This window comes from Antennarius striatus, chromosome 9, assembly GCF_040054535.1.
Source record: "Antennarius striatus isolate MH-2024 chromosome 9, ASM4005453v1, whole genome shotgun sequence".
Lineage (NCBI taxonomy): Eukaryota > Metazoa > Chordata > Actinopteri > Lophiiformes > Antennariidae > Antennarius > Antennarius striatus.
Window position 1 is genome coordinate 8398519 of NC_090784.1, and position 257786 is coordinate 8656304.

The 257786-nt window shown below is 39.2% G+C and overlaps 1 protein-coding gene across 1 annotated transcript; it reads left to right on the forward strand.

The window, feature by feature from the left end:
- The first annotated feature begins 4483 nt into the window (after nucleotides 1-4483).
- On the forward strand, nucleotides 4484-241738 carry LOC137601298 (CUB and sushi domain-containing protein 3-like). Its single transcript, XM_068323436.1, has 70 exons — nucleotides 4484-4664; nucleotides 18254-18476; nucleotides 39206-39318; nucleotides 47853-48047; nucleotides 58975-59215; nucleotides 69061-69173; nucleotides 70430-70507; nucleotides 72022-72109; nucleotides 72747-72871; nucleotides 73340-73461; nucleotides 77781-77884; nucleotides 78622-78734; nucleotides 79043-79225; nucleotides 79895-80221; nucleotides 80742-80936; nucleotides 86785-86923; nucleotides 88401-88588; nucleotides 92771-92959; nucleotides 95222-95338; nucleotides 98140-98355; nucleotides 99683-99871; nucleotides 100912-101081; nucleotides 102353-102509; nucleotides 104320-104511; nucleotides 105806-105932; nucleotides 107076-107278; nucleotides 108141-108332; nucleotides 109644-109782; nucleotides 111111-111298; nucleotides 111562-111756; nucleotides 115714-115830; nucleotides 133926-134039; nucleotides 134479-134574; nucleotides 134941-135144; nucleotides 141714-141838; nucleotides 143018-143114; nucleotides 144451-144555; nucleotides 155975-156093; nucleotides 157610-157679; nucleotides 160567-160683; nucleotides 160971-161180; nucleotides 161757-161945; nucleotides 162864-163041; nucleotides 166161-166306; nucleotides 166825-166905; nucleotides 167581-167694; nucleotides 172910-173098; nucleotides 173552-173710; nucleotides 174903-175091; nucleotides 177515-177700; nucleotides 178510-178704; nucleotides 179501-179674; nucleotides 180821-180994; nucleotides 182446-182619; nucleotides 184703-184888; nucleotides 185872-186045; nucleotides 191974-192156; nucleotides 196967-197143; nucleotides 203190-203372; nucleotides 209676-209849; nucleotides 215523-215696; nucleotides 215968-216041; nucleotides 217375-217486; nucleotides 231878-232057; nucleotides 232480-232545; nucleotides 235028-235186; nucleotides 235591-235703; nucleotides 236898-236985; nucleotides 238013-238154; nucleotides 239302-241738. Exons 1-70 carry the CDS (start codon nucleotides 4484-4486, stop codon nucleotides 239459-239461), a joined length of 10869 nt encoding a protein of 3622 aa, XP_068179537.1. The 3' UTR covers nucleotides 239462-241738.
- Nucleotides 241739-257786: the final 16048 nt, after the last annotated feature.

Genomic DNA, 257786 nt, shown 5'->3' on the forward strand with positions numbered 1-257786 from the left:
AAGTCAGATACTTTTTCTTCTCATACAGGAAAGCTTATTATATTTTATGAATCTTTTCAAAATCATAAAACTTAAACAAAGTTGAGATTGCTGGATTAAAAATGGTTTTGATGTTACTTTATATTCAGACAGCAGCATTTCCTGTGACTCACGGCTCACAGTGTTGCCCTGAGCTCAAATACTAGCATCAGGTTGACGATGATCTTGCCAGGCATGCTAGTGAAACTGTCAATGCATATTTTTGTCAGTACGCCACCATATTACCAGTTTAAGAAAAAAAAAGTGTGATGATATGCTTTTCGGCATACATGTAAGATCCATTTTAGATTTCAGCATCATATTGATTCTGGATACAGGGAATTACCTGCCTCCAACCTGCTCTCTGTGTTTTCCTCTTCTTCATTCATTATTCCCAAATGAACCATCATCCCCAAGCACTGGAACGGTGTAAAGATAAGCCACATTATGGTGTCTGAATTTATCAGATCATAAAGTAGTGCACTCTACTGAAGAAAAAACATACAATAGTGAGTGGACATTCGTTTACACTGTATAAACTCAAATGTTTGGTTTAGACATTGCATTTCACGTGTCTATGTCACTACAATACTCACATGCTCATTTCCCCCTTCTTGCCAGCACACATTCTCCCAATGCCCCTGTGGGGCTGTAGGTAGAAGGTCTGGAGCAACAGAGTAGCAGAACCCCGCAGTGGATTAACAGCAGTGTGTGAGAGAGGCCAGAATCACACGTCTTCCTCTGGGGGGAGTCAAACCCGCTAATCCAACATCAGTGTCCAGCCTGAGGTTGGACAACCCCCCCACCAGCTACACTTTACCCCTGCTCACACAATCAAAACATAACCCGACCATGAAGAGTTCATTTTTAATCCACACAGTCATATTGAATCATAGCATGTGTACATGCACACAACAGGTACACACACATTTTAGCACACACACGCCTGAAGGGCACACATGTTACAAACAGGTAGAACAATAGTCTGACAGTTTTATTCACACATGTATGTGCACTCTTGCATATCATACGGCTAAAACTTGCAGACACACACTCACTAACACCTATCTAAACACCCTGCCAGGCCCCTTCAGGGCAGACAGGGGATCTTTGTTCCTGTCCAACACCAACATTTTCCCAGGCATCATTCCTCATACATGGCCACTGCTAATCGGAACATGCTTTTCAAATTCAAAAGTACAATAACCTGAATCTCCAGAGAGGAAAACAGTCACTGCAGTTAATGCAGCTGTCTCACCACAGGTCAGGTGGCTGGCAGACTACCTGGCTCATTAGCTGACTGGTTTTTGTTGTTCATGATGCAACAGTCAATCATCTTCAGATTACCACCGCAATATCCGCCGCAGTGGGTCATGGGGAGCCGGAGCCTATCTCGGCGGCATAGGGCGTGAGGCGGGGGACACTCCGGGCACGATGCCAGTGCAGCGCGGAGCCACACACGAAGACAGACAACCATGCGCACACACACTCATTCCCACGGGCAATTTGGAACGGCCAATCAACCTGGAGCGCATGCTTTTGGAGGTGGGAGGAAAACCCGGAGAACCCGGAGAGAGCCCACGCAGACACGGGGAGAGCATGCCACCTGTTCATGATGCAACACATGACAGTAAATTCACTACCCTTTGGGCTAAAGCATGCACATGTTCACGCATGCACGCACGCACGCACACACACACACACACACACACACACACACACACACACACACACACACACACACACTGTTAGAATAATGTACATACAGTAAGTTATCCCATATTTACTGATTTACATTTTTTTTATTCTTTATACTGTATACCATGAGCATATAAATGTGTATGTGTTTGTGTGTGTCTTGCTATGCACTGAGTTATGTTTAGGCAGAGGTCGAAATGTCACAACTGAGGTATGGGCTGACGACTAGTTTGAGATGTAAACCTTGACCTGCTGAAAAAAGGACAATACCATAAAAGGAAGAGGTTACTCTTGTGAGTACTCTTGCATGAATTTATTCATGTACCATGCATGGACTACAAACACAAAAATATGGACACACACACGGAAAAGCAGAAAAACAACAAGAGGATCAGGTAACTGGCAGTCTGATTGCTCATCAAAGCAGCAAGAGAGAGCAGGCGAGAGGCATCAATACGACTGGAGCCCACTCTCCTGGGCCCACCTGTCGATTACACTGGTAAAGACAAGCTACCTGGTGCCTCAATCCATTCTCAACAGCCTCCACCGGGCCTGTAGACACCTGAAGAATCCTGATGCCAGGAGGGAATAAGGGACCTCCTTCCTCACACCGGTGGATATGCAATGGGTTGCCTGCATAAACCATTAAAATAAAGAACTCCACAGAGATTCAGAGCAGGAATAAAAATCTATCACTCATGTTGTGGCAATTCAATTTCTAAGTGTAGTCTGAGATTAATATCTAGGAAAAAAAATGATTTCAACAATGTGTTTCATTTTGCTGCTACAGACACAATAAACAAACAAACAAACAAAAAAAATCAAACGTTAAATATAATCCACAAAATACAAAGGCTGTAAAATGTTACATCTATTTAATGCAGCAAAATCCGAAATAAATCTCACAGCATTACATCTAAAAATGTGATATTTTGCACCATTTGGTTTGAGTTGTATAATGTTTGCAAATATTTGGCCACAGGACAACGATTCCTTTCCCCCCTGCTGCCTTATAATGAGATGAGATTAGAAGAGGATCAAGCTGTTTTCTCCCATTTATTCTCACAAAGGAGCACAGGGGAAGGGGTGGGGTTGGACGCCGTAGCCAAATAACCTTGGACATAGAACAGACACATGTAAAAAGGCGGTAATCTGGAAAGCAGATTTGAAAGTTTTGTTGTAACTTTTGTTTGTTTTCTTATCCAAAGAATATATTGACTGAAATGTGAGTATAAGGAACTCCTTCTGATGTACATTAATTATGTATTTTTGTTAGTGAATGATGAAAACACAAGTCAGTTTCTTTTCTAGTAAGTGGAAACCACTTGGTTTCAGCACCAGGGACAGCTCTCATACTGAAGACGGCTCGTTCTCAAATGTCAGAGAGGCATAGAGTTTATTTATGAAGTTTCAGTTTGAAAGTAAATAAAAATCGTGTCAGTACTAGGGTAGTGGATTTAATCAGTATGAAGATTAAAAGTACAATTATTAATCAGATTTGAAGCTGCACATAAATGACTTGACCTGCACACATGATGTCAATGTTTAACAGAAACAGAGTTACGCGCGTCACAGCCAACAGATGCTTTAGAAACACACCTGAATGCGTTCCGATCCTGTCCAGTCCATGCGCAATCACTGCTCCTCTCTCTCTCTCTCTCTCTCTCTCTCTCTCTCTCTCTCTCTCTCTCTCTCTCTCTCTCTCTCTCTCTCTCTGTCTCCCTCTCTCTCTCCGTCTCAAACCACAGGACGGTGACTCTTCCAAAGCTAGATGGCAGAAGAGCCCCACCGCAGCTGGGCCGCGCTCTGCTCCGTCATCATCCCCCCGTCTTTGCATTGCAAATTGCCCAGTCCCATCACCACCAATAACGGCAGCGCTCCATCTCCAAAATGAAAATCAGAGTTATGACGGGATTGCCTACCAGGCGAATTTCTTTCATCAGCTTTCAGGACGGGATGCTGCCTGTCAGAGTCGCACTTCACACCCCCATCTCCTCTCTCCCCTTCTCTCTCTCTCTCACACACACACATAAACCACACACTGTCGTTAACAGAGTTCATTTCTTTCACAGGATTTACATTCTCCCCCACCCCCCCACCCCGACACCCCCAACGGTTCCCACTTGATGATTTGTGGCGCACACATCGGCCACATCATACTTACACAGGACTCTGCCTCCCTCTCTTTCTCTCTCTCTATTTTGGATTTTGTGACAACATGATAATTTTATAATTTGACTTTTATGAATAAAAATGATATTCAAAATCAAAATCTCTCTCTCTCTCTCTCCTTTCCTCACCCTCTCATCCCCACCTCCACCTTCTCTCTCTCTCTCTCTCTCTCTCTCTCTCTCTCTCTCTCTCTCTCTCTCTCTCTCTCTCTCTCTCTCTCTCTCTCTCTCTCTCTACGTGCTTCTCTTGCGGATCGATGAAGGCAGCACTCGGATTGTAAACTAGACTCCTTTCGTTTCTGCTCCGGGTTCTGGGGAATCAGGACAGACGCTTGAACGCCGGATTCGAGCGCGCAGAGACGCTCACACTTGATGCCCCCCTCAGCAGAGATGGTTGAGCCCTCGTCCAGGTTGCTTTGGTCCAATCCTTAAAATTCAGACTTGATCACTTCTTTCCTATCAGCTGACGTATAGCTCGGCTGGGTGGCTCTGCCTGTTCCTCCTCTGAGAAGGGAAGGGAAACCTGCTCCAACCTCACAGAGAGAGAGAGAGAGAGAAAAGGATCAGGCGACAAGGTGCATGCATTAGTTAGGAACATGAAGGGGATGTACAGAGACGGATACTACGACGCATCTATAGAACATTTACGGGACATTTTCAACAGGAGATGCGTTAAATGTGGCCGAAAGGACTTTGTTCACACAAAAACGATGAGGATTAAGAAAGGGATTGTTTTTTGGAATTTAATCTTTTCACTGATGTTCACTTGTGTGAAAGGTAAGAGCCTCTGCACCAATTCTCTTGTATTTTCTATTTATTGTACCTATGTGTGTGTATGCGTGTGCGTGTGCGTGTCTCTCCCTGTGTGTGTGTGTGTGTGTGTGTGCACGCCAGCGAGAAAACCAAAAGCTTTAACGTTACAAAATAGGAAAAAATAGGTTACCACATTTTACTGGATGGAGTTAAAAGTGACGCATTTCAGCGGTTTGGCGCTCAATGCAGGCTTTGACTGAGTCGCTCAATAGATATTCTTGCTGGAACCTCTTCTTCTAATAGCCTACGTGAGCTGCTTTGCTTAGTAGGGTAACTAGTGAATTGTTGAGGCACAAGTGCATGCACTGCAGATTTCCTATAGGATGTTTGCTGATTCCAATTTGGAGCTGCTTTTGTTTTTAAAGCGGGTATGTGGGATTATGATCAGAAAAAAACAAAAAAAAAACCCTTCCTAGAATCATTCAAGGGGCGGACTGGTATTCATCCGACTTTCCAGTGCAGGCAGGTGTAAGGTGGGCTTGTTAGTATTCTAAGGTTTTTTTTTTTATTCCTCCCCCCTCGGGAACTGTCACCTGAATTTTCGCTTCTAGCTGGTGAGGTAACCGCTGGCCCTCACACACACACACACACACACACACACACACACACACACACACACACACACACACACACACACACACACACACACACACACACACACACACACACACACACACACACACACACACACACACACACACACACACACCAGATGATTGGAACCAGTCAAAATTTCACCACTACTGAAATGGAAACTTTTTCGACTCATCTTTTCTTTTTCAAATCCATTCTTTTTCTTCCCTTTGAGAGCGAGAAAATTCACAGACCTGACCCCCTCACAGTGTAATCACATCTTTTTGTCATCCCGTTATTTCAAACCCACATGCTGTTTCCATACTGCAGCTTCTGTAAGAGTCAGGGCAATTGTTGCTCACTTACCTCTCTGCCACATTACCATGCCCCCCCCCCCACTGTCCACTAACATTCAAGCAACATTTAGAGAAGACATAAAATTCACCTCTCTGGTTGTGTGTCGGTTATAAAACTGAGTATAAGTGTGTGTGTGTGTGTGTGTGTGTGTGTGTGTGTGTGTGTGTGTGTGTGTGTGTGTGTGTCTGTCTGTGTGTGTCTGTGTGTGTGTGTGTGTTATATACCTAATGTCAGCGTGATATTCTCCATTCCATCTAACACTATATCCATAGTAATGGAGCTAATCGAATTCCAGCCCTCAGCACATTGATCTTCTCTGTGTGTTCGCGTGTATGCAAATGTGTGTATGTGTGTGTGTGTGTGTGTGTGTGTGTGTGTGTGTGTGTGTGTGTGTTTGTGAGGCTATTTATCTAAATACATGCAAATCTGTCTGATTATATATACTCATATATATCATCTCACAGGTTGTTCAGTGATTCTTTTGTCCGTCTACTGGGGTGGATGGATGTGCAGCATACAGAGTAGTAATGCCCACCAAGAATGAGTCAAGTCAAGTCGAGCTGAGTCGGGCGCAGTACTGTTTCATCACCACCCACATTGTGGCAATGTCAGACCTCGAGGCCACTGCCAGTCCTTCTTGTTCTGTTACTTATGAGGGAGCCAGCCAAGCAGGAACTGGTGAAAGGGGAGGAAAAGAGGAGGAGACGATGGTCTGCTTTTGGAAAAGTGGCAAAGAAAAAGTGACACTGAGAACGTTGGAACAGCTGTTGTTCCTCTGCTCTGACAACTGACAGGATGTTTGCGGAGGAGAGAGATACGACTAGATTTGGCCTGTGACTCACTTCTCCAGCCCAGATAATGAGGCTGTAAAAAAATCCTTTTGTGTAGTGAAGTTTGTATAACACATCCCAGCAAAAGGAGCTTTTTTTTATATTACGTAGTTTTTTTGCCAGCATTGCAGGGGCGGCACAAATTTCTGATTCTCAGTTTACAAAGTGGTGTCATTCACCTGTCTGATTCTTGGTGTGCTACACAATTAAGTCAAATTTAGCCACTTCATGTTTGAGTGAGTAAAACTGACTATAAAATAATTTCATTGAAAGAGCCACTGCAAAGTGCTGAGGACATCCACTGAATCGGTTATGTAGTCCTCTGGGAACCTCTAAAACTGATGCACACAGGCAGGACTTCAGGAAGCTAAATTTGCAGGGACTCGTTTTCTTTTCTTCTGTACAGGGCTGCCCTTTCTTCTTTTGACAAAAAAGATGAAATGTGGAAAACGTGACGCATGCTTGTTCAAGCAGCGGATAACATGTGAGCTGTGGTCCCATTGTCCTTATCAAACCCTTTATATCTTACCAGGATATTTTCCATGGCACAGATGAATGTTATGTTAGCATCAAGTTTTACCTTAAAATTAATTTTTTCTAGTCAGATCACTCAAAAATTTAGGTTTTGTCTTCTGGCGGTCCTATTAGGTACACGATAAGGAAAAGCAGGTAGGGACATGATCTTCACAGGAAGTTGGAGAGATACAACAAAAGAGGACACACAGAAACAGAACACTGGCTTGTGTCCCATCCTGACATTTGAACTACAATGCCAGCAGAGTGATTGATGATGGTGAACTGATTGTTGAAAATGGTTCTGTTGTGTCCAACTTCTTCTTTCCATACAATTCTGTTGGTTCCCAAAAAAGTGGTTTTACTTTTCTTTCAAAGTGAAATTTTCTTGAACTCCAGACCGTCACTAATTGGTAGTAATCAGGTGAGCTCTGTATAGACAGTAATGTGACCACTGAGCCCTTGATGAAGACTTTCTCTCAATGTGATTATGTAAACAGGCTGGAAAGGCTGCAGGATTACAATTTCTCTGTGTAATTAAACACTATCTACAGGGAGCTGGGTATTATCCCACTGACACTCATGCTCTTGATCTGCTCAACAGGAGGTGAAGTAAAGCAGAAGTATGAGGAGAAAAAGTAGAAAACACTAGAGGAACCATTAGGGTTCATCTGGAACCAGAAGTAAATAGATATAATCTTCTATAATACAAATCATGATGGTCTTCATTAATCTCTCAGTCCTAGCATGCCACTGACATGGTGCTATCTTAAACTACTCCCCAGCTCACCAATTGGCCTATCGACTGTAGTTTGAGGCCCAGCCACTCAGACTCCTTGACGTTGCTGACAGGTCCCTGAGAACATTAGATACAGTTTGCTGTTTCTGATGAAGTCAGTCAAGTATCAATTTTAATTCAAGCACTACTCTTGGGGGAGAGAGATTGGCAATATCTTTTCTTCAGCAAGAAAAATAGCTCACCATTTGTTGAGATTAAATGTAATAGGTTGAGGGGAGGCTGCATCTGGAGTCAAGGCCACAGATTCAAGGTGGACTGCCTCTCAGGTGCCATTTTCAGAGGAGATTAAACTCTGTTAACTCACTGCAGGGGTAGTCTGTGATGAAAATGAATGCATTATATATATATATATATATATATATATATATATATATATATATATATATATATATATATATATATATATATATATATATTGTGTGTGTGTGTGTGGGGGGGGGGTATCTGCATGCCTCTATGTGTTTACCACCAGCTGACTGGTGGGAGTGTGCTTAATAAATCATTTTTTGAATTCTAACTACATTTGTGTCCAAAGAATAAAGATAAAATGTGATTCCCATACATTTATTGAAGAACAATAGTCTCAATTTCAGATACGTTTTCATTGATCTTGTAAATATTGTATCCACAGCCTCCTATATATTTTCAGCATTATTCAATTTGCAGACCGTGACTGTTGCAGAGACACACACCTTCATGATTCCTCCTTCTCTGCTGCTGTTGTTTGTGTCTGCGGCTGTCAGCGGTGTCTTTGAAATGTGATAGGAGAGAGAGAGGTGAAGCATGGTCAGAGAAACAATGTAGAGTGATATGAAGGTGAGGTGGAAAACTAAACAACAATTAAACAGACAGGTGAGGATAGCCTAACAACTAACGTTTAATCCGCTTTACTGTTTGGTCAGTGGATTATACTATAAATCATAGTTACCTATGAAATGGGCTTAGGTCAGCATTGTAGTGTAGTGAGGAATGCTCCAGTAGTGCAGTTAAAGGCCATATTGCATGCAGGGGAGGTGAATGCATCCTCAGAATGACTCCTCCGTTAACCACTCTTTCATCCAGAACCAGATTTAATGATGCACTGTTTTTTTATTTAAAGTTCCGTATGTAAATAAAAACACAAAATTGACTGACATATAGATAACAGAAGTATGGAAGCACAACACAGACATATACCAAAGGATAAATTATACATTAGCTAAATGAAGTACTGTAATTAAAGAAATACGAAATACAAAAAAACAAAACAGCACACAAAAAACAATATTCAGTCACTGTTTTTCAAGGCTAGTGGGAGAACTCAGCCTCAGATATTGTGTTACAATGTGTTGTCCACCTGGATTTAATTTTGTCTAAGGACCTGGTCTAAAAGATTGTAAAGATGGACGGGACCTTGTTAAATTTAGCCTTAGGAATGAAAAATTTCACTAGTCTGAACAAAACTGTTAAAATTAATATCAAGCTTGTGTCATCTAACAGAAGTCCATTAATCATGGTTTTCTAATCTATAGCAAGAAAAAATGCCAACAAAATCTTTCCAAAATGTTGTGTAAATTTGTGATTTTTGTTTGTTTGTTTTTAACCATGTCTTTGTTCTCAGGAAGTGAACGTGTGTTTTGGTTATTGAAATTAGTGTTATTGACAATATCCCTTTTTCGTAATTAACATACTTGCTAGGATAACATTTTATGTCCCATCATTTTAGTCTTTTAAACTTTCTGCACTGCCACATTAGGATACTACTGGTTTTCTTTAATTAATTTATGTAACAACAGACTTAATTTTTTTTTTTTACCAATTCATTGAGGCATGACGCAGCAACAATGCAATTTTGCACATTTGATAAATGGTACTTGCCGAAAAAATAAATATATAAAGGATGAACTAGTTTCCATATTTTAGGGTTCCATGCTGTGAAACGGCCTTTAGTCCTTGCCTGTGGAGCTGCATGTATTAAAACACTTATTAATGAGTCATTGAGCATCTTCAGTTTAAAAGCAGGTTTAATTTTAGTCATAATCAAGGACACATAGTGACACTGATGTGCAGAAGGTGAACCGAGGCCCAGCCAATATCACCGATCTGCAGCGGCAGCAGTTTTAGAACAGCAGTTCTAAAACAGCCCAACCTGTGGATGTAAAAGCAGTGATGGTGGCAGCGTGTCAGAGACGTCAAGGGAAACGACAGGGAAAGTAATAGCTTCAGTTTTTGGGCTATTACAGGCAACGCCTGCCACGACTGTTGTGTTGTGTAATTCAAGTTGTGTCTGTGCACATTCATTTGACATTTGAACTTGTAAATTGTAACAGTTGAGCTGTAAAGAAGAGAAAGAAGGTGAGGTAAAAATCATCATGTTTTTTTTTTTTTTTGTGGCTCCAGTTTTGCTAATATGAAAATCCTTAATTAAGATTTTCTTTTCTTGCGTCATAGCAAACTTATCTTTGGCTTTTGTACTATTGTCTATTAAAAAAATGTCAAATGAGAGATTTGATGATTTGATCATGTTAGCCTGTGGGATATAAATAATTTGAATTAGTGGGAAAATATCAGGAGATTAATATCTAATTAAAAACATTGCTTGGTTACAGATATGATTTATAATACCAGTACATAAAAGTAATTGTACAATTACAGTATATAATGACATGAATAATTTCATTTCTATGTCATCTAATATATCTCACAATTTAAATGACAGTCCTCTTCCATTTTTATTTGTTAAGTTGTATATGAGAAATTGTACAAGTTTTAAAAGTGAAACCAACTAAAACTATAAATGTGAATAAAATAAAATGTGTCAATAATTGCTTGACATCCATAGAATTGATCTGAACATTTCAAGGGAATCTTCAATTTCATTATTAATTACCTTGATTTGTAATCGAGTTTTCAACCCAGCACCTTGAGGAGCTGCATGTCTCAGAACATGTCCGTCCTGTGTGAACAGGCTGTTAAAGCAGTTGTTTACTTGGAAAGTGAGAAACATTCAAGCATTGATTCAGTCTGTGCAATGATGGATTCTTGTTCTGAGCTTTCTTTTTCTTCTTCAAATGAAACTTAAGTGTTGATGTTATTCTTTGAGTGAGAGAGAGAGAGACACATCTTATTAGATGTGTTTTGTGTTGTGCAGCCGCTCTCACAGTGGTGGTCTGGCATCAGGTGCAGTGTGGCTCAGTAACATGTTGAGGAGGAATTGAGGTCCAGCCATGAAATACTGCATCTTCTGGGAAGTGGTGCATCAATAGCAAATACACATTGAAAAAGAGCTGGTTATTTGACTTGGCGACAAAAACACACACTGTCTGCTATTTCTTTGTGCAATGGTCTGTGTTTGGTGTGTATATTTGTCAACGTGCCAGCTGTTTTCAGTGTGGCAGTGCATTTAATTTTAGTATTTTTTCACCTCAGTGGCTGGCAATTTAAAACCAGAGAATGGAATATTTCGGAACCCTTTTCAAAATTGTGGAGACACACTTATGAGGTAATAGTCATTCTCTAGAAAGCCTCTTTTCTGTCTCTCTTGTATGGAGCCCATTTCCCTTTCATCAAGCATGCAGGCAAGCATGGTGAGGGGCTGAGATTATGCATCTTCTAGCAGCATGAATTGTGAAGGTGCAGCACAGCCACGCAAAGATACAATCCTTTGCTTTGGGGACATCAATTTAAGGCGCTAGCAGCCATCATTATTGTTTTCCTGGTTGTGCTGATGATTTTGTTTTTCTCCTCCCTCCACATTTTGTTTCTGTGACTACAGGTTTTCTGGTATCTAATGGGAAACTGTTTGGATAAAACAAAACCAAACACAACAACAAATTACATCTGAAAGCAAGTCCTAAAAAATGTTGCTGCAGTTCTGATTCAATTTGCTACAAATCCTGAAAACGCAGAATCTAGATGTGACCGCAGATATTCTGAAGAATTTTATCCTATCTTGAATAATTTAGTAATAATGTTTATCTGCATGTAATTTTCATTAGTGGAATATTTGTTTTTAAAAAAAAAAAGATCCAATAAGGAGCAAAAAACAATTTGGTATCTATATTTGCCTTTATTGTGTTATGTGATGTGTGTGTATACTTTGTGTATACATCCTCCCTGGATGTTTGTTGACCTTTTTCTTGCTCGGTATGGGCTCTATCTTTCCTGTCAGTTCTCTGTAACCAAGCCCCGTCTGATGGATATCTCTGTATTGGTGGACTTACCGTTAAGGTCAGGTGCAAATCAATGTAGGTTTTTTTGTACTCCATTTTTGGTTGCCAGGAATGGTGCATTTGCCATCTTGTCCATTTCTGATGGGCCATCATTGTGAACTGTAGAGCAAAGAACTGTATGTCCTTCAATAATTAAAGTACAGAAAGAATACATGTCAAAAATGTCAAGAAGTCCTAAGAGCTATTTTAAGGGTTGTTTGAACAATGACAGTGTCGTATGTGAAGGTTGTGGTTAAAAAACTCTTCATAAACTTGTTGTTCCAGGATGTTCCAGGTGATGTTCAACTAGAGTCCAAAGTCTTCCTTATAGTCTATTTTGTTTACTTCTGGAAGTACAGCTTACGATGAATTATAAGTACATATATGATATATTAATAAAGGGCTGCGTTCATATGTGTGACGTCAGTAAGCATGTCTAAGAGGGAAAAGTATACAGCACTGTATCCCATTTATATTAAATTATCCAAACAATCTAAACATTCAAGGCATTTGATGGATGTTGAGGCTCTGCCCGTACGTCTACTGTAATTAGACTTTTGTCTGTCAATCAAACTAAAACAGACTGAGACTCTGTAGGTCACGGGTCTGCTAAAGCCTATTCCAGTATGTTACAGGCAAGAGATGGGGTACACCCCGGATAAGACACCAGCTCATCGTGGGCCACATGAAAGACAAACAACCACTCATGCTCAGATGATCAATTCACCTAATGTTGCATGTTTTTGGAGGAGGGACGAAGCTGGAGAATCCAGAGAGAACCCACACAAACTCAGAACATACAAACTCCACACAGAAAGGAATGAAACACGGGACCTGGTTCCTGTGAGGTACTCACTGCGCCACCGTGCTGCTCTGTACTGTTAAAAAAAACAAAAACAATCATCCAGGGGTTTGCTATTTAAATAACAGGCGCTGTTTCAGAAGTCATGAAGAAGCTTTAACACAGCAGGAACCACACAATGGTTCAAGACTTACAGTACCACGTTGTATGAAATTTCAGTGAAAACTTTTGAAGGGAAAAAAGTGTAACTGGCCTTGAAACATTAATATCACATGAATGCCCTCAGAGACAGAAGGAACAAGTCCACCTGCGCTTTCTTTGGCAGACACTGGGGGCAGTAAAGGCAGCATCGCTTTCTAATGAAGTGATGTATCCAGATATTCTTGATAAAGAGTTAGCCACAGATGATAGGAGTCCATTCACTGAATTGTCCGTTACACCAGCAAATTCAAATTTAGAATTTGGATCAAGGTCAAAATCCTGCTTCCTAGCTGTGTTTAAAAAAGTGTAGTTATTCTACACAGTTGCCCAGTTGCTTGTCCCTGGTTTCTCTCAGGCACAGAATCTTGTTAGATTACACAAACTTCTCATGGGAAAAAAATTGTTTTACACACACAGGCTGACAACTAAGCTGAAAAAAGACAAGCAGGATAAATGCGTGGCATTTGATCGGATGTAAGTTCAATACACGTTAAGGACAAGGTCAGAAATGGAACTCAATAAAATGTACCAAAATAAAATTGGCAGCAAAAGTCAACAGTTTCTCTGGTGGTGGAGGTGTGTGTGTGTGTGTGTGTCTGTGTGTGTGTGTGTGTGTGTGTGTGTGTGTGTGTGTGTGTGTATGTGTGTGTGTGTGTGTGTGTGTTTGAGGGTGTGTTTGAGGGTGTGTTTGAGGGTGAAATCTGCCATGAGCGTACAGCAACTATCTGGAGAAGTATCCTCCAGTGATCATCTGTTCAAAATAGGCAATGGAAAATCTCTCAAACACATCAACAATCATTCATTATCGAATTATGTGTTTGTCATTCATAATCATTTGGATGGCAGTAAATGACTATCCCTCCCCTCTGGCCGCTGCAGATAATCATTTCTCTTTATGGCCCGGCTCAATCTGCATTAATGATGGAGGACAACACATAGGCTGTTTACTTGTTTAGGGGGCACCCGTCCCATCACACTCTCAGAATACACACTGTAAAATTGTTTTATTAAACATTAAATGTTAAATATCATATTTGGTCTGAAACAAGTTCTATTAAAAGATACCTACTATGATATATCACTTTTTATTTTTTTTTGGACAAATCTATTCACGAAGCAACACACGGTGGTTTGCTAGCTGCTGTAATCTGTCCAGAGCCTCTATATTCACCGAACACCAAAGACAGAATCATTAACTCCTCAAGGCTAACAACAGATGTAAACATGGGTGGGCTTGCACCATGTTCAATGAGGAAAACAACTTCAGGAGTCTTATTAGAGTTGGAGATGGGTATTTTCCTGTTTTATTCTATGTTAAGTTAAAGTCTCAGTGTGTGAAGGAGGTATTTGTATGACTTTTAATGCTGCCTCCTTGGCCAGAAAAGTCAAAGGGACTAACATGGTTAAACATGGATTCAACAATATTCTAAACTTTTGTAGAAGAGTAGGAAATGTTTATATGGTTCCCACGGACGTCTGTGTGCCAGTCTTGTGCGTTATACTAATGCATATTTCAGAAACACATTTTCCCTACTGTGCAATCACAGCATGTTGTTAATTTGGATTCTCATCATAATTTATGGTTGTGCTGCAGTGTGTTGCTATGATGAGGTCATAGAAAACCCAGGGGAGTGTGTTTTGTGATTAAAGTGATGATGCAGGTTAAAACAGGCTGCTAAACATTGACAGTGGAATTCAAAGGAAATATACCACAAGCATGAAATGGATTTGATGTCGTCTCTGCAGAACAATGAAGCACATGTTGTACCTTTGAACAGTCTACATGAATGTTTACCATGTTCTTTTTATAGATAACATTGTTTATGCAGATGACAGCCCTTAACATATTACAACCGCCTGTGATTCACAGCTTTGAAAGAAAGGATGCTAATTAATAATTGATATCTTATTAAGAAAAATAAAAACAAGGAGGGCTGTGGAGTGAGGGTGAGAAAACGAGAGGTGGAAGTACAGAACAGGAAGGAAGAGAGAGATAAAAGAAAGGAAGGGGAGAATTGGCTGCGGTCGCAAGCGATGGAAAAGATAAGTGAGTCAAAGATGGGTTGAGAGAGGAAGTGGCAAAGAGTAGCAGGGACAATGAAGGATGAAAGGGATACATAGATCTGAGAAGTAGGGAGAGAGTGAGCGAGAAGGGGGGGCAGAAAGAGGGAAATTGATACCTTGGCAATAGGCAACTGTTCTGTCATCATCAGGACATCGGAACAATCAGCCACGCAGACAATTTTAAGCACTACACACACACACGCACGCACGCACGCACGCACGCACGCACGCACGCACGCACGCACACACACACACACACACACACACACACACACACACACACACACACACACACACACACACACACACACACACTGCATTACTCTAAGTAGTTCCCAGCATCCAGTGCTTGAATAACACTGAAATATTTCAAGGACTAATAAATAGAGCTTCTGTCCTTGCTGTATTTATAGACATATGAAACAAGAGAGCATTAAATGAAAGCAATAATGACTGAATTTTAAATGAGTTGTGTTGGTTCTTACTGAAGGGCCAGGGGTTTCTTAGTGTGCTCTGTTCACATCATCATGGCTTAGTAGCAGTGATTAAAACACTATGTGTCTGATTTCACAACTCTTTTTCAATTGTTTACAGTCTCTGGCATCTATTGAATATTTAATTATTCTCTATTCACACGTAAAAAGCCATTGTGGTGATTTAGTTTGGTCCCATAAAATTAGATAACTGACAAATAATGAGGTCCAATGATGCCCTGGCTTCTTGTTGCTAAAATGACTCCTACAGTTCCCATAATGCAACCAAACGGCTTCCTTCAAACCCCACACTTCCAGTTATTGTGGCAATGCAATACAGTAATACCATTATGAGGTCATAAGGGCTTTATTTTTCAGTCAGTCAGCAACAAAATCAAACATCTATAAATCTGGTGGAATTCCCTTCAAACAAAAACACCTTATATGTTTAGATTAATAGGGAAGAAGTGATCAGAATATATTCGGTCCTTCTACAAATAGCAGATGAATGAATTGGTCAGTCAATCAATCAGTCAATCAGTCAATCAGTCAATCAATCAATCAATCAATCAATCAATCAATCAATCAATCAATCAATCAATCATTGTCACAGGTTCACACAGTACTTATAACTTAAAGCTACATTTGATCAAAAAATACATTTACCGTCTTCACAAACATAAGTGACGCATTACAAAAAAATAAATTTGAAATGGAACGTTTTCTCTTAAATGACATTTGTCAATTCCAGCTTGAATATTCAGTGTGATTGTGGATCATTCTATCCTCTCATTAAATGTCCTTCATTAGTTTCATTGTCCAAATCCGTCTCCCTCACACCCAGTCAATCAATGAATCACTTTCAGTTTGAACGAAGGAAAATCAAACTGCTATGGAAAATACATTAAAGGCTTTGTGAAAAGAAAGGTATGTGGCTCAGGGGTCCGTTTCAGTTCACTGAATTCAAGAATGCATCAGAAATCTGAGCAAAATATTCAGTTAAAATAGATAAATTCAACAGAGCTGTGTGTATGTCATCAAAATCCACACATTACAGTCCCACTCAGAAATGTGTTAGAACAGTGAAGATGGCTGTTCTGGTAATTATGATATTCCCAAGGGTGCTTGAAAGCTATAATAACACCCTGTCACAGTGAGGATCATGTTGACCCTGTAGATGGCGCATCAGTGCTGCAAATTTGCCCCTATTACCCTGTTTGCTCAAAGGGGGTGGAAATAATTGATGTTTAGACATGTTAGAAACCTTGTGGGAGTTTTCCCCTTCTGCCTTCAGAGCAGCAACTCTTCACCATTCACAACAAGATAAACTTTATCGCCATAACATATATTCCATCTATTTCTATAAATAGGTCAGACCACTTGATCAGCGGGTCCAGGGACAGTGAATTGGTCTCAGGCAGGTCTGTTATCTCATGATAGGGACAGATATACTGCATTATTTCCGACTCTGGGTCAGGACGTATGTGAGTATAATATCCTGAAGACACTGCAAGATGTTAAGATTGGGGAGGAATTTTCTAGAGTCTGCTGACTTTGTATAAAACAGCTTTTCTTGCCTAAAAGTAGAAAAATTAATTGTTAAACATTTAGATTCTAATGCTTATGGAGGAGTACATGTAACTGACAAAAGTACTACTGTTTGTATAATTACAAGCCATTTGAGGTTCTTGGCTGCCAAGTGTTTTGCTTTTATTCCATACTGCAGTGTGTTCGGCCAAATCTGAGCAAAGCATTCTTCACCTACCAAGTGTGAAAAGCTAATTACACTTGGAGTAATCTGTGGGGGATAAACCATACATCTTAATTAGGTTTGCAATTCATTAGACAACATGCAAGATAGCCTCAAATGAAGTGGCAGTCTGTTTCTTCTTTGAGAGAAAGTGCATATGAGAGCATGTCCATACATTGTTTACGTGAGAGTGGGCGTATTCTCGACCTGGATGCATGGAAGTGTACTGCAAATGAGTTTGTGTGTAAGTGATACAAATTATCTTTGTATATGTGTTTGAGTCAAATGTGGCACATTGTCTTATTTAGGTGAACACCGCAAAGTTTAGCCAATCACATTATTGAGGTCTGACAATGATAGTATAATGCTTAACCAAATATGTCAAGTGTATCGATTTTCAGCAAGTCAATGCAACAAGGTCCAAAGATGCATCGTGTGTGGGCTGTGAAACAGAGCGTTAAGGGCTTGTGGCACCAAATTGGAAGACATTGCTTGTTTCTCATCTCTGGGGTTCTCTAACCCCCTGGAAAGGAGCAGGCAGTAATGATACATCACAAGCTTTTTGTTCAATACAATACTGAAAAAGATCACTGTAGTTCCTGATTGTTCATTTCTCTTCCATGATTACAGCAGGAGTTGTTACACCCTATTACAATTTTAATTTCAGGAGAAACTGAAAGCATAAATGGAAAAAACAAAAAAGAAAACATGGTTGTGGTTCTAGATTTCCTTTCGACTGCCCAGGTTTTGGGTTTGATTTTGTGTATAATTTTTTCTCAGTTTCTGCAATACTACACATTCATTTTTCAGTGTGAATACAGTTGCTGAAATATAAATGTTCCTTTGAATTGCAGACCTTCAAATTCTGAAGCCATTCATTTTACATATTGCTGTTTTTATCTGTCCACCACAAAATTAAGCACATTTTTGACGAGCACCTTTTGAACATCACTCTGTTGCTTCCCATTGTGTGATATTGATTGTATTTCCTTTCTTTCCAGGTTTTATCCAAACATGTGGAGGCACTTTAAAAGGGAGGAATGGAACAATAGAAAGCCCCGGGTTTCCATACGGATATCCAAATGGAGCAAACTGTACCTGGGTGATAGTCGCTGAGGAGGGGAACAGGATTCATATAGTTTTTCAATCTTTTGCTGTGGAAGAAGAATATGATTTTCTATCATTGTATGATGGCCATCCACACCCTACCAACTTCAGGACAAGGTAAGGAAGCACTGTTGAATTGGAAACAACTGCATTTGATAACAGGCACAAGGGGATGGAAATGACAAGCGACACACATCAGAATGATCCCTTCAGACAAAGTATTCATTTGTAATTTACACCTGACATAGACATCATTTTATGAGGGAGGTGTCAAACATATCAAGGGCAGTTTGTGATTTATCAATAGCGTTAATTGTCGGTTTCTACCATAGTATAATGGAAGTAGTATAATAGAAGTACAAAGTTTATTTTGGTTTCAACATAGATATTAAATGCTGCAAATCTATTTACTGTATATGTATTACTATGTGTCCAATATTGGCTCTCACCAAAAGCAATAAAAAAACAGTACAGTGTTCAAGCGCAAAATACAGTACAAAAGACAGAGACACTCTTTTTCATGAATACACTTACAGTAAATAAACTGCAATAAATGTGCTTTGATTTATAGCAGACAAACCCTAACCCGGAAAGCAGTGAGAGGATCCCCATCATGTGTTTGTGTATTCATGTTGTGTTGCTTCAGTGATCTGTGGGTCAGCTCAGCAGCAGCGTTCTGTATGCAAATACTCCACTGTGGGGGTCATAGAAGGGAAAAATACCAAAATAAAGCATTGTGTCATTGTGTACTTTAGAACTTGAATAGGCCAACAACTTTTTATTTGGTGTGCTATCTGGTTTGAGTGGTTTGGGATTATTTGTGTACTTTTTATTTTCATATTCATTTCTTTCTCTCTCGAGCTTTCTAAGGAGAATATTTTACTGGAAAAGTAAAATACTTTTCCAGTATTTCACTGGAAAAGTAATGCCAATAAACATTGAATGAACTCTATAATGTATAAAGATTTATGTTTTTAAATTTATATTGTTGTTTCAGAGAAGGCATGCTTTACTGATCCCACATGTAAGATCTCTGTAGAAAAGGAAACAACATACCGCTCCATGTACAGAACTACCAGTCAGCCAGCACTTCTATGAACTTAACTAAACTTTAAATGGGGCATTCGTGAAGGCGACAGGCCAATGCTCATTGTCTTAGTAACTAATGCTGGTTTTGCCATTAAAAAGCAGGACAGAGATTTAAATCAAATTCAAAAGAATACAGGTGTACAGAAATATGTACAATGTTGTATTTCCTCCTTTTTAACAAGAGAAAAGTTTTGGATTTCCTCATCAAAACATCTTCCTCATCTTGTGACCCGTCACTTATGGACTGACATCACATTTAGGGGCAACAATTGAGCTAGTCTGCTTAAAAAAATCCCCCAAAAACAATTACATAAGTGCAGTGTTATCATCCTTACAATGTTCACATACCGCATCATACTTTTTTAAAAAAAATGAGCTTTTTATTGCTGGAGTATTCCCTTTTAATCCCACACATTAAAGGTGAGAATAAGCTCCAGGGTTTTTCTGGGAAACACTCCATAAACAGTGCCAAAATGATTCCTTGGAGTCCATTTAGGTGGCTCAACTTCAGTGGAAGTGGGCCGAGGTCACATGCTAATACAATGGAGGACGTGTAGCAAAGCATGGCAATGAAGGGTAATAATTCAAGACATGAATCACTGTTTATACTCCAGCAGCCTGAATTACTTCAGATACTTAAAAGATTATTCTGCATAATAGTTTTGTCAAGGTCAGTCTTATGAGAGGTTTGTCACTGTGCCATTTAACCATATCATTTGATCTCAAATATATCGCCGAATTATTCCCTCAATATGGTTAAAAAGTTGCATGCCTAAGATGATATCAGCATTCCTGATGTTTCTGTAATTTTACAACTCACTGTCAAGCTATTTTTATATATCAACTTAAATGATGGACATTGGCCCTTTATGGCATGTGCAAGTGTAGATCTTGACATATCTACATTCACATATTTTATTGGACAATGATTGAAAAATGGTACATTCCCCACAGGTCAACATATCTATACAGTATACAAATAATTAATTTGAATGTATGAATACATATCATTAATAATTGTAATATTAATAAAGATCTAAAGTCACTGAAATATGTCTGGCATACATTAAATCTATATGTTGTATACAGTATGTTGTTACATTTTTGACCATATTCTTTGAACTGCAAGCTGAGTTGTGTTAAATAAAAACCTGTTTATGAGCTTGATATTTTCAAATACTGCACATCAAGAAAAAGGATCAATGATATCATCAAAGATAATATCAGTTTACAAAAGCATATTAAAATGAACTGTTTATACAGCACAAACACACGCACGCACGCACACACACACGCACGCGCGAACAAACACACACACACACACACACACACACACACACACACACACACACACACACACACACACTCATATGCACACACACAAACATGCTCACTCACATGACCACCAGGACTGAGTCCTTACAGTAAGATATAAACAGTAATGACTTTTTAAAAGATCCCTAATATTATTTCACAAACAGTGAATTTGTTGATTCTCCAAGTGTACAGTATTAAGTACTTTGATAGTCAGAACATCCTACTTCAATCTGAATTAAAGTTAAAGTTGCAAGCCCATTTAGTGACAGTGGTCTCCTTATCTAAGTAAAACTGACTCTGACAAACTTATTCCAGTCCAGCAGATTACACTACTGTTGTGCTATATTTGGAGGATTATCCAAACAATCAATAGAAGAGCTTCAGCCCTTTCAGAGTGCAGCAGCCAGAGTGCTTACACATACACAAAAATTTGAACATATTACTCCTCTGAAATCCCCTCACTGGCTCCCGGTACAATACAGAGTCACCTTCAAAATAGTTTTAGTGGTCTATAAAGCACTTAATGGTTTGGCACCTCAGTGCATCTCTGACTTACCCACTGATTAGAAGCCAATCACGGCCCTCAGGTCATCAGGTGAGGCTCTTCCGGCTGTACCAGGAATGAAATCTAAGGCTGCTGAGGGTGCCTTTAGTTACTGTGGTGATCTTTATGGAGCAATTCCTCACAAATGTGTTCACCTTCAAAAACAATCTCAAACGTTGCATGTGTGTGTATGTGTGTGTGTGTGTATGTGTGTGTGTGTGTGTGTGTGTGTGTGTGTGTGTGTGTGTGTGTGTGTGTGTGTGTGTGCGCATGCGTGTGTGCCTGCGTCTGCCCGTTCCCATTACCATGTCCTTGTATTTAGGTTGTTTAAGCTTCATTTTTTAATTCCTATTTTAAATGTGTTTATACCATCATTGAAAGCACATTAAATGTGCCATATAACTAAAATTGTCATCGTCCATCAAAGACTAAAATCCTTCATGTAGTTCATGTTAGACTAAGGGCTAAAAAGTGACAGTTAAGTGACTTGAAACATTTAGAAAGTACTCAGCTGGAAATAATTTAAGGTCTTCCCATCTGGCAAACAGCCCATAGAAAAAGTCTATCGCTTGTGTGTGTGTGTGTGTGTGTGTGTGTGTGCGTGCGTGCGTGCGTGCGTGCGTGCGTGTGTGTGTGTGTATGGTTACTGTGTGTGTATGGTTACTGTGAGTGTGTATTGGGGGGGGTGAGATGCAGTCTGGACCAGCCAGGAAATAGCGAATCACATGACCTGCAGTGATGAAACAGCAATGGAGATTTGTGGATGAGGCTCATTTTTATTTATGTGCTGACAAGCAGGATTAGTCTTGATCTGATTTTAATATTTTATGTTCTTTAAAAGTTCATGCCCACAGTCCAGGGTTATATTGCAAGATTGTTAAGGCAACTGTTCTAAAACATATTGTGAGGTCAATCAAAGATAAATGATAAACTTTATGTTTAATTCTGTTTTCTAAGGGACTTTCTTCTCTCCTGATTTTTAAATATTACTAAATGTCCTACAGCCTGCTACAATCACATTACCATAGATAGAAATATTTTAAAGTACTCCAACTCTCTAAACATTTAATTACATTCCCAAAGAAAATATTCACACATTAATAAAACACCCTATAAAGAAATCACTTAAAATGTTGGGCTGCACTAACCACGAGACGTCAGTGTATTGGACGTGAGGCACCCATCCAGTGCACAAAAATTCAGTAATAACTGTGGCATCTTTTTTGCAATCTGTCAGCAGATCGACTGATTATCTGAGCACCTGAACTTCAGCAGACCCACAGAAAAAGAATTAGCCCTGGAAAGCCTGTAAAGAAATTACTGTAAGTAGGAAGTAAAGAGATAAATATCAGTTACAAGAGATGGAAAAACAAACTTTGGAGGTTAAAAACACCATTTCAGGTTCTGCTTGAATTCAATAAATTGAGTGGTTTTGTTTCTTCATTGAATCTCAAGGGAGTTGTTTATATATATATGTCTGCTTGCTTGAGCAATTTGGCTGATTCGTGTTGGTTTGCCGGAGCAGACAATTTAGATGATTTATATTTGTAATAAATTCAGATTATGCTACAGCAACCAGTCCAAGTAGTTATAAAGTTACTTCCCTCCTGGAAGATTGCTTTTGACATTTTTCAGAATTATTTTATTTGTGTAGTTCACAATGAATATATATTAAAAATTAATTTTGTTTTAGTTTCTTTTGTGGTCAGAATTTATATTTAGTCCTTGTTAAAATGGTTTGAATTCATGCATACTAAGAATTAATTTGACAGAATTATTCCTTTTATTATCACAAAAATAAAATTACATTGATACTGAATTGGTGAGATGTCATTTCTGAAGAAGAACGTTGTGACAATTTTATTGATGCCTGCATTGTGTTCTGACTAAAAATATCCTAAATCTAAGTTATCACATATTTCTACTGACAACGTACGTTTATGTGGTCAGACATTTTGGTAGGTATTACATTGTAGTCAAGCATTTTGTTTTTTCATCACAGTTTAACCAGCTTGCAAAGTTGCTGCTAATAACCCATTCAAATTATACCAAATTGTAACTGGAAGAATTATTTTTGCCAGATTTAACCATTGTGAGCTGCCGAGCTTCTCCTCACAGCTAACTGAGTGAACTGTACCCGTCTTCTTATTTTATCATGATGAATAAAAAAGCAGCCAAAGAGAAACATAAAAGCTGGACTTACACTGGTTCATCAAATCAAATCATGAAAGTTCTGTTTTGACTTTTTTTAATGAAGATTAATGAAAACAATAGTTGATTCTATCAAGCATACTAGGTTAGGTTACGTTGACTGGATGGCTAGTTATTTAGCCGTACACTAAGAATAGACCAACTTTTTCAAAATTACTTTACAATTCTTGTTTTTATTTTTTTTTTAAACTTGTATTGTGATAGAAAAAGCTGGGAGAAGGCAATTCTGAGGGGGCAGGACGAAGCACGCAGAACATGGTGAGGGGAAATTATAACCATCTGATGAGTACAGGTAGTCCTCAGAATACAAACACAATTGGTTCTGACAAGTTGTTCATATGCTTGTTTGTAAGCTTTTACTTTTTAAAGGCCATTACAACTCTAAATACAAAAGTACTATTCCCTAAAACAATTCCGGGACATAAAATACACGATAAAATAAAATACAAGATGTTTTGAGTTAAGTCTCGATTATACGTCGGTTTTCAAAAAAAAAAAAGAAGTTTACATAATTTCTATGTTACAAAATATTGGACTCTTAAAATCACTACAAAACCATAAAAGCACATAATCTGTCAATTGTACAATAAATAGGAATAAAAACATTTATTATATTAATATATTTCATACATATAATTCCAATATCTACTGTTAAGTGTCACTTGTGATTCATGCATTTTTTCTGAATTCACATCTGATACATGGCTATACCTCTGCTGCTAGTAGTGAAGGATTCCAAATCAAAGAAAATAACAGGTTGGGTGGATTGTGGGTGGAAGAAATTTGCATTTGAATAACGTCAAAGTGGTTTTTCTGAACAGGTCTGTGTGGGTGTATCATCTAAAAACGGCAGGAAATACACAGTGTCTTTGAATTCAAACCAGAATGTTGTTGGTCAGTGCAGGAATCGCTTTCCACTGCCTCGAGAAAGCAATTCATCAATGCTCCTGAACACACGTCACTATCAGACCAAGACGCCCATGGGCTCATAGATGGGCTCAAATATGTTTGCTACTTACACAACATGAATGCTGGTCGTGAAAATAACTGTAGCTAGGATACCCGGGCTCAAAATGTACTAAAGTCTGCAGCCTTTAGTTTTAGAGGGCGTTTCAAAACTGTCTAATCTGCACAGAACTACTGATAATGATTGGCAAAACTCAAATCCTGTGGGGATTTTAAAGGCCAAAACAATTCCTTTTCATTGAAAAACATGGCGTGTTCAAAGAAATAGCACAGTGTTCATTATTTCCCATTTCCCTGGTTTTTCCTAGCCTGTGGTGCACAGTGAAGTGTGTAAAGCAGTATGAGCTAAATTTATTTGTCAGTACTGTATGAGGACTGACCAAAGCACAATTCTAAATAAAGTGCATTTATTTTTCATTTCTGTTAAACCTCTGACTTCAATTGCACTGAAATGTATTGAATTACTAAAAGAGGTTTGCAATGGTTCGAGGAGGGAGAAAATGCCAATGGTATAAGAGTTTAGGAATATTAAATCATCCAACTTTGCTAATATTAGCACATACATACTACCCTGAGTATGTTATTGATATTTGTGGTGAGAAACAGGTATGTCACTTCTGCATCAGCTTTGACTAAAAAAAAAATTCCACATTTACACATTTACAACAGTAAAAGTGTTATTTATTATTATTAATATTTCAGTTTTCCTTCATGAGGACGACTGAATATTAGAAACACATTCAAATGTAATGCAGAATAACATCACTGCTTCCAATGATTTCTATGATAAATTCACAATTCAATGAAAACCTCTATATTTTTGAGCTGTTTAGGCATCTCATCAAGTCATTTGTTTTGAAGTGCTATTGCTGATTAGCCTCATTAAATCCAGTAGGGCTAACAAATAAGAAATCGGAGATAATATTTAGCTGAGACTTTTAAATCCAACCATTCAGGCAGGGGAAGGAAAAGCACGACTAATTCTTGCTATGAGATGAAAACAAATGGTTCACATTTTGATCCAAACCAAACCTCTAAATAGCAACCTTGTTCTTGTGGCTTAGTCACACTTTTGTTTTAGCCAAGTGGTGGATTTCCTCACAATGAGGGATGATTTTCTGTGGCTCCAGAAAATGATAATTCCATGACAGTGTTTGCTGTGCCTGTGGGGCTCGCAGATCGGCCGCTCTTACACATTTAATTCTGTTCAAAATAAAACCACTGAGGAAACAGAAAAAAACAAGCATCTCAAAACAAGCCTCTCTGTCTTGTGTTTTCTTACTTTTTCCACAACTTTTTCATGAAAGCTGTGACACAAACTTTCTCATCCTCTCCTCCAGAAACTTTTTTCTGAAAGACGCTCATTTCCATATGGCATCACTTGAAGTTGAACTTGAAGCCTCTTTTTTTTTTTCTTTTCCAATTTTCCTTCCCTTCTGTGAATGTAAGTTGATATGACATGTTCTCAGGTGAAATAAATATAAACATCAATACAGGAAGCCTTTTCTTTTGTCTCTCTTGTCCTCTTCGAATTATGTATTGTTAAATCAAAAAGAATGTCACAATTAATTTATTAATTGCAATAAACAATTACAGACAAAATTCAGAGGATCATAAAAGCGTCAATGAATTTTTAACATGACAAAGAGTCATCCTCCCCACCATGCACCTGATTAGTGAGCCTTCCATTGATCTCCATATTCCCTTTGCTCTATGAAGCACCACTCCCACCATCCCCATCACTTGATACTACACTTAAATCGTGTACAATCCCACATGCCCGCAACAAACTCGTTGAATCACTAATTATTGCACAGAAAATATATGCTTTGCTACAGGAAAACAGGGCAGTCATGGTAACAAGGCCTTTCATTCCACTGTTGCCCTGCACGAATAACGATCTCATTAAAGTGATTTTTTTGTGCTGTCATCGTGTACATACTATGACAAGGGCAAAATTGAAAACAGTGCTTCAATGAGCCTTCGGACGTTTTCATTGTCTGAATCTCAGGGTTGACCCTGAGACCACAAAATTTACAAAAGTTATCAGACAGAATAAAAAAAATCAATTTGAGGGTTCATTGTGTTCACTCCTGGATTATTTGTTTGGTAGTGTATTTAAATATTTTAATGTCCTCCATTATTTAATGTCAACTAAAGTAGTTTTGTTAGGAGCTAAGCATCAATAGCTTAAAAATCACATGGTGGATACATTAATGTAATAATTACTAAGTGACTGAGCACTGTTTTGATTGTTGGTATTTAATGTAGCACTCGTATTTGAATATTCATTAGTAACTTGAGGTACGAGTTTAATTTGTACCTTAACTAAGCTCATAAATCAAACAAATTTTCCCCATTTAAAATAACAAACCATTTTAATCTATTCAAGCCTTTTAGAAACCCCTCTAAATTATTCAAAAACACATTTTGTATCAGACAATAGACATGCATACTTTACCTGCACATAATTTATTTAATATTAGTTAGGTAAACGATGATAAAGCATGAAAGAAATGCAAAAGTCACGAGCAAACACGAACTATTTTACTTTGCGAAGGAAAACGAGATCAGGTCTCAGCTGATGTTTTATCTGTCTGCAAATTAGCGACCAACTGGCATATTGTATCTCTGATTTTGGCTTGTATGCCCAACAAAAATATGGACAGTGTGACTGTTGGTATCTCAAAAATTAACAGGGTCTTTTTTGATGTTTCTTTCATCAGTTGACTCATCAATCTGACAGTCCCTCTTCCAAGCATTTTCATGTAACCCATGGGTCTCTTTCAAACATTTACACAATGAAAAAATATTATTTTTTTGGCTAAATCCGAAGTTTAAAGTTGAATATAAAATTTCTGTAGCTTCAGAGGTGATCATTATTGACTCTAAAGATAAAGTAAAGGAGAGAAAAATTCACCTGGACACAAGGATTGTTAAATTGGTTTGTACCTGGAGTGTAACACTTTACATTGTCAACAGCAGACAGAAAAAGATAATGACAGAGACAAAGATGGTTGTAATAAAAGATGTATGATAGTGCCATCACTACTGATGTAAAGTAACTAAAATCTAGATTAAATTGAAATTCATGGAGACATGAACTAATTGTTCCATTTTCTTTTCAGAAGATTTGTTTTGTTTTGTTATATGTTAACAAGATGACATATTAGTCAGAATCCAATCATGTCACATGATGCTTGTTTCTGACATGCATATTAGTCAATAGAAACAATATAAATGTTAGTAAAGGTCTGAAACAGCTAAAGTTAAAATGAAGCTTGATCATTAAATGGGCAGCAAAGTAAAAATGAACCAAATATGTATTTAAAGTACATAATTACACAAAAGTTTTTACGTTTTTATGATCAATGGGTACTTGGAAAAACTTATTGTTTTATGTTTACAGAGCGCGCCATAACAGCAGAAGTGACGCAATCGTAGACATCACGGTGAATCCATATCAGCGCCGTTATATAAGTATACAGCTAGCGACAACGTAACAAGCCAACATTATCACAAATATTTATCAAGAAATCATCTCAAATCATGTTTTGCTAACCTCTGAGTTTACGTGGATTGTTTGAGCTGCTGTACTGTTTGTCCCCGCCCGCTTCTGTAGTTCTTAGCTGTAGTTCAGATCGTCAGTCATTTGTTTCCACTCACTTTTCTTCTTCTTCCTGCTGTACCTAGAAGGCTCATAAGTCTGTGAGTGAATGCACATATTGTTTGAGTGACTTTCTTTTTATATTGTCCCGTTTTGGTTTACTGTATGTAAACCCTCTAGTCCGTCATTGGGATTTACTATATCATGTTTGCATTGAGCTAACCGCTGTTCATTACTGTTAGACTGTGCGGAGTTAATAGCAACTCTAGTATATATTAACTAGCAGGAATCTGTGGAAATTCCACGATAAAACAATAATATCAAGGTACCACTGTATAGACTTCATACCAAACAAATGAAAACAAATGTACTGGTATTATAAACCAAGCACAACCAACGCAGTCAAAAATCAACGTGGTGACATAACGACTTTGTGTTGGCAAATTATGGATTGTGCTGGGTGGACATTGCGAAGCTTTAAATGAACGTTAGCAGGCTAACTGGAGAAAGAAAGCTAGGCCGGATGGCCGGGGAGCAATTTGGATATTAAGTCGATTGTCCCATTCCAAACGGAAACCATAGCTGGACAGACTGTTCGTGCTAACCCGCTAGTTTCACTCAGAATTCGTTGCCGTTTTCTGTGTCGTTCCTGCTGTTTGGACTCCCTGCTCAAAAACCTGAAAATGTACTGTACTGTACAGGACTACTGCTACAGTATTCCTGTGCTCTACACTGTAGGGGTACTACTGCAGTATTACAGTAAACAATGACAATACTATGATTGCTTCACTATAACTATGCGTTAGAGCAGGGGTGCTCACACTTCAGCATGCAAACTACTTATAAAACGATATGTATATATAAAATATGTAAAATGTATGTTAATGTACCTTGAATAACCACATGAACCCATACTCCACAACACAACACAATTAACTACTGTATGTAAGTTTCTTGTTCTAAATTCCAGAAAAAATGTCATCTCATTGGCTGTCCTGTACGTCAACCAAGGGATGAGATGGCTGATAGGCTGATGTTTATTTTGCTGTCATGCGATCTACTCAATCGCTAGCTAGGTTGTTAATGTTGCTGGCTCTATCACCGCTCATCACGCTTGCACGGGGACCTAAATTCAAGACGTCTAGTTTTTACATGTCATGCAATCTACCCGAACTTCCGCCACCATCTACCATCACCATCAACTGATAGATCGCGATCGACGTTTTGAGCAATCCTGCTTTAGACTGTAGGGTACTACTTCAGTATTCCTGTGTACTAAATTGTAGTAATACTGCAACAATGCTCTAGTAATACTCTGCTGCAGACTACAATACCACCATTACTGCAGTATTCCTGTGCTCTATAGACGGTGGTACTATAACTACTACAGTGATAGTGGTGTAAAGGGGAGTGTGCAGCTGTCAGCTGATGAGGGACAACCGTCCTTCTATTGTTGTCCTTTTTGAAAAACCTGTTCAGAGTCAGGAGCCATAACTCCAGTAAAAGGTGTTTAATGGCAGTCAATTTTTAATTCAATCTACCACAGTCCACTAAATTTCATTTGACTACTTTATTTATTTATTTTTTTAAAAAAAGGGTCTAGTAATAGAAAGTTAGTGAGGAGAATGAAACCTCCGTGTAAATTATATTTTATCACCATCGGGGAATTCCACTGACTGTAGAACCAAAATGCAATTGAATCTAATGTTATATTGCGTACAGGAATTTTCAGTATATACTGTAGTGTTCCTATTAAATTAATAGAAATTTTATTTATTATTTATTTTATTATTGAATAGGTATTTATTAATATGTTCCTATTTTTTACACTGAGTGAATTAAGGTGGCATTCAAAACTTGTGTTGGTGTTTTATACATAACAAATCTCTTGTTGTACACTGTGCTAAAATCCTGGAGGCTGAACAGTACTAGTCATGGAAAAAGTGGTGCCACTGGTGTCAAGTGGTTGGATCATTTTGTCTCCTGTAACACTGCAAAAAGTACAGAAAGTACAGCTGAAACACATTATGTCTTGTCATTTATTAAGATGACTAAGATATAAATGTTTTGTACTCTGCTTTACAGAACTGGCCACAGTCAATCTCAGTAGAGCCATTTGTTTCAGTGAGAAGATGGAGAAGGATGTTAATAAAAAAAGCAAGGCCGCATTATTGCTTATTTATAAATGAATATGGTTGACCATATCCGGCGTGTTATTTGTCAAATAAATGGGGAGATTTTTTTCAATCATCGACAGGCCTAATTTTTTTTAGGTCAACGGTAGGCCTATGAGGCTAAATTCCAACCAGTTGACATTCATATTCAATACAAACCTAGAAAGACAAATAAATCATGGACTGTGACAATGGTCAGTATGTGACAAAGGGGGCCCTTCTCTGAAGTCAGGCCCAGGGTTGGGGCTTGTGGTTAAATGGATTTTATACTGTTTATATTTTAATTTTATACTGTTTATATTTTAGTTATAGTTTGTTACATGTCCTGTTAATACTACATGTGTCTGTTAGTGTAGTGTATGTCTTGTGGTATGTCCTATTTTGTTTTTGTTTTTTCCTGGTGTTTGGCTGAGCAGTGGATATGTGCAATTTCCTCCAGGATTATCTATCTATCTATCTATCTATCTATCTATCTATCTATCTATCTATCTATCTATCTATCTATCTATCTATCTATCTACATCCAGTGTACTCTCCACCTGTGCAATGTGGATTGGGTGGCAGTCGACTGTGTGGGCTTTTACAACCCAATCCCTGACAAAGACACTGGCTTTTGGGACATGTAATGTCACCTTGCTGGGGAAAAGGAGCTGGAGCTTGTAAGGGAGGTTAAGGGGTACAGACTAGATATATTCCACCCACAGCTTGGGCTCTGAAACCTGACCTTTTGAGAGGGGATGGACACTTTTCTGGTGTTGCCCAAGGTGAGACATGACAGGCTGGTATGGGCTTGCATATAGCCCCACAACTCAGCTGCCATATGTTGGAGTTTACCCCAGTGAAAGACAGGGTTGTGTCTCTGGGCCTTCCTATGTGGTGAATGGCAGTGCAGAGTATTGGAGTCTCTGGGAGGGGTTCTGCACAGTGCTCCAACCGGGGATGCAATTGCTGTCCTTGGGGACTTCAACATTCATTTGGGCAATGACAGTGAAACCTGGAAAGGGGTGATCAGAATGAACAGCCTCCCTGATCTAAATACAAGTGGCCTTTTGTTATTGGACTTCTGTGCTAGTCACGTTTGTTCATTAAAAACACCTTCTTTGAACACAGGAATGTCCATAAGTGGATGTGGCACCAGGACACACTAGGCCTAAGGTCAATGATGGACCTCACTGCTGTATCAGCAGACCTCTGACTGTGTGTCTTGGACACTTAAGTGAAGAGAATCGCAGAGCTGTCACTCGATCACCACCTGCTAGTGAGCATGATCCGCTGGCAGGGCGGGAGGCTGGACAGACTTGTCAAAACAAGTTTTGAAGGTCTGTTGGGAGCATCTGGTGGAGCCCTCTGTCAACGAGGTATTTAACTCCCACTTGCAGGAGAGATTCTCCCAGATCCCTTAGGAGGTTGGGGACTTTGAGTCAGAATGCACCATGTTCTCCACCTCCATTGTCGAAGTGTCTGCTTGAAGCTGTTGCGTCGGTGCCTGTCTCGGTGACAACCCCCTAACCCGATGGCGAATGCCGGAAGTAAGAAATGCTGCCAAGCTGAAGAGGGAGTCTCATCGAGTCTTGTTGGATCGTGGACTTGAATCAATTGAACTAAAAAAAAAAAATCTGACAAACTGTCCAGCGCCTCAGAAGGGGAAAGAGTTGTACCACCAAAATTGTTTGCTGTGGATGCGCGCAGCTGCTGACCTTGTTTGAGGACATTGTTGGGTGGTGGAAGGAATACTTTGAGGTTCTCAAATCCACTACCATGTCTTCCATGGAGGAAGCAGAGGCTGAGGTCTCAGAGATGGACCCGTTTATCATCCAAGCTGAAGTCACAGAGGTGGTTGTCAATCAGGAGTTTGGATGTGCAGGGTTTGGATGTTTGGATGTGCAGGGTTTGTCTTGGTTGATGCATCTCTGTAACATCTAATGGCAGTAGGAGATGGTACTTCTGGATTGACAGACCGAGGTGGTGGCCCCCCTTTTCAAGAAAGGGGGCCAGAAGGTGTGTTCCAACTACAGGGAGATCAGACTCCTCAGTCTCCCGGGGGAGAGTCTATTCCAGGGTACTGGAGAGGAGGATTAGATCGATAGTCCAACCTTGGCTTCAAGAGGAACAATGTGGTTTTCTCCCCGGTTACGGAAAAGTGGTCCAGCGCTACGCTCTCCCTCGAGTTGTGACACCATGACATTAATAAAGTATTGGTCATATGAAATATCATTGGTTGTATGAATGCATACCAAAGTAATGGGAGTTTGGCATAATATGCATGTGTTTTCAGTATGTATTTTCCGCAGTAAAAATGATTCCACTGAAATTAGTAATGATGGGTGGACTATTGACCAGGGGATTAGACGCACCTGTCAGGGAGGTGTGGACCAGAGACTTTATTATCGAGACTCCCAGGTGAGACTGGGAGAGAGGAAGAAATCAGAGGTCCGGTAGCCACAGTGACTAAACTTTTGCCACTATTACATTAACTGGATTCTGAGAAAAAACAAAAAACATTCCTTTCAGCGTGAGATCCATTTACAAATCACATTGGGGGAATCGTTCAAGTCGGAGCAGTCGGCGTGGTGGACATTTGGACGCTACCAGGAAGCAGGCGCCTCTCCCTTTCCGGTGAGACCGAACCTTTTTTTTTTGTATTTTATATTGACTTTTGTTTTCCTGGACGGCACAGTGGGTTTTCCGTTGACGACCTTTTAGAGAAATTTCTTTGGTTATTTCTTTTTGCCCCACTGATGAACAATCCAGCAACATGATCATCAGTCACGTCTGAGTGTGGACGTCGTTGCATGCAGCAGTTGATGCATAAACTGGTTTTAAAGGATTAACTTTGGGGGATTGTACCTTGTTCGGGGAAAAGGGGAATGCTGTTTATTAATTTTGTTCACCTGTTTAAATATTCACTGCGACGAGAGCATGTAACATAAGTGGTGTTTGTTTAATATTATTTCGTACACATCCTTATTTAAGAATTTTGTTTTCATCCCACAAAAGAACCCTTTGTGTGAAGTAACAACGTGACATTCAAGGTTGAGTTGCCATAGAGTGCTACAGGGCTCGTTGGAGTGTGCCCAACCAGTCAACATGTGCTTTGTGAACCTGGACAAGGAATTTGACCATGTCCCTCATGGTATATTGTGAAGAGTGCTCTGGGAGTATGGGGTTCAAAACTCTTTGCTAAGGGCTGTCCAATCCCTGTCTGACCAAAGCCGGAACTTGGTTTGCATTGTCAGCAGTAAGTCAGATCTGTTAGAGATTCCCTTTTGGGGTTCGACAGATATGTCTTTTTATCACCCTTTCTGTTCACACCTTGGGATTCCCCCGGAAGAGCCAGATGAAGTGTCTGGGGAGAGAGAAGTACGGGCATCCCTGCTTAAATTGTTGCCTCCACGATGTGGAAGATGTCCTACTTAGGCTTCAGGGCCATGGATTAGGGGCCAATCACGTGAACATGGCAAAAGGATTTAGCCTAATGCGAAAGATCTGTAAAATGTATAACATTAAAAATGTAGATTAAGATTTCATGTCATGTCAAAAAACAGCAAGTATAAGAGTAAGTGAAAAGTTTGATCTGACTATATGTGGCCTTTCCAGCTTTCCAGTTGATGTGTCATCCTTCTTTTACACACATCTTTTCAAAATTCTAAGCAGATAATGAACACGCGGCCGGCCCTAGCAGCTCGGAAAAGAACACTATTCAGTGTGGACACATTCATTCTGTTGCACTTATCATTAAGGATATGATTCAGCAGAAGTAGGGATGCAAAAGTCAGAGGGGGGCATGATCCCTCCCATCTTCTCAAAAATCACACTCTGACCATATCTATCACAGGCCTTACCCAGTCATGATGAGTCTTTTATCTTGTAACCTTCAAGACTCTTTATGAATCTTGAATGTCATGCTTTCCAAATAAGTGAAAGTACGATGAAAAGCATCATAAATGGCTAGAAACTTTGCTTTTAATCTGATATCATCCTTGTTGCCTCCAACTTTGATAACCTTGGTCTCTACTTAGTTACTAGTCTGCTCAAGTAAACCACAACTGCATTGCAGAAGTCGCAACTAAGGCCGTGTTCAGACTAGTCGCCTATATCCGATTTTTAGAACATGCAGATTGATATCGTATGTCTTGTTTGTAGTCTGAACAGTCCCATACCACATGATATCTGATATTTGTGGTGTTCTGCCTGCAGCCAGAACACAACATGAGAAAGAGAGGCAGAAGTGGATTAATTACCCCTTAATTACCCCTGTATATCTATTTTTATGAGGGAAAATTACTTGCAGATGCATGATACTGTTTAAATGACACAATAATACTCAGTCCAAAAGTAAAGATGAGTAGCACAATAGACACGCACAGCGGGCTTATTTCTCCCATATTATATTCCCTTTTGCAATTCAATAAATTAAAATCCTTTATTCTCTACTCATATTTGACAGAGTGGAGCAAAGAATTAATTAATTGATACCATGATTTGACCTTTATTACTGCAGTTATTAAAACGAAATGTCAGTGTGTGGGACTGTTATAATGAGTTTATACGTGTCAGAGCAAAATAAGTCTATTAATCTTTGCCCGTTCTTTTTTTACCTCCTTTGTTTCGAGGAGACACACCGGCGGGGCCATTTTTCACCATCAAAACAGCCCTAGTTTGCTCTGTTACTAACAATAAACAAAAGGTAAGCGGCTCACTTTAATTGTTGCTTACTCAGTTAGGTCAGTTAGAACACTTAAGACCTCTTTCCACCTCTGTCTGTTTGTGTCCTCTCTCCTGTCTCAGGAGGCACTACCTCTTTGTGTCACGGGAGCAGTGTAGCGCAAAGGCAAGGTGGGCAATGGCAAACAAAGACAAATAGGCAAAGTGACACCAACGACCAACCAACAAGATGGGAAGAAAAAGCAACTGTGAATAAGAACATTACTGTGCAGGGAAAACAAAAGAGAAAGAGAGTCAGAGAGTTATTGTGACAGAAAGAGCTAGTGCAACATAAAGGGAGAGGGAGACAGATGGAGGGAGAGAGACAGTGAGTCAGGCAAACGAAGCTACATCATTCCTGTCTCTCCTACTTTCAATGTAATGTCACTCTTGTGACACACTAATCAGATGGCGGAGATGTCTGTCAGCTACCTCGGGGCTGATGTAGTGTGGTCAGGTGGAAGTAAAGGCGACATCTGTCCAGGCAATCACTGACGCACTTTTCCCAGTCAGTCTCCAGCCGCTGGTATTGTTTTGATCCACAAATGGGCCGGGCCTCAGCTGTAAAGATATCTGGTGTTTCTAGACACACAGTGACATTTATGGCTGACCTGCTGGAGCCCAGCGCAAATCCAGAGATACTGGCCTGTTCACATAGTTGCAAAAACTTAAAATTTTTGTGATTGTGTTCTGTAACAAAGCTTTGATCACATTTGTTAAAGCTTCCATGTTGTTGGAGTTTGTAAGAAGTCAAAATGTCAACGTGATTATCTTGTAATTTGGCTTTTATGAATAAACGTGATTTTAAAAATCAATCAAATTTCTTTATAATTCTATCTATTTGTATTTCTTGCTCATCTTTTGTTAGTTATATGCTAAAGTTCCAATGTGCTGCTGTGGTTTTAAACAAACTACAATAGTGATGTACAGTAATTCAATGTAGCATTGATAAAATATGGACTAAAAGATTACAATTTTTAAGAAAAGGTTACACTTCTACAATGGCAAAGCTTAAGTCCTTTTCAAACACGACTGAAGCATTCAGATTGTTCCTTATCTAATCACACATCTGCTCATGTGTCTTTAGTTGACTTCTATGGCAGGATTCAATTTATGAATCCAAACATACTTAAGTTGATAACACTACATTTTTGGTCAATTCTGTTCTTGACTTTCACCATGTAATTTATTATGGCAAAGCCTTAAAAGATACCTTCCCTTCATGCACACTGGCCTAATGACATCCTCAGTCCTTCTTGCCAAGATGTCAAGGGTGACCTTGAAAACATTCAGTCTTTTGAAAATTGTGAGTGTAATTACATCCCGCTTCAAAGCAGTGATGTATTGTAATTGTCAGTGTTCGTCTGTCCGTTCATCGTCCATCCGTTAGTCCATCCATTCGTTAGTCCACCAAATATCTTTGGAACCATTGCAGACAGAAAGATGAAACAAAAAGCACATTACTAGGGCGGCAAAGGTGATGAAAATGAGATGATGACCTTGACCTTGAGAAAACCAGGTCAAGGTCAAATTTTAACTTTTGTACACTCAGGAACCAGATAAGAGAAGGCCAGTGTGAGTAAGACCATAGATCAAAGCACAAAGTAGGTCAGAGCACCAGCTTTGATCTTTGACCTATGCCCCTAGGTCATGGTAAAATTTTGAATTCAGGGGTGTGAATTGCAGTCTGTGACTGCCTTGTTGTTCTTGGCGATGCTTATTCTCTATATATCTCAGTGGTTGGAAGAGAAAATAAAACGACAGCAAACATACAATGAGTGTGGTGGTTGTTAAGCCTATTTCCTCTCATTACCCAATGCCATACATACTGCCTCAACTCCGTAGTCTCACCGTGACGTTTCCATAGCAGGGCAACTTTTACTTGCCTTTTGTACACGCACATACTGCTTCATCAGACAGTAAAATTTGCTCGACCTTTTTAGTGCATGAACAAACTAATGAGGTGTTCACAACCCCACTTCCTCAACGACCATTCTAGACTTTTTAGTACCGTCATATTTCTGCTTCGCACTCATCTTAGTGGGAGCCGTCAACCTCTGTGTGAGCATATACTGTACCCTGCAGCCACTGAGTTTTTCTCCTTGTCTTTTCTTCTCAGCCAACAATTACTTGTTTCTCTATGGCTCGAGTGCTCCCTGTCCAAGAATGTCCAGCTTGACAACAAAGTGTGATTCATTGAAACCATAGTTTATAACTCCCATTTGGAGATGGCATTGTGACCCCTTTCAACCACTGCCATGCTGTAGGAATGATGCTGAGAGAGAGTTGTGTTGCAAAAGAAAGCTTGAAGGCCTGTCTCTTATGTGTCAGAGAAGCTAATAAAAGAGAAAGTGCAAGTTTGTACAATATCTTTTAAATGTGAATTTGTGCACAGAATCACTGGAACTAAGGCCCAACAAACAGGTCTGTGTCTCCACCTAAGCATTTGTCTTATGCCTGATGGGAAGTGTGCAGTGTTTTTTTTCTTTTTTAATTTTTTTTATTAATGACACATTGTCTTAGAACCTGCAATATGTGTTCAGATAAAACAAAACACAGTTTCCTTTCATAGTTAGGATGTTTATCCCCCAAATGCCACATCAAATTACAGGAAATATTGACATATACAGTACATATACAGTAATTATCTATCTGTCTGCCTGTCTATTTATTTATCTGTCTATATATGTGTGTGTGTGTATGTGTATGTGTGTGTGTGTGTGTGTGTGTGTGTGTGTGTGTGTGTGTGTGTGTGAACTCCCCACATCTGTCCCCCATCTCACCGTTTTATCAAAGTCTAACAAGGCAGTGCTGCTCAAACAAGAACTCAGCACATCACTGCTCGTCTGAGGGATTTATTGTGTCGCCATTGCATTTTGAATGCTACAGGAATTTAACATTTGAAAGAGAAACATTTCTTTCTGTTTTCTCTGGTCATATATCTTCAGTTTCATTCATATTTGTATCTGTCTGCAGCACAAAAGCTCACTACAATATCAAGACTTCTCAACAACAAAATATTCCTTTAAGTTTCTATGTTTACATATTCAGTTCGATTTCCTCAGAATTGCATTCAGAATTGCAGCATGTGGCAACTGACGTTCAGTAATATTCGGCAATGCTGTCCAGTACCTCGGAAAAGGGTAATTATTTATTGCAAGGACCAGCACAGTTCACAGTGCTGTAATTGGAAACTCTATTGAAGCTGTAAATACAGCACACTCTTCCTTGCTGTCACAGGACAGAATTCTGTTTCTCCACATTTGGCCTGCTTACTCACCTGGCTTATTGTCAAGAAGAGGTTCAGTCGCACAAACAGCCCGAAAACTAAATATAAAAACAAGATAAAACAACATGCTAATAGAAAAGAAGACATTTTGGTTCACACAAGTTCTGTTGCACAACGGAGCTCATAGCAGTGGAAGGTCGATAGAACATCAGCAAATGCCACAGAGAACGGTCAGCAACACATCTTGTTTACGGCATCGTGAAAGTAAATGGATTTGTTTAGATGTGCACCTAATTTGAAATGCGGTAATGAAGCAGTCGGTTTCAATGCAGCTGCCAGCCCTCAGTATCCTGCAGTAGGCTCATTTCTTGCTGGGGCTTTGATTGTATAGGACCCAGTATAGTATTAGTAGACAAATTACATCACAATTCTTTTATTAGACACAAAATGCTGCAGTGGACGAATGTGAACTTTCATGTTTTTGAACAGTAATTTCTTTAGTGCCAGTCACTGTTGGACACAGTGTTGTGCTCAACAGCATATTTGACTGCATAAAGGATTTGACAGAAATAATAAAGAGACTGTCAAATATTTCACCTGGTGGTCTGTCTAATTTAAATACAACTGTAATTATGGTATTGGTCACAAATCTACCAATATAATACATTGGCATTTTGCTTTGATTTTCGCCCTACAACACTTTAGTCTGTACAAGGAAAAAAATTGTGGTTAGCAGATGCCAGTCAGAGGCAATAGTGGAATCTGCTGGTGCAGGCTGATTCCTCTTGTAGCTTTAGAATGTGAAAATTAGAAATCTAATTTACTAAAAATATGATTCTTTAGGAATTTAAGGTTTTGCTGGACTCATATTTTACAAAAATATGACAATAAATTATACTTAACATACAGCTGAAAAAGTTAACTGTTATCTGCATATACTGTTAATGTGATTGATATGAAGTGGATCATGTTCTCAGTACTGAGGTGTCTTTCTCTCATCTGCAGGTTAACAGGATTTACCATACCTCCTCCTGTTACCAGTTCTGGCTCCATTTTTTCGCTGAGGCTTACCAGCGACTTTGCAGTAAGCGCTCATGGATTTAAGGCAGCTTACGAAGGTAAGGAAAGCAACTCTTGTCTTTTACCATCATTAGAAATGGACATTTTAAAGAAAAATTATAGAACCATGGACTGTGATGACAGCAACTTCATAAACTAGGTCTTCATTTGCGGGAAAAATCCACCGGCTTCAAAAAGAAAATCCTATTTATTTTCAAGAGAGAGATGTGAGATCACATTTACTCACCTTATTTTCCTGCAGGACTTTGCTGTATTGAATTACGGAAGTGTTAGATACCTCAATTAACCACATTAATCTCCTATTTTCCAAATCAGCATCCCTCCCCCTTAAGTCCCAAACCTTTTCTGTGACTCCAGAGGTGTATCTGAAATTGCGTGGCAGATGGCGATGGGAATTAGTTGAACTAATGTATGTTGTGAGTTATCAGTGTTGAAGCAGAGCTGTGCCCAGCAGGGAGCTGCTGAAATATGAATTATCCTGTGACCATCTCCCTGATTTCTTCATATGTCCCCGCTGTTTATTGGTCAGCCATCGCTAGTGTTTCTTTGTATTCCTTTGTTATGGTATTTCATCCTTCGTGTCTAGCATCATTTTCATTTTTCTCCAACATTCATCATCTTACCACCGTGTTCACGTCACTCTCTCCATCTTCTTGTACCCTCCAGCCCATATACTTCCTTGGCTTTCTTTCTGTGTAAGATAAGTGTGGTCACACCTTTTCTTGGGCTCTGTTCTCTTACCTTCGTCTGCTCAAATACACTGACCCCAGCCTTTTCACTCCTCTTTCATGATGTCCCTTCCCACCCCACAGTAGCCCCAATTCATCCATTGACATACCCCAGAGCTGGCATGTCTATGACATTTTCCCTCTTAATCTTCACATTTGTGCTCTCCCTCTTTCCTTTCCCTTTTCAACCTCCTTTTCCTTGTCTCTTTTGTATAGTGGGCTTGAATTAGATCTCACCCTCCACCTTTTGCTTGAGTAATCTTTAGCTGAATTTCATGCCGATTTTGATGTTAATCATGTTTTTTACATTTGAGGCACAGATATTTCACACTTCTCAATGCCGGAGACTATTATCCAGATAGAATAATAGCGAATATGATAGGGATTTAGATGTGTCTCATTAAAAATGGGGAAGTTGTGCAGATTAAGTAGTAAAAGATGTGTAAAACATAGGCTGTGAAGTGTACAGCTAAATTAGTGATAACTTAGTGTTAAGAGTCCCAAACTCTGTGGAAGAAATGGGTGTATATTATAAGAAATAATTACGTAAATTTAAAGGCAAAACCTTTTTGGAGTTTTGATGATTAGATTACTATGTACAACTTAGTATTAAATGTTTGAAAAATGTAATGGTACCACATTATTATTGTTATGAGTCAATTATTGTGATCCAAAATGTTGAATATTTGAGAGGCTATTGGATTCAGAGAATCTGAGAGGTATGACACATATAGTCACTGTGGCCATCCTTAATGTATTCACAGACACCCATCCCTCATGTTGATTTCATATGGCTAGCCACGTCTGAACCATGAATATGTATATGCTGCTTATTCTTCTGACTGAAAATGTATGGTCCTTGTAGACACTGAGAAATGATTGAATCATGACTGCAATTAAGTGGATTTGAATCTGTATGCATATGAAGGACACCGTGAAGGACATCACTAGATGGAACCTAATTACTTTGCAACCTGTCAGCCTTTCATCAGTTAAGTGTGAATAAATATCAGCTCTTTCATCTGTATTAATGAATAGTATATACTGTACAAACATGTCACCCCTCTGACTGTAATCCTGTAACCCTAACACCTGGAGATGACCTGAAAAGGTCAGGTCTGAATTCATTACGAAAAGTGCATTTCACAACAGCAGACACCAGTCAGTCGTGCAACTGACTGGTTTCAACAGTGCTCAAGCTCTCCATGTAGCTGTCCAGAGTTAATGCTGCTTTCGGTTTGTTGAAGGTTGTGTATTTGCAAAGGAAACGTCATCATGCAAAGGTTTCCCAATGGTATTTCAACATGCTCTTCGTTTCAAAAAAAGTCTCAGACAGCTGACCCATGAAACTTAATTTCATCTTTTTTCCACGCATTGCTTCATTTGTATATCTGTGGTCAGACAGATCATGCACTGAACCGGAAAACACGTGCTTGTGTGTGTGTGTGTGCGTGTGTGTTTGCGTGTGTGAGAAGGACAGAGAGCATGTATGAGCATGTGTTGTTTACCAGCTTCTTTGCCCTGTGATCCAATTTTGATTTAGTCAACTCTTTTCCCCCACCTGCATGAAAATCCAGCTCAGCAGCCACTTGAGCAACCAGCTAGGAAGCCAGACAGGAGGCTTCAGGCAGCTCCTGTGGGGAAAGCATGCTGCCTGTGTGCTCACAAACACTGCCACTCCATCAAACTTCCATCGTCTTCAAAGGGCTACAGTCATTAGACATACAGGCGAAATAAATAGATCAGTCTCAGAGAAACGCCGCACCCAACTACCTCATTTACCCGTTCACATAATTCACTCGTTACAGCTGTGATGAGGGATAAAACAAGTCTGTCTGCGGTGGGAAAAATGTAGAGGAGTCTTTGTGGTGATGATAAATTCCATTGCTATGGTGATTGTGCTGTGTTGGTTTGCTGGATGCCATATTGTTTTTTTATACTGCGTTTCTGCCTTTGTCTGCTGACAGATTTTGGTGAACATTAAATACTGCTCTGTTTTTAGAGATGGCTCTCTGTGTTCAAACCACTCTGCCAGTCATTTTAATGTTTTTTGTTTGTTTTTGGTATCAAAAGTAATATTTGCTGTGTACCATAAGAACCACATACACCATTTTCAACCTGGCTTTATTTTGTCAGCCTGGTGGTGCTTTGTGAGGTTCGAAGTACTCCATCTGCATCATATTAGCATTGTTTGCTTTCATTTCCACACCTTGAAATAAAGTTTGTTCCGGTTCAATCTACAGTTCATTTTTGAGTCCAAACAACATTTGTCATCTTTGGGCAATGATTAAGCCCAACAAAGCCTGTTTCAGTGTTGAGTGCAGATTATTCTTAACATTGTGGCCTTTTTGCCTATTTCTGTGGTTTCACATTCACATTGTAAAAGATTCTGCCACCATTAAGGCCTCATTTTAGTCATCTGCTTGAAATATTTGAAACATATTATTTGAATTAATTCAAGTGCCAAGTCTGTCTGAATTTCTAGTTATAGTTCTCCATACACCAAAGGCCAACAAGTCGGTGCTGGTATAATTACAGCTGGAATGCGTCTATTACTTTTTAATTAGTGACCCCAAGTGACTTTCTCCAACACTTGCTTGAGTATTCTTTTTGTTTCCTTTTTTTTTCAAAGTAGAACTGCCAGAAAGTAATGATAAAAGCAATGTTTAGTCTGAGAGTTGCCATAATTCTTCTTTAATGTGTTTGTAATATAAACAGGAAATCTATAGCCTGTACTGTATCTCATCAACATTCACTGAAGCATACAGTATATTGGTAAACAATTAGTGAATACCGGTTAGAATTTTAGTGAAGGCATGAGCCTAAAATACAACATAGCTTTGCTTATATCATCCGTGGGATTTCTGTGAAATGTGCTCTCATCCTGTAAAATAATTTATATGCATTCATATTTTTTATTTGACTGAGTGCAATCTGCCCATGTTCCAGGAACATCTGGCAGCTGAAATTAGAGCTCTGTTCAGGGTTCACAGGTTAGATGCTGCCTCTGAATGTGATTGAAATCATTCAGCAGTCTCCAAACATTGGAAGTAGTGTTTTCACTCTTAGTCACATCAGTTTAGGCAAGACACTTATGAGCATCACAATGTCTCATTTTAAAAAATGCAGCTACAAACAGCAAGGAAATTGTGGGGGGAAAGTGGTTGGTTCTCAAAGATATGAAAGGAAAATCTTCACCAACATAGTTTTGAGGCAATAGATGTTTTATGTACTGAATAAAGGCCAGTGCTGTTAGTGTTGTTAGTTTGCTTCTCAATTCACACAATATTACTTACTCATCTACTTATCGTGCAGAAAAGTCTTACCTCCATGTTACATTAATGCTGTGGCAGTGGTGGAAATAGTGTCCCTGGTAAATAGCAATCACTTGTGTATATTGCTGTACTGATGGGTTTTCAATTACAATTTAAATATTTTTTTCCCCGAAGTGATTTTTTTCTCTTTTTTTTTTTTGGAAACAGTCAGAAACATATTTGTGACGATTACAGAACTGGATATTGAATCTGACTGAAACTAGTGGGGCAGGAAGAGAGAACTTTTTTTTGTATTTCAATAAATGTGGCACTGTGCAGCATGATGCATATTGCTGCCACACAGGGCCTGGGAGGTCACTGAATAGCTGGTGTATAAATATGATGCCAGTCACGCGTTGGGGCCTATGCATTTGTTAGATTACAGAGTCTGTTAGAGTTTGGGTAATGTGTTTGAGCAGACTTCAGCACAGTGCCCTGTCCAACAATACATTCGTCTTCAAGATGTAATATGTTATGGGTCTCTGTGTGATGCCTTAATCACTTTATTTTCTCTAAACCCCAAACAAGCTGTTTAATCCTGCGTGTCTGCTGATTTTACTACCGACAGAACACTGCTGTTGCAGATCGCTAGCGCTAGGAGGACAAACAAATCAATTAGGGAACAGCAATACAGTTTTTTCTCCAAGCAAAAGAGAAAAACCAACAAAAAATTGAGAGTAGTAAAATAATTGCCGTTAGCCGACGTACTACGAGGAGCTCTTAGTCGACATGCACATACTTGTACATGTAATGCAAACACCTGACCTTTTTTTTTTCTTTTTTCTTATTTTTCATTCTTGGCATTGGTTGGGCAAGAATGCTGGAAGAAAAATATGGCCAGGAGAGGGTTTTTTATTATCCAATAAAAAAATCCAAAAAATGGTCAACAGCCTTGTCAGTGGACAAATGTTTATTTATTTTTTCTAACATTGAGTGCCTATTAAATAGCTAAAACTGGGTGACCATCACAATCTTTGAAATGCACAGGTAAATTCTACTGGTGTGATGGAAGGACATGTAGATTGAACTTTAACTTATCTGCAAATACAAAATATTCATACTGTATATGAATTTAGCTGTGACCTCTGCATTGATCACATGACCACACCTCGAGTAGTGCTGCACTGTATACAGTAATCCACATCTCGAATAATCTCGCAGTGAGGATATCAGTCACTAAATCTGTTTGCAGCTGTGGTATTACAATGTGAGAATAAGAGCCTCAGTTTCCAGAGTTCTTTTTTTAAAATCTCTTTAGGAAAGAATGTGACCAATCCAAAAAACCCAAAAACAAATCACTGTTCCTGTAGAATCGGTTCCCCTGTAATGAATAATGTTTTTGTGGTTGTAACTCGCCTGTTGAGAAGCTTTGGAATGTAATCATTCACTTTGGTATTAGATGTGCTTAGTGTGTTAGTATTTTTTGGGGGGCTTCTTAACATTTATTGTAGTTGATTTAAAAGTAAATTGCTCACGCTCTAAGGGCCTCCTGCATTATTCTCATCACAGTCTGTTGATATTTAATTTTGTTCATAAACATAAACAGCCGGCAGTTGATGCTGAGGATTTATAATGCATTCATTAGTCATCATAAATATGAGGGATGTGTATATGAGCATCTGCAGTGTAAAGTGGATTTATAATTGGATTTTGAAAAAATGATTCCTGGAAATTGAAATCAGAAACCTTCCCAGTTGCGTCTGTTGGTGAAGTCAACTTCAGGATCGGGTAACATATATCCTCCTTATCTCATTCTATGTGTCTATCGATCTATAAATCACTTCATCCTTATCATTCAGTTTATCTTTGTGGAAAAAATGCTTTCCATTTCCTGACTTGCCAGTTGGAATAATTAGCCACAAACAGATGGTACATCATCAGAAATATTAATTTAATTTGACTGCATGATCAGTTTCAAGCTGTGGTATGGAAGTTTTAAATTCCCATCAGCAGTACAACCCTAGATTCGATCAGAATCATTTGGTAGTGATTAAGTCTTGCAGTGTTCTTATTCAAAAGCAAAAGTGTTAAAAGACACTTATTTCAATAAAAAAATTAATCTGTGCTGATTAATATTACGCTCAGGATGATGTTTTTAATGAAAAGGTCTTTCTTGATAGATTGATTGCTAGATTTGTAAACATTGAAATGGATGATATTACATACATCACTGATCCCTATTACAGCTGTGTGTAGCAAACTGATCATAGCAGAAGAAAACCCATATATCATCTAAGAACTGCGATGACTAAGTATTTAAACTGTTTTTACTACAATAAGAAATTTGATTATAGTGGAACAATTAAACCTGACAGGTAAACATTAAGTACAGCAGTATTGAATCTAAATCTCACAGGGGTTTTAAATTTAGTCAAACCACTTCACATCACATCCAGTCCTGCTTTCAAGGAAAATTTTTAAATAATAAAAACAGCATTTGACTGATGAGGCAAAAAGACGTCGATGTCCTCTACTGTCACTTGAAAGAAAAGCTATTTTTAATATACGGAAGCTTTGACAGAGATATGGAGGACTAATGCACAAGAGAAACTACAGGACGATTATATTTTTTCTAAAAACACAGACCCTACAGACGTGTTTATCAAAGCCTACGGTGGATATTTACCAAGATTGTCTTTCAATAGTATGCCCAAGCAAACATTGATCATAACTACTTATTTCTTAAGCTCTGTCAGCATATAAAAATGGTGCAAGTGATTCCTTGGGAAATACTTTTCTGTGTAATAGATATTACTTCAATGTGACTTTTTACAAAATGTGTCTGCCCAGGGATTTAAAATAGTATTTATGCCATTACTCCTCACTGTTATGGTTTTTCCTGTCTCACGCAGCATTTTGCCTGTGATTTCATTGTTAGTACAATGAACAATTGGTGAATCATAGGAGTTGAACATGCGGAGCTATAAGCATGGTGAGAACACAGGATCAAATGAGGAAATGAAGAAGCTGGCATTAGGTTTGTAAAATGTTCATGCAATTCTGTCAATACATACCCCTAAAGCAGACATTACTATATTATCAGTATTTGTGGTTCAACTACATTCAAAAAAATTGTCAAACAAACAAAAATAAAATAAAACAAAAATAAAATAAAAACAATTATACACAAACACAAATGAAAAACAACAAGTAAGATTAAATTTTTTTTTCCTGTTACTTGCTCAAGGATTTCATGTCAACAGTTGGGGATTGGGCAAACAGCCAATCACACTCACAGCTATGGGGGAGGAAGCCGGAGAACCCAGAAGGAACCCATGCAGACATATTAAGAACCCTTAAGCTCCAGATAGAAACGGTGCCATCTCCAGCACCGTCTTCTTGTGAGGCAGCAGTGGCTTTCAGCAGTTGAACCGCAGTCTGGTATTCATGTTGAACTATCTTTTGAACCATTTCAATGCATAGGGCAATAGGTACTCATTAAAAAGTCAGAAGTCTCTGACTTTATAGAGAGGACATGTTTTTGTTTTTTTCTGATATTTTTCACACTTAAATTAATTTGAATATTATTAGTTTGACCCATTCCTTTAACAGTTACAGTTAATTCCAAAATTAATAACCTATTTTTCCTTTTTTAAATTGACTTCCCCCTGTAGTAAAATTGAAAAAAGAGGACACTTTTGCCTGATTTTTATGTTACTGAAATCATGACCCCGTTTCTCAAGATAATCCACAGATGTTGTTTTTAGTAGGACAATGAAGGAACTGCATTTTTTTTTCACCACTTAGGGAGAAGCATGGTTTAGAGTGTAACTGTCTATGCTAGGTAGCTAATTTTATGACTCAGACCAGGAGAACACTGTCAATGTATAAATCATATCATGAGTCCAGTATTCACAAAAAGAGATTTGTCATCTTTTTTGTAGTGAAGGTTTTTGAGGTCTCTTGCTGCATTGGCAAATTTTCACAATGTTTTCATCAATAAATCCATAATAAAATAGCATAGAAATTATACTCAGTTGTTTCTGCAGTCTAACTGTCCTTCAACCCATTGTGACACAGAGAAAAGAGCTTGTCAGACTTGTCATCCATCTCCTCATGGGCAACATCCATCCATCCATTCACCAATTGTTTTGCTGCTTCTTCTGCTTTGTGGGTTACACGGGTTGCTGGAGCCTATCTCAAATGACTAAGGGTGAGGGGCGAGGTAGACTCAGGACGCATTGCTGGTGCATTGTGGAGCCACATGAAAGACAAACTACCACCAACGCACACATGCACACATTCACACCTACGGCCAATTTAGAACTGATCAATTCACCTGAATTGCATGATTTGGGGAGTGGGAGGAACGTGGAGAACCCAGAAAGAACTCAACAGTGTATGAAGACCTTTACACTGGTATCAAACTTACTAGACTATGATGTCAAATTTATTAAGAAAATATTTCAGGTTGTCAAAACTTTGAAAATTAAATTTAGCTGGCTTTTTTAAAAAAACTGCAGTTAAAGTAAATGACAAAACAGCATATTGTTATACTTCACAAAACTGTTTTCTCATTCCATTTTCCAGAGTTGAGAAGCAGCTCATGTGGAAACCCTGGTATTCCACCCAAAGGCATCCTGAATGGAACTCAGTTCAACGTGGGTGACAAGATCCGCTACCGGTGCATCACCGGCTATGTCCTAGATGGACATTCACTGCTCACTTGTGTGACCAATGCAGCCAGTGTATCAGTGTGGGACTTCCCAGTACCAATCTGCAGAGGTGAGTATGCCTAAGGACTAGTCGCTCATTTTTTGGAATTTTGCCCATAAAGAGTTTTACACAAAATTTGACATTAAAATGTGTCCATAAAACTATACATATGTATACAGTATATTCTATATTCTCGTACTATATTTGCTCTTTCTTATTCATAGGATATTGAGTATTATCTAGTAATGACATCAATGGAAGCAACTTGATTAAAGAAGTTTTAAATTACTTCATTTACAACTGAAAGAGGTATTTACTTGAGAAGCACTATTTTTTGTGATAGACATCGAGATAACTTTTATTATATCCTGCCGTCTGTTGCTTTTTTCATTTGTAATGCAGATTTTTTGCTGAATGGTTTTGCAAACGTCAGTGAATTGTTCTTATACTGGTATCCAGTTTCTATCTGTTTGTAACACTGTGAGGGTTTTTAGCAACAACCACTATTTCTAAACCAGATACCCACCATATGGCCTCGTGAGACTGGTGGTATCTTTGATTTGTTTCTTGATTTCTTCACTCGTCAGTTGAATGTAACATCAACTGAACTTTTGTTTCATAACAAAGTGTACCGACCCAGCACACAGTACTTGCATTTTCAATGTGCATTCACAGATGTTTCATCCTAGGCCTCACGAGGCAATGAATCGATACTGCTCGCAACATGAATCCTAAAAGTAAATTGCATTTCAATGATTGGCAGCTTGATGACTACAGTTAAAAACATCTTTTACTTGAATTCTGAAGGGATGGGATGAATGTAACCATGTTGAAGAAGATGATTAGAGCCTGTGTTGCTCATAAACTTAATTGAATATTTATTCCTGTAGAGAAATTATGTAGCTTATTATTTAGAAATTATTTCTGTAAGCAGGAGCTCTAAATCAATAAGATATTTACATCTTTTTTTGGCTGTATATTAACATAATAGGAATATGTTGTAGTATCCGATTTGTTGTTGTTGTTGATATTGCTGAATTACATTTGTTGTTGTTGTTGATATTGCTGAATTACATTTGTTGTTGTTGTTCAGCTTTTTGCTTCTACTAATTTACGTACTATGGCTATGTTAAGACTGTTTTTACAGACTAGATGTGTAGCAGTACCTGGTTAAATGAACTATATCTAGTTATGAAAGTGGTGTGCATTAAGTGGTGGTGTGCACTTTTTATATAGAAGTGGTGTGCATTAAAAACAAAATGCAACCTTAAAATCTCAGCACAAATCCAACCAAGAGAACACAGCCCCAGTCTCTGCCATGAAAAGGCCACATAATCAGTTGGATCTGAAACCTTTGAAAATGCAGCTGATATAAAAATGTTGCATAAAGAAAAAAAGATTAAATGATAACAAAATTACATTTTCTGTCCACTTAAGGACAAGCGACCTAAAAATAAAATGGATTCTTTGGACATTTAATCTTTTTACATGTAAATGCAAATGCACTCCACTGGAGAAAATTCTCATTAGAAGAAGAAATATTACAGGACGTTCATGCAAACAATCAAATAACACACACACTTGACATGCATTTGTGCCAAATGCATGCATTTCAAGCTACTTACAGTTTTTTTCAGTCGCTAACAAGCGTTTGTCCAAACATCAGTCACATTTTCAAAACTCTTAGCACAGACTCACATCTAGAGTGCACAATTTACCAAATGGTTAATTTTCTTCTCAAAAAGACATTTTGTTAAATAAACACTAACTCTTCATTTCAAAATAGAATACATCTTTTTCTGTACACACACTTTACCAAAACACTAAATATTCGACTCAAAATGAAATTACTGTGTCAAACAATAATGCTTGTTTTCACTTCATAAGGTACATGTAGTCAATCAAAGTACGCCAGGTCTCAAAATACTAGGTATCGTTGACATTTGAAAAATTCCATGGACTTTTATGTTTCAGTTTTAATGATATTTGCCTGCAAAATGTTCACAAAATGTCTTAGTTGTGAACTTTATGTCCACGTGCAACGTTCACATTCAAATCATTCCAGTAAAGAGCAAATCAGTTTTTTTCCTTTACAGTTTATTACAGGAGGTACAGTAAAAATACTGTTTACAATATGATAGAACAGCATTCTGAACAAAAAAAACAACAGCAAAAAGTCCGGAAAAAAGTGTGTGTGTATGTGTGTGTGTGTGTGTGTGTGTGTGGTTTACGTAAAAAAACCACAAAATTACTGTCTCTAATCTCTACGATCTCTGATATTATCCAAGGCGATGCATCTGGGATAGAACCACTTGGTGTGCCGGATCCACCCTTGGTAATGATCAGCTGTGTGTCAATGGGGGGGGGGGCAGTGACTCAGTGGTAGAGCAGGTCATCCAATGTTCCAAGATTGGCGGCTCGATTCCCCCTCCCACCCAAAAATACCCGGAGTGTGAGCTGACAGTGGGAGGTGTCAGCTCACCTCCGGAGCACTGCTCGCACGCCCTTGAGCAAGGCACAGTCACCCTTACAAGTTGCTCATTTGGGCGGACCATAAAGGGGCTACCCACCACTCTACCCTACCCCCCCCCCGCATGCGTACAGGACCCCTGTGTGTGTGAGTGTGTGTTCAGAACCTGTACACACTAATATATGCACGTGTGAATTACTAAGACTAGAGTGTGCCACTAATTTCCCTTTCAGGATTAATTGAGTATATAAAATTTCAAAAAATAAAATAAAATAAAAAGATATTCAATTGCTTGTTTATCAGCTGTGATATTGTTTTTGATCTGATATCATTGCAGAAGCAGAGGTTTTTATACTGTAACTAAGATTTTGAATATTGTTGTTGCTATTGTGGGATGTTGTGTGTTAACATTCGAAAATAATAAAAAGCAATCCATAATTTTGTTGGGAGGTATAGATTGTCTGTTAAGAAAATGAAAGCATTGTGGAAATATGTTCACTGACTGCATATTGAGTGAAAACAACATGAAATGTGTGAATGGTATGGCCACAAAAGACTGATGCTGTGCTAATTGTGTTTAGAGTTTTGAAAACGTGACTGCTGTTTGGACAAACGCTTGTTAGCGACTGAAAAAAACTGTAAATAATCCAAATAGTATGTGCTGAAAAAAATCATTGACAGAGACTGTAGGATCATGCAGCAGAAGCCAAGATCAGTTCATAGTATGAAAAATACTTCTAAAACTTTCGAAAGTCTGCATTGCTGGAGGGGAAATTTTCTTTCCTGTCAACTGTCAAAGCCTCATAATTGTTTCTTCGTCATTCTTTACTCAGATTTGTTTTAGTTGACTAAAAAAACACTGTTACCCATGACTTGAGCTCAAATAGATATGGTACATGTGTATTTATGTACCTGAACTACATTGAAGTGTAACATAATGATGGCTTATTTTGTAAGCTGGTTGATTTCATTTATTTATGTCTGTGTCCTCCTGTTGATGACACTGTTCCTTGCATAAACACCATCGCTCAGAGGCAAACAACTCACTAGGTATGTAGAAAAGTACTGTGCTGGTAAAGAGTGAGATTACTTTCAATTTGCATCGGCCTGTGCAGAGCTGGTTGGTAGTTAAAGATGGTGTATGCAATGTAATCTGTCAGTGAAACAAGCACACCACGCTGTTGCCTACCGTCTGTAAAGAGTGATGCTTTGACCAGGTTCAAGGGGAAATAGTAACAGAACCAAGTATCATTACATACAGTCCAAAGCCTTCCCAAAACCAGTAGAGATAAAAATGCACTTGTCAACTCCTACCGTGCAAGAAACAGCAAGAAGAAAGTGATTCAGCATAAGTTTTAGGTGGCTTTGAGCGAACAAAAGCCAGGGATGGACTTTTTCTTTATATTTAAGGCTGGTGTTAGCCTCTTTTGCCACTGGCCAGAAACATCACTCCCTTTCAGACACTCTTGGGCATGGCTTGAGTGAGTCTCTCCCTCTCTCTTTCTCTCTATCTTTCTCACTCTTTTGCTCTCTCTTTCCTGTCTCAATCCGGTCCAGCTCCTGCATTTGGGCAGATGGTCCTTTGATCACTTTTCCTCAGAGATCCTGCCCTTTTTGCTCATCACCAATTGTTTCACACTGAACACACAGCAACACATAATCTCTCCTCAGTCTACTCCTCACCTCACTGTCTTCCATAACCTCAGTCTTTCAACCGTTACCTCCTTTTGATACTCTCTCTTTTATCTTTCTCCCATTTTTTCCTGTTCAGCCAATGTAAACTTCTGAAGTCTATCGTTTTTGTCACATATGTATTTTCTCCATTCACAGAAGCATGGAGGGCATACGAGGAAAAAAAAAAAGTTAAAATGTCAGGAAGCCAGATTTCCAATAAATATGTTATACATAAAGCATGACAATGAAGCTGCAGAACCCAAAATTGACTAAATTTTAACACCATTACTAAACCATGGAATTATCAGATCCAACTATATTTGCTGGACAGAGTTGTCAGCTTCCATTTAACTAAGTGTGTTCATAGCAGTTTACCCTGGAGGTACAGTGTGGAAGTCAGTTGGGATAAATAGACCTAATGTATTTCCTTTTATTCTAAGTTTGCCATTTAAAGAAATATCTTACCACCATTATGCTTATTTATCTCTATCATGGAGAAAAGCTGAATTTTTGAAGTGCTATTGTTACAGAACATCCTGAATAATTATGTAGTCACCATGTAATTTAGTTAGTTTAAATTCAAGGTGTCATCTCATTTACATTATTACATCTGCCAACTGTGTCTCCCAGAAACGATCCCATTTAAATTTCCATTTTATCCAATTACATGAAAACTAGTAAACCAATTTTCACAAAACTGTGTGGAAGAAATGGGAAGGCTCGGTCAAGTTAAGCAGACATGCAGAATTCTTTTTCATCTGGGGAATATTCTGTACATTCTACTGAGTACCATTCAAGTCGATACAAAATAAGTTTGTCCTGCTTTGCTGTCTAATCTGAGATGACACTGGGAAAGTAGATAGGCGTAGAGAATATATAAAATATATATGAAGAAGTAAATGAAATAAATAAATTGGAGAATTAATGCTTTCTTTTTATATAATTTACTTCTCATCCCAAGGGTCCATTGTCATTTGATCTGTCTAAATTGTCTCAGCCAACAGGGACAGCTTAATAACATAAGGGCTTGGTTTATTGATACGCTGTCATTTATGCTGAGATCAACCTCACGGGCAAGCCTTACTTTATAAAACATTTCCTTATCTGACGTTGTGACTGGACTAAGCACATAGATCTCTCGAAAAGGCCTTTTCAACTCGCACAAGCACACAAATTGAGAATACAAACATGAAAATTTGATTTGCCTGTGGTAAGATCTTTCGGTTTAAGTGGGTGGTATTTTGTTTTTTACACAGAAGAACCAGAATGAAAGCAACTCCATACCCACCAAAACTCCTTACTTAAAAGCCGTAATTATAATTATGACAAATCATTGAAATATTTTTTGAATGGATTACCAGGGTTAGCTTCCATATTCAAAAGTAACTAATTTCATCATAATACCATGTTCATCGTTACATATTCCATGACTTTAATCTGGAGCATTGTTATCAGTGCTGTGGTGCAATGTCGCTCACTAAATCTACCATCTCTCATAATTTATTTAGAATCTGAAATTACAGTGAGAGATGGCCACAATAATTAAACAGCCTCCCAGCAGTATGCATGGTGTTACATGACTTGACTCCCTGCAAGTCATATAACACAATTACTATTCATCAACTATATCAAAGTTTTAACGCGACTTGCAGCTGAGCAATGAGAGACTGACTGCAAATGTAGTCAGTGCCTTTACATTAACACAAGGAGGATTACAAAGAAAAAACCTGGGGTAACATCGAAAATTAAACATGCATCACTTCCCTTTTTTCCTTGGGGGTGAATATTTCTAAGTAGAAAGACAAGTGGTGTGTATCTGATCAAAGTCAAGGGAGGAGAGGATTAATCCCTCCTCAAGTAGCATTAGATTCCTGATGCTGGGATGTAAATGAGCTCAGCTCAAGTAGTCCTAATCCTCACCACCATCTTTTTTTTTTTACACACTGCCACCATTTTTAAAGGAGACAAATCCTCCTTCATTTTAAAATCCTGAGCATGCTCTAATGATTTGCAAAGAAACATATTGCCCAGCATTCAGTGCCTCTTTTATGTCACTAAACCACTTTGGCAAACTGCATCTTAAATATTGCCATGTGTTCCATTGAAACATCGCATGAGAATATATGGAACATGTAAGGTATAATCCAAATCACATAATTCAAATTCTTAGGCTTAGGTGTATATTTGAGCCTCAGACATCAGCTTTCCTGATTTAAAAAATAGGACCATGCATGGATGCTTCTCAAAAAAACCCTGTCATAGGATTTTTTTTTAAGAAGAAATGGTTCGCAACCATCTAATCAGTATTCTTATGTAGTTTAAATGACTACAACTGTACACATATTATGAAGTTTTAGTTGAGGTGATTATCATCCACTACACTAGTTTTTATTTTACCTGAGGGTTTCTTTGTATTTACATTGGAAAATTGACCTGCTGTACACTTTGGCACATGCTGCTAAATTTCCTCCATCATCTAAGTTGGGAGTTGGTCGCTGGCCCACTGAGAGCATGTCTGTTATCATGAAGGCCAATATAGAAAAAGGAAACAAGCCTTTTTAGAATTTTTTTATTCCGCTGAACAATGATAAAATTATGTTTTTTTAATGATATGTGCGAGAAGCTTTTTTCTCATATAATTTTGATGGAATCATTGCCACAGCAGCAGCAACATGTCCTCTTTGCCTTCCAGTCAAACCCCAGAACATAAACAGTGTTGGATGACAGCCCACTGTTTCTTCTCCTTGTGTGCTCTCACCTCAAGGCCCAACTTGATACTCCCTTATCTACAGCACTTACTGCTGTGTGGATATTTGATTGATTCATATATCAAGATCCCTATGCCCCCAGGCCTTACCTGCAGCTGGATAACATTCAGATATAAACTCCTTTTGAATTTTACAATATGAAAATGTTGACGTTAATATACAATTCACTTGCAGATTCTGAAACAAAGAGCACCATGGGGTTTGTTTGACGCCATGTTTAGAGAAAAGACCTTGGGATTTATTTTTTTTATTTTCATACTTGACTTTTTTCCTTGCCCATTGTAAATTAGCTTATATAATACTGTAGCTGGGCGGCACGGTGGCGCAGCGGGTAGCGCTGTCGCCGTACAACAAGGCGGGTCCGGTTTCTAGTCTGTGTGGAGTTTGCATGTTCTCCCCTTGTCTGCGTGGGTTCTCTCCGGGTTCTCCGGCTTCCTCCGACCTCCAAAAACATGCGCTTCAGGTTAATTGGCCGTTCCAAATAGCCCGTAGGAGTGAGTGTGTGTGCGTGTGTTTGTATGTCTTTGTGTAGCTCTACGGTGCACTGGTGTTGCACCCGGAGTTTGCCCCGCCTCACGCCCTATGCCAGCTGGTGTAGGCTCCAGCTCCCCGTGACCTGCACAAGTGGATGAAGCAGTCAGGAAAGTGAATGAATGGATACTGTTCCTCAGTTGAAGCTCAGTAAAATAATAATAGTTTTTGTTTTTCAGGTCCATAGTCCTTTTATGACAAAAAATAGTTTAGATAATAGATTTAGATTTCTCAGTTTTAGAATCTATTAAATGACTGTCATGTGTGATATTAGATTTTTTTTTCTTTCTACAATCATCTATGTTAATGGAAACAAACTCTTTGGTGTTAAAACCTCTAAATTTTTTGTGTTAACAGAGCTTCAATAAGAATGTTTTGATGCTTGTCTTGGATACCAATTCAAACTGAGTTTATTAAATTCACACTTTATTTGAAAAACAAACAAACACAGAACCAATGTCATTCTGGCAGGAAAAACACTTTTAATTTGTTGCTGCCACAGCAGACAAAGCATGGTGTGTTTCTCTCCAGCCCATAAATATACATTAAGGAAAAAAACTGACTGTAAGAATGTAAAGTTAATGCCTATATACAATCAACATGAGACAATAGACCATATACTTTCAAATATCTGCATCGACAAGTTTTATTCTTTTACTTGAACATGATTTTAAATTGAAGTCGAATTAATTATGATAGTGCTTAGAGTGGTGCAGGACATGTATGAGGACTGTAAGACAGTGGTGAGGTGTGCTATAGGTGTGACAGAGGAGTTCAAGGTGGAGGTGGGACTGCATCAGGGATCAGCTCTGAGCCCCTTCTTGTCTGTCAGCCTGTCCATCATCATAGCAAATGAGGTTAGACAGGAATCTTCATGGACTATGATGTTTGCAGATGACATAGTGATCTGTAGTGAGAGCAGGGACCAGGTGGAGGAGACGCTAGAGAGGTGGAGGTTTGTCCTGGAAAGGAGAGGGATGAAGGTTAGCTGCAGTAAGACAGTACATGTGTGTGAATAAGAGGGACCCAAGTGGAAGAGTGAGGTTACAGGGAGAAGAGATCAAGAAGGTGGAGGATTTGAAGTACTTAGGGTCAACAGTCCAGAGCAATGGAGGGTGTGGAAAAGAGGTGAAGAAGTGTGTACAGGCAGGATGGAACGGGTAGAGAAAAGTGTCAGGTGTGATGTGTGATAGAAGAGTTTCAGCTAAAATGAAAGGAAAGGTGTACAAAACTGTGGTGAGACCAGAGATGTTGTTTGGTCTAGAGACAGTGTCACTGAAGAAAAGACAGGAGACAGAGCTAGAGGTAGCAGAGATGAAGATGCTGAGGTTCTCTCTGGGAGTGACCAGGAAGGATAGGATCAGGAATGAGTACATCAGAGGGACAGCACATGTTAGAGGTTTTGGAGATAAAGTCAGAGAGGCCAGACTGAGATGGTTTGGACATGTCCAGAGGAGAGATAGTGAATATACTGGTAGAAGGATGCTGAGTTTTGAACCGCCTGGCAGGAGGCATAGAGGAAGACCAAACATGGAGGCAACTGATTTGCTGTGGTGACCCCTGAGGGGAAAAGCCGAAAGGAGAAGTTCTTGATGGGATCACCAGGGGATAACCATTGGAAGCCCTCTTTCTGTATTCGAAATTATTATTTGAAAATATTATATGACTGCCAACATTGACCCACTAACTGAATTCTATTGTAAGAAATATTTCTAACATTTTATATAGTTCTCATCGCCTATTCCTTTTATCTCTCCTCTGACACGTTGTCTCTTCCAAAACCCCACACTTCCTCTCGTTCATTTCTTTGTTCTCTCTCCTGAATCATTTTCCACTTCTTTCCTCCACTTTCCCCTTATTTGTCTTGTTCAACTTCCTCTCCTTTTGCTCGACATTCCCCCTTTCTCTCTTTGCCTTGACCATATGTACACTTTACACTGCTCTTCTGTCTGTCATCGAGCTTACAAAGTGTGATGGCTCCTTTGGTGAGACCCACAACACTTTTAATGTTACTTTAATGCCAGCCTCAATCCAATTACTCTGCAAATCTACTCTGTACTTGTTGCCATCTTAAATGCCTTGAGACGATCTAAAAGTCACTCAGGATAAGTGTTATATGGTGGATAGTGTGAAGATTTAAACCAGAAAAACATTATGACTCTGTGCTTTTGTCGTTACAAAGCTGTAGGTATTAAACAAATGTATATACACATACACACACACACACACACACACACACACACATAAAATCATCATTTATGTCAGATGGTATCACTGCCATCTCCGCCCTTCTAATAAAGACTTTGATCAAATGCTATGCTTCAACAAATGTGTCAAAGGACATGGGACTCTCTAATGAGCAGCCCTGCTCTCCCCTTTATTCTTTATCTTCTTTTGAATTTCATACATCCAATTGCCTGTTCCTTGACCAAATGTGTAATGCAGCATACAGGAGTGTTCTATGGCTGGCAGCTTTGACAGCCCTTAGTGGAGTAGCGAGCAATCAAAGGTTTCAGCTGAGTATCACATATTAGTCTTAAATGATGTGAAAACTGTGAAAGCCCTGCCATCATTAGAATTCTTTAGGGAGAAAAAAATGGATAGAGGGGGGATGGTGAGATCAGAGAGGGCCCGAAGGACAGGACTAAAGAGTGACAGAGAGATGGGGGGGCGTGGACTTTGAGTGAAAGAGAGCAAGCCTGTACGGTAGAGTTCATTACCGTTCAATTGGCATGTCCCTGGAAAAAAAATGCATTTTCACATCATTATAAGCTCTGTTTACCAACGTTTGCTTGTTTCCTGAAACATGAGGGGGCACAGAGAACATAATGAGGAATTACTCATTGTTGGATGGAGAAATAAGACATCATGGTGCAAAGACAGACAGAGCACAAAAAGACAAAGAATGGAACTGTGACAAAATTAGAGTACATTTCAATCTTTCATTTCATTTGGTTACCAATGTCGGCATGGTGGCGCAGTGGTTAGCGCTGCCGCCTCACAACATGGCGGACCCGGTTTCGAGTCCCGCTCTGCGCGGAGTTCGCATGCTCTCCCCGTGTCTGCGTGGGTTCTCTCCGGGTTCCTCCCACCTCCAAAAGCATGCGCTTCAGGTTGATTGGCCGTTCCAAATTGCCCGTAGGAATGAGTGTGTGTGTGCATGGTTGTATGTCTGTGTGTGGCTCCGCGGTGCACTGGCGTCATGCTCGGAGTGTCCCCCGCCTCACTCCCTGTGCTGCCGAGATAGGCTCCGGCTCCCTGTGACCCGCTGTGGCGGATACAGCAGTGGTAATCTGAAGATGACTGACTGACTGGTTACCAATGTCGTAATGGTACTGTTATTAGTTGTAGCTTCTTAAAATGACAACTTGCCAATATGCAAAAAGTAGATTTCATTCTTTAGCATTAGCATGTGCTTCAACACTGGTTAGTGTTCATTTTGATGGAAAAGTACAGGTGTTTCAAGCCTCTACTTTTTCGAAGTTCCTTTGTTGAACCTTGAGTATTTGGTCTGAAATAACCCAAAAACTATATCTGCTTTCTTTACTGACAGCGGAAGACACGTGTGGTGGCACTCTGAGGGGCTCCAGCGGGATCATTTCCAGCTTTGATTTCCCCAGCAGTGACTCCCCTGGTGCTGGTGGTGGTGCTGGAGGTCTGGGGAGCAGTGGAGAGTGCAAGTGGACCATTCTGGCAGATCCAGGGGATACCATCTCTCTGGTCTTTACTGAATTCCAGATGGAAGAGAAGTCAGATTATCTGGATATTGAGGGATCTGAACCTCCAACCATATGGTGAGCTAAGCTCCCAGGACATGCTTTTATTTTATTTGATGCGTGTTCTGTCATTACTTTAGAAGATTTGTTGTAACATCAGGATTTTATGCATGCCTGGGTACATACTGTGAGTTGTATTGTATTGACAAAGTCTTCACAGAAGGTTTGTTTTGTTTTCCTGCGAGCAAAGCAGCCCTCATTCAGACAAGTCAGAATATATCAGCCCTGCAATTTGAGTGCTGGTAGTGCAGTTAGACTGCAGTGGTGTGGGTTAAAGGAGGACACAGGGGTGACAATTATTATGTTTTTAAATTTGACATCAGTTTTGATAAGTTACACTACAATAAGGTTTAATTGTGAGGCCCAACATTGCAAGCACTGTTTCGACAGCCTTTATGGACTCAAAGTGCCTTTACAAATCTAGACCTGACTCAATGGGATTATACATAAAAGTTCTTTTAAGTAATAACACTAAAATATGTACTTTCTCCCAGGTTTGCAGGAGTGTTTACATGCACAAACCTTTTTGTGTATCAGTTTACCAAATCCCTGAAATCCTAGACTGTGTGCATGTTTCTTCTCTCCGCTTAGAATGGCCAGACCTGACACTCTCCTATTAAACGATACATCTCAGATGTGTTTTAATTAGTTAAGAGAACTATTTCAGCAATTGCAGCAGTCATAGGTGGAGAGAGAAATAGCCCATTAGCCATGCGAGCATCAAGAACAACAGAATGCAGAAAAACTCAAACGGGCATCATTATCCTAATGTTGTAGATAATCCATCGACCCATCCATCTTGAGTTGCCACTTTATACGCTGTCGCAGGTCATGGGGAGCTGGAGCCTATCCCAGCTGGCTTAGGGCGTGAGGCTGGGTACACTCCGGGAGTGACACCAGTGCACCGCAGAGCCACACAGAGATAATATACAAAGAAAGTGAAGCATAATTTTAATCAAATCTGTGCATAAATTAACTTTTTATTGATCAGCTATGGTTATTTCTATTTTGTGCATTTCGTTATTTGATTTATTTATAGTGTTTTTGATGTAGCTAACTAGATGATGGGGAACAAATATAGAAGACAACAACCCAGTAGCTAGTGAATGCAGCCTGAAATTCCCATCCCCACTTCAGATCAAAACTCCGAAGTCTAAACTCCAGACAATGACTATCTGGCCTATCTGGCACTCTCTTTCCCTACCTCTTTCCATTACCCTGTTCTTATCACCATTGTATTTCTTTTTCACCCAACCGGTCAAGGCTCAGACTCTGGATGGCCGCCCCCCCAGAGTTTGGGTCCTGCCCGGAGTTCCTTCCTCAATGAGGGAGTTTTTCCCCGTCGCAGTCAGTTATGCTTGTTCTGGAGGGTTCTGCTGGGTTTCTCTACTTATAAACCACTTTGAAATGTCTGTACATATAATTAAGCACTTTATAAATAAAAGTTGATTGATTCATTGCTTTGACAATCTGACCAAAGTCAATATTGACTTTAAAAATTAATGCGATACGTATTTTAAAAAAAACAACAACAACCTTCATCGCCATCCATCTAACAGATGCTGTGGCGAAAATATAAAAAAATAAGTTAAGTACTGCAAAGAGACATCTTTTTCACTTTGATGAAAAGGGTTTCAGCAAAAAAATTATAGGTTGGAAAAATGCAATTACATTTTATTAGCAATAACCATGAGATCCAATAAAATATTTTTGTCCAGTAAAAAAAAAAAAGTTCTCCTTATTTAAGTGATTTTTTTACTTCTTACAGTGATTGAACCTCTGTATATTTAATGAGAAAAAAAGGACACACACCGACAGTCTAATAAATTTCGATTGTAGCTTTATAGATCACTGCTGCATTGTCTATCTTACATTTATTCCAAAGAAGCACAGGGACCTGGTAAGACAAGGCTGTACTGCCTCAGGATTTTGTCTTGATCCTCAGAATAACAAGAAGTCTGCCTGGTGAGATCTGAAAGTGTGCAAAAATGACTTAAAGGCTTGATATGTATCATCAAGCATGACTGTGTAATATTTTACATAAGTGGCACATGAAGTTCAGCAGCAAGTGTTGCAAAGTTAAGGGAGAGAAGAGAAGAATCTGGCATACATTTTTGTTGATCATTGTGTGCTGTATTTAAATATTTGTGTGGATCTGACTGAATGAAGTCAATTCAGATTGGCATGGAACTCCCCGTTACATATTTCACATTGCACACAACGGAAAAAGTTTTCAGACAATTTGTACAGTGGTACCTCTACTTACGAAATTAATTGGTTCTGGATGAAATTTTGTAAGTAGAAAATTTCAGAAGTAGAGACGCGTTTTCCATGCAAATGCCCTAATCCATTCCAAGCCCTCCCAAATTCAGACATAAATGTTTTATAAGCATAAAAATGCATCAAAACATGTAACAAATACATGTTACAATTAGATTATTACACAATGAGTTATGCATAATGTAAAAAACAAAAAGTAGAGTAAAGAATAAAAATGATGGTCATTTACCTTTTAAATGCTGTCCTCATTGTTTTTTGCCCTCTTTGATTCATGCGCTCTTGCCTCACCATGCCGAAAAACAGAGTGAATTCCAGTCGTCCTTTTGAACTTCTCCAAGCACCCACACAATGCCTTGAACTCCTTAAACTTCCTTTTGTTGTAAGAACGTGGCGATTGTAGATGCATTTCGGCCATATTCTTTGGCGAGATCAACCAAACGCATCCCCTTTTCCTGCTTTTCTCTTATTTCTTGCTTTGTTTCCAAGGACAAAAAAACTTTTCTCCGTCTTTTCTTTTCCTCTTTTCTCCATCACTTTCTTGGGGTCCTGTCGTGAACGTAGCGCAAGTAAGCAGGACTCAAGTGCTTGACACTGAGCGGTACAATCAGAAAACAGAGTTTATTCCAGGCAGGGTTTGGTACACAGGTAAGGCAGTCAATCCAAGCAGAGGTATCCAAGGCGGCAGGAAAAAAAGGCAAGGTCAAAAAACAAACAAAGTTCAAACACAAAAACAAGAGCGATGAAACAAGACTGGAACGTGAGCTATTAACTACAACGAACTGGCAACGGGACAAGACACAAAGACACAAGAGACAAAGGGGGAATATATGCAGGACCGATGGGGGTAATAGGAGACAGGTGTGGGAAACACAATCAGGGATCAGGTGCACGCAGACGGGAAGGGGGCAGGGCAGACAGGAACCTGGACAGAGACAGGGGTAAGTGATTATAAAATAAAACAGGAAGACAAGACATGAAACATAGGGAAGCAAATAAAACATTAAATAAACAGGATCATGACAGGTCCCAAGTAAATACTCTAAAAGTTATTATATTTGTGTAAAACTATCAGAACACGTCATGGGTCGAGGGCCGAATGGCGAGGATGCTGCATACATACAGAGGTCCCTCTTAGCCAATGGGATGCCAGGATGCTAGGTAATAGCCAATGGCAGAGCAGCTATAAGAATATTGCATTCAGGAACCTTTGGGAGCTGCGAGTAGCATCCCATACTGTATTTTTTTACCTTTTGTAACTCGAAAGTAGAGGTACCACTGTAAGTCTTGTTTTTAATTGATTTAAAACATCGGGTCAGCCAAAACAAGGAAATGTGAAAAAAAAACAACCTCTCAGACTTGAAGATCATGTTATGTATGCCCTTCATGAATGGGAATACACACCAGGTTCAAACAATCCTGCTGGGCATTGATTATAATTACCCGAAAGACACTCCAATCAATCACTGAGCCACGAGCTCTGTTGTCTCCGAGAATTGTCATCTGTAGTCCAAGGTAGAGAGGCTGACATTGTGTCAGTGTCAGTCAAAAGGAAAGGTGCTCTTTGGTGATGACTGCTAAGTATTGTATGTATCTAAAGAGAGTGTGACAGGGAGCTGATAGAGCGGGGCACGGATTTATTTTGACAGACCACCAGTTAGCCATCTTCTCCTCGGTACAAAAGCACCAAAATAACTCTTTCACTGACAGAAACGTCTCCCTGTTTTACTTCCTCTGATCCCCGCTGCGGAATGATTTGCCTTATCTTGTGTGTCCTGCTTTTCAGACTTTAAGAAGAATGGTTCTAAGTGGTCAATTATGTACAGTAAACAAATTACTATGTAATTTTTATTCACTGAATCCTGTGAAAGATTAAATAGCTGACTGCTACTCATGGTCACATAATATTACACCTACAGTAATGATTTAGAACTGTACATAACACGCACATGTTTTTGAAACTTACTTAAAACAATCCTTTTTTTGTTTCCAGAGAAACAAATCGAAAATTATTTCACATGTGAACTTCATTCATTCATTTTCCTACCCACTTCATTCACTTGCGCGGGTCACAGGGAGCTGGAACCTATCCCAACTGGCATAAGGCGTGAGGCAGGGGAAACTCCGGGCGAAATGCCAGTGCACCACGGAGTTACACAGAGACATTCAAAAACACACACACTCACTCACTCACTCACTCCTACGGGCAATTTGGAATGGCCAATTAACCTGAAGCTCGTGTTTTTGGAGGTGGGAGGAAGCCGGAGAACCCGGAGGGAACCCACACGGACATGGGGAGAACATACAAACTCTACAGAGAGCGGGACTTGAACCCGTAACTGCCTTACTGTGCAGCGACAGGGTTACCCACTGCGCCACCGTGCCGCCCCATATGAACTTCAGAATATATATACATATATATATATATATATATATATATATATATATATATATATATATATATATATATATACAGTATGTTTTTGTTTTTATTTCTGCTTCTGTTATTTCTGTTTTATTTAATTTATAACATTTTAAACAACTTAATGAATACAATTCATCAATTGATTACATTAACTGTAAACTAAAAAAGTGTGAAGTGTTTTAGTTTTCAGAATCATTGATATCTAACGTTCAATATTTCCTACAGGATGAGATTTGATATCCGAGCACAGTTTTCAATCATTTTCTGTCCATTGGCTACTTTTAAGGTCCCAAAGTTTATTAAAATAATAATGTAGTGGTAACTGTAGTAACAAAAACTAGTTTTTATAATTAAGGGTATCAGGAAAAATTTCAGACCTTGATTTCTATGAAGCAACATTTCCAGTGTATCAGTGCTCAAATGGAGACAAACAAGACTAACTTATCACTAACTTATCAGGTTCAACACGCATCACCTGGGATTTTTACCCGTTTGTTCTAAGTGGTTGGAACGCATCACGTGAATGATTTCAAACTCGAAGATGATGTTATTGTATGCCACCAAATTTCATCAGCTGTCATACACAGTTTTTGTTTTAAGCCGTACAGTCCAAGTGGGATCTGGCACGCTTGAGTGCATCGGGGCCACAATGGCTTCAACTCTGTAAGGTAAACAAACAGACAAGAAAACAAACACGATTCAGATTGAGCGGCTTTTGCATCGCTCAGGCTCCCTCTCATTTTACGTCTCTGACTGCGTAGAAGGCCATTGTACAGCTACATTTTCAGGCATCCTAACATATCATCAGCTGCAGGAGGAAACAAGCAAACTGCCAATCTGGCCTTGGGGGTTGGAGCTGCTAAGCAATGATTGACAGCCTGAAATCTCACAGTCATCCTGATTTAACATCTCTTTGCTTTCTTCAAGCAAACAAATTTAAAACATGACCCAACTTGACTTATTATTCTTGCCAACTATTGGCATTAAAGGTCAATATCAAGTAATAAAAAAGTGACAAAAAATGTTTAAAGTTAGTTTTAAAAAAATATTTCTTAACTTAATTTTTTGAGAATAAGAAGCTCATATACAATTTATGTTTATAACATGATAATAATAAATGTTTGAAATGCTTGAGGATGTAAAAAACATTTTATTGATTAACATGAATTAGTTTCTATAGAAAATGCAAAATTTTATATAAATAACATTCGATGATATTTGGTGACTGACGCTTTGAATAAAATATTAAAGGTAACAGTTTTAGTTACACAAAAGACTGGAGGGAACAAAATATTCAGTACGGACACCTCTTAGCAGCTGTTATCTGTTCATCATCGGAGGATATTTATCAGATCTCTGCAAACTAGTTTATTGATCCCATCATCTGGAGATGGTTCATGTGAAGGTAGACATCAATCACCGTTAGAATAGAGAAAAAAAAAAACTTTGTCTGTTGGCAAAAACCAAGATTGTAGTCTGGACAGAAAAAAGTCAAACAGTTCTTTGTTATTCTTCTGACCTTTATATGATCACTCAGCCCTGTTCAAAAAGGGCAAGAGCAACAAGCTAGAGATTAAATGCCACTCATTATTTCACATATGAATGCAGAAGATAAAACCTGAAAAAGCTTTGTGGATATTAAATACTCGTCTTTTATTTTCATACCATGAAATTTGGTCAGTAAATATTTTCTTTTCACGTTTTTCTCACCATGTCTGCATCCTTATTTTCAGCCTGCTTTTACCTGAATTTCAGGGATTGATACAGTAGCTTTTCAATGCAAGTCATTGTGTTTATTGCGAATGTTAATTTACAACACTGCTCCTCAGAGTGGATTCTGCTTTATACAACCAGGGGAATGAATCACTGTGAGTAAAGTGAGAGTAAGGTACTGCAAAGAACCTTCCTCTTATTTAAGTAAATACATAAATAAGGAGATGAAACGGGGATTAGTGGAAGTTTGTTACTGGAATTACTGGTAAGATTAGACATGCTCTTGAAAATCTGAAGTTTGCAGCAGTTATCAAGTCTCAGAGGATGTTTTATAAAACCAAAAGTCAGAGCTATTACCTAAACTCATGGCTTTGGTGCAACTGCATTCAAGTTTTTACATAATAATTTCAATGAAGTTTACAAATCTTAAAATCTAAAATTACCTTAAAATATTGCAGTAATGACACCTTGTTTGCTTTTTGTCCAATGTTTTCTAGGCCTCGTAGGACAAATGGAGAGTATCATTGAAACGACAAAAAGTAAAATGTGTCAAGGAAATGTTAAACAATCCTATCATGCAGATTTTGCCGATTACTTACACTGACTGACATTTTTAAAATTTTTGTTCATAAGCTATGAACAATCATCGATAAAATGGCAATATTCACAAGGGCAAAATGTGTCCAGTGAAATTACCAATTTTAAAGTCTTTAAATAACAATCTGTATTAGATTAATTAGCTCTTTCTGGGATTTAATATTGACCTTCCCAGGAAAAGTAAAACCTACCAAAGTGTCTCCGAAGCTTTCCTCTCCTGCAGTGGGGAGAATGCAATGTTTAATTGAGGGAAAGGGAATTGACCCAGGTATTCCACCAGGGCTATTAATGTTAGGAGCTACAGTGACTGACTTACTTCTTGCAGAAGTCAATCTGCTGGCAGACAGGCACAAAGCTGTATAACTACATCTCCTGCACAGTCTCTGACGATTAACCTAAAGATGGATGGAGAGTGATGGGTCCTTCCTTGTCAACTATTATTAAAATTATTCCGTCTTGTCGAATTTTATGGAATATGTGTGGGCAGAATCCTTTTTGACAAATTGGAATTGATCTCTCCTAATCTGGGGTGCTCATATGTATAGCTTGCCTCTGTGAAACGAAGTGGAGACACCAGAGACTGTTACTTCCTGCTCTGCCCTTAAGGCCAATTTTGCTCAGCAACTGCACAGTGGTACTCATTACATTAGTATTAGGATGGGAATTTCCATTTTGTCTTCAACCTCTGATTCTATTGAGTGAGACAGACTTTACTCATGAGAACTTCATGAGAACACACTAATGTACGTCACAAATTTGTCATGATCCACCACTGATCCTTGCAAAGCTACAAACTAATGTCATGAAGTATGCTAAAATGGATGAAACCAGTTGTACACATGCCAAAATGTAATCTCCAAAAAGCCATATTGCATATCTATAAGAGAACAAATAAGACAGCCTGAGCGAATCTACGGAGATAGGAGGGCATGTGAAAAATCCATTTTTCTGATTGGACTTTCTCATCTATTGTCACTCCAATGTGCTCTGGAGAACATAGTCATACAGTAAGAAAACAGTAGGTATGACTCACATCTGTTTTCAGGGGAATGGGCAGTTCTATTTTTCCATTTTGGTTTAGCAGTCACATTGACACATACCAGAGACAAACAGAGAAGCTTTGTGAAGTAGCTCGGAATTATTTTGCATAAACATTTGGCTACAGTTAGAAACATACTACAGTTTGGACGTTTCACATCAACTTAAGAAACAACGTGTGTTCTTTCAGGCATCTGCGCTTGCTGGGAGCACAGTGTCTACAGGGAAGGATGAGAGAGTGTATTTCCTTTCTGGAAAACACAAGTTCTCGGGAACCAGATTACAATACACTGCATTTTTTTCACTTTCTACTTGCTTTGCTTTATACTGCAGGAAGATTTATGAATATAGACAAATTAATATTGTGTTATAACAACCTCAGAGTCCGATGTTCCACTGAAGGAAGTCTTCTATGAGCTGTCACTAAGACCAGCAATGGCAGAATATGTTTCACTTCCTCTGCAGCACTTAGCTAATGTGACCAATGTATATTCACCTCCGCTGGGCTTCAATTTGTACCATCAGTCCTTTACTGCCTGAAGCATATGTGCAACTTCTTGATGGGCACAGCTTTATTGTCACAATCATTTTGTTCCAGATTTCCTGTGATGATTTGTCGTTAACACCACAGGACATTTAGAGGCAGTTTCTTCTCAAGAGCTCAGCCACCAGAATGTCACTCTTTCTTGTTATGCCCCACCGTTGGTGTTATTAGCATTTTATCAATGACATAATGAGAGAGAAGGTCAACTTTTGTGTGAAAATCATTTAGCCTTTAGTCATTCTCTCTGAGCTGCCATCATGATTGATTATCCTGTTTGATGATATCAGTATTTAAAAATCTCATTTAATTTGCTGATCAGTTAAAAATACTGTATAATGATCTATAATCCATTTGACATGTGTATTTAAGTCTAGTGCAAAGTTTTCAAAACACTATTTGATATTTCTTTATGCATTGGCAATGAGTGGAACTAAGTCGGTTTCCACTGTCTGGTTTTCTCATCACTCACTGTCTTTTTCTCTTTCCCTCACTGCCACTTTTGTTTCTGTCTTCTGCCTTCTATCATCTGTTTTCCCCTTAGGTGGCTTTTCAGTAAATAGCAAACAAATAACATAGAAAACCAACCTTGAACACGGACTTCATGCACCCTTACACACACAATAACACACATGGACGGTTGCATGCACACAATAACTCACACATACATAACAAAATAAGACATTGTTTTTTTATCCACTGAGCAAATTTGGAGCACAGGGCTCAACTGCACCATGCTCATTTTCAACCTGTTCCAAGGCACCGTGTAATACCTAGAACAGGATTGTGTGCCATTGAGTGTAGTGTGAGTGTTACAGGATATGAAGCAGGGATTTCTGGGAAATAGAAAAAGAAGCCAGAGCTGATCAGTTGGACAAATGAGCAGGAGGCTTTGAATCTGTACGATTATTGAGTATCCCTGATACTTCAGTCATGTGCTGAATAAAAACGTAGATCTTTAAGGCAAAGACTTAGATATAGGTAGTTATTACACATAAAGTCTTCAGCCACATGCACAAGGCCCACATGATGACCCATTTCAAGACATTTGGTAAATGCACTTTCAAAACAGTGCATTTAAGGCCTCATCTTAGTTAAAATGGAAGCATTTTCTTCCCTAGACCTACTTGTTTGAAATTATTTTCTCCAAGGTCTCCTGGATTCTTCTATTCAAGCAGCTATTTTTCCTTTTTGTTGTGTTATTATGTCAATAAAAGTGACCAGCAATGTAGTTGAAGATGCTTTTTTTTTTCTGTGACACTTTGCACTCAGGCTAACTGGAATGAATATTCCAGCACCCATCATAAGCAACAAAAACTGGTTGCGGCTGCATTTTGTGACAGAGAGCAACCACCGCCACAAAGGCTTCAGGGCTCAGTATCAAGGTAAGACATGATTGCTTCATTTGCACATCATAATAGACCCCCCACCCCCCCGCCACCGTAACTTGAAGAGAAAGGGATAATCGTAGGAAAAGCACACTGTAATTACAAAACATGTTTTTGATCTTTGTTAACTGAATATTTAATAGTTTGATTAATACCCTCTCCGTGGAGGGCATGCAGGCTTATTCAGCTCCAAACCATTGACTTCAAAGGGCTTTGTTAATGAAACATTTGAGAGATAAATGCTGTATATACTGTACTTTCCCCCCTTATAAAACTTAGCTCAGGCAATTCAATAATCCGTTATCCTGATGTTGGTCTTGGGCATGACTTTAAAGTCAGAGTATGTGCTGCATCTACTATTCCATAGAAGCTTAAAGCCTGGCTCCATGCCCCAATTGAAACTGCAACATTTCCATAAACAGCTCTTTAAAAACATGCAGTAACATGCATGCGTGGCAACTTACTGTAAATGAAGACATAAATCGATCGTGCGGCATTTCTCAATTATTATTGCAGTGCATTGCTGTGCAGCCTTAAAGTGATTTTACAAACATTTGTTATTTTCATTTTGACGTGAAGGGCAGATATTAAGGCTGGCACTGAGTGGTTTCATTATACAGCATGGTTTTGTCCATATAACTAGCCTTTTGTAATCGTTGAACAGATTCACAGTATAATTGTGTTTGACAACACGTTGAATTTAGAAGTTGACCTACAGCACATAGGTTGACAAGCGCCATCCCATATTCAAATAGCCCTGTTTGTGCTTGATGTCTCATTCTTTGGTTTGTGGTTATTATGTTCCTACTTCAAATTTATGACAGCTGCTTGCATCACTTGGTTTGTGTGTACAATCTGGTCACTGCCGTGTTTAGACTGTCTCAAGATGTATCATTGCACTCCTTGGTCTGCTCTGTAATTTTGCATGGTGCGTCCCCAGTACGAGTGGTAAAACCATTAAATCTGCTCTGACCAATCAATTTTTATCCACTGTTTAATATCACTGATTTATGCAAACAGATGAGAATGAGAAGCTCATTTCTGTCTCATACAATTGTCGTGGCAACCCTTAGGGATGCATCAGAGCCACTGGATTCATTTCTTTTGAAGAAGGATGCCACCAGTAGCAATTATATTTTGATTTTCTCCATAGGAGCAAGTATCCAGAGAAAGAAACACTTGTACTGTATCTTCTCACATCTAATACTGTAACTTCTTTTATCTAATGGACTCTTTCTATTGCTCTCGACCAGTGAAAAGCTCTGGAGAGCTTAAATCCAGAGGGGTAAAATTATTACCTGGAAAGGACAACACTAACAAACTGTCTTTGAGTAAGTCTTTTATTTTTATTATGCAACTGTTTCCATTGTTTTTTGTTTATGTAGGACTTGAGTTCTGGGTCTTTCTTTCTAGTCTCTTTATTTTTGCTGCATCATTTGGTGAAGGAATTAAGCTACAGTACTAGATTTTGCAGAAGTGCAGTCTCTTTTTCTTTCTGATGACCTATTTCCCATGCTGTCCTGGACTTCACGTCCTGACAGAATGAACTCTGCTACATAAGGCCTATTTATGTCTATTACAGCAAAATGCAAAATGTGATAATTTTCAACCAGCCAATCCCCACCCCCATCAACATTCTGTAGTATTTAAGCAGCACATCAGATTGACTTGTGTTCACGCACTGTGTGATCTACACACAGCAGTAGTCAAGGTTGAGTGACCACTCACTTGTCAGATGATTTGTGTACTCTTCAGACAGAAGTGAATGCATTCTAATTGCTTGCAGAGCTCTGTCATTAACATAAATCTGGAACACAATGCCCTCTAACTCCACTGTGTGCTAAACACTTCAGTGATACCAGGTTGTAATCTTTATTACCTTAGGTGTCATACAGTCAGCATTGCATGGAGACATGAATAATGCAGAGGGCTGTAATCTCTTTGAGCACAAAGTGATTCTACGAGACAATACTGTATATCATTTTGAAGACTGCGAAGAGACGCCTTGTATGCCTTGTGGATTCATTGCGTATAACTGAACCCATAACCATATTGAAACCCACAACAATTAACTTCAGAGCTAATGAACTCTCTAAAAGAAGTCAAGAAGAAAGTACATGCCAGTAGAGCTTCATTTGACAAAACGAATGGTGTTTGTGTTTGTGAGGGCAGTGTCTTAATGCAAAATAGTACAACAGACCTTAACCATAATTATGACTACACAATTTATGAACTCCATTTGCAGAGAATGTGGTCTTTCATTTACAGAGCATTGATGAGTAGAGCAGCTTGTTTAAAAATCAGAGCACAGAAAAACGGAACCCTTCTCTAACTTTAAGACCCTCTTTAAATGCAAACTGTAGCGGAGGCTTCAACCGATACGGAAGCATATCTACAAGGCTTTATCTGGTGTACTTAAACTATTATTATGTATAGTGAGCCTCACTGAGTGATTATTACAGCTTCCCAAATTGATAGTTGAAGGTTATTTAATCCTCTTAGACCCTTCCTAGCCCAGATATATTCTTCGTGTTTTGTCTAGCTCAGGTAAGAGACTTGCATTTATTCTTGGCAGTTACCCCGATATCGCAAAACATGATTATGTATTCAAAACAGTACTGCCAAATAAGTGGCAGTTGAAGGTCTTTGACATTGAAAGATAAGATTGTTTTGTACAGCTATCTGATTCCTGGACCCAAATCCTGCTACCATACCTGACCAAACATTGGGGGCTTTATCTGGTAATCAAGAGCCTCATACTGCAGCGGGTGTCTTCTGAGTGCAGGGCTTTGGCAGTAAAAGTATACCTCTCAAAATGCTCTTGCTGCTTGTCATTCTCTCTAAGTGAATGAAGGAGGAATCAAACAGGTGTCTAATTACTGCCCTGATCCAGGGGAGCCAGAGAATGGCAAACGGATGGGAGTCGACTTCAGGTGAGTTGGTGCTTCAGGAGCTGAAAGAACAGGAGCGATAAGCTTTGCATTGAGGGTTGTTAAGGTGTGTGTCCATATGCTCTCCAAACAAATTCACTATTAACAGGAAATCTCTGTTTTTTAACATTTGTTTTTTGGTTTGAAACTTTGTTCTAGAAGCATCACATATGAATTGTCACTGGGAATCTTTAGTATAATGTAGTGCAACATGGATATTAGATCAGATTCTAATTTGCTGTCGTTGAGTCCCACAACTACAGTACAAAGATAATAAAATACGTTCCCAGAGTGCAAATTAAAAAAAAAAAGAAGAAGTACGTAATAATGAAAAAATATGAACAATATTAGAGTTCAAAAGTACAGAAATATTACATGACAGAATATACAGAAGTAGCTGCAAAGAGCATTATACACTGCAATGGAGTAATGGCGAATATGCTAGAAATGGCAACTGAGAACAATGAATGAATGAATAAATAAATAGATTCTCATTAATCTAGTGGATATATTGATGCATGATGTAATGCAAATGTGTTGAATGACAAGAAATAAATAAGGAATTTGATATTTCATCAGGAGTCATTTTGGGGAAATTGATTGCTTTTTCAGGTTTTAATAGTGTTTGTTATCTTCTCAGCATCGGAGCAACTGCTCAATTTACCTGTGATGAAGACCATGTGCTGCAGGGCTCCAAAACGATTACCTGCCAGCGCGTAGCTGAAGTCTTCGCTGCTTGGAGCGACCACAGACCCGTCTGCAAGGGTGAGTGAGGCTTCTGAGGAGCTAATAAAGCAGTTTGATTAAGGAAGGGCCTCTGGTTATAGGCTCTATGCAGATAGAGAAAGTTCATTTTTATTAATTATGTATGAAAGCCTCCACTGCAGCAGTCATACTGCTTTTCCATTCCAAAATGCTCTTCCTGTTTTTCTATGTTTCATAATCCCTATAATACCTGGAGCACCCTTTCGAATTTGATTAATGGAAAGGTTGTTAATAGACCTTCTCTCTACTTGTGCAGACAATACATTACTGCTCCGTCATATTACAATACAGTAGTTATTACTCTTCCTTCTGAGTGTATTTATTGTGAATTTTACATTCCTGTATCTAGTTTTTCACAGCACTTTAAACTATGTGCATTATACATATATTTACAAAACATATGTCTTGAAATTAATAAAGATTTTTGAGATTTAACTTAATATGTTGACCTGTAATCTTTTTTTGCAGTCAAAACATGTGGATCAAATCTACAGGGACCCTCGGGGACTTTCACATCTCCTAACTTCCCTATCCAGTATGAGAGCAACTCCCAATGTGTTTGGATCATCACAGCCAGTGATCCAAATAAGGTAAAACAACTGTCCCATTTGTTGTATTTTTACGTTTGTATCACGTTTAATGAAAACCCACTGCCACTCCGAAATTCTGTTTGTCTTTTTCATTTCACAAATTTGACCTGATTAAATACAGTGGGTACAATGGGTTAACCGTACCCTTTCTGTTGCTGCTAAAGAATACAGGCAGTCCTCAACATACAAACACAAATGGTTTTAGAGGTTTTCCGTAAGTTGAACTGTTCGCTCATCATTATTTATTAAATTTCAATCCATAATCGTCATTTGAGGTCATTTAAATTCCATTACTACTCTAAATACCAAAGTACTATTCTCTAAAACTTACCAAATACAATAACAGGAAATAAAAACAACACATAATAAAACAAAATACACGTGCAGGTCATCTCAATTATACGTTGGTTTTTAAAAAAAATACATGTAAAAATAATAATCAAGTTTGCTTCATTTCACTCGCCTTATTGTCTGTAAACCACAAATATTGAACTCTTAAAATCACTAGGAAACCATTAATTATCATAATAATATCATGTTACTGTACAATAAATAAGATTAAAAACATATATCATATTAAATATGTACTTATAGTTGTAATAGCTACCGTTAAACGTTTCACATGATGCATGTGATTGCTTTGAATTCAGATTAGTTTATGGTGACCTACGTTTAGGGCAAAGGAAGAGGAAAAGGAGGGCGAAGTTGTTGTTGGTGAGAGGCAGAGTTGTCATCAGAGAGATCGTCACTACTACGACTATCTTTGCTAGCCTTTGCTTTGTCATTCATGATAAACAGTAAAGTACCCAAGGTAGGAAGCCTGACGCTCAAGAGATAGACAACAAGAAACAAGAACAAGAGGACCAGACGAGTGTTGGAAATGCGCAAACTTAGTGGTGCCGCTTGGTAGGGGTTGTGGCAGAAAGGGGAACTGCAGGACAATAGTCGGATATGGCGGTCCAAGTTTATTCATATCTATAAATCTTCGTAATACTAATGTATGTATATTGAGAACTACCTGTACAGTACGACCTGTTTGTTGTAGCTATTCACATATACAGTTCTTCACAAAGTAAATAGAGCGGTTTGATCTGTGATAATTAAACCAGATAAAACATGACAGCTGCATACATTCCAAGGTGATGAAATTACCATTCTATGAAAGGTACTTCATAATAACATTAGTTAATTTTTACTTAACTACAGATAAAGAAAAACACCTCGCAGTGATCTATCTTTACTGTATACATGAAACAAATAGAGATGAATAAATGACCTTGATTATCTTGATTAATCTGTAAATTAAATCCCATAGTCTTTACAGTACTGTTTTACTCATTTGATATAAAATGCTAATGTTGTTTTTTTTAAATAAGTTAGAGTACCAGACTCTCATAAGTTATATAATGAACACAAATGTGCATTTAAAACCTCACCTTTCTACCACTAAAACTGTGGAGATTCCTCTCCTGGCTGCATATTAATTTCTGCATATATTTTCCAAAGGGTTCCCTAGGGTGGGAAAGGTTACATTGAATAAGTGTATTAGGAATAAATAGCATGTCTGTTGATATAAGTACATTGTTACTTTCCCTCATTAACATACAGTATACTGTATGTATAGCCAGGGTACGATTTGTTGGGAGGAATGGGAGGGCTTATTACATCTCTACCTCTGTTGAACGTAACAGAATGAATGTGTCCACACTGGAAAATCTTCTTTTCGTTGGTGTTATTGGAGGAGACGTGTGTTCTTTCCCTGCTCAGAAATTTGTAGAGATGTGGATAAAAGAAGGACAAAATGCTGAAAATGATGCGTCAACAGGAAAACCAGAAGGGCCAGATGAAGTCAGAGCAAACGATTCACTTAGTCTTATATCTGCTGAGTTATTTTGACATGATGTTTTTAGTTAACCTAAAAAAAGAATTATGCCTGTTTATTGCTTGTTTTTTCTTATTAAAAACACCTCATCTCATTTTTTTCTTTCTTTTTTCTGCAACTTGTATTTATTTTGCAACTTGTATATAGCTGTAGTGGGTTGCCTTCCATAGTCACTGGTCTACTAGTTTTATACAAGCTGCTGTTGGTGAGTGAGAAATTGGCTTCATTCAGCTGGTTGATAGAAACAGGGAATTAATAATTGAACGAGACCAGCTTATCCTTGCTAAGAGGTCAAGGCTGTGCTCCTAATGGTCATTCCTCGTCCCCTAAATAAAATTGGCTTTTTATTGGTATTCCGGTGAGTCATATATACAGGGGTCAGCTAAGTGTTGCAGCACCAATGAAAAATAACTAACAACCACTCATTCAGAGGTCATTCTGACTGGCAAGTGTCATAGCGATGTGCAGCCATGACCTCACCTAGGCAAACAGGCTATTTACTCGGTACTAAAACTTGGCTCATTAGTGTGATTATGATAATTATGCTCTGTGTGCATTATAACGAGGCTGTTAAACATAAATATTTGGGCAGGCATTGTCCACTTTTGCTCAGAGAAAGAATGTGAGGGTTGATTATTCAACCATCGTACAGTATGTCTCTCATTAACATATGTGCCAGATATGTGATTAGATCCTTTCATTCATCACTGATCCATTCACGCAATGTGCAGGTTGACATGATGAAACGTTCTTGTGGTATTGCAGCATTATACTTACTCAATAAAAGCAGCTCTTTCCACTTTCTACCAAATTACGTAATCTTTTTGCGATTATGCATGTTTTTTCAGAGTAAAAACACAGACTGGTGATGTCGCAAGAGTAAATGCAATCAACTATTTAGAAATCTCCTGCTCTTTCATTCGTTCTGCTATGATTGTTCTTTAACATTTTATTTGTGCTCTAAAGTAATGTAAAGAGATGGGGCTGTCAGGTTCTCTATTGTTTTGAAGAATATTTGTTTTGTCTTCTGTTCTCGGGCACTTGCACCATTTGTCAAAGTCTTATTCTTAAATTTGATGTGAATTGAGTTTTTTTTTTGCCATCTATTTTCTATTGATGTCATTGCTGTTTTGAGTTTTTGTGTTAGTTTCTGCACAAGTCATAAAAGTTCTGACATATAAGTTGTATTTTTTTTCTTCTTGTTATATTAAGCTGGCAACAGTTGCATCTTACGGCCTAGCTTTCTCATTCATGGCATTGCCTCTTCTAGTGAACTACTGTACAGAAATCACTATAGTAAATTTGACATAAATAAAACAATTGATTATTTGGTGATAAATCTGTAATGAAAGGAAGAATCTTCACTGTAACACACAATAGAAAGAAAAGCTAAACATGTATTTTGGCTACTGGATTAACCAGGGATTGGTAGCTCTCTTAAAAATAGCAAAGTTTGCAACTGATTTCAAGTCACCAAGCAGTGAGCTGCAGGAATTTTCTCCTTTTACAGAAAAAGCTGACTGAGGAAAAGATGTTTTACAGAACAGAAATTTAAAATCACCCTTCAAAGCAGTTGGGGCTGGTCTACTACAGCCCTGTAATCTTGCGATAAATTCAACAGAAAGGTAGAGGAATGAGAGCCGTACTGATACTTTTTCAAGTATTTGGTCTTTTTTTCCCCTCAGCTTGTCTGCAACAGTGTAACAGGTTTCACCAAATACATGACAGCTGTGTCATCAGCATGCATTTGTAGACGTACCAGGGAATGTCTGTGGGAGGTCATCATTATTGAAACAATAGTATGGGGCCCAAGATAGTACCTGTGGACAGTGTGTATGTGTGTGTGTGTGTGTGGGGGGGGGGGTGTCTTCTTTAGAAAAAAACCTGAAACACATCTGATTAAAGCTTGAGGAAACCTCAACTCATGACAGGGCTCATTCTGCCATGTTGAATGTAGAAACATTTTTATTGCAATGATTTCATGGTTTCAGGAGTCAAATATGTTTATCTTTTTTCGATCCAGTAACAGTTCATCAAGATCATTTCATTTATCAAGTGAAATTTTAATGTTTTCCATTTGCAAACAAGTAGTTCTGTGGAGTGATTAATCATAAAACAGAACTGTAATGGGTGCAAATATTGATTGGCCTCCAAGCCCTGCAACAGTTGCTGTTAAAGGAATGTCATGAATGTTGTTGGCTAAAAACACATTCAATGGTAGAGATGGCTAGAATTACTTTGGAACTATCACATGTAAACAAAAGGACCTCTTGCAATCTATATTCATAAAAATTTGTTCAGAGTTTTTGGCAGACAATTTGTTTGACAAGCTGCCGGTTGGCACACACAGCTACTTATGGTTTACATACCAATGTTTTGCCATACAGTTAAAACACATAAGAAACAGATTATCAAAGGGGCTTATTTTCTATTGCAGGTTATTCAGATCAACTTTGAAGAGTTCGACCTAGAAATTGGGTATGATTCTCTAACAATCGGAGATGGAGCGGAAGTAGGTGACTCTAAAACAATAATACAAGTGTGAGTACTACATAAAATACTCTGTTGCTCTGTATTGCTTATGTTTGCAGATCTGTTGTATGGGTAGTGAATTATTTAGATGATATCATATACAACTATGTCATGGCTAATAAGAGATTTTTAAATTGAGTTTCCTGACTGCCATCATTTAAATTAACTGAACAGAAGAAAGTCTGTCTCCACAAAAACATATTTCAGTACACACAGACATGTTAATAGTGGCCTATGCATTTATACAGAACCCAGGAATTTACTTCTATTAGTAGTCCATGGTCAAACTGGGATCATTTGCTGTCTAACGACTCATTGGCTAATGTTTTTACAAAATCCCATATCATTTATTTAGCAAGTGTTCACTATTCATATACAATTAAATACTCACTTATCAGTGGAGAGACAGTACCATCATATGATTGGCAAGAAATGTGTACATCTAAAAACGAAATACTTGTGAACCTCCTGTTTTTTAAAATTTTAAATAGAGTTGCACTGAAGAGTACCTTTGATAAAACACATTATGATGGAAATCACAAAATTCTTTTTGAAGCCTTCTGTGCAATATTGTTAGTATCAAGAACTGTATAAATCCATCCATTATTTCTAGTTGCTACTCTGTTTAAATGTTGTCTGAGGGAGCCAAGAATTTTTCAAAATAACAGTGATAATAACAGTGATAAGATGCAGTTTGAGGAGTGTTGTTAGATATCTCACTGACTACTTTGTTGCCCAATCTGCAGGCTGACAGGGAGTTTTGTACCAGACCTGATTGTCAGCATGTCCCATCAGATGTGGCTCCATCTCCAGTCTGATGAGAGTGTGGGCTCGATTGGATTCAAGATCAACTATAAAGGTAAACAGGCTTTGAGCAGATATAATCTCTTTCTTTCTATTCATGTCTGTGTCTGTGACTGTCTCTTTCAGTAAAGCATTGAGTCAATTTTTCTGTCTGCCTTTCTAGCCATTTATCTGTCTGTCTGCCTGTCTGCTGCTCTCTCCCCTATCTCCTTAAAAAAATCCCCTTAACTAGTTCTACAGCCTCCTCACCTGGACCTTTATAGATAATGTTTCAGAAAAAAAAAGTATTTCAAAGCACTTGCCTCAACTTAATCCTCTACGTTTTCCTCGTTGCCTCTCCTTTCTGCCCCCCTCACCCTGCAGAAATTGACAAAGAGAGTTGTGGTGACCCTGGTACACCCCTGTACGGCTATCAAGAGGGAAGCGGCTTTCTAAATGGAGATGTTCTGCGCTTTGAATGCCAGTTTGGATTTGAACTTATTGGGGAGAGGATGATAACCTGTCAAAACAACAATCAGTGGTCAGCTAATATCCCCATCTGCATATGTGAGTCCTATGCCAATTTATTTCACAATTAAAAATAGATGGTTGGAAATTTCATGCGTGTGTGTGTGTGTATATGTGTGTGCGTGCGTGCGTGCGTGCGTGTGTGTGTGTGTGTGCGTGCGTGTGTGCGTGTGCGCGTGTGCGTGTGTGCGTGTGTGTGTGTGTATATACAGTACATAATGGAAAACTTGTAGCATGCATTTGCTTTTTTTTTTGCAGTTTTTTTTAACTTGATTTGAAAGAGAAGAAACTGTGGTACACACTCACATGTCCCAAGTGCTCTCAAGAAGGGAAACCTGCATTATACCTACCCCATATCCATAACAAAAATCTAGTCCTCTGCTTCTTCAAGTTAACTGCATCCATTGGGACAGTGTGAAGTATTCCTGTGTGCCCATATTGCCATATGTCTGTATTTTGGTACACTCACTCCTCAGTTCCATCCTCCAACTACTCAGCACCCATGGGAGCAGTGCTGTCTCCTGATTGCTGAGCTAGTTACACAGTACTGACAATTTGTTCTCCTCCTAACTTGGTCCCTGATATTGTCATGGAGGAATCCATGGTGTGTATTGTTACGTGACCAATCATTTGCTAAGAAATTGCATCATCTGGGAAATTATATATTTTTTAAATAATTTTTGATATATATTTTTTCCTGTCACACAGTTCCCTGTTTCTCCAACTTCACTGCTCCAATGGGAACGGTATTGTCTCCAGACTACCCAGAGGGCTATGGAAACAATCTTAACTGTGTGTGGCTTATCATCTCGGAGCCTGGCACCAGAATACATCTTGCCTTCAATGACTTTGACTTGGAGCCTCCTTATGACTTCCTCACTATCAAAGATGGGGACCAGTCAGGAGCCATTATACTCGGGCGCTTCTCCGGGGCAGAAGTTCCTTCTCACCTGACATCCAACAGCAATGTGCTGCAGCTGGAGTTCCAGGCTGATCACTCCATGTCTGGACGAGGATTTAACATCACCTACAGCAGTAAGGGAGTGTTCATTTAGTGATCCATTTAGTTCAAAGAATGGAATCATAGCAAAATGTTTACATAGAAATATAAATTTGAACACTATTTCTATGAATAACTATCACGTTTTTTATCTTAAAGGTAATAAAGGATTGGAGGTTTCTCCACCGATAATTTCTCATTCACAAAGCATGCTTTCTTATTTTATTTTACTTTTTTATAAAGAAATTTAAAATTTAAGTCATGCTGAAGTGCCTTACAAAGGCAAAAAGCAACATGTAGAGTAGTCGCCAAATAGTTACAGATTTTTTTAAGTTGTTGCTTGAAACAACACAGACTCATTTATTTTTCTCCTGGAGAAACAAAGTGAAAAGACGGAGGCTACTGTCACCTTCAGGTGTACAAAGCAGATGTGCTGTTTTCCCTTCCTATGGAGAGCTGAATCCATTTCCCATATCTCCTGACTTCTCAAAGACCCCATTTTTCATCTACTGAGTATTTGTCACGAGATCTTGTATTTTGTCTTCTCATTACAAGCTTTTGGCCGTAATGAGTGCCCTGACCCTGGCATACCCCTGAATGCCAGGCGCTTTGGTGACAGTTTCCAACTGGGAAGCTCCATTTCTGTGGTTTGTGAGGAGGGCTTTATCAAGACGCAGGGTGCAGACACCATTACGTGCCATCTGGAGGAAGGGAAGGTGATGTGGAGTGGACTCATTCCAAAATGTGAAGGTAATGACCTAGAATAACTGATAATTGTATGATTGGTGGACAGAAATGTCAAGTGTAGGGTTGGTAAAAGATGGGAATAAAAGGGGAACTTTTGATTATACAAAAAAAGTGAGTGGGTGTGGTCTATAAATGTAGAGGACTACATTTATCGTGTTCTATCATTTCAGGTATTTGTGTAACTCCAGCACTTTCCTGGCTCAGATAGATTTTCTTTCAATGTGGGGCATCATCTTAAAAAACACCTCCCCTCCTCTCCTCTCCTCTTCTCTCCTCTGTTTCCGGTTTCCGGTGAGCGTGAGTGTGAGTGGTGGATCGAGTGGCACGAGTGGTTTGAATGTTTTTTCTGTCCTTGTGGTTGGACTAAATGCACCTTTTTCTTTTTCCTTCTGTACTATGTACATGGTCAGGTAAGTGCTTCATCTTTTTTTTTTTTGGTGTGTGAATCGTTTGAGTATTTGCTGGTGTTGTGAGGACTCTGGGCGCAATGGCGCCCGCCGAGCCGCCACCTCCGTCACTCCAGCAGGGAGTACGGATCGTCCCTCCGGATAACACTGTGTCGGTGGAAGATGTTCTGCTGGCGGTAGGAAACCAGGTGGGTCATGAGAATGTGTTGTATGCTTCGAGAATGAACAAAGGTGTCGTTGTCTTCCTAAAGGAAGACCAGAACGTCTATCAGCTGATAGAGCAAGGTGTGTTCATCAATCAGCTGTTTGTTCAGGTGTCCCCACTGTCGGCACCATCCATGCGGATCACCGTGTCAGGTGTTCTGCCGTTTATTTCAAATGAGATGTTGGAAAATGGGCTCCGTTGGTTTGGTAAATTTGCAAGGGGGTTTACTGAGATAAAACAGGGTTGTAAAAGCCCTAAACTGAATCATGTAAAGTCCGTTCGCCGGCAGGTGTTCATGTTTCTTGACACACCCGAGCAGTCTCCGGAGGTGTCCTTCACAGTAAAACACGGTCATATGTCTTTAATGGTGTAGGCTAATTCTGGGCAGATGAAATGTTTTGAATGTGGTGATGTTAGACATAAATGTGCATTGTGTCCGCACAGGTGGCGGGCGTAGTAACAATGTAGTCGAATCGTTGACGGCACGCAATGCCGTGGGTTATCCAGAAAGTGTTTCTGTAACTGTGCCAAGTATGAGATCAAGAAAGAGATCAAATAAGAGATCCTTGGAGGGTTGGAACCAGGCTGAGAATCAGGCTGATGAGAAGCCGGTCTCCGGAGCTGTGGAGACCAGCAGCGGCAGCAGCTGCTCTCTGACTGAGGTCATTGAGACTTCTTCTCGGACGGGTGGTGTTGCTGCTGCCGCTTCAAATGATGTGAATGATGATGATAATGATAATGGGAATGACGGACAGATTGCGTCTCATAGCCAGGAATCGGTTGAGAATGAGATGGACTAAGACTCTAGTCAGATATAGTTTCTGTGGGTGAGGCTTCCAGCAAGCCTACAGTCTGTATTCTTTAGAGGACATTGTTCATTACCTTGATGAAACCTATAAAAGATCAACAGACATTAGTGATTATTTCGATGATGCTGATAAATTCATTCGTTCAGTTAATATTATTAAAAGGAGGGTTGGTTTTGATATTTAGATGAATGAAAGCGAATTTGTTTTAAAAAACATATCACAACTCTGCGAAAAGAAAAATCGGGTAAAATAGTCAAGAAAGTAAAAAATTCTAAATGACCATGTACAACATGGTGTTTTTTGCTGAACTTTGTGAACTTCTGAACATTGGATGTTGCTTTTTGTCTGTTTATCTTTCCTACCTTTCGTATGACGAAATTTAAAATCGGTTCTTTAAACATCAACGGAGGGAGGGATAAGCAGAAGAGAGCTTTGGTGTCTGGAGTTATAACTCAGAAGGGAGTGGACGTGATGTTTCTCCAGGAGACTCATACCACTCCTGCTGACGAAACAGATTGGACTTTATGGTGGGAGGGGTCCCTTGTCCTCAACCACGGTAGTAATTGTAGTGCAGGTGTGGCTGTTCTTTTTGGACCAAAGGAGGACATGAAGGTTTTATCCTCTTCTGAGGTGGTGAAGGGTCGGCTCCTCATGGTTAGAGCAGAAATTAATAATTGTGTGTTTTGCTTTCTGAACATTTACGCTCCAAACCAGGGAACCGATAGGATAGCCTTTTTTAACATTCTGGAAGAGGAACTGAGGAAGCTCCATCAAGAACAGATAATTTTAGGGGGGGATTTTAACTGTACATTGAATTTTATGCTGGATAGAACTGGCGAAGAACCTCATCCACTATCCTCAAGGAAACTGAAGAGCATCATCAGCCAGGCAGATCTAGTGGATACGTGGAGGGTTAAGCAGCCGAGATCCAAACAGTATACGTGGTTAAAAGTCACAAAGCATGCTTTGTCATGGAGTAAACAACAGAGTATGTGCAGCTAGACTAGATCAGCTGTACATTTCACAGTTTCTCACCTTCTCACTAGCTGACAGCAAAGTAACCCCTGTTGGCTTCATGGACCATCATTTTGTTTGTACAGATTTGATCCTTTCACCAGGTGGGAGGGTTAATTCCTACTGGTGTTTTAACAACAAACTCCTGCAGGATAGGAGTTTCTGTCGGAGTTTTCAGGTTTTCTGGCAGAGATGGAGGGAGAGAAAGGTCGATTTCAATTCGATAAAGTTGTGGTGGGAGGTTGGAAAGACACAGATCCGGGTGTTCTGCCAACAGTGCACAGCTTTATCGACTTTTAAACTTAAGACAATTGTAAAAGAGCTTGAAGAGGACATTAATTTGTTAGAGAAGGGATTGCTTCAGGACTCAAGACCAAACACAGGTCGCCTGCTGCAGGAAAAGAGGCAGGAGCTCAGCTCTTTCCTCCAAGAAAGAGTGAAGGGGACGCTGGTCTGGTCCCTTTTCCTTCAACTGAAGGATATGGATGCTCCCAGCTCTTTCTTCTTTAACCTGGAGAGATCAGTAGCGCAGAGGAAGAGAATGACCTGCCTGCAGCTTCCAGGAGGTGTTCTATCTACTGATCCAGCCGAGATGAGGTGGCACGCAATGGACTTTTATGTGGACCTCTTTGGGGCAGAAGATTGCAGCATTGAGAGTCGTGAGGAGCTCCTGGATGGTCTTCCTCAACTTAGTCCGGAAGAGAAAGCTGTTCTGGATCTAGAGTTGTCTCTGTAGGAACTTACTACAGCAGTTAATCAAATGGCGCAAGGAAAGGCGCCAGGAATTGATGGCCTCTCATCTGACTTCTATAAACATTTTTGGAATATCCTTGGGCCGGATCTGCACGGGGTCATCCTTGAAAGTTTTAGAACTGGGTCTCTTCCTGTGTCCTGCCAGAGAGCAGTGCTCTCTCTGCTGCCGAAGAAGGGGGACCTGACTTTAATTAGGAACTGGAGACCGGTTGCTCTGTTGTGCACGGATTACAAGGTGCTCTCCAGAGCGCTGTCCAATTGGCTAAAAGATGTTTTAGCTTTAATGGTGGACCATGACCAGACTTACTGTGTCCCTGATAAAAGCATCATGGACAATATTTTCCTCATAAGAGACATTTTTGATTTGTGTCGGGAATATGGTGTTAATGTTGGTATTGTGTCACTAGATTAAGAAAAAGCTTTTGACAGGGTAGATCATTCATATTTGTTTGCTGCAATTAAAGCTTTTGGTTTTGGTGATGGGTTTATGTCTTGGGTTAGTTTATTGTATAGTGGTGCACAGTGTATGTTGAAGATGGGGGCAGGGCTGAGTCGGCCGATTCCTGTGCAGCGAGGGATCAGGCAGGGCTGTCCTATTTCGGGACAACTCTACAGCCTTGCCATAGAGCCCTTGCTGTGCAGATTGCGAGGGCAGCTCAGTGTTTTTTCTATACCTAGATCCCTCGGTTTTGAGCGTCCTCCTGTTGTATCCGCTTATGCAGATGATGTCTGTGTTTTTGTGTCAACACAGGGGGATTTTCGGAATTTGAGGGATACTCTGTCCTTATATGAAAGTGCCTCATCTGCAAGGGTGAATTGGGGAAAGAGTGAGGCATTGTTGATAGGACAGTGGAGGGATCAAGTGGTACCTACATTGCCTGGAGGGCTTAAGTGGGGGAAGAAGGGGCTGAAAGTTTTAGGTGGTTTTTTGGGCACTGAGGGCTACCAGAGGAGGAACTGGGAGGGAGTGAAGGAGAAAGTGTACCAAGTTGTCTAGATGGAAATGGTTGCTACCCCAGCTGTCATATAGAGGAAGAGTTCTGGTTGCTAATAACTTGGTTGCCTCAACTCTGTGGCACAAGCTGGTTCCTTTGACTCCACCGTCTAGTCTATTGGACGAGATCCAAAAGAATATTGTGGACTTCTTCTGTTCTGGCCGGCATTGGGTCAAAGCACCAGTACTGTACCTGCCGGTTAGTGAAGGAGGCCAAGGACTTGTGGACGTCAAATCTAAACTTGCTTCATTCCGACTGCAGACAGCTCAAAGATTCCTTTACGGCTGTGGCCCTAGCTGGCTGGATTCTGCTCGTCTGCTGCTGAGGAGAGCGGGGAGGTTGGCCTACGACAAACAGCTGTTCCTGCTTCGTTCGGAGGAGTTAGACCTTTCTTGGCTGTCTTCCTTTTACATAACTGTTATGCAAGCCTGGAGGATGTTTAACATAGCCCGCACTAAGCCTGAAACACCGGGATTGTGACTATTTGATGAACCTCTATTTTTTAAAGATTTTTTAAAAACTGACACTTTGCAATCGGTTAGCTTGAGGGTTAAGGTGAGAGGAGCTGGCTGCACTAAACTGGGGCATCTGATGGGGACAACAGTCGATGCCCTAATGGAGAAGTGTGGCATCAACTCCATCAGACTGGTTGAGAGAGTGGTGGATGAAGTCTGTGCCACCCTACCCCCTTCATTAAGAAGATTTGCGAGGGACCGGGACTTCTGTAATCAGTGGAGCGAGGAAGGCATTTACGTTTTTCCTTTGGTGACAATAACCCCATCCGTTGGGGAGTGGAGGGAAGGAGGAGGCCAACTCCTGACCATAACAACACCCATATTTGGCAGTTTTAAAGAGGCAAAGAAAAAGGACCTCTATGTGATGTGTGTAAAGATTACACACATTAGGACATTGGGAGGTGTTGGGGAGTCTAGGTGGGCCCGGTTTTCTGGCCCAGATTCTTCCCCGAAGGGCAGTTGGCGGAGCCTGTACAAACTGCCTGTTGAGAAACGGGCAGCAGACCTCCAGTGGAAGGTTGTACACAGGGCTATAGCCACGAACAGATACAGGGCGCACCTTGATCCTGAGCTGGGGGAGGGGTGTATATTTTGTGGAAACTGCGAAACCTTGGAACATTTGTTTGTTCAGTCTGCCCGGCTGGTGGCACTGTTTGATTTACTAAAAAGGTGGTTTCGGGGTTTTGGAAAAGATTTTACGTTTGATCTGTTTATCTTTGGACCTAAATATTCAGCGGTAAGCAAGCCTGTTATTGTGTTGCTCAATTTTTTGTCTGCAACTGCCAAAATGGCGATTTGGATTACACGCAGGAACCGGACTCGGGGAGCTGGTAGCACAGAAGTTGTGCCTGTGATGGAGGGACTGGTAAAAACCAGACTAAGGGTTGAACACTCCTACTACAAAATGACGGACAACTTGATAGTTTTTAACCAAATATGGGGTGTTCGGGAGGTTTTATGTTCTGTAGGTGAAAAAAACTCTTTGGTTATTAATTTTTGATAAATCTCTTTAATGTTATTGTTTTCTGATCTTTTTTTTTTTTTGATGTGGTGACTTATGATGTTTAGTTAAATGTAAATAAATGTTTCTTTGAAACCTCTCCTCTCCTCTCCTCTCCTCTCCTCTACTCTACTCTACTCTCCTCCCCTCTAGCTCCTTGTGGGGGGCACTACTCAGGGCCATCTGGTGTCATCCTCTCCCCGGGATGGCCAGGCTACTACAAAGACTCCCTGAGCTGTGAGTGGGTCATTGAGGCCGAGTTGGGGAGCTCCATCAAGATCAGCTTTGACAGGTTTGTAAGACACTGCTGTAATAACTCACCCGTGGAAACAAAGGCACACACTCTGGACATGCTCCACACAAAGATGTGCACAACTTACTGTGCATACAAATGTTGTGACACTGTCACATTCAGATATATCCTATAAAAGTTGAGGACCCCATGATCAACAACACTTCCATCAGTGAACAAATACACATAGCAACAGACCAAACCTTTGTTTTTTGTAGTCGTTTTTGTGTTCCTGGCCGGGTGTGTGGGTTTTTTTGTTGCCAACACAAAAAATTATGGTTATTCGTTTTCCCCATTTCTGAACAATCTCAAGGCGGTGGCCTTTCATTGACGTCACAAAGTGCTGATGTCGTTGCGCGCGGTGGTGGCTGCGTGAGAGGGACTTCGGAAAGATGTAGACTGCAATATTGTTAGGGAAAAAGGGGAATTGTGTTTGTGAATCATTTGTTTGAATATCCTAAAATGCACGGCGCCGAGTGCGCGCAACATATCAGGGCTTTGTTTATCATTATTTTCCCCAATACATCTTTGTTTAAGAATTTAGCTTTCATCCAACAAAAGAAGTCCTTGAGTGTATTAGCAACGTGCCGAATTAAGGTTGAGTTATTAGAATATCAGTACTACTATTTTATTTAATACTGTAGTTCATAGAGCTCCACAAACCATGTAGATTTACATAAATCCTTCATATGTGAACAAAGTCGAAGCCTGTTTAGAAAAAGATGCTTAAAGGAGATGAAATCAACTAAATCTTTTTTGAAAATATTTTGAAAATCTTCATTAATTCTTTTATTTTCCTACATGCTTACTCTCCCTTTCTCAAAGAAATGTTATTTATAACATTATATATATATATATATATATATATATATATATATATATATATATATATATATATATATATATATATACACACACACACACACACACACACACACACACACACACACACACACACACACACACACACACACACACACACACACACACACACACACACACACACATATATATATATATATTTCCTACCATTAAGAGGCCAAACCATGAACTTTTTTTATTTTGTAATCAAACTTTCTCAGTGTTGCCACACTTTTGTAAGTCAGAACAGGTCTACTTTTCCTGGAGGTAACATACATCCATTTTTCACAAAATATTGATAGTGATATTGTGATGTATAGTGATATTTCTGCTAATGTTGTTTGTTTGATGATGTAGAGACCGGAGGGTGACCACGAATCCATACCATGTCACATTCCCAAAACACTCATTGATCTTATTCTACTGCAATAATTGGAGCATTTTCTGTAAGAGCAGTTTGTCCTCATTTATCTCCTCAAAATCAGACTGTTTCCTCTGTAGAAACGAGTGGCTAAATGGCTTCAAACTGTCTAATCTGTCAAAGCACAAGCATCATCCTGAATACAAATAATAATCTTCACCACACTTCCTTTCTTCTGGTCTCTCTTCCTTTCAGGTTTCAGACTGAACTCAGTTATGACTTCCTGGAAGTACATGATGGTCCCAACCTGCTCTCTCCATTGATTGGCTCATATAATGGAACCCAAGTCCCTCAGTTCCTGTTTAGCAGTAGTAACTATTTGTACCTGCTTTTCACCACCGATAACAGTCGATCAAACAGTGGCTTCAAGATTTTCTATGAAGGTAAGAGTGTGCTATACCTGCAGGAAGATATACATACTAAGTATTTTTGGGAGAGTGAATAGATATTCTTAGCACTTATCTGCAAGATTTTCAAACTTATGCATTTTCAATTGGGTCCAGTGAATCCTATTTTTCATGTAACACTTCTATAAAGTTCTTATAACTTTGCTGAAAGACAGAATAACACTGCAAAAGTTTTAATCAAAATCAAATGGACTTGTTTGTTAAGGTTTCACCTCTCGTCCAAGAGGCTTTGCACATTTTATACAGTCTAACCTCTTAGGATCACCATGAGCTAGGTGTGAGAATCGACAATAAATAAAATATTCTGTTCCTGAGCTACACAATCATAAGTTCACCAGTAGTGCCATAATAATTCAATTCAGTGAGTTTTACTTCTTGGGTTGTTTAGTTATGGGATTTGAAAAATCCCACACACAACACAACAGCTTAAGTCATATGTTGTTGCTCGGGATAATTCTTCATGATCATATAATTCATTCATTTTCTGAACCTCTTTTCCGCTTATGCGGGTCACTGGGTTTGCTGGAGCCTATCCTAGCGGACTTATGGGTTTGAGACAGGGAGATGCTCCGGACATGGTGCCAGTGCATCGTGGATAATTATATCAGTAGTTTAAAAATGTTAGATTTTGCAATGCCTTTTGAGAAAGAGGTTTGGCTCCTTTGTGAAATAAAAGCAAAATGCTGGTCCTTTCCTTCAAAACAGTCAAATCTCTCAGGTTCAAATCAACATGGAAGGGTCTATAAATGTAAAAACACAAAATCTGTAAGAGACAAGATCACTACTAGTTCTCTGTTACACATAACAGAGTACTCTAAATAATACTGGGTATGCTCTCAAAGGATTTTTTTTTTTTTTGGATATTTTTATTCTTCTTCATTTTACGTAAAGCGGTGGAATTTGAACAAGCAAAAGGGAAAAACACACTGGACATGCTATGATATATTCTCACAATTGTATGCACTAGCACCATTATCCTTGTCACTCAGATGTGATTCATAAGACAGAGTTTGTTATTATATCTGTATTATTGACTGAAAGTGAACCACAAGTGCCTCTGTCTTATTATGTTTCACTCTCAAGTGCATTTTTCTTTAGTTGATGAGGCCATTGAAAAGCAATAACAGTAAGATCATATTAACTTCTTCCATTACAATTTAGGACATAATGTATCTTATTGCTGAAATGCTTAAGGGAAGCCCAGCCTAGTTCATTTGTAAAATTAGTCTTAGGAAGTGCTGGTGTGAATTATTCTGTGTATGAACCGAGGTAAAACAAACACTGTGCTGTATCCTTGTGATAAGAAACTTAGATCTATTCACTAAGAGAAAATGTGAATAAAATTGTAATCTACTGTATACGCTCAATGTATTTATTGATTACGCATGAATAAATGTCACATGGTCAAACGTTTCTTCTTTTATCCAGGAAGAAGTACCGTTTTCCAGAATTATGATGGGGATTTTTTTTCAAATTGACAATATCTATAAATTGGACAGCTGGGAACATATGTCATATTTAATCTGCTGAGGGTGCAGTTTCTCATAAATGTCAGCTTGCATGTTAGACCTTTAAAAACACAAACCATGTGTATTATGTGTTACTCATCAGCTCAACTTTTTTATGAACCAAAGTCTTTAACAATGATATCTCATGTAGTCAGGAAATAGGAATGCAGTAATGCAAGTAAAACACCTTCATTTTCTGTCTAAGATTAATACTTTAGATTACATGAAATTTTAATTTATGAAGCGCTTAAAATGCAGGTTCTGGTCATAGAATAGCACACGAGGCGGCACGGTGGCGCAGTGGGTAGAGCTGTTACCTCACAACACGGCAGTTCTGGGTTCAAGTCCCGCTCTGTGCGGAGTTTGCATGTTCTCCCTGTGTCGGCGTGAGTTCTCTCCAGGTTCTCTGGCTTCCTCCCACCTCCAAAAACATGTGCTTCAGGTTAATTGGCAGTTCCAAATTGCCCGTAGGAGTGAGAGCGTACATGGTTGTCTGTCAATGTGTGGCTATGCACTGGTGTCGCAACCGGAGGCTCCAGCTCCCCGTGACCTGCTATGGCGGATAAAGTGGTTCGGAAGATGAATGAATGAATACATGACACACCCAACAGTGACCCGCTTACACAACTGTTACCAGTGCCTAGATTGAGCATATTTTTAGTGCATCAAAAGTAGCCCTACTTGGAAGATATCCTGACAGTCCTGGAAATCAAAGAGAAAAATGGGGGTAACTCTGTGCAGCTTGTATCACTGAAGATTAAGAGGGAGTTCTTATTTTAGGAACAAAACCAGAAGACAAAAATATTATTTTGGAAACCTGGAAAATCAACACCATAAAAAGAGTAAAAGGAGGTATAGTCGATCAGTGTCAGTCAGGTCATTTCCCTCTTCCCAAGAAAAGTATTTCCTGTACTTCTCATCCTCAAGCAGAACATCTCCCTTCTGCTGTCCAAGCTTCTGAAAGTGTGTGACAATCATAAATCTAAAATGAGTTTTTTGATACCTTGTTTTTGCTAACACCAGAAGAATTAACATGTCTATAAAAGCCAATACTGAATTATTATAAGATGGATCATGCTCCACCCTTTGCTTGTGCTGTATGAAAATGAAAGCACAATATCTAAGATACAAGCTTTGCCATTTTTTACTTGTGATGTCAAATGGATCTAGAAACTGCCTAGCAGTGAACTGACAGTAGAGCCGTGGTATCTAGTTCCCACCCACAAGCCCATACAGCACCCACTTCACTTCGTCAAGCAGATGTTCACTTGTTTTATACCATTAAAACAAATGAGCTCTTGAAAATACTTCAACATAGTACTTCAATTAAAATGAGTACAGAACATATTGTGAAATAATTATTTGTGGTCTTTATTTGTCTGCTACTTCAACTGAGGATTTTTGTCCAATTCTACCTTGAGCCACCAGAGGACAATGATGACGCTTTGGAGGTTTTGGCTTCAGAGACATACAGTAGTCAAATAGGGCAGAGAAAATTCCCTCTCAGGACTTCTGATTTGTGTAGGGGTGTTACATGGGATTTTTTTTTTTAAGCTTTGTGAAGCATATTTCTTTGTGAGAGAGAGACTGAAGGGGATTAATATCTCATCATTTCATACACAAATGTCCACACTAAAACTAAATTAAACTAAACTAAATTAAATTTGGGCTTTTTGTCTAGAAGTAGGTGAAAGTATGAAACTAGCCTTTTGGTACAGATCGCTTCCATTCATTGTGGACTCTAGCCAATATTACTACAACGGAATGAATTGATAAGAAGCAAATAGGTTGTTAGGGAATTTGTATTTGATCATCTTTGGATTTAAGAACAGTAAAGCAGTTCAGCAGTTAGACAAATATTACATTATTCCTAACTGTGTTATAAAATAGTTTAAAATGAGCTAATGTTTTTCATCTGTCATTCAGAATATTTTTCCCTATCTTTATTAAGCATGAATGAACATTTATTTTTTAAGTTAAAAGTTAAAATGAAAGTAAATATGTATTTTTACAAAAACTTTAACAATTAGCTTTATGACCAGAGCTCTACCTTTGTTGTGATAATTGCAATAACATCAGAGGTTTTCCCTCTTTTGTGAGAATGTGACCTAGAAATATGACTGATTGCAAAAATAGAATTTCCATTTCATGTATCTGAAATGCCGTATGACTTCATTATTACTCTGCAGCTCAACAATCATATTTTATTTGCATAAGAAAGACCAGACTTCTTTTACTGTATAAATAGTTCAACTGAATCTGACATACTGCGTGGCAGGATGGAGAACATCCAGACATCCAGACACTAGCTCCATTTGACATCACGAGTAAAAAATGGCAAAGCTTGTATCTTAGATATTTCATTTTCATTTTCATACAGCACAAGAAAAGGGTGGAGCATGATCCATCTTATAATAATTCAGTATTGGCTTTTATAGACATGTTAATTCTTCTAGTGTTAGCAAAAACAAGGTATCAAAAAACACAGAATTTCTGTGCACATTATGTATCATGGTGAGGGTCATGTTTGAGTTGATAATTATCATCATCACTTAGATTAAAATTTAGAAAGTAGACATTTTGTGAATAAAATACAACTGTAAATTCAAGACAAACTCCAGAAATAACTGTTTGACTTTAATTTCTCTAGTGGTCACGCTGGACACATACTCCTGTATGGATCCTGGTATTCCAGTGAATGGCGCACGATCAAGCCACGATCTGTCAATTGGCTCCACAGTGTCCTTTCAGTGTGGCTTGGGATACCGACTGAGCCATGAGGAGCCCCTGGTTTGTGAGAAGAACCACTTCTGGAATCACCCACTGCCCACTTGTGATGGTGCGTTCAAGGAACACAAAATGCTTGTCATTGCTTTTCACCACAAACTCACCTTTTGAATACATGACCACACATTTCTCCTGCATAAATGCTACTTTTGACTTGCTATTCATCATATTTTGGTCTGTATGCGTGATATTTTATGACATGATGTTATTGATTTTGTACCCCTCAGGCTGAATGGTCATAAAATTAAAGCACTATACATCTTTTCCCTCAAGCATCCTAACATGAATGTTAAAAGTAACGAAGGGGACATGTCATTATTCTGGTAATGACTTCAAGTAATGGCTAGATATTATACAAAATATCAGCTCATTAGCATGTTTAGATTTTCTGGAGGAAAAACACATTAACAGTGCATTTGTACATACAAGCACGTATAGTCTGGCACTCTTAGCCACAAATACTTAAAGGATGGTCTCACTAGTAAGTGGTAAGAAAATTAAATTTGCAAAATGCAACTGGGCAGTTGCAACCATTTCTTTACTCAGAAACCTCAAAAGAAAAAGACACTTGGCCTTCCTTGAGAGAGAACATGACACAATCATGAGAAATTTTGACTTGCCTAAAGCAAGTCTACATAACCACAGAGACATTCTGTCAAAGTGCTTTTTTTTTATTTTTAAATTTTTTAAATTAAAAAAAAAAATCCCTGTAAAACAAAGCTGGGGTGGTACGAACCGTGTTATGCTTCGAATTGATCATTTTGCACTTCAAAGAATGAAGTTAAGCATTTTTCTGATTGTTTTGTTACACACAGCTTTCCTTTTACTGTCCTTGTGCAATTTTGTTCATTGAGCCGATCAAAAGCACACCAAAGGATGATTGTGGTGATTATTGTTGCAACACACAAACCGTAAATGATGACTATTCATCATGGATGACTCAGTTTGTAGAATATAACAAACTAAATGCATGCAAGGGTCATCAGGAAGCACTATAGCGTGCATATGATCCATCGCCTTGATATATGGCAACAGTCCCAATTGCTGTCTTGGAAAATGTCTTTTATCATGAAATATTTTCTAGCCTAGGTATGTCAGACTTGGTGCCAAATGCCTTGGCTCTCTGCCGTTGCAGCCCCCAAAGTAAATCGTTTGCCAAGCATGCTCATTTACTTTTAATGACTTTATGTAATTTTGGCTCATTAATAAAATATTACATATAATTCTGTTGGTGGGTAAGGATTCAGGCATCGATGTGTTGTGCTCACTGGAGGGCCCAGGGGTGCAAGGAGAGAGGAGTAGATGGGTGTGGGTGTGTGCAGCTGTGGAGCCTCAGGCATCTCAGTGATCCTCCAAAACATCATCTGACATTCATTACTCTGAAAATATGTGCATACACAAGAGTTGTACTTCTAATATTTGTCAAGATTGCTGTATTGAGGAAGGCATTGGAGTGTTTGGCTACACCACTCTGGGGCCATCCAGGAGGATGAACTGAAATGTAGCACGACGGAAAAACATTTAAACAAAAGAATTGTCAAACTTTCGAAATGTTGTGTTTAAAACATAGCTCCTTTAAGTTAGCTGACCTGTTATTTTAACACGAGGCCAGCAGGAGGAAACAATTGCAGGTTTGAGTAACATCCAATAAAACCTGTTGACACCGACATGGACCTTACATTAACCTCCTGATCCTCAGCACCCAATGAGGATAGAGATTTATCTCATTAACTTCCTTTAATTATGGTGCTGTTTTGTACTAAACTACTTGTCAGTAACAAAAACAAACCTAAGAATACCGATTCGACGGTGAATGTTCCTCCTCAGGAAAACACTCCTTGTCACATAACCTGCAATTACACTATACTGCAGGTTAAAAATGGATTAATTCCAGATTGAGTCAGGATTTGTCTATATTAGGGATATTCAAAATAACGATAAACACAAAATTAAAAATATTGTAATCCACTGACAGCAGTTGGTGTGACCCATAAGTTTATTTAATGGCTTATAGTGGTTCCCGATAGTGCCTTTTATAGATACCATATCAGAGGGGGAAATGTGTGTGGATACCTTAATTATTAAGGACAGGTTCAGAAGGATTGGTTCAGAGAGCAAAGAGGAAAAAAAAAACATTATGCTGGCAGAATTACAGGTACTCATAAAAATAGCAGGACAGGATGTGATACGACTCAACTGCATTATTCATTTAAATCAGTGCTCTGTCTGCGGGTGAGGGATTTATTGGCTCATCCGCAATTTCATTTTTTTTCCCAGCAACAGTAGTCAGTCATTATCTCCCCTTTGTATTCAGCGTCATGTGGCGGGGATATCAGGGGACCTGGAGGGATCATCTTATCACCTGGCTATCCAGAACTGTACTCCAACTCTCTAAACTGCACTTGGACTGTGGAGGTCAGCCACGGAAAAGGTAGGAAAACCCCATAGTTAACATAATGTATTCTTTAACATATAGTATACACATAAGTGGTGCTTAAAAATGCTTTATTTTCATATAGGCTTGAAGTACACATGCAGATGTTGTTCAAGAAATATATTGACTTTGTAGTCATTCACATCCAGCTACTCAGGAACAGTTTCTTTAATATTCTTCACCACAGTGACACTAAAAAAGTCCTACCAATGGTCAAATAATGAAACTATAAATTAGAATGACACTCCCGCTGCAGATTCCAAGAACATTACAAAGATTTATTACTATACAGTGAGAAGTGCATGGAGCATACATTTTACTAGAGCAAAGATCATTTAAATGCATCACTTTTTCATTGCAGGCATCTCGCCGGAATAATATTACACTCTGATTTCTTTTTAAAGTTTTGCTCTGATATCTGAGAATACTGTAAAGCTTAATTTCATTTTAATCTGGCCTTTTATAAAAAACAAACAAACACATCAGTAGATTCTCCACTTTCTTAAGTTAATAGTATTGTGCAGTGGGCTGTTTTAGATGCTCACCAGTAGTATTTCACCATGTTCCTAGACCAGTGGTTCTTAACCTGGGTCGATCCAACCCTAGGGGTTCGGTGAGTCGGTGTCAGGGGTTTGGCTGAGACACCTGACATGATGTGTCAGGTCTTTTTGCTGAACATACACGAATCACTGTATATGTTTGACACATCGTGTCAATTCGTGATGACACGCCCCCCCTTAGCCATCACTGGCTGCAGGTGATCACGCTACATCAATTAGCCTACCTGTGCTACATGGGATTTTGCGTACTCAGTAGTCGACTTAAGCCTGTCATGATGGTATGTCATCTGATTGCTTTCTTAATATTTTAATTCATAGTAATTATGTTGAACAAAAAAAAAGAAAGTGGTCGGACGAATATGTGCAACGTGAATTTACATCTACTGTATAACGGAATGTGATGGGAGTCAGCGTTCTGCATGATTTGCAATGTCAAGTTGAGCAACTCTAGTCTTGCACAGGCAAGAATAAAGGCACACTTCCTTAAGCTGCATGGGAAAAAAAAAGAAACAGACTTTGCTGTGAAAATGATATAAGAGTAGCACTTGCCAAGGTGAAGCCACACATATCTGAACTGGTCTCTCAATAACAACAGCAGAAGTCACACTGATTTACAGGTAGGTCATTTCATGTAAGTTCATGCACTGTCTTGGTTTTGTTCTTTGAAAAAGGTGACATTAATACACAATTCATTAAATACACCAGTAAATTTAACGCTATGTTTTGCCTCCTCTTTCAAAGGACCCATTAAAATGTCTTACTGCACATCAAATATTGTAAATTATCTTTTGATCTATTTGGCAAACAGTAGTCTTCTTATTGTCTCTAAAGAGTCACCACAAGAGGGTTCATCAGAGGCTTCTGTAGGACCCTTACTTTCAGTTTCTGACACCATTAAAGCTATTTTAAGGCCCTTTTCAGATTCAGTATCAACTTCAATTTGTTTTTAATGACCTACTTTTTTATCACTTGACATTTTAAGAGAAGGCACTTGTTTCTATCTTCCTACTATGCTTAATGGGAAAGGATCTTATATATAAGGTCAGAGTCAATGTTGTTCATCTGGCAGTACTTAAGATAAAATAGATTATACTGTAGTACATTATATACAATTAGTATTGAAGTCTTGTGATATCCATTGAAGTGTCTGAACCTCAGGTGATGGTCTTGATGCTCTTCATTGCATATAAAGCTTTTTTATGTCAAAATACATGATGCATTTTTTTTATCATAGCACTGATTTACGTACATTGTGTATTTTTGTCCTGTGGCTACGAACTGCGACACACATTTATCTCCAGGGACAGGGAGTACATAACTATTCCAGTAGTAATTACCATTATCCTGTATCTACCATATTAGAATATTTGGATGTCCCCTCATGGTTATGGCTTTTGATTAATTGATCCTTTGCCTTTAGTCTCTGTAATATAATTAGTGTTTTACAGAGCACAATCAATCATTTCATTTTGTTATCTATTTTATAGCCATTTTGGACTTTCTTGATCAAGTGAGCGAGACATTTTGGAGTTCATTACAGAGTCATATTCGCACGGATTCAACAGATGGCATTAAAATGGCAGCTCTTATTGTGAAAAACAGCCAGCTGGCCGTCACGATGGGAATGTTGTTATAGAGTCTGAGTTACAGTGTGGAAATAGAAATGAGGTGCATCAACCTGCATCCCGTTTTCAGACTTAAACAAACCTTGGTGTGTTTTTGTTGCTCTGTAGCAGATTTTCTTCCAGCTATGTCTCTACTATCTAATACTAACTAATGCGCATTGACTGAGGGGATATCAATGAAAATTCAATTGCTTAGTCATAAAAAAGACAGCAGTGAAAGTTTAAAATATAAACAACAATTTTTCACTTTTCACAGTCAAACACTGCTTTTTGAAAGTGAATATGATCTTTTTAGTGGGTTTGTTTTCTGCTGCTGCTTGGAGGTATAAAGAAAGAAAGATATTAGTTATGCTTTGGAAAAAAAACATTATTCACTTCGATTTCACACCAACCATTAAATCACAATAGTTTTTTGACTATAGTGCAGTTTGAGTTATTGTCAAATTCAGTTTAAGGGGAAGTGGATTGAAATAATCTATGGTTTACAATGTAAAAAAACCAAATTCTTGACCTTATGGATCAGCACTAATGTAAGTTGATTCATTACAAACTATTCAAAGGTGTTCTTTTGTATTTTCCTTGACCCCTGGGCTTCCTTATTTCCCCCTTCAAGGTGTCCAATTCACTTTCCATTCCTTCAACCTGGAGGATCACCATGACTACCTTCTGATAACAGAAAATGGAAGCTTTGCCCAGCCATTGGCTCGACTCACTGGCTCAGAAAGGCCTGCACCAGTCAACGCCGGCCTGTATGGGAACTTCAAGGCCCAGCTACGCTTCATTTCTGACTTCTCAATATCGCTGCAGGGATTCAACATCTCCTTTTCTGGTATGGAGTCATGAGGATTGTGTCTGTAGGAGGTAGATGGGAGGTATTGTTAGATGTGTATACAGGATGGGTTGGGAGAGTTTTCAAAGAGGGAGGGAGATGAATTGTGTGGGGGATAGACAAAGAGGAGCTGTGGGGATACTGGAAAAGGTTGTGGGTGGGTTGCAAAGTCTAAGGGGAAGAAAGTCGAAGTAAAAAAACGGTGATGGACAGATGAAAAGACAAAGACGACTTGTTTAATGATGAGATAAAAAGTGGAAAGCCGTGCAAAAGTGTGCATAAAGTAACATGCAAGGAATGATTTGTCGGTCAGAACGAGAGCAGGATTAAGGCAGACCGCGCCTCAGGCTGTGCCCGCTGATCATAGGAGGATAATTAGGAGACACCGAGGTCACTTACGTAGAGGGTGTCTGACCATGATGAGAATGATCATCAAAGCATGCCATGTGGGTCAGTATCCTCAGGACCAAAGAGAAGGTGGGGGGGAGATGGGTGGTACTACAGAAATAATGGGTTGATAGAGAGATGGAGATGACAAGCTTAGAGAAGGAGAAAGAGAAAAAGAAAATATATGACAGATGACTATGCTGAGTATGCAGGGTTGATGGAGAGGGCAGAGGGAGAGAAAAAGAAAGGAAGACTGAACAAGAGAGATGAACAGTATAAAAGCTTTGAGAGAGAGCAAAGGGGGTCTGCTTTATGGGCTTTCTGACTCAATGTTTGACTGCTGCTCACTGAAGAAAACCATAATTTATGTACTCATGAATATTCAAGATATATTTTTCATTCTTGTGGTGGCATGCTCTGTATTTGGCATCTATTGAGTTCAGTTTTAAACATTTTGTGACCTTTTATTGAATATTTGCCATTGCTGTTGGGCCACAACCTCCGTTCGCTGTGTTAAAGTCAACAGGCCTACGTACTGTTTCTCTGAAACAGTACTGTTTCTCTGAAACAGAAAAAAGCTGCTGGGAGCCAGGACTTTACTCTCGTTCGGCAGCATGAGTTACATTCACTTTTGAAATGATAAGGCCACTAACAGTCCATGTCTAACAATCTTGCACACAGGGTGGGCTAGTTTTTTAGAGAACCCATTCGTTATCCAGACATACAGGGCTCAAGCTTTTTGGAACTTATCCCAATCAGATGAAGTGTCCTTAAGCAGGGCGGTTAATGAGCACAAGCTGCAATTTTGCTGTTTTCTGACACAGAGAGAACAGGACAAAAGATAATTTTAAATTCACACTAAGTTAACAAATCATATTTCATTTAAGTATGCAGTTGTCCCTTATTAGTATTCTTTTTTTTTTGCCTGTCGTGCTTGTAGAGTATGATCTGGAACCCTGTCAGGACCCTGGAACGCCTCGGTTCGGCTGGCACACAGGTTCCATGTTTGGCATCGGTGACTCAGTAGCATTCTACTGCAACACAGGATATCGTCTCCAAGGGGCGAAGGAGATCATGTGCTTGGGAGGTGGCCGTCGCATGTGGAGTGCCCCTCTGCCAAGGTGTGTGGGTACGTGGTCAGCTGCTTTTATTACGCTTCCTTTCCTGTTGTATATTGCATACATTTTAAATGTATTTGGAATGTATAAAATGTTTAAGAAAATCAAGAATTAAAAAGGAATGTATTCAAGTGGATGTACTTAGTAGATTACAATTAAAAGCCATGACCTGTGTTTTATACTGATCCAAGCTGCTGGGTCAAAACTATCCCAGGAAAGCTATTTTCCATTGAAGGGTTCTCTATGGTGGAGTGTGGAGACAATCACTGTACAGATTTTTTTTTTTACCTTGGAGAAACTCAATTACTTGCTTAACTTGCACATCCTAAGAGGCGACTCCAGAGATGAAGTTGTTTCCTGACTAAAGCATTGTGTCATTTAAACTGCTCCCATCACACCCTGTGATGAAGAGCTTATCCTGTCTCTGGCACACCACTTAAGTGCTGTGTTAGAGATGTGAATGACATGAATTTTGCATGATAACAGAGTTCAGAATGGTATAGAAAAAATGTATATACTGTATTGGAAATGTAGTGGCTCATTTTGATTGACAATGAATGTTTAAAGAGGCATAGCTATTTTGTACTGAATAAAAAAGGACTGGCAGCTATGTCGTGTTCCTTCATATGCATAATCTATGTAGAGAAATGCATAGTGTGTCCCTTCCATTCAGAGTCTATAATTTGCACTTTGCTTGTTAATTTTGTCTTGGCATGGTGTAAGAATGCCAGTAGGGTATATTGAAATGAAGCCTGTAATGTTTGCACGCTGGGTGTTTAATATTCCACTCAGTGGTTCACAATATGTCAGAAGCAGTTCATAATGAGTATTATGATACTAAAGTAATAAAAGGGATGGACACATGGCTAAATCAGTAATTATGATCATCCCAATAAGACATTTGAATTATACCTTTATCTTTTTAGTAGCATGCTAATGAAGCATTTATAGACTGTCTAGTCATTTTAGTGTATTTAATCCAAATCTAGTTGAGTCTGTTTTTCCAGTGCTTGTTTTTATGCAACTGATTGCATCCATTGTGTGTGTGCAGCGGAGTGCGGATCGACAGTCTCCAACAACGAAGGAGTTCTTTTGTCACCAAACTATCCAATGAACTATGACAACAGTCACGAATGTGTGTATAGCATCCAGGTCCAAACAGGCAAAGGAATCAACATCACCGCCACCTCATTTCAGCTCACACAGGGTGACATCCTCAAGGTAAAGAGACAGAGCATTCCTTATTTGTCTGCTGAGAGAAAATACATTACCAACAAATAAACATAAGTCTGTTTGTTAAGGGTGACTTCAAATCAAATTGTATCATTTATGTTACAAGCAGCTGAGGTAGGTCCCACTGTTTTATAGTACGTGCAGGCAAGATTCCGTGGAAACCACCAGGCAGAATATGCAATTGTTTAACATCGGAGGCCAGAGCATAAGTCAGACAGCATTAGCAGCATCACTCCTATGGGATGGAAGTGTCTTTGCTCAAGGGCATTTTAGCAGTTTTGGTGAGCACCACAGATGTGATGCAAATGACTGTGTAGTCCCCACTTCACAGCTGGAAGGCATCCTTTTTGGGATGCAGATGTCTTATCTAATGCTCCAATTAACAGAGCATTGTAGCATGCTCTGTGTTTCTAGTAATGGAGTTGTGTAGACAGTAATCTCTTGTACTTAGTCATTTTTAAGAACATCTGAAATTTGGAAAGACGTGTTTGGAGATTTTAATTGGCTTAAAGAAAAGGACAAACAAAACATAGAGGACCCCAGTAGTTTTAAATAAGAAAAAGGTGCAGTTTTTTACTTGTTTGTGCCTAACAGCAGTCAATCAATAAAGATTATGTATACTCCTGGAATTTTGCACATTTAAAATTTTGAAACCCTATCCCTTCAATACAGGAATTACAGATAAACATAACATGAGGATTTTATATATATATATATATATATATATATATATATATATATATATATATATATATATATATATATATATATATATATATATATATATATATATATATATATATATATATATATATATATATATAAAAACAAAAAAAATAATGTACTCAACTCCTTTGTTGAGAAATGCGATGCTTTTAAACTCTGACTGAATTTTATTTCTTCAGAACTGAAGAACATTTAATGCTTGGCCTGTCAGTGCTGTTAAAGAGTTCTTTTCTTTTTTACAGTACTTTGACTTCATGAATCCACCACCTAGTTAATTCAGCTCTACACATGCACAATAGCTAATCAATGGGAAGAATTACAGTCACTGCAAGCTCATTTTCACATCCTGTCCAGGACATTGGTTTTACAATAAAGATGCCTGAGGATATGTAGCACCAATAGCTTCTTCTTAATTATGGCTCTGTTTCTTTTGTATTAATATTTAATTCTTAATATTATCAGTCTACTTTATTGTATTTAAATCTCCAGAAGCTACAGAACTCTCCATCGTGTTTGTGTCTACCTGTACTCAGGTGTATGATGGTAAAGATGGTGCAGCTCCACTACTTGGTTCGTACACAGGGACGCTCATGCAGGGTCTGTCACTTACCAGCACCTCCAACTATCTGTGGCTGGAATTCTACTCTGATCAGGAGGTGACGGCGGCAGGGTTCCGGCTCATGTACCACAGTAAGTCACATTTCATTTTCATGGGGGAGGTGGTCCCCAAATGGTTTCCAAATGAGTAAAATGAGCCTGACTTCAGGAGTCAGGAATTTCAAGTAGCGGAATATAAAATAATTTTTTAATTGACCCTCACTCTGCTTCAGTGTGTTTTTCACTGTCAGAGAATCCATTAAACACAGCATGGAGTTCCTGTGCTGTTCCTGCATGAAAATTACCCTTTTTTTCTCCTCCTTCTCAGTCTGTCTGTCTCTCTGCATTTGGACCACTGTTCCCTGTTTTCTTTTGCTCTCTCCTCATGCAATTATGATCCATGCCGCATAAGCGTACCTTGTTAAAACTGTGGTTTATCGTTGGGATTGCTTGAAATTTGCGTGTATGTGTGTGTGTGCGTGTGCGTGGATTCAAAGTTTGATCCACTGCTGCAAGTGTTCCAGGAATAAATGTTATTTTTTTAACTCCTCTAATTGGTTCACTCATGTGTGTTGGTGCTAACTGTTTCTAATTTATTACTGTGACGTGAACATGTTTTGGTGACACCGCATTTTGTCGTCCATTGTTTGTGTGTTTCATCTGCAGTGGAGCTCTCTGAATTCCTTTTGTCTACAAGTGGGTTTTGTAGGGTAGAATGCAACATAGAGTGAATGGCAACAGGCCAAAACTGCTTATATTTGAACAGTATGAAAGCAAAAAAGAAAAACTTTTCAGCTAAATTTCAGTCACATAGCCTATGTCTTCAGTTTTTAAGCTTATAATATTTGAAGGGAATGAGTCAGTTAATCATCATTTTCTTATCACCGCTTCATCCGCTATTGCGGGTCATGGGGAGTTGGAGCCTATCCCAGCTGGCTTAGGGTGTGAGGCGGTGGACACTGTGTATTTTAGATCAATAAATTTCTATCAATGTATAAATGCAAAGGGATAGACAGAAATAACGATGTGATGTCAAGTTCTTTTTCCACACTCGGGAATGTGCACAAGGTAAATATCACTAGTACCCTTTATCCATTTGAAGGGTTGGCCTTCACCTGGTCTTTTCAACTTGAATGAATAGCCCCTTTCAACCTGGAGAGGAGTGAATGATGTATGAACAGCACAGGGGCAAGGAGAGTGTGTGCTATGGCAATCTCATATCTAGTCTGCACATGAAATCTGATCTTGTTTTCATGACTCTTCCACAAAAAATGCTGAGCCAATTTTCTAAATGTGAGCAGTAACTGCTGGAGATTTATTTGGGCACTTGTAATACTACCATAACATCTGGCATGTGCTTGGACCTAGCTGTGAGAAGTTATCATAAATCAGCATCATTGGGTTTATGTGAGGGCACTATTGCTGCATAGCAGAACACTTTCATATAGTACCTGAAGACAGAAGCATATATAGAAGGTGGTCAAATCAGTTTGAGTTATTGTGGCATGTTCGTGTTTGTTTCATTTCTTTCGTATTACCCCAAAGTGCTATGAAAGGGCAGACTGTGTCTCAGTTGTAGTAAATGTCCACTCTCGGTTGAACATTTCATTGTTAACATCTAATTGTTCCCTCTCTCCAAAAGGAATCTTTCACTGCCAAGTTACATAATGGAACGGTATGCCCAGCTCACATCTGTGATCAACTGGAAATTAATCCTCAAAGCTCAATCAATGCCTCTTTAAAATATAGATAAACAGAAAATATGGCGCTAGTTTACAGAACGGCCACTCTCCAGGGAATGTGTGGTCCTGTAATCATGGTTTTTTGTGATGTCACTCTTCATTTTGGATTCTTATCTGCACTCTACTCTTTCTTCCTTGTCTTCCTAATCTTACTTGTCCAGGTTTTGAGCTGTCCCACTGTGACGATCCAGGTGTGCCGCAGTTTGGCTTTAAAGTCAGTGACCAGGGTCATTTTGCGGGAAGTGCCATAACCTTCGGCTGCGACCAAGGCTACACCCTGCACGGCAGTGGCATGCTCAAGTGCATGACTGGGGAGAGAAGGGCATGGGACAACCACTTGCCATCATGTATAGGTCAGTATTTGGGCCTGTGCCTGTTGTCTATGGGTCTGTCATATATTTTTCAGTCTGACATTCTGTCCTCCAGGTCTCTCCATCTGGTCCTTCTGTAGCAGCTTATATTTTCATGCAGGACAGACACACAGCATAGCTCAACTATCTGTTAGTCCCTATTTGATCCCTATTCAATATGAATTGAACAGAATAATTCATCTATCAATAACTCTGATGATTTATTAAGAATCGGTAATCTTTCTGTGTGTCCTTTAAGCAAAACACAATGTATACAGTCATTATGGATTTAATGGTCTACCAGTCTTATAACAGTATTGCTATTGAGAAATATTTAAGTCACTCTGAAGTTATTTTTAAACTATTCATATGAACCAATGGATATAAATTACAGTCTGTACTTCGATATTCAGAACAAGTTGAGACAGAAGATAGAGAAATGTTGAAGCTATTACACCTGCGTGCAGCTATAGTCTGCAAGGTGCTTTCAGGACATAATGTCTAGCAGGGATGGATTCGGGGTAAAAAATGATTTACAAATTTGTGTACGTGTGCAGAATTGTTCTTTAAATGCTGCTGCCTACTGCCTCTTTACGATGAAACATGTATTTGTTCCTGTATGCTGTGGCAAGTTCAGTGCAATCACAAAAAAGCTAAATCAGCCTATTGATCAACTGTTTAACAGTGCTAGATCACTGAATGGTCAATACTGATAGTGAACTTTGTATCCGACTTGAATGTGAACAGGGTTTCTTGCCACCTCTCCAGGGCCACATCCTGTTAAGGACTTTTATGTTTGCCCAGTGTTATGACACTTATTATAACCACTGTGACAATCTAATGCAATTTTCCTATTAATTAATTGCCAGTTGTTCTGTAATACAAATTGTAAGATGACAGCCTGGGGAAAGACAACATAGATTGGATGATAACATATTTCTTGAGTCATTAACATTTGTAGCAGTGCCCTCCCTGCAGTGCATGGCCCAGCCTACATATTCTATGGACACAATCTTTTAAAGTTAATTAATGGCACCATTAAGAGGCTTACTTAGAGACAAAACAAGTCCATAGTATCACTGAGTATCTGTCCAGGCAGGAAAGAACCTGGTTGCAGTCGTTCTCCCTGATATCAGACTTTAGCTGTATTTTTTCCCCACTTTTCTTGCTGTAGATGGAGCTTCAGTTGCAGAATGTTTTCTCTGTTTGGTTTTAGCATACTTTATGAGTGTTTGCTTAGTGTTTCCTCTTGTGTGAGCATATTGGCGGTTTTAAACATTTTCTTTTGTGCATACAGCGGAGTGTGGTGGCAGCTTCAGGGGTGAATCTACTGGGCGTATCCTCTCTCCTGGATATCCATTCCCCTATGACAACAACCTGAAGTGCACCTGGACGATTGAGGTCAACTCCGGCAACATTGTGAGGTAAATCAAGTTATTAATAGCATGGTAATATATATATATATATATATATATATATATATATATATATATATATATATATATATGCATCCATAACTGTGTTTCCAGAAGGAATTTAAAAGACTTTGCATTTGTCATTGTCCAACTTTCAGCATTTCATTGGATAGGATATTTAAATTAGGCTGCATGATAATGTATCAAAATATGCTAATTGCACTGAGAATCATTATGTATGAAGCTGGGTGGTGAAGATAAAACAATATATTTGTGAATTAAGAATCTAACTTAATAAATATTCTAATAAGTATTTAAATTCAACAAGGTGCAGAATCTCATTTATCATAAGACTTCAGTTTACACACAGGGTACTGCATTGCATTGCTTTTCAAGTTAGGTCATCATGCACCTCACAAAGACTTAAATGAGAAAACATCCTTAAAAATAATTTAATGAAATGTTGTGAAGTCGCTTAACATATGATACGAAGTGTAAGTCTAGAGTTAAATGTCATGGAGAGAGACCGCCTGCAGTAGCTGTGTTAACAATTATTGTGAAAGGGACTTTGTAGATTCTGTAACAGCACCCAAGGGAACATTCCATGGAATTGTTATTTATGTATGTATGTATTTATTTATTTATCTATCTATCTTAGTTTTACTGTCAAATTTTGAGATCGAATTAAACGTGTACGGTTGCAGGAAATCAGGCCCCGTCCACACGATGACGGATTTCTTTGAAAACGCAACTTTTTGAAAACGCATTGAAAACGATTCGCGTCCACACGCGTCCAAGTTCCGGCATCGTGTGGACGGGGTCTCATTCTTCACTCTTGTATTTGTAACTTTGGCAGAAAATGATTGATGAAACCAAATCTCAACTGAAAGGACCCCCAAAGAATAGGGAGACTGACTCCATAAATATGTGCTTTAAACAAACTTTAATCCTGCTTACCTTGGTATCCATCCATTTTTTGTAATGTTTAGTTTTGTTTGTTTGAAATACAAATTTTCACTTCGGGACGATCGTCATCACACCACTCTGCTAAACATCAGTGGTGTGATGAAAGCTGAAATCATGCCTGAAAATGTGGACGTAAAAACATAAAGTAGCTGAAATAACAGCTTCTCTTTTGTTTCTCTTACTCAGTCTTCAGTTTCTTGCCTTTGACACGGAGGCCTCCCATGACATCCTGAAGGTTTGGGATGGGCCCCCCGAAAATGAGATGTCTCTGAAGGAAGTTAGCGGCTCGCTGCTGCCTGAAGGGATCCACTCCACTCTCAACGTTGTTACCATTCAGTTTGAGACCGACTTTTATATCACCAAGTCTGGCTTTGCCATCGACTTCTCCAGTGAGTAGTTGTATTTGAGCGGTTCGTATGTTGTAGACATACCTATGTTATTTATCAGCTCTCAATGACAGTCCCTCTAAAGAGAATATATCAGAATTTCATTCGGTCAACATACAGGTATGTGTCAGGTAAGTGTTAATACTATTCAAAATGTATTTAATGGGATGTAAATATACAGTTTGTCGCTAATGCTAATGGGTTGCTGTACTACATAGCTGGTAGAATACATAGTTCTGGTGGGGGGCTGCTGTTTCACTTTTAGTCTTTATGTAGAATTAAGTTTAAAAGTGCATTTATTGCAGTATGGATTGTTATAATCCATCGCTTCACTGTTCTGAAAACCACCTGAGTTAGCAGTCTGCACTTGATGATAAAATGTATTTTGCTTTTTATGTCATGTATTACTCACATGATATACACTCTGCTCACCATTACACCTTCTGGGTCTTTTGTATATTATCGACATTTTTCACCTGATAATATATTTGCCCAGATGTATTGATATTTTAAAAAGATGAAAGAAGCAGCAATATACTTAAACGTGTTAAGTCTCCAAAAGTCTGTCTGGATGGGAGCATTTGAAGAATCCGTCAGATTTTAGCAGATCACCCTGGTAGCTCTAGGCTGCTCCACAGCTGTGGGTTAAGAAAACAGATTGGGAAAACACGGCAGGATTTTCTCTGGTATCACTCTGTAATCGGCTCTGTGCTCTAAGTCAGTTAGAGCTGCAGTTTCAGCTTAACAGCTGCCCACCATGTGATATGAAACTCTTGCGCGAGTGTCCCTCATTGATTACCTGTGCTTTCCACACACTTGTGTGCTTTATGCATGTGTGTTTTGTGTGTGTCTGCTTGTCCTTCAGGTTCACTTGCTACAGCTTGCAGAGATCCAGGTATTCCTATGAATGGCAGTCGCAACGGGGAAGGGCGGGAGCCTGGCGACTCAGTGACCTTCTCATGTGATCCAGGATATGAATTGCAGGGAGAGAGCAGAATCACCTGCATCCAAGTGGAAAATAGATACTACTGGCAGCCCAGCCCGCCAAGCTGCATTGGTGAGAGAGAGGGGGGGATCATGGAAGAGGCAGAGAGGAGAGGGATGTGTGGAAGAGGCGTAAATGTAATGGATCAGTGAAAGATAGATGAAAGGAGGAGCAGAGAAGAGGAATGGGGTATTGAGGGAGTTTTTTTTTTTAATTAACTGACTGCAGCAGAAACTGCATTCTTGTTGTCTTAAAAATCTGTTCAGCATTAACAAGGGTCCTCCTAATTTTTTTTGTCATTGCCAGCTTTGGTATAGACAAGTCCATAGCCACTGAGTACTCTTAGGTTTCTCAAAACAATGTCTTATTGGAGCTTAAAGAGCTAATTACTAGACAGTGCATTTAGAAATCAAGCTAAGTGAGTCCAAACAAAGATATTCTTGACTGGCTGCCAAAGACTGGAACACAACACAGACACACTAACACACACACACACACACACACACACACACACACACACACACACACACACACACACACACACACACACACACACACACACACACACACACACACACACACACACACACACACACACACGCACATTAGATAAGGAATAAGCTAGGCTTTCATAGGTCTTACTATACAGCTACAAGGTCACACAACTCAGTGTGATATAACAGTAGACAGAAAGCAACACATTACTGTAGGTGCCCTCATCCAATTGACACCAAACCCTGCGTGAGACACAGAAGAGACAACATTAACTGACGGGTAAAGCTTTTTGTCAGGCTCAGAGATTTAGGCACAGAGGTTGCCCTCAAACCTGTTTCATTGTTCTAAATCCATCATTGAAATCACCCATGAAAAAGAGAAAAATGTGAAGACAATTATACAAATGAGGAGAAGTATTCAGTACACTAGCAGTTGGGTTGGTTCAAGAGTTGCAGAAAAATGAAAGATGTGGAGTAACAGAGAAATATAAGTGACTGCTTTAATAATGCATTGCTGGAAAGTTCTTTTTTCCATACTTGAGCCTACTTGTCATTTTATGACCTTTTAAATCTGAGTATACAAAGTGAAATTCTGTACACTTGACAGGTTACATCAAGAATCAAATGGAAAACATACCATTAAGATCCAAACCCTTTATTCGGCAAGTTGCAGAAAAATAATTTTTCTCATAAGTTTGTGCAGAAGTAATGGAAAGGTCCTTCTAATGTCCATTTCCTTTGACCTGATGTGTCTGCAGTACCAGATAGTTGTACCTATATATAATGGTCTGCATGTTATTTCCCTGCCTTTCTCAGACTAAATACAGTTCAGTAAAAGGTGTTCACAGCAACTTTCCCATTCATCTCTCTTTTTTTTTAATCTCTGAAGCTCCATGTGGTGGGAATGTGACTGGATCTTCAGGATTCATCCTGTCTCCCAACTACCCACACCCCTACCCACACAGCAAAGACTGTGACTGGCTCATTACCGTTCACTCAGACTATGTCATTTCCTTGGCTTTCATCAGGTAATGTGAGCCACTTCTTTCAATTTAAGTTGTTTTCAGTTATCAAAAAAGCAACACTGTTTGTCGAGATGTTAAGAAAGCCCAACCGTTCACAATTTAAATGTGTCTAATGAACGTTATTGAAGTATGTGTTAAAAAGCTCAGAAAAAAAGGCCTCTGCAGGATGGGAAAGAAAGACTGAAGAAATCTCTTCTGACCCTTTGAGTACATGCTCCAGTAGATTACAAGATGAAGTTTTCCCTAAACCAATGGCATGTTTGTGACCTGCCTGTAACAGAATAGAGCCAGGTCTTAGTGGATGCACAGCAGCACAGCTTGTGCCATGGAATTGCTTGTTTTCTGCAGTGGAACGAGGTATAACATCATAGTATTGAACAAAGTTGGCCATGCACACTGTGTTAAGAGGAGGAACAGGTTTGAGTCCAGCTGTGTTGGGAGATAGGCTGAAGGAAGCAGCGGCTCTACAAACACCTAGAAGGCAGGTATGTCTGGTGCTTGCCTGCAAATTGGTGAAACAAGGTTTTAAGGTGGAGGATATATCACTACAGAAGTGTGGTTTAAGTAACGCACATTTTCTAGGCTCAATGGGACTGCAACTATTACATTATTAATTTGCAGTCTATTCCTTTAGCAGCAGAATGACAGATGAGCCAGAGGGCAGGCTTCATGGCAATTCTATTTTTCTAGTCTGGCCATGAACAATTTGAGATCTACTGTACAATGGCCATTTTTGTGTCCTCATCCACTTCCCCTCTTTTCAATGAGAATGAGAGCCATGCACCATCTTTACAACGTTGTCCTTCAACGTAAACATCTAGTAGCGTTAGTACAATGTAGTTCACTCTCCAGGGAAAGCCAAATGAAAATATAGAGTTATGGATTTAAATTGGAGTTGCCTTGATCCAACTCAAATGCAATTATCTCCAAGCTATTTACATTTTTGTCATAATTCACGCTCATTATTTTGAAAACAAATGCTCCACTCTCCCTCAATGCGGCCTGTGATTTGATATACAGTGCTACAATATGAAACTATCTTTTCACACTGCATTGCCGTCGCCGTCTGGGAAGATTTTGTGCCAGTGCAGTGTCACAACAATTTAATCTCTTCTCACCTCTTGAGGGAGATATCTTTTTTTTATCACTTTGTCTCGAGATGCAAAACAAATCGCTTGGCATGACTCACTTCTAACGCTGTAGCGCACACTCATTTTCAAACCCTTAATGCATTCTAAATCTCACATATAATCTGTACATCTTGTGGTTAAGTCTGGGCTAAATAATTACTGTTTTATCTCTCACTTGTCTCTTTCTTTCACTTGCTACAGCTTCAGTATCGAGCCCAACTATGATTTCTTGTATATCTATGATGGATCCGACAGCAGCGCTCATCTGATTGGTAGTTTCCAAGACAGTAAACTTCCTGAGAAGATTGAGAGCACGTCCAACTTTATGTATTTGGCGTTTCGCAGTGATGGTTCTGTGAGCTACACTGGCTTTCATTTGGAATATAAAGGTAATGTGAAAGCTTGAGTATGTGGGATTCTACATTCATAGTCAGATTCTTTCATTTGAAATTTAAAAAAAAAACTCTTCTGTGTAATGTTCTTTCCTGTTCATTTCCTGTCTACGCCAGTTGTGAGAATAACCTTAGTTTCACTATCATCCATGTCCAGCATGTAGCCTGTATAGCTATTTCTATCCATCTTTGCTTATGTAGAAACATTTTTTAAAAATATTTTTGTCTCCTTCTGAATATTTTTCACTTTCAATTTGCAGCAAAACTGCGGGAAGCATGTTTTGACCCTGGGAATATGATGAATGGTACTAGAATGGGTACTGACTACAAGCTGGGGTCTATGGTGACATTTCATTGTGAAGCTGGCTACCTGCTTCAGGGCTACTCCACTCTGACATGTGTCATGGGTAACAGCCAGAGACCAGAGTGGGACAGAGCCAAACCGAGCTGTCAAGGTGAGATGTAACACTTCTACATAAACAGACAGGCAGAGACCTACACTGCAGCGTTTTGGTCAATATTTGATAATATGTGGTGCCAGGGCTGTGTCCTGCAGAATGCGAGAAAAGCAAACTCTGAGGACAAAATTCCGTCACGGACATGTTATGCACTGCAGATTCATTGTTATAGATGCAAATCAAACTATGAAAGAAGTATGGAGGACATGCTACTGTACATACGCATATATCAGGCACATATCTACATGATGGGTATTATTTAGAGCAGTTGGAAAACAAATAAAAAGGATACCAAATCCATGCAACATCGACTAAAATACAAAAAAAGATACAACAGCTGGAAATAATCATGATGTTAATTCCAGACAGAATTTATGAATTACAGATGACAGAATTACACAAGAACATCATTGTAGATATATAATAAAATACTTTATTACCGTAATGCAACTTTTACATCCTTACCTCTGCTGAATTCATTTTATCCTCAGGGGGTGTAGAAGGTTAGGATTTGGGTCAGAGTTAAACCAAGCTTTAAGCCACTGAGGTATTGCACCACACTTATGTGAATGACACATTTCAGATTTTGCTCCTTATAATTAGATCCTTGAGGAGGAAAAGAACATAATGCTTCAATGAACTCTCAACCAGTCTTTTAAGTGTATCCAACAACAATAGTCGGAGTCAGCTGTTGATGTTGACGCTCCACTCATTTATTGTTTTACTGTTTCCATTGCAACATGTTGAATATTCCCAGTACTGGAGAATTGCAATTTGATATTTGGTAGTATAAAGCATTTTATTTATTTATGTATATATTTATTTTTCATTTCAGTAATGCAACTTTTTTTCAGTTGTGGAATAAAAAATAATTAAAATTTAATTAGAAATTTAATGAAACGTGTCACTTCAAATAGCTTCTTTCTAACTGTCTCATTTCAGTTAAAAGAATCCACAGTGGGGGATCCTGACTATTGTATTCTTGTTTATCTATGCATTTAGATTATTCTCAGCCCCAGTCTTCCTTGTAGGACAACTCCCACCTGTCAGAATGGGTGCATTATAGCATATCATGAGAATCTCTTCCTTTAATGCTTCTTCTCTTCTTGACATCAGCTTTCTCTAATTACTCACCCACCATGTCATGGTGGCTCACAGCTGGGATTAGAGTCCCACTTATTTTTGATTACACGCCTCTTGCCACTCCAACAACTAAATGTGGGTGAACTGCTGATCCATCTTTCTGCATTAGTGTCTCCGTTCACTTTTGTTCAACCTCTCCACTGCTGCACTCAATGAAACAGCAGCAGCATGTGCATTGTGTGGACCACAGGGGGTACAGAGCAGCTGGAGACAGCCTCCATTCAACAAATGAGTGTTTGTTTAGAGTCAAGGCATTTCCACCCGATGGCTTGGTCCTTGAGGTCTCAGTCAACTCCATTAGAGATCCCATTTGCAAATTGGTCCATCATTAACAACATCAAATTGCAGACCTAAAGTATGTCTGACACAGGTGCTGAACAGACCACAGATTGTGTTGATTAATATTGACACAGCGATGATAGTACAAGAAAAAGTTTGCGAAAAGTGAGCAGCTACTGCATTGATTCTTAGTAACAGGAATGCATACTGTAGTGTTCTGTGAAGTTCTAATTCATCAGGGGTACACATTGTGTAGCCAATGTGCTGACTGAAAACCCATTTCAGCATCGAAGAGTTCAGTTTCTTAAAACATATTGCCAGGCAAAATGGGTTGATTAAAGTCAGAGGCGTGTGGAACTTTTGTGATTGTGTGGTTTGTTGATTGATAGCCTTTTCAAGTTTTTCTGAAGGAAAAAAGTACCATAAAAACACTATTCTATTATGTCAAAGTCAACTTAATTGGCAAATGTACCATATGTGCACGACATACAGCACAGATGAAATTGCGGTGCACCACCGGTGAAAACAACACTAAGTATGACACACACACAAAAGTCGGCTAACTTTCCTATAGACTTAATCCCTTAAGAGGAAAGTGACATGTGCGCAGTCCCTGAGTTGACGAGGGAGAAAGAGACAGGGAGGTTGTCAGGTGCTGGGGGGATAAGGCAGGGTGAGGGTAGAGTTCAGGGTTGTAGCAGGGGTCAGAGCAGTGAGGGAGTTGAGCCTTCTTCAGCGCCTGGTGAAAGAAACTGTCCTTGAGCCTGTTGGTTCTGGCAGACTCTACAGTCTCCACCATGATGGCAGCAGGCTGGAAAGGCTGTGAGAGGGGTGGGTGGGATCACCTGCAACCCTGATGGCTTTGCAGGAGAGGAGATTGTTATAAATGCGTGAGGCAAGACAGAGAGACACCAGTGATCTTTTCAGCTGCACTCACGATGCGCTGCAGGGTCTTAACAGCAGGAAACGGTGCAGGCGCCGTACCACACGGTGATGCAGCTGGTCAGGATGCTCTCGATGGTGCCTCTGTAGAAAGTTAGCATGATGGGGGGTGGGGTTCTTGGTCTTCTCAGTTTGCGGTGGAAGTATAGGCACTGTGGGGCTTTCTTGGCCAGTGATTCCAGGCCAGGTCTTCAGAGATGTATTTATTGGTTATTTTAAAACTATTTACAGAACAACCTCAAAATTGAGATTCAAATCAATGTGTTTAATCACAAGAAGAGGGGGGGGGGGGCGTGTGTGTGTGTGTGTGTGTGTGTGTGTGTGTATGTGTGCACACGCGCTATGTAACAATTAAAATAACTATTCAGAATATAAATTATTAATTTTAACTGAAGCGAACAAGTGTCAAACTAAGAGCTAGCAGGTAAAAAAAACAAACGACTGGAGTGGAGGCAGTGACCGATGCGACACGTGAAGTTTTCAGCTCGGTCTGGTCAAATGAACCGCGTTTGCAACAAAACAAAACAAGAAACAAGTTCACCAACAAAATAGATGCAAGCTGGACAAAATTGAAGTACAGCAATGTGAGCCACACACAGAGAGATCAGTCAATGTCTGAGTGTGTGCGAGAGTGGGGCAGCGACAGCTCTGGCTGCGGTGATGTGTCTCTGTAGGGAGGGGCGGGCACTGTGTGTGACTGGCCTATCACAGAGCATGAAGACATTCATTTATGAGGTTTTTCCCTCAGCATGGACACAAGTATTGACGAGTTTTACTCGTATCATGCTCATACTCATCAAAATTGCTTTATCCGTACCCGGGTATCGGGTCTGAAACGAGTATGCGGCTCAACCCTAGCAGACGTGTTGTACTGCATGACTAGCTCAAAGCACTTCATGCGGATTGGAGTGAGTGCAAACAGGCAGTAGTCATTGAAGCAGGATGGGGACGACTTCTTCGGGACTGGGATGATGGTTGTGGCTTTGAGGCAGGTGGAGACAACAGCCCTGCTCAGGGAGATGTTGAAGATGTCTGTGAAGAAATCTGTAAGCTCATCAGCACACTTTCTCAGGACACGACCAGGAATGTTTTCAGGACCTGGGGCTTTCTGTGCATTGGTCATTCTGTGGACTTGCCTCACGCTGTCTGGAGAAAGTGTCAACGCCTGGTCACTTGGAGGGGGCGGAGTCTTATGTGCCGGGATGGTGTTGTCTGCCTCAAAACGCACACAGAAGTCATTTCAATGGTTCAGCAGATTGGTGGAGCTGTCGCAGGTCTGCGGAGGGGGCTTGTAGTCCATAATGGACCTTCCTCATGTCCTTCCTCTGCACACTTAGAGTACTTTAGGAAACATCCCCAAGCTATTTTCAAGTGTAATATTATTTTTGCCATACTGCCAACAATTATATTTGTCAGTGGCTAAAGGTTTAAAGAAATGCTTTGCCTCATTTGTGGTGTGAACATTCTACCTGGTGCAATTTAATCTAGATTTACTGATTGTATTTCTGCCTCATTTCCCCAGGTATAGTGAGTTGGTTGTATCACATTTGTTAATGGTGCATCTCTGTTTCTCCATTCCTTTTCCAACAGCTCCCTGTGGAGGTCACTTCACAGGTTCAGAGGGAACTGTGCTATCCCCAAACTACCCACATAATTACACCAGAGGCCAGAGCTGTGTCTATGACATCTTTGTCCCAGGGGACTTTGGTAAATGTTTCAAGCAATATTTTCACACAAATGTTGATTGTCTGTTCATGTTACCAGTGCATGGTTTGACCTTCCAGGAATGATTTTACTTGAGGAGGCTAAGCATGATTGTAAATGAAAAGTTAAATATTTTCTGTGGTGTTAATGATGAGGCAAAATGAAAGAAAGAATCATATTAACCAACAGCATTATTCTCAGAGCTGGTCATAGGTGATGGAATACTATCAAGCAGAAATCTTCAGACTTGCAATATGTATTTCCCTGTCGCTGTTCAGTACATTTCAGTTTAAATTATTGGTTTTAACCATTAACACTAAGGTTAAATCTTTGGTTCTGAAATAGCATTCAATCCATGTATACTGTACCTCCTTTATATTTGAAATGAGAACTGTCCAATGGTAAATTCAATAATGCAATAAGGTCAGTGAAGGCGGTTTCTTTTCCCTAGACGTCTGTCTGGAATAACATCATATTTAATCGATTCAGACTTGACTGAATTCCATGGCACAACATACAGTAGAGAGGCTCATGCCTTTTCCTCCTGTTCCCTACTCTATCAATGATCTGAAATGCAAACTGAAAAATAGTAATGTTTGGACAGTATGAATGCATCGTAGGATAAGACAGAGCAGAAATTGATTTTATCGATATAAAGGAACACTTCAAACTTTAGATAACAGTGCAAAACTTCAGGCATTGGTAATAGATTGAGCAAAAATAATGTATCGATGCTCAGTTTATCCAAGTGCTTTGGTATATGCATAATTCAGCATAGATCTGCAGAAGACCCTGATACACTTCTCTTCAAGATTCCATGTTAGTCATAAAGAGCTGCTGAAATCGTAGGCAGAGGTTTTTATTCTATAAAGCTGTGTGCTTATGAAACACAGATTAATCCCTTGCGTGATGATCCATCCTGACAGTTTACATCCTCTATTGCCATCTCTGACTGCTCATGGAATCCAGGAGCCCACAGGTCTTTTTTTAATTTTATAAATATTGCATGGAAATGCAGCTTGTGCTTAAACTGCCTGCAAAGGCTTAATGGAGTGCAGAAATTGCCAAACAACATTCCCATCTGGCCCTGCAAATATATTCCAGGGAGTGCAGATTCAGAGAATATGGCATAGTCCCACTGATGGTCAACATGACTGTTATGCTGTGGATTGAAGACAGCGTGGTTTAACAAAGCAACTGATGTTCTGGTAAAGAGTATTATGAATGTCAGGAACAAATCCTTAACTATTATTCCACTAAAGTGTCCAACTTCTGTACATGCCCAGCATTTGTATGGATGTATGGATATTAAACACAGTAAACATAGTGTGCGCGCGCACGTTTGTGTGTGTGTGTGTGTGTGTGTGTGTGTGTGTGTGTGTGTGTGGGGTGTGTGTGTGGTGTGTGTGTGTGTGTGTGTGTGTGTGCGTGTGTGTGTGTGTGTGTATGTGTGTGTGTGTGTGTGTGTGTGTGTGTGTGTGTGTGTGTGTGTGTGTGTGTGTGTGTGAAAAAGGAATTTTTAGTGTGTGGGTTTGGGTTTTCTCAAAAACCATTAAAGTGTTTGCAGGGTTTTAGCAATATAGTTGAAAAGTACTTCCTAAAAAAATTTATGGTGGAGTTTTAAGGCCCTTGTTACCGTGTTACTAAAAATGGAAATTAGATTTTACTAAAAGTAATTTGTGTTCAAGATGTTATTGTCTTTAACATCCAAATAAAAGAATATGCAGCATTTCAGCTAAGTTTAACCTGTAGGCAGTGCGGTAGAAGAAATCTCATGTAAGTGTCCAACATACAGGTAATTGAAATTTGTGGGTACCGAAGATGAGGTATCAGATATATGCACTCTAGTTATCATGTGGTTCATGTCAAACATTTGAGATAATGGGTCAACCTGTTTGAACTGCCAGGAAAGTCAGTGAAAGAAGAAAAGAATGTGAATATATGTCTTTTGCTGTCATATATAACTACAAGGTGGTCTGATGTCATGAAATCTTTCCAATATTAAAATCACTGGCATTCTGCCTTCTCTGAAATCTGAACACATTCTGAAAGTACATTTAAAATTAATTAACCATGCACACATAATTATTGGAATATTATGCTAGCATTTCGTGAAAAAAAACAAAAAAACAAGCAAGTTTGTCAACAACAATGTAAAAAAAAATGAACAGTGATTGACATATGTTCCTTTTAACTGCATATTTCAATGTTAGCCTCAGGTTTAATTAGGTAAATTGCAACAGGGAGAATAATTACCTCATGTAAGCAAAATCAGATCTGTTCTTCATTAATCAGAGCACAATTACACTTGATCAACGCGCAAGACAAAGATGGAAAGCAATCATTTTATTTGAGGAAATCAAGCATGTGTTCCATTCCTCTTTATGCTCATTTTAAAAAGCCTATTTGGGTAATTTCACACAATGTACATCCATTTATCTCACCATTTATTATTATTATTATTATTATTATTATTAGTAGTAGTAGTAGTAGTAGTAGTAGTAGTAGTAGTAGTAGTAGTAGTAGTAGTAGTAGTAGCAGCAGTAGAAGCAGCAAAATTACATTTGGTTGACTGATTACATGAGGCAATGGCTGGTGAGGTCGTACTTTTTCTACAGAAATGAATATATTCTACAGAAGCTCCAGTATGCTGTACACATCATATAACTATGAGTGTAATCAGCTACATTTTCTACAGGAGATATTTATACTGTGTGAATCTTTGATAAAAGTTGAGAGCACAGTTTATTTTGGTTTCCTGTATTCTATCCCAACAGGGGCTCTGTCCATCTGAGAAACACTGTGGAGATGTTCACACCTTACTGCATTTGCATTTTCCAGTCCTCTGATCAATTTTTGCCATGTTACCCTTTGTAACTGATCCCCTAACCAAATGTATTTGAATAAAATGCATTACTTTGTTCCATAATTAGGCATCACTTTATAATGTACAGTGATTCAATTGTGTATCAAGTATCAGTTCACTCATTCAAATGCATTTCTGCTCTGTTCTTAATCTGTGTATGCTTTATGTTCTCAAGTTGGCATTTATGGACTGTATTCCAGTAGATCTTAAAGATAAGTATGTAATATAGTAAGAAAGGAGTTAATATCAGTGGTTAAATCAGACTGTGAGTAGTAGCTCAACACTTATATGTACAATCTGTACATAGTTTATTTTACTTTGCGGTATTCACCCATCATTAAGGTACAAAGTGCATCTGTCTTGCCTTTTAAAGTTTAATAATTCTCAATGACATAATGGTCATATTTCAAATAATTATTCTGTTTTCCTTTTAAAGAGATGCATTATTCATCGCCAAAGGTTTGCCTTTGGCAATGCTAGTAAACATGCAAAAATACATTCCCTACAGGACTTCACTCATTTATTGTACAGGACAGTCAGTGGCAGTAGTATGCATCTATTTATGTTCGATTCCAGAAGTGTATTGTATTTTCTTACAAACAGAATGACACTCAAGATATTTTTGACAAGATAAACCCCTACTGTGTTTGTTATGCTGTTTTACTCTACAAAAATGAATTAAAAATCAAGTGGACACACAATTCTTGGACAAAAATGTCAAACCGGGCTTCAAGGTAAATTGATTTTTTTTTTCTAGTTTGTATTTCACCTCGAGAATTTTATTTTTCTTTCTGCTCAGTGCAGCATCCTTTGTAAATATTTTATGGCTCGAGTCGTGCACCAAATTCATTCTGATCAACTGGACCTTCAGTGTTAGCCCTCAGGTCTGAAATAATTTTAATGGTACATAGCAAAGATCACTCCAATTGTCATTAGTATATTACAGAGATAACCTGAAAATTAACTGCAGATTTAAAACAAATAAAATTAGATTACAGTATAGTTAAGAAGCCACCTATATGACTGATACTGAAGCAAACTGATAATGAACTGCAGTAAGATCCAACTCTTGACCTGACGTTAACAAGGCTGTGGAGAAGATCAAATAGGCAACATAACTTATTTTATACAGGGATTACTTTGTAAACATTACATTTCATCCTAAGGTATTCTCTCTGAAATGGTGCTCATAATGAGTCACTGGTGAATTTGATTTCATAGACACAACATCCAGTCACCTCTGTCTGCTTGAGGCTTTTTATAGCTCCAGTGGATGTTCTTATATAATACTAACAACATATGCATATTGGTTGTCGCAGAATGTGTCAGGAGGCAAGACAGGAGCCCTGACAGATTGCAGTAATAAATCTGAGCTGTAACGAGATGGACAGAGAATGAATGAGAGACTGTGGAGACCACATGTGAAAGACGGCCATAGATCTTGGTTGAATTTGAACGTCTCACAGAGAACAAGTAAGATGGCAATACCGATAATGAGTGAGAGACTTACAGTATAATGAGTGAGACAAGGAATGAGAAGAGAAGGAGAGAGGTACAGAGTGCTGCTTGGAGCGATCATAAAAACATTGACCCCGGGGGGCTGATTGTTGACTCATCGGTGATGTTCACTTTGAGTAAGATTGCGCCTCGGGCCAACTGAGCACATGGCTTGCTACTTCTCACACAAAAACATTGCTTTGTCGACTGCTTGAGCTAACAGTCCCTCATGTGCTTAACCTAATATGAACTCTGCTCACGCTAAATGTAGACGTAAAAATGTGTTTTAGTTCATTTCCTATGGGGTTTTACAGGTAATTAGGGTGTTCCTCTGTCAATTCAAATAATGCTGACCAGTCACTTGAATGACTGCATTGAAAGGATCTAACAGCTTGTGGCTTTCCAAGTTGATTACATTTTTGGTGCCCCTTGGAGCTATTGTGTTATGCTGGCTGTCAGACACATCCCTGAAGAGTGCAATATTTCAAATATCAACTGGAACATGGAGAAAGAGCTAAGCCAAATAAGTTTATCCACACAGGGTAGATAAAAGGTTGATAAGTAAGATGCTGATTACATATCCTTTTTTTTCTTCTCCTTGCTTCTTCCTCGAGTGACCAGTACTCACAGCTTTCAATCCACAGAGAAGTTTCTTTTTTTTTTTTTTTTAACCAAAGATAGAAGCTTAATGGAGTTGCTGCTGCTTCAGCCAAGGTGCAGCCACATACCCTTTGCCAAATGGGCCCATGCAATTTCACTGTGATAACAGGTCATTAAAAATATATGTCTGGGCTGTCATACAATCCCTCTGGTTTCTGTAAATGAGGCCTGTGTATGCTGTCAGAGGCCAGAATCTCAGAAGGCCTCTGCTGCCACAAAGCAAGGGCGACAGTTAGTTCGTCTATAATTTATAGCCAGAAGGACAAACATATGCTGCCATTTTACTTCCCCTTTCTGCTGCCTGCACTGAGAGTCTCCAACACCTTAGTTGGGCTTTTTGCATATTTTGCCGGAAGGCAAATGTAGCTGCTGCAGTGACTCTGGGAAAAAATTGGTTTGTTTTACATTCAGGTTCATTAGTAGTGCCCTGAACTATTGAAAATCACAGCATGGCCCAGTAATGTTGTAGTTCAGTGGCTATGTACCAGTAAGAAATGTTTCCCTCTGATGTAACTTTCTGCTTTCAATTTCTTGTATCTTATCTGACCAAAAATGTTCCAGTCAAAGGTAACATTCCAACCAACAGCGGGTCTTTGTTTTCTATTCTTAGTTCACAAGTGAAAGCCAGATCGTCAGTGTAAAAATGCCAGCTTAGCAAAGAGAGGTCCCTTTTCACAGACAAATAGTTTCTAACTTTTAGTTTGTCAGTAAGTGAATACAATAAAAAAGTCGTTGCAACTAGGTCTAAATTCTTCTGGACCCGAGGGCAATGTTTCTCCATGTTGTCACCAAAACATCACACTTTAAGTAATAATAAAAAAAGAAATGTATGTTGTGATGGAAAATATATGGGCACTTGCGCTCATAGTCATTAGGACTATGGTGGCGTAGTGGTTAGCACTGCTGTATCACAGCAAGAAGGTCAGGGGTTCAAACCCCATCATTTCCAACGTGGCCTTTCTGTGAAGAGTTTACATGTTCTCTCTGTGTCTGAATGGGTTTTTTCCGGGTTCTCCAGTTTCCCCCCATTATCAGGAAAAAAATGCATCTTGGGAATATTAGGTCATGTTGGACCACAGTGGCGGCGCACCCGGGGTGCAGCGTGCAGCGGCTCTGGACCAACCATCCATCTGGCCTCGAAATTTCGTTATTTGTACCATCTCTGTGTGTGTATAATGACAATAAAGAAAGTTTGACTTTTGACTTTAGTCAATAGTTATGGGAGTGGGGAGGGTAAATATGACTTTCTTACTTGAAACAACCCCTCCTCCAGTGATATCTATAACATGTCCAAAGCCATGTCTCCAGCTTTTAGTTTTAATATGTGATCAACACAGACCTCTGCTAGTTGCTCCTGCATCAGCAAATCTTTTTCGAACACTTTTGCAGATTTTGTCATCACTTGTTCACCTCCACTTACCGTATTTTCCGCACTATAAGGCGCACCTTAAAGCCTAAAATTTTCTCATAAACCCGTAGTGCGCCTTATAATCCGGTGCGTCTTATATATGGATTAATATTCATATTAATATTAGTTAAAAACATGGTCGCTGAAAAAAAGCCTGCAGTCTGGCCGCCAGTCATGCCGCACTCCGCCACCAGGGGAGCCCCCTCACAAGACACTCGGGCCTACGCCCCCTAACAACGGTAGTCAAGGGGCGTCACCGAAGTCCCGGCTCTGACTGAGCTGCTCTCAGACGGTAGAGCAGACTGTAGGAGCACCGGTGATTACGTAGCAAAACATAAGGAACTTTCAACAATTCTATTAATAAAGTTTGACTGACTCACTGATCTCAGTATTTCCCAACCACTGTGGCGCCGGAAATAACCCACTTTAAACTTAATTGGTCTTAAAAATGCCATTGTGCTGTCATCTGGAATCTAGTGACGGTCCATTCTATTAGTCTGTGGAAACACACGGAGAAACTGGCATAAAGGTGAATGAAAGACCCTCAAAGCTGAACTTCCAGCCTTTTCTGAAATTTCAAGAGCGGAGTCACTGCTAGACAAAGATGTCTGATGTGCTGCAATTGATTTACAAATGTAGTTGATAGCTCTGGGCGGGCGGCAGAGGGGCGCATTCAGGCTTGTGTATTCTGTCTGCAGCGACGTGCGGTGAGATTCACGGCGGTGAGACACCGACGTTAAAGTCAGTTCTGGGAGTAAAACAGCATCATATTTGCCAGTAAATTAGCAGCCTGACATTAAAAACTAGTTAAAAAATTGTTTAGGACACACAGCAGCAAATAGCTGCACCTCACCTCCGACTGGACTACCGATCGATCGAAATATTATATATTAATTAATTTAATTATATATTTAATATTTAATTAATAAACGAAGATGAACGTCGGAGCTTAAATATCTGCTTCGAACTTCAGATAAGGAAATAATCCGCTCTGTTCGAACTGACTGCACTCGTAATGAATTTAACCAGTTTTTAATGTAAGGTTTTTTAATGCCTGTTGACTTCTTTCTAAGATGGCAAAGTGCTCAAGTGATCAGGTTTCCTTGATGAGGCTCAGAATGGCTTATTGACATAACAATAAGGGCCATTCAAAGGTAGTCAGGAAGTCATGAATGCAATCATGACTGTCTGAGCAGCACGGCTCTATCTAGTGGACAGATTACACAACTACAGCCGCTGCAGTTTATCAAATAAATTTTATTTTTTATTGTGTGCACCTTATAATCTGGTGCGCCTTATATATGAAATAAATTATAAAACAAACCAATTATTGAGGGTGCGCCTTATAGTCCAGTGCGCCATATAATGCGGAAAATACTGTACTCTGTTGTTGTTGTTAAAATTTCTAAGTCTGTGATGTCATCTTGTATTGTTTTTTATTTATTTGTTTATTTTTAATATTGCTGTTTTTTTATCCTCCCGAAAAACTGAATGATCACGATTGACCTGCGGAAATTCTCAATCATCCAGGTCATGGGAGATTTTTGTGTTGAATAAAGTCTATCCTGAACTGACAACTGGAGAAGCCTGTTGGAAGAGTGGTAAAATATATTCAAGCTTTGCCCACACGTCCAGTTGAATTCATTCAACACAGGGATAAGTATGTAATATTTCACATGAATTGCTGTGAAGTAAACACGATCTACCATAGCCTGGTTTCTAATTTAACATGTGAGTGCTGAGTAAAGTGTATATTTCTCACCAGCACTTAATAATGAGTCATATTTAAGAGCTGGCACTCATTTTGCCTCGGTGTTTTGATGATTTGTCTGTTGTGAGGGCTATGACATATAATGTTTACATCTGATGCAAATATATAGTATATCTTATAAAGCTATGCATACTTTGAGCTACATAAATAGGTTTAATCATATTGTTTAAGGTAGTAAAAATTTTCCTCTTTCCTCTGATGACTGAAAAATAAACATGAGTCTCACTGTGAGCAATGGGAATGTCTGTGCTGCCATACCTGTAATTGTGCTTAGACGGAAATCCAGGAGCAGAATGACTTCTCAGATTAATATTACCACCCATCTAAACAGAGAGAGGTAAAGAAACAGAGATAGAAATTTCTATATACTGCTCAACATTTTTGATTTGAAGCATTTGCGTGCAACCACTCTTTCGTAAGATATTTTTCAGGAAGCAAACTAAGCATCTTTTCTTCATTGCAATCATTGTACGTTAGAGTGTCACTTCTCAAATACAGTAGTGTGACCCTTGGGAACATGTTGTTTTTTTGCAATACTAGAAAAAAGTGTAATTGCACATCCACTACAGTAGTTAGCAGTAGCACTGTCATTGTCAGGTGTACACAGGTAGTTGTAGCTCTACGGTGTAGGGTTTGGTGATATGAAATGCCGTAAACAGATCCTCATGAGTCAACATGGAAACATTTGTTTAACGGGGATGAAAAGAAAGGTGGAGCAAGACAAAGTTAAGGTAGCAAAAGCAAATCACCCAAAAGCTGAAACGAGGAAATAAAACAAAGTGTCTGTAGCGCTGGGCTTCACGGACTGGTGTGTTTACTATGTCTAAACATGCTGGCAGCAGACAGCATGAAGCCTAATAAATTAAGGTGCCACTGAAAAACATTTCGCCCCAATCATGCTGATAAGCTGCTGGAGTTTATTTAGTGAAAACGTGCCGGATATTTCCAACAATCATCCCCCTTTGTGAATGCTACTTCAGTAAACCAGCGCGCATCATTTACAGTTTGTTGTTATATGATGTTAGCATCATATAAGGTGGCGTACCAAGCTGCTCAGTGCAGTGCAGCAATTAGTTTATTAATTTTTGTTTTGTAGGTTAAAGTGCTTTATGTATTGTGCCCCTCAGTTAATGTTGTTCAACTGGATTTGAATTTGTTATTATTTATTGATTTTATTTATGGTAATTTTATTTTTCAGTATCAAATGATGCAATAAGTTGGTCAAAAAAAAATTATGTTAATAAAATTATTCTTTGTTATAAGTTAGACTGTATTTATTTTTCTTTTTTGCTTTCTTTAATAAGGAGGCAATGTTATGCAGAGGTGTACTTATAACAATTTTATAGACAAATTATATTATTTATAGTCGCGGCAGAGAGTGGTGGGGCACCGAGTGACAGCAAGATAAAATACCATGTAATCTCAAAAATGTATTTAGTTTTTTTGTCCCATCCGGCATAAATGAATTGAACAACTCACAAGTAAACTTGTGAACTGTCCTCGATTTTGATAAAGATCAAATAGAATGAAGAGAGGTAGAGACTGAAATTGCCTCTGTAGAATGACATTTTTCTTTCCTGCTGTATCATAATGATCCCATTTGCGGATCATGTCCTTGTTTTTCGAGAAGAACTCCATTTTAAGAGATGAGCAAATAAAGAAGTCAGATGATAGCTTAAATGTCCAGGAAAAGTTCATAATGGAGGTGTATTAGCATTGAATCAATCAGATACAGTATGTTGCCTCTCCTGCCCTTGTTTTCTCTTTGAAGGGATACCTTACATTTTTGTTTCCTCTTTGAATTCCCCAGGCTTAAACAAATCATTTGGCTTTAACGATATTAGATTATGCTGATATTGAATCCTATGACCAAAGAAATAGCTCAGTTGTCAAAAACCACAATGCAAACTTCAAAATCAAAGTTTCTCATATTTTAAAATCTTGTTGTTGTTCTATGAAGACTGCTGGAAGAAAACAAGCCGTGCAGAAAAATTAGACATTAGAACAGCAAAAGCACAGCATATGGCCCATCCAAACCCAGACAGCTGTAAAAGCACTGATTTCCACCTACTCTCCATGTAGATTGAGGATTCAAGTTTCTTCATACTTCCTTAACCAAGCAAACAATGCCTCTTTAACAGTTACAGTAAGATGTAAAAATACAGGAATATACTGTAGATGACAGCTTTGTTCAGAGAAAATGAAATATTTTCCAGTGTGTTAGTCATTTCTACAGGCCGTGTGTTAAATTGATAACTGTCATGAATAAAAATAAAAGCAGTTGGTGAGTGTATAGAATAACATATAAAACAAGGTAATTGTGGGAATGTTATCAACCAGCTGCTTCCATACATCTTTACAGTCTATTTTTTTCCCAAATATATACATGAGCAGAAACATTAAGTCAATGTCAGAAAGCATTCATTATACCAAAATGTCTTCCAGGAATCTTAAATTTCTTCACTTTTCTGCATATTCTCCAGAGCCTGACCCGATGGAACAGGCTTGAGATGCAGTGACAAGGGAAATTGCACTTGCAAAAGGCCTGCAGGAACTGTTTGTGTTTTTTTAGAATGACAAAAGGTGTGGAAATCATAACGTTGTTGACTCCATCCTTCATGCAATATTAGCATGTTTTGAAGCTGGGTTCTCTTACGCAACCTTTCAAATGAAAAGAATGCCTCATGGAATTTATTTTAATGTCATTTAATTCCGGATATTTCGTTATGTGAGTTAGATAGATAGATATACTTTATTGATCCCAACCTGGGGAATTTTTAAAATTACAATGTTTTAATGTAACTGTTACAATGTTACAATTACTTGATTGCAAGATTTCTGGGTTTTAATCATATGATTGCATTATTAATTGTGAGGAAGGAAACCACATGCAATATTTAAGGCTAGCAGACTTGGGGTGTGATATATAGTAACTATGTGAAATCATAATGTAATACCCAAAGAAGTGCATGATTAAAGCTGCTGTACTACAATGAGCTGATTCAAGGTGAGAGACAGGCCTAAAGTACTGCCCATTGTACAGGTACATTATGTAACACTTATATGAAAAGGCCCAGATGATTTATTATACTCCGGCATAAATTAGTCAACAAGTTTACAATGATATACTGACTTAATATCTGGACTTGATTACAGCAAAGGAGCAGATTAGAGTCATACATGGATGCCTTTGTATTATAAGAAATGAACAATGCTTTATTCAGGAAAATCTGCATGCAACTGTTAGTTTGTTTCAAGGTGTGGTTGTGTGTTCATAAAGCACAGCAGCTCAGCTAATTTGACATTTGCTATCGCCACATTACTGAGCTGTCCCTAAGGACAAAACCATCTTATTTTTCTCTTAGATGTAGGTTTAGGCATAGGCATTACCACTCTACGCAATGCTATTTTCTTTATGTTTGTCTTCTTTGGCTGTCATTTGTCTCCTGTGTGTTGATGTGTGTTTTCAATCTGTTTCCTGTCACAATGAATTATAGTAAGGAACATTTCTTGGAAATAGCTTGACCAGTCCACATCATCTGTCAGTTTTTCAGTTTAATGTTTTTTTTTTCTCTGCCACACATTCTTCATCTTACTTTTGATCGTACATATAGAGTACCTGTATGTAGAGATTTTTTTGAGAGCAGGCCTCTCTGGTTTTATTTTATAATTGTTCCCAATTATTTTTATGGTTTGAAAATTTCTGCATATGATGATGACATTGTTGCGATTAAAAATTAGAAAGATGTAGAATTTTTAGAACAAACCATGCAGCACTATAGTAAGAACCCCTCCGCCAAGGTCAACTGGCGGAAGAGACAAGCTATAATGGTGGGAGATGTACTGGAGGCTATCTGGCTCCCAGATAAACTCGAATGGAAAAGAAATGTGTTTAAATAACTTGGAATTCAACTGGGCGGCCAGAATATAGTGGAGGGAAAAGAACTAGGAAAATGTTTCAGAAAAAGTTTAACAGAGGTTGAAATTTACAAGTGGATATTATCAAAACTGTCTTTTAGAGGTCACGCTTTAATTATTAGCAACTTGGTGATGGTGGACTTCTTCTGGGAATGTCGTCACTGGGTATTTCAGAGCCTCCTCTTCCTGCCTAAAGAGGATGAAGGCTAGGTGCTCTTGCACCTGTCCAGCAGTGGGGGCTGCGTTCTGGCTGCGGTTCATCTAGCGTTTCCTGCCTTGTCCTGAGGACCTGGTGTGGTGGCCCACAATGGAGGCGATCTTGGCCAATTGCTGGGAACTGGGACTTGCGGGAAGAGCAAATTCACCCCACAGCAATAGACTTTGGTTGACTTTTATCTTACAGGTCTTTTAAGTCCAGAGAATGCTGATCCCTTACCTGTAGAGAACTTGTCTCCTGGTTTTAACGACTCTGTGTCAGACCTGATCACTCTCAGTGACAGTGACGGTAAAAAAATATACGAACTGATGGTAAAGATTTTAAACAGAAACAATCTTGAAGATTGAGCTGACATAGTCTTTTTACAATCCACCATTAACTAAAAAGGTTGGTGTAAAGGGGTACTATTAGGAAAAATGTTTTTTTTCAGGTCTCTACATATACAGAGTGATCCTCCATAATCCTACCAACTCCTAGAATCTGGAAAACATGACTCCTGAATTGACTATAACCTTCAGGTGTCTAAAAATGTCCCAATTAATTTCTTGCCCGTCGTGACATAACAATATAATAGGGAACACACATACGCACACACACAGACACACCATATTTTTAAATAATTTACGGTTGCTTATGATCATAAGTAAAGTCAGCTTACATTTGGCTAACAAGTCAGCTTCGCTTCTGTCCATGTTTGTGTAGCCTGTCTATGTGTGTGCACAAGCATGTCTCTGTACGTGTATCCCCAGCGTCTTAGCAAAGAAACATGCACACATGGCATGTTTGTATCTTATTTACAGTTGCTTATGAGTATGAGTAAAGTTTTACATTGATACATACTTTATTGATCCCCATGGAGGTAATTGCTTTTCATTATAGTTGTACTGCTACAGTGAAAACCATAGAGAATGTCAAATTAATGAGAATATATGAAGAGCTAAAAGGAAATCGTAATAAAAAAGAAATAGCTAAGAGAAAAGTTTATAAACAGATATATACAGTTTTTAGTGACCTAGCTTCCATTCATCCTCCTCCTTAGTGCGATGTAAGGTTAGCGGATGGAGGTGATATAGGGAAGGTGCCCAACAGCCAAAAGCTAAGTGTAGTTCACAAGAAAAAGGCAAGACATTTATTTCTACAGCTCGCCATGCCATTCTTTTGCCTTTTGCCATGCCATTCAAGCTTATATTATTGTTTTTTTCAAACAATAATCACAATTGGCTTCAATTATTTCAGGGCTTTAAACCATGTGGAATCTTTTAAGAAGTTGTAGTATCAGAGATGTTGTAATAGTCTTTCTTTTTAGTTAAAAAATTGACAAAGGATAAAAATGTTGATGAAGCCAGTTGTTGTTTAGTTTCTAAGCTCAAACCTTGCCCATTTGCAACGTTATTGTCACAGAATAGACCCAAATTTTCCTTTTATTGCACGAGACAGTAGACAATTCATTGTTACTCTTATTTTTTTAAATAGAAAAGCCCTTTTCCTCTTGTAGATCACGGCTGTGATGTTTCTCTTAGCTGAGCATAAACAATGTGTTGCCCATGAAAGCATTGTTGGCTCATTGTGTCTGAAGCAGTGACCCAGTTGGCTATCTCTATTTAATGTTTGGATAAAGGCTATTTATTATTTTCAAAGTCTTATATATTGATATAATTAGGAATTGAAAATGTTATTGTAAGGCAACCTTTAAATAATGCTCTGTTATAACTTCAGTAGCTGCTGTCACTGTTTTGTTATTTTTCACAAGAATATTACATTAATTATTGCTTTCCATAAATATATGTAGCCTGTGTCTAAACAGATTCACATAAAAACAATACATTTCAATCACCACTCATGAAGCACTCTCTACAGAGACCCTGGGATCTGCCTGCACTTTCTTATTGTGTCATATTTGGGACATTTGTAAGGATGACCTGTTATGCAGATATCTATGCTTATCAGTTGTTAGCATGAAGGGTGTAAAGGCTGTACGTGGTGCATTGGCCTGCTTTCTAGCAATACTCATAGAGGATTGTGTGTCTGTGCATTGTAGATCGGATAAGGTACGCAACTAGGAATTATGTGATTACAAACCACAACCAAAAATTAATATATATTCTCCTTTTAAGAAAGGGCTGTTTAGTTAAGTAAAACATCATTCTAAAGAGGCCCCGTGATGGTGTAATATTGTGCAGATGACTTACAGGTGACACAACAAAAAGACCTGTGTTGCTGCAATTAAGAGATTGTTATCTAAAAATCTGCTGTTACTTAACTCAGCTAAGGCGGACATGTTTGCAATTGGTCCTGCCACACTACAGAATCTGTCTGACCATTTCACTGCGTCAAAATCATGTAATTCATTCTAGAGCCAATTTAAGAATCTTGGTGTGATTTTTGATTTTAAAAAAATGTTTTATTTACATACAAATGAGTTGACCTGATTGGCCAATTTTCAACCCAGGAATATCACAGATTCAACCTGTTCTTTTGTTTTTTCATTATTTATTAAATTACAAATCGGTTACTGCAATGTACTTCTGTCAATTTTGTCAAAGTAGAGTCTTTGATGTCTTCAAACGGCGCAGAATGCCTTTCTCCATTGACTCACTATAGGTGTTAGAGCAGACTTAAAGATGCTGCTGATCACCTATAAAATAATGAACAGCATTGTACCACAGTACCTGTCAGGCATGTTTAAAACATACAGGTACATGCCTGCAAGTGAGCTGTACTCCCACGAGGCTCATTTTTTAAGTGTTGCCAAGGTCTGCAGAAAGACTGTTGGTGAGCATGCTTCCTCTTTTCATGCACCAACCCTGTGGAACAAGTGACCTTTTGACATTAGACAGACTTGATCAATTGATATATTTAAATCAAAGTTAAACTTATCATGCCTCGTGATGAGCTGGCATCTCATCTGGAGTGTACCCCACCTCTCACCCATAGCCAGCTGAGTTAGACTCCAGCTGACCTGTGAAAATGGATGAATGGAACTTCTTCTTATTAATTCACTTAATATTCATGAAGATGAGATGATGTTGTCTTCATCCGCTCATCTGAATGGCTGTGAGGCAACAGTACTACCCACCGTGCCACCATGTCGTCCCTATCTTCAAAGTTCTACTCAGTTCAGCTGTGGACCATTCACATCTCTTGTTTGTCAGCATGTTGGACATCTAAAAAGTGCCCTAAAAATAAGGGTATCATTACATTGAACTCCCCTTTCATGTGTTTTTGGGTGGCTGTTTTCTTCGGGTGCCAAATCATGTGACTAGGAAGTTGTTGGACAAGCGCAAATCTGTATTCCTGGATTCCAGCCATCATTGCTGTGGACTTATAGCTGCTGGAGCTTTGTCCTGTAGGAAGAGTACATCTCTTGCTCAAGCCAATATATCTCGATTTTCTCCTGTAGATGTCTCAGCTGATCAGTGTATTGGGCCTGTGTCATAGTATGACCCTGTCTCCTACCATTATCTTGCTCGCAGACCTCACAGACTTGTCCTTATTGTCATTTTGAGGCTTTGAGTGTCTCCAGTGTTCCGTGTGTCAAGATGATACCAAGCTCTGTGGCCATGTTTTGCTGTATTACTAGTCGATTTGTCAAGAGCATGTCAAGCATCAATAGTCTCCTGTGTGGTGACAGTTGGTCACCTTCCAATGCTTCTGTCACATTTGAGTTCAATAGCTCTCGTCTTCACCAGGGTGTGAGTACGGTCACTGGTATCCAGTGACTTGCACCTGTCCTGGTGGACCTGTTGTCCATTTTGTCAGACAGTGATGACTTAAACATTTTTGCTGAAACAAGAACAGAAGGGAAGTGCTCCATCTTGGAGGCAGCCAGCATTACGGGGCTGTCCAGGTTGCAAATTCACTTGGCTATGAATAGAATTCCAAGAAATGTTGTGACTGGAACAAGAACTTTTCTTAGACCATACATTTGTTTCCCTTGTGTCCATTTAGATGCTGCTGTGCTTTACTTTTAAATGCCACTGACAAAACCTTGTCTGCCCATGACACACAGGCAGTCCATGTAGTATACATTGTTTGGAGGCTGGTGTCGTCTCATCAGTGATGATTCCTAATGTTTACTGAAATACCAAACTTTTCTCTGGTGATAAAAAACAAACAAACAATGTATGACAATGCAAACAACAGCAATACTGACTTTTTGACATGGAACAGGAAAGAATGATGAATGAATGAATCTTATGAATCTTATGAGTGAATGAATAAATGAGTGAATGAATAAATGAATATGATTTTAAAATCACACCATAACTATGGGGAACAGTATTCTAAAGCGCTACTGTGGTTAAACAATACCATTTGATGGAATAGTTAATTATGACTCAATAAGAAAAAGTCAACAAAAGCCTTACAGTAAGTAAAATGATTACAATAACAACTTGTACAACATAGTCAGAATTTTGCAACAAAAATATTTTCTATTACAGCATACATGTTTTAAATGTTTTTGCATTGAAATAAAATTAATTGGTACACAGCCTGTTAACATGATACATATAAAGTACGTAGCTCATTTTCAGGTTAATACACAAAATGTCAGAGCTGAATGAATAACATGCTCAACATCTTGTTAAAATAGCTTTACATAAATGGCTGTGTCTTATGTAAACATAGGAGAATTAACTGCATCCTGAGAAGAAATGATGTAACTACCCTTGTATGTTCTAATCTATGCATCTTGTTTCTGTGCTATTTTCATTTATCCTGAAACAATCTGTAGAATCCTGTTTAGTCTTTTAATGTTCTTAATTATCTTTAGGTATTTAGTGAATTCCATGTCTAGATTAAACACTTTTTGCTGAATTATACTTAAAAAAACCGCAGACACTGCAACTTTTACAAAATCAAGAGAAATTCTTTATCAGAACATCCATGAAATTTCAGACCACCTGTTTATTTCAGATTATCCAATGCACAAACAGCTACAGAGTCAAGACAAGAGTTACATGGCTGATGTTCTGTTTTGTTTTTTTCTCTTCATATCATTATATTAGAGACTTCTTTTTTTTTTTATGACATTCACCTCAGTCAGGTTTTTGGACAGTTTTACTTAATAATTCATTAATTAATCAATAAATTAACTAACAAATAGATAAAATATTTGGTATTTAATCTGTCCCTATGGCTTATCAGATAGATGGAAATGTTGGTATGTGATTTTAAATGACAGAATAAAGGTTGTGCAATGAAAGACTTTCAGGGTCCTAAGATAAAATAAAATATTAACGGGAAAAAAATCTCTCTTCATTTTGACATTTGCCCTGGACTGCCCTGTCACATGCTGTCCAACTAACGGTCCAGAGCCTACAAACGTGGCTCTGCTTCTCAGGGAATCAGCCATATCAGCCCAATTTAAACCAGAGAGGGGACACTTTGTCCTTAAATTGTGCTCATTACATTTATTCAGAGTATGATTTAAACATTGTAATGAGTAATTGGTTGGGTAAAAATGTGCCCATTGTGCCCATCTGCAGATACATGTGCCAATAAGATGTGCTACATTGCTCTTCGAGCAAGCATTCCAGTCAAAACAATATTAATCTCCCTGTTTCTGTCAAAGTTTTTTAAAAGATCCAAAGGATATAATACATTTAATTCCAAATTCTTCTCTATCTATTTTATTCTCACCATGAAAATAAAAGCCCCAGTGAATGGACTGAATAGCCACATCTAATATTTCATTCCAAAAGAATCCACCTTGATATTATGACATGTTTTGTGTCTCTGGCTGCTTGTTTTCTTCCAGTACTCTTTGGTCAGTTTGTGGTGTTCCAGACTTTGGCTAGTGATGTGGTTGACATCTTTGATGGGTCCCCCACAGATTTAGCCCTTCTTTCCTCCATATATGGCTCACATTCAGGTAAGAAAGTATTAAAAGTCATTAGTGTGCAACCCTAAGTTGTGGCTTAGCACTATAATTGATTAAACCATGTGGTTAATGTTAAAATCATAAATCTGATATCCATCTCAAACACTAAGGCTGCACTATTGATATATTACTATATATCTATATCCTATAATTCACTAAAAGCAACATAGGTAAACAAAACATGTCGTACAGTTGTGAAATAATATTGTTCCTCATTAGACTAGCTGTAATGTACAGTTTATAATTTCATGTGGTCACAGTTTTTATCCCCCATACTAATAATGATGGTAATCATTAACTTTATATGCATATCATATGATATGTCACTTTCTGGTGGTTTGTGGTTCAATTATATGTATACTATCTGCAGGCATGCATAAATATCTTCATTAAAAAGAGCTTATAAAATCCCTGAATATTTGTGATTTAGGTGAGACACTCCCTTTGAGCTCAGGAAACAGGATAACACTCAAGTTCACTGCAAATGGAACAGAAACAGCCAAAGGATTTCATTTTGTTTACCAAGGTGAGACAATTTCTAAAATATTTTGACATGAAGACTGTCCATTGAGTGTATTTGCTTGCTTTTGCAAAATAAATACTTTAGCCTCTACTGATCACATAAATAACTGTTGAGCAGAGTCCCATTGCCTGTGGCTGGGCATGGCTGAACAGAGCAGGATGATGGAGTCAAATAGCCTATCCTGGCACAGCAAACAAGGGTGACTAATGACGTGCGAGGAGATTAACAAGGGCTTTACCATTTCTCTCCGCTTCCTTTGACTTGCCATCTCTCATTCTCCCTGTTGTCTCTCTAACTACCTCACCCACCAGCACTCTTTGTCTTTGTTTTTCTTCCTCACATGCTTGCTTCCTCCCCTTTTATCCATAGCTGTCCCCAGGACAAGTGCCATTCAATGTAGCTCAGTCCCTGAGCCCCGGTTTGGGAAGAGGATTGGGAACGACTTTGGCATTGGCATGGCGGTACTGTTTGAATGCAATCCAGGCTACACGCTTCACGGTTCCAATGCCATCAGGTGTGAGGCCGTGCCCAATACTCTGGCCCAGTGGAACGGCACTGTGCCCACATGTGTTGGTAAGCATCCCTATCCTACTACATGCCCCTTCATGCATTTACACACACCGACACACACATGCACACACAGACACAGACACACACACACACACACACACACACACACACACACACACACACACACACACACACACACACACACACACACACACACACACACACACACACACACACACACACACACACACACACACTCTTATCGTAAAAAGATAGAGCTGGGGCAAAATATGTGTTGATGTCGCTTATTTCTAGTCATTACTTATCCTAATGTCTGTCACCCGTTGCAAAGCATCCCCCTATCTCTGGTCACGACAAGAGGAAAAGAAGCAAGAACGAAAAGCAAAGCAAAGTGACACATAAATTTTCTACACAGACAAGGCGTTTCCTGTGCCCTGCCAGATTGATGGCAAAAAATAAACAACATTACAAAGTGAATATGTCCAGCAGCAGGAAATCCTCTGAGTTACTTTATACAGCCCTCATCTCTGATCATAACAATTGCTCAGCATTTCATTAAAGCAGACTTCCAGTGAAATGTGTTTTTAATATGTTGTCATCCCACATGTAATTGAAACTTAATAAGAATTTACTCTCACGGTATGTTATGCAAGTATTGTAATGTAAAATAATGCAAAAATACTTCTTAGTTCTTCTGGTACGTTGTAATAAATATTAACTTCAATTCCACATATACTGTATATCTAATAGTTATCTGAAATAAATGAAAACGTTTTGAACTTAAACATCACATTAGACACTTCTATTCTTTATACAGTACTTATTTGTTTAAGTGACTTTAATCAATGTCTTTATAATAATAAAGTATCAAGCAACAGTGTAAAAACAACCTGACAATGTGAAATATCTGTCTGCTTGTGAATAAGCTTTTGAAATTGAGCCTCCAATACTAGTTTTACAGACCAAACAATCTTTCAGTTCATTATATCCCACCCGTCTGTTCGTCCATCCATCCATCCATCCATCCATCCATCCATCCATCCATCCATCCATCCATCCATCCATCTATCCATCCATTCAGCCATCCATCCATCCATCCATCCATCCATCCATCCATTCAGCCATCCATCCATCCATTCAGCCATCCATCCATTTTCTGTAAACAAGAGGATCACAAGCGAATTTTGACCATGCCTCCAGCTGCTTTTCCACCTTGCAAGTCATGGGTCTGCTTGGCCACACGAGAGACAAACAACCACTCACGTTCACACTCATTCCTATAAACAATTTGGTGTGACCAAGTCACCTGAGCTGCAATATTTCCCTGCAAGTTGAAAATGCTGGTTCACTTTCGGTTTTTCATATTTGACTGCAGCAGGTGGCTGTTCTCAGAGAAAAAGGATCTAAAACCTGTTGAACAGTACTGTACAGTACTCTGCACCAGACAACACCAACCGCGATAATTTTTCATCATACCACAGCATGCAGCAGCTAAGGCACTTCCATCAGGGGTCTGTAGAGTGGAAACACAGAGCTTGAAGAGAGTCACTGGTGTTTTGACCCATCAACTGAAATGACCAGGATCTCATGCAAAAAACAAAACAAAACAAAACAGTATCATAAGTACAAGAAATACAAAAGGAAGAAAAAATGGCTTAATCCTCACAAAATAAGTTGTCCATGCAGAAAATTGTTTTGCTTATCATGAAATCATAAAATAGATTAGTTCAGACAGCGGAATTCATCTCGTTTCTTCAGATCTTGGAAAGCTGCCTATAGAAAATCATGCATATATAACTATACCTGTGTAACCATATCCCACAGTCATACACTTTAACAAAGTTGCATGCCTGCACACAATGTTACCCAAGCTTGTAGACACGCAAAGACACCCACGTGTCTACCTTGTGAAGATAAAGAACAGATGAAGTTGGGTGAAACCTATTGAAGTCAGGTCTTTTGCCAGCCAGCAAAGAGTCCCAGCCATTGAGTGTAGGAGATTTGAAGCCAGGGTTCATTTGAGTTTACTGCCAAGTGGAGAGGGAACGTGCAGTGCAGTGGCACACGCAGTTCCATTTTAAACAAAGTGATTTTTATCTGGAGATTGAATCTGGCTGTAGCATCTCCCCCAGCAGCAGTGTGCTCATCCAGAATGATAGATAAAGTTTCTTGGAAGCTTCAACAAAAACACTATGGTCAATTACTCAAGCACTTTTTATGGGACACCTCATGTAAGGTGGTTGTTTCTGAATATACATTTCCAGCCTCTGGATCATCACGCAACCTTTGTTTTCATTCCAATACCATAAATACAGAGCCAATGAATTGCTGTTGAGTTTTAGCGGCACGGCAGTCTGTTGTGATTTAATTAACCTTGCTTGGTTGCATGCATAATTTTTTGATGACTACTTTCTGGAATATTATTGAAAATAGTCTGCTTGAAAAAACATGCATTTTTCCCACCTTTCACAGAACACATACTAGTTTTTTTATTGCCATGTAAATTTTTTGAAATTTCTTTGCTTTTGTCCCCAACTAACTACTGTTACGAACATGTTTTTTTTACAGAGAACAATAAAAGTAAAGGTAAATATTTCGAGATGAGCATCACAGCTAAACCCCACACACACAAAACACATATCTGACTGGAGAGCAGCATTACTGCCTGATATCATAGAAGATCACAGATTGTAATAATTCAATTCACTGTTGGGTTAAACATTAATACAAGTAAACAGCGCTGCTTCTTTTTATTATTATTTTTGTATGGCAGCCTCCCAAGACCAATTATAGCATCTTAGTCTGGGATTGTGTGATGACACCAGGCCAGCTTTCTTCTCTGGAGCAGGACAAAGAGTTCTTGAGGTCACCCTACTTAAGTTTTTAGAGTGAAAATGCATATTACTGCCAGTTTGAAAAAGTTTATTTTGGTTAGTTAATTTGGAATTAATTTACAGGACCTCTAGAGCCACATTTAAACAATAATAATAATAAAAACACAAACATGACATAACAAAATGCCACGGATAAAAAGTCATTTGTATTTTGTAATTTTTCTATCATTGTACTTTAATGATGTTTGTTTCTCACCATTTCTTTTTGTCCACATTCAGTTCCAATTAAAATGTTGTTCATAGGCCTAGCAAGAGCTGAGTTTTGTCACTTACCTTGAAAAATTAGGGAGGCTGTCCATCTTCTGCACAATTATTGCATCAAGGCTTTATGTTTGCACTGAGAGTCAAACTAAAAAGAAAGGTCAGACAACATTTAGAAAATATAATTGCTATGTGCGGTTATATCAAATAAATATCTGAACCACTGTTTAATAGTCGTAAGACTTCATTGTCTAACAATATGAAATTTAAAGTTGCCATGAATTCCCTGCTTATCTGAGGGAACATAATGGTGTCTTACAATGTGTGTAGTCCCAGCGCTCCTCTGTCTGTGCTAACTCTGACATATGAGCCTGCCTCTGATTGAGATCAGTGTTGAGCATTCGAGAGTGTCATGATTTCTAATCTTGCTCACGCAATTGGATTAACTGACATCTCAGGGGATTCCAAGGAGCTGTTAAATTATACTGAAATACTAGTTCTTACTCTTGAAGGGGTCTGTGGCTTGTTGTCAACACCCGGCACCAGAAGAACTGATGATGAACTGATAAAATGATATGATCCAGAATGATTCAGAATTTCCTAAAACAGGTAGTCTTCAACTTATGAACATCTGACTTAGGAACATTCAGAGATACGAACACAGTGCCGCCATATCCGACAATGCCGCAATCACGTCTCCAACTCATCTCCCCCTTTTGTTGTTTGTTGTTGTCATTGGGTCAGGCTTTCTACCTTGAATACTTTATAGTTCATCATGGATGGTAAAGCACAGGCTAGTGATAATAGTGATATCGGTGATGATCTCTCTGATGACAACTCTGCTTCTCTCTGAAAATAATTGCCCCCTCTTTCTCCTTGTTCTTTGCTCTAAAGCTATATGCTACAGTATCAAACAATAAATCTTCAACATCAACAGCTGACTCTTACTCCTGTTATTGGATGCTCTTAAAACGTCTCATTCTTATTCTTCTCCTCAGGGATTGAATTATAAAGAGCAAAATTGTGTGAATTACAAGTGACGCTTAGCTGTAGATATTGTAACTATATCTACAATTTATTGTACAAAAACAAAAAAGTGCTTTTAAGGATTTTCTGCTGATCTTAAGAGTCCGATATTTGCAGTGGATAGAGATTAGTTCAATTGCTGTTTGTGCTGTTTTTATGTTGCCCCTGTAGAAGCTAAATGATGTAGAAACCATGTTCTGATGGTTCCTACATCACAACGCAGAACTCTGAATGTTTCGCTATTTGATGTTAATTATTGTCTGAGTTAACTGAGAAATTTAATCGAAATAAAACAGAATGATCAAAAATATAGTGGCCTGTCGGAAGTAACTCCGTAGAATAACTCAGTGGCTTAAAGCTTGGCTTAGCCTCAACATCCCCGAGGAAAATAATAATTCAGCAGACATGTAGAGATGTACATCATGGTACTACAGTATTTGTTTTTGTTTTGTTTATGTGTTGTTTTTTATGTCCTGCTATTGTTTCTGGTAAGTTTTAGGATATAGTACTTTTGAATTTAGAGTAGTAATGTAATTTAAATGACCCCAAGTGGCAATTACAGGTTAATATTAATAAATAACGACTTAAAAACAATTCAACTTGTGGACAACCTCTCGGAATCAATTGTGTTTGTAGGTTGAGGACTACCTGTATTCTCTTATTCCTAAACTGAATTATTTTTAAAATAATAGTTAAAAAACTGAAATTTGAAATTAATTTGAAATTAATTGAGATATGATGAAAAATGATTTGCTACTTTAATGTGTATTTACTGCTTTGATGCCATATATCACTTGCTTTTGCTTGTAATTTTGTAAAAGATTTTCTTAGAGTCAGACTGTTACTCACAGTAATGATCATTGAATATTCTTTAGCTTAATAGTAAAAGCCTGTATGAATGTCCATTGATATAAAATTCTCAGTAGAATACTTAAGACATTGTAGTTTTTGTGATGTTTTTGTTCACTATTTATTTCACCCACTTTCCCTACGAGTTTGCTCTGTTCTTTTTTGTACACTATTTACATTCATATGCCATTGACTTGTCTTTTCCAACAATATCTTGTTCTTCATTGTGTGAAAATTATGTATTATTCAACAATAATGTGTAGTCCCTCTTGAACACTAAAATAAAAAATAAAATAAAGTAAAATGAAATACAGTGCGCCCTCGCGCATTCGCACATCAAAGCTCACGACTTCATCTTGTTGCAGCAGTCACGTGATACCGTACAGGCATTCTATTGGCTGATGGCATCCAGAAGTGTGTTCGGTTCCGTGAGTGTCAGAAACAAAAGTGCTTTAAACAGTCGATAAGAGTGTGGGAAAAGGTAATATAGATAGAAGGTGGTTTAATATCATTATGAGAAGGGCTTATAAATGTTTAAATTACCATAAATAATAAGATAAATATTTTTTCACTCAATCTTGGAAATCGTTAATCGCGTTTGGTTCCTGGAAAGTATTAAGTGCAAAGAATGAGGGCACACTGGACAATCTTTTATGCGAAAGAAATTATAAAGCAACTTTTCCAGTCTGCTGCCTTTAGAGTGACAACACATTTCTGGATTTGGATTGAAACATAGAATATCTGTCATTAAAGAAATGATTTTTTACTAGATTGCTGACAGCAGAGAAATACATGCCAATAGAGGAAAGCAACAATGAAGAACACACACTTGAATTAGATCTATTCTTGAGAGGGTGTAAAAGACTTTGCTGAGCAAAATCCAATAAGCCTTATAAGACTTTTCGTGTTGCTGTTATAGCCTAGAACCACATTTCAAAAGGGAGGAAAAGACTTTTGTTCTGTGTTTTGTTGTGTGTGGTAAACCAAAGCCTTCTGGCATGCAGGTTTGGGTTGCCACAATTCTTAATGGACAAAGTGTGAAGCCAAGCACTGTCTGGAACATAGCTAACTGGAAACAAGGCCAAATGGCACGTGTAACAAAATCATAGCAGTTATTGCCCTTCTTTCATTTTGACTTGCACCCATGGTCAAATATATTAAAGACATTGTTATAACAACCTGGGTAGTGACTCGAGTTCAACTTTCATCTGAGGGCTTAGACTTACTAAATCCATTGCTCATGACACAGGTGGAAACATAGTATGCTTACAGGAGAGTAACATTTACAACTGGCAGATGTGATTTGTGCGCCATGAAAGAGATTTTATTGCACTGTGAGGTTGAATTGTTTACGAGAGGGGAGTGAATGCAACCATGTAAAGCTCCCCTGAGTATTACATGATGTGTCCTGTCAACAAGGATGCATGATCAGGTTCAGAAATAAAGCCTGTTGATGTTATGTAGCATTTTGCATCACACAAAGAGATTTTAGAGATACTTAAAATTGTTGAATTAGAAGGTATTATTAGGTTTGATGATGCTTTTAAAGGAAAGTTTTCTACTTCATCTCTTTGATCCCTGTTGACCTTTGTCATGACAGACTCTTTTTTCTCTCTTCCCAATCTCTCATACTTCATCTAGTTCCCTGTGGAGGCATGCTAAGCAACCGCAGAGGCACTATTCTCTCTCCTGGATACCCTGACCCATACGCTAACTATTTGAACTGTGCCTGGAAAATCTCTGTTCCGGAAGGAGCCGGCATCCAAGTGAGAATACGCAAGATGCAGATCTCACCAGAAACTGTAGTGTCTGTTGAAAATGTGTCTTACTTGAACTGTCTGATTCGTGGACGCTGTATTGCTCAAGGATCTCTCACTCAAAATGATCCAGATTTGATATTGATGTCATAGAAGTAATGACACATTTATTCACACCTCAAATTTAACTGTCCATCAAATATAATCAGCGTCAAGACAGAGGGTTTGCTCAAACTTCCCCCTGCATGGGTCTATAAGTTTAATAATAATAATATTAATATCTCAAATTGAAATGTTTTGATATGATTCTGACACAAGTTTGATTGCCCATCTGTAGCATTTTACTTACTCAAACTGGAATATCGGGGTTTTTAATTCAATTTTTGAATTGATATTGTTAGGATATATTGTTTTATGTAATTACTCAAAAATATACAACTGGCATTTTTTAAATTGTTGTGGGGTAAGAAAAGTAATGAAAAGTAAAGGAAGTTAAATTTTCTCTCTCGTACATTGCCAATGAAGTAAACAGAAAAAGCAAATTACCTAAATAATGCACACTTTTTTTTAACATTGGCCTGATGCTCTGATGAATAAGCAATATACAGTATAATACACTTAATAGTGTATTCATACTGATTTTTTTTTAAAATTACCTATTTAGTTTTTTGTTTTAATTTGAGGTGGGCTTCATTTTAAATGTGTTTTACTGCTGCTCTGGTCTGCAATACAATCAGTGCCCTTCCTGTCAAACCTAAATTCTGTTTTCTCTCAGCACTTTTGTAAGAAACTATAATCATTTCTGATTGCTTGTCTTTCATCTCATCTCTTCCATTTGTGTGTATCCCTCTGAGTTTCATTAGAACCGTTAGCCTCACTCCTCCTGTTCAAAGCACTGTTTACGTGGTTATCCAAGGATTATTATTAAATTGTGATGCATGTACAAATTCACCAAAGCCAGCACTACATGTCCTTCAGTCAACTTCAAGTGTGACATTAATAGGAAGAATAATTGAGATACAGTATGTGGAGGCCACAGGTACACAAACAGGAAGTCCTTGCTTTAAGATTAAATTTAAGATTACATTTTTTGGGGGGATGGAATTTTTCTTTTACATGTAGCCTGATAGTGATGAACTCGTCAGTTTCATTTTTAAATCCATGTACCATCAATTTTCTCTCTTTCAGATTCAAGTTGTGACCTTCGCCACAGAACACAACTGGGACTCGCTGGATTTTTTTGATGGGGTTGATGGCAATGCTCCAAGGCTTGGTAGCTACTCAGGTAAAACTGATACAACTGAATTTCACTTGTCAGCTCCCTCTTGATTTCTTCCAACATTAGACAGATGTGGTGATGGAGCTGTTGACATTTGGCATCTCCTTAGAGAATGCTGTCGAAAAGCCAAAGGAGTCAAAGAAGAAAAAAAATTCTCTGTTACATATTATTCCTGTCAGTACAATGGAGGTCTGTATCATGTCACTCCTTTTTCAGTGTGATATTTTACAAATGTGGTGTTGCCTTGAGGCTCACACTAATGGTAATGGTGCTCTTGCCACATCGTAACTTACTAGAAAAAAGGCCATCACATAATTTTAGATGTTCCCTCAGTGTAATAAAGGAACCAGTGTAACAGAATGACACCTACCTCCATATTGGCTGTGAGTTTTATGAACCTAGTTTTCAAATCTTTCAAGTATTGGATATCTCATTGCAGAGCAAACTCTTAGATATTATAATGGCTCCATAGCACAGCTGTCAATGTGCAGGGTAGTGTGCAGTGTGAAAGGGTTAACACATTTCAATCAGATAACAATCAATTTAATCATGGGCTCAACTGATGAAGTTGATTATGAATATATTCGAATGTATTCATGCAAATTGAAGACGACTCACAGAAGGAAAAGAGGAAAGGATCACAGATTGTGCAATGCTTTCACAAAACAAATTGATATTCAGTTATACAGAACATGCTACATGCTACAAGTTTTTGGTCTCTTGAAAATATTTTTAACTAAAAATGGGCAATAAAAATAGAGAGCATGTGTGATCAATGTCAATATGATACATATGATTCACATTGAGACCATGAATAACTATAATTAAGTTGTAATGGATTTCTCACCTCAATGAAATTTTAATGTGTCTCAAATCACTTTTTTCTCTGGTCACCACAAAAAATCTCACATGAGTAACATAAGTAGATAACAGATTATTTGATATGTATTTTTTTTTCTTCTTTTTTTTTCTTTTACTAAGGATGGCACAAATAACATGTCCTGCCTTTTTTTATTTTTTTAAATACACTCTGCTGTTAATTTATCTGTTTTTTATGAGCATTACAGTCTATAATTAGGTGTCTTATATGAGTCATGGCCTGGTCTTACACCATAGTTCCATTCACACAAGTAAATAAAGACAGTAACTCTTACAAGGTTGTCAAGGTGACGTGGGTTCCTGCCTTTCTGCCTGGCCAATGCATCCAGACTTTCAGCTATGAAAGTCCGGGACTGACTTAACAAGCTACAACAGTGTTATTACTATATCTAAAGTATCTAACTGACTTTAAATTGCTTTAAATCTGGACGAGGTGTGATCTTAACTATGTTGTATATTACAGGTACAACAATTCCCCAACTGCTTAACAGCACCTCCAACAACTTGTACTTGACCTTCCAGTCTGACATCAGTGTATCTGCAGCCGGCTTTCACTTGGAGTACACAGGTATGAGAAGAGATGACCTTTCTCCCTGTTGATTGTAGTTAGATTGAGTCCAACTGCCATTTCCTGAACATTAATTTTTGATCATTTGTCATCTGACTCATGTTGGATATCTTCAAAGTTCCTTTAAATTCTCACATTTTTTTCTTTTTGCTGGTTTGTTATTCACAACACAAAAGCAAGTTTGTCTTACTGAAACGTAACTGTGGCAGACTCCATGTCACTTATTTTAAAGAGAGCATCTAGAACAGTGAAAAAGAACATACAGTATATGGGTGGTAAGACGGGAAAATAGGACTTGTAGTCAACAATGTTAAGATTCAGTATAAGTGAAGAATGTGAATGTGAATGTAAGTAAGAAAGGAAATAAAATCTGCAATAAGAGCTGCCAACATAACCAGGTTAGAGAGCTTGTAGAGCAACTAAAGAATAACACATTGGAAGTAAAACAGGTTTCCACACAATCTTCCACAAGTGTGTTACCAAACAAAAGAGTATGAAATGCTTTGCTTTCACTGTCTTTCATTGCTGTCATTTGTGTCACTCCATAACCATCATGCACCTGTTGAAGATGACATTAGTCACGTTATTCACAGTCAGCACTTCGCTTCCACAATGCCCTCTTCTCTTTCTGGGATATAACTCTAGCTGTGTTTCTCTGTGGGCTCCTTTCTGCACCGACACCCTACAGTGCCACGGCCACTACCTACTGCTGAGAACCACCTCAGTACCATGTCTCACAGGCAGCTCTTTATCTCTGTCTGTCTCACACTTTGGCTCTGCGGAGTTGATAAAGTAAATTCCCTGATACTGTATGCAAATAAGACTCAGGCCAAAACAGAGCTGACCATTTTCTGTCTTTTTTACTGTTAGTATAGCGCTTGCAGCAAAATTCAGTTTCTGATAGATTTAGTGAAATTACAGTAATCCTTTCTTTTGTCCTCCAGTTGGTTCAAAACATATTTGTAGCCTGTGGTTGTTTTAAATTGTCCATTTATGCTTTATACTACCCAGAATGTAGCTGTTCATTTATGCTGTAAATGCTCAGCACAGTGGGAAGACAATGGACAGAAGGGTTGTCAGCCCATCAACCATCTGTTTTAAAATGTTTCCTGACAGTGATTGTTGTAGTCCTTTGAGACCAGTCATAGAAATCCTACCCTTGTCACTACAACTTCATAAGAATGAACTGTTTAAGCAGCTCTTCGAAGGCAGATGGATATTATAATGGAAAACAAATTTGGCATGTTCTCACAGGAAATGTTGTGTCTTGCATCCCGAGTAATGTCTCACACTGGACTTCAAAGATGTTGTTTGCAGAAATCTACTGTATATTATTCCTCACATGAACTGCATAGAGCAATAGTGAGTAGAAAAAATTAATAGATTACAATTTGGAAATAAACCCAGCATTCACATCTGTTCTAACATTTCTCGGTGGGATGAAACAGAAATGAATGGTGTACTTATATGATCATATCAAAATATATATACTGAACAAAGATGATATCACATTTGTGGTGGTAGATTTGATATCTGTGTGGAATGGACCTATTAAACTATCATCTGCTGTGACAAAGTTGCTGTGGCCACATTTCTAATTTGTCAGGGTTTGTTTGTAGTCTAAATCAAGAAATATGCATATATTGGTATATGGCAACAATTTTTAATGATGGAGGGAGGATAGATGGCTGAGGTTATGAAATGTAGCAAAGACATAGATGTATGTATTGCCTGAATAACAATTGTAGTCATGGCTCAATATCAGCTGAATAAATGACCCAGAGCATACACAACAAGGAGATTGATCCAAGGACTGACCTCTGATTGACTCCATATAGCAGCAGAGGGCTGAAGACATATGGTTGTTGACACAAACATGGACATGTCTATCCGTCAAAACTAGCTTAAAGCTGCAACAGCAATTCATTTATGTTATGTTATGCATATTATATTATTATTAAGTTATTATGACCCTCTACCAATTTCACTCAAAATAGAGTATGGAATTGGTTTAAAATATTCTAAATGGGTTTTATTGAAAGGGGGTTTTAAGAGTGACTGGTGACTAGTGATTAAAAATATTCATTAATGGACCTGTGCGATTCCAGGTTCAAGTCCTGCTCTGTGCAGAGTTTGCATGTTCTCCCCGTGTCTGCGTGGGTTCTCTCCAGATTCTCTGGCTTCCTACCACCTTCAAAAACATGCGCTTCAGGTTAATTGGCCGGTCCCAAATTGGTATGAGTGTGTGCGTGTTTGTCTGCATCTGTGTGGCTCTGCAGTGCACTGGCATTGCGTCCACTGAGTTTCCTCCGCCTCACGCCCTCAGTCAGCTGAGATAGACTCCCCATGACCCGCCACAGCAGATGAAGCGGTGGAAGATGAATGAATGAATGAATGAATGAATGAATGAATGGTCCAATACTGAGAACAGAAAGTAGGAAGGGCAAGGTTTGTGGGAACTGTACCCCGTGTGATGGAAAATGGATGTTTAATATGTACTCTTTCCTGAATGTTTGCCATTATTAGGTAGTGACAGTTGAAGACAGACAGAAAATGGGATGGGGGGGGGGGTGACATTCAGCAAAGGGCAGGGGCTAGAACTGAACCTTAGCTACTGCTGTAAGCACTCAGCCTAGGGACATTGTGCACACTCCACTGGGTGAATTAGAGGTTTATTCTGCGAGTTTTCAATGTAGAAAAGGATCTGGTGGGAGATAAAAACAAATTCTGGTAGTTAAATGAGATAGCTGTATCAAATGGAGGGTTAAACAGTCCAGAGAATATTGGACTTCAGCCTATCTGTTTTGCCAACAAGAGAAGAGACATTTTCACAGTTATTGGATAAGGCACTAATAACAGAATTTGAATGATTTGCAGTCTAGCTTTCACCGCTAAAAAAGAAACATTGCATTGTGTTTATTACTATTCAATCGAGAAAAAGAGCCAGCTCACAAATCAATGACATTCTGTTACAGTTTAAACAATTCCAGCTATATATGGAAGAGGCAGAATATTTGTCCATCTAAATTGGACCTTCTTATATTCCCATCCATGTTGTCGGATGTAATCATTGATCCACGGGGTTTATTTAATTACTGAGACAATTCTGCAAGTGCAAGGAGCAGAAATGTCAAGGTCTGATGAAAATAAAGCCAGTGGGTTATATTTTAAAAAAAGAAGATGGAAAACACACGCGCAAGCACGCTCATGAAAGATGCAGGGAGGGATAATATATTCCTATTATTGTTGAAGGTAGCTGGGTGCGTCATATATGACACATTTATAATTAGAAATGGCTCAATGTCCATCCATGCATCCATCCTTCTATTCATCTATCAAGACTTTTCCCTGTCACCTGGTTAAGTGGGTTGCTTTAAACCTTCCTCTACCCCACAATGCTTTTTAGATTTTCTTGGAGGAGGGGATATGTGATCACGCCAGTGTCCAGTATCCCATGGTTTCAAATATGCCCTGAACACCCAAAGGGAAGCACACAGGAGCCTTCCTAGCCAGATGTCTGAAATACATCCACCGAAAATTCCACTTTCAGCTGAATGTATGTTTCTTTTTTTACACTGGTGGGTGCTGTGTATTCTGGCTCGGCTTACCCCAGGCTGTGAGGAGGAACAAAAAGGCATCCACAACAAAAAGTATGGGTGGCTGAAAAAATAGCAAATATACTATAAAATGGGGGAGTATAAAATATGTTGTTTTGCAATCAAGGTGTTCTTTTCATTATTATTTTATTATTTATTATTATTCTGTGTTTTTGATCATATACATGGAGACAAGGAGACATGGTTCAAAGGGTTCCCACATCAAGTTGCTCAATATTAGTCTGTATTAAATGTAGATATCGTTTTTGCTTTTCTCTACTTCATCCCTTGAGTTCTTTCATCTTGCTGTTATTTTGTCCTTCCATAAAACAGGTTGAGAACACTCACTTAAAGTTGAACTGAAGTTTATGAAAAGGAAGAGAATGGATTAAATAAAAAAATCTTGGAAGAAGATTAATTATTGACCCTTCAACTCCATGCAGTTAGCACAAAGGCGGGGTCAACCATCTCCTAAGGTCTTATAAGACTTGAATTTGTATGTTCTATTAATATATTTTTGTTATTCAGTTCATTAAAATGTTTAATTTCCTCTGCTCCCTACAGACAAGTAGTTTGAAGATAATTAACATGTGTACAGTGGCTTAACTTTTTGTCAAGTTGTTTTGATACCCAAACAAATATTTTAATCATGTCTCAAACTTATGTATGAATCACATATCTGATTGAAATCAGCCTTTGAAGCATTTATAAAATCTTTGTCTCTTAATGGTACCCATGCTGAACAGTAATAGAGATGATTGAGATGGAGAAATAAACTGAGTATAAAACAAGTCTTTGTATCATCATCAATGATCAATCTTGTCACTCAGTTCTACTCCCACTTCTAGGAATGAGAGAGTGACTTGTGACATCACTGTTTTTTTGCTGTACTGAGTCTAGGGGTGCAAGGCTTTGGCCTATGACAAACTAAGGTGCTTCCTCAAGGCAACTAATGTATTTGGTCAAAGCTGGCGGAGTTATTAGCATGCATTCTTGGCTCGTGCATTCACAGGTGTGCCCACACATCTTTTAAGGGGGGGGGGGCTTCTCCACGATGGTTCCCTCAACACGAGGATGATACATTCCATGAAGAATTAAGCATGAGTAACCTGTAGGCAGTGAGGCTGACTTGAGATTTACTGGGCTTATAAATCATGGGCTGACTGTGCTTTGAGATGCCTGAAACGGTGAGGTGAAACAACACACCTCATACATTATTCCATAACACAGACTATGACTCACCTAAAAGCTTGTGTGATATAGTGAATGTTCCTCTCAACTATCTAACTATCCAGTGATAGTTAGATTGTTGAGGAAGCTTGTCCTGTACATCTATTTTTAGAAGTCACATGATATTGTAGGAGGAGAGGTGCCCTGGAATAGATGTGACTGAAGAGGAAACAGTTTTTTAAAAAATGGTTTTGTTTTGTTTTTAAGAGCATAAGAATTCATTTATCTTCCCAACCATTACCCAAATCCGTGTCATGGGTTGATGCTGTAGTCTTTCCCAGCTGTTTACAAGCAAGAGGCTGGATACACCCTAGCACAGTCGCCAGCTCATCACAGGACCAACCAGAAAGACAGACACCCACTCACTGTCACACTCATACCTATGGCCATTCTCAAGTAGCACACACACATAAATAAAAGTATGCTACTAACATCATTCCCGGTTGCATTTACCAGAGTTTGTTTCACTTCACATATGTATTTTGCAAGGTGAGTAAAGAGATCATGACAGGAAATGAAAAAGTAAGATGGCAAATGACACAAAAAGTAGATGAAAGAAAGAGATGAAATGAAGGTGTGTAGAAGGGGCAAGTGAAATAAATAAATACAATGAGATAAAATTGCATGTTGAAGAAAATGATGAAGGCAGAATAACATAGACGAATCTGCTGCTGAAAGCTTTTATATTTTATTATGTTTAAATCTTTTACCGTTATTGCAGTACCACTATCACTTAATTTATAAAAGAAGCAGCATTTTATATCTATTTAATATTATGCCATTTATTATATGTGACATCTATACTCCTCTCCACATTAATTTGATAACATTAAACATTTAGTTTGCTAAAGGTACAAAGCTATTCTCAAGTTTTAAAAAGACACCTTTGTGTTTAAATGCACTTTAATACAGGAACTCTTCAACATTAATAATAATTGATGAAGGACACTGAGAAATTTGTTGGATTGTTGCACACATTTGTAAAGCTTGAAAACAGAGTTTAGCAACAATCACAGTCATAATGACTTTGTAATATTGTGGTATACATTACCTCAGGATGCTGTCATTGGAAGACAAGTGAATGAAATAAATATACATATTTATTTGTAACACCAGATACTATGCAGTTATTAGCCTACAAGAAAATGTGTGAATTAAGAGTGTATATTACCTGTGTAGCAAAAAGATGAATGCTCCTACTAAGTCCAGACACCGGTGGTGGTGGTGGCTGATGACCCGCTGAGACCTGATAAGGCTCACATTCTGTTAGGACTTGGAAGAGATGGGGACGTGACGTACATTCATGAATGACCTAAGATACAGAGATTGATATTTAAATCAGATAGCAATGACATGAAATTAAGATTTTACCATGTGTGCTCAGAAATAAAATTTTTGACCAAACTTTAACTGAAGCTTCACTATACAAACAATTGAATGAGCATGTGTTGTGTGTGTGTGTGTGTGTGTGTGTGTGTGTGTGTGTGTGTGTGTGTGTGTGTGTGTGTGTGTGTGTGTGTGTGTGTGTGTGTGTGTGTGTGTGTGTGTGTGTGTGTGTGTGTGTGTGTGTGTGTGTGTGTGTGTGTGAGGCCTTATGTATTCCCTTTTCTTTTTCTCATGTAACTTTGACCGTTGTAGATTCTTTTATAAAAAGATCTGTCTTTTCTGTAATATCTTTTACTGGGATGAAAACAAACTGAAGGTCTCACTGACCACTGCTATCTCTCAAAATAGAGAGTGAATACACCAACATATGAATTTTTTTTTCTTTTAGAGCATCGTTTGATGCTGTAATGTCCTGAATATCAGTGTTAACACTTTATACAAGTATAAGTGCGAGTTTGAGAGAAGAAAGCAATGGATTCTGTAGTAGGAATTATGTGTCTTCAAATTAAATGTAGTGTATGTGAATGAGAAACCACACTTCAACTAATGACTGTATCTCTAGTAATTATTCGAAGCCCTGAGAGAGACATTTATCATCTAGTAAGTGGTGACCAAAGTGGCCTACTAATACATCGCTCACTAAATTAAAATTACCACCCACAAGCACATTGCCTGCTGTTTTTTTTTTACTGTGTTAGCAAAATATTTAATGAGGACAGAAGGCTGGCCTGTGCCAGATTTGGTACATATAGGGCCAGGACTGTTTTATTATGCTGCAGCTCTCTTGAAACTTAACCCACTATCCCTCCTATGATCCTGTGATCCCATTGAAAGCTAAGCAATTGTGCTTAGGTTGAAGGATATTTTCCCAACACAGAGTAAATCAAGATTCTTTTATTTCTTGTAAGATTATACTGTCAATTTTCACACATTTCAAATGGGATATAACTTCATCAATACTTAAATATAGCAATACTTAGTATGTTAAAATTGAATACTTCATGGCTCTTTGAATTTCATTAGAAAAATATTAGTTACATATATAAATATAAACAACAGAATCCTGCCTATAGTTTGACCAGAACGTGAAGGTCTTTGCTTTTTATCCCCAATCAAAGTGTTTGATGTGATGTGACTTTTTCTCAAGTTTTTAAACATCTTAGGACTTTTACATGTAAGTAAAAGTTTTTACTGTGGACCGTGAATACTAGCATTTGTTTTAGAGGTAATTTGGCTTTTTGCTGTAAATTCTGTCAGCAGTTTTATGTTTACAGACCACTGCCATGGGAAGCTAAAATGAAAGGAAAGGTGTACTAAACTGTGGAGACACCAGCAATGTTGTTTGGTCTAGAGACAGTGTCACTGAAGAAAAGACAGGAGACAGAGCTGGAGGTAGCAGAGATGAAGATGCTGAGCTTCTCTTTGGGAGTGACCAGGATGGATAGGATCAGGAATGAGTACAGTATTTTCCCCACTATAAGGCGCACTGGACTATAAGGTACACCCTCAATAATTTGTTTGTTTTATAATTTATTTCATATATAAAGCGCACCAGATTATAAGGCGCACACAATAAAAAAAAATTTAAAAAAATTATTTGACAAACTGCAGCGGCTGTATCTGTCCACTAGATAGAGCCACGCTGTTCAGGCAGTCATAATTGCATTCATGACTTCCTGACTACCTTTGAATGGTCCCTATTGTATGTCAATAAGCCATTCTGAGCCTCATCAAGGAAACTTGATCACTTGAGCACTTTGCCATCTTAGAAAGAAGTCAACACGCATATTAAAAAACCTGACATTAAAAACTGGTTAAATTCATTACCAGTGCAGAGTGAACAGGGTGGATTATTTCCTGATCTGAAGTTCGAAGCAGATATTTAAGCTCCAACGTTCGTCTACCTTTATTAATTAAATATAGTTTTGATCGATCGGTAGTCCAGTCGGAGGTGAGGTGCAGCTATTTGCTGCTGTGTGTCCTAAACAATTTTTTTAAACTAGTTTAGCAAATATAGTTTTTAAACTGACTTTAACATCGGTGTCTCACCGCCGTGAATCTCACAGCACGTCGTTGCAGACAGAATACACAAGCCTGAATGCGCCCCAGAGCTATCAACTACATTTGTAAATCAATTACAGACACCTTTGTCTAGCAGTGACTCTGCTCTTGAAATTTCAGAAAAGGCTGGAAGTTCAGCTTTGAGGGTCTTTCATTCACCTTTATGCCAGTTTCTCCTTGTGTTTCCACAGACTAATAAAATGGACCGTCACTAGATTCCAGATGACAGCACAATGGCATTTTTAAGACCAATTAAGTTTATAGTGGGTTATTTCCGACACCAAATATTTAGGAAATACTGAGATCAGTCAGTCAGTCAAACTTAATTAATAGAATTGTTGAAAGTTCCTTATGTTTTGCTATATAATCACCAGTGCTCCTACAGTCTGCTCTACCGTCTGAGAGCAGCTCATATGAGCCGGGACTTCGGTGACGCCCCTTGACTACCGTTGTTGTGGGGCGTAGGCCCGAGTGCCTTGTGAGGGGGCTCCTCTGGTGGCGGAGTGCGGCAGGACTGGCGGCCAGACTGCAGGCTTTTTTTCAGCGATCATGTTTTTAACCAGTATTAAAATGAATATCAATCCATATATAAGATGCACCAGATTATAAGGCCTACTACGGGTTTATGAGAAAATTTTAGGCTTTTAGGTGTTCTTTATAGTGCAGAAAATACGGTACATCAGAGCACATGTTAGAGGTTTTGGAGATAAAGTCAGAGTCCAGACTGAGATGGTTTGGACATGTCCAGAGGAGAGATAGTGAATATATCGGTAGAAGGATGCTGAGTTTTGAACTGCCAGGCAGGAGGCCTGGAGGAAGACCAAAGAGGAGGTTTATGGATGTAGTGAAAGAGGACATGAAGGTAGTTGGTGTGAGAGAAGAGGATGCAGAAGGTGGGGTTAGATGGAGGCAACTGATTTGCTGTGGCAACCTCTGAAGGGAAAGCCACAAGGAGAAGAAGAAGACACTTAAGAATATTCATGTTCTGAGTTCATAAAAAAAGTATTCAGTAAGTAGTTCTACTTTTGTCATCAAAAATATTGATTTGAATCTCAATTTTGAGACTTTTCTGCAAACAGATTTAAAATAAACAATAAATATAGCAACTACTGATCAATCCATATCAATATCAGTCTTAAAATAATGAAGCGTTTTAAGACCCACCCATTTCTGGTCATACCACACCCACCTCCGGTTTAGGTCCCGCCCATTCCGAGTACAGATATGGATACAGATAATTTAGATGGTTGAACATACTATACAGATACAGATGGTGGTGTACTCGCTCATCCCTACTAAAAATCATTTCAAAATTTCAGATTTTTTAAGCCGTCATACAGCACGAAGATGTACCGTTGTATAACATCTCTGTTTTAGGTTCTATTGCTTGTACCATTGTTTCCAGCTCTGCGTGGGTTACTGTGTCACCCCTCTCAGACATCTTTAACTAGATACCAAGAGGAGTAACCATTCCCACCAATCAGTTTTCTAAAGAGTCAATTGCATGTTGTTTTGAGTCCATTTAATTCTGTTTACCTCTTTGAAACTGCATTTCTGTAGGAGTGCATATTTTGTTTGTTTTGTGTTTTTTGAGTGGTGTGGGTGTGCGTCTTTGACTTAATGCAGGAAGAATACTTTTTTGTTTCTATTATTCTCACCTTATGATATCTTGCTAAATATGCAAATATATTGTACGTTATTGCAACATCCCATTTTCTTTCTATCATATTTCAAATTATTGCTTCAATAGAACAGCAGTCAATCTATAAATTTTATGTATTCACTTTTAACAGGTGACATTTGTTCAATTCAAAAACATCAAAAATAATCAATTTTGTTTTAAAAGTTGTTTTAAATCAGCAACAGTATAATGGGTGACTGTAATGATGGAAACTTTTGGATGTGTCAGCCTTGTCTGTCAGCTTAGAATTTATACGTATATTGTATTTATTTTATCATCTCTATGATGAATTAGTGTGAAACTTAAAAGTAGTTCTTAGCTGACTTTCACCTTTTGTTCTTTGCATCCATTTTGACTAAATATGTACTGTACTCCAAAAAAATTATACTCATGACATAAAGTAGTTATATATTTATTTGTCAGAGGATATCATGGTTCCTGCTTGGGTCTGCAGTGATCCTAATTTTGGAAGCCTATCATATTCATGGCTAAATAGTGCTTCTGTTGTGCCAGTGTTGCTTCAAGTCGGTCAGGAGTTGAATCCCAACTTAATGGCACATCCTGTGGTGACTTCTCCTCTTCAGTATGAGAGGCTTACAGAAGTTTCTCTTCTGCTGTGTTTGCAGTACTGTGTTTGAAATAAAGGCTAAAGCACAAACAAAGTCACAGGGAGTGACTGTGATTACGTTCTGTATGATGTGTGCTACACAAGGTGCATTAGGCTTGAACGGTCATCTCCTTGCCACAGCAAATGCAAATGCTTTCCAAGATCATACTTCAGACTTCTGCTTCAGTGGAAAGACAGCTCATTGTGTGAACAGAAATTAGGTTTTATCGAAACCTCCACCCAGAGGCTTTTCAAAATACAACCTCCCATTCACCACACTGAGGCATGTCACCTCAGTAATTCTGTTATCTGCATTTGATACACCCCAGTGAATATCAGTGCAGCAATTATGGGAAGAAATTGGGGTCAGACTTGGTGATTTAATAGGGTTAGGGTTAGGTTATTTGTGGTAAACCAAAATGAACATTAAGTTTTCCAGATTAATTGTGGTGAAAGTTAGTACATTAATGTCAACTGCCTTATTTTCAAATCATTGTGTTACAATAAAGCTCTATACCTCTGACATGCAATACTTTAGGAATTGGCTTCATTTTCATAGTAATTGGTTCGAATCATGTTATGCGATCTTCTGGTAAAATATGTTTGCTATATGTCCCAGTTTTTTAATGAAGAACAAAATTCTTGATTTTTATACCTGCAACTGCCAGCATTTACAGTAATCATTCTCCTTTGGCATTTTATTATTCCATGTGATTGTTTCCTATAAATTAAGATTAATGGATTATGGATAAATAATGTAATTGATTTAAATTGAACAGTTCAAGTCTTTCATCCTGACACTTATTGTGCAGAAGAATGATCGCTGTCCACACTTGTGTGTTGTGACTCTGTCCTAAGCAATAGGTTTGGATTCGTGCCCAGAACCTCTGCCTCCCAGTAACGGACAAAAGGTGGGCAGCCGTTACACAGTGGGTGATATGGTGTCCTTCCAGTGCGATCAAGGCTACTCTTTACAGGTATGTGAAAGTGTGCAGTGCTGCCAAACAGCTGTCGAACCCTCTAATGATTTCATATATGTTATTGTTCGTTGTTTGTGTTAAAATGTTTCAGGGAATACTCTATACTCTTAGGCATTTAGTGTATGTGTGAGCAGAGAAGAAGCTGCACGAAAGAAAAGCAGGAATAGAAAAGCTCGGGGAACCAACCAAGTGTTTATGCTTTTGTATTTATCAAATGAATATTTTAAAGGTTGTGTACACTGTTTTTTCCAAGTGTTGTAGTGAAGCAGCTTTACTTTCTTCCAGTGCTTCATAGGTATATACTGTAGTCATGAGCCCTTCAACGCCACAGGCGATGAGCTGTGGTAACAATGGCCTCACTCATCCCACACTGTTGTTTCTTCCTGTCTTGTCCACTCACTTTTTTGTAAACTCTCTCTGGACCAACCAGTAATTCCTTACACATATCTTAAGGCTGTCTGAGCATCAGAAACAGACCAGAAGCCATCAGAGAAGCAAGATCACAAGTAGACAGAGACTTCTGGTGTTTGTAGTGCAGCTCAGCACATAGGCTCAGGCTGTTATTAGGTGTCTTTTTTAAGGTATGGGCCTATATGAGTGTGCAGCATGCGCTGCGTGGATAATTTATATGCATTAGTGGTATATAGCACAGCTCATGAGTGAAGCCCATGGTTTGACAGGCATGTGATACAGTACATGCTAGAAAATATAATGTAATAAAATCATATACTGAAATGACCACGTTGGCCAGTCTTATTTTTAGAACTACTTTTCTACATTTCAAAGCATAACTACAATGAAAGAGAGAACAATTGTAAGCTGTTTTACTCAGTGCTGTACTTGCCTTTACTTTCACCTCCAATAAGAAAAAATATTTTGGTTTTGACTTCCAGCTTTTTCAGTAGGGTAACTAGAAATCAACCAAATCATTTTCGTAGGAGTATTAGATCAGTGGATTGCTTTCCTTCAATCATTTGATCATGCAGTGCTGACATTAATTGTTGTCAAGATGAGCAGAGTTAGGTCCTAAATGCAGGAAACCAGTACAGAAATCACCAGTACCAAACGATAAATTGGATTATAAAGCCCCAGAGATAGTGTTGGAGGCATTGAGTGAGGGCAGTGGTGACCATGACTGTATGACAAAAGGTACTTTAATAGAAATAAATAATAACTAAAATGCAATACTTTGAATAGATCTATGGTAATTGTGTCTTTTCTGATACTCACACACTGTCATTCTATGTTGCCAACTAATGAGAAATGAGCAACTAGAGGTCCTCCTCTACTCTTGATAGCTCAAATACTTACCATGCTTTGAGAAGAGGATTTGTAGAAATCAAAAAATCTGAAATCTAATTGCAGCAATCCATAGGGCAGAGACAAAAACAAGCAAAAAACATCTGTTGTACTGCCAACACCTGTCAGTTTGTTTTGTGGATGTTGATTTTTATTTTATTACACAGTATTTTGGAAGTGATGAAAATTTTATATTGTGTGTTTTCCTGAACAGGGTAATGCATATATTACCTGCATGCCTGGTCCCGTCAGAAGGTGGAATTACCCTGTGCCTCTGTGTTTAGGTAATGTATTGCTTCATAGTCTGTCATTGGCAGCATGTAGGATTTCAATGAGGTCATATTTCAGAGAAATAAACCATATATGTTACATCCAGCACAGTGACACAGCCACACTATTCACTCAAACCTAGAAAGTCTTGATTCCTGTTTCCCAGCTAAGCCTCCTTCTTCTCCTTTCGGCTTTTCCCTTCAGGGGTCGCCACACAAATCAATTGCCTGCATCCTCTTCTCTCACACCAACTACCATCATGTCCTCTTTCACTACATTCATAAACCTCCTCTTTGGTCTTCCTCCAGGCCTCCTGCCTGGCAGTTCAACAACATCGCTGGTCTCACCACAGTTTTGTACACCTATCCTTTCATTCTAGCTGAAACTCTTCTATCACACATCACACCTGACACTTTTCTCCACCCATTCCGTCCTGCCTGAACACACTTCTTCACCTCTTTTCCACACTCTCCATTGCTCTGGACTGTTGACCCTGAGTACTTAAAATCCTCCACCTTCTTGATCTCTTCTCCCTGTAACCTCACTCTTCCACTTGGGTCTCTCTCATTCACACACATGTCTTACTGCGGCTCTCCTTTCCAGGACAAACCTCCACCTCTGTAGTTTCTCCTCCACCTGTTCCCTGCTCTCACTACAGATCACAATGTCATCTGCAAACATCATAGTCCATGGAGATTCCTGTCTAACCTCGTCTGTCAGCCTGTCCATCACAACAAACCTCACCACTGTCTTACAGTACTCATACATGTCCTGCACCGATCTAACATACTTCTCTATCACTCCAGACTTCCTCATACAATACCACAGTTCCTCTCTGGGCACCCTGTCATAAGCTTTCAACAGATCTACAAAAACAAAATGCAGCTCCAGTTTCCTCCAAACTGTGTTGGTTAGACATTTAATATTTCAAAATCTGCCACCCACCAACAATTCAGTAGCAGAACATTGGCCTCTCAAACATCGGTGCTTTTCACTAGTGTTTCATCCCCTGCATCAAATTCAGCACTTGGAGATAAGGTTTATTTTTTATGATCTGTGATGCCAAATTCTCAAGAATGTCATACTTCATTCTTGAACTAGGGCTGAAGAGAGTACAGTTACTTTCCCACTGTTCCACATTCATGTTTTGAGATTCTGAGCAAGTGCAAGTTCTGTCCTCTGGGAACTCATTGAGAACATTCTTAAAACTTTTACTGTTTTGATTGTGTGATTTACTCAATACTGTTAGATCAGGTAAAATCAAGTGGATTTTGTGACTTTAAGTCTTCAGTTCAATTTACACCTTCGAAAGTCGACTGGGTTTTAAAAAGCTAATGCTTATATGTTAATGAAACCATTGCATTTATTTCACTCAAAAAAAAAATGTATATTGAATATATATACTGTAGATAGGATTTGCTATTGTGTTAGGGAAATAAATAATTTAATTGTAAAATCCTTTCTGGTGAATGATAGGTGGATATGGAGGGCTTGGAAGATGAAGATAATGAATTTTCTGATCTCCCCCTTTGTTGAAAATCAATAAGACCTACCTCCATCTATCTCAGTGTATCTCTTGATTTCTGATACCTCTGAGGAGAGGTCTAGTCTTCAACTAGACACTTCCTATTAAATGTTTTGCCTCAATGATAGGTTCTAGGTTCTAGTGATTACTAAGGAGCTGCTGCATTTACTCTTTAAACCCCAACTTTTCCTTTGTCCCCAATTACACATGTATATGTTCTAACATTCTACAAACATACATTTCAGCACGTAAATACACCCACTGCAGTCTTCATATAAACGTTCTTACAGATCCCACAGTTCGCTGCAGACATTAATCCCAGCTTCACTATTTATGAGTCTGTTCTTGGATATGTGCATTCAGTCATTAGCTCAAGTCCTTGCTCATTTATAATGCATAGGCTTGCTTCAAGACCTCAGGAACTTTATTCATTTTGTTGCTGTTAAACTCATATCAAAGTGATCGCATGACCTTAAACAAATAGCATGCATCTTCCCAAGTGCATCAATTCTTCTATTCGATTTCATTTCATGCATAAACAAGTCAAGTAGGTTTCCCCCATAAGCAGCACTATTACACCAGGGACGGTTTGGTTTCCTTCTAGCCTTGGTGCAAAGTCTCCAAAGAAATGGTGATTCCTTCCATTTGCCACGCAAATAGGCCTATTGGGACAGAAATATAAAAAGGGAAGGGATTTAAGTACAGGTTTACATTGACGCCTCTGGTGGCTTTGCTTGCATTACACTTGGGTGTTAATGTAAGAATAGGATGTGTGCCACAGTAGAGAAGGATGAGTGTAACCTTGACAGCAAGCTGAAATATTCTTTAACATGCAGTCACAAAGGAGACTCGTGGAGCATTTCAGGGGAAGGATAATCACAGAAAGTAGTGGTACTGTATTGAATATCGACTCGTTTATTTTAATTTAAAGCAGCAGCAAACAACAAATAAGTGTGGATGTGTCATCTTTTCAGAGATGCCCTTATACAGCATTATCCACACAGTCAAGTATAGATGTACGTGCAGACATGCTCAAACATATAAGCACTGCACCCCTCCCCCACATCAGTCCTAAGCTCATGAAGCCCACTCATATCACTTCAATTTCTCTCTCGCCCACAAACCTGTTCTTCTTTCACAGTCTACCAGCACACAAGCATATAAAACACACCTAAGAGTACAAACATGGCAAACCCATAAAGAGCTGTGCTAGTTTTCCTCGTTTCAATATCCAATTATTCCTGTCCTGAATCACACACAGTACTTTGGTGGCTCTCCATTTTCACCCTATAGTTGGTAATTTATTTGTTCTACCATTGATCCTTATGGTGAAAAAGTGCGATATTATTTTTTTCTTCTTGCTTCATCCCCACCAGCTCAGTGCGGTGGCTCTATGACAGTCTTCAGTGGTGTCATTCTTAGCCCCGGCTTCCCAGGGAATTACCAGAGTAGCCTGGACTGCAGCTGGAGGGTTCAACTCCCGATTGGCTTTGGTATTTCTCTCCTTCTCTTTTTCTTATCCTTCAAACCTGACATAATTTTCTTCTTAGTTCTGCAGCTGTGCTGCCCTTTCCATCTAAGTATATGCATTTTTCTCCTGTGCTTTCTTAATTTCCCATGTAATAAAAAAAATATTTTTATGAATTCTTTTAACTTTTTCAGTAATTTCCAATAAGTGTGCAGGTTCACTTTAGCTGTTTACATAAAGTGACCTGCACATACAGTAGATTCAAATGGATCTGTTTTCTCTTACATTCACCCTTGTTTTTACACTCTTTAGGGATCCATCTACAGTTTCTGAACTTCTCCACTGAGCCGGTACATGACTACCTGGAGGTGCGCAGTGGGAGTTTGGAGACAGGAACCGTGATTGATCGGTTCAGTGGCCCCGTGGTGCCAAACTCTCTTTTCAGCACCACCCATGAGACCACTCTCTTCTTCCACAGTGACTACTCCCAGAACAAGCCTGGTTTCTATATTGTCTTTCAGGGTGAGGAGCGAAGATCAATCCTCAGAGGGAAGTTAAAATGCAAAGTCATTGAAGCAGTGGCTGAACAAGTTGATATTGCATGTTTTTCTAATAAAATGCACAAATGACCATCTACCACATATGGTAGACAGACCCAAGTAGAGAGTAGTTAGACACAAAACTGCATTTTCACTTTTCAATTACAAAAGATTAATAAATAAACAGCAATCAATGCTGACCTTCAATGAGATGTTCAAAAGTGCTTATTCTTGAAAAATAACTGATGGCAGATATTACTTTTACGTGCAGAAGCTGATGTTGAAAAATGTTATATGACTAATAATGTGACAACACACAGCCTTCTATATTCAAAAGGTTCAATAATACCGAAGACAAAAATGAGCAGGCTGTTCAGTTGACCAAGGCTTAGAGAGGAATGTTGTTGGAAGATTGTTTCTGTCAGTAACAGAATAGGCCAAGCACTGGTTCATAGAGTTGATCATAGATTATATCATATTTGATTGGTAAGGTTTGTTGCAGTTTGCAGTTTTGTTTCTCATAAACTTAATCTAGAGTGACTGGGTTTTATTTCTGTAGCATATGAGTTGCAGAGGTGCCCTGACCCACGGCCGTTTCGTAATGGTATTGTGATCGGTCTGGACTACAGCGTGGGAATGACCATTTCCTTTGAATGCCTTCTGGGTTACACCTTGCTTGGAGAGCCATCCCTTACATGTCTGCATGGAGTCAGCAGAAACTGGAATCACCCAATACCTCGGTGCGAAGGTAACTATCCTTTAAAATCACAACAGGAGTTTTACTAGCAGTGTTTTTCATTTGCTGAGAGACTGGAAAAAACATGAACAACTTTCTATTGGTGTACCAAGACAGTGCTCAGTATCAACAAACTGTTACCAGTCGGAAGAAACCTTTTCATTCTTTGTTCTTTTCCCCAAACAGAAAATATTTAAATAATTTTGTCCTACATTCCACTTTCTTATAAGCTGACTAGTAAGTAAAGACAGGGATTCTTTTCCATCACCGACACTTCCAAAAAATAGTCTTTTAAGTTATTTTAAATAGAATAATATAGGTTCTTCAGTCTGCTTTTAGTCCCGTCCTTTCTTCACGCACATTAAAACATTGGACTCAGTTTTACTGCCAATGCAGCACTACGTTACTGAACTATAAACTGGTGCAGCCTGTTATAATGATATATGGAGCATTTGCAAGCCTTTATTACAAAGCTGATTACGCCTGTCTCTATTGTAAATTTCAAGGGGACTCATCAGATGTTGTTCAGGTATAATAAATTATGGATTTCCTGTCTTCAGTTAAGTGAAGCAGTAACATATGTTTCAAAATCACAGCACAGTCTGAGGCAGTGGTATCTAGTTTTACTTTGAAAATGCCCTTTTATCATTATCAGGTTTTCTGTCTTTTGATGCCTAGTAGTGTCTTAATCATTCACTGTCAAGTTTGTAGCTAGTAATCATCCCCTGCAGTTTTATCTAACCGGTGAACCTCCTTCTCCCCTTGAGTCACAGTGGTAAACCAATAACAAGCCGTGATGGTTTCTTTTATCAACACTTGGCGGCAAAACCATCTTACAACCAAATTTTATGACTTGAAGTAAAAAAAAAAAAAAAAAAGACTGGCTTTTTATTTTTATCCAGCCTCTCTGACTTCCTTCCCTCCCTCCAGCTCTCTGTGGTGGGAATATAACATCCATGAATGGCACAATTTATTCTCCTGGACACCCAGCCGAGTATCCACACTTCCAGGACTGCATGTGGACTGTCAGAGTCCCTCCTGGGTATGGCATCTACATCAATTTCTCTGTCATCAATACGGAGCCAATCTACGACTACATCACTGTGTGGTGAGTTCCTTTTTCTGACTTAGTGTGATATTATCACACAAACACTGCATTAGAAATGTATTAGCAATTGTGAGGAAATAACTTTTTATATTATATGTAATGCAGATATTTTTATATGTTTCTGATTTTCATATTACATTTTCATCATTGATAGTTGATGTTTTTGTATGCAAAAATATATATGTACAGTGAAAATATTATATCTGTACAGTGGAAGATGTATAGTACACATAGTTTCTTTTTCATTTCCTTTTTTTTATCTACTATTGACTGTTTTTGCTTTGCACTGAAGAATTTTCTCATTCCATCCACAGCTGTACAAATTGCACACATATTTTGACAATAATACAAAGCAGTGAGCCACAAAATATAATCTTGTTAAAGTCTCTACCAAGTGTGTACCGTATTCCATGCATTGCTAAGAGTGCTGCTTCCAAATATTTGACAACAGAAGTTTTAGTCTTTCACTTCAGAAGAAACTGGGTTATTAGAAAACTTTATATATCAGGGTGAATTTTCTCTTTTCATTGCAATGACAAAGAGAAAACTGGGACACGGTAGATTTATTAACTAAAGGATGTTAGTGTCACATGTCTGTTGGACTTATCCTGCTCACAGTTTTTCACCCACATTACATGAGCTGACAACCAACAACTTGTGCTTACACAACTGCACATTCTTAGAACACAATAGACTGTAGTGCTTGAAAGTGAAGGGAACTCAAAACCCAAACCCCTCGGTGAGGACATATGTACAAGCATAAAAACATCAGCTTTAAGCATTTGCTGACAGAAACTTCCATTCTAGACAAACAATTTAACAGCAGTAAACAATTTTATATGACCTGCCGGTTATCATATCAGCAGCTGTCTATCTCAACCTCTTCATTGTGTATCTTCTTTATGGTACAGTGAGCCTCAGGCAGTCATGGAGCTGACAGCATCTGGGGCCACCATTCATAGAATGGGGGCAACTGTTTCCAAGCAAAATAGCACATAAACAATCTGTCCCCTGATAGTAACATTTAATTTCCTTGCCTGACTGCTGTCTCCCATTTTGCTGATCACCCTGAAATGAAACAGCAATCAGAGTTGTTGGTTTTTTTGTTTGTTTTGTTTTTTTAATATATAACATATTACACTTCCATGGAAAAAAGTATTGCCACCTGAAAGTGTCAATATAAAGCTTTGGCTTCAATTGAAATCATATTTATGTTCATGATAGAAAGTGTAGTCCTCTGAAATTAACCCCTTATAAGAAAATAACACATTATACCCAAACTTATTTAGGTTACTTGTTTTTAATGCAGATCATGGCAATATTCTTACAAGTGAAATAGCTTCCCTCTTTAGTGGAGATACCACTGTGTTCTCTGCATTCCCCAGCTAATGCATGCCTCATAAACGACTTCACTGCAGATGACAAGTTCTATTGTCACCCACAGCCGCCCTTCCTTGCATTAATCTTGGGGTATTGAATATGGAGAAATGGACAAGGTAAATGTAGCTTTATGTGGTAACTGGATGGAGACATTGTAAATCTGAAAAATAATCCTTTATAAACAATTTCTAGTTGTAATTTAACAATATGGTAGGAAACACATTTTATTTTTGTTTTATTTAGCGAATTATATACTTTTAAAATTGAGCTGTAATATTTCATCGATACAAAAATGAAACAAATCAAATTCATTCTGGAGAGCTTAGTGGTTGCTGTTGAGCAAGTTACATCAAATGATGTATTAGATATTTTTGAAACAAACCCTTTGGCATCAGAGTGTCTTTGACTCTTCAGGGACAATTTGATCAAAAGGTGTCTGTCGTCAGCGGCAGCAGGATATATGTCCCTCCTTTGACTTCAGACACTGCTGGTGGTGGTGGTGGTTGATGACCCTGATGAACCTGAAGAGTGATGATGTTGGAGAATCTGTCAAGTCTCTGCAGTGGTTGCAAGATGAAGGGTGTACAAAACCGCAGCATGAAAGGAGTAAAGTCGTATTTAAAAACACACACAGTACTGACAATGAAGCTGTGCTGCTGAATAGATGTGATCAGCTGATACCACAATCAACCTCCCCAGACTACCGTATCAAAACAATAGGACTGAGCATGTGTTACAAATGTGAATGACTGAATATAATAAAAATAAAATATAGACAGACATTGAAAAGGTTTAGTCTTGATGACTGAACTTGCATTAGAGCTTTGTTATATCCTTTAAGTCTTCTTTAAGTAGTCCTTCAACTTTCAATCACATCATTGAGTTTAAGATAATAATGACTTGAGCTACTTCATGAAAAACAACAGAAAATTTGTAAAATTTGTCAAATGTGGGGACACCACCCAAACTATTGTGGGTCATATACACCAGACAAAGTACAGGCATGTCATTGAGCAGGAGATAGGTCATCCCATAGCTGCTGAATAGCTAACCATTACAGACAACATCTGACTGCCTCCCTTGCATCAAGAGTGAAGCTCAAAAGGTCGTTACGATTCAATAACATTTCTGGTCCCAGGGTTACGGCTGCTGATACGTCATCGTATTCAGTTTAGAGCTTTAGGATCTTGTGATAACCATCCATACATTTTCTAAACACTTTTTCTCCTCCAGGGTTTTGAGTGCTGAAATTGAGCGATAAAAAACACCCTCATTTTGCAGATACACATTACAAATATTAATGATCTCAATAAGGATTTCAAGGAATATCTTGAAAAAAATAAAAAGAGGTAAAAAAAAAAAATTGCCACATTTTTGGAGAACTCTTTGATTTTTGTTTCACATCGCTGATCTGTTTTTGCCCATGTTTTTTTCGTACCCTATCAATATTAAAGATGGCTTGAAGGGAGCAAAAATTTCAGCACTATACTACATCAGTTAACATACACTCAAGAACTCCTTTGACACTTCTGTTTAATGTGGAATGTTTTCTTGGATGTTTATAATGGCGGCTGAATCCACTAGGCTGCTTGAAGATAAATACGTTGTTTTTCCTCCCAAATTATTACTGGACTTTATTTTCAAATCATGTGTGATATATGTGCCATCTTCCCTTTGGTGTATATATCTTTTAACCCTCTCCATCATGAGTTTTTGATTTCTCCTTGTGTCTGTATCAGGGATGGACCTGACCAGGCCTCGCCTCAAATCGGTCAGTTCAGCGGTAACTCCGTACAGGAAGGCGTGTCCACCACTGCCAATCAGATCCTCATCAAGTTCCACAGCGACTTCAGCACCAGTGGCTTCTTTGTGCTGCGTTATTACGGTAACCTCCCTTTTGATAAATACTAAGTAAGGACCTTATCATACAATGCTGTAGTGACCCTTAATAATTAGTGATTTTTACTTCTTCACATGCTGGGATCTTGCTGTGCCAGGGATGTCTGTAAATTAACAGAAGGATATTGTTCCATTGTCTTTATATGAGAATGCCTTTCCTTTTTATATGAATCATTATTCAGCCTTTGCCGTTTTGTCATGTGGCGTTGCTTCCAGTCCTGTGCAGTGATAAATGACGAATCCCCTCTCATGCCTATTTTTCTTCCATGCTATGAAAACACCCCTTTGAAAAGAGGCTGGTTAATAATAAAATGTCTCATAATTTAACTAAATTAGTGATTGGTGTTTGATGATCATGAACAGTGAAAGGTGGCAATTTACTATGTAATCAAGTTTCAGTGAGAGTGTAAGAATACTCAGAATTGAATATGTAATACTCTTCCTCCTGTATGTGAGTGCACACGAACATTTTCACAGATTGTATTCTTTGTTCTGTTATAACAGCATACCAGCTGAGAACATGTCAGCCGCCTCCTCCTGTCGCCAATGCCACTATCCTAACTGATGATGACCAGTTTGAAATAGGTTTGTCTTGTTTTATTTTGCTTGTTTACTGGCCACGAACAATGCATAATCAAATTGATTTCCACCAGACATATGGTAATTTGCTTGGACAGCCCTGGACAGAGCAGAAAAATATGAATGGACGTATCAGCTTTTTTCATTAATTCATTTGTGATTATCTTGGAACTGAATAATTTATTCCTTCAATGAAGCAGTGCTAAGATCTTTATGCATTTCCTGTTCGTCTTCATTTTCCCACAGTACACATTTTTTATTTATTAATATTTATGAATATAATTTAGCTCTGTCTGTTGAGAATTTCTTCCTCTCTCTTACTTTTCCATGTTCCTTGACAACAGGGCTTATGAGCTCTCCTTTAAAGCTGTTCGTATTTCTGCTGTCAGAAGTAAATCAGAAGTTGCAGTCATGTGGCCAGTGGCTATTGTGTTTCACATCCTAGTGTGTCTTGTAATGTAATGATGTGTGTTCAGCTCCAACTGGAGGATGTCAGTCCTCATTACAGAATGTGTTGTTGATTACTGTTTCAAGTGCTTTTATTGTGCTTTTACCAACGCAGCCCTGTGGGTATGTGTGTGTGTGTGTGTGTGTGTGTGTGTGTGTGTGTGTGTGTGTGTGTGTGTGTGTGTGTGTGTGTGTGTGTGTGTGTGTGTGTGTGTGTGGGGTGTAAATGACCAGGGGACATTATCCGATACTCCTGCCTGCCAGGCTTCACCTTGGTGGGCAGTGAGATTCTGACGTGTCGACTTGGAGAGAGGCTACAGATGGATGGACCCACGCCAGTGTGTCAAGGTTGGTCTTTATTCAGTGTATGAGTTTTTCGATACGTTATCATGGTTCTGTATGACTTCATAAATATTTGTGTCTTTCAAGTGTTCCGGTGTTCAACACAGCCCTGTGGGAATGTGTGTGTGTGTGTGTGTGTGTGTGTGTGTATGTGTGTGTGTGTGTGTGTGTGTGTGTGTGTGTGTGTGTGTGTGTGTGTGTGTGTGTGTGTGTGTGTGTGTGTGTGTGTGTGTGTGTGTGTGTGTGTGTGTTTGCAGTTGCTTATATACAGTATATGTGTATGCATCCTTCTTCGGCTCTTGTGTGCCTTTTATGAGTGTGTGTGCTCGACACAACTCAGCCATGGTTGGTTACGATGAACAGCGCCCAAGGTTGATGCATCATTTAACAGCCTGGCAGCAGGGCTCCTTCAAGCAGGCTCCTGGCAAACAGCATCTCGATTCCAATTCATCAAAACTCACAGACTCAGAATGATGCTGACCAAAGATCATAGACCTGCACTCCCCAAGAACCAGTGCTTGACTGCAAAGGATCAGTGTGAAACAGATTAGAGATCAGCAGGTTTCTTTGGCAAGTGTGTTGCTACTGTATGTAGTAAGGTAGACAGAGGCCAGACATAGCTGTGCTTTTTCTAGTCAGGGGAAAAATCAGAGCTAAGGTGCAAACCCTGAATCCCAGCTCAATTGGACACATGGGTTTGATTGATGTTAACATCTTCCTATTCCCAGAAGATAGATTTTCAATCAGGACACAGAGGGGAAAGGAGCATCTATGTCATTTGCATCAGAAATTTGTTTCGCCCAAAAAATAAATGACTTCAGCCCGGCTGCCGTGCCTATACATCAGAGTACTCTGAAACCTTCTATTCCCAGTGGATAGGCATCTTTTGAAGGGCCCTGGAGTCCTTTGTCTACAAGTCTTGGATTGATGACTATTTCTTTTTATTTCTAGAAGCTGTGAGTAATCGCATTGGATGTGTGATCAAGCTATAATAGATAGCAGACAAACCAAGAGCCTGTTTTCACAGCGTATCACAGAATAGGACTAGTGATTTGTTCATTACAGGCTGTTATCACAGAATTTGATGTCTGAATCGATATCTTGGTTGTTCCCCTGTAGGATTTTTGCAACAGACCATGTTTTGTTTTAGCAAGAGGAATTTGGCTGATTTAACTCACAGAAAAAAGCCAGGAAGTAAAACAACAAGTAGTCAAGGCAAAGCCTTTGTTACGCAGGTTGAGTTACTGCTGATCCAGAAAAAAACAAACAGATCGCGTATTTAGATTTTGAGGGTGTACAGAATAATAGTATCTCAATTTATAAATCATAAGGATGAAGGTTGTCTTAAGGACAAATCCTACAGCTTTTGTCTGTTGCTTTTTACGTAAGTCAGAGGAAAAAGGGGGAGGAAACCAGGCATCATTGCATACAGTTCATCTGTCCATCCATCCATCTTCTCTACAACACTTTATCCGCTGTCGCGGGTGACGTGGAGCTGGAGCCTAGTGAGGCAGGGGAAACTCCAGGTGCGACACCAATGAAACGCAGAGCCACACAGACACAGACAACCATGCACACATATACTTACACACAATTTGGAACGGCCAATTAACCTGAAGCGCTTGTTTTTGGACGTGAGAGGAAGCCGCAGAACCCGGAGACAACCCACACAGACATGGGGAGAACACGCAAACTCCGCACAGAGAGGGACTCGAACCCGGACCCGCCTTGCTGTGCGGCGACAGCGCTACCCACTGCACCACCGTGCCGCCAGCATATCTGTGGAGAGTCATATTAAACATGATGATGATGACGATGATGAAATGCTGATGAATTAAATGCCTTCCAATGTTTAATGGTATCATTTTTTTTATAGAAGCAACAAACTAAGCAGATCATCAGCGCTATATTTGGAATGTTATTGTTTCTTGTGCTAAGAGTAGTGTTTCACTTAAGAGAAGCTGATGGATATTCCTTTTTGTTGTGTTGGTCTTGCCAGCTCACCTTTTCATGTGTTACCGACTACTCAGTGCTCTGCCAGCTCCCCAACTAAAAGCTCACATACTGTCCACAAAGTAATTTAAGAGTGTTTTATAGATTAACCAGCCAAATCCTGGTGGACAAGACATGTTGGGAATATTCTGGTAGAGTGTAACCCTGCTTTTCATCTGTTTTTGTTCAAGGCGATCATTTTATATCAGAAAGTGAGAGTTTGAACAATGTTCCCTTTCCAGTGGCTTGTTAAGATGATCAAATATTTCACATGGAATACACATAAACAAGGGTTTATTTAAAAGTGAGCCGCATACAGTACAGTGTGTGTCTTTGTGTGCGTGTGTGTTTGTTGTGTGTGTGTGTGTGTGTGTGTGTGTGTGTGTGTGTGTGTGTGTGTGTGTGTGTGTGTGTGTGTGTGTGTGTTTGTGTGTGTGTGTGTGTTGTTACATTTATGTGGTATGATAAAATATACAGTATGCATCATTATAAATGGTCATACTACACAAATCATTAATAACGTGCTGATTTTATATTATATGAGCTATGAATTAATTCACTCACTCACCCTCCCACACAACGTACACAGTATTTACAGAGAGCAGTTGTGTTTTGTCTTTTAATAGGTTTTGGTTCTGTAGGTGAATGTCTTAATATCTGAGATGGATTTTATATCTGATGGCAGTGAATTACAGAATTTAACACTTTTATAGGAGAAGGATGACAGTCGAAAGTTGTCCTTTGTGTGCAGGTTTATAAAGCCTGCCTTGAGCATTACATTCACATGCTATTTTTGAACATGTGGGTTAGTCATTTGTAATTCTTTCATTTTCATGGATCACATCATTATTGTAGTCAAGAATTCATTAATTTTTTTGTGTTGGATAGGTTATGTCCTTGTGCCAATGCTAGCAGGAAAGTAATTGCTCTCCTTGGGACATGCAAAGTTGAACTTATTTTGAGCAGACCTGCTATTCCATTAGACTGCTACAGCTGGCTTGAAAAGGGACCGTTTCCTGTCAGCAGCATGCCAATAAGGCCGCACAAAGCTCTCTCCTGTGTCTCCCTCATTCTGCTTTTGTTTGCTGTCAACCCCTCTGTTAATTGTCATTTTGCGCTTATGAGATAACACTGAAGTGTCCTTGCATGGCGAGGGACATTCGCTCCCAAATGCCTGTTTTTTTGAAGACATTTACGGAGACGCTGTCTTAATGACAGTCTATGAGGAAGGTTATGCGGTAGCTTTGATCAGGGATAATTGACTTGAGTTTAGTTGACTGCTGTGTTTTATTGGTAAACCATCTGCCACATTGAGTTTGACGGTAACCCAGTAAGTGTCACCATTTTCATTTTCACTTCACCATTGATTTTCTTGTGTGTCAGAAAATGAAATTTCAGATCTAGCTTCATATAAGGTGAGCATTATTTATGTGACTGACATGTCATCATTCTGCCATGGCTGCCTTACTTGTGTAGTCTGCAAGAGTTTAAAATGTCAAATAATTAGGTTTTTTTAATCCTAAAAAAATGGGAGGGGGGGGGGACTTGCCAGATATATACAGGTACAGTATGTCATTTCTATACATCCTGTTTTTAATTTGTGCAGCATTGACACTGTGAATAGCAAAAAATAATTAAATTCACCAACAAATTTCATTGGCACCAGTTCAGCAGATGCTTCCTCTGTTGGTGAAGGAGTAGACAAAGCCACAGATCTAAAAATTAATCCTATCATCATGTTTTTCTAGTGTGTTAATTGCTTCCAGAAGCACTTGGTCTTCTGACAAAAATGTAAACATTTTTGAAGAACTACCATGAAAATAATGAAAACTTGATACTAAAATGGGCTCATACTGAATTCACCCATGTTCGTGTGGTAATCAGTGTTCTCGGTTGAAAAAACTTTTTTCTCTCTTCGGAGGTCATTGCATCTGTCACAGTTATGAACTTCTTAGTATAGAAATTTGTTTCTACCATTTTCATGAACTAAAGTTAATGAAAAAGCCGAATTTTTTTTTATTTTATTTTTTTTAAAGAAATTATTTCTGCATGTTGCTGTGCGACAGTTCAGTTATTGACTTGTGAGAAATCCATGACAGCAATGTTCCAAACATTTTTAACAGTATATGCCCTATACAGAGCGCTGAGTGATTGGAAATGAATAAAAACTCGACACTGCTTTCAGAAATGCGACAAACAAAAGCATCTGACCAGGAATTTCTTCACTGGAAAATTTGATCATGTTTCTCACAGTCAAGCAATGTTACTGAATAAATGCTGCTGTTTCATTTTGCAGTACTGATTTAACCTAAGGATAGAGTGAGACAGTACTTGGTGCCGTCTTAGTGGATAATGGACTTCATAAAATACTGACTCTACCATGCATAAACCCTGTTTCCCTTCTTATTTCCTGTTATGTGTGTACTGTATTTCTTGTGTTGTCTGAGAAACACTTAGGAACTGCTTTGACCCTGCTTTAAGAAATATATTGTTATTGAGCAAATCACTTACGTGAACTGTACTACTTGGAAATTTTGCATTGAATCACCAGAGGGAATGGTCAGACCGCTCCTTCCCTCTCCATTTCGTTTTTCTTTTGTTTAATGTATGTTTGACTGCTACTAGTGACCTTTGATCTCTAACAGTTGTCTACATTCACCCTTCATATGCATCATGTTTCTTCATTAGTGGTCCAGAAAAGAAAATTCCGTTACCAGCTGGAAAGGAAAAGAAGGAAATGAGTGCTGTCATAATTTTAGACATGCCAGCTTTCAGGAAATGAAGAGAATTCTATGAACCAATGCACTTGAAGATAGACGCACACATAAAAAAACATCACGGCCTCACATGCAACACCGTTTTTCCATACAAAGTAAGCTGTCTCGCCCACTGAGTTTTTTTATTTGATAGATGGATATCAGGGGAGCCTGGTGACAACGGAGGATTCGACAGCTCAGCCCTCAGGCACAATATGTCTGGCTGAGATGTAATTGTTTTTAGGAGTAGTTATTTTTTCAATGTAATTTCTGCTGTCACAGTGTTAAAGTTAGGAATGGGAAACAGTTTTCACCTCATCTTGCCTTTTCTCTAATTCTGCCTTTATGTCTCATCGTATACCTTCTGGTTTTGGGGGCGGGGTTTTGTCTCCTCATCTATCTGTTGTTGGGTCCCTTATTGCTTCCTCAATTGTGAATTACTCATAACGTCTTCCTTATTTCTCTTCTTGCAGTCCAATGTCCAGCCCATGAGGTGCGTTTTGACTCAACAGGAGTGATCCTCAGCCCAGGATACCCTGAAAACTACCCCAATCTCCAGATGTGCTCCTGGCTGATCAACGTGGAGAAGGGCTACAACATCACTCTGTACTTTGAGCTCTTCCAGACAGAAAAGGAGTTTGACATCTTAGAAATATTTGATGGTGAGCTTTACTGGAAACTTGGTATCTGTGTTTTTCGGTAGAAATTGAGAAAGCAAAAAATATAAAATATAAATTACATTTGAAATGAAAGTCTGATTACTGGTAAGAAAAGCCAATATTAAATATTTAACTGTATGGTTATGAACAGACGTTATTGATGTTTGATGTGTTTTTCTGCATTAAATATATATTTAAAAACAACAAAAGGAAAGAAGATGAGCGTCCACATTTATCTGTTATTGCTTCTTTTGACGAACTGTAGGTCTTTTCTTCAGCGATATTATATCCCTGAATGAAGAATACTTTCATAATCCCAAAAGGGAAATTATTCAATTATTATTCTGTGTCTGTGTGTGTATGTATGTGTGTGTGTGTGTGTGTGCGTGTGCGTGTGTGTGTGTGTGTGTGTGTGTGTGTGTGTGTGTGTGTGTGTGTGTGTGTGTGTGTGTTTAGGTCCAAACATCTACAGCCAAAGCATGGCGTCACTCAGTGGCGACATTGAAACTCCTTTTAACCTGACCACCACGGGCCATCAGCTCTTGCTGCGCTGGTCTTCAGACCACGGCACCAACCGAAGGGGTTTCCACATTACATACGTGGGTGAGTATCAAAGTATGTATCCAGTTTATAATCATATTCTCCTTTTTAATAGTCGATATTTATTTTATAATCTACATTAAAGTGATAAAAGTCATGGGTTACCAATACAAGGCATTGTTTTTAATAAAAGCATTGTAATATCACCTGATAAAGTCAGAAAAGGGAAAATATTAATTGTTATTCTTTGCTCCAGCACCTGCAAATTAATGTAGAGAAACAATGTGCTCCCATGATTTTTGTCAGTGTGCTGTGATATTTTTGCTGGTATTATTTCTTGAACTTTATTCTAAATTGATTTGATTTTCCATAGAAATGTTAATACCTACAGGAGAGGATGTTTCACACACAAAAACCACAAGACGGGATGAAAGTCACTGGAAGGTTTTTGAGTTCCTTAATTTAAAAAGGTTTTAAATTCTTAATTGACTCTTTAATAAAGAAAGTAGTGCAAAGGAACAGGGGCATAGGGGATCTTTTTTTCCATTTGAAATGCATCAATAATAATGAAAAAGCACAAAAGACATTCATTTTTCATGATGTGTCTCTCCATTATATTTAATAGAGGAGAGCGTCAAGTTAAAGCAAGTCAGTGTGATGAATTTTGTAAGGAAGCCTCCTCCTTGAGTTGACTGACGAACAGGAACTGACGTAAACTCCAGTGTCTTTTCATCTTGGATCCTTGCTACCTCTCATCTCCTTGCTGAATTGAGGGAGTGTTTGACAGCATTTGTGAAGCTCTTGGATTTCCTATCCCGTCGGCTACTCTGTGCACATGTTCTGAAAATCAGATTTAGCTTTTCATCTGCGAGCTGTAAGATGAGAGAAAGACAGACTAAGGAACAAATAACCGACAGTAGCACCACTACTGAATGTGTTGAAGCAAATTGAATATCTGCATTCCCAAAGGCCAGAGTGGAATAGCAGTAGTGAGGACTTATGAGGCACACAGCCTGAGTGCTAAAAAGATGTGACACTCCTCAGGCATTTTCCCTCATTATCTCTCTGAATTTAAAATGAAGCCTCACTGTGACTAAAACTATTCACCTGAGTCTTTCTTTAAAGGAGCTCTGTTAATGCCTTTTTTCTTTTCTCTGCTCTCCTCTATCCCCTTTTCATTCTCACCTTATCTCTGTCTCTCTCATCCTTTCCCTCACCACCAATCTTCATTTTCTACCACATTCCTTTATTTCTCAATCCATTGCAGCAATGTACTGCAGCACACCAGACTCCCCTCAGCATGGCTTTGTAGTGAGCCAGACTGGGGGTCATCTGAACAGCATGGTGCGCTGGGCCTGTGACAGAGGGTACAAGCTGATTGGAAAGGGCACAGCTGTGTGCAAAAGGACCACCTATGGCTACTACGCTTGGGACGCACTGGTTCCTGCATGTCAAGGTGAGCACATTGGCCCTGACAGCCTTTATTTCCAGCTTCAGCCTGCCTTTTTATGTTCCTCTGGTAACTACGTCTGCCTCATGCTCAGCAGGTAGACAGACAGGCACCTGAGTTTCTGAGCTCAACCTCCATTCCTGTGTTGTTAACAACTGAACTGAATCTGGCCTGATTGAGAACCAGTACCCTGTCGGGTGGAAGCGAAAAAGAAATCACCCCCCCCCCCCCCTTTCTGTCAATTTCCACTTCTTCAAATTAGTTTGGCTAAGTTTACATTAGCATTCAGTGTTTGGTGCTGTTGGCTCTCTCACAACTAATTGTGCTCTTAGTGGCATACCTGAAATGTGTGTATTTGCTATGCAGGTGATTGCGTGCACTAACTCACACTCACAAACACACACCTCAGAGAACTGCAACAGATGGCATGCTCAAATGCATTTCCTGATGACGCTGTGAAATCAAAATATGTATGCCGTGCATTAAAAATGATTTAAAAACACTTCACACCTGTAATTAATCCCATCAGTTTAGTAATCGCACACAGCTTTTTTAAAGTGAAAATAAATAATATATTCGCACAGATGCTTTCCATCTGCTATCCGCTAGATGGTGGAGAATACATAACAGCGTGTCAGATTCGTAATTTTTTCCAATCCATATTCTGTGATACGATGATTTGCCTGCACTATTAATCTGTCGCTTTTGGCTCATGCATCTCAGGGAATGTACTGACCTAAAGTAATGTTTCAGGCCCACTGACCTTCTAAGCTTTGATGAACAATTCAATTTTCCAACACTGAGACTTTTCATCTCCAGCTTAGAAAAGTGTTTAGTGCCTGTCAGGGACCAAGGATCAAAGTAATTTATTTGCAGCATTGGATTGTGCAACAAAATCAAAGTTTGCAGAGCCCTTATTCTACACATGTAGAACATAAACAGAGTTAATTCAGCACAGAGAAGGAGTGCATGAAGTTAAGTGGATCAATATATAAAGTTATATAACACACAAACTGTGTTTGGAACACAGTAGATCAACCCCCTGGGTACAACAGTTTGATCTGGGACGCTGTGGTGGAGATGGGTCCCTGTAAAATGCGGATATGTAGAGCTCTGATAATACTTGGACAGCTTGGAATAACCTATTAATTTCCTCTGCATCTGGATGGTAGTCCCCTAATTATCGTGGTGTTAAACTAGCCAATGTACTCGCCAAAGGACGAATTGCCAGATTTCTACCATTGATATTTCACAGGATGCAGCTATCCTTGCTGCTCTAGTTTATCACATGCTTGTTTTCATCCCTTTTCCCATTTCATGCTGACCTACATATATTGGTTTCCCCATTTGACTCGCACATTCTAACTTGGCCCTGATGACACACACCTTGGAACCTGTGGGCTTGAGCTTTCTATCCCATCTAAACTCTGAGGTTGTAATAACCTAGATTCTGTGTTGTAACAAAGTCTGTGGCTGCTTCATGTTTTATATGTTAGAAAGAGTTATTGTTGAAGCGACTTAAATATACTCTATTCACACTTTACTGAGCACGTCTTCATTAAAATTGACTCACTGGTGTGTTTTTAAAGTCCTTGTTAACAAATAAAAAGAGAATAAACTATTGTCCAAACTATCTCTATAATTTGAATCAATGTGCTTGAATAGCGACTTTTTCTTCTTAAATGAAAACATCCCATAACCTTGTATGGAGGATTGTAGTTTGATGAAATATCGTTAAGCTGCTTACACTCTGAGGTGACTGAATGTGTTTTTTCCCCAAGGGCCTAGTTCTATATATAATACTCCCATGGATTTGTGTTGCTAATTGAGATTTCAAAAGTAGTTGTATAGATTTAGTAATAATGCCTCAAAGTGTATTCAGGATAAGCAAATTACTTAATAACGTGTCAAAGAGACACAATTATAAAAGCATTATGTTGGTCCAAAGACATAACAACTGATAGCTAAACTGTTCATGCTAGTGGTCGGTGTGCTATATTTGCATTGTAAGGAGTATCAGATGTTTGCTGGGACCATTTAACAAATGGTATGATAGAGGAGACAAATCTTTTTTTTTAATGTTCAGCTCTATTGAATGCTCCAGTTATTGCAGCTAACATGTACGGTAATTACAGCATTATTTTGAAGTGTTCTTCTGTTGTGACATGTCAAAAAGAGTCTGCCATGAACATGGATGTTAACAAAGGAAGTAATACCAGTTAATATAAAGTGAAAAACTAACATTCTCTCTTATGACAAAAAGGTGTTGCACTCCTGGAAATCCAAGTAAAGTCATTTGCTAATTAAATGGAGACTGTTCACTGACTTGTTTCCAGTTCGTGCATTGATCAAGAGTCTCTCTTCCCCTCTATATGTCTTATATTGCACATAAACATTTGTGTAGACAATCATCCTTTTGCTGCCTGCAGCTGTGTCATGCGGTGTGCCTAGCGCGCCAGTGAACGGAGGTGTGCTCGCTGCTGATTACTCCGTCGGCACAAGAGTGACCTACTTCTGCAATAGCGGCTACCGGCTCTCCTCCAAAGAGCTGACTACCACTGTCTGCCAGCCAGACGGCACCTGGAGCAACCTCAACAAGATACCCCGATGCATTGGTGAGTAGAGGAAGTGGAGGGAAGAAGGCAGGATGTACAGGAGTGATAAAGAGAGTAGGGTGACTGCGAGGGAATTAAAGCTTAGGTTGGTCAGTGATGAAAATGTGACGTTGAGGGACAAGAACTCATGGAAAAGCTACGGAGAAGACAATTTAAATTCTTGACAGCTGCGTGAGACACACAAAAGAAGTTTTAATAACCCTCTGGAGAAGTTATGGAATATCAAATAGAACAATTTAAGCATATGTTATACTGTAATAGAGGTGTCATGTGGACTGCAGTCCCAGTGGATCTGTAAGGTGTTGTTTCATTACAAAAACAAAGTTTTGGGGTAGCAGTGATTAGAAAAGTGGAATGACAATTAAGAGGACATTTGTGGTTGCTGCAGAGATGACTGCGCTGATTCCAGTGCAACTACCGTCTGAAAGTCAGTGTAACTCTTGATTGACAAGATTGTTTACCAGTGAGACCAATGTTTGTCCCTTGTTGCATATAAAACCCACAACTGAGAAGGAAACCATTTGTTTTGAAGCTCATTTGTTTTTGAGAGGGCTGCTTCATAAATAATTTCATTGTTGGAGAAAATGTGTATACCATAAGTACAAAAAAGTCATTTACATTTTACATGGAGTGGATTACTCCAGTGATTAAAATGTTCCCTTTCAGCTATTTGTTTTTCCTCCACACTGCTGGGTCAATACATTTGTTTATGTGTTTGACTTAACAGTGTGTGCACAAGGAATAAGTGGAAGAATTAAATTTATTAGAATAATCCAAAAAACAACAATGTCATCTTTTGTCTTGCCAAGTCATCACATGCCCTAGTCTCAGCTCCTTCTCCCTGGATCACGGGAAATGGAGGATTGTTAACGGATCGCACTATGAATACGGAACAAAAATAATCTTCACCTGCAATCCTGGGTACTATCGCATTGGCCCCGCCCACATCAAGTGCCTGGCTAATGGAGTGTGGAGCTGGAGGAGCGAGAGACCTCGATGTAGAAGTGAGTAAAATTATTTATCACACAAAGTCAACTCAGATAAGAAGAAATGTTCTCTTGTCTCTGTTTTCATTACTTCATCATGGGAAATATAGAACACAGACCCACCCACCAGGCACACACTAAACATATTTAATTAGTTTCATAAAAGACACTGAACATTGAGGAAAAATATTATAATGCCATAGATGAGACCATTATAGATGAGACGACTGCAATTGTCCTTTACATTTTCTTATTTTCCTTGCGGGTCATGGGTGTTCCTGGAGCCTATCCCGGCTGGCTACCGGCGAAAGGCGGGGTACAGCCCAGACCCCATCGCGGGGCTACTGTAATGCCTTTAAGGATAAATAACTTATTCACAGCATACTTAGTCAGCAGCTCACTACTGTTATTACTGTGTGCATCTCCCTTTCAGGTTAGATATTGTTTATTGTAGGAATGGGAAATAGAAGCTGGTCTGTGGCACCTTGGGAACTACTTTTTGAGCAGCAATAGAACTGAATAGCTTATGTAATGGCAAAAGAAATTGCAAGCCTGCATGAAGAAAGATTGTACAAAGGCAAGCACCATCATTATCTTCCTCATGAAGTAGTACAGGTCACTTTTTTATTGAATTAAGGTCAGTATTATGGGTGTAAATGACTGTGCTCTCCCACTGACTCTGAACTGAAGATGTAAGCCCATTTTTTTCCCTCTTTCATTCTGTGTCTTTCCACTTATTTTCTTTCTCTCTGTTCCGGTGAGCTGTTTTTCCTTCCCTGTCTTATTCTTCTTTCTACTGTCCACCTTATTGCAGTCATTTCCTGCAGTGATCTCCCCATTCCTCCAAATGGGAAGAAAATTGGGACCCAAACTACCTTTGGAGCTTCAGCCATTTTTAGCTGTAACCTCGGATATGTTTTGAGTGGCTCAATGGTTAGAGAGTGCCTACTTTCCGGCCTTTGGAGTGGGACGGAGACACATTGCCTGGGTAAGCATGCTCAAAATTGTACCTCTAACTTTATATAGGACAGCCTTGACCTGGGACAAGCACTGCCTATGATTCATCTAAGGCTTGTTGCCTGGACCCACATGCATTGGACAGAGCCAAACTAGGATGTAGAGGATGTCTACAGCATATCAGTGATTGAGTTAAAAGAATGAGAATGTACAATAATTCCCAGCAACAAATATAGTGTGGCAGTGTAGAGCAGAGCCTCAGAGTTGCTGTGATTCAGTGTTTCCATAATATGAGAGAAAGTGTCTCCAGAGCTGGCCACAAACTGTGAGATACTTGTCAGTTTGTGCCACCACACTTTGAGCTGCTGTTAAGATACATAAACAAGAAAATATGCTACAGTTTAACATACCACAGCTACTCACAGCCCAGAACTGTGGAAGAATTTGACACTTGTAATTACTTCAGCAGCATCCAAACCCACTCACAGAAGAATGTGGCAGATTCCCGAGTCTGTTTATCAACCCTGTGGCAGCAGCACTCCAATGTTCTCTCTAGGGGGATACGGTTCATTGAAAGAAGGGTCTGTTTTGTACAAAAGGATGACTGGACCTCTTGGCACTGTTACCTACTTCACCACGATCTTCATAGAATCTGGCTCCTCTTAACTGATCCTGACAATAAAACCCTCAATGCATGAGCATATAGCACAGAATTTCTTCATACAAGTCACTCTTTTTTTTTCTACAGACAAGCAAATCTGTGTTATCACCACAAGTGAAACTAGCTAATTTACATTTAGAAAAAAAAATCAGAGATAATGAGCTGAAAAATGCTTTCTAAAATCCAATATGTTACATGAACACGCTATCTAATTTTATTTGCCAGTGCTATGGTTTCAAGACATTTTTTAAATTACTAGTTTCCTTGTTTCATTTTATGAAACAGTTGTCAAAATGAGAAGTTACTCAAAGATGACAACACAGTCAATTTGTATCTTACATTAGTTCGGGGGGGCAGCACTGCAGGCAATTTCAAACACAAATAACTTAAACCACATGAATCATATTTGAGATCATTTGCTGTGATTTGTAATATGGATTTGCAACAAGTTTATATACTGTATAAACTGTAATCCACATTAGACTAGCATTATACATGTTGTTTTCCATCCTACAGCCGGTCACTGTGGCGTTCCAGAGCTGATTGTAAATGGGCAGGTGATTGGAGAGAACTTTGGCTACAGAGATACGGTGGTCTATCAGTGCAATCCTGGATTCAGGCTCATTGGTTCCTCTGTACGTATCTGCCAGCAGGACCACAGCTGGTCTGGACAACTCCCAGTTTGTATCTGTAAGTACGTCGACAGCAACTCTCACCCTCTGATTGGCTGCAGGAGGGATTTTCTAGGTGTGTCTCTGTGTTTATATTAGAGGATGCATTGGTACCACTTCAGGCGAACTGCATACCCTCATTTAATTGGGGCGCCACCCAGTTAATACTGGGAAAGATTCATTAATTATCAATTTGAATTTCAGTTAATTAGCTGACTTATACCTGAACATTCACATCGACCTTCATTTTCTTCCCCAACCACACATGTCATTGGTCTACACAAAATAATTTCTTAAACTAAATAATTACCTTTGCAGGATAAACAGATAATTAAACTAAGTTGAAGACATAAATGAAACGCTCATCTACCTCACAATTCATTGCTCAAAGGAATTGTGAAAGACTGATGATGAAAGGCAAGAGGAAAAAATATGTTATTAATTATTTTGAATTAACAGCACTGAGAAAAAGCAAAATAAAAATAGATAAAATTTACATTAGTTATATAGTTTTTGGCTTCCAAGACAGAAACCATTGATAAAAGCTGACAAATACGGAGCTTGAATTCTAACAGTCAGTGGAGGAATGATTGAACAGTTTAGTGACCCTCTGCTTTATGTTCCTGTCAAAATCCAGCTACGGTGGGGGGAGTCTGACCTTAAAGGAGTGACAGATGAGCCCATAGGCAGATTATGATGGGTTCATTGGTAGGTCTGAGCCTCACAAGGTCATTGATCACCATTTTACATATAGATCCCTCTCCATCGCCTTTTGATGAACAGTAAATGTTCATTCATTTGCGGAATGAAGTATTTGTCCTACTGTCAAGTGGTGGAAGGTCTTTATTGATTTGTTTTATTTTAATTACAATAAGCCATGGACTGTAACTGTAATGACTTACATGACAAACAGGACACACTTTCCTATGAGTGCATTTATTACCAGGGACAAGGCTGTTAACATGATTACACAATCAGGCAGGATTTCAATGCTGGACATTTTCACAGAAACAAATGAAAGGAGGTCTAGTAGGTTGCTTTTTAGTACAAAGAATTGATTTTAAGTATTTTGAACATTCTTCTTAAATGGATTTGCTCCTGAAAAGCTTCTTGCTGTGCCCCAAAGAATTCTGTTCCTTCAATTTGAGAAGAACTACAGTTGGTTGTCGGTCCCTATCTTATAACATGATTTTAAATCTCATATTGATGCACCATGATGTGTTCTGTATCCTTTCCCAATCAATCATGTCTTGAGTTCTAATTCCCTATTTGTCCACAAAGGTTAATTATATGATAATGATATTCCTACAATGGGCGTGACTGTATGTTACCTATTGATCATTTGATTGAATTCTCTTTTTGACCAGACTTTGATCTTTATTACTGCTCCTAATCTTTTTTTTTGAATCATTCTTATTCTATCCATCTCCCATTTTCCTCTCTGTCTCTCCTTTTCTTCTCGTCAATTAGCTGTCACATGTGGCCACCCTGGTAGCCCTATTTATGGCCGCACCACAGGTGATGGCTTCAACTACAATGACGTGGTGCGCTTCTCATGCAACAAAGGCTACACTCTGGAAGGACCCTCCACAGCACAATGTCAGGCCAATCGACAGTGGAGCCAGCAGCCACCAACATGCAGAGGTAGGGTCCAGCAGATGATTGACAGCTGAGATGACTTAAAGCACCAGGAAGATGTAGATGTGTCTTGACAGTGGGACATAAATGCTGCTTGTCACTGCCAACATGTTTAGAAAAGGCTCAGACTTAATACTTTCTTTCAGATGGCAAAGATGGGAGGGAATTAAAGTGAAAATTTGGGCACAGCAAATTAATCTCATTCACATCTCATTGACCCGGTCTGTGATGCTGATTTCTGAAAAGAGCTCTGTTTGATTTCACCATCAGTGAAGCCATGGACACATACAGTTGTTTATACAGTTGTTTTTCACTTATGGATTTTTATTGGTTATATTCACAATCTAAGGAAGTCTTGAATTTTTTCATGACAAAATGTTGTTTTTTTAAATGTATCAGTTGAGCAAAAGCATTCTTAAAGATGTAAATCATACTTTTAATGTTGAAAGTACTACAGGAGTCTACAATATCTGCATTCAGCAGCCAGTTACTGCCAGCATAGAAAGGTATAAACACAGAGGCGGAATGGATGGAGGCAGTAATCACATATCTATTTGTTAGAATGAGAAAAAGCACTATCTGTTCTACTTCTCAGGATAGAGCATTGGGCAACAGCATCTGGATCCCTAGCTTGGGAGCAAAAGCTGGGGAAAATAATGAGTTTGCAGCAGAATGTATGGGATGGGAAAAGTAAATGTGAATTTGTTTCTACAAGTCTACAGCCAGTTTTATTACCAAGAGGCTGCAGAGAGATGTTAGCTTTGAAGGAAAGTACATTTACTGGAAGACTTCTTACTGGGAGTGTGGAACAGTGGTTTTGTTTTAGTTGTGTCCAATTTTTGGTTTGGGTTAGGCTCATTAGTGGTCTGCTCAGAATCAGAAACGATCCTGATATGTCTGTTGCTCATTTTCACAAAATCTTTCACAGTTTAACAAAATTCTTTCTGTGCAAATTTTTATTTAAAAATGTTTTTACTGTGGTATGAAAATGTGGTAAATATAGTTATATATTTGTAGCTACCCTTATTATTTCATACATTGATAGTGTCCACGTGTTAAGATTTCGTTGGATACATTCTAAAAAAACATGTTAACCAGTCAAGCAGCAGTCACAAATGAAGAAATTAATTCAAGTTATTATCTGCTTTTAATTAATCAGATCTTATTGGATTTATCTAGATAGTGCTAGACTTTCCGAACAGTGTCCATGTGAAAATATCACTCACTTGTGGCATAAATATTGTGTGGCAGTCTAATTTTTTGTTTTATTACTGTGAGGAGTAACATAGTGAGAGGACAGCTCAAAAGAATAATTTCATATTAAACTCTCATAACTTCTTTTGTCATAGCATTTCTTTTTTTCTCACATTCCCAGCTTCTCTTGCACATTTGAATTATTGATTTCATTTTATGTTGCTCTGAACTTAGTCTCAACCTGATCTACTTTCAACTGTTAAAGCACCTTGTCAGCAGTGTGGTTTGGAGCTTTTATTTGAAATAGACGTCTGTGGTCTTGAGACAATAGATGTGCTGTTGTAGGAGACATGAAGTTATTGAGGATGATGTTTAAATATAGCTTGGAGTCACATGTCACCAATGTTTGTAGAATAAACAAAACACTCCACTGATCAGGTCACAGCAATTCTATTATTAACACACAGCTGACATGTTGACAGAATGCATTCAGGCAAAGTTAGATCACCAGCTATCTGCTAGGTGGATTCAGTCACATAAAATGTTTGTGTTGTCAATTAATTATTCCATGTTATGTTGAGATAAAGTCATTGATGCCAGAATGAATCAATCTCTTTCAACTTGATACAAAACACATCCAAGACTGAAATATGAGATGTTTCTGCTTATGCTAGGTTAATTCTAGAAAATCAACTGACCAAATTATTGCATTTAGGGCAAAAGATATAACAACAGATTCTAAGATGCCTTTTGTTCAACAGTCATGTTGATATGAAGTTCAACTAATCTTTATTTGCCTGAAAACATTTTTTTGTCTTGTGTAACAACTTAGACTGCTGTCTGTATGTCACCATTTGACTAATTAAATGGATCTTTTTTTTCCATTCCTCTCCAGTGGTAAACTGCACAGATCCAGGCATCCCTGCTAATTCTATTCGGGAGAGTAAGATTGAGCATGGTAACTTTACATTTGGCAGCGTAGTCTTCTATGACTGCAACCCTGGATATTACCTGTTCGGCTCATCTGTGCTCACCTGCCAGCCGGTGGGCCACTGGGACAAACCCTTACCAGAATGCATTGGTACAGTTCATCATTGTCACTCACCGGGCAAAATGTTGCATATTGTTATTACTATTTAGGGTGCTTCTGCTGTCCACTGGCTGTCAGCCTCTTCACCATTCTGTTATTGAATCCAAAGTAAATTAACACAATGAAGAAAATATGCAAAGATTTAAGAGAAAAGTTTTGTTTAAATATGTCCTCATTAGATTCTGGTGTTTATGTCTGAGAGTATCTGTGTAATACTCATTGACCCAGTGGCAAATGGACATGTTGCACGACGGCCAATTGAGGAATGGGAAAACTGTCATAGGACCAGTTGTTCAGGTTGGAGTCAATTTTCCCCCAAAACAAGAGCTCAAATTATAAAATCTATACGGGTATCTGAGGGTGTAATGTTGTTCTCAAACTCCTGGTCTATTGTGTTCTCTCGTTTATGAAATGCTACCAATGGTAATGACCTATTTCTCTTGAAATTATTTAGAGCAAACCTCTATATTTTTTCACACAGCCTTTCGAAGCACATAATTTCATGGTAGAGAGATGATGGACTGCATTTATTGTAAAAACAAAAAAACAGTTATATAAAAGAGATACGAAGAGTGTCTCAAATGTTTATTAACAGCTAAAGGGCATCACCGATTTTGTGAAGAAATTAGCTTCTCGGATTTATGGAGACTTTCCCTGCGTTATAACAATAAGCTGATTAAATGACAGGTGACATGCTTTTATTAAGGTCAAAGGAATAATGGGAGCATGGAGCAGATTGGAGTGTAGTACTGTAAATCAAACAGTCAGAATTGTACGTGAACACATTAGTTCAGGTATTGTCTTTAGAAACTTCATGATGAAAATTAAATGTTTCATAACAACATTGCTCATAACAGAAAAATGTATTAACAACATTATGAATTTAAAAAGTGTGTCCAACTGTTTATGTCCAATCCATTCAGCTTTTCTCACTCCTTCTTATTCTCATTTCCTATCTTGTCACCATGTCATAGAGGTGGACTGTGGCCACCCAGGTACACCTCCCTATGGAGTGATGAGTGGGGAGAAGTTTACCTTTGGCTCTACTGTGCGCTATTCCTGTTCTGGAGACCGCCAACTCATAGGAGACGCATCACTTACGTGCCAGCTCAATGGACACTGGAGCGGCACATTGCCCCATTGCTCAGGTACAAGAACAAATACATATACAACCATGCACATGCTATACATTTACGCTAATAAGCTTACATCTGACAGGCAATCTGTCCATGACATGCACTGAGTCTTGCTCCAGACCCTTAAAACCCTGGACAGGATCAGTGGTTGTAAAAAATGAAAGAATGGGGTTCACATTGTTAAGTAACACTTTTTAAAACATATTTTCCACGAGTAATATCTTTTATACTCTGCAGTTTCCGCAGTTTCATTACAGTGACAGCTGGTGATAAAAATTTTAAATTGCACATGATTACATTAGAGTAGCCTATGTTGCCTCCCTTAGGAGAAATTTGTCTTCAGTATTTGAGGTAAAACCGCCAACATACCATCACATATGAACAATCGATGTAGGATAACTTGTTGTGTCCCACATAGATCAATAATATACAGCAAGAATATTGCACAAATCCCTAGAGCAAAATGTTGCACCAGTACCAGATATTTCACACATGCCACATATAAAACCATTGCAGAGGTACCCTATATCCAAAGAAATAAGTTCCCCTACACAAAGACAAACACTACAATATTACATTGATGCCCTGCATAATAATACAGCACTGAGAAACATTAACACTCGTCTCTTTTTCAGCCTACAATTTAGTTACTAGTATTTTCTGCCTGAGGGCATCAGCTCTCGTGAGAGATGTTGTTTGAGTCACAGGTGATTTTTAGGAGGCCTTACCTCTGTTGTCAAAGCATGTTGTGATTCCAATGAATCCATAATCGCTCCCTATAAATCCCTAACATAGTGTACATGAATCCTGAGCCTGAGAAAATGCCTGATCTTGACACAAACAACCTCCACATGATGAGAGCTGAGAATCAAAATGAATGGCTGAGTACTTGTACTGTGTCGCCTTCCTCCCAAGAGTAAAATTAGACTAAAATCAGCAACAGATACAATAGAGAGCTCACAAACAAGGTCTTTAGCTTGTTGAAAAGAGCATCAGGTTGTGCTGCTCACACCATACAGGACTCTCAGGTCACCAGGGTGATCTGGAATGACTACTTGTTGTATCATATGATCAATATTTTTACTCATCTTTAGTTGGTTGGTTGGTTGGTTGGTTGGTTGGTTGTCAATGTTTTTTCTTGAAACTCAGAGGTGGATTGATTGTTCCAGCTCCACAGCAATGGATTATATCAGGACATATATTTTAACAAGCTCCTTGTAATTTGATTAACCTTTAATTTTCCAATGCCACCAACAACACCAACAAAATTGTATTTTGTATGAGTTCCAGAAATATGGAAAGAAAATAAGAAACTGCTTGATGCTGATGTCATGCCTGAGAGTTACAAACCATAGCACAGAATATACCCGTGAATAGACTAAACACAGTTCCTGCCCCAACCCAGACCCTCATGTTTTGTTTTGTGTGTGTGTGTGTGTGTGTGTGTGTGTGTGTGTGTGTGTGTGTGTGTGTGTGTGTGTGTGTGTGTGTGTGTGTGTGTGTGTGTGTGTGTGTGTGTGTGTGTGTGTGTGTGTTTTGGGGGGGGTCATTCTTCTCTGCACAACAGTCTTCTCTCAAAGCAGCTTTGGCATTCACTTATATTCGGTGGCGGGCCGTTCATTTCATACCTAGGCCTTCAGTGACGCTAACTTTAGTCAAACTTGCACAAATACACCCCATAATGCTGTGAGCAGCTCCCACCACTGCCACAAATATAGTCTTAAGGACTGAGACTTTTATAACTTCTCTCAAATGGGACAAAAACCAGCATCAGCCCCACTCCTTTTATTGTCACTTGCACAGAAGAACCCGCGACAACACCTTTATAGACGTCACACATCAACGTCACAAAACAAAACCGACTGAAATGACCATCATTTATGACACCACATGTAGACAAACAAAATACAGACATACACTAACACTCTACTAAATGTTTCATCACCTCTATCAGGTATAAAATTAGGCTATTTCCAGCAGGAACATAAGTCTCTTTGCGTATTTCCACTACAATCACACAGCTGTTCAAGTGTGCCACATTATTTACACTGCGTTCTAGATTCTGAAGGTCCTGGGCAGATTTCACTCAACCTGGCAACACAAGCTAGCTGAATTCTTTTTGGATAAAACCCCACTAATCTAAAAATAGAACACTTACCCAGCGTTGGCTTATGTCATATTATATCCAAATGTGTAATTATATATGTATGCATATATTTGAATATATTTATTTCAGGAAAATGCATTAAAATATAATTAACTTTCATCATAAATATTATCATGATCTCTGGTAAGATAAGATAAGATAAGATAAGATAAGATAAGATAAGATAAGATAAGATAAGATAAGATAAGATAAGATAAGATAAGATAATCCTTTATCGTCCCATAGTGGGGAAATTTGTGCGATGTTAGACCAGCAGAGAAGGCCCTGCTGGCCCCGACCGCCCACCACTGCTTATTTTATAAAAAGGGACACCTTAGGTTTGTCTTGCCCATCTGTCATTGCTTGGTGGATATTTATAATCTCACATTAGTGGAGGACTAACAAAGATCCACATAAGAATCCTTACTCATGATTCCTCTTTGGACTTGTTGGGACTTCATAACTCAATGAAACTGTTTTTGTATTTGAAAAGAAAACTTTTTTATGCCCATTTTTAGCTGCCAATTTTTTCCTTAGGGTTTTCTCAAAGAATGAACAAAGCATGCCTCATAGTGTATTTCTGCTGTACTACAAACCTCCGCCTATCTCCCCGTCTTTTTCCTCCCATCGCAGCTTGATTTAAGTGGATTCTCCACTGAATGTTTACTTGGTTTGTTAGAGTCACTGACCCAGAAATAACATTTACAAGCATACTCACACAGCAAGGTTTTACCTCTTTCCTGTAAGTGGAGTGTGGACTCTCTGCTCATCTTCCATCCTTTTTACTTGCTCAGACAGTTGAATAGTAGTGAAGCAGTAGTGACATTGGATATTGACATGCACATGACTGACAGGGTCTAAACCTGCCAGCAAAGTAGTCTCCATTCCTTGTTTATTCTGAGATTAACTGAATAAAGAGGGTGATGCAGAATGCAGTGGAGTAATTCACTTTATTTGCTTTTGCATAATTATTTACTTTGTAAGGCCTAATAACAGTTTTAAGCCTGAAATTAATTCCAAAGAGTATAATAAACAATGTCACTTTACTGCTTATGACAACAAAAATGCACAATTCATCTATATTACCTAGTATATAAAAGCAGTTTTGGTAGCCTTCTCAAAGTGATTTGATAAATAAGACGATTGAAAAAAGCTGGCTTTTATTGCAGTTTAGTAGATCAAGTTTAGAATAAAGCCATAGTTAACTTGTCAAAAAATCTAATCAGCATAGCCTCATCAGTTGAAAAGTGAGGTAAGTAAAGCAAATATGACTCAATTCCCAAGTACATATTTAATTGTCAAAGAGCAAATGCTGTTTAGAGAGTAAATCCCTATGGAGTCATTTGTACAGCAGAGTTTTGGGTCAGTGAGCAGATGATTTAATCATAATTAATGGCACTGTGACTTACCAGACTAAAGAGAATAGATGGCAGAGGTGAGTGTGCTGCAGAAAATACTCATTTTTATACTTGTAATCAGGTCACGAAAATTAAACTTGCAAACACACCCAAAAAATGTGTTATGGTTTTGAAGCACTACAGAGGAATTAGATGCTCATGACTATGATCTAATAGCCTGCAGGTAGTTATTAATTTATTTTTTTCGGTGAGAGTTATATAGGGCTCAGATTCAGGCTGATAATGATGCTGATGTGATGCATACCACTGTCAATGTGTTGTTTGTCCTCACATGACCATGCAAAGATGTAACTACATCAGTGCATCTTTATATCCCTGAAATTAGCTGAACATAGTGGAGAGAAGAAGATATATTCAAAGATGATCTCTCCATCATTGATATAAAGTCAGAACCTCAGCTGTAAACATCTGTTCATACCATAGATGAAACAATAATGGAAACACAGCTGGGCTCAGTTGTTACTTATAGAACTAAAATTAATGTAGCCCAGGAAGTTTTAAATTAGTGACAGCACATTTTAACACCTAGTTTTCACAGGCACATTAGTGATAGAAGTGATTAGTACTGCAGTATTAGCAGGATAAATTGAGCCATCTGGAAAGTGATAATTTATCTTTGAATGTATATGTCTCTCTAAATAAAAAAAAATCATTCCTCCATCATGTCCCATAACTTTGTCTAAGCTTCTTCTTAAAAGATGCTTCTGCAGAAAATATTGCTGCATGGTCCATAACTAGCCTTATCTGAAAACTGCACATTTTAATTCATCACCAATAGCAACAACATCATTTGAGCTACAAATTATTCAGAACTCAAGCTTAATGTCAGCAACAGTTCTCATTCGTACATCTATCCTCTCTCTCATCAGCCCTTTTTTAATTACTATGAGCAGGCTTAAAAACTGCTTGCCAAACTATCCCTCTCATGTCCTCGTCTGTTGCATGACGGGGATGAAGGGGCTTGTTATTTCCTCACAAAGCTAGCCTAGTGAATGGACATTAACTCAAATTCCAACCAAGTTCACCACCATCCCAATTAGTGAGGTTATAGCTGTCACAGTGAATACCCAGCCGAGCTACTTCACCTAACCGAAGGAGACTAATGAAGCACAGAGAGATGCTGTGAGACATGCAAGCATACATGTGCAAACACACAAGCACCAAACATGCATGCTAAATATGCACTCGCAAAGAAGTATACAACTACATATACACTGTCATGCAAATGGCATTATAGATACTACATACACACAGGAACATACATTCGTTGCCAATCACAGTCGTACAGATATGAACCCCCTCAGCTGTGAGCCCTTGACCAGACAAATCATGTGTGAACTGGGGTGTGTATAGAAGTTATTAGATGCGTGTTTGCACAGGAAGGCTTTGTAAGCAAGTACAGTATTGCTGCAGCTGTTTGCTGCTCTATAGAGAGGGCAGCAGCTAACACAGAGAGCGATCCAAAGTGTGTGCACAGCTCACTGAACAAGATTTCAAAACCAATAATTCTATCCATCTACCTATAGTCATCTCAATCAAGATTTTTTTTAAAATTTTCTTTACCCCTTTAGTTTTTCTAACTTCTTTAAGAGAATAACCACAATTCACTTTTTTCTGTTCATTCTTAAGATGGTTACAGTTACCTCAAAAAAAAAAATTATCCCACCCTCTAGACTTTGTCCTGGTTTGCTGTTCATCGCAACATAAAATGTTCTGCACTCATGGCACACCTCTGACTCTGAATGGAGCTGTCACCTCCTGTTTTCCATGGTGTTTGATAGCAAACGTCATATTTATTTCTCACCTACCAGAGACATCCCAAATGGGGATATGAGAAAAGAATTAAGAAGACAAGAAGCATGTTTTTAGGAGTGATTTCATAATTGTGCAAAACAGGTGGTGTTAGACAGTGAAAGGGCTCAATGCTCCTCCAGAGGAAAAAAAAAAAGACAGGGGAAATAATTCAGCATAATGAAAATGCATTTGGCTTCAGAGGTCAAACTGTATTCATCATTTCCCCTAACCACAGCTGGTTGCCTTTTAATGCTGCCTTCGCTGTTTTTATAGAAAGAAAGCTCCTGGTGTCAAAGCACTGAAATCTATCGGCCCTCCAGTTTGCTGGCATGGTGACAACTGCCCACTGGTGCATTGCCTGTTTTATAGCTTCTTCCTAGAGGACTTAAATGATGTACAGTTTGAGTCCAAGTCTTTTCTGTAGTGTCCTTCTGCTTGACAGACAGGAACACTGTGTTGTAGTTCATTGCCATACCAAATTAAAAGGGCCCATCTGTGAATATGCACAAAGTGACGGTTGATGCGGATGGCATTTCTACTTTCTTGTTTCAGTGCTCCTCGTCTGGTTATCTCCCATTGCAGGTGATTCAGCGGACACCTGTGGGGATCCTGGCACACCTGCTCATGCCAGCAGGGAAGCAGGGAATTTCAAAGTGCGAAGCAAAGTACGCTTCACCTGCGCAGTGGGACATACACTGTACGGATCGGCGGAGAGGATCTGCTTCCCCAACGGGACCTGGTCGGGCCGACAGCCCTTCTGCAAACGTAAGGAAAAAAATTGAAATGCATTTGTGATGACAGGATAAGAATATTTAATGGAAGTTTTTCAGCTTTGTCTGCTTGAGGCTTGTATGTTGAATCACTGGGGGAAAAAAAGTAAATCTGGTTTAGTCCAGTAGTAAATCAGAGAGCACTAATCAGTCTCTGTAAACTTGAAAGATATTTATAATTACTCCACACATTTCACAACAAAATTGTGATATACTTTGTAAAATACTGTATTATTATTTCTTATATCAATTCAAAATACAGTATAGAATTTCCAAGAGTTTTTAATAGTCCAGATCTGGAGTATTACTTTCATGTGTTGTAGAACTCTCTGTGTACTTAAAATAAAAATCTTCAGCTCTCTTCCATTCCACATTGGTAAAGAGTCGTTTAAAATATCCCACATCAGATCACAATCCAGACAACTAATTTTTCCCTGTGCCCTGGCCTATCTTCCCAAACTGTATAACCTTTAAGCATTATTTTTGACCAATTTCTGCGGGAGTGAAGGAGAATTGAGTACAGGTCCATTGCAGGGAGCCCCCACCTATGTTTCTGCTATAACCACACTCTGTCTGCAAAATATTTAATGAAAATCCTTCATATATTTTAAGAAATCCTGCTAACAAACAAAGCAGAAAAAGAAGAAAAAAACATGTTTTTCCATTATCTCCATCACAAGCTTTGTGATGGATATAATAATGTCAATCACTCTGCATTTTTGTCCTGAAAGCCTGAGCACAGATCTTTTGTGTTCTAGAAGGAGCTTTCAACATCTGATAAAATACCCCATATGCCATCACATATCTTTAACAAGATATTAAAAACTGACTGCATTCTTGAATGAGTTTTATAATAAAAGAATTTTTCTGATCAAGGAGGGAGCAAAGAATGATGATGGGTTGCATTATGGGTAAGGGAAGATATAGTGTTTGTGGGTATAACCAATACTTTGGTTTATGAAGATTCTTTTTAAATTAAGTTACAAGCAGGGTGAGATTTGTTAACTAGCTAATATATAAATCGCCCCTCCTTCTCATCTTCCATTGCTCTAAAGGTAAGCTACATGCCACAATAGCATACAGTCGTTCAACATCAACAGCTGACTCTCACACTTGTCGTTAGATGTACTTGAAATTCTGATTGAGAGGTCCTTGAAGTGTTTTGTTCTTCTCCTCAGGGATTAAATTATAAGGTGCAAAATCTTACTGTGAAGTAATCTGAATTGAAAGCAATTGCTTACATCATGAGTGACGCATAATGGCAGATATTGGAACTATACAAATGTATTTTAATAAGATTATATATTTTTATAGTTATTTATCGTATAGTAACATGATCATATGTGCTGTTAATGGTTTCCTAGTGATTTTAAGAGTTCAATGTTTGTAGCGAACACCCATTATGTGCATTGAATGATGTAAACTTGATTATTTTTCTGTGTATTTTTTTAAACCTACGTATAATCATATAACCGAGACAAAAAGACCTGTACCTGTATTTTATTTTATTATTTATTGTTATTATGTTGTCAGGTTTTCCCTCTGTAGGAGCTAAATAATGTAGTAATCTTATTTTCAGGTTGGACTTCTGCACGGAAGCATTAACTGATGCTAACGCTGAACTCTGAATATTTTGCGATTTGATGTTCACTATTGGTCAAGTTAACTGAGAAACTTAATGGAAATAAAACAGAGTAATTAAGAATAAAGTGGCGTGTCGAACTTTAGATTACAAGGAAGCACGTCAGCATGTTAAAGTGGAATACCTCAGCGGATTAAAGTTTAGGATTTAGGGTTAGGGTTAGTTTAGCCGCTGCACCCCCGAGGATGAACTTAATTCAGCAGAGGTAGAGATGTAAAAGTTACATTACGGCACTACAGTGCTATAGATTGAATTTTAATAAATAATGACTTACAAACAATTCAACTTACAAACAGCCTCTCGGAACCAATTGTGTTTGTATTTTGAGGACTGCCTGTACATCATTTGGCTCTTACACTAGCCATAATTATTAATTTATTTATTCATTTACGTAACACACTTCATCCACTGTCACGGATTGCGGGCTGCTGGAGCCTATCCCAGCCGACTGGGGGCATGAGGCAGGGGACACTCCGGGTGTGACACCAGTGCACTGCGGATCCACAATATACACAGACAAACACGTAAGATCACAACTACGGGCAATTTGGGACTGGTCAGTTAACCTGAAGGCCATGTTTTTGGAGGTGGGAGAAAGCCGGAAAACCCGGAGAGAACCCATGCAGACAGGGGGAGAACATGCAAACTCCACTACCCACTGTGCCACCGTGCTGCCCAGGCCATAATTATCAGTAATTAAAAAAATATGAAATAACAGGCAGGTTGTGATAGCGTTTTCTTACAGGAAGCCTATAATCTACATTGCTTACACTAACTCTCAACCTGCACAGCAGAAATGCACATAAATATATAGTGCATATGTTTCCTGCTCAGAGATTCACAGTAATGTGGATAAAAGATGAAACCCTGCGGATGAGGTGGAAAAAGGAAAGCCGATAAGGCCACCTGAAGTCTGACATCAGAGCAAACTGTTCACTTAGTCTTATATTTGCCGAGTTTTTTTTTACATAATGTGAAATTTTAATCTATCTTTCTTAATCAACATACAACACACATAGTATGCGTATGTTGTGATCTCAGCCAATAAATCAGCAATCAAATCCAAAAATTCCAGATTCTATTTATCTAATGCACCCAAATATTATTTTCAACACAGCCAGGTATGTCCTTTTAATCCACACACACACACACACACACACACACACACACACACACACACACACACACACACACACACACACACACACACACACACACACACACACACACACACACACACACACACACACACACACACACACACACACACACACACACACACACTAACCCAGGAAGTGAAATATCTTTTTTTGCAGAGGTCTTGAGTTTTCTTTCAACACATGATGCTGTGACTTGTTTCCAGATTTCAACCAAAATGATAATGAATTTTAGTCACCTAAAGCCAAGTTCTTTTTGGAGTGTGATAAATTAAGCAGTGTGGATATTGAAGATATTAGTTTGCAGAACATTGGCACAACATCTTGCATAAATTACCCGGGGTGAAACATATCGAGGGTAATGTTTTACTGGCCTTGCTCTCCTCTGTCCACTACTTCAGCAGATTTGGAGCTCCTGAACATTATATCTGCTTATCTTTAATTCAATTTCTCTTGTTTCTTGTTTATTGATGTCTTTAATCTAACCTTAATCTCATTCTCTGGTTGTCTGTCTGTCCCTGTCAACACATCCCTCGGTTGCTCTTGTGCTTTTGACTTTCCTCTTGTTACTCCTCATCTCTCCTTCACCACCTGCTTGTCCCTCCATCTCCCTGCTGAACTCTTGATTTAAAAAACTGTTATATCCACCACTGGAGCCTGAATGCGTTTTGGATCTGTTTGTGATCTAAAGCCCTGTCGGCTGTTGAAGCCTGTCAGAATTTTATTGTTATAGAAAACAGTGTTGATATTTAGCTTAATATCTGTGTCCCGACATAAGTTCTGGTTTGGTGATTCTGTTTTGTATGTATGTCTTGAAATGTTCACAGAACACTCCAAAGGGGCTATGATATTTTATGTTTTATCAAGTGTCTGCATGTCCCTACACTTGTTTTTTGCACATGCAGTGTAGTAATTTGTGTTTCCACCTGCTGTGTTGTGGTTTAGGCCTGATACATTTGCACCCTGATGACCTTGTGTTTGTATGCACAGGTGATAATCGAGAAATCACCACCGTGCCTACCGTGCCACGACTGTCTTTTGCAAGAATCACTGTTTCAAATTTTCTTGGCAATTAGGTGATTGAGAGCAAATCAGTTTCATAATTAGACATGATTTGGAGCAGAAGAAAAACACGTCATTTTCCTCAAAAGGCGGTGATGTTTTTTAAACCCCGAGCCGAGCTGGTTTGCATCATTTTCTTTCCTTTTTTTTCTTCTCATTTAAACAAAATGATTTATTATCTCCAAAAGTAAAGGTTTTTACAATAGAAATATATGATTTCTACTGTAAGAGATTTAAAATCTACTGCTTTGCAAGTTCAGTATGTGTTTCAAATTAATTTAATCGCTTGGAAAACTATTGGAAAAACATTAAAAAAAAATTTCTTTCTTTGCTTCTAAAAGCTAATTGCTAAACAGTTGGTTGTTAGATAGAACTAAACCTTGAGGTCTTAGACTCACATTAGTCCCGTGAGCCTCCTTGTGTTTTTAGACTGCACTAAATGTCCTTTCTATGGATGTACTGTGGGACCTGACATTACACAAACTGCACTTTATTTACTGATGACTCATCAATGGTGAGATGGGGATTTGTGTACCACTCCGCCAGCTCTCCTCATTAGCTCCTCATAATAAAGCAGTGATACTGTACATTATGCTGATGTTGGGCCCATACACAAAATGAGGATCTCTGACACAAGCCAACGATTTCTATCTGCCCCTTCCAGACTGTTCCACCTGAGTGCTAATTAGACATAGTCAAGAAACTACATTTTGTCATTAGGTCAATGTAAAGCAATGATTATATTTCTTAAGTATTCACACAATATAAAAAAAGAATGTGTTTTTTAAAGTGTGTTGATCACCGTGAGATCTACAGCAGTCATCTTGCACCTACCTTGGGGTTCCCAACCCTTAGACTGTGAATCACTGATATGTAAAACAGAAAATCCATTGCTACTTTACACCTCTGATCTTCTCTCCTCTCTTTTCTTCACTGTTTTCCAGCTGTGCAGTGCAGTAATCCTGCTACACCTGCTCATGGCCTTATTTCCCGCTTGGATGGCACAATTTTCTCCCACTCCATTGTGTATTCCTGTATGGAGGGGTATTTCCTCAGTGGCACACCAACACGTCAGTGTTTGGCAAATGGCACGTGGTCCGGCATGGCTCCAAACTGCACAAGTAAGTTTTATAGACGAACAGAATACAAAGAAGTCATTTGAACATGTTTCTTGGTCTTGTAGAGAAATCTCACAGAGGCATATACTGTTTGTCAAGCATTGTCCAAAATACACAGCACAAAAGAAGACATGAGTGCGATTCAGTGTTTCTTGGTTGTTCGTGTCTAGCTTTATCACATTTCCAGTGTAATCAATGGTTACAGAATTTGCTATTGTCACTTTCAGAAATAGAACAGAAAAACAAATTAAAGATAAAGAAGATACGGCATTTCCATGGATATGAGAGGTGCCAAAACAAACATAGGGTTATGCTGAAAGTAGAGTTTTTGAACAGATGCTCATGGCTAGGTTTGTCAGTCACAATAAATGCTGTGTTTTTAGCACAACAAAAAGAATCAGCCCCTGACTGAAAATGATTTTTCTCCCTTTCTTGTTCAAAAAGGAGGTGCGCTGAGTGATCCATAGTTTTGCTAAAAGTTTCTAAACTTTAAAGTTTCTAACAGCACAGTATATAAACATAGTTTTTCAATGTCTGAATCTGGATGGAGGAAATGAGCCCAGCATTAATTAAGAAGCATTCCAATCTATATCCAGTTTGTAACAGAAAGACGATGAAACAAAACTGCAGATAATTCTCCTCCCCGAGAATGCACACACACAACCACACACGCACACACGCACACACGCATACGCGCGCACACACACACACACACACACACACACACACACACACACACACACACACACACACACACACACACACACACACACACTTTTTTTTATTGTTACTGAATCACAAGAAAAGATAAATGGCATGAGCATAATTTTCAATTTTGGAGTGAAATGACTCTAGAGGGATACACACAGGCAGGAAGGAAGGACAGAAGTAATAGAAATTGGATTGAATAATGATCGAACATGGCGAAGACAGAATATCCCTCTTGCCGCTTTTCCCAACTTAAACCTCATCGCCAAAGTTATTGTCATTATCCTCTTATATGTCATCACTTCAAGTTATATCTTAGTAGTCAGTTCATGGACATCTACACTTAAAATGTCAAGATTGGCTCAGTGTGCCTTCATTAAGGAGGCAATCATTTTCACGGTTCATGGGTAATCGATCATGTGGGTTACCAGATCAGTCACACAATGTTCTCAAGGGAAGAGCAGCAACTTCTGATAAATTTCTTGTTAAATGAAATTTATAGGGCATATGAAGGAATGAGGGACTTGGCTGTGGGAAGACTGTGAAGCCAGAAAAAAACTTCAAGAAATAAAGAATAGACATAATAAAACAATAAAACAATTCTAATTTTTTTTCTTTTTACCTCCACCTGGATGACTGAGAACCAACAGAGACATTCCTGTGACATCCTGTGATGCAGCTGATTTGTATCTGCTGTGTTTGTAAATGGTTTCCTCTGTCCCAGTCTAAACACAGACACTAGTATTGAATTCTCCTCGTGGATGGGGTTAAAGGATGGGGTAAAATGAAGGTGTCACAGGAAATAATGAGATTTCTGCAGCTCTCAAAGATTTTTTTTTTTTTTAAATTAAGTAGCACAAAGAGTCAAATAAATATGATATTTTGGTTGAACTGTGAAAGTGAAAAGAATTACACTGTGCAGCATTTAAAAGTGACAAAAATATATTGTCATCTTTAAAAAAAGATACATTAAGGGATCATTGATGACAAATAAATACTATTAATTACTGACCAGTTTAAGTTTTTATACTGAATGTAAATTTACGGAGTTAAGTTTGGTATTGAGGTCACCAGCCTCCATCCTTTTCGACATTCTGTTTCACCATAATAATATATCTAAATCTTTACATCATTTGGTTTGAAGAATTTATCTCTATACTGATTTGCTGCTTGAGATGTTTGAGCAAAAACATCTTTTTTTCTTACTCTATATGAGGCAGACAGTCATGGTGCATGGAAGATAAACTTTACGTAATCCACTGAATTTTACTTGAATGACACCACAAGGTCTTTTTTATTTCTTCTGCAAGTTTTGAGTGAAATGTCTCCACAATTGTTAACTGAATTGCTGTAAAAGTTTCACTCTTTCATGTCTCCCTCAGGAAAAATTGTAATAACTTTGGTGATCCTCTTACTTTTCATATTGCACTGCTATATGCTTGCAAATCTTCTCACAGTGTGATCATTCTGCTACCTGATCAAAGGTCAACACGGAAAAGTTTAAACTAAAGTGAAAGTACTAAACATTATATCTGCTGACTGTGTGCATATCACATTATCATTTTCAAACTTTAGGCATGCCAGCAAGTCATCCAGCTTTTTAGTCACATGGAAAGGCAGAGTCTTTCTACCTTACAGATAATGTTCATTTGTGTTGCACGTAACTGTGGTCTTATTCATTCAGTCACTAACCAGAAATCACAATCATAAGTGGGGGTCGGAAGAGACTGATAAAATGAGAGCTTGTCTTCTGACTCAGCTCTGTTCAGTATGATGATCTGATGCAGGGACATTACATTCGATGCTACACCGAGCCACCTGTCACTGTTCAAATCACATCTATTGTGAGTGAGTCATGATAGATGCGATATTGGAGTGAGTGTTGATCCACGAATGACTGTTGAAAATGACTTTGTCAGATACAGTAGATAAAGATTATAAAAGTGCATTCTACTGTAAAAACATGCTATACATATCTGTGTTACCCATAAAACATCAGGTTTTCTCAGTTCATTCTATTCCTTATAGAATACTGCCTGGTTTATTCATTTTAGTTTTGAGCTGAATGTAGCTCAGCAGCTCAGTGTAGCTCAGTAGTAGAGCACAGGCGTTGCGTGCATGTGGTCCCAGGTTCAATCCCCGGCATCTACAGCCCCATGGGGGCACAAGACAGTGTCAACTACACAGAACTGAAGAATGCAGAAGGGCATGCGATGTAAAAACAAATCTCTATATATACTGTAGTAGTACCTTAAGATATGAGTTATTTGAAATACGCGCTGTCCAAATTTATTGTTCGACATATGAGCAAAATCCAAAATATGGGCTGTGCTTTATGACACAACAGCTAGTTGGTGCATGAACACAACATCAGCTGAGACCGGATCTTCTTCTCCTTCCTGGAGTAATGATGTAATGTGTATGTGCTTGTGACTTTTGTGTTTCTTTTCATACTTTAGCACTATTTTTTAAAGATTTCATTAATTATGCAGAGGTATATTATGCATGTCTATTGGTTTACTCTATATGAGTAAACCAATACACACAGGCAGGAAGGAAGCTTTTTTAAGAGGCTAGAATGGTGTAAAATATTTTTTTTCTTATTTTAAATGGGGAAGGTTATTTGACTTGCAAGTTTGACTGTACTACCGAATATAGACAGACAGACGGACGGACGGACGGACAGACAGATAGATAATTGTTTGGTTAAATTCAAAACCCTCTGTGGTAGGGAAGTGAAGACTCACTAATAGCAGCTTGCAGATACATGACCAGGATTCAGTTAGTCAATGATGAATATGTGTTGGAGACCTTGGCTTCAACTAGCAATAAATAAACAAGAATTAATTTAAGAGACTGGGCATTAGCAAGGACAGACATAAGCATCAAACTGGCTTCTTACATTAAGGTGAACAAGTCATGAAAGACTTCTGTAATAAGTACGCAGAAATTAGGCCTGTAAGTTAAACAAAGCTTATCAAAAGGCAATCAGATAGATGCTGGCAACATAGATATTCGCTGGAGACAGCACTAGGTTAAGACCTGACAATGTCTTGGGCCAACACAAAGCCATCTGTTTAGAAGCTGTTCTTTGAGAAGAAGCCAAGAATGGGCATATGATAGAAAGACGGGCCAAAACATCTTGGGAAAGACCATTAATGGTACTTTTATTAGGTTCTCGCTTTGATTTGAACTACAGTATTCACCAATGTTAAAATTTTGCCATCACATTGGAGTGTAGGTTCAGGGTTAGAAATGTCCTCAAATGTGGCATAAATATCCAGCTAAACTCAAACATTAAATCATTTGAATCTAGAAATCAAAGCCACAGCGACCTCACAAATGACACTTAGTGATAGAAATTAATATGCTAATTTTAACTAAATTTTACACAAAAGGATATATAAACGGCATTTAATATCTGATTGTCTTCACAGCAATGCTGTGACATTACAGTGTCCTGCAAAAAACAGTGTTCTGGCCATTATTCAAAAGCATCAATCATGAGCAAAGAGGAACATCGTGGTAATGTTTCACATTTGGCTGGACACTGAATTTATGACGATAATTTTTGATCCCTACCTTGAAACTCTGGTGATTTTATTATTTTTGCCGAGCTTTTGAAGCATGTATGTTCAGAATCAATTCATTTTTTGCTGCAATATCCTTATTTGAAGCTTTAAAAACCAAAAAAACCCTTTATTTTATTCATTTTAATGTAAATTTGTTGATACTGAGCTTCTGTTCTTGAAAAGATGCAAATTGTTTGTGTGATGTTAAACACACGAGGTTTCATTAACTACTTTCCCTGCATTGGCATAGAGGTGCAGTGGGTAGGGCTGTTAAGCCAGCCACCCTCCCGACCTCAGCACAAGACTCAGTGGAATGAGCTATGTCTGTGTGTGTGTGTGTGTGTGTGTGTGTGTGTGTGTGTGTGTGTGTGTGTGTGTGTGTGTGTGTGTGTGTGTGTGTGTGTGTGTGTGTGTGTGTGTGTGCGCGCACGCGCCTGTATGTTTACGCGGATGTGTATGCAGACATATATAGAGTTACTTCCCAGTGAAAAACAATTTTTTCGTCTTATTTGTCACTGAATAAATGAATAAATGTTGAATAAATGTTATTGTGGGTTCACTGAGATCCCATAAACCTCTCTAAATTGTCTTTAAGCATGACTGCTTTTCTACTTGTGAAAAGCTGACATTTGGAAGGTTTTTGGTAATTCCTTTGCCAACATTATACGAATCACTGCAACCAGGTGTCAACACAATAGAGCGCATGTGTCAAACTCAGGGCCCGGGGGCCAAATGTGGCCCGCAAGAGCATAAAAGGTCAGAGTGTCCAAAAATAAAAAGGTCAGAAGTGTGCTCTGAGCAAAACTAAATTTCCCACAATTCAGTAATTAAGCCCATTTTAACACTGACAAAAATGTTTTGAAAAAACTTGTGTTTAATGTTATTATTCCTTATTCTCTTGTATAGTTTGATTCTTACTTGATGGAATTCTGTGGGTTTCATAGCCTGAATTAAATTAAAAGGATTTATGTTATAACAGAGGAACAAACAAATATATTTGTTCAGTGCAACTGTGATGTTTGTAACTTGAATAAGCAATAAATTAAGAGTTATTTAACATTAAGGAGTAGTTTACATTTATTGTACATTACATTGAGTTACATTAATTCACATTTATAATTTACATCTGGCCCGTCGAGGATTGTGTACTGATGTAGCCCACACTGAAAAAAGGTTTGACACCCCTGCAATAGAATTTCTGTCTCCTGTGTGTGCAGCTTTTAAGTGTGTCCATCACAGGATATCTCATGAAAAAAGGTTCTATGTTTACAAAAAGGAGAAAGACTTACATATATTTTATTATGTATCACCCATGTAACTCCAACTGCAATTTTAGAGAACCATTTTAATCTGTGAGTACAGGATAAAAGGAAAGCAAATTGTTGGACCTGATGACATCACAGAGTCAACCTTCAGTGATACAAGGGACTATTGTACCTTTAGATTTAACCTGCTGTACAACATATTTCCTCTGATAAAGGATTAAATGTAGCTGTGTGCTGAATCCTGATTCTTTTAAAGTGGTCTATTTGTTCAACCCTTTCCCTGCACATGGTTGTGCCCTAATGAGGATGTAAGTTCATTAATGGCAGACAACAGCCATAATTTACTTTACAAAAGAATGTCTTAACAAATGCCGGAAATGAACACCAGCACTGTTGTGTTGACCACTGTGCCTTTCCTGCCGAATACATCTGACTAAAGTGTTAAATCACTTCATAGTAAATCATTTCTGATGCAAGTTGTTTGTGTTTGACCCCCATCAACAGTGATCACCTGTGGTGACCCTGGCATTCCAGCGAATGGACTGAGAATTGGTGATGACATCACGGTGGGCCAGAATGTAACATTCTTGTGCCAGCCAGGGTTTGTTATGATAGGAGGGGACAATGCTGTCACAAGGACCTGCACCAACAATGGCACCTGGAGTGGCACCATACCAGCATGCCAAGGTAAGTACCATCCATAATTGCTAAAACAGCATCGCACACGTGCCATGGTAGGCGTCAACCTTGATAACCATCAGACTGTGCTGTAACAACCTTGGCATGCTAGCGCACTGTCACACACAATATAAAGCACATGCTTATACTCTGAGATCTAACAGGATTAGCAAGCAAGGTGACACAGAGCTTCCTATGTGGTTTGTTCGCATCATATTCAGTGTATCGATCATGACCAAAGTGCCAATGTCGCAAAAGACTGGTTGTGTGACATGCATATTTGTGTGAATACCTGAGTATAAACACCCAATGCTGCTTTTTCATGTGCTTTTTCTAAATCATGTTAAGAGTTTAGGAATTTCTGGATAACAGCTCATCACGTCGATGAGTTTAAATATATATATGAATACACATAAAACATTTTTTAGAGCTCTTCCACTACTTCATCTGGAGTTGCACCTGTGGTGGCATTAAGCCGAGGCTAAAAGTTGCTCTGACACTTGTGATGGATGACAACAAGTCCTCTTCATCGCAGCAATGTTCCCTTTAATTGTACTCCAAGTTAACACTGTTGATGATTGCTGCTTCTCTGTTGAAGTTTCTGCTCACTCAGTGCTCTTAGTTAACATCAAAGTCAGAAAATCTACCGAGAGGACCAGTTGTTGTGCACCCAGCAGCACTTCATCAGTCTATGATTTATGACGCTCCGGTGAAGGCACAGATTAGCATGTCTGCCACTGGCACCCAGTAGAAAGTATTGCAGGGAGATTAGCCTGTGCAGCAAACAGTTCAGAAGTGCACCAAGAGAGTGAGAAGCCTACAAGAGGAGTAGGGACTCATTTTTTGCAAAGGAATTGTTCAAGCTAACATCTCCATCACAGAAACAAGCTGGCCTTGTGTTCGCCTCTTGAGGAATGAGAGAGGAAAGAATCAGGGTAAGATACTATGAATGCAAACAAACAGAACAACAATTGGAAATAAACACTGTCAAATCACTGGAAGACAAAGACTTACACAGACAGACATATTCCTCAAAGGGAATAAGTACAAGCGAATGTAAAACCATGAAGTCTGCTGAAATTTTTTTTATGTAATTGGTAGCTTCTGTGTCTGCAAATCTCAGATATAAAACACTTTTAAACTGAGAGGGAGTTCCATCACCTTCTATTAGCTCAGCTCAACTGTGGTTTTAAGCCACACACATCTTGCCCTTATCACGCTCTTTTGGACCTTGCCTTGAAATTGATAACATCCAAACTGACACTGATTTGTAATATTTCATGGGATTCTTTCATTATTGATGTGTCTTGTTGTGCGGCATGATGAAGTCGTTGGACGAACCAATGGCTGCACAACTCTTAGCCTTAGGCAGTGGAGAGAGACACCCACGCAGAAGCGTGTGTGAGGGTGAATGCATGTGTGAATAAGACGTGGGGAATCTCCTAACTTTCGAGTTACAATCCTTGACAGATGCTGCAGCACCTCAACATCGGCCTCAATGCGTCTATGGCTGATGGAGGGCATGTGGAAAGCATAGAAACCAGAGATCTTTGCCATAATAATGTCTCACAAACGCGCGCACACACACACACACACGCACATACGCACACACGCACACACTCACACACACAAACTCCCAATGCACAAATATGAAATTGCATTGGGAGTTTCTATTGTACAACCGTGTCTCCCCAACCTCTGTGCACACACAGACACAGATGTTTACTTGCCCTCAGCTCATAGTGACCTGCATGCATTTGTTAGTGAGCTACAGAGACTGGTAAGAGAAGAAAAGAAAGCAAAGGAAGATATAATTTTATATGGATAGAAAGAGGTTTCACCTACTTTGTAGAATTTGTGCAGAAGTTTGTACTTAATCTGCGTTCATCAGTACTCGCCATGCTGTGTGTGTTTGTGTGTGTGTGTGTGTGTGTGTGTGTGTGTGTGTGTGTGTGTGTGTGTGTGTGTGTGTGTGTGTGTGTGTGTGTGTGTGTGTGTGTGTGTGTGTGTGTGTGTGTGTGTGTGTGTGTGTGTGTGTGTGTGTGTGTGTGTGTGTGTGATGACACATCCTAAGCCTCACCCAGCAAGAATTGACTGTGAATCCCAGGTTTGGCGTGTTCAGCCATGCTGTGTGTGTATGTGTGTGTGTGTGTGTGTGTGTGTGTGTGTGTGTGTGTGTGTGTGTGTGTGTGTGTGCGTGTGTGTGATGACACATCCTAAGCCTCACCCAGCAAGAATTGACTGTGAATCCCAGGTTTGGTGTGTTCAGCTAAGAGTCACTAATGCTGCTTAGAACTACTTAGGAAAATGGGGACACTCTCCAATCCTCATTCAGTTCTTCCTCCCTTCCGTGGCTTTATTTTCATTTATTTTAAGTAAGTTCTGATGCTGTGCTTATGGGATTAGTAGGCAGCCTACAATAACCAGCATAATTTGCCTCCTTGCACACTTGCACTTGCACATTCTCCCTCCATCTGTCTTTTTCTATTCTTCCCTTGCTTTGTTTCACACAGCCACACTATAGCGAGACCCACACACACTCAAACATACTTGTATTTTCGAAAGGTATATCAGAATGAAGTGCTTTCCTTTTGCAAGGGCTTTCAAGCAGCGGCATTGAAATCCCAAAATGAAGGCACTCTGCACCAATTCATTAACATCAAAGAGAAACTATCTCAACTGAACTTGTTCCTGCTTCAGAGATGGAGAAACAAAATTATATTATCAAACAAAACATTAAAAAAACAGACTTCTACACACTATTCATCATGGCCTAAATATCATTCTAAATATAGCATACATCTAAAACATATACTCTTTTTCATTTTCCATGTCCACATGGAAATCGTTTTGGATCTGCTGCCAACAAGAACAAAAGATGGTTCCACCTTGAAAAGAAAACCCCACTGTGGGTTGCTCCACATTTACTGTAGCCTCATTTATACAAAGGAAATTGAACTAAACTTCACAAGGCATGAAAGTTGTCCATCAAGGGCTAATCATGTAGTCACACTTTCAGAATAAGAATTAGAGACCTATTCAACTGCAAATCACATATAACACTAACCTCAAACCCAATCTTTTGAATTCTGGAATAATGCTGTATCCAGTAGCTTTTGTAAATAATAGAACAAAGGAAACCACTTCACGGCATGTCAGTGCTCTTTTTTCATGTATTTTTGATTTCATCCACAGATAAAATCTCAATTTAATTTATTATGCTGTCAAATTTTGTTCTGGTTGTCAGTAATGGTATTTTAATTTTGAGAGTAAGAATATGTTTCAAAAGGCAGGACGGTGGTGCAGTTGATTGCACTTTTGTCTCATGGGTTTGACTTCACCAGGGGCTTTTCTGTGCGAAGTTTCTATCTTTTATATCTGCATAGGGTTCTCTCTGGGTTCTCTGGATTCCTCCCACCTCCAAAAACACGCAACTAGCCCCTGTAAAATTCTCCACATGTGTGAGTGTACAAATGAATGGTTGTTTGACTATGTTTGGCTCTGTGATGAGCTGGTGTCTCATCCAGGTTGTACACCTCCTCTCGCCAACTGGGATAGTCTCCAGTAGCACCCACGACCCATACTTTGAGCAAGCAGCTGAAGACGAGACTTTACAAGCTTTACAAGATGAGCTGGCATCTCATCTTGTGTGTACCCCGCCTGTGGTGTGTAGCCAGCTGAGATCTTCAAATCTATAAGAAAATGGATGGATCATGGTATCCAGCAAACATCTGTATTGATCATAGGTGGTTGTAACATTTTGCTTGGTGGTATTGGCCACATCTAACCATATTATACACATGGTTATTTTGCTATCTCACATAATGGGATGACATTGATGTACAACAAGCTACTTGTTTCATTAAAATTTTATATACTCTTTTTGTCTCTACAATACGAGGAGAAACAGAAGAAAGTGTGGGAGATGAGAAATAACAGACCAGTGAGGCAGATGAAGAAAAGACAGAAAGAGTAGCATTCAGGCCACCAGCCAGAGCAGCAGGATCTGAAGATACCTATTCTGATATGTCTGAACAGAAAAAGAGCTTTCACACTAAAAAGGTTCCCGAGTTTTAGATGGCTCGAGTACTCACATAGAAGATGAAGAATGCCGCTTTATTTTTGCTTGGAGAGTGTTTAGTAAAAGTCTAAGACAAGAGGACCTTGTGAAAGGTGGTGTCAAGAATTGGAAAAGAGCACTCAATGAGTTTCACAATGTGTGCAAGCTCTTGGATCTCAGTAGGACTAAAAACATATTTAAATTTGACTGCAATATGCAAGGGAGCCCAGGGAATATTTCACAAGCTTCTTCGCTTTATTTATTTGTTTTTAAAATTGAACCTGTTTACAACATTGCAAAAGCAAGATCACAGAATTATATCAGTACTCTTGAAAGGTCCACGTCAAATTGAATTGAACTTTAGCTACTTATTTTACTTGATGATTTTGCATCATAAAAAAACACAAAATAAAATCAGAATACTTCCTTATCTAATTTGATGACCTTAAGGTTAATGGTCCTCAACAGTTTTTAATACAGGAATATTTTATTTTCTGTTCAGTTTGAAGAATGTGCTTCAGTCAAGGTAAATAATAGAGAAATTTAAGGGCTGCCGCTGATTGTGGATTTATTGAGTGTACAAGATAGTGTTGTGAAGATGTCAGAGCTTTGCTCAGTCACTTATAGTGCACCAATTTTCTATCCAACCAAAGAAAACAACAGGTAATTTAATAAATTTCTCCAAGAGTGCTATTGAGGCGAATCACTCGTAGTCCTTTGTCAATTTTAAAATCAGTGTGAAGACTTCTTGCCTTGAAATTGTTGTTAGGATGCAGTGTCTTGCCTTGCCCTTTCCATGAGCCCTGGTTATAATGCTGTTTTTAAAGAACAAAGTAGAGCTCTGGAAAAAAAAATTGTTATTGTTTTATTTCAAAAACTGAGAAAAAGAGATGTCATGAAGAAGTTATTAGACATTTCCCCATCTTTGCCTTAGGTGGTGGTTCCTCCTTCTTCCAGTACTTGTCTTTCCCTCAAATTCAATGGATCTATGCAGCTCCATTCATGTTTCATAAATTCTGCAGTTAAATGCTGCACTAATATATTTTTATCACGTGTTTACTAAGTTAAATGACTGTGTTGTCATGCTGTCTTAACACCAAAATCAAGCTTGAGAGTAATAGTGGCAACATGAGAACTTAAGTAACTGGATTTATAGCCAAAAATCTGATTTTGCCAGATGGTTGTAAGGCTTGATCTCACCTCGCTCCAATTTGCAGGTCTTTGTCAAAATCTTTCAGCATGCATGACTGTGTCTAGAAGAAGGAGAGACTTGGGGAGCTCATGGGTGCAGAGGGAGGATAGTGATGGTATAAAACAACTGCTATAATTTATTCACATCCCTAAAACCCATATCCCATCTGCGTCCCCACGGGTTCATCTCAAGTGTGTCAGAACAAACTCTGAGCTTTATTATGTATTAATTTATTACATTTGTTGAGCAGAATGTTTATGGCTTACACAGACTCAAGATGTCCCTTCCATTCTTACAGAAATTATTCTGCATAGTCCAAAGAGTAACAAAAGAACAATCCCGCTCTGTCATAGTCGAAACAGGGACTATTCCTCTGGGCTAATTACAGGGGGTCGTGCATTTGAACACTATTAGGCCGGAACTTTTTGAAAACACAACTTTTTTGTTGCCTTCACGCCTTCCGTCCACACGACAATGCAGTTATCTGGAACTTCTAAAAAACGCTGGCCAAGGTGAATTTTTTTGAAAAATTTTTTTTTTTTTTTTTTGAAAACCCTGTCGTGTGGACGCAAATCGTTTTCGATCCATTTTCAAAAAAATCCGTCATCGTGTGGAAGGGGCCTTAGTTCCTACTAATACCATCAACACCTCAATTTATCAAAGTTGTTCTTGAAATTCTAAGACACAGGAAATATTCCTGTTCCTTCAATTCCACAAAAAAAAGTTGGTAATGGCCTGTAAGCTTCAACTTAAAGTTATCTTTGAGTTCCAACCAATAGTTTTTATTTCAGTTGTATCAGATGGAAGAATGCATAATGTTTTTCTCAGAAATACTTTATGATCCTTCTTTCTAGTACCCAAATATTCTGTTTGCCACTGAACTGCTGTCATGAAGTGTTCTGGCTTTAATTATGTTTTAACTTCTGTCTTTGACACATCTTATTTCTCAAACTATCACTCTGTACAGCCAAGAAAGCACTGATTTTGTCTCATCTCATTTTTAATCAATTGTACTCCAACAAGCTTCTCTTTAAATATTTCCTTTATGTTTTCCCCACAGTTGTGATGTGTCCTAATCCCCCACCCATACCCAATAGCCTCCTGGAGGGCTCTGTCTTCGAGTGGGGAACGAGCATAAGTTACAGCTGCCTACATGGTTATGAACTGGCTTTCCCTGCTGTGCTTACCTGCACAGGGAATGGCTCATGGAGCGGAGACCTGCCTCAGTGCTTGCGTGAGTAATTATTTATTTCAGCATAATTACAGTGATAATTATAGAGGTCTCTAGAGGACATTTACGGTTTACATTTACGCTGAGACTCAAATGGTGCTGGTGACATTTCTGTCGCCACCGGAAACACTGTTCCTTCCATATTGGACTGAATTTAGTATTTTCTTTGAACATTATTAAGCATGTAAAAATTTTGACTCATTAAAATCACTATTCTGTTGATTTTCTCTTGAATTTATGTTCATCAAAAAATTAATATTTCATTGTTTTAAAGTTAAAAATGACAAATTACCTTTGCCTCATGCATTTGACAGTGAAATTACCATGGTTTCATTTCATATAGACTTGGTGGAAAATATAACTGCGACCAAGTCATAAATCATTTTTTACAAATTTGTGAATTAAGAAGTTATCAAATAGGCCATCGTCATGGTTACTATGTTTTCTTATTGACAGAAATACTCTTCCCACCATTCTGCTGGTGACATCTTTGGAGGTCATTTCAAATTAATGAAATTAATGAAAGTCATTAATAAGTCATGGAACGTAATATCGGGGTCCATGTGGAAAAGAAAATAAGACAGTCTTGCAGAGATGAGACATAACAATTTTAACGATCCTCCATCTCATATAATCAGGGTCAATTTTCTACAGTATAATCTGAACATAATTTGTTACACACCGACTGAATTTACTTAAAATGTTATTGAAAAATTCTAACCATTGTAAGGATATTTCATTCTGGCTGTTAATATATGATTATTTGTGCATTAAATGGATCCCCCAATATGCATTTTGATTGAGTGAAAAATGAATCAATGTCCAGCCCCAGAGTCAGAGATGCATCGTTGATGATGAAGCCGATGGTTTGCAAGGTCCCACAAGTGGCTGCGTGATGCTGTCTCACTAAATGAAATTATTTTCAGAATAATGATTGCCAGTATGGGTGAATGACCGTTCATGATTGTTGCATCATTAATAAATCAGAATTATTCTTAGCTTTTTTGTTTTATACTTGTTTATGTTGCTCTTAATTTTAGTCCAAGCCAAACAGAACAAAATCAAATTCCACTAAAGAATGTTCATGCACACCAGTAAAAGGAAGACAGACCCCTGAGCATTTCCATAAAGAACTACATTCACTTTTTTGTAATTGATGCTGATCAGAGAATTTGGTGCTTGTGGCCATATTCATTCAAGCAACATGGTCCCATATGGGTACGTAGCATTTTAGATACAGCTGACAGACTGCTAGTGTTTGTGACTATGTGACTGGAGGCACAGTCATGCAACCATTTTCTTTTCTAAATAGCTACGTAGCAGGCGGTTATTGTTATTCGTGTGAGTCAGTGTGCACAATGCTGTCTGATTTATATCCTGCTTAACTTTAAAGGATTGTGCTTGTCTGTTATGACCAGATATGTGCTTTGGTGCAACTAAGTCACCAACTGTCTGTTTTACCGAGGTGTACTGCTAAATCTCTGGTGCCGTCCTGAGCTATTATAATGTGTAGAAAATGTCACCTGCACATGAAATGGATAAGGTTCCACTTGGTAAATGTACCATGTCTACTGACTGTCTGCTGCAATTATGATGAGCAGTATCATTCCTCAACACACAACAAAAAGTTTTCCACATCAGCAAACCACAAAAGAACCTGCCTCAGTATTGTGAGGGAGGAACCCCTGTGTACCATGATGTAACATTATGTGTCCTCGCTCGTCTTACTGATCTACTAATTACAGTTATTAGCTAAACTACATGAAGGTGTCAATGTACAAAATTGTTACAAATAGGGCTGCAGCCTGTGAAAAGCATATACAGTAGTTTAATCAACAACCAGGTTCTGTGAAGAACTTGCCTCCGCTAAACATATTGTTAAAGCTAGCCTGTGATGAATCACTGAGTTTTACCAAGGAAAATAAATGAGCCTGGAAAATGGAACAATGGAGAAAAAAGTGCTGATCACATTTTCTGTAGAAAAGGCTATTATCTAAGCATTAAACTGTGAGTATACACTCTATTGCAGATTTACTTACAAGTTCTGATAAACTATTGAACTATTATTAAAAGATTTAGATGCATCTTCACAATATGGTAATATGTATGGGCAATCACTATGTACTGTTTATTACTTATAAATACACACATTTATCATCGAACAGCATCTGTTCATGTAATGCTTCTGTGAAGAGATACAGTATCCTCCAAGATATACTCCAATATTCTTTGCCTATTTCAGGCTCCTGTGCAGTCTGCATTCTTTATTATATTAACATTTCAGACAGCATCCCAACTTTTTTTGGGGGGGGAATTAAAGTTAAATTAGATATATCCTAGAGGTTTTTTTAAAATTAGTCTCTGTATTTTTAGATGAAATTCCGCTCAGATCGCATTTAGTGCCAAACAATCCTGTGCATTCCTTATAATTTGAGCTTTTCCAAGCATTTGTCAGTAAACAAGATAGGGATTCATACTCATGTTCCTCCACACAGCACAGGCCACCATAAGCAGTAAAATCCATTGTCTGCGAATTCAAGTTCATGTGTCTGCAGGGATGAAACTGTGATTCCAACTTTGAATCTGGCCTCTGCATACTGATTACTTCAAAGCATTGATAATTCATCAAGGAAGGAGAGAGCCTGTGAGTGAGTGAGAGAAAATAATTTCTCTCTCTCACTCTCTCTCTCTCTCTCTCTCTCTCTCCCCCCCCCCCCCCTCTCTCTCTCTCTCTCTCTCTCTCTCTCTCGCTCTCTCTCTCTCTCTCTCTCCTCTCTCTCACCCACACACACACACACACACACACACACACACACACACAGTACAAAGATTCACATTAAATATGCTGAGTTTGGTTTAGCCCAAGGGCAATTTCTCATATATGTCCATAAAACAGTATATTATTTCTCTGCAGCTTGAAACCTGTGACTTTTGTTCATGTCACCTGTTGTTTGGCCTGTGCTGTCAGGTCTAGAAAAATACCATCTGAATATTAAATGTTGTAACATCAGCCAGCAAGGCTATGAGTTCATCTGTCTTATTTTGTTAGTTTGTTCATCCTACACTTGGGCAGTGAGCCAAATGGTGCAGATCTGGAACCAGGAAGTTGTTGTTGTTGTTTTTTTTAAATTTCATACACTGATCTGATCCCAGAAGGGAAATTAAGAGCACATTCTAGTTAGTAAATACTGCAAACACATGCATACATGTTAGTTTGTACAGGCCCTTGTAGCACATGCACACACACACACACACATGCAAGGGGCACTGTAGGCATGCACGGAGAGGTCGAGTGGTGGGCAGCTCCTTTTTGGGGCACCCCAAATGAGCACCTTGTGAAGGGGGACATCGCCTTGCTCAAGGGCACCTTGGCAGTGCTCGGGAGGTGAGCTGACACGTCCTACTGTCAGCTCACACTCCGGGTGGGCGAGAGCAGGAATCGAACCGCCGATCTAAGGAACATTGGACGACCCTCTCTGCCGCTGAGCCACTGCCGCCCCCAACTTTTTGTAACTTTATAGATCATTTTCCAAAGTATTTCCTAAATTAATCTGCATAAACTGCTGAACCAATTCCCATGAAACTTTGTAGAGGGGTGGAAAATATATCAGCTATTAATCCATAAAAGTGCTCTAGATCTAGATGGGGGGTTGGCTTGCAGAATGTTTTATGGATTATCTCCAGATTTCTTAGAATTAACTGTTGCTAGGAACAAACTGTGTCAGCTACAGCCTTTGTAACCAGATAGATTTAATTAGTAGGGCCTAGTTATAATGAGCATTGTCTGATTTTCCTTAGCATTACCAGACAATTTATCTTATGCCTCAGGAAATAATCTAATGATTCCAGTGTATATATGTTTGTATAATAATGTATATATAATGTATGTAGTCATATTTATGTTGTTAATACCTGTGAAGTTATGGTGCAAATTTGATCTTCTTTGTGTAGCTTTTTTTAAAGGGCTAAAATCATAGTTCCACCATAGCTCTCCATTTTTATAAATATAGGTGCAAATTGGTTTGATTTATTCCACAATTTTTCATGCGGATTCATATGTGGTTTATGTAAGATGTCAAAAAAACTGTGTAGGATTGCTTGGCTTTGGATGAGGTATGTGCTCTACTTCCAGTAATGAGATTCCCATTTCAGATCCAGTTAGATAGTCACAGCTTTAACTGCTGCCCTATCAAATATGGTCAAGCTGTGGGTGCCGGGAGGTTGGTCCTCACAATGCATCATATTCAGCCCCAACCTACTGCAGAGCTAAACATCTTGTGAATGAAAAATAAAAAGATATGTCTCTGAATACAAGGATTTGTTCCTGAGATAACAATATTTGCAGTAATGTCTTTATTCTGCCATTGCTCTATGGTCTGGATTATAATCTGTCATCTCTTTCACTAGCTATCTTTTATGTCGGGAACTGGCTATGTGAAGCCCCCGTTGGCTGCTGATTTCTAGGACGGTATCAGGCGAGAACTTATCTCTGTCTCCAGACGTCCACACAGCAGCGTACTGTGTGTCGGGTTGGGAAAAGCAGCCTGCCTTATTATTGCCGGATTCCACAGCGCTCTGCTGCGTGACTGAATGCTGTGACTCTCATCCTCGCCTCTGTTCTCTGTCACACTGAGCATTTCTGAGCCTCCCACAGCAAACAAGTCACCTTTAGTGATTATAATACATTGATGGATGTAGTCATATAATAATTATATATAGGATTTGGAAGTCCAGATTTTGAGATAGCCTGATTTATTAAACACATTTTTGATTGATTTCTATAAGCAATACATTTAAGCAGCAGCAGTGATAAACCAACAGGCTACGTTTGTCGAGTGTCTTGGTTGTAGTACCATTAAAATGGCAATATTATACAAGTGACTTGGAGAGCACGGCAGCAGCAGATGGCTTCAGTTTTGTAAACCTCAAGGCTATGTCAGGGAAATTAATATTTCAGTTACTAATTATTTTGATCAAAAATTGAGTGGCATGACTTCCCTTCACTGTCATTTATATTCAGTCCCCACTGTAACCAATCAACAGCAAGTTATATTGTTGGGGGGGGGTGGTTTAAATGGAGCAATTCTTGGGAAGACATGAATGTGAATACCTCTTCCCACATGTGATATAAAATGCCTGGAAACATTTGAATAAAAAGTACAATGCAATTTGAATAATTCAATTCATGGAAAATATCCAAAAGTCTTATAAAAGGCATTTGTATCAAGTTGTTTTTGCGGTCAGGTACTCAAATAAATGGTATATAATAAAAATGTCATTGAAAACACCGGAGCTCTCAGCAGCACTTCTCTTCATGGTCTATGTATGAGTACAGCAGCAGCCTACGCACCTTATTATTTCTGTATTAAATGCTCAATAGTCTCCTCAGTGCTTCTCATTTGACTAGCTGTGGCAGATTTTCCTATGTTTGATGAGGCTGAAATAAGATAAATGATTGAGATGGGGAAAATAGGGAAGCGCAACAAGGCATCCATCCAACCTGGAGGGGAGGTATAACAGAGTGATGTGGTATCCTCTTGCATGAATGCTTGCAGGAGAATGTGAAACATCTGTATTTGGATTTGTTTGCTACTAGTTTTAGCATATTTCTTATTTTCCATTTGTTTTCAGATACATCTGTTTTACTGGATATCTATTATTCATTTTTATTTCCAGCCAAATTCTGTGGAGATCCTGGTACACCTGCCAAAGGAAGGAAAGAAGGGCACAGTTTCATTTTCAAGTCCGAGGTGATGTTTATTTGCAGCGCCCCCTATGTGCTGGTGGGATCAACAACACGTATGTGCCAGGAGGATGGCTTCTGGAGCGGATCGCAGCCTCGATGTATTGGTACGACAAATCGGCCCATGTTTTAATTTAGCTAATCCACACAATAATTAGGTTCCTATTTCTGGGATTTTCAAAGTTGAATGAATTGACAGGCAAAGATGGCAGAGCCTTATTTTGCACCTGTGACAATGTCACCCAAGGAATAGCAATGTGATGCGGAATACACCAAAAGGAAATTGCTTTGTCATTTTCTGCCATTACTTGTCATTATTTTTATTTTTGTATTTTTGTAAATTTTCCTGCTCTTTGTGACAATAATTTCTTGTTCCAGAACCATCAAGAACTACTTGTGAAAATCCAGGCACACCAGAGCACGGCTTCATGAATTACACAACAGGCTTTAAGGTAAGAAGAGCAAAGCCTGCAGTGGATTTGTTTTATAAGTGATTGGTGTTGTGCTCTTTAATTCTGATGTGACTTTGTCCCAGGAAATTATTTTCAGACAGGACCAAAAAATATAGTCTTAGAGACAAGTTTATTTTAGTAACCAGTGTGTATGGCATCTAATGTGGTTGGAGATTGATCTATTATTTCACTATTCCCTACAGTACACTCAAAAATAGGCCCTCTGTGGAGCCAGTGGCTCACAATTTTCCAGACTGTGTTGAAAGGGGAGGACTCAAAACATGTTCTTAGTTTCATTTTTTTTGTACGTTAATTAAGCACAAGTACTATATTCCATATCTGACAATATTATAGTCCATTTTGCCCGCCAACACAACTCCTTTCTGTGAAATATCCTTATCTATATGCTGATTTTGTTCCATAACATATGCAAATGAATGTAAATAACATTTGAAGATGTTTGAGAACCAGCAGAAAATGTACATGAACAAGCACCATTAAACATCTCGGCTCTTAGCTGTTTTTGTCTGCTTTGAAATGGGTATTCAGGATGATCCAGGTGGGATCACCGTGTATTCCTTTAGAATGATATAGTGGTGGTGCAGCAATAAAATAGTAATACATGCATCCATTCACTACCAGAAGAAAGCCAATGAATGAATGTGCAACGACATATCTGGCTCTTTAATAATGTCTGCTCTTAATTTGAGCATGTGTGCGCAAAATGAGCAAAATGCATCAGAGTCAAAAAAAGTTGAAATCATGATCACTGGTGTGTGCACAGTGGCTCTCGTGAGATGGTAACATCCAGTTTATTTCATTTTACTTCCTCTCTGTTGCTTTTAGAGTGTCCCTTTCAAGTTAAATGCAAACCATTTATCCGCAGTTTCAACGGCGTATCTGATGCAGAATTTATCCTAAAGGGTATACAGCTTAGTATTTGGATCTGTGCTTGTTACGGCTGCAGTCTTCCATTTTTTAGCATTACCGAGCAGCTTCTGCAATGTTGTGACGCCAACCAACGTTCCACTTCAATGCTTTTATTGAACAGTAAACTGGCATGATGTCTGAAAATAATCATTAATTAACAAAGGGGCTCTATGTCCAGGAAGCAATCTTCCTCACTGTGATCTCTGTGCATCGGTTGCAAGCACAATCATAGGCTATCGCTTCTAGGAATAGTCCCCCATCTGCCTCTGCACACTACAGACAAGCATTAAAAAGGAAAATAAACTTTAGTGTGCAGTATTTACCTAGCTTTTCAGATTTAATGCTAGGAGACTATTGGCATTTGCATCGGTTTATTGACTCTTTGTGTGCTGTCTTTGGACAGGTGGGCAGCAGAGTAGACTTTCAGTGCCAACAGGGGCACCTACTGCAGGGCTCGACCACCCGGCTCTGTTTACCTGATCTAACTTGGACCGGCATCCAGCCTACCTGTATTTGTGAGTGTTGTTCCATTGCTGTATCTTCACTACGTCTATGTTCCTTTTTCACCTCCCCCTCTGGCATCTTGTCACTATTTATCTGCATGGTTGGCTACTCACACACTTTTCTCATACTCAGACTTTTTTTTTCCCTAAATCACTCCCTCACTCTCAGTCTGGGTCTTCTAGGACAATTTCTATCTTTTCACTCAGTCCTCGCACAATTTTTGACCTCCCTTTGGATTGTGGTTCACACTTCAATTAATCTGCCATCCCCATCATTCTGGGAGGGGTGTTATTTGCGATTACTGTCATTCTCTTTGAACCACCTGAACTGTCAACAAACCATATATGGCTGTGCATTGTATTGGTTTGATAAGCCAAGTCCTTTTCTAAATTGTAATATAATACAAATTTCAGCATAATCCCTTTTAGATCATTATTCTTTTTCATGGTAATATAAAAAATATTGTGACATGTGTTTGTGCATGTGTGTCCTTTTGTAACTTTTCATGTCCAGCTTTTGTTAAAAGCTTAGAATTGAACATTGGAACACTGGCAACCAGAATTGTACAAATACACCAGCATTTCCAACAAAAATATGTTTGTGCTGTTGAAAAGAGAAGAAAAATCAAACAGTACTCACATAACTCAGTAAAACAATGAGCATAGGCATTGCTGATCAAATATGAAAGTTTTCTGACCTCAGTTGAAGATCACTGAGTGTACTGTTTAGCTGCAACATGAAGATTTTCCTGGCTAGGCTGCCATGTTGATGTGAGGAGTTAAGAAAGGCTCACATACATTAAATTTCGGGTTTTTATGCAGTAATACTTTGTACATGCAGCTGTCCAGCTACAAGAGCAAAGAAACACAGACACAACAGATGAAGCACCATTGTTTTTCCTTTGCCATGTTCGGAGTAACACATCCAGGTTTAGCCTTTCATTGGTGTTATTTCCATGTTGTGATTGGGATTGATTGCAGTCCTATTAGAATGTAGCATGCTATACTCAAGGGTGTTTCTAACATCTGGTCTCTCCTCAATTGAAAGAATGTGCTGCATACATGCGACTACACGTAGGCACATAGCAGGTATTAATCAATACGTGACCTAGAACACATATGTCATGTTAAAATGTGTAAACACACACACACACACACACACACACAGACACACACACATATATATATATATATATATATATATATATATATATATATATATATATATATATATATATATATATATATATATATACACACACACACACACTGTATACAGTACATAAAATATATATAAAATAAAAACATACTTCTCTATAAATTTCGATAAACCCAACAAAGACAGTCAGTAACTGTCTGACTGGCCTTATCTTATTATTATTGCATATATACAGCATATATTACATTTCTTTTGTAATTAATTGATATTAAATGTTTCCTTGAACAGCTGTCAGCAGAAAAGACTCGGGAAAAAAAACAACCCTGTCTAGACTTGTCTCACCTGAAAGCTTCTCAGCCTTTTCAGCTTCACCTGTATTTCTAAGCTGTTGTCCCATCATCCAGCTCAATGACAAATGATCCAGGGGAATGCACATCCTCTCGCTCCTAATTGGCATTTATTGCCAGTACTTAGACAGGTACTTTAAAGCAATAGAGCAGTCGGGGTAAGTCAAGAGAGTTATAGGTTAAAACTCCAGCAACCTCCTTACAGTGATACCAATTTTTCTGTAACTACAAAATTTGTATTCTGTCTCTGGGTTGAAAGGAGGAATACAAAGCAGATTATACACAGTTTCCTACTCTACCAGTAGCATTTACTGCTATCAAATATTTGAAAAGTTGATGTAGCATGTTGCTATGAGAGCAATGCTGCTTCTTGGATCACCTAAAGAAAAAGCAAAATATTAACATAGGTGATAACTAAATATTTCTCATTTCATGTAATTTTCTCAATATTTTTTTAATATTCTTTTTATGGCTGTTAAAATAAAGCTGCCATAAAAATCCGAGACTTAATTTATTTCTTAGTGTTATTACCGATCTCATTAAAAAGAGTTGTTACAAGAATCAGATGTCAAACAGTATTTAATAAACCAAATATTATTTTGAATCCCTTCACAGAGGAAAGGTTTTCAGAATTAACAAAGGATGCTGCTCAAACAAACCAAGGAATATAACCAAAAGAGGACTGCTGAATTTGTCTATAAATTACAAGTGAAAACAAAACCCACAAAGTCCTGTAATTACAGGTGCACAAAAAGTGGTGAGCAGCACCGTAACTCCTAATGCTAACACAATCAAGTGCCTAACTGAAATTGACAGGTGACTAACTTGACCCACTCTTCCACAATGTGGTCACAAATTTGGTTAAAGCATCGCATCTCGCAGGTGCACATGAGGTAAACTGTACATGGGGAAACAACTGCCACATCTGAACACCTGAAGAGTATTTGAGGGCCCCCGCTCTGATTGAGGATCTGGGATTGGAGCACTCCAAGGGAAGCACACCGCACCAATCAGGAGCTGGAGATCGAACTGGTTGAGTGGGAGGAGCCAGGACTGGAGGGCAGTGAAGAGTTGAGAGGAGGGAACCAAACAAATACACACACGCCCATGCAAACCCATGCAGGCCCGTAACACCCCTCCCCTTAAAACAGAAGCTATAAGCTTTTATAAAAAACAGACACCCTGCACACATTAATCTGTGTCCTGGACAGACTTATCAGATCGATATGAGAAGCACCATGATACAAGTCACGACAGAAATAACTTGAGGTGAGTCATGACAGAAACGACATGAGTCATAACAGAAAGAAAACGTACGAGCAATAAGAGAAACAATATTTAACAAAACATGACAGACATGTCATGACATAAACAAGTAACACTGACACTCACCTCAAGTGTCCTAAAGGGGTGGGTTGAGTAGCCTCCCCAATCAGCAAAGCCACACCGCAGCCACCAGTGCCCAATTAGTTCAGCTGTGGCATGGGGACATTGATAAACGGGGGGAAATTAAGTCATATTTCTTGGAAATGCTATGCAAAGGCAGCTTGCTATTTTTGGATAGTCATCAATTGACAACTGTCAATTTGAGTAAAAGATGGACCAGAAAACACTCCAAATCAAAAAGCGACATGACAAGACCAAACCTTCTCCCTGCCAGACGTCAGTTAACCACTGTGTGCGAGAGGTACCGTGTTCGAATCCTGGACCTATCACACCCCAAGCGAGGACTTAGTATGACAACTGCCAAAATCAGCGGTGAATCAAATACTTGTTTCCTCCACTGTATGTTTTTCTACTGTTATTTTAAATATAAGCCACTTTTAACAAGCTACTGCTAGACGAAGCACATACACAAGGTCAGGAGTCAATGACTGGAGCCACTGTCTAACGAGCAGACATTTTTACTGTGTTGAATTTATGTTGATATAACCCACTTTGTCAACAACTGTGTACATGTTTTTATTTCATTTTTATGAAGACTTGTACCAAATAATACCATAACATATTCTTGGTATTTACATTTTTTAGTGGTATTGTTACTTTGTACAGTACTTTGTACTTTAAACAATACCAATACAGCAACAAATTCCCATCAAAAGTAATATCTGAAGGGAACATTTGGATCCGGTGAAATTCATGAACCATCTCTATAGCCATATTTATCTTTACAGCAGTAAGCATTTTCAAACTGTTTTGTGTAACTGTAATGTTGTAAATCCACCTATCAAAATTGCATTCTGACACCAATCTTTTATTTCTGTCAGAGGCATCATGTTTAGACCTTTAACTTTCCTGACTCGCTCGGTTCCACAGGTGCATTTTCATAGCTGGGTTTGTCTGTCTCTGCTGAGGTTGCTGCCTTTTAGGAGCTGCTCTCTGGCTCTGGTCCAATGGCTGTGGTGGCTTGAAAAATGCATTAATTTTCTCCTACCCTTGTCCCGTCATTGCTCCCGCCAGAAAAGAAATAGAGAAATGCATCTGACGGTCACCAAACTTTCATGAATAAATTCTAAAATTTGTGAGTGAGAAAACTTTTCTCGTTAATACTACAAAAACATGTTAATGTTGGTGTGTATGCAACCTGCAAGATTATTTATTTCTGAATACAGATACCGTTTAAATGAAGGTAACCTGTACTGAGCACTGTAGACTCTACATTCACATTGTAAAGCATGTTGTTTTCAGAATAAGATCTTGATTGCGTTAAATCTGCAGGTTTCTTACATAATTTTATTATTAACCTCTAGCACAGTGGTTTCAATTTAAATTATTAATAATGCTAACCAAATATGTCAACAATTAACGCAGTAATAAAACTGTAGACTGTGACACTTTTCGGCTAACCCATATGCCAATACAACTGATGTGGACATCTGTGATTGACTGGGTATTTGGGTGACAAATTAAATGATTGGTCCCTCGCAGTGATTGTGTTCCCCTATTTGCTGTTGCATTTCTATATTTAATTGCTGCCAACTGTTTTCTATCACATCATCAGGGGATAACACAGGCAATCAAACCTGAAGTCTTTATTGAATTCAATCAAAAGAGATGAATTAATGAAGTACAGATAATTGTGTATTACAACAGACAATATGCAATAATTAGTCTGTCTTTGGAGCTTACACTCTTCGGGAAGATTGTGATTGAAGGGCATCTGCCCGGAGCAGCAGCAACCTAAATCCCCCCATGGAGTCCAGACATTGGTGGTGGTGATGGTGGCTGATGAGTCTGCTGAGAATGGTGTGGCAAATTAAATTAAGCTCGTGAAAACTGTCCAGGGATGGGCAAGGTAAAGGGCACACAAAATGACAGCATGAGGGAACTGAGAACATCTTATGTGATGGCACTGTAGGAAAATGATGGGCTGACAATAAATGCTCTATTGGAAGGTAGTGAGAAATTTAAAAAATGAGGTGTAATAAAGTGAACTGTAATGACACAAAGTATCACAGTACACAGGAAATTAGTGTTCCTCCATCATCTGTAGGATATACTTATGGTTATTAGGGGAGAATCCACTCAATAAAGGGAATACCATTCATGAATTATTGGAAATTAGGATTGCTAATGTAGCCGCAATAAGGCACAAGCCAGTGTCCCAAGCCCGGATAAATACAGAGGGTTGTGTCAGGAAGGGCATCCGACGTAAAACTTTTGCCAAATCGAACATGCGAATCAAATTTATGACTTCCATACCAGATCGGTCGAGGCCCAGATGCTTTTTGGTCTAGATTCAGGTTTCACTGAGGAAAAGACAGGAGACAGAGCTGGAGGTAGCAGAGATGAAGATGCTGAGGTTCTCTTTGGGAGTGACCAAGAAGGATAGGATCAGTAGAGGGACAGCACATGTTAGAGGTTTTGGAGATAAAGTCAGAGAGGCCAGACTGAGATGGTTTGGACATGTTTAGTGGAGAAATAGTGAATATATTGGTAGAAGGATGCTGAGTTTTGAACTGCCAGGCAGGAGGCATAGAGGAAGACCAAAGAGGAGGTTTATAGTTGTAGTGGACATGAAGGTAGTTGATGTGAGAGAAGATGATGCAGAAGACAGGGATAGATGGAGACAACTGCTTCGCTGTGGCGACCCCTGAAGGGAAAATATGAAAGGAGAAGAAGAGAGGATTGCCACCATTGTGCTGATTAATTTACTTTACATACATGACATGAAGCAATGTGTTTGCTCATATATTCTAACATTTAGAGCTGCTGACTTTGCAGTGCTAACTTGATTTGACTAATAGATTAGCAAAAGAAAAAAAACTGCCTCCCCCATGGTTTTGTTCACTGACCAAACATAACCAACTGTATGAGTTACATTTTATTATTGCTATAATGACTTGATTTATACTTAGAAGTAAAAATTATATACCTGTGTGTGTGTATATATATATATATATATCTTCCAACCCGCTTAATCCGCTAACGCAGGTCGCGTGGAGCCGGTGCCTATCCCGGCAGTCTCAGGGCGTGAGGCAGGGGACACTCCGGGCATGACGCCAGTGTACCGCGGAGCCACATAGAAACAAACAATCATTCACACACACACTCACTCCTATGGTCAATTTGGGACCGGCCAATCAACCTGAAGAGCATGCTTTTGGAGGTGGGAGGAAGCCGGAGAACCCGGAGAGAACCCACGCAGACACGGGGAGAGCATATGAACTCCGCACAGAGCGGAACTCGAACCCGGGTCCGCCAAGTTGTGAGGCTGCAGCGCTAACCACTGCGCCACCGTGCCGCATATATATATTTTATTTTATTTTTTTTAATTACATATATGTATATATGAAAATGTCCCTCTCACCCTTGTGGGGTGGTATCTGTGTGTCATCCTCAAGCTCGGGTCCTCTACCAGAGGCCTGGGAGCCTGAGGGTTCTGCGCAGTATCTTAGCTGTTCCTAGGACTGCGCTCTTCTGGACTGAGGCTTCAGATGTTGTTCCAGGAATCTTCTGGAGCCACTCTTCCAGTTTGGGATTCACTGCCCCAAGTGCTCCTACTACCATGGGGACCACATTAACCTTGACCTTCCACATCTGTTCCCGCTGTTCTTTCAACCCTTGATAATTCTCAATCTTTCCGTGTTCCTTCTTCCTGATGTTGGCGTCAGCTGGAATCACCACATCTATCACCACTGCTCTCTTCTGCTCTTTGTCCATCACCACTATGTCCGGTTTGTAGCCAGCAGCTGTTTGTTGGTCTGGAAGCTGAAGTCCCACAAGATCTTAGCCTTGTCGTTCTCAACCACCTTCGGTGGTATGTCCCATTGGGATTTGGGTACTTCTAGTCCATACTGAGTACAGATGTTCTTGTACACTATCACAGCTACTTGGTTGTGCCTTTCCATGTATGCTGAGCTGGCGAGCATTTTACACCCTGCTACCACATGCTGGACTGACTCTGGGGCTTCTTTACATAGCCTGCACCTTGGGTCAGATCTCCTGCGGTAGATTTTGGCCTCTATTGCTCTTGTACTTAGGGCCTGTTCTTGTGCTTCCATAATCAGGGCCTCTGTGCTGTCTGTCAGTCCAGCTTTAGTCAGCCATTGGTAGGTCTTCTTGATATCAGCCACTTCCTCTATGCACATATATATATATATATATATATATATATATATGTATATGTATATATATACTGTGTATATGTATATATATACTGTGTATATGTATATATATACTGTGTATATGTATATATATACTGTATATATGTATATATATACTGTATGTATATATATACTGTATGTATATACTGTATATATGTATATGTATAAATTTATACTTATGTTGTACAGTCCGTATGGGGGACTGTTTGTCTTCTAAGGTGACCAGCAGTGTAGGGGCGCCACAGGGGACCATTCTCTCCCCCATTCTCTTCACCCTCTACACATTGGACTTCAAGCACAACTCTGATACATACCACATACAGAAGTACTAAGATGACACTGCGATTGTGGCATGTATCCAGGAGGGTGATGTGGGGGAGTACAGGGCATTGGTGGCTGACTTCGTGGAGTGTTGCCAACAGAACCAGCTCCAGCTCAACGTCTCCAACACGAAGGAGATGGTGCTGGATTTCCAACGGGCACCCCCTTCTCCACAGCCAGTGATCATCGAGGGCAGTGAGGTGGAGGTGGTAGAAAACTATAAGTACCTGGGACTGCAGCTAGACAGCAGACTGGACTGGTCACTCAACTTGGACTGCGTGTACAAGAAGGGGCAGAGCAGGATGTACTTCCTGAGGAGGCTGGCCTCCTTCAACATCTGTCCTAAGCTCCTTCTCATGTTCTATCAGTCCGTAGTCTCCAGTGTGCTGTCATACGCCATTGTGTGTTGGGTTGGCGGGGCTAGGAAGAGATATGTATCGTCTTAACAGACTCATCCGCAGAGCGGGCTCAGTGGTTGGTCTGAGCCTGGACTCTGTGGATACGCTTCTGGAGAGCAGGACCATATCTAAAGTTAAGGCTATCATGAACAACACCAGCCACCCCCTACACACCACCTTCTCCCAGCAGAGAAGCACCTTCAGCGGCATAATGCTGTCACACAGCGCCTCCACAGAGAAGCTGAGGTCCTCCTTCGTGCCCCGTGCCATCAGGGGGTACAATAACTCTGTCAGGAGGACCGGGTGGGAGGTGGCGAGGTCAGCACGCAGTTGAATGGGTTTTATTTAATTTTATACTGTCCATCCATCCATCCATCCATCCATCCATTCTCTTCCGCTTATCCGGGGTCGGGTCGCGGGGGCAGCAGCTTAAGCAGGGAAGCCCAGACTTCCCTCTCCCTAGCCACTTCATCCAGCTCCTCCGGGAGAATCCCAAGGCGTTCCCAGGCCAGCCGGGAGACATAGTCTCTCCAGCGTGTCCTGGGTCGTCCCCGGGGCCTCCTCCCGGTAGGACGTGCCCGGAACACCTCACCAGGGAGGCGTCCAGGAGGCATCCTAACCAGATGCCCGTGCCACCTCATCTGGCTCCTCTCGATGCGGAGGAGCAGCGGCTCGACTCTGAGTCCCTCCCGGATGGCCGAACTCCTCACCCTATCTCTAAGGGAGAGCCCGGACACCCTACGGAGGAAACTCATTTCGGCCGCTTGTATCCGGGATCTCGTTCTTTCGGTCACGACCCATAGCTCGTGACCATAGGTGAGGGTAGGAACGTAGATCGACCGGTAAATCGAGAGCTTTGCCTTTCGGCTCAGCTCCTTCTTCACCACGACGGACCGATACAGAGTCCGCATCACTGCAGACGCTGCACCGATCCGCCTGTCGATCTCCCGTTCCATTGTACCCTCACTCGTGAACGAGACCCCAAGATACTTGAACTCCTCCACTTGGGGCAGGATCTCATCCCCAACCTGGAGAGGGCACTCCACCCTTTTCCGACTGAGGACCATGGTCTCAGATTTGGAGGTGCTGATTCTCATCCCAACCGCTTCACACTCGGCTGCGAACCGTTCCAGTGAGAGTTGGAGATCACGGCTTGATGAAGCCAACAGCACCACGTCGTCTGCAAAAAGCAGAGACGGAATACTGAGGCCACCAAACCGGACACCCTCAACGCCTTGGCTGCGCCTAGAAATTCTGTCCATAAAAGTTATGAACAGAATCGGTGACAAAGGGCAGCCTTGGCGGAGTCCAACCCTCACTGGAAACGAATCCGACTTATTCCCGGCAACGCGGACCAAACTCTGACATTGGTCGTACAGGGACCGAACAGCCCTTATCAAGGGGTCCGGTACCCCATACTCCCGAAGCACCCCCCACAGAACCCCCCGAGGAACACGGTCGAACGCCTTCTCCAAGTCCACAAAACACATGTAGACTGGTTGGGCGAACTCCCATGCCCCCTCAAGGACCCTGCGGAGGGTGTAGAGCTGGTCCACTGTTCCACGGCCAGGACGAAAACCACACTGCTCCTCCTGAATCCGAGATTCGACTTCCCGACAGACCCTCCTCTCCAGAACCCCTGAATAGACCTTACCAGGGAGGCTGAGGAGTGTGATGCCCCTGTAGTTGGAGCACACCCTCCTGTCCCCCTTCTTAAAAAGGGGGACCACCACCCCAGTCTGCCAATCCAGAGGCACTGTCCCCGAAGTCCACGCGATGTTGCAGAGGCGTGTCAACCAGGACAGCCCCACAACATCCAGAGCCTTTAGGAACTCCGGGCGGATCTCATCCACCCCCGGGGCCCTGCCGCCGAGGAGCTTTTTAACTACCTCGGTGACCTCAACCCCAGAGATAGGAGAGCCCGCCTCAGAGAACCCAGACTCTGCTTCCTCATGGGAAGGCGTGTCTGCGGGATTGAGGAGGTCTTCGAAGTATTCTCCCCACCGAGTCACAACGTCCCGAGTTGAGGTCAGCAGCTCCCCATCCCCACTATATACAGTGTGGATGCTGCACTGCTTCCCCCTCCCGAGACGCCTGATGGTGGACCAGAATCTCTTCGAAGCCGTCTTGAAGTCGTCCTCCAAGGCCTCACCGAACTCCTCCCACGCCCGGGTTTTTGCCTCAGCAACCACCAAAGCCGCATTCCGCTTGGCCTGCCGGTACCTATCAGCTGCTTCAGGAGTCCCACAGGCCAAAAAGGCCCGATAGGACTCCTTCTTCAGCTTGACGGCATCCCTTACCGCTGATGTCCACCAACGGGTTCTGGGGTTGCCGCCACGACAGGCACCGACCACCTTACGGCCGCAGCTGCGGTCGGCCGCCTCGACAATGGAGGCGCGGAACATGGTCCACTCAGACTCAATGTCCCCCGCCTCCCCCGGAACGTGAGTGAAGTTCTGCCGGAGGTGGGAGTTGAAACTTCTTCTGACAGGGGATTCCGCCAGGCGTTCCCAGCAGACCCTCACAATACGTTTGGGTCTGCCAGGTCGGACCGGCATCTTCCCCCACCATCGGAGCCAACACACCACCAGGTGGTGATCGGTTGACAGCTCCGCCCCTCTCTTCACCCGAGTGTCCAAGACATGCGGCCGCAAGTCCGATGACACGACCACAAAGTCGATCATCGAACTGCGGCCTAGGGTGTCCTGGTGCCAAGTGCACATATGGACACCCTTATGTCTGAACATGGTGTTCGTTATGGACAGTCCGTGACAAGCACAGAAGTCCAACAACTGAACACCGCTCGGGTTCTGATCTGGGGGGCCGTTCCTCCCAATCACACCCTTCCAGGTCTCACTGTCATTGCCCACGTGAGCATTGAAGTCCCCCAGCAGAACGATGGAGTCCCCAGTGGGAGCGCTCTCCAGCACCCCCTCCAAGGACTCCAAAAAGGGTGGATACTCTGAACTGCTGTTTGGTGCATACGCACAAACAACAGTCAGGACCCGGCCCCCCACCCGAAGGCGGAGGGAGGCTACCCTCTCGTCCACCGGGGTGAACCCCAATGTATAGGCACCAAGCCGGGGGGCTACAAGTATACCCACACCTGCTCGGCGTCTCTCACCATGGGCAACTCCAGAGTGGAAGAGAGTCCAACCCCTCTGGAGAGGACTGGTACCAGAGCCCAAACTGTGTGTGGAGGTGAGCCCGACTATATCTAGTCGGAACTTCTCAACCTCACACACCAGCTCAGGCTCCTTCCCTGCCAGAGAGGTGACATTCCACGTCCCAAGAGCCAGCTTCTGTAGCCGGGGATCGGATCGCCAAGGTCCCTGCCTTCGGCCACCGCCCAGCTCACAATGCACCCGACCCCTATGGCCCCTCCCACAGGTGGTGAGCCCATGGGAAGAGGGACCCACGTTGTCCTTTCGGGCTGCGCCCGACCGGGCCCCATGGGTGCAGGCCCGGCCACCAGGCGCTCGCCTTCGAGCCCCACCTCCAGGCCTGGCTCCAGAGGGGGGCCCCGGTGACCCGCATCCGGGCAAGGGAAAACGTGTGTCAGTGTTTTTTGTCATCATATGGGGTCTTTGAGCAGTACTTTGTCTGGTCCCTCACCTAGGACCTGTTTGCCATGGGTGACCCTACCAGGGGCAGAAAGCCCCAGACAACTTAGCTCCTAGGATCATTGGGACACACAAACCCCTCCACCACGATAAGGTGACCACTCAAGGAAGGGATATACTGTATACTTATACTGTATATATTTTAATTTTATATTGCTTATATTTTAGTTATAGTTTAGTATATAAGTCCTGTTAACGCTGCATGTGTCTGTTAGTGTAGTGTATGTGTTGTGGTATGTCCTGTGATGTCAGTGTTTCTTTCCAGTATTTATTCGCTATGTAACGCCTGAGCAGTGGATATGTACAATTTCCTCCGGGATTAAAGTTATCTATCTATCTATCTATCTATCGTCCACAAATGAATGGACAAGGTTGTCGTGTCTTCTGCTTTACAATAAACCTCGCTTTTCATTCTGTTCATGTTTAATTTCATTTCTATTCATTTTTTGCCTGAATAGTCCTGAAGGTGGACATACAGAGCTGGAGGCCTGTCTGGTCTGCAATGCCTTGGGGTGAAAGGATGACTATTTGTATAAATTTGAGTATTTGCTGCTTTGTATGGGTCTGATGCTCTGTTTTTAACCTCGGTCAAGGCAGTCATAAATCCTTTGAAACACCTTTCTCTGTGATGAAATGGTTCTCTGCTCCTGTCAAGCCACTTAAATGGATTTGAAATGAAGCAATATTTTCTCAGAGGGATTTAACACACCATCAATGTAATAGATTATATGGGTGCTACCCAGATGTTTACTGTTATTGAATCTTAATCACATTTTGTTTCTATTCCATTATTTTACCTATAAGAAATCTGTGGTGTTCTCTCGAACCTACTTTGATGATTTAAAACTCAGCAGTGATTAGTCTCGAGCCTCAAAGCTCTAACTGCAAGTGTAACTTTATTACAAATCAACAAAGCTCAGTGACTGACCAACCACCACCTCTATTTTAGAAGTCTGTAGCAATAAAAAGTTAACTCTGGCCCTTCTACTGCAACATGCTGCTGCTCCATCAGCAGTGCTGTCTCACCATGTCTGCTTCCATCTGGCCTCTCTGTCTAACTAATGCACTCTGTCAGGGATACCAGTGTTCAACTCAGAACATTACATTCTGTTGTGTAACTAAAAAAGTTTCAGTGTCTTATAGAGCCTTATCTAATCTCAGGAGTAAAGCCCTCTATGCTGTTTTGAAGTGTAAATAAACATGGGACTGTCAAGAGAACTAGATGAGGAATGTGACATGTCTTTGATTTGACAATTTGTTGGCCTTGTAAGTGTCTACAGTATTTGTAGTCCACATTTTCTGTAGCCATGCTGGACATGTGCTGACAGTTTGTCATTTTAAATGGGTTACATGGCCTTGTGCTGAGGAAGCGAGAAAGGACTTTAACTATTTCTCCAAGTGTTTTCTTAGGTCTCCAGACTGTATATGTACAACTTATAGCCTGGGGCAGGTCACTTCTTTTCTTGTAGTGTGAAAAGACACAACATGAGCTTCCCACAGGACGAGACGGATTTTTCTTTTTTTTGTTTATATTGAAAGATGGTCAATCTGGTCAATTTATTTGAATTTTCTTCATCAGACTTCCGTCATGTATATCCAGTTGTTATAGCACTGGTGTATCTGACTGTATAATGAATAGTGGAGATATCCTGTTAGGTTTCTGTGCCTGCTGTAATTACTAGAGCACTACTAAGAGGAATTTCTCATTTTCATAAAGCCCAAGAAACCGGGTTTGTTCTTGGCATGCCTTCTATGCCCTATTGCCTCTAATGTCATTAAGGTGCCATGAAGGACTGATTTGGTACTGTGACTCACTTGCAGCTGTCTTCCATTTCTTAGCTGGCAAGATATTGTTTGTTTTTTTAAATCACAAGCTGCAAAATGATTTGGTTATTTTCACATTATTACCTCAGAGTCTGTTATGGTAGTGCAGGTTGATTTTCATAACTTTTTGTTTTGTTGAAAGTGTGTTGATGTTGAAAATTAAAGCAAGTATTCTCAATCCACTCCTGAGAGAATGAAAACATTAGATTTGTTCTGTAAGAGGAGGCCGTTATTTATTTATTTTTTGGCAAAACAGCCAAAATTACTTGCAGACTTTCTGATTTAGAAAAAAATAGTTAATATCCTAAAGAAGTGATGCTAGCTGTGATTGTTGCAACAATTATGTGCCAAGAACGCAAGAAGCCAACAATACCAAACCAAAATCATTTTTAAAATGTGTTGAATGACATCCTACATCAAGGTAACCTTCAGCATGATGCTGAACCACAATACGATCCCCAGTCATATTAAAAATTGCAGCCCAGTGCTTTTCTGGGGTTGGTCAACTGCGGATAAAGAAGCCCCTCGTGGGCTAAATAAAAAATGGACATCGAGATCATGCATGTGACTGAAATTAATATAAACTCCGTTTTTTACACAATACTGGTGAGCGTAGTCCAGTTTGATCCCAGACATGATTTCCATTAGACAGCTTTGCATTTGGATTCATTTAAGAGACATAGAATTGACTTGGAGCTTTTTTAAGAAATTGCTGAAGGGGAATCCAAGAGTCTTTGTGAATGGATAACATTTCACACAGTTATTGCTTTGACTTAATTAAACCCTACTCATTTTGTAAGCTGATTCAATCTAAAATGAAAAAGTCTGAGTCCTGATCCATATTCATATTCATTTTAGAAAACAAATTAAACATAGTGAATTATCAATATGTTACCCCAGAGCTCCCATGATGGGGTTAAATTGTAAAAGTAATTGTGCCTCGTGTTTTCCTTGTGTTTTTTTTACCTCCCCATCTCTCCCTTCCCCCACAGTGAGTCCTTAATTATATTCCTGTCTGTCTATATGTGTGTGTTTGCATTAGTTTGTGTTTCTTGCCCTATTTGTATGTGTGTGGGAGTTTAGATGTGTGTTTGCTGATGTGTCTGCCCTCTGATTGATCTCCAGCTCACTCCTGCAAGCAACCAAGAAGCCCCGCCAACGCTGACGTCCTGGGTCTAGACCTGCCCTCCTACGGGTACACCCTGGTCTACACCTGTCAGCCAGGTTATTTCCTATCTGGGGGATCAGAGCACCGTGTGTGTCGCTCTGACAGCAGCTGGACTGGCAAGGTGCCTGTCTGCAGAGGTACGTGTTAATTGGAGTTTCTCTGTAAGGGGATCATGGAGGAGCTGCTGGTGAGGGGGTGGGAGCGTGTGCAAGGGAATTGAGTAAAAGACAAATGTTGAGAATTGTAGACATAAAATTGAAATGGTATTGTTTAGCCAATTATGTTTTCTATGTAATGAGGCATGGTGGTTACTATGTTTTCTGTAAATGCTGACAATGTTCTGTCAAATTAAAATATGCCTCTTAACATTGTTTTTGGAATATGCGTTGATTGGTTACAATTTGTTACAACTGAGCCACCGTAGAACTTTTATAGGGAGCTTGAGTTTAGAAAAGGTATGAAGTTATAGTTTAGCAGTATTTTCCGACATCCTCCAGCTGTTCAGCCTCGCTCTGTATCAGTGTTGGTGACAAACATACCCTATTTTATTCTCTTGCAGCTGGTTCTAAATCACATGAGAAAACTGTCAAACCCGTACCAGGGACACCGAGCCCCAAAATAATTGGTGAGCACAAGCTGTTTATCTGGGAGCCACATATGTCAGTGGTCTTGCATCTGTCTTTAGATGACATTATCATCAGCTGTTGGAAAGTTTCTGCCAAAACTCTGTTTTACACACAATCTGTGTCATTTTCTGTAGTCTTTGTTCTGTTCCCTACATTTACATCACTTTCTCAAGAGGGAGACTATAACTAACATGTATTGTTTGTATTGTTCTGTTTACTCCTCTATTGTAAGTACATAATGTGTGTGGTGCTTTCTAAATAATTAACAACAAAAAGATTATTCTACATACAACCATACATAATCATTATGTAATTAGAAATTATTGGGGCAATAGAGTAATTGCTTCACATGTATGTCGTATAAAAAGTATGACCCATTGTTTATAGATGTAAGCACAGGTGGTTGTACCTGCTTGGCATTTCTGCCTGAAGCACCTCCGACGGTGCCATTGTGCAGACTGCAGGGTCATCAGCCGGGGGGCCACCCTTCACTGATGTTTCACTCCATTATCCCCCGGAACATCTCCAGGTGGTGGAGCAGCAACAGGGACGTCTCCCTGCCGCCCCCTGCAGCCTGCTGAAGGATCGTATTCTCCCCACACTCTGACCCCAGTGTTATTGTTGGTGTGTATGGAATGAGACCCAGGTGACTGTGCATGGCAGGGACGTCCATCTCCCTGAGTCAAGTGTAGGCCTGACTGCATACTATGACGTCTTTCTTATGAGCCTTCTCTTCCCCACGCCCTGTCCTTCCTTCTGAGCCATAGCCAGAAGCTCCCTTCCTCGGCCTCCTCCGCAAGATCCCGAAGAGCTCGATTCCTGCTGGTTCCAGAGACTCCGAGGGTCCCAAGCAGCCGCTGAGTGGATGTCCCAGTGAAGTTCATACATCCGACCTCAACTGGGAAAGTGAATGGTCTCCACCCAGCTTGCGAGCACGTTGCTGCCAACTCTGCATACTTTTCCTTCTTGCGCTCGTACGCGGCCTCGCATGTGTTCCTCCCATGGGACTCTCAGTTCCACCATGATTGATGCGATGAGCCACCATGTTGCTGGCTCATCGCTGTGATCTTGTAGGTTTCCTCCTCCATCTTAGCAACTTCAGAGATCACCAGATCCTTCCTCTCCTTCACGGTGCTTTAGACCAGGTCTTTGGCGCTGCTTCCCATCCTAAGGCAGACCTGCCTGACTGTGTGAAGCCAACAATCTCCTGGTGCTTCAACCGCTCCACTGCATGGTCACCTGCTTTGGATGCATTCCACATCCGTCCAGTTCTGATCTGAGGGTTGGCAGCTTGTATTGCCGGGTCCGCGGAGTCCCTCAGCTCGAAGTGGAGCCGCACCTTCTCCTTTTTGTACCCCAGACTGATGGACTGCAGTGGGAGCTGCAGGGTGTTTCTCCCAAACAGTGCCGTGGTGGAGAGGGATCGAGGACGGCCGAGCCACTTCCGGATGAAGTTGTTGGCCTTTGCCTCCAGCTTTAGGACCTTGCTCATGGTGATGTCGCTCAGCTTCAGGGGCCACATTAGGCGGTGGTACAGAGTAAACTGGTAGCACCACACTTTGAACTTCCCTGGTAGTGGGCACTGGTCAATCTTGTGCAGGCGCTCTTGGAGGTGGGTTGTGATAAATGTTCACTTAATGTGAGCTGGTAAGTAACGAGTAAATGTAATACAATATGAAAAATGAAAGATGTGTTATTACAAATGAATAGTCAGTGGCATAGTGGAGCTATGGGTTCCACTATTGCGCTCACAGCAAGAAGGTTCTGGGTTTGAGTCCTTTCTGTGAAGAGTTTGCATGTCCTCCACGTGTCTCTGTGGGCTCTCTCCAGGTTCTCCAGTTTCTTACGACCTCAAAAAACATGCAGCTTAGGTGGATTGATTAGTCCAAAAAGTGTGGGTGAATGCTTGTTTGTCTTTCATGTGGCTCCGCAATGCACTGGCAACATGTCCGGTGTATACCCTTCCTTTCTTTCATAGCCAGCTGGGATAGGCTTATAAACATTAGCGCTCAACTCAAAGCGCTGCTGTGCTATCTCTGAAAGACAGTCTGTAGTACATGTAAACATCTAAGCACTGCTTTAACATTCCCCTGATGTTGTGATAGTGATTAATGATAATAATGAAGTAAACATTTGATAATTGTTCTGATTGTTATTATTAAACATAACTGACTCATAATTTCCTTGAAAATAATTACCAGTGAGTAATGAATCTGCCATATAAGTGGAACAAAGTGTTTCATGAGTGTCACACTATCAAAAAGTTCTGCCAAGTTCACGGAGTTATCTCTTTCAGAAAATATTCAATTATCATTAAGACCATAAGGAAGGTGATATTATCTCAGCTGACTGGGGGGGTGAGGCAGGGTACACTCCAGGTGCAAAGCCAGCTGGAGTGTACGAAGCCACATGTAGACAGAATAAGATGTTATTTCAATAACATTAAGTAACATTATTTATTTATTTTTTTCTCTCTTTAAGTTCCTGTCAACATATTTGCAACGGATTTCATCTGGAAGGGTTCCTATGATTACAAAGGCCAGAAGCAACCGATGACTCTGGCAGTCACCAGCTTCAACGCCACAACGGGAAAAGTTAATGTAACTTTGACCGACAGTAGCGTGGAGTTTCTGCTCTCTGGTGAGTCATCTATAAATCATTCATCTTCTATTTCCTCCCCTTCGCCTCCCCTTTCCTCCTCTCACGACCACTGTGTGTCATTTCCATTTATTTTAAGGCTGTTTCATGTCACTCAGTCAATCACCAAATGATCTCATGCATGAGAGTAGAAATTAACTACCGGCTCCAAAGACTGATGTATTAGTCTGTGCTGACGAACTAACTGCCCACTCAAGAGTCACTCGCCTCCTCGCCTCCCCCTCCCTCAGCAGTTATCTCATCTTGTCTTACAGCTTTTCATCTCATTTGCTTTCCTTTATTTTTGCGCTGCTCCTTTTTTTTTTAAATCATTCCCCCAAACTTGAACCACCTCATGTCTTTATTCACATCATATCTCACATTTCCTCTCATCCTACACCTTGTAGGGGTGTACAAGCGACAGGAGGCTCGATTAATGCTCTTGCTGTACCAGATGAGAGCCCTGTTCCACAGTTCCATGAACAGGATTACCGATGAGTCCTGGGCAATGGATGGATTTGTAAGTATACAGAAGAGATTGACGCAGCTATCCAGGAGTCTTTTGAAAATACCTGAGAGCTGTAACCATCTTTTATTTTTTTATTTTTTTCTGTAGTCTGACAGACAAATAAAATATGTGGGCTATGGGAGCTCTGTATGGAATTCCTGGTTATTCAACCAAATGTTCCTGATTAGTTTTTTTCCTCACCTCACTTACTGCTACTGAAGAAAAAATAAAGGAAATGGACGAATGTATTTGTTAAAATCAAGATGAATCTTTATTCTTGTGGATTTTTTTTGGTTCTTTTAGGGTACCTCATTAACCCTTCATATGTCTGAAAATCTACTCTGTATTGTTTTGCACTTTTCTCTGACAATAATATATGATAAAAGGGATAATAATACCTAATGAAACACTATAAATGTATATCAATCTATTTCACCATTCAGCTGTACTGAAGTTTTAATGTTAACAGAGAGTTGATATTACATGATGTCTTCCCTCCAAAGCTGCTCTTTAAAAAGTGTATAATTACACGTTTTTACTCTGAGTAGCATAGAATAAGTAAGTAAGTAAATAAGTAAGTATGGATTACATATGTCATTACTCTTACTCATGGAATTATAGCTGGTGCTCTTGTCTTAGATATTAAATCATTAAACTTATCTGTTTGTGGCTGCGACAGCAAATTGGTGTATTTTCCACAATAGTCCTACTAGAGAGACAGACTCATCACATCATAAAATTACATTGCAGTTTCCACTCTGAGCTGTATGTCAGATGCAACAGGCGCTCTGCATAAAGTCTTTCAGGATTCCCAGTTTAACAATTTGCTGCATAATATCAGAAACAAACCCAACATCTGAGGGAGCTGGAGCAGCAGAAGAACAATTTTAAATGGTGGAACTGGAGTTCAGCTCCTAAAAAATCTTCAAGTTCCATTTAATAGCGAAGTATGACTGGTGTCTGCACACAGCTGAGCTGTTGATAGCACACTGCACAGCTTCAGCATTAGCGTCTCACTGAACAAAGGCATTATTAGAGTGTAGTCTGCAAGATGGTGTTTGTTGTCATACTTAATACAGTTTATGTATTTTTTGAAGTAATGGAAAAGATGCAACATCCTCTTAGGAGATAGAAGAATCCGAATTCATTCATGCAGTTGCACAAAGTATGTTTTTCCTCCAGATGTCTGTTTTGATTGTTTCCCAGGTGTCTGCCGAGCCTGAGGGTGGCAGCTATGTGTTCCAAGGCTTCATACAGGGTAAAGACTACGGAAAGTTTGGAGTACAGAGACTGGGTATGTGTCTTTCTAAAGTATGATGTTCCCTTACCGTTGGTCACCCCTCCCCGCTTCCCATTGGAATATGAAATCCATTATCATTAAACCTCCATAAACCTTTAACACACATCAGCTGACAATCGACAATATGAAAATACATATTATGTCCGACAGTGAAAAATATGTTGGACATAATAAAAATTCTAAATTTTTTAATGTAGATGCAATTTTAAGATTCTTTAACAAGCTAATACATTTTGTTTGTGTGATGCATTTAATGTTTAGATGTATTTACATTTTTTAAATTACCATCATGGTAGATGCAGATGATATTGGAAAATGTAAAGAAATAATTGTAATTGTAAAGAAATGTTGACATTAATACAAAGTATCTTTCACCATATGATTTTTCTTATTCATCGGTATCTCATTATTTGTGTAACTTTATCCTTTAGTTTATATAAATCCCAAACTACCACTATCACAGCATAGTACAATGTCCACGTTAAATCCCAACCATGAATTAATAGTTCATGCACAACATCTTTTAAATGTGCATAATATTGGCTGCGTGTTTACGGGTTACATACATTTGATTTGTATTCCACTAATACCTAATGTCAAACATGTAATTCCACAGACACAAGGCACAAACTGGATTATTCCCTCTCATATCATTGTCCTTCTTTTTTTTAATCCTCAACATTACTGTTGCCGTCATCTCATGAATGTCTTCAGCTGGATTACCGCAGTCGCTGTGATCATTATGGGTATGATCATTATGGTCGCCATCTTTGTGAACCAGCAGCTGCATCTCTAACTCCTCATCATTGCGGTCATCTTCCTCTTCATTACCATTATCATCATTGCCATCATCATTACCATCATCACCATCATCACCAGCAGATGATATGTATCTTTTTATCATTCTATTATTTCATTTTGTTGCTCCAGTGTTTGTATCATTGTTCCTTAGTACATCCTAAATATTCACTGACTGGTTTTCTAGATGTGTTTGCTAAATGGGATGATTCTTTATCTTCAGGTTTGAGTGTGAGAGAAAATATCACACTCACTGATCCTGAAACCACCGGCTCCACCAACAGCAGCTCTGTTGCTGTTGCTATCCTTGTGCCTTTCTTTGCCCTCATCTTTGCAGGCCTTGGTTTTTACGTCTACAAACTAAGGTGAGTAGTTTTTACTACCACGTCCGAAATTTAGCAGTTACTGTTCATTTCTGTTATGTTCCCAAAGGGGACAGAAAGTCCCAACATTCCATGACTGTGTCCCCTTGCTGTGTTTCTATCTACCAAGGATCAGTTTTACGTACCTAAATGTCTGTAGATTTTTGTACAGTTGCAGCAAAGGAAATGCACATGGATGTGAGGTAGATGGTACACTGTGTCCCACTTCCACAGCCTGCCTCACTGCAGGGCACAGCAGCTTATTTGTGAAAGGCTTTAAAACATGATGCAATAATTGTCGATTTTTCAACATTCAAACTATATACAGTGTTCTCGACGCACATTTTTTGACAGGGGCGCATGATTGTCAAGCTTTAAATGCCCTTCCATTCAACATAAAGACTATTCGCAAATTTTCCATTTCTTCACTTAAATTTTGAACGCGGAAATTGCCATTATGATTTGATCTCGTGCGAGTTTCTCGTCGCAAGATTTACCTAAGGTGGTAGTTCTCAGGGGAGAAAAAAAAACTAATATTTAATTAGAATATATTTTTTGAAAAATTCTTTTTACTTAAACAGTTATGATAGTATTAATAAAAACATGATTAGTTTTTATATCACACTATTGGTAAAACTCAATCCTTGCATACACTTCTACTGTATATACTGTTATTTTCGGATCCATAAACGTCATGTTGGGATGCACACATTTTTCTTGAAACGCATCCCAGGGATGCGCTACTTTGTTGAGATAAAATGAACTCTGCACATATCCACATTTTTAATGACAGTGACATACAGTACTTTCTTGTAGTATGACCACATGATCTATGAATGTAAGTGTAGTGGATGTTTGTCTTAATTTAAACACTATACCTCTCACACTGGTGTATAAACAGAGACTCTATGGCATGCCAATCCTACACTCATTATGTTAGTTACCAGTGAGCTAGCATAGGGCTCCTCTGACTGATCAATTCAACAGTAATTGACATGCAGCTCATTTACCTACTGCAGCTGTCCACACCACGGTGGAATGGAGGGGATGGCAATGTTCTTGTAGCATTGGAAGCAGGGTGGATAATTAGAAGAGTCTATTTCAACTCATATGTAACTTTCTCCCACCCCACCCCCCACCCTCCCTCCAGGAAAACAGATAAAGCGCAGTACACAGGATGCTCCGTCCACGAGAACAACAATGGACAGGCCACTTTTGAGAATCCCATGTACAATACGAACACAAAGGCTGCTGAGGGGAAAGTTGTCCGGTTTGACCCCAATCTCAACACCATCTGCACCATGGTTTGATGTCTACTGAGTAAGACAGACAGACAAAATGAAAGAGAAACACATAGAGGCAAGTTCACATTGTTTGCTTTACATAAGTATATAATATATAGACATTCATATTTTCCTTGTTTCTGATGACATTACAACACAGATTTGATCAGAAACAGAAAGCACACTTTGAGCAACACTTAACGGCAGTTGCAAATGATTGTATACAGTCTTAATGAATAATGCAAGAGGAAGGAGAGGTCCCACATCTTTCCAGTTCTTCCCCTATTTTGGTGAAGTTAAGCACTTCTTACACTCTGTGAGTGTTGGCTTTATGAATAAAGGACCCTCTGGCATATCAACACAAAGGAGTATTTTATGCTCTGTAGTATAAATATAGAGGGATTACTTCACAATGCCAAATGAAAACTTTTAACTTTTTCCTCTCATGAAAGCAGACCCTTAGATCCCTTTTTTGCGTCTCACATTCATCCTGATGAGTTTTTTTCTCTTTTGGTTGCGAGGAGCCTCTCAGCTCTGAGCTGATCAGTCTAATCTTTAAAGTCTGTTTTCCAAGAAATAGACTGTTTGAGAAGAGATGAGGAGCTGGAGAAGTAGCTGCCTCTCTTTTAAAGTGTTGATGCTGTAGTCTGTTCAAAGATTTATTTAAAATGTTACCTTTTAATTGGATGGTACCTCCTACGAACAAAATATATGGCCAGGGATATAATTACTGGAGTGCAGTACAATGTTTCGAGTGCCACTGAGAGTGAGAGGGCTTTTAATTTTATATTACAGGTTCTCTGACAACAGAGTACGTATTCTTCAGAAGAGATGTAGTTGTTAGGCTTTATTTTGGAGCGTGTGTAAAGAATCTTGTTTATGATGGAAATGTTCCGAAGTCTGAAAGATAAAAGTGAGTCTTGTCAGGGCATCTTGTACTTTTTGATGTTTTGGTCATGTAGGACTGTACTCAAACCATCCATGTATTTATTCTCTTCATGAGTTATTCAAACTGTTATGAAAACAGGCTTTTTTTGCTCAATAGGGTTCACAGCTCACTAGGGTTCAGAGTTTTTTTGTGTTCTAAGTAAACCAAAATTATAATGGATAAAACCCTTTTGTGAGCCTGTATATATCAAGAATCTCACAGTAGGAGTTCCTTGGTTGATTTTTTTTTTAAATTGAAACTATCTCAAGTGCACAGTAATAACTGACACATGGACAGGTTTCCCAGAAATTTAGTTAATCCTGGTTTTTAGTAAATCAAAGAGCAAAGACATACCAGTGGGCATCTGAGGTTGGATAAATCTTGCCTTTTTTGACACATCTCCACCATATTTAAAGGGAATTCCAAAATGAAATAACTGATGGTTCCTCATCATCTCTGGTTGTTCATAAAGTGGAGAGTATTTTTGTTTTTTTTTGGGAAACTGTGCCTTAGTAAATAACCTGATCAGTACTCCTACTCTGAGACAACTGATGAATACATGACCCTGGTTTATCTCGCTGACAACAGCTGATATAAATGTTTTTTTCTTTGTCTTAGTTAATCATCAGCTTCTGCCAACAAATGTACAGAATACAAAAAATATTTTGCACACTGAACACACTGAAACACGAGCCACCATTGATGTTGTTATCATCTAAGTCCTCCATATCCTAAAAACAAAAAATGCATTTGCCACCATTTTCCCATCTCTACATCATTGCAGTGCCTTGAATACTGAATGGGCATATGTTTTTGTTTTTTTTCTGCATTAGTAAAACTCTAAATCATCCTAATCTATTAGCACATTCAGCAAATAAGAGGTTATCTAAGGAAAGATCTGTTTTAATAGCAGCTCATATAGTTTCATACCTGTGCATGTTGGCAAAAAGTGATCCAGGGTAGCAGTTGCTGCTACAGGACTTTCTACCACTATGTTGATTCCAGTCATTGCTCTTATGTTTTGTACATTTATACAGTTTTGATACTTGATGGCATTCTATGGCAAGATGTCCTATTGATATGTATTATATTATTATAGTTCATATATTTCTTATGGATGAGAAAAGAAATGCACCTGACTTCAATAGCATACAACACATAAGTCTCAAATCGGAGTAGAATGCTTTTAAATGTGTCACACAATTGTTAACCTGAACAAAAAGCTGTGTATATGACAATGTACATATTGCAAAACTTTTGTAAAGAGATATATTTTTTATGCAAGAAAAACATTTGTAAGTTATTGAATATGTTGTGTAAAATTCCACATGTAAATGTCATGTAAGATCAAAAATGTTTCGTATTTTTTTCTTTATCAGCAATGTATAAATCCTTAATTTATATATTAAATATAAAATAATGATCATTTTTGTTGCTGTTCTCTTTTCTTAAAAGATTTGTTGCTGTGTGTTAGAAACAGCCTTTTATGAAGATTTTAATTAGTTTTCCACCTGCAGGCCACTGCTGGGTTTAGCCAACATAGCACTGATATAATCTGCTGACAAGGGATACTGATCTTTAAAGACTACCTGCAGCAACACATTGTGACCAGTAATCCTTGTTAGCACATGCAAGAGGAACTTCTTCCTCACGCAGTTTATCACAAGTAAAAAGGCAGCCTGATTTTAAGTCCTATCATGCTCATCCCCACACATTCAACAGCAGTCAAACTATCACATAAAGAGCTTTTCTCGTGTCTGCTGGCATCCACTGGAGACTCATTTACGTTGGCTGTCTCCGTCATGTCATTCATTATAAACTGCTTTCAGATTCACTCTGAGAAAGCAAGAGTTGGTCCACACAATAAAACATGTTTGAGTGAGTGTTCCTTTGCATATAACACAAATTACAGTTTGTTTTTTCCCTATTTTCGGACAAGGCGATTTTCTTGATTATTTGTCATCTCTGATGAAGGAACAATTGTTAGGAAAATAAAACTGTTTTTACATATGATTGCTGAGCCATTTAAAGTAAAAAAGGACCTGTGTTTTAATGCCTCTGTACAGTATCCATGGCAAAGGGCATCATAATTGGGCTTCACAATTTAAAAAGGCATGTGTCCCTCCGTATCTCAGCCCATCCCGTGCTCATGGGGGCGATATCTCAGGGAGGCCTTCACGGAATTGCTTCAGACACCTTAAAAATGAAAGTAACTAATGAGATTTTGATGTACAAAGGTCATTGTAACCTCATAAAATACATTATTTTGATGGAGGTATTTTTTTGTGAAATTCCAACACTCATTAAAATTTCACACAAATGTCTAAAGGTTTAAAATTTTAGATTCAAAAGGTCACCATCAGTGTGATATCATAATTCATCATTCAGAGATTTATTGCTATTATTCAACATATCCTTGAATATTGTAACCTTATTTCAAATGTGCTAAAATTTAGAATTATTGACGCTAATCAGGTTTTTTCCTCAAAGCTTGTGTGACTGCTGCTGGACCGAAGACATTTTTTAAGCATGCACACTTTAGACTGCATCTTCTTTGTAGCCTCAGAGTCATTAGTTTTCTTCGTGAAGTGAAGGTAGTGTGTTTATTAGTTTTGTATCACATGTCAGTATGGGCACATAATGACTTTCTTGTTCAAAACAAACCACACTTAATATCTTTAATGTGGTTAGTTCATGCTACACATAGGCAAATGTTATGTGTGTTAATTGCAGCCTTAATGGTTGGCAATGGCAGACATGAGCAAGGCTGTAATTCCACTGTCAAAATTCAACACAGCATGGGAGGAAGCTGTTTGTCAGGACATGATGCAAGTAGCTAGGATGAATCTAACCATGCCAGTCAAAGGGGAGAAAACGCAAGGGCGCCTGACAGAGATCGCAGTATCAATATATAATGTATAAAGAGAGCCAGTTAATATCAAAGGACATGCACTTGAGTGGCAGGATCCAGTTTGATTTCTCACTCAGGTTAAGCTTATACTTTCAACTCTAAGCCCGGGATTTATGTATGGATTAGAAATATTTGCCAGAAGGATTTTTCGTAGAAGTTACTCTGTAGCTTCATCAAGCACATTTTACCCAAAGGGTGATGATGTAATATAAGCTGTTACACGACTAAAATGTCAAATAGGCTCAGGATGCTTGTATGACAGAGTTAAAGGCTTGGTGTAATGTATTAGTAATGTCTAAACATGATTTGACCCTTCAGTTACTCTCAGAGCAGCATACAGACTTCATTAGATCTATTTGTACCTGGAGGGGCATCACTGGTGCTCGACAATGGGCTGTTACTGCAGTTTGTACCATCACATCCTCCCACCTACAAATGCTCCATTGAGATCTGGTGACTGAGCAGGTTAGCACAGTAAGCCCATTTCACTATCCTACTCACAGAGGCATTAGTGGTCTTGTGGCATGGACATGTACCTGATGTAATACATCTATTTGCAGAGGTGCGTGTCTGGGTACAATGAACGGATGTTCTTGGCTGCTTCTGATGCTCAGATAGCCTGTGGCATTCTTCCACTTTCATCAAGGGACCCAGTGTGTACTGTGAAATCACACCTCACAACATTGACAGCCAGCAATATTGACACATTGCATGAAAGATGGAATCAAAATTGTTGTTTTGTTATTTTTTTTCTTCAACACAATGCTGGTTCTCCCTATCATAAAACAGCAGGGACTGTTAATTTGAATGAGTGTTTTTGATCAAATCCCCTTAACAAGGGATCTTCACTCTTTACCTGGCAGTGAACAATGTGATGGATTTACATACAGAAGCAGAAGCTGTGAAGTTGTTGCTTTTCTTTCTTTATACATGTCAAAGCATAATGAGTTGTGCTTCAATGGATCTTTTGGCTCAAATGTGCTGGATTGTCAATTTACTAACCACCCTCACTTTCTCGCTGCAGTTTTTCCCTAATGAGCCATTTTCAAGCACTCTGTTCTCGTTGGCCAAACATCTACAGGATGGTTGACTGTTCCTGGTACAGATGGTAAGCTGTTGAGAAAGAAGATCTTCAGTAAAATTTTAGTTTTAGACTTTTCATAGATATTATGGATTAAAGAAATCAAATACATATTATAGTGTCAGATCTGTGAACTAATTAGCAGCATTTTAACTAATCAAACTGGTAACATTTGTGCAAAATGGAAGTGGATTTTACATTTCTTGGAATGGAAATCAAGAGCAGGATTTATGAGAGTTGGATATATCATTAATATATTCATATAAATATTTAACCTTTAGTTGGATATTGAGAAATACTCCAAAGAAGATCAAAGAGGTGTCTGAGGTAATGGATGTTAAACCGGGGTTAATTAGTGCAATAAACGCGATCTATGATGATGATGATAATAATGATTGTGTGTGTGTGTGTGTGTGTGTGTGTGTGTGTGTGTGTGTGTGTGTGCGTGCGTGCGTGCGTGCGTGCGTGCGTGCGTGCGTGTGTGTGTGTTTGGGGTATTGGTTTTGTATTCAATCCTAACATTTTCTTATCGGGTTGGTTGTGTGATAAGCCATGAGCATGATCCAGGATGCAATTCTATGTTGCTATTACTGGGATGCCCTGCATTTAATTATAACAAAATAATAGAATTAAAAAGCTTTTTTTTTTTTTTTTTTTCAAAAAAAGCAAAATGATCCAAATTTAAAGATTGATAATGTTCTGAATATGATTATCATTCCTTGATTGTCAATAGAGACAAATGATTTCAAACTGTCTTTTGATAACCCAACCCTAACCTTTGAAGGACACAAATAAGGAAGTTTAATGTACAGTAAGAGCCTATTCACAGATTTTTTTTCTGCTTTTAAAAACAAATGTTTTGATCAATCGCACAAAATATCAATAAGTAACAAATCCAGTTATTGCAATATCAAGGCTAGGAGGTGGGACAACAGCTGAATCCACAGGTACTTGCCTTGGGAACCGGAGTTTGGCCAGGTCAAGACTGCAGTGTGGAGTGTGGACTGGTAGCTGGAGTGGAGCCGCTTCATCTGGGCACTGCCAAGGTGTCTGTCCATCATTCTGTCACAGTATACTAGTGTATAAAATGAATGTCCACACTGAGGAATTAATAAGTATAAAAAAAATCTTTACAGCTGTTCGTGCACTCAGATCTATGGAGGATGAGCCATAAAAAGTGTGTTAGCTCAGTTTTAAAAACACACAGCATGGTGGTGTAATTTCATCAGCCCTCAAAAGACTCAATCACAGGAGTCATGAAATCTCCTATAAATCCTGAAATATTCCCCTAAGAAAATCCCAAGAAAAGAAATAAATGCAGCAACAGAACAACAGAGGAAACTTTAGATCACTGTGGCTTGTTAGTGAATAATTGTGCTTCATAATTCAAAAAGGCACGTGTGATATTTTATTCAGGAGGCTTGAACTAGCCTTTCTGCTCAACCTTTCTTTACTTGGGTTTATATCCTATTAATACAGTGATGAACACAAACCAAAACATTGCCTTTAATTTTGAAAACCATTTCTGAAGGTATTCTAGGATGTCATTATAAATAAAATAAAAAGAAATGTATATTCTACAATATTTATTGCTTGTGCAATCTTCCTTGTTTTTGAATGAAATCAGCAATACCAATAAAAAGTATTCTGATTTATTGTATGCAAGCCCTCCCACCTCAACCAGTGACTTGCTCTCCTGTCTTTTTCTTTTATTGTGAAAGAAAATATACCATATTATTTTCTGAATAGCAATATTAATCTTTATTCCAGCTGCAGAGGTAATTTTTTGAAAGAGATGGTATCCCTTTACCCTGAGGAAAGAGTTATTAGTGTGTATTTTGACAGACACTGAGAAGGAAAAAAATGGTTGGGAGCCATGAATTAGAGTCTGATAAATCATTTTTTGATCATGATGTACATAACCTTATATTTAAAGCCCTTGTTAAAAACCATAGGCCTGTGACATTAGATTGATCATCATGCATTCTCTGAAGACAGCGTAACTCATTTCAGCAATAAACTGGCAGGAAGGGTCAAGAACATATGATGCTATGTAATCATACTGTATGTTTGAGCATATTTGCCCTACATGGGGTAATCATATGGTGTTCTCCTTATGTTAATGTGCTAGCTGCAGCACCTTCTGAAAGAGGATGGCTTAACTTGTCTATTAACACCCAGAGAACCTGCTGTGCATGCTGGGGATTTATGCCAGCAATGTGTCACGTTTCAGTACTCAGTACATCCTTACATTTTAGTTGGATGTTTTTTTCTTACTTAGTTTCATTCAGCATTTTCTGGTCAACCATGTGTTTAATTATTCCTCAGTGGGGGAGAGAGCCACTACAATGTGGTTCCCATTAAGACACAGCATCCAATTTTGGAGTCAAGGATCACTGAATGAGTGTGATTGGGATTCCTGGATCAAAAGCATGAAAAGCAAGAAAGCACTGCTGCATTTTGATTAGAGCTTCTATTCTCTAATTTTGTAGATTTCATCTCAGTTTAGATGAATCTCATGCCCCAAAACAGAATTTTTATTTCAACTCTGTCATTGCAAATAGTGGTGTGTGGTGGTAGTTACAATCTCGTCAGATGTCAGATCGTTTGATGGACGGCCCAAACTGTCACCACAGCTTGCTTCCACTGCTGTTGGGCTCGTTGCTAAAATTCAGTTGGGCTGTCTATTTGGACCAGAGCAACACTGAGAGAAAATTTGCATCTCAACCCAGCTTGTTGCCAAAATGTAGTTCTTCACATTCTACACAATGACATTGTGTTCTTCTTGCCCCATAAGTTTGTGTCCTTTTGCTTCAGCCTTACTTGTGCACGGTTTTATATAAACGTTTTAGGCAGGTGTGAAGAAAATGCTGCAAAGTATTGGATGGTCACACCTAATATTGATTTTCTTTATTATTTTTTTCATTGCTTTTGCTCACTTTGCATTTTGTAAATTGATCAAAATGAACACTTGATATTTTTGAAAGCCACATTTATATTTCTTTGCACCATCCTCAACCTTTTTTACGCAGTACTGTACTTCACTAAGGCCAGTGGTTTAAAATGGAAACAATTACTGTATTTTATTAGCAATAAGTGAGAACAGATCCACTCATTTCTTTGTTTTACTGTTGTGTTACAATTTTCTTAAACTTTAGTTTTTGCAGTATGATTGAACAAACTAACAAAACATTATTGAACTCATACAAAGAAATGTTGAATTATGTTAAACTGAAATAAGGAATTATTATGTGTTTTATTTACAATAAAACGAATGAACAAGGCTCAAGCAATTTCACCAAACTTATAGCAAGAAATGTGAAGTAGATTGTCTTTTACATTCACTTGCAAAATCCTTGATGGAACTGAGCTTCCATTGCCCCAATGAGGATATACAGTATATCTCAAATTAGCTGCCAATCCAAAAAAAATCAGCTTTTCAACTACTCCTACAATCATTATGCTGAAGCACAGCATCCAGGCCAGTCAGGGCCAATATAAACATCCTGTTATATAAATTATCTCTCAGCATAAAATAGGAAACAGAATTCACAGAATCTAAAACTATAACATAAAGTATGTGTTATTAATGTGGTAGATACTTCAATCATTCTACCACTAGTACAGTGCAGGACTTAGCAGCATTATTAGATGGACGGACGGACGGACGGACGGACGGACGGACGGACAGACAGACAGACAGACAGACAATACCGGAGGAAATTGCACATATCCACTGCTCAGCCAAACACCAGGAAAAAACAAAACAGGACATACCACAACACATACACTACACTAAAAGACACATGTAGCATTAACAGTAATATACTAAAAAAAAATATATATAAATTCTATAAAATTCAAATATAAACAGTATAAAATTATAATAAATTAAATCCATTTAACCGCGTGCTGACCACGCCACCTTCCCCCCGCTCCTCCTGAGAGAGTCATTGTACCCCCTGATGGCACGGGGCACGAAGGAGGACCTCAGCCTCTCTGTGGAGGTGTTGTGTGACAGCAGTCTGCCGCTGAAGGTGCTTCTCTGCTGGGAGAAGGTGGTGTGTAGGGGGTGGCTGGTGTTGTTCATGATTGCCCTGAATTTAGGCATGGTCCTGCTCCCCAGAACTGTCTCCACAGAGTCATGGCTCAGTCCGACCACTGAGCCCGCTCTGAGGATGAGTCTGTTAAGACGGTTCATATCTCTTTTCCTGGCCCCACAACCCCAGCACACAATGGCGTATGACAGCACACTGTGGACTACGGACTGATAGAACATGAGAAGGAGCTTAGGACAGATGTTGAAGGATGCCAGCGTCCTCAGGAAGTACATCCTGCTCTGCCCCTTCTTGTACACACAGTCCGAGTTGAGTGACCAGTCCAGTCTGCTGTCTAGCTGCAGTCCCAGGTACTTATAGTTTTCTACCACCTCCACCTCACTGCCCTCGATGATCACTGGTTGTGGAGAGGGAGGTGCCCACCAGAAATCCAGCACCATCTCCTTGGTCTTGGAGACGTTGAGCTGGAGCTGGTTCTATTGGCACCACTCCACGAAGTCAGCCACCAATGCCCTGTACGCCCCCTCATCACCATCCCGGATACATGCCACAATCGCAGTGTCATCGGAGTACTTCTGTATGTGGCATGTATTAGAGTTGTGCTTGAAGTCCGATGTGTAGAGGGTGAAGAGAATGGGGGAGAGCACGGTCCCCTGTGGCGCCCCCGTGCTGCTGGTCATGGTAAAAGAAAAACAGTCCCCCATACGGACGTACTGGGGTCTGTCCGTTAGGTAGTCCGTGATCCAGCTCACGAGGTAGGGGTCCACAGCCATGGAGGTCAGTTTGTCCTGTAGGAGCCGGGGCTGGATGGTGTTGAAGGCGCTCGAAAAGTCAAAGAATAGCACACTGACGGCACAGCCCCCGGTGTCCAGGTAGGAGACCACACGGTGGAGGAGGTACAAGACAGCGTCGTCAACCCCAACCTTGGCCTGATAGGCGAACTGGAGAGGGTCCATTGCACCCTGCACCTGTGGACGCATGAGCTTGCAATAAATCTCTCGTCAGGGTTTTATTGCAAATTTATTAGCTGCAATCTGTTCAAAACTGTTGTTGCACCAGGGGTACCAAAGACTGTAGTTGTAATATTGGTCATTAAAGTTTTATTTGGTTGTTAGTTGGTTGCAGTGATAGTAGTAGTTCCATTAGTAGCATTGGTAATATTAGTTATGACAATAGCACCAGTAGTAGTTCTGGTAGTAATCTGGTAGTAGTAACTGTTAGAATTGTAGCAACAGTAGCCTTGCTCAAGGGCACCTCAGCATTGTTTAGGATGGGAACTGAAACCTCCCACTTCCAGCTCACGCTCAAAATGTTTTGACCCCCACTGGTCCCCAGTCCAAGACAGTGGACTGAGCTACTGTGGTTCTGTATTCGTAGTATTAGTAGTTGCAGTAATAGTAGTAGTAGTAGTAGTAGTCGTTATAGCAGTGGCACTAACATTAAGGGCACTACCAAAACTCTAATGGCAGTTTAAGTACGGGTAATAGCAAAGACTAGAATATTAAAACAGAAAATCAACTGGACATTTTGGATTTGCAAGTAATAACATAAGATAATTAAAGTATATTATCCCTCAAAAACATACTTTTTGGTCACAGCATGAAGAGCACAGGAGGACCTTATACAAGTCATGATGATGCTGTTTGAATAAGAGTCCTAATAACAGAAACAGTGAACCACCTGATAACAAAACCTGTTCTCAGATAAACACACCAAAATCTGGTACACATTTAAGAATGACATGTCAAAATGCCTGCTGTACAACCAGGCTACTAACCAGGCAGACTATGTCATAAAGCTGAAAGTGGAACAGGCTGACATTTGACCACAGGATGGTGGCAGTAGTGCTTCCTCTTGTCAGAGCTATACCAGCAGTGAAATGCCACTGTCAGTTATTATTCTGTGGTTGTCATGACTTATGTGAAGTCCATTTTCTCTCTTTGAATGCATTCTGTCAGAAAAAAAAAAAATCCCAGTCTCAAATCTTTTCCGCCCAGTTTCTGATGGGGAGCATCTGACAGCAAATGGTTACATGGCCTCTCCACAGATGAGGCATCCATCTGTCCTTGGACTGCCGACTGACTTTCACAATGGCTTCATTTTCTTTACAATGGCTTACAATTGGTTTACTTCTATTGCCTTTATCGCCTGCAATATTGGACTGGAGATTATCACATTATAATTCTGGTTATCCGTGGTAGTTATTCCTGCATTCTATAATTTACTCACTTAATCTTTGTTTGGTAGAGTCAGAAAAAGCACTGTGCCTTCTCATCTTTGTAGATCTACCCTGCAATGCTGCCTTGGTGTGTTACCCCAAATCAATCGGTTATTTCTTTTCAATTAAGAATAGAGTTTGACCTGTATGTGTCCACCTGAGAGGTCATGGCAGCGGCTGAAGATGGTATTAATCAGAAAATTCACAGCAGCTCTGTTGGTTAAATATCACTTTGTTTTCGCCACAGAAGCCTGCAGGTGTTTTAATTCTGGGTCAGAATAGACCTGCCCAAGCCAACGTTTAGAAATTCAGCAGCTAATGGTTAGAAATGGCTTAAATCTGCATGTATCAACGATGAAGCAGGTTTTACCTGAATGGCAGTGGTAGCTCTATGACATACAGCAGGGGTGTCAAATTCATTTTCACCGAGGGCCACATCAGCACAATGGGTGTCCTCAAAGCGCCAGGTGTAACTTATTAATATAACTAAATGTAAAGTAAAATAAATGTAACCACCCATTAATGTTAAATAACTGAATTTATTACTTGTTCAAGTTACAGACATTACAGTTACACAGAAAACATGTTTGCATGTTTAATTAATTAATCCTTTTAATTTGTCAGGTTATGAAACCCACAGAACTCCATCAATCAAGGATCAGACTAACTTAGTGAATTAAGAAAAATAACACCAAACACAAGTTAGGACATTAACCTTGTACAAAACATTTTTGTTAGAGTTAAAATCGGCTGAATTAATGCATCGTGGGAAATGTAGTTTTTGCTGAAAGAACACTTTTGACCCATTTATTTTTAGACATTCTCTCCTTTTACACTCTCGCGGGCCACATAAAATGATGCGTCGGGCCACATTTGGCCCCCGGGCGTTGAGTTTGACACATGTGACATACAGGGTTGACAGCTCTTCCGAAGCCCCTCATTCGAGTAAGCTGCCCCAGTCACCCTGTGGCAGCCACCATTCTCAAGCAATCCCTTACAGTAGTTACAGCTGTATCATGCTACTGTAACCACCGTCCATTCCAGGATGCACGTCGGAAAGCTGGACATTACGTTGGCACAAGTATTATAGGATATTGGAAATACTGCACTCAATTCTAACTGAAAGCAAGAGCCAGAAGTTGGACAAAAGACCAAGTGAATCCAGTAGACTCTGGCTCTAGAGCCTGACGTAAGAAACATTTTCAAGTTATTTTATATACTTTACTCAAATATTTTAGGAGATTAGTAATTCATACAACCCATCCCATGTAAAGGCTGAGTGTTATCATGATTTTCTGCAGCAGGAATACATGAGAACGAACAAACTTTTCCATGATGACACTTGCTTTTAATTCTCAGGGATTTCACTGAGCTCCAGCCTATATCTGACCTGGCAGCATGTGCCTAGCCTGTCAGACACCACTGGAGCTTTGAAGAGACTTTCCCTCAATCCTTTCATGACATCATGACACTCCACTTTAAATCAACTCCAACTGCAACCCAAAACCTAGCATCCTAACAATGACCAGACAAGAGTCGAAATGTGTTCACAGCCATCTGGGAAGTAAGATCAGAAGGCTATAGATTGTAATCAACCAGCTTACCTTTGCAATGACAGAATACTTTATAAACTTTTCTGTTGCTAAGTAGAGTGTGGCCATGCTTGCTATAATTTTAATGACCTAATGAGTCACTTATTCCATCAAGTATTTCTGGAGATAATGTACCTTTTCCCCACGGGCAATGAGTATTTTTGTTGTGGCCTTCACATATATATGAGATATGTATTCTGTGTGTGTATGTGTGTGTGCGTGCGTGCGTGTGTGTGTGTGAGTGTATCATGGTAAACATCTTACCAAATGAGATAGCTGATAGCTTGTGAAACTAGCCCTCTGTTTAAATAATGAGATAAATTAATCCATTATAACGAAAAATCATCCCCTGGTGATAATGAGATAATTCAACTTGTCATCTCCTGGTCATAATATTAAAAAGTAATTGCAAATAAATTCCATTTTTATCTTTTGTATATTTGGACAGAGATAAGAAATGGGGCAATATAATGACAGGCTTGTTAATTTAAATCAGCAGCGAAAAAAATATGACTAAAACATGGTGTCTTAACTGAATTAATTAATTTAATTCAGCTATTTTGATGGCTCCTGATTTTAACAAAAACAAATTTCAGTAATTTACAATGTAGTCAAGTGAAATGTCAACATTGGATTCTTTTAAAAACATATGAAGGAATAGAAAGCCAATAATACCAGAATTGATGTTAATCTTTTCACTCCTTCATTTCATTTCATTTATTCATTCAGAACCCACAGAAATGGGGAGAACAAACAAACTGAATTGAAAGGCCCCAGGTGGAACTGAACCACTCCTTCTTGCTGTGAGGCAACAGCAACACTCACTGCACCAAGTCACTCCCTGTTTGAAACAAGGCATCAAAGTCCAAGTAATCATATATTAATAAAAATCAATAGAATTGATGAGCTTTTCTCATTCTACTTTCAGTTGAGTATCTGTCAAACGGGCTTGCATTTGTCACATTTTGATTTATTCATGCATTCATTCATTTTCTTGAAGACGAGACAATCAATAATCTTCTCGTCTTTAGCTGCAAATCCAAATCACGGTCATGTGTTCATGCTACAGGTGAGAGGTGGGGAACACCCTGGATAAATCACCCGTGTTTTGAAAGGCCACATAGAGAGACAGACAACCAGTCAATCTCCCACTCGCACCTATGGTCAATTTAGGGTGACCAATTCACCCTAAGTTGGTCACCGTTTTGTTTTCTCCCATTATTTGGTGGTGAGAGGAAAAAAAAATGTTTTGTCTGTGTAGGTTCTCAGTTATTCAGGTCATAGTTATCTAAAGCTGTTTAAATCAAACCACTGGACTTTTAAGAAAGTTTCTTGAAGAAGCCTTCAGTTCAGAACTGAAGAAGCCTCTTGGATGAGAGGCGAAACATCTCCAAGAAAGTTTCTTAAAGTCCAGAGGATTGATTTAAAAAGCTTTGGATGGAGTAAACAAAACATTTCTGCTAGTTTGCTGATGACATAAAGTTGTGCTGGTTTTTAGAGTAACACAAAATAATTTTTTCATAGTTGTTTTTACTTTAAGCTATAAACTACATCCTCTGTGGAGACTGGATCTGTGAGATCGTTTCATAGATTCAATGTGATTTCAGTCCATTTCTTAACTTACATACAATACGATTATGTCAAAGGAAAGCTGTTACAGGACTGCAAATGAAATTAATTATGACACTGGACTATTTCAATGTATGTGGGTCAGGTATGTCTGTAACACAGTAGTGGTAGTTAATTCACTGCTCATTGAATAATTAGAGACAAGTTTCTTGTAGATTACTGGCAATGAAATAACAGAGTGCCACTAGCAGATCGGGCTAATGTGAACTCTGACTCTAATAAGAATAAATGTGTCTGCATATTTGTGCTCTGTGCTACAGAACAGTCATATATTAAATCAGCCATTGATAAAAGTCCTTCCTTCACTTAATTATGTAAGCTGAGTCAGACTGAGTGAACTGTGCCTTTTATAATACATTCAATACAAATGAGGCATTCTTAAAAAGTCATGCAACATTTACTTGGTGCTCTCAATGTCTCAGTGTTGTATCACTATTGTGGAGTAGATGGTTTGCTGTCCGATTATATTGTCCGATTATATTTTGTTTGATAATTAATGAAACAGAGTTTATTTCCAGTTGTACAGGTATGTTGCAGTACAGGTTTATTGGAATTATTCTGTCTTGCCAAGTCATCTAGAAAAATGTGAAGAAAGAAAAAACTAAGCAAAGACAGCACACAGTAAATTAATAAAAAAAAATCTATAAAACACATTTTCTTAATTTAGAACAAGAATTCTGAATGTCAATTTCTGCAAAAAGAACACACACAGAGAGGAATCAAACCCAGAATCTTCTTGCAATGAGGCAACAGCACCCTTGTGCCACTGTGCCACCCAGGATGCCAATTGTGGTAAATGTTGAATTACTCAAACAATATGTTCACAAAATTTGTTCAAAGAAAAGCTTAATTGTTGAAACAATATGTTAAATAACAATCTGTTGGATAAAATATGTTAAAATATGTTGAACAAAATATTAAATTACTGAAAGAATATTCCAGCGTCACACACCTGGACTAGCAGCTAATTTTAAATAGAATATAGTGCAGTCTTTCTCATTATTTTTAATAACCCCTGCAGTTCTACTGTACTGTGAGCTATTGTCCAACTCTCCTATCAACCATACGTCCTGCTGATATTCCACATTAGCAGCTTTTGGAGGGCCGTAAATTAGAAATGAAGAGGTATCTATTGACACGGACCTCCAGCCCTATACCAGGGCTCTCTGAGGCCCCACACACACCACTATTTCAAATTCTCCAAATTACTCCTGCCACAGCAGCAGGGCAGGAGTGATTCACAACTGCATGGAGGGGAAAGACAGACTCGCATAGTGGTTACATCTCAAGCCCCACAGAGTGATCTGCCTGTCTATCCATCCATCCATCCATCCATCCATCCATCCATCCATCCATCCATCCATCCACCCACCCACCCACCCACCCACCCACCCACCCACCCACCCACCCACCCACCTATCTATCTATCTATCTATCTATCTATCTATCTATCTATCTATCTATCTATCTATCTATCTATCTATCTATCTATCTATCTATCTATCTATCTATCTATCTATCTATCTATCTATCTATCTATCTATCTATCTATCTATCTATCTATTTCTTTGGGCCAAAAGGATGATGGGAAATGGACCTGACCCACAGTGGAGACTTCTATACAAACCTCCCCTCAAGAAAAAAACAGCCGACCTCCAGTGGAGGATTTTACATGGTGCCATCGGTTCCAATGCTTTTATCTCTGTTTTTAACCCTGCGGTGTCCACCCAGTGTCCCTTCTGTCCACTTCGTGAGACAGTCTTTCATGCTTTCAGTGAGTGTGGGAGACTTGCAGTGCTCTTCACTCTTCTAACGAATGTTTTTAATTTGTTCAGTGAAAATTTTAGTATCAGGAAATTCATCTATGGTGCTGGGTACAATAAATCGAATCAAAGAAAGTGGCAGCTTTTAAATTTTTATCTCTGGAGAGGCAAAACTCGCAATTTATGTGACCAGGAACAGGAGAATTGAAAACAATACTGTTCAAGAAGCAGCTACTGGTTTTTGCTGTAACATCAGATGTCGCTTAAAACTAGAATTTGGTTTCCATATAATGACAAAAGACCTGAATAACTTTAGGAACATCTGGTGTTACAAAAATGTCCTATGCACTTTAGTTGATGACCACCTCACTTTTGCAAACTTCCTGTTATAATGCACTAATTTTTATATTGTATTTCCTTTCGTTTATTGGTCTTTAGTGTTTTTGAGTGTTTTGTGTTTTTGAAGTTTCATCTAATGAAAAATTGTAAAATGTTCTAAATGTTCTGAATGTGATTGAAGTTTTTTTGCACAAAACCTTATTCTTCTTCTGAAGCACTTTAGTGCTTTCATCTAATGTAAAATTGTAAAACGTTTGAATGTGATTAAAGTATTTTTGCAAAAATCCAAAAATATTTCTTTCTTTCTTTCTTTCTTTCTTTCTTTCTTTTTGTCTTTCTTTTTACAGATTTTGTGTGAATGCGATAATTTTGTAATTTGTTTTTGGGAATAAAATTGCTTTTCAAAATCCATCCTTCTTTCATTTGTTCTTTCTTTCTTTTCCCACTCTCATCTCTTCCCAGAATAAATTTCATGCTCGTTATTTTTTTCATTTCATTCTTCAATTTATCTTCTTTTAATCCCATTGTCCTTATTCTCCTCCAACTTTTTGTTCATCTTATGTACACTTCTTCCATCCTTCGTTTCTGTCATTTTGCCTTGATTTCTTGCCTCCTTCAATCTTTCCATCCTTGCCTTTTGTGTTCTTTCTCTCTCTCATCCCTCCATCACCCCTTGTGTCATGGACACAGCTCTGTGCTTGGTGGCTGTGGCATCATCCGATGCAGCTGTTTGGACCGAATGGGACGTGTGTTAACTGCAGCCTGGTCTCCAGACTGACTGGTGAGTAAACACAGGCAGGGTTTCAACTGCCTGCTCAAATGTGACTTTATTTGTTGCCTCGCACATTCAAATCTGACTGATATCCCATGAAGAGGGGTAAGGGAGCTCATCAGATTTGAGCAGGCCGTGTAAATCCAGTTTGTGTTGATTTACACACCAATCAGCAGCAAACAGATTGAGAACTATTTTTTACAAATTATCTTTCTGTCCCTTTTAATATAGTCCTTGACTTTCTTTGTCTGTTTTAGATATTGCTGTCCATACAGGATCTCAACTGGGTAACCAGTGGTTCTCTATGTTTTACCGTATTTGAACAGAAATTTTTTTTAAAAGAATCACGTGATCCATAAAAATGAGATAAATTAAAATGAAGAGTCAGCCACAGAGGTACCTGGATAATTATGGTGCTCCTGGGTTGGTAAAGAAGTTGCAAAAACATAAGAGGAGGAGACACTACCAAGTCATTACAATTAACAGAAGAAGCATGGGAGACTAGTGCCCCCCAGTGTTTGCTTGCTGTGGAGGATGATTAGTTTTCACTGCAAACTCACCTTGCATATTTTTTTAACACCGTGTGCACTGATGCAGTGATTTTTGAAATTACTTTCTGACATGAAACATCACCTTTAACTGCTGATGCAACCAATTCTAAATCATTTATGTGTATCTTCTGCAGATTCATTGTCTTCTGAGTAAAAACCCAGACAGAACTGTCAAGAGTTTGCACATATTGAGCAGGAGGCATGAGGTCTGCTGGTTGTTCAGTTCTGGCATGAAAAAGGTTGACATTCTATGAGGACATTACTTACATTCTTGAATAAAGTCCTCACTTCAAAAAGGGAACTGTGCTGACCTCCATTACTTTAATCACAGAGTACAGTATGTCATTCTCTATTCTTCCCAGCTGTGACTCAGAACCATAATCTCTTCATGTGGGCTGGACTGATGACATTAATTTCACTTCCTCTCTGGATAGTTTCCACTGCTAGATTGCTGTCAATGTTTAACAAAGGTGAAACAGGCAGACCATTGTGTGGCATTTTCTTTTGGTG

Bases quoted from the DNA above. Each gene is read 5' to 3' on its own strand.
- LOC137601298 (XM_068323436.1), top strand. From the start codon at position 4,484: ATGAAGGGGATGTACAGAGACGGATACTACGACGCATCTATAGAACAT. The intron at 86,924-88,400 runs GTTTGTAAGACA...TCTTCCTTTCAG, and splicing joins ATCAAGATCAGCTTTGACAG to GTTTCAGACTGAACTCAGTT. The intron at 157,680-160,566 runs GTAATGTATTGC...CATCCCCACCAG, and splicing joins CCCTGTGCCTCTGTGTTTAG to CTCAGTGCGGTGGCTCTATG.